General features: G+C 32.7%; 5 protein-coding genes across 7 annotated transcripts; 1 reads left to right on the top strand and 4 right to left on the bottom strand.

Moving 5' to 3' along the window:
* Positions 1-51014: 51014 nt before the first annotated feature.
* On the bottom strand, positions 51015-83259 carry MS3_00000260 (uncharacterized protein). The gene is made up of 7 exons (XM_051208098.1): positions 80728-83259; positions 80376-80691; positions 76864-78838; positions 70502-70582; positions 70188-70265; positions 68921-69341; positions 51015-51337 (listed from the first exon to the last, which is right to left on the bottom strand). The coding sequence occupies exon 3, from the start codon at positions 78543-78545 to the stop codon at positions 78069-78071; it is 477 nt and encodes a 158-aa protein (XP_051073575.1). The 5' UTR covers positions 78546-78838; positions 80376-80691; positions 80728-83259; the 3' UTR covers positions 51015-51337; positions 68921-69341; positions 70188-70265; positions 70502-70582; positions 76864-78068.
* A 590-nt stretch (positions 83260-83849) lies between these two features.
* On the bottom strand, positions 83850-90275 carry MS3_00000259 (uncharacterized protein). Its single transcript, XM_051208097.1, has one exon. The coding sequence runs from the start codon at positions 89363-89365 to the stop codon at positions 88565-88567; it is 801 nt and encodes a 266-aa protein (XP_051073574.1). The 5' UTR covers positions 89366-90275; the 3' UTR covers positions 83850-88564.
* A 487-nt stretch (positions 90276-90762) lies between these two features.
* PRPF38B_1 (PRP38 pre-mRNA processing factor 38 domain-containing protein B) lies at positions 90763-100138 on the bottom strand (the record flags this gene model as incomplete). Of its 2 annotated transcripts, XM_012936213.3 has the most annotated exons (5): positions 90763-97426; positions 98866-99140; positions 99302-99362; positions 99401-99621; positions 99660-99872. In XM_012936213.3, the coding sequence occupies 5 exons, from the start codon at positions 99870-99872 to the stop codon at positions 97264-97266; spliced, it is 933 nt and encodes a 310-aa protein (XP_012791667.2). In that variant the 3' UTR covers positions 90763-97263. The 2 variants fall into 2 exon arrangements, with proteins under 2 accessions (XP_012791667.2, XP_051073573.1); XM_051214469.1 differs by having other exon boundaries at positions 90763-99266; positions 99660-100138.
* Positions 100139-113767: 13629 nt separating this feature from the next.
* On the top strand, positions 113768-117888 carry DDX5_1 (putative ATP-dependent RNA helicase ddx5). Of its 2 annotated transcripts, none has more exons than XM_051214456.1 (5): positions 113768-113892; positions 113926-114977; positions 115021-115621; positions 115739-115878; positions 115915-117888. In XM_051214456.1, the coding sequence occupies exons 1-3, from the start codon at positions 113849-113851 to the stop codon at positions 115092-115094; spliced, it is 1170 nt and encodes a 389-aa protein (XP_051073571.1). In that variant the 5' UTR covers positions 113768-113848; the 3' UTR covers positions 115095-115621; positions 115739-115878; positions 115915-117888. The 2 variants fall into 2 exon arrangements, with proteins under 2 accessions (XP_051073571.1, XP_051073572.1); XM_051214457.1 differs by having other exon boundaries at positions 115021-115068; positions 115915-117297.
* Positions 117889-120033: 2145 nt separating this feature from the next.
* Positions 120034-201313, bottom strand: CACNA1B_1 (Voltage-dependent N-type calcium channel subunit alpha-1B). The gene is made up of 29 exons (XM_051208096.1): positions 200978-201313; positions 198102-198233; positions 195752-195824; positions 193629-193749; positions 190792-190892; positions 186085-186176; positions 182640-182704; positions 178905-179052; positions 177180-177369; positions 173932-174035; positions 172542-172580; positions 170150-170234; positions 167316-167351; positions 167191-167279; positions 163149-163289; positions 160200-160401; positions 157809-157973; positions 156477-156635; positions 153165-153248; positions 150375-150560; positions 145857-145951; positions 141002-141271; positions 134375-134471; positions 132532-132742; positions 130198-130313; positions 128501-128544; positions 126548-126650; positions 125212-126100; positions 120034-122007 (listed from the first exon to the last, which is right to left on the bottom strand). The coding sequence occupies exons 2-29, from the start codon at positions 198185-198187 to the stop codon at positions 121238-121240; spliced, it is 4761 nt and encodes a 1586-aa protein (XP_051073570.1). The 5' UTR covers positions 198188-198233; positions 200978-201313; the 3' UTR covers positions 120034-121237.
* Positions 201314-226953: the final 25640 nt, after the last annotated feature.

Raw genomic sequence — 226953 nt, 5'->3', positions numbered from 1 at the left:
CTAATGCTTCGGCAATGCAAAGAAGACGCAGTCTAATTGTCTTTGCAAGATTTCTACTTACCTTGTAGATGACTTTGAACGCAGAATCTATTTTGATTGAGTTACCTGTGTTCACAAGGTGTTCGATTATTGAACTAATTATTGAGCCATTTCCTCCTCTTTTAAGCCATGTCGGATAATGTTTTTGATTTTTTTTGGATAAAGTACGCGTCGAACGACCTATATAACTAGCTCCACATGACCGGGTAAATTGGTAAATACAAATTGAGTTGGTCAGATGAGATGATTTATCTTTAAGGTTATTGATGAACAATGATTGACTGGAGAATACTATTCGGAATGTTGTTGGAAAGAATGTTCTCTTTAAAGAATCAGAAATTCTCCTCTTTAAGATGTATGTGGCTCTGTCACCCTCGAAGTCGATGCTCATGTATAATGTTTTCTTTTCTACTGTAATTATTTGTTATCGGCGTTTTCGGTCTTATGTCCTTACCAATGAATGTTGTAGGATACCCGTTTTTGATATGTGTTTCCTTCGAGGGGCCCAATTCTTCATCTATGACTTCGGGACTACAGATTCCTCATATTCTTGTAGCGAGTGTTATTATCAAGTTTCTTTTTCGACTGATGAGAACACACCTGTGGAAACTTGGTAGTCGGCTATTTCAAATAGGTTTCCTGTAGATAGATCTTCTTAGAGTATCGCCTTGTTTTCCTGTCATTTCCACATCAAGAAAGTGAATATTTTATTTTTTTTCAACTTTTAATGTGAATTTTATTGCTGGGTGGCAATTATTAAATGTCTTTAGAAGATGAACCAAGTCATATTTGTTGTCACAAGTGATAAAGATATCATCTACCTATCTTTTATACAAGTGGGGTTTCCTATAATCGTTTTAAGTTGGTTTTCTAAACTGGCCATGAAGCAATCTGCTAGTAATGAACCAAGAGGGGATCCCATTGCTATGCCATCCTTCTGTCTATAAATTACGTCGTTGAATGTAAACTGTACATTGCAAGTTCAACGTAGTAGTAGTTACTTCAAATAAACATCCGGTATTTCGATATTAATCTCATTATTATTTACGTGCTCGCAGATAAAACTAATGGTCTCAGTGGGTGGAACATTAATGAATAATGATTCGACATCCAGAGATGGTATAATTTTGTCGTTTACACTCACTTCTTTCATGTGCTTCGTAAATTCAAAAGTATCATGTACCGAGTGTCGAAGACTTTCGCGATTAGGCTAATACAAAGGTTTCTATGAGATGAAAGAAGAGATTACTGAATTCTTAGTTTACGTTAGTCGACTTACCAAACTCACAAGTTTAGTCACTGAAGAGGTCGTTGTTATAGAGCGTTGAGGAGTTTCATAAGGGAGTAAAATAGTTGTTCAGTGCTTCTTGACTTTCAGTGGTTAATTTATGAAAGTTAATCAGTTATCTTAAGTACACATGTTTTCACTGACAAAATTACATTATAGGATACTGTTTATTTTTATCAAGACTTTTTAAAACAAAGAACTAAACTTATATCGATAATTTCATTTGTATAGTCGTTAAACAAACATTAATCTCAATTCATTTTTGTCTATTTTCCAGAATGTTACGATATATGTCCATACTTGTGCGTTAGACAATAAGATAATATAAATATGATCCTGTTTTCTACTATTTGATCCTTATTTTTCATATGATGTTTAGTGAGAGTGAACCGGATATTAATTACTAGCAAATATATACATAAGTTTATTCTAGAATTATTTAATTTAATAAATATTTTCTATACCTAAGGAAAGCTTGATATACCCTTAGTGTTTCACTAGTTGAGTTCAAGAGTCAATTGAAGCTAGACCACCATGGAAAACTTGGAAGTACTGGACAGCCGTTTCGTCCTATTGTGGGACTCTCCAGTAGTGCACATCCAAGATCTCACGCTTACGCTCTAGACCATCGAACCGGCATCCAGCGGTGTTAATATCTAACTTCAACTAATCAACGAAATTGAGTGTCACATCCACCATAGTCATCAGTGAGTTATTATTTCACAACAGACCCGGTTGAACTCCACTGGTCACTGTTTCTCACTAGAACTCCAGGATATACATCTTGAAGTCAGTCACTAGTGAGCATATGATGGTTATTATCAGGAAGGGGTTTCGTGGATGCTGATTTTTCATTTTTTTTTTATACCTCTGATGCCTGATTTGTAGTGTGTAGGCGAATATGTGTAAAATGTAATCACCATTGAGGTCAACGATGATCGCCTATTTCAAATCATAAATTAGTATTAACATTGGTAATTCAATGTAAATCAATACGATTTTTTTCATTTTATTTATTGCACATAAATTCTAGTACAACTGGACACCAAAAATAGCATGTACCACACAGTGAAAAAGAACATTGGAACGAAAAGAAGAAGGGAAAATTAGCATAATCGAAGAGAAAATAAATGTAGCAAATAAATCTATCATACAATAGACTACACTGTTTTCACTATATGAAATATTACAATAGTAGTAGAAAGAGAGGAGGAAAACCACACAGATCATATTATCCTATGAATATACCAATTATGAATCACCAACAGTGATATCAACAGAACTACTACAAAAACCATTATTATTTGAATAGTCTTACGCTTTATCAGCAGTTCATCATATTTCACAGAATATATAATATTCACTAATTACACAAGCATAGAAATATCTAGTCGGAAGACAAAACAAAGATGAATGAGAAACAATAGAAAACTGTTCCTTTTTTCTTTTCTTTGTGTAACCTTTAAACATAAATTGTATCAGTTGTCGTTGTTGTTACCGTTTTGATTATCTAACGACAAGCCACACAATGATTATCTATCGTCTGTCATCAATGAAGTAATACGACAATATAAACAAAATGTAGTGTAAATAATTCTTGTAACATAGTTGGCAAGTCAAATGTTTAGGCCATAACATTTGTAAACTACAGTGTATTTGTATGGTAGTCTGTGTATGTATTTATAAAAAGATCAAACAAGATAAATGCTGTTTTTTAGCAGTAAGAAATCACCAGCACCAATTATGCATTATTACAAGAAATTTCTGTTTCGCAGGAATTCATATCATAAATATCTTTAATAGACAACATCTCTGAAAGCCTCCTACCAATTAGTTCTGCTTCTACATTTATTTTTTCTCCACTCATCATTATATAACATACATGTATTCATCTTTCATTTTGTTAAAGAATAGACTGTGTGGAAAATATACCTGTAACTTCATTCAGAAGGATTATGATACCTCATGATGAAAGCCGAGATCCTTCAGAATTCACGAGGCTGATAACTCTTCTAACAACCAGAGCAACATTTGATACAGGTACATGGAGTGCCCGGAAAATGTGAAATCCTAGGAGGATTAATCGAATAGCTGCGGAAATGAGGAGACACAACTTGGCGATTCTCGGAACCAGTGAAACCCACTGAACCCAAACTTAACAGAAAAGGTTAGATTCGGAAAAAGTGCCACTGTATTCTGATCACGAAGAAGAAAATGCTCCGTACACTCAGAGAGTCTCTCTGATGCTTTTCAAAGAAGCAAGAAAGCATCATCATCGATGACCATAGGGGGTATGATGCAGACATATAAGTAGGGATTGGCAAAACAAAGGCAGGATTCCTACATTTGAAGAACATGTGGAACTCAAAAAAAGTCAACCAACATCAAAGTGAGAGTTTTCAGTGCGAACGTCAATACAGTTCTACTGTACGAAGCTGAAACTTGGAGAACTACCACAATCATCATCAATAAAGTACAAGTATTTATAAACAGTTGTCTACGCAAGATATTCAATAACATCAGCAACAGTCTATTGTGGGAGAGAACAAAACAACTTCCAAATGAAGAGGAAATTAGGAAAAGATGATGGAAGTTGATAGGACACACATTGAGGAAATCATCGAACAGCATCAAGACGCAAGCGGTAACTTGGAATCCTGAAGGGAAAGGGAGAAGAGGAAGGCCAAATAATACACTGTGCTGAGAATTGGAAGCAGACATGAGTAGCATGAATAACCACTGGAAGAAACTAGAAAGGATTGCTGAGGACAGAATTGGATGGCGAATGATGGTGAGCGGCCTATGCTCTTTCACGAAGGGTATCAGATTCGAACAAGACAGACGTTCAGCACTTGTTTTTAAGTTGTTCTGCACTCTTTCCATGACACATCATCTTCATACTGAACTGATCTCTGCAACTTAACTGACTAATAGTCACGTACTCATTAGTGACTGTTTACTTAGAGGACCTGTCCGGAATTCAAATGATTAGTCATGACCATTGGAGCTATCTATTTCGGTTGTGATGCTGTTACTCACCATCGGCATTGAAAGATGGTTGAACAATATCAAGCACTGATTTTGGTTAGCGATCTAACTCAATGCTCTAAGTAATAAGCTATTACTATCAGTCGTGAAAGTCCTGTGTTCGATCCCTAGCGAAAAGATTAAATTTGCCCTATCAAGAACCTCTATAATGTTCATAATGTATCCTTTAAATAAAAAAAAATAATAAAATTTTCTAGTATAGGGGTTGTGGAGATTATTAAGTTTTTTGATTGAGATCATGAACCGATTAATGTTAGACCATCACAATTGAAAACCTGGAAGCACTGGACGGCCGTTTCGTCCTATTGTGGGACTCCTCAGCAGTGCGCATCCACGATCCCGCGAGCGGAATTAACATGTGCTCACTAGTGACTAGCTTCGTGAGGGAATTCTCGGAGTTCTAGCGAGAAGCCGTGACCAGTGGAGCTAATCCTTGTCGGGTAGAGACAGGTATCTACCTCAGTACAATGGAAGTTGGTCGCGCAATTTCGTGGATTGGTTGATGTTAGAAACTATCACCATTGGATGCCGGCTCAGTGGTCCAGTTGGTTAAGCGTTTGCGCGCGAGACCGAGGGCCCTGGGTTCGAGTCCCGCTCGCGGGATCGTGGATGCGCACTGCTGAGGAGTCCCACAATAGGACGAAACGGCCGTCCAGTGCTTCCAGGTTTTCAATTGTGATGGTCTAACATTAATCGGTTCATGATCTCAATCAAAAAATAAAATTTTCTTTATGTTTATTATTTAAATGTTTATAATTTACAAACCGTGCAATGGCTTCAACTAAAAACTTACTAAACACTAAGGGAGATTGAACACTTGTTTCATTTCAACATAAGATTCTTCAGTAGATATTTTATTTCATAATATTATGAGAAGAGAGAAAAATCACAATCTCAGTCAAAACAACAAACATATACAACACATACACACATTACAGATAACAAAGTCACTATTCGTTTTTTTTTTATTTGTAAAATGTTTTCATCTCTTCCTATGCTTTTAATGAGATTTAAAGTGATTTATGACTATTGTTGAAATCCATTAATTAAAAAAATTAATTAGAATAAAAGAACAACTATTGAAGGGGGGAGGAACATGATAAGTTCTAAAAAAGGAAGTAAATAATCTGAATTGTTTCATATGTTGTCAGTAACAATAATATATAGGTAACTATTCGATTACACTAATGGTGAAGCAACTGCATATATATATATATATCCAAGAGTATTCATTTATAGTCCGTACACATAACATTCTGTAGTAAATTTGTCAAACTAAAACCAATAAATCACCTATTATTGTGAAGTTCTTTTTTGTTTTCTTCTTAAATGTTATATAATTCCAATTTTTTAAAATTGTAACAAGTCATTAATTCCACTCTCTATCTTACGATTATCTACTCTTATACAGAGAGAAAAAAATCTAATCTCTAATCAATTTACGTTATACTCTAAAACAATTTCTACTTCTTTAAAAGCATCTAAAGAAGACCGGAAGTAATTGAGTTTAATTTTTGAAATCAGAGAGAAATATTTATCGGTTGGTTACATAAATCACTGTTTTATTTGTTGTGAAAAATAGAAGGATATATGTGCTAAAAAAATGACATTTTGTTCATTAAGAATATCAAAGTAGAAAGGATAATTTGAGCACTAAGTCCTAAAACTGAAACCAAGCTACTTATAAGTAATATACAATGATAATGATGCATTTAAATGTGTCTTTAAGCTAGTGTTTTGTCATTTAATGGTTGAATTCCTGAGTTGATTAAAGCCAGAACATCATGGAAAATCTGAAAGCGCTGCACAGCCGTTTTGTCCTAGTGTATTTTTGTAAATCAGGTGTATGGAAATCAAACTGTTGAATGATTTTATTCGTTTTCAATGTTTATGGTCTGATATGCGCTCAGAGAAACTCGAACTGAACCATTATACTTGTTCTGTCAATCCAACTACAGCAATAAGAACACAATACAATATACAATTTTACTAAGAGCAAAATGAAATACTTATTCTCATAGACGAAATCATGCTACTAATAAGTATTATGAAAAGACGCTGAACATTTCAATATGGAAAAAATTTCAAATGATTACACGGTATTCTAATTAATGTACAAGAGATATCACAACTTCATCTACAACATATGGACAAAAGCGATAAACCTAATTATATATTTAAAGCTATATATATCCAAATGGTACCATTTAGTCTTTTTACTTGTTTTGTCACTCCAAAAGTGGCTGAATTATTTACATTAAGTTCATCTGATAAATTCTTGGTCTCAATTCCCTTTCCTATGAAATACTCCTAACTAAGCAATAAGTTTACTACATCATATGATACTATTACCATAATAATTAACTTTTTATGACATTTTCAGTATTTTGTATCATATTTATAGCATCGTTTAATCAGTTTAAACTACCATGAAGTACTATTATTATTCAATATGAAATGGACATAATCTTTGTATTTATTTTTTATTTGTATGACCTTTTAACATGTATTCCAGTGCTTTTAGAAAAACCTGATATAATAAAAGTCCTTTGCTTACTGATTATTTTGAAGGTATTTTAAATGACCACTTTACGCACACTACCAACTAAACACTGAGGGATTTCACTGCAGAAAGTATACTGCTTTTTTGTGGTACCTTTTGTAGGACGTGTTGTGAGAGGAGAACAAAACTCACTTTTCTGATCTTCTAATGTATATGGTTTGTCACGTACATAGAACATGATGAACATAACTGAAGACATGAAGCAGTAAACTGTCCATATTTGTCTGTTCCAATGAGTAATTCATTTGGTATTAGCTTGATGGCTGGATGTGTAATTTATAATAAAGCCTTTAGTTTAAAATCAACCATTTCAGTGACTTAACTTTTAAATACAAGGCTCATGAAGGTAGTCACAAGTTCCGCTGTTTTTTACCTAGTCATCTTATACTCGGCTATCAACTTTAACTAGTGTCCATTATCATGCAAACACTATTAACTACGATCAAATCCTCACCAATTTTATCCTCTGCTTTACAACCAAAGCTCGTTTGAAACTTTTGGTACGGAAGGTGTCGAAATTCAAGTTAAACCTGATTCATGTGTTCTAATAAATATTTCCAACTAGCATTTTGCTTTAAGCTGAACACTAAGATCTAGAAAGTGAAATATGTTTTTTTCATGCTCTATTGCAAATCATACTCTAGAATATCTTTTATTTGGAGAATTAAATATGTGGGAAACATGTTAATAACAATTGCAGATAACAAATATATGAGTGATAACCAAATGGAACCAAATACTACCTAGCACGAAAACCTATGGTCACAAACTAGAGAATTACAAATGACCATGAGACATTAGGTAGTAGTTTTGTCCTAACTTGAGATTATTACTCAACATTGTACACCCAACAGCTCATACATGATTATCGGACATAATTCTTGGCTACCATATCGATCGTCTTTCTAGATGTTCTCTACAAAGGTAATCAAAGCTTCACGATCATCTATCCAGCAGAGGAAGTATATTGTCAATAAACTAATCTTTTTGAGTTACAGATCTTCACTATCCATAAACTATATTAATTGTAAGCTAATGTTGATTTTTTAATGAAGGGATTTTAAACAGGACGGTAATTATTAGATGTATTCATATGATGTTATACAGTGAGTTATTTATGAATTAAATAAAACAATATTCGTATTATTATGCTAATGAGTTATGCAATCTTTAGAGAAAGCATATGCTCTAAAAGTATAATGAAGTAGAATAAACAGTACAAACTAATTAAAACTACCGTAATAATTGTATCGTCAGACTAATTTCTTCTTATACTATTTTCCAAGTAGTATACTACTAATAAAGAATTATCATTTATATTCTACAGATATTTAAACGATATGGAAGAAGTAGTAACATAAAAACAACTAATTCACTATAAAATAAATTTCACATCAGCAACTTCTGTTCTTGGTATATGTGTGTGTGCATGTATCTGACTCATTTCTTAATAATTCAGCTAGATTACTTATACCATGGTAACATCTAAAAGAGACGAGAAAACATTTTCAAGAAAAAAGACTTGTAATACTCAAACAAAAAACATTAGACTTATGGAATAATACAAGTTTAATTGTTTACTTAATGAAACTCAACAATCGATGAAAACAATTCCGTCACGTTTCTACTCATTCATACATTACGGAGGCGTTAATATCAAAGATTGATGGCGTCTAATTTTTTTCTTAAATATTAAAATGGTAATGATTTATATTAGTTTCTGTGACGCCTAGAAAATGTATGACATATATTTTAAGTTATTATTTCCTTTCGTATAAATCTATGAAATACAGGATGTAATGGAGACTTATAAAAAATACATCTATAATGTAATTTCAAATCGTAATCTACAACTTAAGCTTATTCATAAAATTAATTTAAAATGAAGCCCTGAGATAAGAATACACATTTGACAAGTGTTTACTTATTGTTTTCTCATTCGAATTTCAAATCTTATTGAAAGTACTTTTCGATACTACTTAATTAATAAGTGGAAGCTTTGAAAATAGTTTTGGTCATTCGTTCATTACTGTAACATAGAATACAAATGTTAGTAAATTGACCACCTATGAACACAATTACTAACTTGTACTAAACGCATATACTCATTACCTCCTTTATATTGTGTTTCCATTGTTTAAACTTGATGAACTGTAAATCCATCATAAGTTTATCATTAGACAAAATGATATTCATCTATTCTATATTTAGATAGGAAGAAAATCATTTTTCATAATTTTTCATAATCTAAAAAAAATGCAATTACAATTCTTCAGAGTTGTCATAGTTCCATTCAACAATTGCTCAACTTGTAGTTAAATATATATCACTTTCAAAATATTTGTTAATACAATGTACTATCTATATATAAAAAAAGCTAGCGATTATTTACTATATAACATTCTCTTCTGGATTAATTTAAAATATTGTTAATTGCAAGTTTGGAATGATTAAGTACTGAGCTAAATAATCTTGTAAATTGAATATCAACTAATGGTTTATGATACTGTTCGATAAATATACATAGTAAAGTTATTAAAACTTTATTCCTACAAATTTGATGGTGCATCAAACTTACATTCCCATCTTCAAATATTTTCGTTCACAACGTTTGAATAATTCTTAGAAGTATTGGATCGACAAATAGAAGTATGAAGATTCATTGAACCATTTTAGAACTATTTATTTACTAAGTTATAGATAACAGAGTTTACAATGGTTGTGGAAAATACTCTACGCGTCATTCAATATGACAGTTATACGAATATCCTTATAAAATATCAGAAGAAAGTATGTTTTCTCAAAAAAAATCAAATTGTTTTTATATAATTTTCATTTGAATTATACTCTGTGATTGTTATAGATACAAGAATCTTGTTCATTCAAGTAAACTGATTATTTGTAGTTATCAAATGAAACTGATAGACTCCATTAAAGTTAGAGATATTGTTCAACAATAAGAGGTAATTACATAGTTTTAATTTGAAGCAGTGACCAGTAGAGTTCAGTGGCAATGGCCATGAAGTAAATATTACTAATCAAAATATATGAGGTTGACACACTATTGTTGATTGATGCAAGTTAGAAACATAGACTAATGGATTCTAGCTCAATCAACTGAACGTGAAGGGTTATTTATGAGGTCTGAAGTTTATATCTTTAATGAGATCGTGAGTATAAACTGATGAGAAGTCTTATTACTAGGGCGAAACAAATGTTTAGTACTTTCTGGTTATCGATTATTGTTTCAAGTGTCAAGCTCCAATTTAAACTAAAAATTAAAGGCTTTTTAAAAATTTCATATACAAGCTACGCAATAGATGATCATCTTTAACGTCATTTCTAACACAAATCTCAAGTAGAAATTTCGAAAGAGAGACCCTATTTCATAACAGATTATTTTAAAACATACAGTGTAAGATTACATTATCATATTTTTAAGTTGCCTATACTTTTATTAATCCCTGCTAAGTAATTTCTGTATTAAAATTCCAAGCAAATTTGATGATTATCACATCACATTTTGATTATTTGAATGATGAAATATGATGATGTTAAACTTCATCACATGTTTTTATCAAGTTTAAGATTTCAACTACTTTTTGAAATTTATATAGGTACATCTGTAGTGGCATAGTTCAATTGTTTTCGTTTAAATATATTCAGAAACTTTGTGATCTTGTGACTTAACTGTTTTTGTTTCTTCTAATGTCGAACAAAAATTTATTTTATGATTGATATTACTGATAACTACCTTGTATTTCGACACCTTCTAACGCCTTGTTAATATAAAATCCTTTCTTCGAGATGAAATACAGAAGAGCATTAAAATTGACTAAACAAGTCGTAATACACCCAATTAGTTCTGTTCTCTTTAGATATTATATCTTTCAAGAGAAATACAAATTAGTCTAAATCATGTGACGTTTATAAAACTTGTGTTCAAACCTTGATTTCTTTATGTATAGTAAAATAGTTTTATCTTAATAAAAAAATATGATTTTTCATACATTTAAAGGACATACAATATTGTAAGAATGTTTAAAGTTTCACATGGCTACTGATGATTCAAAATAACGAAATGACCAAAAGTACACAGAGTAAAGAAAACTAAACAGACAATCAAAAATCGTTAAAATGTTAATGATGCTATGACAGAAAAATTCTACATTATTTGATGAGTCAGGTCAAATCACATGCAAAATTCTATAATTACAATATTCGAGGGAAGACGATATATAATGAACTTGACTGATACTCATGACTTAAGATGAATAGGATGGATTTTATCAGTTTATTGTAACTGTAATGACTATGGGTAGAAACATTTAGTGTGTACATAATGATTAATTATTTATAATAGTTTGCAATTGTGTCAATAAAATGTGAGTCATTCAAATACTGGTACTGGTTACTCAGTAGGATATGTGTTCATTTTAGTCGCGTGACCATATCGAAATATAGGAGCTTCATATGGAACATAGAAAATATTTTTCAATAAATAATAATTTTATCATCAATGAGCCTAAAAACTGGTTTCTATTCGTTGAGACATATTTATATTTTGAACGTAAACGCTAAGTTAGAGATTAAAGGATTGCTCAGTAAGCACCTAAAGACTCATTATTCATGTTAAAATATCGAGATAAATCAAAGAAAAACCACTTAGTCTACTCAAAATTGGCAAGCCACAACTGTCGTCAGTAAATATTTTCAGGAAGCATTTAAAAAAAAACAATTGATCAAATAACAACACTATAACTCACAGATGGTTTGCTCCTTGACTGTGATTAAATAGGTATAGAAAACCAGGGAATGTACACCATCTGGTTCTTCCCACTATGGTCTTCACCAGTGTGCACTTGTGATTATATAAATATAAATATATATATAGTGAAGGTGATGGATTAATGGTTAGATTGCATTTTTGACCAGTGAATTATTGGTTGGAATGCTGCTCAACTCTTTAGATTTATTCATCTCTGAGGTATCTTCATATTCAACTAACACAGAAACTTGTCTCTCGGAAATCAGTCTCTGCACTTGTACTTGGCAACTTAATTATAATGACTTATGCATGTATTCGAATATAAATGTTAGAAGCCATGGACCCAAGTTTCCAGTTATTTTTCACTTATCGACAATGTCAACTAATGTCACAGTAAGACATGTTACCACTGGATTATTATGAGTGTGACTTACCTCCGGTGACATTGAGATTGTTTGCAAAGATTAATCACTGAGTATTAGTCAAAGTTATCTTTGTCTAGTCCCTGTGATATTTGAACACTGGTCTAAGTGACTCGACATCACATGCATTATATATCGGTGATATATATGTATACATATATTTGCATTTTGTTATAGTCACACTTTTGGCTTTCTCTCTTGCTCTCTATTTCTAACTAAAAAATAATTTTACTTCATTCCAACATTCATGGACTGACCCATAGAAGAATGGAATAGTTTATTACAAGAATCCTCATTGTTATTTAGCATTAATTTGTGCGACTAATAGCAAAACATACTAAAGTACTTGTGTGTGTTTAAGTGAATCATCTGTTTATTTAGATCATTTTTTCCCCATTTTTGTTGCTATGATTTTGCTGTATAAATTGACATATTCAATACATGTGTATATTTATATACATTAATTTTGTCATAATACACTTGACAGATCTTAAGTTTTCTTTTACTATTATCTTTCATTACTTACTGACTAAGGTAACTAACTTACAGTTCTATGGTTTGTGCCAATGTCGATGATGATAATATCTTGATTGTTTGAATATAATACTAGTTGCTTTGTAATCAATGATGTTATCTCCATTGGTTTTTTATGATGATAAACTGTTACTACTATTAAAAATGTGATAATTTTAAAGCGGTTTGTCAATTTTTTTACTTTGTATTTTAAATAGGCGCCATAAATATCTAATCAAAATTAATGAATAAGATAGTTTTGAAGAAAAATAAACAACAAAAATAAACAGAGAATAAATGATTTATGAATTTATATACACAGGATAGAACGTGTAAAGAAAAAAGAAACAAAAAAAGAGAGAAATGAAATTGTTACAAGCCGAAATCAGAGAAACATTGAGATTGTGGTGAAGATTTGTAGCTTAGGTGGATGATTTTGATAAAGTTTTGTTCTCTGACTAAACCATCCAGCTCAGAGAACAAAACTCTATCAGAATAGAAATGAAAACAACCATTTTTATGATTGTCATTTATATCTGTTTCGTTTTTTTACAGTATTATTTATTTTGTTTATATTTTGACAAACTAAAGAATAGCTAAACAATACTGTAAGTGAATATAAATAGATACTGTATATGAATATTTTATTTATAATATCATGGAATACCATGAATTACATGTTACTGATGAAACAGTATTTATAAATATGAGTTATTATTGCTATTGTTTTTAATGTCGGAATAATATCCGATACAATTAAGAAAATCTGTTCTAGTGGGCGTTGACTTTAGTGGTACCATTTATTGTTCATTGTGAGATGAATGTATATTCATACGCGTATTGTAAAAATTACAATTACAAGTACATGAACAAGTTGTGGATAGTACAAATAAATTGGAACTGAACAGTGTTAAATTTCAGCTAAATTTAACATTAAAATGTATGTGTTTGTACTTGTAATATCAACGTAATTTGAACAGTTTATTACTGTAATAAACAGTATGAGTAATTCGTAATCATGTAGGATGTAATTTGAAGGTAGTCTACAGGAAACCCATGACCTAGTCTTCATGCTATTTAGGACTCATCAACAAAGTGTAACAGTAAATTTGAAGGAACTGATGTTCCCTGTCGGATTCGGTCCCACGTCACCCGGCTTTATAACCAGAGACTTTATCCCTGAGCCGTTCAAGTAGCGACTGACTTCCTGTAGACTAGTGGCTACATTGTAACTTGATCGATTGTATTGAGTTAGCAAAAAGGAGGACTTGATATACATAACGTTAATCGATACTCAATGGTAAACTGATTATGAATTTATAACTAGCTCTATGACTCGTATTAGAGACCAACACTTGTTTAGCTCTTCTCTACAAAAAAACATCTGGTGGAAGAAATCTTTAATAAATGATTGTCATGTGTGATTTTCATTACATCAGTTTCATTTTGTTAAGGTGACGAGAATAAGTCAACGTTTGAAGCTTTGGAAGCTACTCTTCTGAAAATTCGGTGAGTGTATTCTTAGTGCCCACTTATTAAACAAATGGTTTATGGTATTTTCGATTGGTGTAATTATAAGTTTTTAACAGACTAATCAATCATTGTAAAATCTTTTACCGTTCACAAATTACAGTAAATCAGTCGTAGTCTAGTTTTTTTTTGACTAAAATTACTTGAATTTGCACGTATTGAGATTAACTATTTGTTATTATTTATGGTCTTGTATTTTATGAACATAATCATATAGTTCTAATGTTCAAGTACTATAAAGTTAGGCAAGGTATTCATTTGATATTTCCAATGTTTTGATAGGTAGGTTAAGAGAGGGTGAAAATTTGCTCGAGGAATCTATTGTTAAGCATAAGTAGTAGCTAAGTTATTAAATTGTTCGTGGGTATAGAGAAATTTACCGCGCATTTCATTAAAAAGGCATTTATATACTTAAAAAAAATCATACAAACTACTTATCCGATTTATTCGAAGAAAATAATTAAACATATACAAATAAGTACTCCAATAATAATTTTTAATAAAACTCCCCATGTTGAAAAAAATGGTTTACGAAGGATACCAATAAGAATATGCGTTGTTCTAGAGATATTTTCATTATCAAATAAAGACACTAATCGGTCAATGTATTTTCGGAATTTACCCTATCTTCTTGAGAACGTCCAAAGAATTATTAATATCTCCCATCAGTAGGTAGTCATTGTATTTTATTGCATTCAGTTGAATTAAATTTCATGTGAATTATATATATTCTCGACAATTCTTTTTGATTATTCGGGAATTTATTGTAAGAATGCTAGATGGTTGGAAGTAGTCAACCTGAACCTAGATCTCGTCTACACAGAGAGTCTATAATTTTGAGAGAAATGACACTTTCCGTGTAATCTGAACATGCGTTACCCAGCTTCAGTTTCTTGGGGCTTATTGATGAATTGTTCTTCTAAATTTCTAGAAAAGTATATTTCATGTAGAGAGAACAGATAATACGGGAACTAAATAGAAATAATTGAAAAATAAAATGCAGATTTGTTTTAAACAAATGAGTATTTTTCAGATGTTTTTCTTCTAAATGATTTTTCTCATAATCAAAATTCACTGTCTTATTTGAATCATTCGACTTTGAGAATTTCAAAGTTAAATCAACTGGAACGCTTTAGGAAAAAATATTAAATTCGAAATCTCCTAAATTTTGTCCTTTCAATTCTTCTCTTCTTTATGATTATTGTTATTATCGACATAAAAAATTTCAATAGTTGAAATCATGAGTTGATTGAAGGCAGACCACCATAGAAAACCTGGAAGCACTGAACAGCCGTTTCGTCTTAGTATGGGACTTCTCAGTAAAGCGCATCCACGATCCTGTCCCCCTCGAGATTCGAACCCAGGATCTGTCAGTTTCGTACGCAAACGCTTAACCATTAGAACACTAAGCCGGTATCCAACGGTGTTTATCTCTAACTTCAAACAATCCACGAAATTGCGCCACCGTACACTATAAGGATTGGAAGGATTGAAGACATTCAACGATTTAAAAAATCAATTTATTGCAAAAATATTAGAAAAACTATTCCCATAGTATCTGTAAGGGTTTGTATTTTCACATTATTATGAACAAGAGTATTGAGATTTAAGTGTTTATGAGTTTCAAACAAGATAAAATACGTAATTTAGATTCCGGTTTAATTAACAATTCTATACTTTAATAAAATTTATTTCAGTTATAATATCAACTCTTCAATAGTCAAAATTTAAAGAATTTTTTATAAAAACTAAACTACACACAAACATGATTTGGTTTTTATTTATCGATTTTAGGTAAAAAAAAAACAAAAGAGAGAAAATTTGGGAATATTATTTTGAATGAGTCCTGTAGTGTCGGTTATTATGTTAAGCCCATATACCTTATTCTAGCTTTCGGACAGCCCATTCTATTATTTCTACTTGAGTCACATTCTGACCTTCTTAATTATTCACTTATTAATCTTGACTGTTTTTATATGAGCGCGTAGGTGTGTGTACACTTCTTATCCCATTACTCATCACACGTCTGTAACCTATTTTTGTGTGACTATAAATATTGATTAATGCTTGATTAAAGAGAGTTGACTTACCCGCCATCCCCACTGCTCGTCGTTTCGCTTCATATAGAAAATATATATATTCAAAAGTCCATTCTCGTTATTTGACTTATTTAATTCCGTTATTGACTAACGCGATTTAAGTCGATGATTATATACGAGGATAGGCGACATATTTATTTCAACAACAATCATCATTACAATCTCCTTGGAGTCAGATCTCGAGCCACTAAAGTGGAGAGCCCTTTCGACAACGTCGTCCGATCTAAACGACGACAAAGTAAAAGGCTCCACAGTCCTAAGTTTGTTTTAAAGAAGTCTTACAAACTAATAGACAACAAAGTTAGTACAGTAATTTTTTTTCTTTTTACATTAATAAAGAGCTAAAGTATCATAGAAACATTTTATATGAATTTTAAATTTATTTTTTAATTTGTAACTAACTGAATATAAAGTAAAGCTTGAATGACATTTATTTTATTGTGGTTAATTATAGTTTTAGAAAGTTATGTAAATGAGGAAGGTTTTTCATACACAAAAAAGTATTGATCTAATTTATTTTCACTATTTTCTAGTCAACATAATGATAGATGTTTTTAGAGAGAAAAATTATCCTGCAAAACTATAAGGTTACGTAAATGATATACGCTTGTTTTTCATAATGTAAAATGCCAAGTATTTAAAACCTATAACTGTTAATTAGCTTTATTCATTAATATTATTTTTTTAACGTAATTATGATCAGTGTATAGATAGTTTTCATCAAGGATTATTATCAGGTGAGTCACCATTAATAATCAAGAATCACTGGATAACTATTTAGTCCCGACCAGTTACTCGTCAAAACTATGCGCTGATGACTAAACCTGATACCAAATCTGTAAGGTTCAAACCTCATATGAGACTGTTTAATTTACAGATCATTGAGATAGATAACAATTATTGAGAATTTTTTAATACATTCATCTTGGTTTACATGTAAAATAAAAGTATAATCTTAAAATTGAAAATTGTTCATCCTGGGATAGAATGGAACAGGCATCTATTGTCGCATGATTCTCAACGGTTTATGATAAACTTTAGTTCATAAAAAAGAAAGTAGCTCATACATACTAGTAATACATAGCCATTCTCACAAAAGTGACTATTTTAATGTGGTAAAATATTGTTGCCAATACGAACATTATTATTCTAGATGACTAGAATTATGAGTTTTCTATTAGTACTGCTATCTGAAGAGTGAAAATGATTTTTGTTTGGTAAAATGTTGAGTTAAAGAAGTTTTATGAAAATCCGTTTATTCTGTAAATTGTATTTTTCATACGTTGATTTCATCCAGAATATCATTCAAAACCACGTAACACTGGTCACCTGTTTAGTCCTAGTATGGGATTTGATAGCAATCTACACTCACGTCCTCATTATGGATCGAACTGGAGGCCTTAAGTTTTGGTGAGTTAAGACATGTCAGGAATGAAGCAACTTATACTATTATATTTGATTATTCGTCGCGTTATTTCGTAGAATGATTGAACTTGGAATTATATCACTGGATGCCGACTCGGCATATCTAATAGCTTGATGTCCATCATGAAACTTTCAGGTCCTGAATTTGACCACTGGCTGGATCATTGGCACGTCCTTTCAAAAAGTTACATACTAAGACGAAACATCTATCTGGTATACCATAGTTTCAATGATGCCCCCAATCTAGATCAAATTGTAACCAATATAACAATAGATTTGCCGCTCTATATGATTGACTATAAACTGTCCAACATATCTGTTCACATTTTATTATCAGTAAGTATGTGTGCATTCCCGATTTTTTGTCTCCAAGTAAAAAGGATCTATTATTGAGTTATTGTTGTCGGAAATTAAAAACACGAAGCTAATAATCATTCATTTGCATAAAATTTTAATCATACGTTTTCCTTCCTATCCTCCTATTCAAAACGTTGTAGTAAACGTGATCACAAAACCAAAGACTGAAAATTGAAAAATTCTGCTCATTGTAAGTGTCAAAACTTCTAGTCTTTATAATTATTCCAACGACCAAAACAGTCACTATGTCTCCTTACATATCGATATTATCTTGATACTGTTTTTTATAAGCAGATAAAATGAGATTGGTTTAAAAACCGATTCATGATAAACTATGTTATATTTTTATGGAAATAAAGTAGTATGCATATGTAAGATTATAAATATGTCAGCTTGTATAAACTGTGTTTTATGGATGTGCGTGTACATATACGTCCTGTAGTGGAGAAAAGCTTAATAAAAAGAAAGTCAGACAAATATCCTACCGGAAATTATGCATTCATCAAATATCAAGAAACAGTATGATTATGCAATATAGAAAAAAAGATGATTTGAATATGAATATGTGTATCCACTCAATTATGTTTGTCAATATTACTATTTTTTTATCACACTGTTCGAGTATGTTAAATAATAATGTTAATAATAATAATAATAATAATGATAATAATAATAATGTTTTTACTTGTTTTGTAAAACCACCGAGATTAAAAAGAAATCTCTTATAGCACCTAAAGCGTGAACAAAAATTCATCATTACAAAATTCGCCATAGATATTTGATTTAAGTTTTAATAAGTCCTTTGCAGTGTGTTGTGTGGGTTTTTTTCCTGTTGAACTATATCAAAGAAGACATTCAATACACATAGATAAAATATTAATGAGTGTTGTGCAAAGTCATCTAAGACAAGCATTTACAAAATAATAAAAAATTCCTATAAACTTCACAAGTAACTTTTTATCTTGATTTTTCTTTTCTTTTCCCCTAGAGACAGTTTTGTCGTGAATGAGTTTGCTTGAAATACACCAAAAAAAACTATTAATGAATGTATTTCTTCATTGAAGTTCTTGAATCTGTCATAATCACTTTTCTCATTAATTAATTTTTGATAAAGTGTTTTCATAACCTATCAATAGTTGACTGAAAAATTCTATAAAAAAAAGAAACCAAAAATTATTTTTTCTAATTTCCATATAGTTTATATTGTGCAAATTAGTGTTCAAATTATACTATGATGAATGGAAACAAAGAATCACTTAACATGTTCTGTGAAGTTTATTTATATTCGTGATTAGCCATTCATTATTATCCAATTTCACTTCACAAACTGATATTAGTTAGATAATTATTGAAAACTAATAAGCATTGGATAGATATTTCAATCTTGAATCCATTCACTATCGCAAAATGGATTGAACTTAATACCTACATAACCATTATGGAAGGTTTAACTTTCAGACTACTGAGTTGGCTTTCATAGATTTATATTTCTAATTTCAACCAGTTGGCAATATTGAGCAACATTATTATTTATACCTGTTTACTATTTGACTTGTCATGTCATCTTAGTTGGATATCCTATAAAATAATAATTGACAGTTTTAATTTCCCATTGTGTATACTCATTTATTTACCCACTGGTACCATCATTTCACATCTAGTAAGTTACTCCAAATTCTCAATTAATTCATCTAAGTTACAGTGGTATCGTATCAAATCAATTGAATTGTCATAACGAATATCACTGGTTTGGTGTATAAATTTGGAATCAATATTTAACAAATTTTTGTATTATAGTAAGTTATTACTGACTTCAAGAGGCATTTCCTGAAGTTCCAGTGAGAAGCCGTAACCAGTGGAGTTCAAACAGGTCTATTGTGAGATATCAGCTCACTGAAGACAATGGTGTACGGTGGCGCAATTTCGTGGATTAGTTGAAGTTAGATATTAACACCATTGAATGCCGGCTCAGTGTTCTAATGGTTAAGCGCTTGGAGCGAGACTGATACGTCCTGGGTTCGAATCTCGAGGAGGGCAGGATCGTGGATGCACACTGCTTAGGAGTCCCACAATAGGATGAAACGCCTGTCCAGTGCTTGCAGGTTTTTCATGGTGGTCTAGCTTCAATTGACTCATGATTTCAACTATTGAAATTGCTAAAATTTCCATAAAACCCCTTCTAGAATATTTCATATATATCTCTAGATAAATTTAAAACAAGAAAAATATCATGATGTGCAAAGTAAATTGAATGTGTTCATATCAGCTACAAACAACCTAATTTTAAAATCAGTAATATTATGATAAACAGAGCTTGTGTACCTTAGTCAATAAAGCTAATTTACAAACTGGGAGAAAAACAGACATAATACAGAAAGACAAATTATGTAATTGACTAGTTAAGGATGATAAGTACTTGTATGTTGAAAATAAGCTGATAAGAAAATGAGTCTGATGAGATAAATACCAATTAAGTAAAATGGGTGAAAAATTAATAAATGAGTATTTACAACCCACGTAGTTGATACAACATTAAAATCAATGTCACGAGTGAATGTTAGTGCAGTGTTTAAAATAAGGTAAAATGGATTAGAGAGACTATGTAATGATCATTTTATTACGACAAACTGCTGGTAATAATTTGTAGGTATTCATAACTCCGCTTGTAGCTCTTCTAGAGTTACTGCCGGTCCCAAGCCCGGGTAAAGGAGGAGGGTTGGGCATGGGGTTAGCGTCCCCATCCCGTAGAAAACTAACTCGCTAAAAAAACGCTTACCAGAAAAAATTATTCAAACCATTTAAACTCTGCCCTGAGAGTTAGAAAGTCTTCATTCAGAAGAATTATGACGCTTCATGGTGAAAGCCGAGTTCCTTCGGAAGCCACGAGGCCGATGCCCCTTCTAACAACCAGGGCAAAAATTTTTATAGGTACATGGAACGTCCGAACAATGTGGTAGACCGGGAAGACCAGTCAAATAGCAACGGAAATGAGGAGATACAACTTGGCAGTACTGGGAATCAGCGAAACCCATTGGACCCAAGCTGGACAACAAAGGCTAAATATGGGAAAGATGCTGCTATACTCCGGTCATGAAGAGGAAAATGCTCTGCACACTCAGGGAGTTGCTCTAATGTTGTCCAAAGTAGCACGAAGTGCACTTGTAGGATGGGAATCTCACGGATCCAGAATCATCAAGGCATCATTCAAAACAAGGGAGGTGATCACAATGAATGTTATCCAATGTTATGCACCCACCAATGATAGCAACGACGACATTGAAGATCAATTCTACGAGCGGCTCCAGTCAATCATAGAGAAGTGCCCAAGAAAGAACCTCACTATTCTGATGGGAGATCTAGATGCCAAAGTTGGAATAGAAAATACTGGATATGAAGGTATCATGGGACGACATGGCCTAGGTAAGAGGAACGAAAATGAATGAGGATTTGCAAATCAGTGTGCATTCAACAAATTGGTCATAGGAGGCACAATATTTCCACACAAACGTATACACAAAGCTACATGGATCTCACTGAACCACACTACAGAGAACCAGATAGATCATATTTGCATCAATGAAAAACTCCGAAGGACAATGGAAGATGCGAGAAACAGGAGATGAGTTGACATAGCTTCAGATCACCACCTAGTTGTAGACAATTTAAAACTGGAGCTAAAGAAGAACTGGACAACTAGACAAACAGCACTACAAAGGTTCAATACAGCCTTCCTTCGAGATACTAACAAACTCAATGAATTCAAGATAGCTCTCAACAGCAGGTTCCAAGCCTTACAGGATCTACTGAAACAAGAAGAAACTACTATGGAGGACAACTGGAAAGGTATCAAAGAAGCATTAACTTCAACGTGTCAAGAGGTTCTGGGCATAAAAAAGCACCACCATAAGGAATGCATCTCTATTGAAACACTGGACAAGATAAAAGAAAGGAAGAACAAGAAGACAGCAATTAACAACAGCCGAACATGAGCAGAGAGAGTCCAAGCACAAGCTGAATACATAGAAGCAAACAAGCAAGTGAAGAAGAACATTAGAGCCGACAAGAAGAAATACGTGGAAGAACTAGCAACGACGGCGGGAAAAGCTGCAAGAGAAGGAAATATGAAGGTTCTCAAATACAACACGGAAAACAGCAATCCAATCACCCTTGATGGCAAAACTGTGCAAGATGTACAATCCTTCACATATCTGGGAAACATCATCGATGAACAAGGTGGTTCAGATACAGACGTAAAGGCGAGGATCGGCAAAGCAAGGACGCATTCCTACAGTTGAAGAACATATAAAACTCAAAACAACTTTCAACCAATATCAAAGCCAGAATCTTCAATACGAATGTCAAGGCAGTTCTATTGTACGGAGATGAAACTTGGAGAACTACAACAACCACAATCAAGAAAGTACAAGTATTTATAAATGGTTGTCTACGCAAGATACTCAACATCCATTGGTCGGATACCATCAGTAACAGCCTTCTGTGCGAGAGAACAAACCAGCTTCCAGCTGAAGAAGAAGTTAGGAAGAGACGATGGAAATGGATAGAACATACATTGCGCGAATCATCAAACTGCATCACGAGGCAAGCTCTAATTTGGAATGCTGAAAGGAAGCAGAAAAGAGGAAGGCCATAGAACACATTACGTTGGGAAATAGAAGTAGATATGAAGAAGATGAATAACGACTGGAAGGAGCTGGAGAGGATTGCCCAGGACAGGGTTGGATGGAGAATACTTGTGAGCGGTCTATGCTCCTTCACGATGAGTAACAGGCGAAAGTAAGTAAGTAAGTATTCATACCATTTGAAATTATTGGTCTTCTCCTACTTATTTTACCAAGATTCATGACTAAGTAGTTATGTTATGACAACATACTTTAAATACACATCTGCCAATATAGATTGGTCATTTCCTTAATATCAACAACATGATAATGATCTTTAAAAACTCGAAATTATTCTGTAGATCTCAGTTTTGTTCATAATTAAAATGCATAAGAATTCACATCTTCCTATTATGGCTAGATAGTGAACGTTTTCACATTTCAAATTTGACGTAAGCTAAGTCGAGAGAGAAAATATACTTTAAAAATATTCTCTGGACTATTGTGGTGTGTGCTACTTATATTGACATAAGTAGTAGATGATGATAGTCGTGAACAGAAGGTCTGGCAGCAGAGAGACAAGAGGATCAAACAGTAAAGAATGGAAACAGGATGCGATTTGCATGAAAATGCAAGAACAATGAAGTATGAGTCATTTTGAGACAATTGGTGGACATTCTGCAAATTAAGCATTTGCTTTATGATTGCTAGATTTTATCGACAAGTCCTGTAATTTTGTGAGATACATTCGATTGTTCCAGCTGGTGTTCTTGTTCACTACACTATGATTATTCAGTGTTATTCTACTTCTCAAATAAATTTTGGAGTTTCGAGGCAACTAGATGATCATATCAAGTATATCTAACTTATTCAATTTCACAATTTAACAACCCAGAATTTTATATTTTTAGGCTAATCTTAAACAGTAATCCGAGAATACTGTTCGATATGTATTATGAAATACAGAAAGCATGCAACACTTTAAAACAAACTGTTGAACCACCTTACTGAGAGGATTTAATATCTAATTACTACAATAACTACTACTAACCCTCAACTACACACTGATTTCTGAGAATCATATTCATTAGATGTATAAATCAAATATACAGGAATTTATCTGGCATCAAATCACTTCTGTGCTACGAGAATATTATTTCTATTTGAGATAGGTAAAATAGTTTATTGAAACAAGGAAATTTTGTCCGCTAAACAAATACATTGTCTCTTCAATCAGTATACTAGTCGTAAAACAATATCTTGACTACCCCCCTCAAGTTTCCACACAAAAATACAATAATCTGAATATCAATCCTAATATTTACTCTGTTAGGTAAACATCAATAATTACATGGTTAATTTACCCACCTTAATCAAATTTATCACCACAATGCCTAGTTATACTCTTTATGTGTGTAACGAAATCAAAGAGCTGCTAATCCGGTTTGAAAAAATTATACCGATTTGTTTTTTGAACAAAACCTTCTTAGTCATTCCTAAAAATTTTCATTCCATGTAACATTAACGTGATTATCCGGTGAAAATTGAAAATTTCATGCAATTGAAAAAAGGACTGGGTGATAAAACAGGAAGATATATATATATATATATTACTGAACAGTTGTTAAGGCAGAACTGTGGTACTTGTGATTCCTAGATAAATTTTTCATCTTTTTCTAGTGTTCATTACACAAGTACAATCACACAAAGTTGACTTATCACTATACTGTAGAAAAAAAAGAATTGGTAATTTTAAAATTTCATAAGAAAGAATGAATAAAAATGATATTTACTACAGTTTCGGTCTTCATGTTTCGTTTTTATTTCCCATAAGAAAAATCTAATTAATTATCTGTCTATCAATATTTGTATGTGACACATTGTCTACGCATATTGTTTCTATGCCTAGTTTCAATAGTTTGTATCGCAGTTGAACTGTGATTTTAGCTTTGGGTAACAGTTGTTCCTTGTTTATGCAGATGATTACAATGGAGAAAAGCATTCGTTTATTGAACTCTATTGACTGATTGATTTTTTTTTCATTGCTTACTTTTTTAGACTTGTGCAATATATATCATTCATCTTTTTATACTTTTAGTGAAAAACGTATCTGTAATATATATAACAGAGTTTGAAGACTAATTACCCTTGGATAACATACAAATCTCATGAACGGACAAATACACATATGCAGGATGAACAAAGTTTTTATGTTGACAAGTTGTTTAGTGCATATTAGAAGTGATAAGTAACGACGATTACTTTGTATATTGTTCACAATGTTTTTTTAAAGCTCATCGTTTTAAGAGAGAAGAACTTTATAATTTCATATGAATGCTAATCTCCAGACCTACTAAATATTGAAATAAGAAACCTTAAAGTGTAAGATTTCCAGATAAAATAAACTTTGATCATTGATTTAGTTAGGTCATTTCTTATCACTTATTCAGTAGTCTTCAATTAAAACAAGTCAAATTTCCAGTGCTCCTTGATTACCAATGATTGTCATCCTGTAACTAAAAAACAATATCGAATTCGAAATCATCTACAAAATTAATAAACTTCACAGCTGTTGATACTCACAAACGAAAAACAGCCAGATTATTTGTTAGTAGTATTTTGGTATATTCTTGGTAGTTTATGAAATTACTTATTCCTTAGTATACGTAGAAATGTTCTGGCAAACCACATGTGAACACATTAAAACACATGTGATTTATGTATCATATGCCGCATTACATGAAAAATTCTTTTTTTCCCTTAACTATGGAAAGAACTAAGTCCGAAAGAATACATTCGGTTTAAACTAAAGATAAAAAAGGAACAATCTATTCAAACATGAAAAAAGTTGTTTAAGACATAGAATCACAAATTACAGAAGAATAGCTAGAAACTACTTACAACTGATAAGTTGAGTTATTTGTCAGGATTTCACATAATTCGAATCAACGTCTAAGTGGTTGGTTGACTTGAACTAGGCAACTAACAGAAATCCATGAAGCGATAAACATTCACTCAGTGATCTTTAGTTATACTGTAGAACAAAGCAAAGGGCAGAGGGAACGAACATTTTCATTATGGTGTGTGGAGTTCATTGAATTCCATTGGAATTGTAAACCGGTCAACGTTAGACTACTATGGAAACCTTGGAAAACTGGAAGGCCGTCGAGCTCTAGTACGGAACTCCTTAGCACAGTTCATCCACGATTTCGCATGCGGGACCCGAACTTGGGATCTTCGACCCTATGCAAACGCTTAATTTCCAGACCACATAGCGGGCATCCAACAGAGTCGATGCTTATCTCTAACAGGCCCACGATGTTGCGCAACAATTCGAAGATCATGGGTCCGAGGGATTTTTGACGCTAACTCCTGAGGATTACAGTCGCAGTACGTACCAAGCGCTCATAGAAACCAGGTTTCAAATCATGGTCTAAAAGTGTTCAGCTTGTGGTTTTAGTGATAAAAGAGTTTACGTAGTACGTATACACAGCCGTCGATCGTCTGTCTGCATCTTGCGATGTGTTCTACATTCCAAACCGTCTTCTCGTCTAGTCATCTTGTTTTTGCCTACGCCGTGCCCTCGATGTAATGAAACTCTTTTCTCCATCTGACTGATGTGACAACTTGCACTCCACCTTTCGCTACATACTGTTTACAAGCAATATTATCAATAGTGTCTATCACAATACAAAATGACGATATTACACGAAATTGAACAAAAATCTTCAGATCTCGTACTAAGCATGGCAGCTTTAAAGTTACGGATGTCGAATCTAATAGTACAAGTTTTCAAATTGAGTTCGTTTATAACGTAGTGTATTACTCATTCAGTTTCCCACAAAAAAGTGGAGCGTGACTACAGACTAGATTACATATGCGAATCAGTATAAAGAAGAGGATATTTATGAAAAGACTAGCTAACACACAAGAAATATCATTTTGTCAATATTACAAATGAGAATCAGTAATCATAACGTATATTGCTCGTGTCTTGAGATAATATCGAGCCAATCCGCACACGATGGACATATACCAATAAGAGACTGATCAATTTCAATCTAAACATCAAAGGAAAGATTCAAATAACCAATACAAAAGTGAATTAACGATCTCACTAGTTAATATTTCGAAAGGAGTAAGAACAAAGATTCCATCAGAATAGCATGAATTCATTTAATCTCTTTGGTTGATATTTGTTAATTAATTATATCGTAGTTACTCAGAAGATCACTCCAAACCCGATATTGTCTTTAATTATAGTACTAAAGGATGAAGGTTCCAATCCCACATAGTATCAACGCTCCCAAGAAACCAAATATAGCTAGTTGGTAGTAATTAACCAACGCCGAACGTAGGCTCAACACTTTATGTTAATTACACTTAAGTGACATATTGTGGCGTATGCTACTTATTTCGACACTAGTCAGGAATAGAATGTCTGGCAGCAGAAGGTTGGGAAGATCGAGGAAGAAAGGATGGGAACAGAAAGCAATTGGTATGAAAGTTCAGAAACAATAAAGTGTGAGATAATTAATGAGTATTTTGCAAATGAAGTATTGGAGTATGGTTTTTCTATTTCACGAAGTAACTCTGTAATTTGTACTAATTAATAATCGGTTGTCCTCACCTGTGTCCTCCTTCACTACAATATTAGTGTATCTTGTCGAAGTAGAACAACAGCATTTCTGTCTTTTCCGTAATATAATTATACAAACAATTCAACTAATCCTCAATTTATCTGGAATTATCTTTTTTTGATATTACTTTCGCATATCATACATTCCAACTCATATGAATGCATGGTTGTTGTTGGAAGGTAAGCAAAGAAATGTCTAGCCTTAGATGGAGAACTTTTGAAAAGCAAGTATCAATGAATATCCATTGAATTTTAGAATACAACCCCTCAAATGAATCAATTCACTGTTATGATGGGTTGACTTTCAAACTTATCTTCGACTGAATGCTGTTTTTATATGATAGGCAAATAACAGTCATGCTATTTTGATTCTTTCTCAAACGATTAATAGTTTGAATACTGCATGACTTCATGAAATCATTCAGTTAGCTAATGCTTTTTTTCAAATGTATTCAGCCAGAAATTAAACATTGATTCCGTCAATAAACTGACAGTCTGGTCACTTAAATTATATAAGTAACTTCAAATCGATCAAATCATACTACCTATAAACCTCAAATAGATCAAACATATACCTTTCAGATTACTGAGCTAGCGTAATGCGAAGTATTCCATTGATTAAGAATTCAAAGAAATACACTTTTAAAACCTTCATCAATCCATAGTATAACGTAAATGGTGGAGAAATGATAGCAGATTTTTAATTCTGTTCTGCTTAGTTTGCTTTGGAACTCACGAGTGAAGCTGATAATAGGATACTTTTAGTATTAGAACCAATGTCCTCAACCAAATGGCTAGTTCGATTAGTTACTAGTGGTCTCACTCTATTCAGTCCTGTATTTACGTATGTGTAATTTACCTCAAATACAAGCGTATAACTATAACGCCTAAGCATAATTATTGATGGGTCATACAAGAAGTAAATTATTTTTTGTCGAAAGAGGCACCAACTAGACTTTTAAAACTGGGTAGCATAACTTTATTTTGTAAAGCATTCACATGTGTGCTAAGAATCCTATTAAACCTTTCATTCCATTCATATACACCTGTACAATTTCAACTTCTTCACCATTTATACATAGTTTAGGCAATATATATCGACCGATCGATTTTAATATATTTACAGAGATTCCATTTTCTGGCCTTTTGAGAAATGATTTGGTGGTTTCATTACAAATGACGAGAATTTATGGTTTTTAACTACTAAACAAATGAGAAGAAGGCCAACGGATAGACTCTGATAGAAATGTGTTTGCTTGATAAGCGGAAAGAACCTCTACAAAGCAGTTTGACAGATAAGCTTAATTAGATCGTCAGTAAGGAACTTTGATTCTTAACGAACTTAGTATAGTTCAAAAACATCACACTTTGAAAAGAATTGTTTAGCATGTGGCTTATTTCAGATTAATTTTAAATGACGTAATATGATATTCAGTTAGTTTTGTTTATGATAGAAATATATAAAACGTAAGTTTCATTTTAAAATAAAAATTTTAGACATGATTTCAAACTAAATATGGACATTTAATTTTTTACTGAACGAAAAATGGACAAAGATCACAAAACATTCAAAAGTTGAGTAATTTATATTAGTTTGAGTGACACCGATAACCAGGAAGTACTATATGACCATTTCATTGTAGTATAGAACTCCTCAAAGATAGAGTTCAACTATATTTTTAGTAAGACATGCATTAACGTCAGTATCTGGCAGCTATTGCACTATATTGCTGATTAACTGAAGCTGAAGATGTGAAATGCTGCTTTCCAACGCAACTGTCAAATAAGAACTAGTCCCTGGTTTGATCCCTGATTATATCATTGATGCGTACTATTAGTGAATCTCATGTCAGAATGAATCAGCTGTTCAGCAGTCCCATGTTTTCAACTGTGCTTCAGTTGATATCAGTTAGTGACGAATATGATCAACTATTTGAAATAATTTTTACAAATCTCTCTTGTCTTGTTTCGCTTTACAAATTCAACGCTGAAATGAAAATTCATTGTTGCAAATATAAAATAAATTTATGGTAGATACTGCTACTGAATGTCTATTTTCAGTAAATTTGAAAAGAAGCTATGTTTGTCTAGATTCAAGTAAAATGAGAGGAATTTTAATTTTTCAGTAATTCTGTTATTGCTATTTTGATTCTGATGTTTTTAGAATGATGTCAAACAACGGAAACTTGGGTGGTCGTTTCATGGTATTTCGGGCTCATTAGCTGGATGCACATGAATCCCAGTGTTGATATTCCCACAAAGATTCAATTACGATACATGTCACAATTAAATAACAACATGTTATCCATTAGGTTTCTAAGTTTTAAAAGCTACAAAAATAGTAATTTACAATAGTCTCTATATTTAGTATTGATTTCGAAAGGATGTTTTTGAAGAGCTAATTTTTCATAATCACATTTATAACAACAATTTGACATATAACTTCCATTATTCAAAGATACTTTACATTGTACTTTATGGGACTACAACTTACGGACGACCTCTGAGCAATTCTTAGGTGACCTTGGCGAAGTTTTCCCATCTACTAAGGTTGAAGAAGGGGTATAAATTAGTGTTAGGAATTAGGATTGGGATCTATAGTTGGAAACCAGAGTTAGGAATAATAGTTAGTTTTCATCATAAACTGACATTGCTCATAATGTCAAAATACTAATTGGCTACATGAATGAATTAACTTCGAACCAAAATCAAAGACCTGAAACCTTCAATCTGATTGGTTCGTCCATAAATTATAGTCTCACCAAAATCAATCACTGTTTTTATACCACTTAAAAATGCAATTTACATGAACTGTAGAAACACATAAGCTAAAATAGTAGACACTAATAATAACTGAATGTAGCTATTATTCTCATAATAAAAAAATTTAGTAGCAACCGTGTAAATATAATGTCAGTACTTTCTGCCACAAACCTTCCTTAATTAAACAGTTATTTGAAATCATGGGTAACAAAACAGCTAATTCGTCTCATTAATCCTTGATCGACTCTAGAATCTTCAAATTTCACTGAGTACATTATCTGTAGATATCCAGCGGTCCCAATCTTTATCTCCGATCATTTTCTCGTACCGTCCGATCACCAGTTATTGTAACAACTGATATCCTTCTCACTTTCGATATAAGGAGATTCAGGGAGTCACGGATTTCCATTAAAACTTCAGTAGATTTTTTCGAGTATAATCAATAATAAACATATAATTACTGCTAGTTTGGAAGATTTTTTAAACATAATCTATGCCACGAATGTTCTAAAAGATGCTATAACATCAACTTAAATTACAAATTATAATTATACAATACCGTTAGTTCCCTTCATAAACTCATGTTAAACACCATAAACATATTAGAAAATGAAGTTCAACCATTTTGTTGTACATGAAGGCTTAGTTCTTTCACATATCATATATCTATAAATAAGCCGTTTTACAAATGTAAGTACTAAAAAAGTATTCATAAATTTTTTTTTCACTGTTCCGCATTCATACAGGTTCAATTTATCTTGTTAAAAAATAAACACGAGTGATTATAATGTAATCAACTACAAGAAACATATGTGAATTATCAAGGATAAAGCAGACCAAATAATAGAATCGATAGTAATTAGACAATCATATTATTCCTTAAAGTAATATTCTTGATAATTATATTTCAATATGGTATTAGCAAAACAATATATTCTAACAAGACATCAACACTTGAATGACAAAACAGATTGTAGATTGAAGTTATTAATTTGAAATAATGCTGAGTATAAACTATATCTACTTCAAATACTTAAGTGAGTTAATAAATCTTTATTATCCACATACTGTAAATTTATTTTTGATTTTAATAGTTGAGATCGTGAGCCAACTGAAGCTAGACTATCATGGAAAACCTGAAAGCACTAGATGGCCGTTTCGCCACAGTATGGGACTCCTCAGCAGTGCAAATCTACGATCCCGCACCGCTAGATGCGAACCCAAGACCTATCGATTTCGCACACGAACACTTAACATCTAGACCACTGGGCTGGCATCCAACGGTGTTAATGTCTAAATTCAACTAATACACGAAATTGAGTGACACATCCATCATTGTATTCAGTAAGTTACTATTTCACAACAGACCCGGTTGAACTTCAGTGGTCACTGCTTCCCATTAGAACTCCAAGAAATACCTCTTGAAGCCAATCACTAGTGAGCATATGTTGATTAGTGCTTCCAGGTTCTCCATTGTGGTCTAGCTTCAATTGACTCATGATCCCGACTATTAAAATTACTATAATAACCACAAAAACCCCTTCTGATACTATACATTTATAATTATTTGATTGTTAGTGACTAATGTTTAAGAATATAAATGCTGATTAGTTTATGTTTCTAAATAAAATTGAAACATGACGCTTAGTTATTTTTTGGATATTTTTCTTTACATTTTGATTATTTTATCCAGAAGTAATATACCTTATTACTTTAATTATAAATTATGAAAATGTTATTATAATTAAAATTATTATAATTTGTGTTTATCACTAATCATAACAACAACAACAACGACAAAAAGAAAAGAAAACGATACGTCACAATCGGTTATTTTCTTTGTAATTATATTAAAGGTGTGATAAATAGGTCACACAGAAAAACCCGCGAAAAAAACAAACAAGCAAACAGCACTGCACTATAAAAATACTCTATCTATCTTAATTCTTATAATGCTTCCTCCATCACTCAACTCCACTAATCCATTGATCTATTTGTAAATCATATGTATTTAGAATATGAAAAGTTTTTACAAAAAAAGTTTTTTTTCTTTTATTTTGTAACCGATTCATAGACAGTCACGAGTAAATTGTCTCATTATTACTATTTTTTTTTTTATAATATAAATATATTTTCCAAGAATGAATATAACATCACTTAATTCACTAATATTGTATGTATCCAAATAGTTTTCTATAGGAAACAAATAAGTATTAGTTTTCAAAAAGAAGGAAGAGAGAAACTTTGTCACTTTTTATTTATACTATAATTGATGTTCATAAAACCAACTATTGGAACATTTAGTTGTTGTTGTTGGTTGACTAATCACTAATGCAGATATTAAACAATGTATATATTACAATGTAATAAATTGAAGTTAACAGATAAATGATACATTATTTCATGAAATAATAGAATGAAAACAATCGGATTATTATCAGAGTTTTTCTTTCTCTCTCTCTTTCTTTTAAATCAAGAAATACGTCATAGATAGAAACTTTAATTAGTCACTTTCTCATGGCATATACATATTACAAATGGTGTTGTCTTTTACCGACAAAACTCATGTGTTTGTAAAACAAATTCAAATAAGAAAAATAATATTGAGTGTACTAGTTCATTGAAATCTATTCTATTTTCATTGACATAATTTCCATAAAACCACTGATACCATAATGAAATCATACACTAGATATTAATTGTCTATTTTTACACACTTGTAATATACATTAGTCTATCGTTCTTTTCAAAATTACACTTCACATAAAACAGAACAGTTCCCAATAAACACTGAGATCAAATGATCTTTACTTGGTAAAATAGAAAAACCATACTATAATACTTAATTTGCAAAATGTTCAATAATTGTCTCGAGCTTCGTTATTCTTGCATTTCCATACTAATTGCTTTCTATTCCCACTCTTCCTTTCTTGATCTTCCCCATCTTCTGCTGCCAGACATTACATTCCTGACTCGCGTCATATACTACTTATATCAATATAAGTAGCACGCACCACAGTATTGTTGTAAAATAATTCACATTTAAAAGCATTAAGGTAACAAAGAATTTAAAAAGTTTATTCTATAGGCATTATTTATTGAATGGGAAAGAAAAAGAGCAATGATATCTGATATTTTGAATAAAAAGTAGATCAAATTAAGTTTTTTGAATCAGCTGTTTTATTAAAAGATTTTTTCCCAACTATCGAATAAATGTTGATAAAAATTAAATAGGTAGATATCTTATAACGGTAAGTGAGAATTTTTTAGAAAATTTTGTCTTGCGTAATTATCTACTGTAGTATTGTATAGACTATTATATATATATATATATATATATATATATATATATATATATATATATATAGACAGTTTGATAAGTAAATTGTCCCCAAAACACACTTTACCATTACTCAAGTATAAATGACATCACAAATTATCGTTCAATAGGACATCATGCAATGTGTGTAAACAGTTGTAATTTAACCCAATTCTCGATAAGTGTTAGCAGTAGTATTACTTAAATCCTGTCATTAATGCACTTACTAATGTTTGAGATTGAGTATACGACCATGAGATATCACTTAGCGATTTCAGAACTGCAAGTTACCGGCTGATGGTTGGAATGGTTTTAAAAGAAAGTTGACTGAAAATATCAAGGCAGCATAATAATTGATGCAGATGTGAAGGCACGGATCAACAAAGTAAGAGCAGCATATCTACAATCGAAAAACATCTGGAATTCAAAACAATTTTCAACCAACACCAAAGTCAGAATGTTCAATACAAATGTCATGACAGTTCTACTGTATGAGGCGGAAACATGCAGAACTACGAAAACCATCATCCACAAGATACTAGTGTTTATTGACAGATGTCTACGCAAAATACTTCAGATCCGTTGGCCAGACACTATCAATAATAACCTACTATAGTAGAGAACAAACCAGATTCTAGAGGAGGAAGAAATGAGGAAGAGTCGCTGGAAGTGGATAGGACAAACATTGAGGAAAGCACTCAACTGCGTCACTAGACAAGCCCTCACTTGGAATCGTCAATTTCGAAGGAGAAGAGGAAGATGAAAGAACATATTGCGTTGAGAAATGAAGATAGATATGAGAAGAAAGGATAATAATTGTATAGAACTAGAAAGAAAGGCGCAGAATAGAGTGAGTTGAAGAATGCTGGTTGGTGGCCTATGCTCTATTGGGAGTAACAGGCGTAAATAAGGAAGTAAGTAAGTATATTAAATAACATGCAGTTGATACGCAAGACGGTTAACAGATATATTTTGATTTTAAACCTTACATCTATTAGATAAGGTTGCACTAATAAGAGTATATCGCAGATAGTGAAGATGACCTGATTGCTGCTATATCTAAAAATTCTTCGAAACTTCTTAGAAGTTACTTAACCTTTTTTGTATACTACACTTTTATATAACTCTGAACGGTATAATTTTCCTTTCAGCCTGTATATCTTTCCCAAAATGATAATATGACGTTTATTATAACTAGTCATGGTAAATTATTCAGTAATCCCAAGGCTATTAAAATTCATAAAAATAATTCATTTTTATAAATAAACTAGATTGTAATAATAAAATTATGTATATGCATATTTACCATATTCAAATATGGTGGCATTTGCTATCATACACTGACGTAGTATTAGAGTTATAGATCTTCAGGATCATACACCAATTGAGAAATGTTTTAAAAACTGAACAGCATTGAATTGTTATTTTGTACCTGTGTAAATAGTTTTGCTAGGACTGAGCCCAGGAATGCCTCATTTTGTGCCATTGATTATATTAGAAATGATGTTGTGCATTTCAACTTAGATTTAATAGTTGCCTTGAGTTATTCATAAAGATAATTTAAGAATATAAATACAATGGAAGTATCTAAAACAACTACATATTTTATATTTAACCGGCTAACTTACGCCTGTTACTCATCGTGAAGGAGCATTGGCCGCCTACCAGCATTCTCTATTCAACCCTGTCCTGAACAATCCTTTCCAGCTCTCTCCAGTTGTTATTCGTCCTTTTCTTATCTGTTTCTATTTCGCGACGTAATGTGTTCTATGGCCTTCCTCTTCTCCATTTCTCCTCAGGATTCCAAGTTAAGGCTTGCCTCGTGATGCTAAAAAAACGCCAAGTAGATTAAATAAATTAAAACATTTAAACCATTTAACAGAGTATCTAATGAAATATTCGAGATTTTTTTGACCTTGTTGGTTATTTTTAAAAATAATCATTGTGTAATTTATAAATAACAAGAGAATAAATATTCTGGTCTATAATTCTACCAGGATATTAAGTAAAAATAATATAAGCGCATTATATTAACGTGATCTAACATTATCAAATGATATATCAATTGTTCTTTAACTTGTGTATCATTAGAATATTGATCGATCCTAGATTTCTTTAATGTAATGAAGATTATAAGGATAATGTTACAAGCATCTGGGCTTAAGTAATAAAAAAGTATAGATTTTTTTCTTTAAGCTGTAGAAATCATTATGTCTACGTACATACATATATACGTATATACATGAGATAATCTTCGGTAATGTAAAGAATTGCTGTCTTGAAAACTAACATTTTACTTATGAATATTTATACTGTTAGTTGGAATAAACTTTATTGTCAGAAAGGGGTTTTTGTGAATATTATGGTAATATATTATTTGAGATCATGAGCTGATTGAAGCTAGACCACCATAGAAAACCTGAAAGCATTGGACAGCCTTTTAATCATAGTATGGGACTCCTTAGCACTGTGCATTCAGTGCTTCCAGGTTTTCCATGGTGATTTAGCTTTAAATGACTCATGAATTGAAATATTAAAATTACTATAATATCCACAAAACTTCTTTCTCATTATAATCATTATATGCTCACTAGTGATTGGCTTCAAGAGGTATTTCTTGGAGTTCTAATGGGAAGCAGTGACTACTGAAGTTCAACCGGGTCTGTTGTGAAATAGTAACTTACTGAATACAATGATGGATGTGTCACTCAATTTCGTGTATTAGTTGAATTTAGACATTAACACCGTTGGATGCCAGCCCAGTGGTCTAGATGTTAAGTGTTCGTGTGCGAAATCGATAGATCTTGGGTTCGATTTTCGCGGGTCGCGATCGTGGATGTGCATTGCTGAGGAGTCCCATACTGTGGCGAAACGGCCATCTAGTGCTTCCATGTTTTCCATGATGGTCTAGCTTCAATTGATTCCTGATTTCAACTTTTAAACTTTATTGTGTTTTATTCCTATAAATAACTTGGCTTTCAATAAATTATAAGCGTGATAGTTAACTAATGAACAATATATATATATATATATATATATATATATATATATATATATATAAAAGTAATTCAAACGTGAAAATGTCCTCAACTTTCGTTTATCTAAAAAACAAAGAATGAGGCAAAACTAATATCATTTATGTTGCTGAACAGTATAAATGTGAATAAAATATGCAGGACTCTTCAAATGTTTTTTAAATACTTCATTTCAATTTATTAGATAGAAAACGTGTTCTGTTCAAATGAAGTAGAAAGATGAGATAATAAAAACATTAAACACTTGTGAAACTTAATTCCACTGAATTTTATGCACGAAAAGAAAATCTTTATTAAAGTTGGAAGAGTTAAGAATGTCATAATATGCTATAAATCTTAATAAATTTCTGATATCATACTAATTGAGTGTGATATCAATTCATTTACTTAAAGACAGTTAATAGAGATAATTGATAAATTCCTCTTAATACTGTATAAAAAATTATATATTAATGATAAATGAACTAATCCTGCAGAGTTATGTCACATGTTAAGTAAATCAATGGTAATATTACTCGTAGTAGCTTTCGATTAATTTACTTATTTTTAATAGTTGAATTCATGAGTCAATTTAAGCTAGACCATGATGGAAAACCTGAAAGCAGTGGACGGTTGTTTCGTCCTAGTATGAGACTTCTAAGCAGTGCGTATCCACAATCCCGCACCCAGGACTCGAACGCAAGATCTTCGGTTACGCGCACGAACTCTCAACCCTTATACAACTGAGCCGGCATCTAAGAGTGCTAACGTCTAACTTTGCTCATGAACTTGCACAACACTTCATCCATCTTCTGAAGTAGATAACTGGCTCCACTCAACGCGGACTGAACTCCGCTGGTCACAGTTTCTCACTAGAAATCCAATCTGAAGCTAGTCACTAATAAAAACATAATTGTTATCAATTTTGAGGATTAATGGAGTTTGTAGTCATTTGAATTCATGAGTCAATCTAAACTAGATCATCATTGAAAACCCGATGAACTCAATTTTCCTCTCAATAAATTCAATATTTTTTACAAACAAATATCATTAACTATATGATATTTCATATATTTACAGAGTAGAAAGGGTGAAATCATTCACTTAGTTTACAGAGTAAACAAAATACATTCTATCGATAAGTTGACGAGATTTTAAAGAAAAACTATCCGTTAGTCAATGAATAGAATAATAAAGATTCATTTGAAAAAAATTAAAGATAACAAAAATAAAAATAATAATCTAGAGAAAGTGGTAGAAAACAAAAATATTTTATTAAATCTCATTCACCTCCATTAATAAAAGTATAATCAATCAACGATAATCGATCAGAAGAAATTCTACTGAGAAATTAGTTTTCTTTTATAGAGATAGTAGTGTGAATATAAAACTCAACATATCATTTTTACCAAAACAATTTGAAGATATGTATACCTTAATAAGATGTATGGGTTGAGTTAGGGTTAAAGAGTGGAACCAAAATCCAATATCTCTTTATTTAGATGGTGAACAAACAGTCATGATAATTCAATTATACGAGATATATAATAGGTAATTTTTACTTTCTTGGCATCAGATCGTCGAAAAATTCCTCATAGATGATACATTAAAATAACATAAAGTAAATTATTTCTTATTCATCTGAATGATGAGAATTGCGATTTAGAAATAATTTATCTAAAAATTTAAAAGCTTTTGAAGAATCGTTGAGAGGCAGTTTGGTTTAGAAGCACTGAATAACTGTTTCGTCTTAGCATATAGCTCCTAAACAGTGCATATCTAAGAAACCACTGTAGACTGAACTTAAAACATCGATGATTTGTTGTGAATTCTTAATATTTGAACCATTAAACTAGTATAGAGTATTTTGCCTGTCCAACTTCGGTCGATATGCAATAGTATTTATTCATCTTACGATCACTTTGGTGGGTAAACATCACACGCTTGACATGATTTAACTCCACTAATTACGGCCTATCATTAAAAATCCAAGAAATTCTCTTCGAAGTTAGTTACCACTGAGCATATAACTATCATTTCTTTAGGTGGTCTAACCAAGATGAATTAGCGATGTAAACTACGAAATTCAATAGGTCCCACAATCTTTCTGTAGTAATAATCTTCAAACATTAATTTACACAGTTGTAAATATTTCAAGTCATATTTTAAATAGTTCAAAGTTTCATAACAACAGTTTGATAATATCGATATTAAATCACAAAAAATTAAATTAGACTTTTTCCGTCCAAAACCTTTCATGATCAACGAACTTAATCATTCAAACTTTTATAAAGTTTACGAGATGACATTATTTCTTGAAGGATGGATCACACTGATACAAACAATTGTGTATATTTTTGTAAAAATAAATTAAAGCCAACGCAGCTGACTGGATGATATCGAAATGTTGTGTTCAATAAAGTGTACTGTTTTATTAATCTATTTAAATTCAATCATAGAAATAATTACATAAAATTAAAAAAAAACCAATTAGCTATACACATATCATTTATATGAGCTGACTTAATAGTAAACCATTGATTTACAAACAGCGATGTTGTGGTGGATGCTACGTATATCTGTCAACGTAGGTAGTATGTCACACCAATCAAAAGTGGAAAACCTGGCAGTGGAAGGCTAAGGAGATCGAGTTGAAGAGATTGAAATTGAAAATACAAAACGATTGTCAACTGGAAGAATCATGCAGAGTGTAAAGGAAAATGATAGAAAATTTGCGAATGAAGTATTCGATGTATGGTTCTCATATTTTACACAGATATTTCGTAATTTTGTATTAAAAATTCATTGTTTGTCTCCACTTGTGTTCCCGTTCATCACAATGTTAACTGAAATAGTGTATCCCTTGTCTGACTCGTGCGTGTATTTTATTCTTGAAATTATTGATATCACATTCTATAGAAAGTCTTCTATAGGAAATGAACATAAATTCAAACATTAAAAAGTTTATAAACATTTGAAAACGTCATCTTACTATAAAATTTTTGAAATTTCAGATTCGGTTTGAATACATGATGTCATGAAAGAGCAATCAAACTTGAAAATGACTGATACTAAGGTTTGTTTTAAGAAAAATGGCTATAAATAGTTGAAATAAATAAACCAACTTTTTCTGTGAATTATTTTAAAAAATCCATCATTGATCTAATGAGATTAATTGATCATGCCTAGGATCAACTATGATAATGATGGGATAATTTTGATGAATGTTATTCTCCACACAATAAATTTGTGACTATTAGATCTGAAGGGAGTTATGACAAATAAATGATGAAGTTTATGTATGCTTGCGTCTGTTATACCCAGTAGAGCATAGGCTACCGACCAGCATTCTTCAACTCACTCTATTCTGCGCCTTTCTTTCTAGTTCTATACAATTATTATCCTTTCTTCTCATATCTATCTTCATTTCTCAACGCAATATGTTCTTTCATCTTCCTCTTCTCCTTCGAAATTGACGATTCCAAGTGAGGGCTTGTCTAGTGACGCAGTTGAGTGCTTTCCTCAATGTTTGTCCTATCCACTTCCAGCGACTCTTCCTCATTTCTTCCTCCTCTAGAATCTGGTTTGTTCTCTACTATAGTAGGTTATTATTGATAGTGTCTGGCCAACGGATCTGAAGTATTTTGCGTAGACATCTGTCAATAAACACTAGTATCTTGTGGATGATGGTTTTCGTAGTTCTGCATGTTTCCGCCTCATACAGTAGAACTGTCATGACATTTGTATTAAACATTCTGACTTTGGTGTTGGTTGAAAATTGTTTTGAATTCCAGATGTTTTTCGATTGTAGATATGCTGCTCTTACTTTGTTGATCCGTGCCTTTACATCTATATCAGATCCATTGTGCTTATCAATGATACAGCCCAGCTATGTAACGGTATACTGATTAATGACAATGAATTTCATGATATAATTCGGCATGAAGAAAGACAACAATTATGTGATATCATATTTTCGATTAGACTATAAATAATATGCACTTTCGTATAAATTGATTTTTACTTCATTATAAGACAGCCGACATGTACAAAGTTATTGTTCATTCATTTACTACTTACATGTTAAGTAAAATCAAGCTGATTTGTTTTTTTTCGAAAAAAATAAATGAAATCATTAGACATTTAGAAAAGATTAATTTCAGTGTTTGCTTGATGATATTTTACCATTATGATGTAAAATCATTTATTTGATGTTTTCTAGATTTCAGTTTAATTATATTTTATTTTTTACTTCCTACGAAAATATTCTTGATCATCTAACCAGTACATTTATCTTATAAGGTATACTTAGGAAAAAAAATTCTAAATGTTCCCTTCATGAATAAATTACGATATAAAGAGTGACTTATTCAATCCTCTAAGTCACTAAATTTTCAAAATGTGAATTTGTTCTTTTTTAGAAAGTTTTTCTGTTTTTGTTATATCCTAATGCACAAAGGGAAAACCAAGGTTCTCAAATACAACACAGAGAACAGCAATCCAATCACCCTTGATGGCAAAACTCTGCAAGATATAGAATCCTTCAAATATCTGAGAAACATCATCGATGAACAAGGACGTTCAGATACAGACGTAAAGGCGAGGATTGGCAAAGCAAGGGCCACATTCTTACAATTGAAGAACACATGGAACTCAAAACAACTTTCAACCAATATCAAAGTGAGAATATTCAATACGAATGTCAAGGCAGTTCTACTGTACGGAGATGAAACTTGGAGAACTACCACAACCATCATCAAGAAGGTACAAGTATTTATAAATAGCTGTCTATGCAAGATACTAAACATCCATTGGTCGGATACCATCAGTAACAGCCTTCTGTGGGAGAGAACAAACCAGCTTCCAACTGAAGAGGAAATTAAGAAAAAACGATGGAAATGGATAGAACATACATTGCGCGAATCATCAAACTGCATCACGAGGCAAGCCCTAACTTGGAATGCTGAAAGGAAGCAGAAAAGAGGAAGGCCATAGAACACATTACGTTGGGAAATAAAAGTAGATATGAAAAGGATGAGTAACAACTGGAAGGAGCTGGAGAGGATGGCCTAGGACAGGTTTGGATGGAGAATACTTGTGAGCGGTCTATGCTCCTTCACGAGGAGTAACAGGCGTAAGTAAGTAGTAAAGACTAAGTTACGGGTAACTTCTGAGAACTAATAATGGACTAATATTATATATTTTTTCCTATTGAGTGACTAGATTGTGTATATCTATATTCATCTTATTATAAGCTTCATTTTGACCTATAAATTATTATGATACAATTTATTGTTCTCAAGGTATATTCAGTTTATCACTTACAGTCTCCTACATTCACAGTCACATTCTGACTTGATCTTGTACATGTTATTTCCTATTTTATGGTGTGACGCGGTCTGTTCGGCTGGTATATAAACCAAGTATGTTTGAAATAAATGATTCGCAAAGTAGAAGTTGGTATTGGTGTTCTTGACACAACTGGACGGGCTAGGCGTATAAAGGACCAACAAGGACTCTAAGCTGCTCATACCGGTCGAACGTGAATAAGTCGTATTTCGATTGGCAAATAAATCACTTGATAAAAAGCCGGACTTAAAGTCACAACAGTTTTAGTTATGTTTCAATCAAGCAATTGTCAAAACACGCTTTTATAAAAGCTTTACAGTTTATCGTGAAATTAATAACTGAGAAATTCATATAGCACTACCATGATAATTTTGTATTTCCCTTTTTCACTATCCCTTAAGAAAATGAGAGACAATCACTATAGAATTGATATATCGAATACATATTTGACGATGAAAAGAGATGTCATAAATACAAAAACTGATTGTGAACAATTAGGTATGAATATAGATGGCAGCTTATAACTAAGTTAAAACAATCCATACACATTCTCTGGATATCCGTCAGTCAAATCTTCATAAAATAGAAATTTAACTACAGTTTTTCATATCATATGCTAAGAATTCTTAACTGTAATATAACATACGGTATTGAACAAACGATGTACTATTACTATGATCATCACTTTGGTTGTTTTAGTCATTCCCGTATTTTATTTAATTACGATGTTTAGCATAACTGGTCATTTTTAATAGTATAATGAAGATCGCTTCATAGAACTATTCTATGCTTGTGCATCTGAGCTACCTGTTTTTGCCATCTAGATATTTCAACAAGTTATCTATTTTTGTTTGTTTTAATATATCATTATGTCTATTAATCGCATAACCTATTCTGATGCGTTTCTGAAAAGTGTACAACCTTTCGTTGTCAAAGTTACAAAAAAACTCAATAACAGACAATGTGGTTGCTGGTAATATACAACGAAAAGAATGCACATTATTCAGATGTTCATTTACTGAACTGCTAACATCTGACTGGCGATCACTCAAAATTTATCGCCAGGACCGACCAAGAAGAAAGAAACGGAAACTTGTTGAAATACTTTGCGCTGAGAATTCTATATTGTACCAAAAATATAATATTCAATAAAGCTAATAATAATAATAATATAAACCTGACATTAATGCTATTCTATATATACAGTATTTGAAGTAATCGGATTAGGACTATAGTAAACTTCAATGTCTATTACCAACATTTTGCCTATTTCTCTACCGGTAAGTATTACATCTATCTTCATCTATAGCAATAACCTGTTGAAATACTTTATTGTGGTGTTTATATGAACTAATGATTTCTTTATACTCGACAACTGTCTGATTCCGAATTCCAAGTACAATATACTCGTTCATGCTCATATAGTTGTTCTTGGTTAAATTGTGTTATTTTTGAGATTCCTAGTTTGTATTATAATTCAACTACTCATAATTATCACATTTATTCATCAAATAAATCCTACATTAAAAAAAACGGAGAACGATTTAGTCAAATAATGAACATGATTTCATAATATATTATATTTATCATAGCTCAAAACTAGAAAAAAAAAGTGTAATTATTTATTCATCAAAGACAATATTTTTTGGTCATAATTAACTGTGTTTTTTTCCTAAGCAACATTATGATGTCTATTATAATGTAGAAAACTATTTTATATCATGCGAATAAGAAATAAATTAATTATGATTTCCAAATCATTGAATAGTAGTCAGGTAGATTTGAATGATTGATATAAAGAAATAATAATAATAATGAAATAACTTGGATACAAATCAACCATGAAAATGATTACAGTCTGAAACATTTGAAAAAGGATGATTGACTATTTAATCTTACCTGATTTAAAACTACTATGACAGATATTATAGAATTTTAAATGAATATAACATCTTTGTTATTTATATTTGTTCTTCTAAGATTAATTATAATATAGATTATATATTTGAATGATCATTTGTTGCCTTTTTTTTCTATGATAAACCATGTATATGCCATTAGTTAATTGATCTTTTTTCCTTCGTTCGGTCAGTTTTCTTTTAAAAAGAATATAAACGCAATGTGTCTTATTAGTTGACCTGATTGTTATGGAATTCAGCAAGATTAGTTATATAATTAATTTAGAGAGATCTTATTTGATCAAAAATATTCGATTATAAAGTGATCCTTTGAACATTATTTACTTTTAATAATAGTAATAACATTAGAAATTGTAATATAATCAATGATCTGAATTGTCTTATCATCATGACTTACACAATATAAGGAAATAAATGTGTCAAATTGAAGAATTTCATTGAGAATGTTTAACAAGAATATAAATTCGCTAATACATCAAAGGCATTTAGGATATTTGGAAGGTAAGTTTAGCATAATTCAATCATTTGGAACTACTAGACAATATAACTAGGTGATCTATCAGTATGTATAATATGATAAGATCAAAAGAGAAAAATCATGTCTAGTTGAAATTTGATCAACATAATCTCGAAAATAAATGTGCATATAGTAAGCTACTGATTAATAAATATTAAATATTACTAAGCCAAATTATTGAAATTGGATTGTTAGTTTGATTATATATAAATTTCATACACATAGTTCCCTTTATTATCTTAAATAGAGCAAGAACAAAGATTGGTGCAGAATAATATGAATTCATTTTATTTCGTTAGGTTCTCATCAGCTGCTTACAACCTAAATTATTTGAAATTCAAATTATTACAGATATTGACATCTTTATACATAAGAGTGTGATTAAGGATCAATACATGTGTATGATGATGTAGCAAGCAAAGATTCAGATAGAGTTAATGAGCTCATAAAATGTTTGATTCGAATAAATAAATAAAGTTAGAGAGGGGAAGTTCTGGAACATTGAAATAGTGATTAGAACAATAAATAAGAACTTTCGTCTAAATTCGAACGAATAGTTTCACAATATTTGGGCGCCGAGTTAATTTGAGACATTAAAAAGAAGAATATATTTGTAAAATCTCAGCGAATGATTAGAACTCATGAAAATAGATTAATGGTAATAAAGAAAATATGAATTGAAATCAATCAGTTATATATGATGTAATTTATATTTCAGAAAGAGTTGGAATAATGACGTAATAAATAAATAAATAGGAGCAAATTGATAGAAAGAGTGGGGGTTATTGTTACCAGGGTAAGGAAAGATTTATTACTGTCTCTTTTTGTATACATAGATCTGGTTTTAAACGTTTGATTGCTAACGCTTCAGCGAATTTCAAAAGGTTCGAGTTTGATTGTTTGTTAATCACCTTGAAGGACTTCAGTATATCAGCTTTATGTCCTGTATCAAGGAGATGTCTTGCGATAGCACTGTTGAATGAGTTCAATCCATTTAATCTTAAACTTTTAGGAATATGTTCTTTGAATCGGACGTAGGCTCTCCTTTCTGTTCTACCAATGTAACTGCTTTGGCAGGTACATGTAAATTTGTATACACAGTTGGTGGTAACATGAAAGGGATACCTGTCGACCTTTGATTGTGTCAAAGAACATGTTGTTTTGGACAGGACAATCAATTTCGCTGCAGGATAGGTTCTTGTCAGTGCAGTTTTTAGTCTCATATTGATTGATCCTGTGACATCGTCACCTTTGAATTGAAGTTTAATAAAAATAGGCTTTTTATTTGCTGTAATTTCTTTCGGTTTTTTATCTTCACATTTGCCGTATTTCTCAATAAATTTCAGTGGGTATCCGTTATTCTTTAAACATTTTTTAACATTCATAACTTCCTCTTCTAGTGTATCGGAAGTACATATTCTTTCTGTTCTGTAAAACAGTGTTTTGACCAGTGCCTTTTTGTAACTGATTGGACAAAAGCTATTGAAATTAAGATAACTACCATTCCATGTGTCTTTCTTATAAACTGAACGTTGAACTGTACCATCTTTTCTTCTTTTCATCGCAATATCGAGAAAATGGAACTTGTTTTCTTTTTCATGTTCCATAGTGAAATGGATATTCGGATGTGCTTCGTTGAAAAACTCTAGCAGATTTATTGCTTGTTGTTTATTATTACATACGATGAAGGTATCATCAACATACCTCGAATAATACGTCATTTCATCAATCGCTCGTTTGAGTTTGGTTCTTTCGAGGTTAGCCATGAAAATATCTACTAGGACAGGACCTAACGGACTTCCCATCGCTACACCATCGGTTTGTTTGTATATGATATCGTTGAACTGGAACTGAACATCTTTTGTACAAATGAGTAATAGTCGTTTGAATTCTGGTACTGGTAGAGGTAGGATGTCAGAATGTTGACAAATTATGTCTATGGTCTCAAGAAGTGGTATTTTTGTAAACAAAGATGTTACATCAAAAGAAACCATAAACTTACCAGCAATATTTATGTGATTCATGCTGTCAGCAAATACAAATGAATCCTTTAGTGTATAGGTGGCTAGTCGTTGACGCACTGGTTCTAACTTATCTGCCAACCATCGTGCAACTTTGTGGTATGGTGAATTGATCATTGACAAGATAGGTCTAAGAGGATAACCTTGTTTATGTATTTTCGGTAATCCATACATGTGGGGCAAACGAGACCCACGAGGTCGTAGATTATTGTAAGTAGAGTTATCGATCATCTTCTTTTTCAGAAGATCTCTGAGTACTTTGGTGATTCTTTTCTCAATGGAATCAGTTAAGTGTTTGTTACTTTTCTCTAACTTGAATCTCATATGGTCGTTCAAGATGGACTTCATCTTAAAAACATAATCTGTTTTGTTCATTAGAACAACACTTGAGCCTTTGTCTGACCGTAATATCATTATATCGTCATTTCGTTTAATATTTCGTAATGCTGTTTGGTGGTCTTTGGATAAAAGCTTAGACTGTGGTGCGGGTGAAACAAGATATTGGTTTGCAATATCGACTAGTTTAGATTTAAACCAGCCTTTCTTTTCTTCACTAACTGGGTGCAACTCTTTAATTTGATCAAATAAATTCTCAAATTGAGTTTCTGTGTCGATTCTGTCGGCATGTGTTTTGGGGATATGAAATTTAAATCCAAGTGACAAGGCTTCTGTTTCTATCTGATTTAACTTCATTGTTGATAGATTATAGAGAAACTTTTCGGGGTTTTCCGGAAAGCCAAAACATATTTGTTCCTTTGACAGAGTCTTTGACAAAGTTACGTGGAAATTCTTGCATATTTTGCTTTGCAGATCTTGTATAAAGTTGATAAATTTTATGCGACATACGATACTTAGATTGTTGATTAATTCATCAAAGGCATTAGTTTCTGCCCTCAAACGTTCAATCAGTAACTTGGTTGATTCAATGTGAGATTTTGTGATGCGTCGAAGATTTTTAAGAGAAGGCGGAAGTTTAAATGAGCGTAAAGACTTTAAGAACTGACGTGGGAAACGGCATGACTTGAGACATTCATCAAAAAACTTTAGTCGAGTTATTTCTCTTGATATTCTGCAGCGTATTGTCACCAGACGATTCAGTGACTTGAATGACTGTGCAGGGAGACGCATTTTGAGAAATTTCATACACATAGTTCCCTTTATTATCTTAAATAGAGCAAGAACAAAGATTGGTGCACGCTAAGAAAACGCTAACAAGAAAAAAATAATGTAGATTATTTGAATTGTCAAACATTCGTAAGAAATATATATTACTGATATCAGTAATGAATTTCACAAGCTTAAAAATTTATCATCTATCAAAATATATGACTAAGATTATTAAACCATATGAGATAATAGTAATATACCGAAACAAAAAATTCTACTGAATTCAAGTGTAGATTCAGTGGATGACAAATCGAAGAAGACGAAGATGATGATGATGATGGTGATAAATTTCAATATTTTCTTCCTTATTTATTAATTATCTATTAAGCGATCATCAGTTATTACAAATAAATGTTTGGAATTTGATATCAGTTACAATTTATGTTGAGTGTCAATTACAACTGAAATTTAGTGCTTGAAATTATGTTTACATTTCATTTTAGTTAAATTTCAAGGAAATCCATGACAATAGAAAGAAGGAGTAGCTATAGAATATCTAGTATGATTGAATCTAGAAAATTTATCTATGCATTATAATACGATCATTAAATTTGTGATGTCACTAGAAATCGGGTTACGATATACAGACATTATTTTCATGGTTATTAGATTAGATTGCCTAATAAAAGTAAATAAAATATCAGATAAGATTAAGTTCACCATGGAGATCAAAAATGCTGACCAAAAACCAGCATTTTTCAATTGTTTGATTGTAGGGAGAGGTGACATTCATATAAAAAATTTAGTATTTTGTAAAGATCAACACAATGTGGTGGATATCTAGCTTATAAGTTAACGCGCTTTTTCATCGGAAGTCAACATTATTAGGAATTTGAGTAGTAAAAGTAATCACCTTGTTAAATAGACTGGATTAAATTTAATTTGATCAATACTTAGGGTGAATAACTATTACAAAGAGTTTTGAAAAAGATAGTTTAAATGTAGAGACAAATACCACTGGAGTTTAAACCGATCGACTGTAAAGGATAATATTGTTATGCTTCATCGTAAAGAAACATTAGAGGAAATCAAAAATTTTTAAATAAACCACGTAGAAGTCCATTTCTTTGCTAGTAATATCACCTGGTTGACATTAATGAAAGATAAGACTAAAACCTCAATAGGGGAAATCGAATGTAGTGAATGTGATGCTGTATATGTAGGAGAAACATCCAAACAACTGAATACAAAAGTAAAGAAATACAATGCTTTAAAAATGATCCGTAATCCTCGGAAGACAGATTGGCAACCGTAATATACTCGTCAGAAACAGGACACAGGATTAACTTTGACAGAACCAATATACTTTAGAAAGATTTCACTGCTTACAAAGAAAAAATAACAGAGAATCTCTGGGTATGCGAGCGAATCTGAACAATCTGGATGGAAGAGATGAAACACTATCAGCTACTTTATGGCAATCGTTGCTTCATCCATAACATGAATCTAACAACACTGTATATTAAAATTTTTAGTCGGATATTTTATTTGGTCATTCAGTTTATCATTACAGTTCACTATATAACTATCTTCAATCAACACGCCTCAACAGATTTAATTTACTCCTTTGTACTTTTAATTTTATAATAAATAAAAAATGATGAGTTTGTCCCAAGGAGTATCTAGAGTCTTTATTTATTCACCCGACTTCAATAACAAAATTATATGTATATAAACACACATATACAAATGACATTTTGAACCCATTTCACATCAAATGACTCAAACAAAACATCGACATTTGAGTATGATTGGACGAAAAATCGTATAGATTTGTTTTTTTTATTTAAATTTATTTATTTTTGGTAATTTTGTTTTTGATTATATTGATGAAGATGGTTAAAACAATTTGCCTGGAGAAAAGTTGGAATCATTAATGTTTCAATCAGTGAGTTAGCCTCAAATTTAACTTTTTCATTGAATATCTTTTAGATATTTGCAGCTCAACCTGTGTCGAAATACTTGTGCAAATTTTGAACGATTATGTAAACGTTTTTATATAAATAATTAACTTGTCTGTATAAATATATCAAATTTTTTTAATGGGCTTATCGAAAAGAGAGAATAGTATAAAAACGTTTGAAATTACAACATGTTTTAAAGATGTTCAACATAGACGCTTAGATTATCAATGGAAGAGTTGTTAAGAGCAGTTTGCTAAATTAAGCGCCAAAAAATATCACTTCAAGTATCACACATACATGTATACCAAAAACTTCTTTCTGTTTCTACAAACGTGGCTAATTTCTTATGATAATAGTGATTATGAGTATGAGGTTTTATAAAAACTGCTGAAAGTTGTCGTGATCAAGAACCGACCAATTTTAGATGACCATTAGAAACCAGGAAGCACTAGACACCTGTCCCATTCTATTATGGAGCTTCATATTAGTGCACCTCAACAATCCCACTGAAGATCGAATTGAGAGCTCTTAACCTTAAGACTATCGGACCATCATCCAACGGTTTTTACATGTCTAACTTCAATCGATATGCAATGTTGCCCGACCATATTTCAATTCTCTTGGTTGATAACCACTCTCACTCAACGTGATTGAATTACACTACTCATGGCTTTTCATTGACACTCCAGGAATTCCCTGACTAAACTAGCCATTGGGTGGGCATATGATAGTTATCAGCATAGGGGAATCGTTAAATATTACTGAAGAACTTCAAAGGGGAATTCTCGTAGCTTTGATTGAAAGTAGCATCAAGTAGCTTGCAGTATTTACTGAACAAGAAGTCTTGAGTTAGATCTAAAACAGTAGTTTAATATTCATGATTCTTCAATTCTCTCCGAACATGTATTGTTTCTTGATGAAAAAGTAACTTGAAACTGAACGGTTTAATTATGCGTTGTAGCTATATGTTTAACATCTATCAAGAATGTGAGCATGATGTTTTTAGTTTAGCTTTGAAATTACTTTTTGACAGTTTCCGTACTGCAACTAGAAAACAGCAAGATTAGGTAATAATGTTTTAAGTTAAAGAATACGAACCTATGGGATCCGATTTAATCACCCAGATCTAACTTGTTTGTTGTGAAACCTAAAGAATCTGGCTGTAATCCAATCTAGAGTCATCTATGCACTAATGATCTATTTTAAACGAAGATATAACAGTTATCTACTGTATGATTTTATGATTTCTTTCCAGATAACGTCAGTCTAAAATGAAAGTTCCTCTCTCAATTGAACGAATAATACATAGAAGTAAACTTGGATTGATTTACTCCATCACAATGCTTTCAGATAAGTCCGAAAAGCCAAATCTGTTTTTCAAGGGAGAAAGATTGTATATTGAACCACTTAGAAATCAGACAAAAGTAACTGAACATAACTGGTCAAGAAATGTTTTTCATTTCTAAGATATATATATATATATATATATATATATATATATATATTTGAATAGGTACACATAAGGTTGATTCGGTCAGACAATAAATTCTCGTCTACACTCTCAGTCTTTTCATTCGAAACCCGGTTGGACTCATGTATAGGGATGATTGCTTATCAATATCTTCTTTCTAACATGGCATATTGAAACATGTAATTTACCCATATTTCTAACACTTATCTTTGGCAATTCATAACAAAACACCTTTAAATTTTTAAGCAAAATTTATTATTGTCTTTATATAAATACTTCCTTCCTTATCTTTGATCCATAATTAAAACTGTATTACATTTTTTTGTTTATAATAAAACACCAGTATAAGATTAAATGTATTACATCATAATTTGATTTTATAATCGATATTATCATTGAAAAAACTTCATATATTGAGATTGGATGGTGGTTGGAGGTAGTCGACAAGAAAACCGTGGACCAGGGTTTCGTGCTATTTGGCACTCGTCAGCAAGGTGTACCTGTAATCTTGAGGGAACTGGTGTCTTCTGGCGGATTCGATCCCGTGTCACCCAGCTTCACAGTCAGAGACGTTACCACCGAGCTATATATATATATACAATAACCGAAAAAGAAAGAAAAACACTTTCAACTACTATTGTTTACTTTTATTTACATTTAGAAAATTAAATTTAAAAAAATTTTCTTCTTTATTTCGATTAACTTTTTTTTGAAAAATCGTTTTCTTTTTGCTGTTGGAGTAATTTGTTTGTTTTTTTTCTTTTTTTCTTTCTAACGTGAAACATTTAACGTCTATTTCATTGAAATGAATTTTATCTTAACTATTTTTTTATTTATTTAATATGAAAGAAATTACTATTAGAAAACAATAATTTAAACTGTACACTGTATCTTTCTTTTCTAAAAACAAAACAAAAACAAACAAGTTAATTTAATTTACATTTCTGTATATGAAAGTGAATATAAGTGAGGAAAAAGAAACTCAGGAGTTTTTATTATGAAAGACAAATAGACTTATCTTCCTATGAAAGTAGTAAATAGTAGGAATACTTATAGATATACTTTCCTTAATTTATTGATTTTCTCATATATATATATATATATATATATATATATATCTGACATGCCTGATAAATGACATCATCCCAATGGGTGGTTTTAACAATCCATTTTAAGATAAATGATATCTTACAATTCATTTCTTCATATTCTACAGAGAAAACAAAATCAGTTCAACCTAACAACTGGACACACACACACACATTTTATGATGTATATTTGAATAATTTAACAACAAATCATTATGATATATATATATCATAGTGAAATGAAGTTAAAAAGCGTTCAAACTATACGCCAACGTATAATACATATTTTACATAAATAAATAAATAATAACAATAATGACGAAACAGAACTACTTGTAAATTAACAAATTGAAATGGTGTTATATGAAGAATGATTATAAGGTTTAATAAGTCTGTTAGAAAGATTAAAGTTGAATTTGACTTATAAAGAGAGAGTGACCCCAAATGCCATGGTACGGCTGGGGGAGAGGAGAATCCGCTCTCCTTATTAAAATGCTCTCAAATAGCTACGCGTTTACAGCTACTGTCAGGGAAGTCCTACTCCCTGTCTTCGCAAGGCTGTGTCGTTTACAAAGTTGAGAACAAAAAGTGAGTGTTCACCTCTTTAACGGGGCTGGTGAAAACGGAGAGTCCACCTGGGGGAGATTGGAAAACCCTGATTCCAAACCAGTGGTAAAAATGGGCTCCATGATCTTAAGAGAACAAAAGGTTTAGGGACCTATTAATGGTCGCCGGATACCATGTGACTGTATTTACTATGGTTGCTCCACTACCTTGTGAATTAGATCCCCAGGTCAGAGGCTCGGTGAGTGACCCCTTGAGAAAACCATCTGCTTCAATTCGGGTGCTCGGGCAGTATTCCAGCTCTCACACAAATCAAATGATGGCGCATAGCTATTTGGTGTCTCCTTGTATCAATTTTTATGTGTTTGATTAAATAAAAGAATAATGAAGAGAGAGTATGAGTTATATATGTACAGAATATTCTCTTTTAGGGTAAAGAATATGTCAATCAAAATGCAACGATGGGATAACATTTTGATGAGAGCTTTCTTCAAGACTCAAATAGGTAGTGTTGCGAAAATTAGTTGGTCATTATATAGATAACAAATGATAAAAACTGAATATATACTAATGTTAATCGGATAGTTACGTCAAAATATATACTGCTATATTAAATGGAAGTAGTAAAATATATTTAATAGTATTGATCGACTAAACAAATAAGCATTCATTTCTAACGGTGACCGTAATGATTTAGAAAGCAATAACAATTTCATTATTTAATTATCGACAACTGTCAAGTTCTATATGATCATATTCTGTCTTGTTAATTCAAGTTATCTGAGTGTACTCACATATACTGGTATGCATAGATTTCTATTCTGAATCAAGTCGGTCAAAGTATCAAGACAGTGAGCCTTACTATTTCTAAAGCTCCAACTGAAAAATTATAACGAACTGACAGATACTAGTTATACATAGCTTTCTTTCACATTATAGTGCAATGTTATACAAAAACAGACCACCTCTGCTTTTCCAACTTAGTCCCAGTGTCTTATTCAACTATTGCTAACTTTTACATATCGTTCTATTACGTAACTAGTAGCAGATTTATATGTTCATTTCACTATAATTTAGGTATCTCGATGATTCGAGGATGCTATCAGATGATGATATTTGAAAAAGTCTCAGTGACTAAAGTTTATATATTTCCAAATTTTCATATAACTGCCAGGTCGATGGTTCTTCAAGGAAACAAAAAAGCATAAATTGCATGTTTAAAAAATGTTAATCCATTGGTAATTATTAGAAATAAAACAAAAATGAAAAGAGCTTATACAATTCATAAAAAACTACTTTAAAGATAATGTTAATTACAAACGAATATCAGCTAGACTATCAATGAAAATCAGAAGAAATGGATAGTTGTTTCATCTTTATTTGAGATATATTAGCGGTACACATCAGGCACACGAAATTACATCTTGAAGCATCAGGCCACATAGACAGTTTAGTGTCAGATCAATGAGTCAGAATCAAATAGTTCACATTTCCAGTGATAATTGTTTTGTGGTATAGTACAACTCAAGCTAGATTTAATTCAATAAATTGTTAACTAATATATTTTTGATTTACTCCATAGATTAAAGATATCAATCTGAACCCTGCAAAAATTAATCTTAGAGCTTTTCTTCAGTATTTATACAATGACTGAAATGTTAGTGAATATCTAGAAATTTCAAATAGTCTAAAAATAACTTTCAACCAGTAATACCGTGAATAATTAGTTTCATTAAGCTGATATATTCAGCAATTAAATAAAATCTTGTGTATTTTGTTTACAAAGACATTTTGAAGTACACGTTCTTCATATAACTTATAAAGTACCATAGACAAATTTCTGTATGGCATAATCTCAATGTCCTTAAAATATAACACTTTTATAGTTCCATTACTAGACTTGTGGGAGACCTAATTAATCCAAACGTACATTATTACTGTCATGAAACACTTCTCAGGACGAAGAAATGATTGAAATTCATTAAATTTCAGAAACTCATATTTGACTAATAGTTGTTATAGTAAGCACAGGATCACCATTAAGTACAGTATCATTTTTCGAAATTTACTAAACACTTTGAATCAGCTTTGGTCACAGGAATAACGTCAAAGAATTCTGAGACAATAAACAAACAATAGCTAAGTGGATAACGCGATGGCACTTGAAGCTAATAGTATTGGCTTCAAGTTCCTGAGTGAATATCAACTCTGAAATCCAGGTACATCTAGCTGACTAGTCCCAAATAGGATGAAACGCGCATCCCGGATTCCACTGCTATCCACCATCTATCTTTGCTCATAAACAATAGATATTCATCAAATAACAGTAACCAATATTTTGTCAATACTCAATGTGTGTATCATGTTTCAAAAAAACACAATAACAACACTAAATCTAATAAAATCGAAGCTGGACTTGTTAGCCTATCCTACAATTCACTTTTATATATCTTAAGCAATTTATCGAAAATTTCAAACTATTACTTACAGTAAAGATGGATAGTGACTAGCAGTGGAATCCACGACTCGCGTTACGTACCATTTGGGACTCGTCAGCTGGATCTACCTGCATCACAGAGTTGATGTTCATTCCGACACTCGAATCCAGTATCATTCGCTTCAAACACCACCACGTTATCCACTTAACTACTGAATCCTGAGAGCCACCTGTTTGTGCAATGGGGTGAAGTTTAAATTCACTTGTTGTTTTACTTGTATCTTCCTATTGTTATTTGGGACTACACTTGATCAGTTTCATGTTGACATATGTGCATCCTATGCGAATTGCCTCTATATAACCTTAAGTCACAAGCTTTTTAAGCAAAGATGGATAGTTGCTTGGTGATTTCCAAACACACAATATTTCATAATTATTCATACTAATCATTTTCATATTAACAATTTCATTTTATTACCTGATAATCATAAATTCATAAGCCGTAATTTCAAAAAACTTCATTTGCTTTAAACTTCAACATTCATTTAGATCATTTATTTAAGTGTGTAACCATAGAGCCTGAAATATATGCATTGAAAAAAATACTATATTTTGATCATATGAACTATCTTTAAATGAATGATGGAAATTTTTGGACAGTTTTAAATATTCATTAGAGACTGAACAGAACCAGTTGTAAAATTTTATTACAGTTAGGAGAGAATAGAAAATTTTTTATTTGTTAAATAAATCCAATTGTAAATTTAAACAGTTCAAACACGGAAATACTGTGTGGTCTAAAGGAAGTTTTAGTATATATATACGCATATGTATATAACTTTTATAGAGCATCGCAAATCCCAATGTTAATTAGTCAAGCGGGATATTTTAACATGGAATATATATATATGATATCAATCAAAAACTCAACAAACTCCACAATGTTTAACCTCTAGACCACTAAGCCGGCGTTCGCACGTAAGACCGATAAGTCCTGGGTCCGATTCTCACAAAGCGAGATCGTGGATGCGCCCCATACTAGAAAGAAAGGGCCGGGTTTTCTAGCTTCAGTTGACTCATGAATTTAACTATTAAATTCATAATATATTTCATTTGTAAAGAAATATCATAGTAAAATAAAGCATGAAATTACTGTTATTACAATAAAAATGGAGCACATATAAGCCGTTGTTGAATGGTTGTTATCCAGTTGTTCAATACAGTTCTGTCATGAAATTTTGAAATTTCAGAATTTATTTCCTGATATAAAATTTCAAAATGCATTATAACAGACGATACACAAAATGAACACTTCAGTAAGTAGAAAGAAAATTGGTCAAAACTTCCATTTTTTCAATTAAAGCCGCTAAATTAGAGAAATCTGTTAGGTATTATTAATGATGAGGAAAACTGTAAATTGAAAAAAAAACACTTTTGTATTAACATTCGTTGTTAAGTGAAAAGGTTTCTTTAAAAAATACACGAGATAAACACAAAGCAGTTATTGATGGTCATTAAGAGGATATAGTGATCTTACCAGAACAAACCGCATTTCTAAAAGACATTCTAAGATTTGAATAATTCTACAGTGAAACTCCCAACGATAGACTAATACGTCAGGACATAGACGTCAAACTAATATCAGAGTATCAGAAAGTAACGAAATGTAATATTATCCACATTCAATCAAAAAAGAAACAATTTTAATGTCATTTTCTTTTGTAATAGCAATGCATCATACCAAATTATCAAGCCAACTAAACTAGTGCTTAATAAAGGAAATATTATTAAAATTTCATTTTTCCAATTCAAATCACTTATCATAACATACGTACATAATTGAAAATATTACAACTTTCATGTTTGCTTCTATTGGTTCTTCGCGACTCCCTGGTTGGGGTTCTAGGGATTGTGCAACACAGTGGCTAGATACGTTATCATATATGGCTCTGAATAGAAGCCAGTGGCGATCCTACTGTAACCTTCTTTTACTTTCTTTGTAAAAAAGTCATTGTAACTTATTTAACTAAAAGGATTCTCTCTGGCTGTACCTTTCTGTTTCCCCCATTATTATTATTACTTCTCTACCATACACTAATATGTGGTCGTTATTGTTCTTTTTTTATTTTTACACGCACCTTACATTCTTTGTCTCTTCCCATTCTCATTATTATTGTGTGGCGCACATGTATCTGGTTCCCATTTGTACCAATAATAATGTGTTCAAATAAATAAATAACTTCAAATTAAAACTCTAATATACAATATATCAATATTAAGCTGCGACCACGACAGACACAAATGTGTATAGTACTTGTATTAAACTTATTTATGAAATTCGTTTTACTCAAATATATTATCCAATAGACTATTTGTAACGATGGAAATAAATCTAAACCATTTAAATTCGATAAATGATGCTCAAAAAAACACTACAATGAATGTTTTGTCCTTTAGAGTAATTTCACAGTTTAAGAAACTCAAGAACTAATTATTTGTATGTGTGTTATTGACCAGTAAGCAGCAACGTAGTTGCTAACCATCACGATCACCTTGTAAAGTGAATATCTGGTTTGAAAATAACATTTTCTAACATACTTCTGTTGAATGATAGTTCGATTCCAACATAAACTTATGATTCTAGTTATTCAGATGATCCATTTAGCGAAAAGGTGGTACAAAATTTAAAATTTTTCATCAGTATGTAAAGGTTGTTTTGAAACTTCCCACTGGTGTTAACGACTGCAGTTTATCGGTCTCTGGTCTGAGTATCTAAGTGGGTAACGCAATGGCGTTTTGAGAAGACGGTACAGGGTTAATGTTTTAGTATGAACATCAACTACGGGATGTAGGTACATCCAGCTGACAATTCATGAATTCCACCGTTAGCCACCATTCATTTTCCATCCGTATTTGAAAGCCATGGTGATTGCCAATAAGCTGTTATATGTACTCAACGAATAGAGAGTATTCTATGACTAGACCTCTCATTAAATGATTTTTACATTAAATTAATACGTTCTTTAAGATCGTAATCAGCTGAAATGTGTGGTATGTTTTGATTCTAAAACTATTGCTAAGTAAACGTTTTAAAAAATCATTCACAAACAACTCGATCCTTTAACTGAATGCTGATGAAGAACAGAAGCTTTAAAATACAAAAATATCTAAAACTCCGACTTCATTTTGCATAGAAAACAGATCATATTGCCAATGTCAGCAAGCATCTATGACTTAATGTTAAATAGTACATATTTATACATAAATGCGTGATTACCTCTTCAATCAAAATTTAACATTTATGTCGTTATTTTCTTCGTTTCTTTTTTTTTTTGAGCTGGAAATCGGAAAAATAAAGAATGTTTTGCTTAAATTTCCTGAATCAAAACATTATTATGTAAACGAAAGAGAGTTTGAGAATGGAAATAACCAAGTAAATTAAAAATAATGCGTGCATAATATTTCTTTACATTGTATAGATAAAATCACATTCAACTCCAAAACATAATAGCAAAAATAGCATATATATATATGATAATAATAATAATAATAAAACCCATTTCATATGCAGTAAATGTATGTGAATGTGCCTACATCAGTGATTCACGTGAGAGTTCTTATCGTCATCTTGAATTGCATATGTGTACAATAGTAAGCGTTTATACAATATGATCAAATAAAAGTGTAACAAAACAAAATATTAACAAAAATAAAATAAGGAAGCATGTTAAGTTGGATTGTTTACTATTCGGAAAGAAAAAATCATTTTAACTCATATAAGAAACTACAATAAGGGTGACAGTTTTCTGACAGAATCCAAAGTTTTGATTTATGTATTCAATTGCTTCATTGTACATAATGACGTCCCAATCAATTCGATGTTCGATTTTTATAATAACTATAAACATTAAATTGTGGGTAAGAATGGTAAAAATATCAAAAGCCATATAAAATACTATATTATTCAGTCAAATGTTCAGTAACACTACTAAAAGATACCTCAGTTTATATTTTATGAACTTAGTGTTAAGCAACTAGATCATAAACATTTATATTCCTTTTATCATAAGTTTCTATTTGACCTATTGACTACAATTGTACGTTTTACTATTCTTAAGTTATTCTCAATGTATTAGATACAGTCTTTCACAATCACAGACACTTTTCGGCTTGATCTTGTATAATTGTTTGTTTATATTTCATGGTGTGATGTGGTCTGCCTTTCTTGTATATATACTAAATGTGTCTGAAATATATAATTTATATATCGGAAGCTAATATAGATGTTCTGGATACAATGGGAAGGGCTAAGCAAGAAGGACTAATAAACACTGTAGGTTTCTCGTACCGGTCAACACGTCATTGGTTTGGTATAATGCTAAGATTGTGTAGGTCGTGTTGTGATTGGCTATCTTATCAAGTGATAATAGACAAACTGAAAGTTATAACATACTCAAAGTATGTTTAAGACCTCTCTCATCTGTACTTTCTAAACAGTTTAGGTACATATAGTTTGAAGCCTACACATGAAGTTTACTTATTCATAGCTTGAATACTGAGTAAAAATCTTTCTTCTTTTAAGGAAAAATTATTTTATAATCAGTGAAAACTACTATAACCAAAAACGATCGATTGTCTACAAAAAACTGACGTTGATATCACCTAAACAAATTCGTGATTTTTAAAACTAATACAATTATTACAAACTATCGAGCTAATCATTTAGAAAGTACTTGCAGATTAATACCAAGAAGTGTGTATTTTCTGAGGAAGGTTTTTGTGGATATTGTAGTAATTTTAATAGTTGAATTCATGAGTCAATTAAAGCTAGACCATCATGGAAAACCTAGAAGCACTGGACGGCCGTTTCCTTCTAGTGTGGGACTCCTAAGCTGTGAGCATCCACGATCACGCCCCTCGTGGATCGAACCCAGGATCTATCGGTCTCGATCTCGAACGCCTAACATCTAGATCACTGAGCCGGCATCCAACGGTGTTAATGTCTAACTTCAATCAATCCAAGAAATTGACTTACACATCCATCATTTTCTTTCTATTGTAGAAAATAATATTCCGTATAAATCTGAAATGAAATTTACACGTTTAAAGTCAACCTAATTAGTAATAATCACGTTTTATTTCTGTTTTATAGTTTACTTTCTCTTTATCTTATCAACTACTAAATAGTAAACTTGGTTGTCTGTTTTTTTAATATTTCGAACAAGTAACTTCAAATTACCGTGTAATGATTAAATTCTGATATAATCACAATCTGTTAACTGTATTTAGTTGTTATTATAATCAAAGTTGTACCAATAATAAAAGATGATTCAAATGAAGAATCTTTATATACAGGTTACCCAAATAAGTCTTAATAGATTGTAGACATACTTCTTAACTTTCCATAGATAATGAAGCTCAATACATTCTAACAATGTTAACTTTTTTTTTATAACCAAAGGTAATATTTGTTGTCAGTGTGGAAATTCCTATTTTAATGTGTATATTCCTTATAGGTTATAAAGTAGAACTTACAATATTCCTCCCATAAATGGAACTTATAGAATTTATTTTATCTGTTTATTTTAACACATAGATATTGGTACAAGGAGGCACCAAATACATATGCGCCACACAAATCTCATTCGATGTGTGAAGGCTGTGATACTGCCCGGGTGCCCAAACCAAAGCAGGTGGTTTTCTTAGGGGGCCACTCCCCGAGCCTTCGACCTGAAGGTCTGATCCACATGGCAGTGGAGCATCGTAAAGAGATGCAGTCCCATGGAAGCCGGTGGCCAACAACTGGTTCATACGCCTTTTGTTCCCGCACGATACTGGAGCCCATGTGCACAATTGACTTGGAATCCGGTTAAAGCGCCGGACATTCGCTTTTCGTCCTCTCATTTTCGTAAACAACACCCCTGCCACGAGAAGGCAGTGAGTAGGACTTCCCTGGCAGAGGCTATAGACGCGTGGCCATGTGAGAGCATTTCGAGAGGGAGAGCGGACTCTCCCCACTCTCGGCCGTACCAGGGCATTTGGGGGCACTTATTAGTGAAAATTTACATTACAATGAATTTTCATATGTAGTAAATATTTCATAAAGTCTTCAAAATGTTGGAAAATTATCATAACTGTTGTCAATTTCAACTATAGTTAACTAAGTGTAAGAATTTCTATATAAATATCATTAAATAATGTCTTATCGAATATTGGTCTTATTTAATACATTTTGAATTTTCAACTTTCATATAAATAAGCGAAAACAAATAGATTATGAAAACTGTGTACTTTCTAACCTTAAGATGAGAAGAATGTTAATATATTGTCCTTTCAAATGATAATATGTCGATCATCTTAAAAGATCTAGTTCATTTACTACTTTACTCACTAATCTCATATCTTTAGCTAAAATAAACCTTAACACATTAATAACGATTGAATTGATTAAAGTTCTGAATAATCCGAGAATACAATAAGAATACACAAATCAAGTCAATACAGTAGGTTGTTAATTAAACTTATCAGTTTAGATTCATTTAAGAAAACCAATCAAATTTTAAGATATAAGTTAGAAATTGGCTTCTTTTTTCAGTAACGTTCTTTCTATCCCCATGGTTTACTAATGAATAATTGATCAGTCTTTGTGTTGAATCTCAAAAATGAATAAAATCACAGTAAAATTACATAAGTCTATACTTTGAATCTGATGGTGTTAAACAAAACCCAGTAGTAAAGTACAATGAGTACTTAAGGATTTCTGATTTTTTAATAAGACCAACTAAATTCCGTTAAAAAAATACTAATAAATTTTTACGATATAGAAGAAAGTACTTCTTTGAAATCATTATATGCATTCTTAAGTTATTTTATATTGTTTGTTAGGTTTAATCAGTTCCTGTTACAGCTACGTTCATTTATACACTGTAATGAAAACAAGGTCTCCTGAAATCTACGTTATTTTAGATTTTAATCGTCATATAAAATGTATTTGATACACAAAGGTAAAATGCTATGTGCTGGTTCATACGCCATTTGTTCCTTCAGGATACTGGAGCCTATGTGAATGATTGGTTTGGAATCAGGGTTTTCCAACTCTCATAAATGGACTCTCTATGTCCACCAACCCGGGTTAAAGCGTCGGACATTTGATTCTTGTCCTCTCATTTTCGTAAACAACACTAATGTCTTGAGAGATTAGTTAGTAGGACTTCAATGTCAGTAGTTGTATGCACGTGACAGTGTGAGAGCATTTCAAGAAGGAGAGCTACCTCTCCTAACTCTCGGCCGTACTAGAGCATTCAATGGCATTAGATATTTACCTAAAAACTATGCAAACTTCCACTTAGTCAAACACTTTAATTTTAATGATTCCTATTGATATGATGGAAAGAAAAGTCAATTTTCGATTGATTTACTCATTATGAGTTTTGTTTAAGATCACTTCCGTTTTGATTCAATGTAATGATTACTCAATGTGGCATTTGTTTTGTTTTCTGGTATGATATTTTATCCTGTATAATATACGATATTCTTGTATTCCATTGACATGAACTATGCTCAGTATGGGATTTGTTATAACTGAGTATATGATTTGATCCTGATTATTAATCAAAATGGGTGTACAATCAATATATAAACCAGTGTATTTTAGACTACATTCATTCGTCGTCGTCATAGTGTTTGTGGCTAATAAATCTTCACTTATACCAGTCTTTGTGTTCTTACTTTCGCATCGTGGGAATTGCAGAGGTCTCTCGTTCCGAGTATGAGTGATCAGCGCTTTTTTCTGGCACAACAATTGCGGCGACCAAATATAACACCTATGGCAGGTTTATTTAATTATACAATAATAAAAATATTTTTATAAGAGCAAGTTAACAAGAGCGGATGAAGTATCTTTATCGGTAAAAATTTATGAAACATGAGAAATACTTATTACCACAACATCTGAAAATTATCCTAATTATAAAATAGTTTCTCTCAAAGTCAAAGGAACCTAAAAATGATGAAGTTGATCTTTTAAAAAAATGGAAACTAACTAGATAATACAAAATATGAGATAGTTTTATTCTATCCCGTAAGTTTCTTTTAGTTTTATTCTACAACTTAGTAAACGAATTAGTGTATTGGAATAGATGTTCGTATGAATGATTCTGTATGAGAAAGAAATGACAAATTATGAACAACATATGTGCTCATTTGAACGTAAAACCAAGTAATTTTTCATTCGTTTTCCCTTTAGTATATATATATATATATATTCGGCTATAAACGTGAATAAATCATAATGAATGAAGGGAAAATAGAAAAAGTTATTGAAATTAATTTGAGTGTAAAAATTATTTTAATGAAAGTTTTCACCATGAAATGATGTTGTCAAAACAAGTGTTAATGAGAATAACAAATTTAAATATAATTTTTCAATTACTAGTTGACATAACCTGAAACCAGAAAATACTAAAGAGCTCAGTCGTTTTGGTCTATGATATATCAGAAGTGTAAACTGATAGCTCTATTCCCAGCGAAACCTTGAGATTCAATCATGTTCATGATTCTTATCCATAATGAAGCTTAAATTTGGATTGGACTGGTTTTCAGAAACACCACAGATAAAAACAAATTTTTTAACTTGGTTTTTTGATGAATTCTCTGAAGTTCTAGTGATTAAACAAGGCTATGTCTAGAATGAACTGAAGTTGAAATTTAAAACCACTGAATTTCGACTAACTGCTTCAAAAGATATCGCATCCTTTGAGGTGTCAGATGGTTTAGGTTTATATTCTACCGCGAATCGTGTGTGCTCTCTGTTTGGAAGTCGTAATCTAGTAAGAAGTTGTTTCTAAGTGTGTTTCGACTTTCAGCGATTTTCCAGAATATTTCAACTCATAACAATATTCATATTCGAACTTACCTTTTCTCTCATTTTCTAAGTGTGAAAGTAATAACATTTACTTAGTTCGTATGATATGGCATATTTTTCAATTTAAAGAACTCAATAACCATTGTGACTGTAATAAAATGATATTGATCAAAAAAGGGAATTGGGTACGTATCGAAGTAATCATACTGTCAGTTTAATGGAGCACTTACAGTCATAATTTATCAGGATAGTAAAAAGAAAATCAAGAAATGAGAGTTAAAGCTAAATCATAAACTGCTGCAAGTTTAGCTTGTCTGATTTTTTATTGAACTACAACATGATCGTATTCTTTAATGGTCCTAGTTCAGTTTCGAAATTCATTTGAATACATTCATGCCTATTTTTATATACACCCAGTAAATGAAAATTGATTATGACTACAGTGGTCCTGAATGCTTTTAGAAGCGAGATATCTATCTTCCAGTTAAGGGACGAGTGTACTGAGCAACAATTCGTTCTGCTTTAATTTACGGCTGCAAAACGTGGACATTAAGGGTATAGGATACTCGTAAGTTAATAGTATTTGATCACAGATGTCTTAAAAATACTGCTTGTAAAAGTTGTTACTATAGTAGCAGAATATGACCTTCGAACATGTAGCAACCTAGCGAACTAAAAAACATGACAAACAATTAGTTGGCAAAGGTCACACAAGAAATCGGATCGGCAGAAAGTATGCGAGCGGTTATCGTTCCTGAAGAGATTTTAGCCTTTCTAATCACATTTGACTATTCTTGCGATCGTCTAGGCAGTTGGAGACTCTGAATGACATGGATTAGAATCTATCGCAATGGCGTAGGTGTCTACACTCTTTGTATTCCCTTAAACCGTGAGATTAAAATTATTTTATACCTTTCTTTCTACGAACTAATTCTTTCTCCTTATGCAAAATCTTTTTTTCACTACCATTGAAGTAACTCCTTTTATGATTTAAGTGTTCATCTTGTTGCGCTTATGAGGTATGGCAACTTGGACCGATGAATATATGTGCTTGGTCCAACGTTGTAATTGACTGAGTATATGAAAATAATGATTTCACTTTTCATCTCCTAACTAGTTACCCGTAAATCCGACGAATAAACTCAGGAATTTATAAATAAATGTCAAACAAAAAAAATATAGTTCAATAATAAAATCTATTCATTCAAACTGCAAGGAGTGACAATCATCAGAAACATCTACCATTAATGTTTCCGTCAACTTTTGGAATACAAGTCTTGTTTTGCCAATTAATTCAAGCTCAAATTACTTTGTTGTTCAAAACAGCCATCACCTCGTGGAACTTCGTTTGATTAAATTATGAAAAAAGCATCATTCAGGAAACTAGCTTTTAAATTGTTTCTGGTTAGTAAGATTCCCAGGTTGAAACTCTTCAGCAAGTAAGACTTCAAATTGATGGTTGCTGAAAATGTACTATTGCTTTCATATTTCTTCAAATTCTAAACATTTTCCAATCATACATTATTTATTTAGTTTCAACCAAAATCCTTACTTAATTCAGTTTTATCAATTCTTGATTTGACAACCTTTTTAAATTTTACCATTCAGTAGAATAAAATCAATTCCATACTTTATTTAGCAAGATAGTCTTTACTGGTCAGTGTGAAATATACGATCTTGAATCAAGAGAAAGATCAAAAATGATCCTCTTGTTTTAATCACTTGTCAGTACACATCAGCAATCCCTGGAGTTTATGATTATCTGTAGTTTCTTCACTAGTGACAATATCACTGAATGAATTCAAATTTCCCATATAACAGACAGATATGACCAATGGTTAGTGGGTATGGTACAACACAATGGTTAAATCTGAAGTGAATGATCTTGATAAATACATTATCCTTAATATTATTAATTGAAACTTATCATAAAGCATCTTAACAGTCCTTTTTAAATGGTTGGTGTGATAATAATAACAATCTGCCATACATCTAACTGCATAAATTATCAAGTATATTTCAATCAACAAGGAATGCTTTTTACATTTGTAAAAGTTTCATGAAAGAATCACTCGTTTCCCAAGACTTCGGTTCATCCTTCGTTATTTGTAAAACATTTTCAACGAAAATTACTTTAAACATAATTATACAGATAGTTGTAATTAAGTTAATTTTCCGTAGATTATCACAATAAATCTATTTCCTGGATTTGTTATATCATTGTTTTGTTGATTATTCTAAAACAATTTTCTTCATTTAAGAGTTGTTTTCTCAGACAAAACATCAATTTCCTAGTTGATTTGAACCATAATCCGTTTATCAGAATGAAATGTTACATATTTTTCTTAAGGATAGAGATTTTGCAACCCGTAAAACATAAATTTCAACTTTGAATGTATACAAATCTTATTAAATGTACATCAGTAACTTCAATATTATAATAATCAATTATGAAAGAATTTTATTTAACTTTGCGTGCAGAAAAGACCAGGTCAAATAAAATTTTTCCATTATTTCTATATTTTGAAAAAAAAACTGATTACTTGAATGATTCAAAAAGGAAATTTTGTTATTATAAGCTGATTATGAAGGTCATTAAACATTTTAATTTGAAATAATAGCGGATAAAATAAAATTTAAGCTTTTTCCAATATTAAAATTGAATTTTAGTTTCACTTAGTGTTCATGTTTTAAAAAAAAACGGATCATTACCAGACTAGATTGTATAATTAAGATGACAACAGTATCTAGATCAATTTGAAGACTTTTAGTAACGCAACATTCTTTAAAAGAATCATTCGAAATGGCCATGCTCCTCAAAATCATAAATATTCGATAAATCTCTTATCAATCGCGTTTTTTTAATGTTAGGATGTTTACCTGTCAAATCTTTCATAGGTAATTTTGTCAGCTTTTAATATGTCTTAATATAATGAAATTATGAATTCATATTATTCAACTCACTACAATTGATATTGTACAATAAGTTTCTTAGAAAGTTATTCATCTATGTTAAGGAGCTAGTTGATAAGAATGCTTAATTTATAACATATTTTAGAGTTTTAAATGGGACAATCGGAGTTAATACTCTGCTGTTGGATAAAACTACTTTTGATAGTGTCATTTTCAGTGAGTTGGATGATATATTTATGTGAGGTTCACTGTCGTTCTAGATAATATCATGAAATCCTACCGTTGAATAAAATAATCTTTATTTAAATTTTATATTGGTTGAATGAAAAAATTCACATTTTTATTGTTATCAAACTATTTCTCTTTCAACTGTGATCATGAACCGATTGATGTCAGACCGCCGTTGAAAACCTGGAAGCACTAGACAACCGTTTCGTCCTATTTTGGGACTCCTCAGCAGTGCAACCCCACGATACCGCTCTCAGAATTCGAACCCAGGGCCTTCGGTCTAACAACAATCAGTTCATGATCGCAATCAAAAAACGTGATAATCTCCACAACTCTATACTGATTATTACCATGTGCTCACTAATGACTAGCTTCGTGAGGGAATTCTCGGAGTTCTAGTGAGAAGCAGTTACAAATGGATCTAATCCATGTCGGGTAGAGACAGATATCTACCTTAGTATAATGGAAGATGGTCGCGCAATTTCGTGGATTGCTTAAGGTTAGACATTAACACTATTGGATGCCGTCTCAGTGGTCTAGAGGTCAAGTGTTCGCGCGCAAGACTGAAGACTCTGGGTTCGAATCCCGCGAGCGGGATCGTTGATGCGCACTACTGAGGAGTCCTACAATAGGGCGAAACGGCCGTCCAGTGCTTTCAGGTTTTCAATGGCAGTCTAGCATCAATCGGTTCATGATCTTAAACAATAACTTATTAATCTCCACAACCTCATACTGATTATTCCGCTTTCATTCAGTTTGTTAAACTGAGAGCTATTTCGTTTATAATGTACAAATATAAAGTTTTACAACATACCTATCGATTATAGAATATCACCATGAAAGTTAAATATATTATATTGTTATATCAAACAGTTTTAAGTAAATATGATATTATCTTTACATCTACATAATACATAAAATGCAATCACTGCGCTTTGGAAGTAAAGCAATATAGCAAAATGAATTTTAACTTGTTTCAAACATTAAGGTAACAATTAATAATAACAGATATTATATCATAAAAAGAAAAGGATTAGGATTGTCTCTCTTGCTGATCATTTTGACTGGATTTTGATCAGCTATTTGTGACACGTAAGTACTCTCACTATGTAGCTGCAATGTTACAAGTTGTTTAGAAAATGTTTTTAGTTGGTAATTAAATTAAAGATGTGCATTCTACCCTGCCTAGAATTTGTTAGTTGAATGTACCTGAATCCTAACAATGATTTGCTTACTGTGTTAATTATTCGTTTTGGATCCTACTGCTAGCTACAATCCATATATTCTAAGTAGTAAAATTATTTTCAAAACACGTTTACTAAGTAAAAAATTTTGAATTATTTTACTTAATGTATCATTAAATCAGCAGGAAATGATCTTATTCTCTGACTAAATGAAACCAATATTAGTTCCTGTCTACTTTATTCATATTTAAATCAGGAAATCAGAAATTAATGAATTTGTTCCAATAAAAATAATATTTAAATAAAATCTATTAATTTATTATTGACATGTAAAAATAATTTATAATCACTGTGAATAAAACGATTCAAAAACAAAATGATTAGTTTATACAATATGTTTAAGCAAAGATGAATAGTGACTAGCAGTGGAATCCAGGATTCGCGTTTCGTCCTATTTCAGACTCGTAAACTGAATGTACCTGCATCCCAGAGCTGATGTTCCCTCCGGCACTCGAATCCATCACGCCATCACGTTATCCACTTAACTACTGAATCCTGAGAGCCACCTGTTTGTGCAAAGGGGTGAAGTTTAAATTCACTTGATTTTGTTTTACTTGTATCTTCCCATTGTTATTTAAGACTGCAATTGATCAGTTTCATGTTGACATATGTGCATCCTATGCGAATGGCCTCTATATAACCTTAAGTCACAAGCTTTTAAAGCAAAGATGGATAGTGACTAGCAGTGAAATCCAGGACGCGCGTTTAGTTGACAATATTCTGTTTGTAATACATTTAGATAGTGTGTATCTTAAAAGTCATTTGAATTTAGGTTCGTAAAACACTGAAATAAATGTATTCACTCGAAAAAAGAAAGTTGTACACTTACCATAGTCAATTTACCATTAGTGCAACATGTATCATATAATTCTCATTATTATTATTCTACAATTAGTGTTTAAATCTTGTGACTTTATTTAAGTTATAAATTGGTCCTCGATGTGACTAGATAAATATTGATAGATTTCAGCTTCATTTACGCATTTTAAGTGAACACTAAATGTGACCAAGATGGGATTGAAAGTAGAAGTTGAGACATGAAATCTTTGTTCTTCAGAACTAACGTCCAAGAACTGATTTAACTGTAGTTAAATCTGAATATTGTGTCTTTAATTGCGCCTAATATTCAGTATGTAATTTCATGAGGAGCATTAAGCTGAAATTTTCGTTCACCAATTTATAGATCGTCAATGAGTTCTTGCTATCGGCCTACCACATTTAGCCATTCAACATCAAGAAGAAATTCAAATCTAAAATCAAAATGATATTTTTGATCACGAAATTGGCTATTTGTACATGGGGTTATGATAAACATTGAGGGAAAATAATGAGAAAAAACTCAAATACTTGACTGAGTGATAAGGACACATTAATCTCAGTTTAGGCTAACACATTTTATTTAGTTCTGATGATTTAACTTATTTGCAACCCCAACTACACAGAATTATTAAATAGGTTAGTGTAAATTGATTAAGATTAGCTTAAATTCTACTCAGACGAAGTCATTCTTAGAATCATTCTTATTGGAATTTTCTACATACTGCTCACATATTAATGTGAGTTGATTCCTTTTTAAAAAAGTAGATATCAGTTTATAGAGTATAGGAAATTAATGTAAATTAAACAATCATGTCAATACCCCTGGATATATTTTAGCCACCTTCAATTTGCTACTGAACAATCAATTGAAAGGAACTCGTCACTATACATCAACTTCTATGACTATGGTAAAGCATTTGACAGTGTGGATGGGAGAACATTATGGAAACTTCTTCGACATTATGGCGCGAAAATCGTCAATATCATACGGAATTCATACGACGGACTACACTGCAAAGTCGTGTATGGAGGGCAGCTGATAGACGCATTTCAAGTGAGGACCAGAGTCAGACAAGGCTGCTTACTCTCCCACTTTCTATTCCTTCTGGTGATTGGCTGCATTATGGAGACCTCTACATCTCAGGGGAAGCACATAATACAATGGATACACACACATACATAAGGGAAAAACCGAGATCCTCAAATAAAACACGGAGAACACCAATTCAATCACACATGATGGAGAAACTCTGAAAGAGGTGGAAACTTTCACATACCTGAACAGCATCATCGACGAACAAGGAGGATCTGATATAGATGTAGAGGCGAGGACTGGCAAAGCAAGGGCCACATTCCTACAATTGAAGAACATATGGAACTCAAAACAACTTTGTCAATCACTTTGCATATACTACCTGAATATTACAATTTTCTAAAATAAATCGAATGACATTATGCTTAAAATGATTTGTGAAAAATGGATAGTATTTCCTCTTTCAGGCTAACTACTGATCAGGTAAGTTAGTAATAATAACAACAAAATGAATTGAACAAGACCAAAACAAAAGGAGTATGTTCATGATTTACTTACCGGTATCTTACAAGTTGTTCATTCGTTCGTTCATCCATTCTTTCACTCACCAGTTCATTGATATACATAAGTGCAGATCGCCTTTAAATATATGTATATATATTCAATATATGTAATCGAACAACAAGAAAGGAATTAGATTAACAAAATCTGTCATTTCTTTTCTTTGATAAATACATACACGACTATGTTCATATATGTTTACACAAGCATAAATTGTATTTATTTCCTAGAAATCATTAAGATTAAGTAACAACATAGTTTAACATTTCCTGATCCTTAATATATGTGAACGACTACACTTGACGCAATAAAATAGAGTGAATGGATTTCTTTTTCAACCCCAAAAAAATCTGTCATCCACAGGAAATGTAATCATTTTAAGTACCCTCGTTCTCTAACCTTCAATCTTGCGCACCTTCTCGTGTATGTACTCATGTACGTAAATAGACACACTTATAAACTATCTGCCTATTCTCGAATACACAGAACTTGAATGTAAACTGATCACTACCTAAAAAACTTGTTATTTTATTATATTTCCCATTTAAAACTGTAGTCTAGTTAATAAATGAATTAAGGAATAATCGTTCAAACAGATTACTAACAAAATAATTAGTATTATTTTCTTGTCAAATAAATTATTTGTACAATTGATGTATGCTGTGTCTCCGAAACACGCATACAGGATCCCAGTGTGGTCATTCACTTGACCTCACCTCGGCAAAAGGGAGAGCCAACGAGATACACCCTACGTGTATCTGGTGACCCGATGGCCAGCTCTCGTGGATTGGCAGGAGTAGGGATAGCACTAAGCATGAGGGCGGAACAAGCACTGTTAGAGTGGATCCCCGTCAACAGTCGTCTATGTGCTGTTCGGCTAAACGGCTCCGTAAGAACTCGGAAGGATAGGGACACACGTCGTTGCCTTTTTGTCGTTTCTGCCTACGCTCCCACTGACTGCAGCTCAGATGAAATGAAAGATGAATTTTACAGAAAGCTATCTGAACTTCTTCAGAAAGCTAAACGCTCAGACATAGTACTCGTAGCAGGTGACTTTAATGACCAGATAGGTAGTTTAAACCAAATAGAAAGGCATTTAGGTGGGTATTTTAGTATTCCAGCACAACGAACAGATAATGGTGATCGTCTGCTGCAACTGTGCTCAGACAATCGTTTATTTTTAGCAATCACAGATTTTAAGCATAAGGAGAGACATCGTCTAACATGGTGACCCCCTTCACCAAACCAATGATGGACTCAAATAGATCATGTTGCCACCAGTCATCGTTGGAGAGGGTCGGTAGAAGATTGTCGCTCATTCTGGAGTGCCTGCTTGGACTCTGACCATGCCCTAATACGGGCACGCATCTGCTTGCGCCTCACTGGACGCAAAAAAGCCACACCAAGAAGACCCATTAGAATTGAATTGAGTATCGAGAAAACCAAAAGTAGGTTACAGGAACAACTGGGGTCACACTTAGGTAATTCTGAAAACGAGGTTGACCCAGATGTTGCTTGGAAAGACATACAAACAGCTGTGGAAACAGCAGTGACATGTATTAGTGACTTAAACCACAGGGTTACAAAGAACCAGTGGATTTCTTCGAAGTCTATCACACTGATGGATTCTCGCAAACTCGTCTCATCAGGTTCTGAATATGATGAAGAGCGTAAACAAATCAGATCTAGGTTAAGAAAAAGTCTAAGGAACGACCGTGAGCAGTGGTGGGTAACGAAAGCAAAAGAGATGGCAAAGGCGGCAACTATAGGGAACACAAGACAGCTTTACAGACTAATAAAAGAAACTGGAATTAGTAAGTCAAGTGTAAGTGAGATTATTTCGGAAAAAGACGACACCCTCATCTGCTCCCAGTCCAGACGTTTAGAACGATGGGCGGAACATTTTAGAGAACAGTTCAACTGGCCTTCAGCTACTCTACAACTACCCTCCATTCCCAGACAATGTGAATGGAACATTGAAGTAGGTCCCCTAACTCTTCCTGAAGTTGAGAAGGCTATAGTTAATCTGAGACGAGGAAGGGCAGCTGGTCCAGATGGATTGGCTCCAGAGGTCTTTAAGGATGGTGGTCCAATTTTAGCGATTAGGTTGACTAATATTTTAGCTAAGATCTGGAAGTTGGACGTTATCCCATCTAACTGGTCACAATCACTTATCGTCCCAATATATAAGAGAGGGTTAAAATCATCCTGTGACAACCATAGAGGGATTAGTTTAACTAATATAGTATCTAAAATACTAGCTTCGATAATTATCAGACGCCTAATCAAGACTCGTGAACTGCAAACACGAGAAAACCAAGCTGCCTTCAGACCTGTTCGTGGCTGCATCGACCACATATTCACCATTCGTCAGGTTCTAGAACATAGGCATACTTATCGACGTCCGACAATGATGGTCTTTCTTGACTTAAAAGCAGCATTTGACTCGGTAGACCGCGAGATTCTGTGGTAGTGTCTGTCATTGAAAGGCGTACCCCAGAAGTACATAAACCTTGTAAAGGCTCTTTACTCGAACACCACTAGTCGAGTCAGGGCTTATAGCGAACTGTCATCTACTTTTGCAACCTCAAGTGGTGTCCGTCAAGGTTATCCACTATCTCCATTTTTGTTTAACTTCATCATCGACCTATTGATGGAAATAACATTCTCGTCGACTGAATTCTCGGGTATTGATCTCCTTCCAGGAGGTCCACTTATCGACTTAGAATACGCAGATGACATAGTCCTGTTTGGTGAAAACGCTGACAAAATGCAGAGTCTTTTGGTAGCACTGAACAAAAATGCCAGAATGTTTGGAATGCACTCCTCCCCGTCTAAATGCAAGTTGTTGCTCCAGTACTAGCCTGCGTCAACACCTGAACTAAGGATAGGGAGTGAAGTAGTCGGACGTGTTGACAACTTCTGATCAGCCCTAATGGGTTGGTATCTGACGAAATCTCAGCACGGATTCGAAAAGCTCGCTTGGCTTTTGCCAACTTACGTCACCCATGATGCAGGTGAGATGTCCGTCTACCAATTAACGGACGAGTATACTGCGCGGCAGTCCGTTCTGTTTTAATTTACGGCAGCGAAACATGGCCTTTAAGAGTAGAAGACACTCGTAAGCTACTAATATTTGACTACAGATGCCTTAGAAATATTGCTGGCGTCTGCTGGGATCACCGGGTAAGTAATAGTGAGGTTCGTCGCAGGGTATTAGGGAATGATGGTAAATCAGTTTATAAGGTTGTGAATCTTCATCGACTGAGATGGTTGGGTCACGTGTTACGTATCCCCGAACACCGATTACCACGACGTGCAATGCTAACCAGTGTTGGAGATGGTTGGAAGAAAGTTTGGGGCGGCCAAACCAAAACGTGGCATCAGTGCTTGAAGTCACTAACTTGTAGTCTGAGCCATGTTGGTAGATGCAGACTACTTGGTTGGGGTCCGCGTGACTTTTGTAACCAATGGTTGGAGACTCTTTGTGACATGGCTCAGAATCGATCGCAATGGCGTAGGTGTATACACTCTCTGTCTTCCCTTAAACTATGAGACTAAAATTATTTTATATCTTTCTTTCTAAGAACTAACTTCCTTCCTGTACTATATCCTTATATGCAATCTTTCCTTTATGTGTTACAACATTGAGTTAATTGCTTCTATGAATCCGGTGTCCATCTTGTTGTGTTAATGAGGTATGGCAACTTGGACCGATGCACATATGTGCCTGGTCCTACGTTGCAGCTGACTGACTGACTGTTAAGCCATGTGATGGGGAGACCCAGAAAATTCCTCGAATAAAGCCTAAAGGGGCACTAAAGACACTGGGAAACATTTTATGTATTCGGTATTGAACAGAAGTCTCTCAGAAACATCAGAAAGTGAGGAATCATTTGTCATATTGTTGAATGAATGATTACCTATGCTGCTACTATGTTTACTAGGGTTCCAGAAGCCTAAGGCCATTTGAAATGCTATGAACGCCCTCATTTTTCTGTACATAAACTAACATTGGAGTAAAGCGTTCTTTCCATATTAGGCACCTTTTCTCTTGTGTTCAAGTTAGTTTTATAGAGTTAGCCTGGGGTTGTTAGAAGAGCTTAGGAAACTGATTCAAGCATTCATTTAAAAAAATTATCATCATGGATCTGTAGTTGTTGTTTGTATCTCAGCTCTCAAATCATAGATTCCAACTTACTCTGTTACCTAGGCCAGGGAAGTGTTGTTTGCTCTCGTCCAATCTGGGTGAATCATTGATTCGTAATCGAGACTAAATGTGACTATTCAATCATATTTCTTTAAAGTTGGGCTTGAAAAATATAGGGGCGGGCAAATCGAATCGTGGCTTTAATACAGTCAGAAAGTCAATAAAGTTGACTTGACAATACCTTTCGATTATTACGATTCAGATTTTTCTATTTATTTCTTATGGGATTTTGTCTCATCCTATTACAACAGGATAAAATGTAAGGTCACATCGTAACATTTGTTCAGCATAATACAACTACTTCAGTGTGATATTCAGAATAAGGTTATTTTATATCAATTTAGTGTGATATTTCTTCAGTATAGCATGCAGCATTTGTTTTCAACTGATTCAAAATAATATTTTCTTTAGTCTTTACATTATTCTTAGTTATGTATGATATTCTTTGGTTAATTATCAAAATGTCAGCAAACTATGCACATAAATGGGTGTGTTTGGTTAAATGGTTGTTGTCATGTTTTCGAAAAGTGAATAAAACCTTCATCCGCTATCGATTTTTATCATGATCTCTAGGTTGTGCAAATCTGTTTTCTCAGTTGTAACACAACTAAATGCTTTGTATATTTTACTGTACAAGTAAAGCAATGTGTCAAGAAGTTAATTTTCATTACGAAATTAGTTAAGCTAATTAAGAATTACAACTTTCGGTTTTAGGATATAGTAAAGTTTTCACAGATTACATCATGCATTGATCCAATTTAGATTACCACTAAAAATCAGAGAGCACTGGACATGTCTTGCTCTAGTGTGGGAATTCTCGGCAGTACTCATCTACGAACCCAATGGAGATCAAATACAGGACATCGACCACTGAAATAGTACCACATCTAGAGGATGAGTGTTCGTACGCGAGGTACTCAATGAGTTCCTAAAGGTTAATGCTCAACTAACAGAATCGAAAAGTTTGTTGGAATTTATTGATGATCATATACAGACCGACAGATATCCTAAAACACACTAGAGATCTTTACTCCGGAAAAAAAATCTATCCTAATTCTAGAACCCTTAAACGACAGGCACTCAACAAGATGGATCAGTCAAAAATGCACATAATCCATATGGAAAGGAATCTTTTTCAGGGGAAATCTACTGTCGATAACCTACCACCAGGAAAAGTCATAATTCATGGATTATATTGACATGATAGAATAAAGTAAACCCGAGCAATTAGGGACAAAACTAGAGAAATCACTCGAACGTCGAAAATCAGAAAGAAGGTTCCCTATGGACCCATAGCGGTACGTCCCTAATTTTTCCAATGTTACGTTAGATATAGTGCAAATAGAGGCTTCTTCGCTAAGCCCTAGATTCTGTAACGATGGAATTAAGATAAATCAACTAGATACCGATATGCAATTTGAGAATTTATTTTCACAAACAATAGATTAGGTCCCAATCTTATTTGATGGACTTACTATATTTAAGACCACGTTGGTTGACATCTGTTAACAATACAAAAATGATAAATATACCATACCTTGAAATCCCCACTTACCAAACAACATCGAGATGCTTTACATAAGCTTAGAAAAGATAACACTCTGACCATAAGCAAGGGAGAAAAACGAGGGGGGCTAATTTTAATGAACAGAACTGATTACATCGTTAAAATGAACTCAATTTCGAATGATTCGAGTAAATTTCAGAAACTCAATAACATTAATGATATAATATAATTGCAGAGAAACTACTGACAAATTCGCTTAAAGAATTGGGAAGTGGATAATTACTTTAACTATTTACTATTCACTTAAACCTACTGGATTGAGCACACCACAACATCCTAGATCCTCTACACGAACCAGCCATCAACACAAGCGTTAAAGACGTTTTCGATTTCATTTCCAAGGTGGAACATATGAACTTAAATGGGGGATTGATGATATTGCTAGATGTTCTTTCCTTTTTTTACCAATGTATCATAAACTAAGACAATTGACTTTGTGTCATTAACTACTAGGAAAATAGATCAATATAGGGATCTTCGAGGTTAGTCTCAAAGAATTACTTATGAAGTGTACAATCAATGTTCATTTTGTCATTAATAACACATATTATAGACAAATTAATCTAATACCGATGGGCTCACCTCTAGGTTATTGATACGCTTAACTTTTATCGCGTTACATTATCATCGATCAGAACATAAGAAAAGAAGAACTCTTAGAGCTATTTAACAATAAGCATTCCGAAAACAGATTTGCATGTGAAAAGGAACTTTATAACGAACTACGTTCCCTCTATGTTTTGTTAAACAGAAAAGAAAGTGATTTTATCAGTAAAAGCGTAAATAAGAAAAGTTCTTCAGCAAGCTAGTACACACATTTCTTGAGCTTTGTACCCATTCGTTATAAGAGAAACTATAATGTTTGAAAGTATTTGAATTATCGTGTGAACTAGGAGTCCCAGAAATAACGCAATCGAATTAACAAGTACTAGACAAGCACCAACGGATGTATTGTATCTAGAATCCGAAATCAGGTATTTAACAAGTACAAAAGAATCATTAGTTAATTCAAACACCACATCCGCCACAGCTTAAATTGGAATATAATTGTCTGTAATCGATTGTACGTCTTCTTCTTAAGTTCATCCTGTGTCTGTCCGACATTGTATTGGATAAAAGCTCTGTATTATCTAGGATGTGCTCATTAGTATTGGAATTAACAACCGAAATCGGAACAGACTCACCTGGAATTGTATACAATCAGTATGTCGGTTTTGTACTGAAATCATTAATATCTAGAATTCGAACCATAGATTTTTCAACATTATCCTCCCCCACGAAATAGTGTTGGATCTTTATATCCGCAAGTTATGAATGACTAGGCTTCATTTAGAACATATTTCTCACATTGTTTATAGTAAACATTAGAAGTGTTTTTGTGATAAGGGTAAACAACAGTTGATATGAAATCATCCGAATTGTAATCAAAATCGAGCTCATTTGGTACTCGTACTTCGCATTGAACAATTTTTTCCCAAGGATCAAATGCATTATGAGGATAGGTAATATATGATATGACATCAGGATTTGATTCTTCTGAAATATTTTCATGAAATTTATTAAGAATGTCATTGCAGAGTAATGGATCATTAGAAAAATCAGCATCTATCAAGACTGCCTCACGTTTTTGATCATGACCAGATTCATTTAACATATTTTCCTCAGATTTGCAAGGAATTTAGTCAGAAATAAGTAAATTATTAGGAGAAACCATATCTGGTACAATAACATGAGAAATCTGATAAGTCGGTTGATTAGGAACTGTTGTCTCGCAAGAATTCTGAATTTCATTTAACTCTGAACTGCCATATGACTACACTGTCTTTTGAAATCGTTGATAAAGATAAATCATCACTATAAATACTTGACTTAGTAGAATCAGAATTACAAGACTTAATATTAGTTACGATAAGATGAACATTAGTATTACAGACTGACTGAATATTTCCAATATCACCACATTTAAAGCACATAGAATTACGAAATTTACATGAATTAAAAGAGTGGAACATGCCACGGGACAAACATTGACCAAACTTGTACCCACCTTCACGAACTGCATCGCAACTCCTCAATGAATTATCTTCATAACTTTGAGTATGCACTGGGTTGGGATGACGCAGTAATGTAGTGGAATTTTTTATATCCTCATGAATCACTTTAAAAAATCTTCCTTTATTGCGTTCGAAATTTGTATACTTAACAAAGTCTAGCATCAGTTCCTTGAGAGTTGTATAAGGAAGCGAGATAGGCTTTTCCGGCATACCCAGAGTTCTTAATAAGTTATATGCTTCTTTTCCGATGAATGTAAGGAAATGTTCCACAATATTAACATCCTAAGCATCTTCCTTGGTCATAGCCCAGATTTCGAACCTTTCAAAATAATCCTCAAAAACACCAAAATCTGAATGTATATCGGACGATTCCATCATAAGATCCTGCTCGCGATACCAGTATAATGTTTGAAAGTATTTGAATTATCGTGTGAACTAGGAGTCCCAGAAATAACGCAATCGAATTAACAAGTACTAGACAAGCACCAACGGATGTATTGTATCTAGAATCCGAAATCAGGTATTTAACAAGTACAAAAGAATCATTAGTTAATTCAAACACTACAGAAACCTAGTTAAATGTCTTCCTAACAGAGCTAGAAAGATATGCTCAGACGACATTATAAACAAGGAACTAGAGGTTGTTTATAATATATTGATTGAAGTGGGTTATTCACAAGGTTTTCTCAAGAAACACCTGCTTGTAATGAATACGAAAATAGCGACATTAGTGGTTGATAAGAAACCTCTCATTCTGAAGTTACGATTCAACGGAGATATAGATGGTGATAAACTACGAGACAGACTGACTAAAGCGATGAAAAGAAAGTTTAAAGCAACTAACCTGTCTGTCATTCTCGAGCCGACCTGTAGTAATTCCCCAGCTAAAGGATAAGTTGCCTATATGTATCTACAAATTCAGCTGCTCCTGTGGAGAAAAATATATTAGGCGCACAACCAGACAACTGAGCCAATGGAGTTAGAGGACACCTCCTTTCGTGATTAGGGAAAAGGATGGTCAATCATGAAGCGATCAACGTTAGACCACCATTGAAAACCCGTAAGCACTAAACGGCCGTTTCGTTCTAGTATGGGACTCCTCAGTAGTGCTCATCCACGATACTGCACGCGGAATTCTTTCACTTTTTACTTATTAGATTTATTTAGTTTATTCCATTTTTATCACAAATTCAACAAATGCCTTGATTTGTATAATAATTCCACATATGCATACAAATATCATTGTATACTAGAGTTAAGCCTAATGAGGATCTAACTGAAAATAATATTGTTCACTTATATATGTTTTAATTCACAATATGGGAATTTTGAGATCACTCACCTTGTGTCCTGCAATTTTTACGATAGCTTTGAGCGTGGAGACTTACAAGTTGATGTTAACTGGAACCAGTTGTCACAAGAGATATTTTGTTTGTTTCAAGCTTCCACCGGTGTGTGCAAACAATCTCACATCGAATTGAATTTAGGACTTTCAGATCTTGTACAACACGATTCATCAACTTAGTCGAAATACAGCTGTTTAGATATTCAACTTTAGCTGCTCCGATTTTGATCATAATTGTTATATGATTTTATTCTTGAAATACTGTCATATTTTCACTTTACAAATAAAATAATCACACTGGAACCTTAAGATATTCACCTTGAAGTTATTCGCTAGTAAGTAAACAATCACTATTACTCAGATGAATTTTCTTCGGTAATTCAGTATCATTCAAAATAATTTATAACCAATAATACCGTGAAGAAGTTAGCTGGTTAAAGTGAAATATTCGTTTATTGAATAAAACCCTCAGTATTCAATTTATGAAAAATCCAAAATAAAATAAACATCCTTTATATGACACATCAATTACCATAGTCAAGTTTTTATATGGCATACTTTGAATATACATAAACTATGAAAGATGTTTTTAGTCCCAATATTAAATCCACTGTAGGCCTAATCAACCATAATGCCAACTACTACAACTGTGAAACATATTTTTAAGATCAACAAATGATTAGAGTCTTACTTACTTGCTTACTTACGCCTGTTACTCCTCGTGAAGGAGCATAGGCCGCTCACCAGCATTCTTCATCTAATCCTGTCCTGGGCGATCCTTTCTAGCTTCTTCCAGTTGTTACTCATCCTTTTCATATCTACTTCTATTTCCCGACGTAACGTGTTCTTTGGCCTTCCTCTTTCCGCTTCCCTTCAAGATTCTAAGTCAGGACTTGCCTCGTGATGCAGTTTGATGATTTGCGTAATGTATGTCCTATCCATTTCCATCGTTTTTTCCTAATTTCTTCTTCAGATGGAAGCTGGTGATTAGAATCTACTAAATTTTAATCACTAATACTTTGTCAGAAATTTATTTAACAAGCATACGATCATCATTAATTAAAGTAGTTTTTTTTCAATTTTTCCAAGTTTTTAAACCCATTTTAAATAGAAACTAATATCAGTTACAAAATCTTTGAAAAGAATCAATGACTGTTAGACAGCTGTTTCTTCATATTCTGAATGATAATAGTCATGTATTATCTATTCCTTCATTTGACAAAACTACAACAAAATGTATGAAATGACAATATTTACAATAAACAATTACGAAATTATACATGTGCACAAACTTCCTACTCTGAATAGACTACATCTAAGAAAAAAATCATGAGGTTTACATTTTCTTTTTTAGAAAGAATTCAATAAATACTTTGCTTACCTAGTTTCTTTTCTGCTTATTTATTTGAACATACAAACATTGGTACAAAGCGGAACCAAATACATATGCGCTACACAACAACAATGGGGTCAGTAGTAATTATTATTGATTTGTGTGAGGATTGTGATACTAGCCGGGTGCTCAAACTGAAGCAGCAATGATTCTTTTCTCATTACATTGTTTCCGAAAAATTACTCAAATCTAAAATGGATTTCTTTGTACGAAATGTTCTTTTTTGAAAATTGGACAAATTATCTGATATTTCACACTAAAAAAATGACTTCTCTCAAATTAATTAGCTTCCATCAAATTTTAGTATTTACTAAAAAATATAAATTTTCATCTTTCACTCCTGCAGATGATCTTATGGACATGTCTGGTTTTCAGATCTATTCATGAATGTATCCCCTTTCTTATTAAAACCATACAGAAGGAAATATTTCACAGCACATTACAGATTTTTCTTTAGAAATTGTCATGATGATGGTATTAATAACTAACTCAAAGGTGTTTTGTTTTGGTTCAGCTTAACGATTAAGTATTATTTTATAATATCAGATGGGTTTTGTGGAGATTGTAGTAATTTCAATAGTTGAGATCATGAGTCAGTTGAAGCTAGACCACCATGGAAAACCTGGAAGCACTGGAAGGCCGTTTCGTCCCAGTGCGAGACTCCTCAGCAGTGCGCATCCACGACCTCGCCCTCTGCGATATTCGAACCCAGGACCTACTGGTTTCGCGCGCGAGCACTTAACCACTAGACTACTGAGCCGGCATCCAACGGTGTTAATGTCTAACTTCAACTAATCCACGAAATTGAGCGACACATTCAACATTGTCTTCAATGGGTTACTATCTCACAATAGACCTGGTTGAACTACACTGGTCACTACTTCTCAGTAGAACTCCAGGTTTTCCATGGTGGTCTAGCTTCAACTGACTCATGGTCTCAACTATTGAAATTATTTTATAAAACAATTTAAAAATTATCGATGAAATAAAATTAATTCTGTTAGAAATAACGCAGTAATTTTTAAGTTAATGGATTATAGATGGTTATTATAACAGAATAGCATAATTCAAATAGGCACTCTTTTAAAAATAAGGATCGATAGTAAGCATTTTAAACGCGTTGTCGACCGGTGTAATTCAATCATCACAATTTAAAAAGGTATCATTTATTTCTGTTAAGAGGAAATAACTTACTGTCACTGGTTTGTATTCATTTCGTTGATTAAAACTGTACTAATCATCATTAGTTAACAGGGTAATCGAACAGAAATTTAGTTGATTTGAAGAAATTACTACATTAATTGTATGTTTCTAATTTATCAGAATGGGGGTTTGTGAAGATTGTAGTAATTTTAGTAGTTGAACTCATGAGTCGGTCTAAACTAGATAAACATTGAAAACCTGGGAGCAAAGTATGAGACTCCTAAGCAGTAAGCATTCACGATTCCGTAGGTGGGACTCGGACTCAGGACAATCGGTCTCGCGCGTGAGTGAATAACCTCTAAACCACTGAGCCGGCACACAACGGTGTTGTTGTCTAACTTCGATCGATCCATGATCTTGCGCAACCACACTAGGATAAAAGGGCCGCTCAGTGCTTCCAGGTTTTCAATGGTGGTCAAGCTTAGCTCAACTCATGAATTCAACTATTAAAACGCTTCTAATTTGCTAGAAAGCTGTTGAAAATCAGTAACACAAAATGAAATCTGAATCGCATTTCTGAACATTTCTTGGAACATATTATCATTTAACTATTGCGTCAAATACACCATTATTTTACTAGCAATTAAAGTTATACTTGACATTAATATGCATAAAAAACTGCCTTTCAGAAAACAAGTGAATACTTATGATCATGTGAGAAATCAAGTATTTTCCAATGATACTAAGAAACAGTTCCTATATAGTACAAATTAGATAAAGCTAGAAGATACTGAAGACTAAACTACAAATAAATTTATTAGATGAAATTATTAGATTATGTTTAAGATGACGTTATACTCAACGCTTCCAGTGTTCAATATTTATCTTATATGTAGTACTTTCAGTCGACACTACGGCGTGCCTCAGAAGATAGTCAATATCATACGGAATTCCTAAGATGGATTAAACTGCAAAATTGTGCATGGAGGACAGTTGACAAACTCGTTCGAGGTAAAGACCGGTGTCAGGCAAGGTTGCTTACTCTCACCCTTTCTCTTTCTCCTGGTGATCGACTGGATCATGAAGACGTCAACGTCTGAAGGGAAGCACGGGATACAATGGACATCTAGGATGCAGTTGGACGATCTAAAATTCGCAGATGATCTGGCCCTTCTATCCCAAACGCAACAACAAATGCAGGAGAAGACGAACAGTGTGGCAGCAGCCTCAGCAGCAGTAGGTCTCAATATACACAAAGGGAAAAGCAGGATTCTCCGATACAACACAGCATGCACCAATCCAATCACAATTGACGGAGAAGATTTGGAAGATGTAAAAACCTTTACATATTTGGGCAGCATAATTGATGGACAGCGTGGATCTGATGCAGATGTGAAGGCGCGGATTGGCAAAGCAAGAGCAGCATATTTACAACTGAGGAACATCTGGAACTCAAAGCAACTGTCAACCAACACCAAGGTCAGGATTTTCAATACAAATGTCAAGACAGTTCTACTATATGGTGCAGAAACCTGGAGAACTACGAAAGCCATCATCCAGAAAGTACAGGTGTTTATTAACAGTTGTCTACGCAAAATACTTCGGATCCGTTGGCCGGACACTATTAGCAACAACCAACTGTGGGAGAGAACAAACCAGATCCCAGCGGAGGAAGAAATCAGGAAGAAGCGCTGGAAGTGGATAGGACACACATTGAGGAAAGCACCGAACTGCGTCACAAGACAAGCCCTCACATGGAATCCTCAAGGCCAAAGGAAAAGAGGAAGACCAAAGAACACATTACGCCGAGAAATGGAAATAGACATGAGAAAAGTGAACAAGAATTGGATGGAACTAGAAAAGAAGGCCCAGAACAGAGTGGGTTGGAAAATGCTGGTCGGCGACCTATGCTCCATTGGGAGTAACAGGCGTAAGTAAGTAAGTAAGTACTTTCAGTCATTTGGTGGATAAGTACTTCACTTAGAGGGTAAGTTTTATCAAGGATTTCATTTCAATTGTATTGATTTATTCTTAACTGCCTACTATAAACATGTCAGTATAGTGTAGCTCAGCATCACGAACGAAAAACATAAATATTATTAAAGTTGAGGATTGAAATGGAATTTCTAACCAAAATTGCTTTTTATTATGCAATATTTACTTAATAAATGAACAAAAAAATATGTATGACTGAAATTGTGCGGTACGAATTACTGAAGATTGAAATCATTGAGGACAAACTCAGCACTGTGTTTATTTGTGTAAATTCAAATGTTTGAGTAACATAGTTATTTTACTTCAATTAAAATTGTAAATTGATTACATTAACTTTATTAAAAGAAAGATTAATTGAAAACTAGAAAGGAGTCTATCTGTAGAGTTTTAAAATGAGGATAAAAAAGTAAGTATCCATTTGGTCTATTGTACTAAATTATGCCATGTGTGCGCTGTTTGTTTCTAATCGGTCACTGCTAGTATTATCTTCTTCAATTTAAATATAAAAATGTTTCTTACACTGAATGTTGACACTGAAATTCATAATGATTGGATCATTATCTACTTGTTTATTTATATATCTACTGAACTCTACCATGTTAATTTCAAATAATCTCAGTAGAGTTTAAACAAAGTATACATTTAATAATAACTAAGGCGTTATCTACTAGAACTACACATTATGGAAGGTTAAATTTATTTAACTGTATGTTCACCATACTGAAAGATTCTGTAAGATAACTAATAATCATCCCTATACTCAGAAGCTTTATTTAATTTTGATTCTTGTCCTTAATTGTATTTAGTCATGTAATAAAAAAAATGAAAGTATTTGTTCGTGACTACAATTATTGCACAGGTGAATAAACCTTAAGTATTTCTTATTATTTCATTGTTCGCTAAAGTATTTAAAAAAATGTTTAAAGGATCTTTTAATAATCTCAATTAATAATGACTAGTTATTTGTATGAATCGTGTAGAAAGCCAAATCTTAGACCTTTATGTAAACAGAATGTATCTATACACTGTAAAATAAAATCAACCAAGTAGGATTTTGACAATTTAACATTTGCTACAATTTAATTATGTGTAATGTTCTAGTATTATAGTATGCACAATCAAGTATATATGTGCGTGTATTAAATAAATATCACGGAATTTAATCACAATACCATCTGGTGCGAAAACAAAAGATAAAATGAGAATATGAATGAATGACTGATTGTAATGATTTACTTTCAAGTATTTATAATTTTTTCATTCACTTATCAAAAGCTCTCCAAGATAATTCTTATCACACGTTTTTGTCAATTGAACTACGTTTAAAAATAAAAGTCATTCAGTCAGTAACAACGTAGAACTTTGTACGTACGTACATCAGTTCAAGTTGCCATACCACATTAACACATAGATACAGTTGTCGATTAAAATCCCATAGTGGTAGAGGTAGTAAAAATATAAGCAGAAAGGTCGGGGTTTAAAGATACTATTGAAGGAGTATAATCCAGTTAAATAAATTTGGAAAGAGAGGAAAAGGACTCAGATTTTGGGAGAACACAAAGAGTTGACACATCTGTGCCATTGCAAACGATTTCGAGCCACGTCATTCAAGGTCTCTAACCATCGGTTGCTATCGTCTCACGGATCCCAACCAGGTAGCCTACACCTACCAATATGGCTCAGTCCACTTGTCAGTGACTTCATAGATTTGTGCCATGTATTGGTCTGGCCGCCCCTACTATTAGATAATTGTTTGATTCTAAATTACGTTTCATTAGCATTAAGTACCCACAATTATATTAGCGATGGAACCCAGGATGCTTATATCTTAAGTAGAACATATCACTTTTAAACCAATGAGTTGAATTACAATCTTGGTAACAGACAGATCCTCATACAATGTAATGGATTGATGTTTCGTATTTAAAATTAAGATAATTAAATAATAACACTTGGTTATTAAATCTGATGATATATGAATAGTGAATAAATCAAATCTAATAGAAACTGAAACAAACAATATAAATCAGTAACGAAATTGGAAACTATATACCATTAAAAATTCAAAATCAGTATGATAATGAAGCATAAGACAAATTAAACCGTTCCAAATTGCACCAATTGTAAACTATGAGACTACACAAACTCCTTATAACTAAAACACTCACTAATTTAAAATGTAAATAAATAAAACTTACTTAAATCTCAAGAAGTTTCTGAATTCACTGAACAACTACAAGCAATTAAATAATATACAAAACATTAGATGGAATGCGGCTAGCAGCGATATCCAGGACACGCACTTCGTCCTATTTAGAACTCGTCAGCTAGATAAACGTACATCCCGGAGTTGATGTTCGTTCCAGGACTCTAATTCAGTATCATTTACTTCAAATTTCATCGCGTTATCCACTTAGCAACTGAGTCCAAATAGCCACTCATTTGTGCATCAACTTTTGTCAGAATGACTATATCAAGGCGGTCATCACAGAGTGCTCATATGCCAACCAAAAACTGATCAAATTTCAGCCAAAAATATTAACGATGGGATAATTCTAACAATTTCAAACTGAATTAAATCTAGAGTACTTTAAATTTTTCTACATCGAATCAAAAAGTTGTCTATTATACAGAGTATATGATCTGTACAAAATCAATAGTATGAAATGAGTTGACCCAGCACGCACTACACAGAAGAAAATAAACAAAGTAGTTATGATTAAGTCAATTATCATTTGTAAACAAGTGAAAAAATGGTTACATTGTACAATGAAATATGTACACAACTTACGATTTGCTTATAGATTTACATAAAGTATTGAATTAAAGAGCTAAAATTAAGAGAACTTCATCTTCTTGCCATAAAAGCTGTAATACCTATTCCACTATGATATAGTTGATAGGAATTAAATCCGATAGTTGGGTCTTAAAGTCATTAGCTAGTAAGTGACCTATTAAACATATATCTTCGAATTAATTACGCTTCAAATGACTTCTAAATATATTTATTTTTGTGTTGAATATTTTATGCATAAGTGTATCATAATTTCATGCTATGTTCTGAAATATATTGGGTATTGTAATAATAATCCAACGTAACTAAGTGACCAATTACTCACCTAAGTATCCCATCTATACAGAAAACTTCAGTCCAGTACCTACAAAAATGCACAAAATTCTAGCTTTATGACATTCAAAACGCACTAACAACTGATACTGATTTATGCTGTGATAAAACGTCAATCCAACTTCTCTTTTTTTCAATGTTTTCACCTTCTATTGATCATTTTTGTTTCACAAGTCAAAGGAAAAGTTATATCTGGTACATCGAATTAAATCTCCTTACAGTACTCAACTAAAAATAGGATTCCAATTCAAGCCAACTTGGTTTAGTGGAAAAGGAAGACCACTTAAAATAAAATAAAAATCCACAACAACTAATAAGTGTAAAAATTCTTAGTTTATTGGTTTACATGCATCCGAATGTACATAATAGTAAGCAAAAAAATACTTGACCTAATACTAAACCACAAATTTCCTCTGAATTGCTCAGTATACTATACTTTTATTTGGTTACTGTTTTAGTTCAACTTATATGATATCTTACTCAAACTGTCCTTCAGTCAATCATAATCAAAATAACATCTGATACAGATAATGCGTTAGTTCAAGTTGTTAGATCTTATTAGCACGACAAAATGAATAATAATGAAGGAATCAAAACAATGTAGTACCTATGATAATGAGAAATATGGTTTGAAAACATACGATGAAAATATACGTATAAAGGAATATTGGGACTAAATATTTAGAGTAAAATAGATTAAATGAGTCTGCATCACTGTGACCATTTCTGAATTATTTTGTTTAGCATCTCGAATCACTAACTGCGGTAAACCCTCGAATCCCAATCAGATAGTCTGTATGTATCAAAGTGGTGCAGATCAATATTAAATAAATTTCTGGACGGATGTCACGTATTGGTACTGGTGACCCCACATAAAATGGATGCAAAAAATGATAATTCTACTATTATTCATATGTACGATGATATTTTAGCAATAATGTCGATTTTCAATTCCAGTTCTTCTTGCTAGTTATAGAATTTTCAATTTAAAGTGATCTGAGAAAATCGTAATCACCCAGTCAGTTAGTCAGCTACAATGTACGAACAGGCACATATATGCGTCGGTCCAAGTTGCCATACCTCATTAGCACGACAAGATGAACACCAAATTCATAGAAGCAATTACTTCAATGGTAGTAAAATATAAAGGAAAGATTTCATATAAGAATATGATACAGGGAGAAAGAATTAGTTCATAGAAATAAAGGCATAAAGCAATTTTAATCTCATGGTTTAAGGGAAGACAAAGAATGTAGACACCTACGCCATTGTGATCGATTCTGAGCCGTGTCATCAAGAGTCTTCAACCGTTGGTTGCGATAGTCGCGTGGACCCCAACCAAGTAGTCTGTATCTACCAACATGGCTCAGACCAGAAGTTAGTGACTCTATAGGCCGATGCCACTTTTTGGTTTGGCCGCCCCAAACTTCCTTCCAGCCATCCCTAACACTAGTCAGCATTGCGCGTCGTGGTAATCGGTGTTCATGCATACATAACACGTGGCCCAACCATCTCAGCTGGTGAAGATTTACAACCTCATCAATTGGTTTACCATCATTCATTGATACCCTGTGTCTAACCTCACTATTACTTACCCGGTGATCCCAGCAGGTGCGAGTAATATTTCTAAGACATTTGTGGTCAAATACTAGGAGCTTACGAGTATCTTCTACCCTTAATGGCCACGTTTCGAAGCCGTAAATTAGAACAGAACGAACTGCTGAGCAGTATACTCGTCCCTTAATTGATAGAAAGATATCTCGTGTTCGCCATAGGTGACGTAAGTTGGCAAAAGCCGAACGAGCTTTTTGAATCCGTGTTGAGATTTCGTCAGACACTAACTCGTTAGAGCTGATCAGACTTCCAAGATAAGCGAAGTTGTCGATGCGTCCGACTGATTCACTCCCTATCCTTAGTTCAGGTGTTGACGCAGGCAAGTTCTGAAGCAAAAACTTGCATTTAGAGAGGGAGAAACGCATTCCAAACATTCTGGCATTGTTGCTTAGTGCTACCAAAAGACTCTGCATTCCATCAGCGTCTTCACCAAACAGGGACTATGTCATCAGTGTATTCTAAGTCGATAAGTGGACCTCCTGGATGGAGATCAATACCCGAGAATTCAGTCGACGAGAAAGTTATTTCCATCAGTAGATCTATGATGAAGTTAAACAAAAACGGGGAAAGTGGACAGCCTTGACGGACACCACTTGAGGTTGCAAAAGTAGATGACAGTTCGCCATAAGCTCTGACTCGACTAGTAGTGTTCGAGTAAAGAGCCTTCACTTACACTTGACTTCTTAATTCCAGCTTCTTTTATTAGTCTGAAAAGGTGTCTGGTGTTACCTACAACCATTGGCTTTTCCTTCTCTTTTCCTTTCGTTGCCCACCACTGCTCACGATCGTTCCTTAGACTTTTTGTCAACCTAGATCTGAGTTGTTTTCGCTAGTTATCGTGTTCGAAGTCAAATAGGATGAGTTTACGAGAACCTATCAGTGCAATAGACTTAGTAGAAATCCATTGGTTTTTCGTTACCCTTTGATTTAAATCACTAATAGGTGTCACTGCTGTCTCTACAGCTGTTTGTATATCTTTCCAAGACACATCTGAGTCAGCCTTGTTTTCAGGACAGCCTAAGTATGACCTCAGTTGTTCCTGGAATCTACTTTTGGCCTTCTTGTCGCTGAGTTCAACTCTAACGAGTCTTCTTAATGTGGCTTTTCTGCATCCAGAGAGGCGCTAGCAAATGCGTACCCGTATTAAAGCATGATCAGAGCCTAGACATGTACTCCAGGACGAGCGGCAGTCTTCTACCGAGCCTCTCCAACGATGACTGATGGCGATATGGTCTATTTGAGTCCATCGTTGGTTTGGTGCAGGGGGTCGCCATGCTAAACGATGTCTCTCCTTATGCTTGAAATTAGTGCTTGCTAAAAATAAATGATTGTCTGAACACAGTCGCAGCAGACGGTCACCAATATCTGTTCGCTGGCCCTGATTACCAAAATACCTACCCTAAATGTCTTACTGTTTGGTTTAAGCTAACTACTTGAGCATTAAAGCCACCTGCTATGAGCACCATGTTCAAGTGTTTAGCTTTATGAAGAATTTCAGAAACCTTTCTGTAAAGTTCATCTTTCACTTCATCCAGGCTGCAGTCAGTAGGACCGTAAGCAAAAGCGACGAAAAGGCAACGACATGTGTCTCTATCCTTCCGAATTCTTATGGAACCGCTTAGCCGAACAGCACTTAGACGACTGTTAACGAGGATCCACTCTAATAGTGTTTGTTCTGACCTTGTACTCAGTGCTATGTCTACACACGCTAGTCTACGACAACTAGCCATCGGGTGACCAGATAAACGGAGGTGTATATCTCATCGGCTCTCTATTTTGGCGAGGTGAGGTCAAGTGAATGAGCACACTAGGATCCTGTATGTGTGTTTCGGAGACACAGCATACATCCATGTTACGAGATTTTAGAGTTTTAGCCAAAGAGGCCCGCTGACCGATTTGACATAGGGTGCGTACGCTGAATGCCCCAATGTGTAGTATGGAGCGAGCTTTCAGTAGACCTGGGACAGTGTTTCGCGCACTAGAATCGTTGGCTATGGTGACACTTGGAGAGGAAGCCAAAAGAGGAAGTTTAGAGTTGAAAGTCGAGGTAAGAGAAATAATAGGAATTGAAGAGGGAGATTATGAATACAGTGGTCTTAAGTGCTGTTAGACATGTGAGGGCGGTTTTCACTTCCTGGTTGTCCACATCATGGAAGGGTTCTTCTAGAGCTACCTGAAAAGGAAATTGGGTTAGAGGTTGTCATAGTGACCTGAGAGCGTAACCGCAATGCACAAGGGACAACTGCTTAAGGCCAATCACACACGACGTTTTTGCGAGTAACTTTCGTGTTAACTCCGGGTTTGTTGGGTCCTTATCTCGGAAGATGGAAATCCGTGAGATAAGACGAGTTGTGCATTTTTAGGGTTGACCTTTTCTAACCGCACCCTTCCTTGTGGGATGGCAGCACCGCTGTCATTCTGGTTATCTGAAGGAAACACCTTACTGCCATCACACCTCTGTGAAGTCAGCAGCACCACTTCGCCATCGGACCTTGGGTTTGCTGCCTTTAGTTTTACCGCTCTTCAACCGACCTGTCTGGCACGGTGGGATCTTGAGGAACGAATGTTCCAGCCAGTATGGCTTGATTGGCTCATCACGATAGACAAGCCCGACAACCACTTCAAGGTAGCAGAGACGGTCGAGATCGTAACCACTACTAGTCTACTAATATAAAAAATAAAATAGAGAATACCTAGTTTAATATTTCACATAAGAATTAACAGGCATTCCAGTTATAGCTTCATTACACAAATATTACTCATTACTAATTGATTATATTCAACGATTAGCCTAGTCAAATACTAGCAAATAACTTTGACAGATTATACAACATCATTTTGTTGATGAGCTTTGGTTGACTGTATGTTGGTACAAGCTTTACTAAACCAAACAACGTGAATTTCAGTCATTTGGTTGAAGTTATATATGACCAGTTTGACAGCACTACTAGTGTACATTAATGTAGTAGAACATTAACCCGTACATGATCACCTAGTTGCGTTCATAAAATTAAACGTCAGTAACCTTTTATGATTAGACAATAATTTATCGGATAGCCGAACAATCTATAGTACGAGCCGACGATATGAGGATGTGAGTTCATATAGTGACTTTAATTCAAATAATACTGATTACTTATAGATCAACCCCGAAGTAACTCTTTTAAATTAAATTTACCATCGATCAAGCAATCAAGTTTGTCTGTTCTGTTGCACAAATTATTAGTATTGCGTGTTCTATAATCTATGAATTCTATCGAGGTAAGTCTGAACAGTTTTCGCCATGTTGAGTTAGGCAATAAAACAATTTGTGGTATGGAAATTATTCATTTATAAAGCCGGTATCAAAAAGGTTCACTTGGAAGGATTCAACTCATAAACTTTAGTGATTAAACTCAAGGGATGATCTAAACTCTACGCCTGACTACATCATTAGTAATTTCATCAGAAGTTTAGTAATAGTCAGTAGGTATAACTGTGAGAACATTAGTAAATTTATGCAGCAGTACATTACCATAGTAGAACTCTATGATTCTTGAAATGTGAGTGAGTGTATACTGTTTATGTATGAGATTATATATTTCTATGTTCATGAGAAAGCACTCTACCTAGGACCTCATGCGCAGAATCCCCTCGTTTAACAACAAAAAGCATGTCGCGTCTTGTGAAAGTAATCCATCTGAGTAGTGTAGCCTTTAAAATCAGACTATCCAGTTTATGAGGATATGATAGCAATATAAAAAGTGATTCCACTCATCTGAGCGTGAAAAAAAAAAGATTATAGTGTATTGTATTTCCAGTTGATTGATAACTAAGTAATGATCAACGTCATGTTTGTTTAATTCTGATCAAATCCTGTTCACCAAGTTACGACAAATTCACTGATTTAAGTGACCCAACATCCCGTGCACTGTATTGAGATGTAAGGTGGTGGTTGAAGGTAGTTTATATGAAACCTTAGATTTCCTGCTATTTAACACTCATCAGCAGAATGTACCTGTATCATTGAGAGGACTGGTGTTCTCTGAAGAGTTCAATCCCCCGTCACCCGATCTTACATTTTTAGACGTTACCAAAAAACTAGTCGGGTAGCCACTGACCTTTTTTGTAGGACTGAGATATTTACAATCGACTGATCATTAAGTAGTGAAAAATGTCATGTTTTTAAGTAACTTAGTTTATGATAATTTCATAAAAAGCTGCCTGTGGTTTTATTCCCCCACCATAATGAGAAAGTCCTTTTATGGATATTCAAAATGATCTAAGAATATTTTAGTAAATCTGTATTAACATTATTCTCTGATGATATCATTTTATTGGTGAATGTAGATGTCATACACATTATTTAAACCAAATAAACCAAGCTACTCATAAGTAATAGAAGACGAATATTTACAATATACTGTGACAGCTATCGTCACTACCTCATATCGACTGCGCAACTGATGAAATTTCCACAAACCACATGATACATAACGTATGTCTACATACACACAGAATATGTGCGTAGATACATTATACGATTATGATCGGTAATTTAGTTAAATAGATCATCATAGCAAGCTTCTACTACGAACTAACATTATCTAGGAAATCGATTGATGAAGACCAAGAAGGATTTGACGCTGTCGTCCAAGTTTTCAACACTGTAGGAGTGTAGTTCAAAGCAAATACTTCCTAAATGAGTTAAACTACATAGTAGCAATTTGAGTGAAGTGGTATCACCAGTCTTTACATAAATAAATTCTAGTAAATGAACTGACACTTATGCTGAGTCACATTTATTAGGTTGTTCTAGTCTGAATGCATGAGATATGTTTATATAGCAAGTAAATAGTTGATTCAGTAAAAAACATATTGAAGTTCAGTTTCCAGAAAAACTCCAAGATCTAACCAAGTACAGATTTCTTTATTCCTCCATAAATTATTATTCATGAAGGCATGGGTTCTACTCGACTCATGAAATCGAATAACCATTAACAGGAACTTCATCTTGAGTAATAATAAAATCTCACTAATCTGAAGACCGTGAATCCAAACGTTTTCGATTGAGATCGGGTATGTTTATTTCAAATGATGGGGGTCTGGGAGATTCTTCCAACACGAAACGGTATATATAGACACTAAATAGACCGGAGGATTAATATTACATTTCAACGATAATCAGCCGCACAATGGAAGAAAGAAAAACCTTGTCAATAAGAGGATCCCAGCAAAATTAAATTACATTCGAATCAGTTCAGTTATATACCGATTAGATCCGCCGATTATTCATGACAGAGTTCATCAACTGAGCAACCGTCACTCAAAACAAAACCAGTGAATTAATCCATATAACGGAAATTAATCAAAAACCAAAGAAACTAACTTCATATCGAATGGATTATAACTCATAAAAATATAGTACAAATGAACAAATTTCATTTTAAATAAAAATGTGAACTTTAAGATGGATTTCTTATTAATTGCAGTATTTGAGGATTCAGCATCCCCAACACTAGAATGAAACTATGCTATATCGTACTCATGTATCACATATTTGATACATACAAACCGTGCGAAATACATCTCCAGCCAATGAACCCCAAGAATTTAAGGTCAAAATATTGATTAACCACATCTTAATGCCATGACTGAAAAATGAAGACGAGTATTGTACATGACCAATGAATAAATTACAGACCATTTGATCCTTAGAACACAGTAAAATTTGAGTGTGAAAATGCTTTTGATGTTGATTTATACATATCGAAGCATCTAGCTCATAGAAAAAATATTATGACAACCCTACATGGTTGAGACCTGGAATGCCCATGTTTGATCAGGTGATCACTATTGGTCACCATGAGGCCCTTTATGCTACAGAACACAGACCGCCTGGAGCTCTTTTAGCTTTACTGCCGGTCTCAAGCATGGGGTTAACAACCCCACCCTACAAAACAGAATATTGTTAGAAAAAAACTAACCAGAAAAAAATAACTTGGACCCTACCCTGGTAACTGAAGGGTCTTCATATAGAAGAGTTATGACGCTCATGGAAAAAGCCGAGATTCTCCAAAAGTTATGAGGTCGACGTTCCTTCTGACAACCAGAGCAAAAATTAGTATAGGTAAATGGAATGTCCAAACAATGTTAAGGACCGGAAGGACCATACTGGTGAGGGACCTAAACAGCAAGGTCGAGATGGACAACACCAGGTAAGAATATATCACAGGGTGATATAAACTAGGAGGAACAAGAATGGTGAGAGATCGGGAAATCCATGTGCATTAAACGATATGGTTATGGGTAGTACCATTTTCTCTACAAACCCATATACATAAAGCTAGAGGTTTCACCGGACCAGACTACAGAGAACCACATCAGTCACATATGAATCAACATAAAGTCCGGAAAGCCCATGGAAGACTTAAAAACAATGCGGGAAGCTAATACAGTTCCAGATCACCTGATAGTGGGAAAGTTGAAACTGAGGCTAAAGAAGCATTGGACAACTTGACAGAAAGCATTACAAAGGTTTAACACAAACTGATATGCTAACAAGCTGATAAAATTCAGGATAGCTCTCAGCAACAAGTTCCAAACTTTATAAGACCTACCAGAAGAAACCCCAATGAGAACAACTAGGAATGAATGAAAGAAACAATAACTTTAGCATACTAGGTGTTGAGCTTAAAGAAGAGCCAGCATAAAGAGTACATCTCCATCGGTACCCTGAGGAAGACACAAGACAGAAAAAGAAAGTTAAGCAGCAAAAGCTGCACAAGAGAAGAGAGAGCCAGCACACAGGCCGAATGTACAGAAGCAAGCAAACGAGTGAAGAAAAACATTACACTTGACATGTGGAAATATGTAGAGAACCTAACAACAGCAAGGAAAGTTTCAGGGAAAGGAATATGAGACAACTATACGATACATTTATTTATTTAAACACAAAAATTGGTACAACGAGGCACTAGAATATTTATGTGTAAAGACCGATCACGTACCGACCACAAAACATTTCGGACTATTGTTGAGTAGTCAACTGAATGAAACTCATCAACTTCCTTGATTAGGAGAGAATATTCGACGGCGTAGACATGCTAACTTTGTGGATTATTCGACACTATAGAGTACCTGATAAGACCATCACCATCATATTGGACTCCTAAGGAATGAGTCGTAAAATAGCTCATGGACGGCAGCTTACTATTTTTTATTTGTTTGAACACAAATATTGGTACAAATGGGCACCAAATACATATGCGCCACACAAGATGCATTCCAAGTCAAGACTGATGTCCGACAAGATTACCTGTCACCTTTTGTATTTCTGGTTGTTGGCTGGATTATGAAGAACTCCACGTTCCAGTAGAAGCAAGGAATACGGTGGATACCATGGTTGCAGCTGGGCAACTTGGGACTTTTGTCCCATACACAGCAACAAATGCAGACAAAGATAAACTGCAGCAGCGGCTTCCGCAGCAGTAGGCCTCAACATTCACAAAGAAAAAATCGACATCCTAAAGTAAAACACAGTGAGCATCAACCAATTAACTCTCAAAGGTGTAGCTCTAAAAGGGGTGGAAAAGTTTACGTACCTGGGTAATATCATTGATAAACAAGGAGGAACTGATGTAGATGTGAGGGACGGACTAGCAAAGCAACAGCATTCCTACAACTGAAGAATATTTGGGACTTAAAAAGACAATCACTTAAGACAAAAGTGAGAATTTTCAACACAAAACGTTGAAACGGTTCTGTCATACAATGCTGAGACTTGGAGAACCACTACAACCATCACCAAAAAGGTTCAGGTTATTACAAACAGCCGTCTACGTAAGATGCTTCAAATCTACTGACCGGAGACCATCAGCAATAATTAACTGTGGCAGAGAACAAGCTAGCTTAAAGGTGAGGAAGAAATCAGGAAGGACGTTGAGGTTGGATAGGGCATGCATTATGGAAATAATCGAAATTTATCACAAATTATCGAACCATTAGTTTCACGGTTCGTTCTGAATTCGGATGCTATGAGTAACTGAACCGGTAGGACTATGAAATGCCTGAAGAAGGTTGGTGGTACAGTGTGTGGCGAAGTAATCAAATGTTTAGCAGTTACCGTAGATTTAACACAATCAATACAAGGTAGGTGCAAAGGAATTACTAAAGTAGGTCCGTGAGATGACTAACAGCAATAAACAAATTATAATACAGTTTTTATTGTTTTTAGTCAATACAAATACAATGAAAACAAAAGTAAGGAATTTTATCAATCAATTAAATACTAATGAGGACATTAAATACACATAATTAAGAATCAGTTAATCTAACTTCGACTTCTACGTCGATCACGTTCTTGTCTCTCTCGTGCACGCTTTAAATCTCGTTCAAATGAACTTTCTCGTTCGGTTGGGGTTTTCGAATGACGACGTTCACGTGATCTAGATCTAGACCGTCGAGAATGATGTCTGCGTTTATCACGATCAGACCTGAAGACGAAAATTAACACTTTGAATAAGCAGTAATGCGTACACGAAAATAAATTGCTCCACAAATTACACAAACTAGTTCCCTCAAGTAAAACGAGCAATTATGTTTACTCCGTAGATAACAAAATCTTGACCCCGGCAAGCACTCAGTAACTTTGCCCTGGAACGAAGTAATATCTTAACCCGTTTATTCGGGCTGCACAAAATCATCAGTTAAAGAATGTATGAAACTTTTGGAATTAAAGTTAAATACATATTTCGATTTTAAACGGCAATGACAACTAAGTTTCACAATTTAAGAGTAAAATACTAAGGTAACTACTATATTCTACTGTGCAGATTTCATGGAGGAAAATGTTACTAAAACATTGATATTAATTCGACTAACCCCATCTCGCATTGAAGTAACTTGGTAATGGTGGGTTACGGTTTCAGCTTTTCCCGAAATTGTTTCGCTAACAGTTGACTTCCCAATACTTGTCTCACTGATGAGTCACAAAGTTATATACCTTTAATTATTGTAACAAAAACATTTTAATCATCTTACTGAACATTTAAATTCGTTACTAACATCAAGTCTATTGTTATTACTCATATTACGTAATCCAGCATAATAATCTTTCAATTGCGTCATCATGGTTATTCCTTGTTCATATGTCCTCATGGGACTAGTACTTTAACATGAAAAAATCTCACATAGATATACGGCTGTACAGTTTGATAATAAGTTCGCTGAAATTCGTGTGTTTATACACCATTATCTATATCCGTTGCTTTATACATCTCTTCTATTTTAGTTCCTTTACGATTATCGCGCGAACCTTTAGTTAGTTTCAGTTTGCGTTCTTTGCTTCTTGTCATTCACTAAGGCTGCCAAGGCAAGTACTCGGGCAGCAATCAATTTGGTGGTTTTCAAAACCCACTTAATTTTTTAACATTTCCAGTTGGCGGCAAATATCAGGGTCTTATTAACAGTTGTATGGATATTATCTTTCCATTGAGATGAGCTCTAAAACGTGTTTTTGTTCACCTTTCTGTATTCAATAAAACAGAATCCCTTATGACCAAAACAAAGTAGGAATCCAAATCAGTGATCCGAAAGAGAGCAGTATTATACTGAACCTCTACAAGGATGGCTGGTATCAATATAGTCTGTGGTGTTGATCCCAGAGGTCACGTTTAGAACCAGGGCTGAGTGATGTACATCTTAGGGTCGCTCCTTCAAACAAATTATGGGATATAGAAACCTAAGTAGGTGGACAATGACAGGACCTACTGATATTTATAGACTAGACGTTCACAACATAGTGTCTGACATTTAGAATGTCCGGTGAATGCTGACAGCCATTTGTATTTTAGGCAACACCGTAACAGGGAAATTAAATCGTCAACCAAAATAAGTAATCAGTCAGTGGTGTATACAAAACACGTTCACTTACCTATGTTTTTCATGTCTGTGGGAGTGCCCACCTGACTTATGATGTGAACCGTCGCGATTTCGATCTGAGAGCCTCTTACTTTCCTTTCCTTGAACAGAACCAACTTCCAAAAGGGCCTGGCATTTGCGAAGTCTCATTTTTTCTTCCAGTTTCTTTTGAACCGGGACAGGAATACGTGGAAATAGGGTAGAGAACCAATCTAGTTTAGTTAACCAGTGTTCTAACATATTCCCTATCGTCATAATGCAACCGCCTCCCGCCTTCACATCTAGTTCCTAAAAGACAAAAAGTAACATGTAATCCAGGGGGAAACAACAAAAAAAAACATCTAATTCCTTACAAGTAACATAGGCTAGACGACTGACCCGAAAAGACCATCAACCCGAGTGAATCAGGAAGTACTACGAAATTGGTAACTTATCGTTTCCAAACTTACCTCAGAATCGCTCAAATAAGGTGAGTACCACCACCAAAAGTCCTCAGGGGGAATGCAATATCTGTAATAGAGTTAGTCTGGATTATAACGTGCAATCACCTTATGTACATGAAGCCCAGCGCACGTATGTATGGAGAATCTGGGTGATCGAGGAGGCCTTTGAGTTGTTTTCTTGTAAGCTTTAAAGTGAAAAGTTTATACAAAAGACAATAAGCCGTTGACACGATACCACCAGCACCCACTCCACGTACCCCACCACACATACCTGTTTGACCCCCTATACGTCGACTCCCACGTTCCCATGGTTCTAAATGTTCAACCTGAAGCTCGATATAAGGCGATAAAAACCCAATCAAACCTTGTAATATATTTCATCGATAACTTCATGGTACGTTTTCAGCTCGACCAAGTTGGCTTTGAAGTATGGGGACTGAGCAATGTTCGTATAAATCATTGTGTTTAAATTCATAGTTTGTGGGTTCCCCCAAAGTTTTAAAATATTTCCACGAGGTGCTTGTTCATCTTCATCCACCGTACCAAGAAGTCCCATTTGAGGAAGGCCTGACACCATCCTGACTACTTTTTAACTGGACGTCTCTAAGGTCCAGTAGCAAACAAATTGACACTAACACTAGATTTTCCGAAGGTTGGGTACACTATTAAAGGAAGAACGAGTGTCAGATATACTTATAAATCAAGCCAGCCCTTAAACGCCTGACTATTGAAATAGCCGCCTTTGTGCCGTTCTACAATCTCCAATATTATGGTAACAATCAAATGAGTTTAGGTTCTTAGTCAAAATAAAGTTGTAGAGTTTGACGGATATTTTGAAATTAGTCCATCATGAAGTCATTTAAGTGAATTATTTTGGTATAGTAGCAATTCAGCTTTTTTCTCATTGAGAAAATCCAGTTGGTCACTAAATGTCAAAATATGTGAAGTATAGACAGATGTATGAGCTTTTATTCTGTTTTAATGCATTGTAAAGAGGAATATTTGGTACTGCTTGAAAAGTGAGGCACCGGAAAGACACAGTGAAAGAGTAAGATAGCGATTAATTTCAAGATAGTTATTTCATAAAACAACAGCTTGTCTCATCAACTTACCCTGTATCCCACACAGAGGATGGACTACAAACGCATAAATGACGGAATGCCCCTCTGCTATAACTGTCCACTGACAGTCATGGTTATATCACAGGTACTTAAAAGAACTGGAGCCATACGTGACAATAATCTTGCGGGATTCGTTTCTCAGATCACTATAATGACTCCTGGTTATGGTCTTTCTTGTCAGTTAGCCTTCTTAACGTAGACAGAGTGATAGTGAACCATATTTGGGAGTTCAACAACGATCATCTAACTGTAATAAAACAGAAATATAACATCGGATTCGGTGAGGAAATAAATTTGTGTGAGAACAGAAGTGCACTTGATCACAAGTTATTTGGACTTATGTAAATTGACTGTGATTAGTTTATACTTCACATGTTTCACGGCTATGTTTAACGTCTTCTGAAGCCTGTAATGTGTTTCAAAGTGTGTTATACTAATCTCAAACATAAGTGAGCACTTGGATTGTAGGAAATATATGTAATGCCGATTTTAATTCCGGTAGTTAGGATCTAATTTTAAGAAAGTTCCACTGTCACGTCGGCTAATATATTTAACGCCAGCTCTCCATCTTGAGCTCAAGAAAACTGAAAATGCCACAGGTATTCGGAGTTTGACAACTCTTTAACCAGTAACATCTAATATGAAGCGTACCCACCAAGTGAAATCAAAAGACAGAAGCGAGGAGGTTCGAAGATATATTTGATGGGCTATCAATATATCGAGAACCGTCTGATCTAATCTGGCTAACAATTGCAGGGGTTGTTGAGCACGGCGTTCCCACTCGTGATCTGGTGCGGATGCATGACCGAGCGCCTTCAGCTAGGTGAGTCCATTGAAACTAATGTGGTCAGCATCCAATGTCAAAAACTTACAGACCTATTTATTTTGGGGATTTGTTTACCGCTTCAGATCGCTCCCTCTACAGTGGGGTGCTGGTGACCCTAAGACGTGATCAGCCAAAATTTAAACCCAACGAGTTTGTCATTGGTAAACACTCTTCTGATAGCTGGATAGGTTTAGCAGCGTCTGGCCGTCTTTCCTTACTATGAGGGACCACGAAGTACAATATAGTAAAAAAAGAAAAGGTACAGTGAAAATTTCGGTTCCTCGCAAACTTCATCGTCTTTTCCAGCCGTCCTAGAAAAGAAAAAAATATTTAAGTGCGTGTCGAAATACACTCGTACGTGCGTAAAAACACAAAGCGGGTGAAAAAAGGAAAATAAACTCATGCACACGCGCTAGCGTAAAAAAAGGATTTTTATAATGTGGCTTTTTGTTTTGTTTTGTTTTTTGAAATAAGAATATAAATATATAAGTATATTAAGATTGGTTTTTTTAATTATAAATAGTACAAAGGAAAATCGAGACGATATAAAATGGCAACTAGTATCTTACGTGCCATAATCGTTCAAATGTTCTGGAAATCTTACTCTTCTTCCAGAACTCGTTGTTTTGAGTTTACTTTCTGATAATGCCAAAGCATCATCTTGTGTGTTGGCTGTCTGCCGAGGTAATATAATGGTAGGAGTCGTGTCGTATGATTGTACCGAAGCGAAATCGACGTGAATGGGATTTCCTTCTAAATACGCCGCTTTGAGGCGACCGATGCTGATGCTATCGTTGGTTCCGTTCTTATCGACTATCTAGTACTTGAGTTCGCGTTGAACAACTTTGGAGGGTCCTTCGTATGCTGATTCGAATGGTCGTCGATGTGAGTCTCGACGAACGAAGACGTGTTACTATATCGTAAGTCAGGTTGAACGAAAACATCAGTTGATTAAGGTCGAGTGGAAACAGGTTTAACTGAACGCATTGGTTTGTAAGCCTGTTCGTGTAGGAGGTTAGATCCATGTTCATTGAAGATGAAGGATCCACGAATTCTCCTGGAAGCCGAAGTGTCGTTCCATAAACGAGTTGAGCCGCAGTGTATCCAATGTCAGCTTTCACTGCATTGCGAATACCCAGTAAGACGAGTGGAAGAGCGTCGGTCCAATGTGAAACGTTTGCAGCTGATAGCGAAGCTTTTAATTGTCGGTGAAAGCGTTTTACTAACCCGTTTGTTTATGGGTGGTAGGCGGTCGTTCGGAAGCGAGTGATTTCTAAAAGTGTGGTCAGACAACGGAAAAGTCCGGATTTGAACTGACTTCGCGGTCTGTAGAGATAGTTGAAGGGCAGCCGAAGTTTGCTACCCATCGTTCGACGAAGGCGCGAGCCACCGTTTCAGCAGTGATGTTCTTGATAGGTACTGCTTCTGGACATCGATTGAAACGGTCTACGCAGGTTAAGAGATAAGAGTATCCATTTGAATCTGGCAAAGGTCCTACCAAATCCAGATGAACATGGTCGAAACGAGCGTCGGGAGTTTTGAAAGAGTCTAAGGGATATATGTTGTGTCTGATAACCTTAGACTTTTGGCAGCTTACACAGGAGCGTGCCCACTCCCTCACGTCTTTATTCATACCAGGCCAGCAAAACTGTTCTGCTATAAGCTTGATGGTTGCACGAACACCTGGATGAGAAAGTTTGTGCAACGTATTGAAGACGTTGCGTCGATAACGTTTCGGCACGATTGGGCGATCCCTACCTGTAGATGTGTCACACATTAAGGTTTCCTTACCTGTTCCCATCTGTTTGATACATAACTTGAGGGTTGTAGACGATAACTCGTGCCGAAGATCAGTGTCTTCTTTTTGAAGCTCGGCGAGTTTCAGAAGGTCGATTCCTTGGAAACTGTTCAAGGAAGTTATGCGAGACAAGGCGTCTGCTACTGCATTGTTTGCTCCAGAAATATGTTGAATGTCTGGAGTAAACTGCGAAGAGTTGTCCAGTTGTCGAGACTCACGAGGTGAGTACTTGTCTGAAGAGGAGTTTAAAGAGAAAGTAAGAGGTTTATGGTCAGTAAAAATGGTGAATTCACGGCCTTAGGTATAGTGTTGAAAATGCCATACAACACAAAACATAGCTAGGAGTCCCCTACCGAATGTGCTGTACGCTTTCAACAACAACTAAAAGCTTCACTATCAGCTGCAAACATTTCTCAGTGGACTGACGCTCTTCCACATCAATGTACACTAGTAATGCTGTCAAATTGGTCATATATAACTTCAACCAAATGACTGAAATTCACGTTGTTTGGTTTAGTAAAGCTTGTACCAACATACAGTCAACCAAAGCTCATCAACAAAATGATGTTGTATAATCTGTCAAAGTTATTTGCTAGTATTTGACTAGGCTAATCGTTGAATATAATCAATTAGTAATGAGTAATATTTGTGTAATGAAGCTATAACTGGAATGCCTGTTAATTCTTATGTGAAATATTAAACTAGGTATTCTCTATTTTATTTTTTATATTAGTAGACTAGTAGTGGTTACGATCTCGACCGTCTCTGCTACCTTGAAGTGGTTGTCGGGCTTGTCTATCGTGATGAGCCAATCAAGCCATACTGGCTGGAACATTCGTTCCTCAAGATCCCACCGTGCCAGACAGGTCGGTTGAAGAGCGGTAAAACTAAAGGCAGCAAACCCAAGGTCCGATGGCGAAGTGGTGCTGCTGACTTCACAGAGGTGTGATGGCAGTAAGGTGTTTCCTTCAGATAACCAGAATGACAGCGGTGCTGCCATCCCACAAGGAAGGGTGCGGTTAGAAAAGGTCAACCCTAAAAATGCACAACTCGTCTTATCTCACGGATTTCCGTCTTCCGATATAGGGTCCCAACAAGCCCTGTAAATTTTGTTCGTATGTTTATTTTTCTCATGTCAATTTTTAAAGTCTGCTTATGTTTGTATAGATTTTTATAGTCAAGACTGATGCCGCAGCATATCATGATTTATTATCGTTTTTCACTCATCCTTCTACATGATTTTATTCCTACCCATTAAATTATATAATTAAAAACACAATATATCGTACTGAACTAAAATAAATTGTCATTTTAAATTTATTTTAACTAAAACCCTCATATCATCATCCCAAATTATTACTGCATAATCTTTTATTCCCCCATCAAATCTTAATGCATAATAATTTCTATAGTCCCTTTCGTAACATATATGTTACCACTTGTTCCTGTTCGCTTTAAAAGCCATATTTATCAAGCCGTTTATACATTTCACTCTTTATTCTTACCTTTTTACTTCGATGTCAATTTAATATTCTTTAAATACTACTCAATCTTTTTAAATGTGAGGAATATTCTGCAAACATTATTGAAGTTTGTTTGTAATCGCATTTCTGAAGAAACCCGAATTGGTTCCTTCACATCACTCACGTACCAAAAAGCTGTTCGGGAACAGTAATAATGATAGTGTAAGCGGGATGTTACTTAGCCTTGACTGCAAAATACTCACCGAGTTGGACTGTTACTCCTTCACGCGACAGAACGTTTAACGCCTAATATTTGACGAACAACGAGGAAGGTCAGTGGGTAAAACTCTTGGCTTGGCCATGCGGGCGTGGCCTCCAAAGCTCTCTTTTGTATACCTAATATACTACTCTATCAGCAACCCTTAGTGGGTTCGTCGAAGGTCCTTGCAAATATTATCCTTAAGTCCTTGATATGGCGGGTCAATATGGACGATTATGTGTCTTTGACGTAAAATCATGCAAATCAGACGGTAACATTATGGCCAGTCAATCCCCGTGTACTAAGACTTCCAATGTAGTAACATAGATAAGCCCACCAGTGCTGACATTAGATTTAAACAGTACAGATTAGAACGACATACAAACAGTTGAATCACAGTGTGAAATTACGGTCGTGTGCTCTTTTAGATGAATCACAGTTACACTTAACTTACCTTTGTCAAGGGTCGTTGCCTATCAGCACTGTTAAACTTGCTCTGGTCCGCTAGAATAATCTTTCACAACTCCAACGTGGCTAAGAAATATTGAAGTCAGCGCTGAAGTAGTACGAAACAAAACCAGTTGGTAGTTTCTTACTTGTAGCAGTTCACGTCTATGTAGGAGGTACTTAATTTACTACTGGAACGGAGAAAGTATCACTAGTGAGGTCTGGAGAAGGAAAAGACGGAAAAAGGTCAGTCATCGACATTTATCAAGAAAAGCAACAGACAACAACCAGCAATAACTGAGGTAGGAAAATACTACCGCAGTTTGGAATACGGTGAATGTAAGCATGGTAGAATGATATATCAGTAGTCTTCACAAAATCAGTGTTATCAGTCTCAAGAATTCAGTGTTCTTTCCCTCTGTTAGGCTCTTAAAAAGACTATTTTTCATACATACTAGACAAATGACACTCATGAACTCAACTTGAGGTTGTAGGCCATCAACGTAGGTGGTTTGTCTCGATTTTTGGGCGTACTCAAGTCGAACAGAAGCGTCTTGACCTCCAAGCTTATATCAAAACTATATCTCAGTCAATGCCTATCATGAATTGCCCTTTTGTCGTATCCAGGTAGTCTGGTTACTTTGATGACGTTGTAGCTAAAACACCGTCTTATGACAAAAATGCATTAGTGAGAATAGGTAAAAAAAGGGATGAGACCAATACAAAATGTGCCTCTTTATGGCGTGCAATTGATTGATGCTCATTGTTTGTTATCGACCTTTATGAGGACCAGTAAACTGTTCGACATTCAGTGACCCGACTGCCAGATAACTTTGCTAGGGCCTAGGGACATTCCAGTTGCTCTACAAGATGTGGAGGAAGAAACAAAATAGTCAAAAATGGAAAAATCTTCAGTCAAAAGATATAGAGAAGCAGATATTCAGAGAAAGCTCACAGGCGATCTGATGTGAAAAAGTAACCTAAAAGTGAGAACTTAAAACACGGAACACAGGGATGGTAAAATCTAACAGAATATGAATTCTTTACACTATAGTTGGCACTGTTAATGGACTACTAACAACCACATTTCAGTAAAAATAAGAAGAAGCTGGTTTGATTGCAAAGAGAAAGCTTACATCTTCATTCTCTGAAGATTCCATGGGCCTGAAAGTGAACTCTTGACAGTGTGCTGAAAGGTTTCTAGTTGATTCATTGTGCGTCCTGTTAGTCGCTTCATCTTTGTTTACCCTAGAGACTATACAGTGGAATAATACTAGTAACTAGCCAAATGATCCTTCAAGCTGAATGCGTTCGCGCTATAGAATAATTATCACAATGTTTTTAGTAGTTGGTGGGATAGTAAAGGTCAACAAAGCGCAGTGATAATAGCAAGACAAACACTATGACTCTGTTCATGCAACATACTTTTCTGATCTTTATCTTAAATATACTGCTTCACAGACAACATTTTGCATGTTCCTTAAAAGTATAAAGAAGTAGGGTGGACTGGCCACCAAGTTAGAGAGGACCAATCGAGAAAAATCCTAATGTGCAACTTCGGTTAATATTGTGTGAGCTACTCAGCCACTCCGAGTCTATCCAACCATAACAGACAGGGATTACTAGCCCAGTAATATGAGTAAGTTCAATAATCGCACAACCATGTTTATCTACCCGTTGGTTTTATTTCAGATACTAGCCAGTGCCACGCTATTTTAACGCCTTTTTCATTATTACTATTATTTGTATAGTTTAGATACTTTTACTTGAGGAAACGTCTCCGCCGATGTTTTAAAATAATTGAAAAATGCTCATATCTACGAGTCTAATCCAAACAAGGTATTCTTCGGAGTTAGACTAGTGTTTTAAACTCAGGCTTATCTTAAACCACAGCAACGTTCCTATGCTTCAATTTACACACTTTCAATTGTTGTTAAAACGTTATGAAATAGGTATCAACAAGAGGAGCGTTACCACGATGTGTTTTCAAAGCGATAACGTGGTCTTCTTTTCGTAACAGAATACGGTGCACACATTAAAATCTAAGAAGTATGTGAAGAGAGGACGCAAGGCAAAATCAAGTGTCAGCCTAATATAGTAGGAAATGTTGCTGATGTGGATTGGGTCTTGATTACGTATCGTATTTGGCTCATACTTAACAATGCAGAAATAAGTCCAAATTCTCATGCTGGAATTTATTTTATTGGTTAATTCCAGAAGAAGAGAAATGCAAACTAATAATGAAACCAGAGGTCGATCTTTGCAACTAATTTCGAAGTCTTAAAATAATTAGAAATTAAAAGACACCGGTTATTTTGTGTTAACTAATCACTGCTCAGACAAGAATGGTTTAAATCTGTCGTCCTATCGTCTTGACTGTCAGTAATTTACATCACACTTCCTGTTTATCTATCGTAGCCTTAGTTAAATAGTCTTAGTCACCGTGATACTCACTTTTGTACTTCAATTTAATTATACAAGTGTCAAGTTGGGAGCATCGGTATAAAACATTATTCCTGCGATAGTGACTGTTGTGGTCATATAGTTCTTTGTTTCAGTCACAGCATGCTCATGAAATGGAGAATGGGAGACAACGGGACGGATCAATGGCAACGAGCAGATAAATGTCAAAAATACCGAGATTCTGTATAGACAAAAGTTATCAATAGTTCAAACACTTATTCGTTTGAAAATATGAAGTCCACCCTTGGCGTTGGTAACTTTAAACAATCATTGTTGTATAACCGAAGCTAGGAAAGTGATGGATACTGTATATTTCGGGCCTGCTTGATTGAGGTAGTTTATTTTTGAGACTCTTGACAAGATTTACGGCATGTGACATAACTTCATAATCCTTGGTTTCCCAAACATTGCATAGTTTTGTTATCACATTCAAATTACTATGAACCAGTTATATGTATTTGTGAGATCTTGTTGGTTTCTAATTTGGTGTGCATTGTTAGATAACAGATCAATGTCATAACATCAACTGCCATGAATATTACAGGGACCTATCTAATAGATCTCTCCGTGCATGTACCAAATATGAATTCATATTCTATAACGCAAGTGAGGTAAAGTGTTAAAACACATGGTTTTTGTAATGACGCAAAACACAGCATGAAGCTGTAGATTCCTACAGCTGGACATATTCTTAGGCACAAAGCTAGTAGCATGTGTCTCCGCATTCATTGGGCGCTTAGATTCTATAACTTGTGGAGATAACCATACTGTGACTGTTTCCATGATTTCGCAGACTTTTTGGATGAAGCTTAGAGGACTCGCAAAGAAAGTTTCTCTAAGGCAGCCTACAACATGAAGAATGTCTCTAAAAGTGGGTGTCCTCATCCTGTACAATCGCAGACAAAGCTAGAAGTAAATCGTGAATAGGATTCATATTTGACCTGTTACAGGATGCTTTCCTCATCTATTTTATTGAATCCAGAATTACTGAGAAGAAACAAGGGTAGGACAATATTTAATGGACGACCTTTGAACGAATTTTTAAGTGACCTTGAAACTATTCGCCAATCAGAAGAGAGTTAGTATAAAGTGAAAACATATTATAAAAAACTTATGAATTACAGCGGATATTCTTCTTTTACATGATTTAAAAACTTGTTAAGGTTAGCCAAAGGTTCAGATGTCCTGAAATCATAGTGCATGGGGTTAGGGTTGGAGTTAGGGTCTAGGGTTAGGGTTAAGGTTAGGGTTTAGGTTAGGATGCACGACTGCAAAAGCCGCAGCCAATGTTACTGGTGACTTCATAATCCAATTTGCAACAATTATCATGATTTGCCGTAGTCTGAGTCGTGATCGAGCGAAGAAAATGCCAGTTCGAGCAGATTTTATCTTCTAACATATAATACAACGAAATCTAATGTCATCTCAGTAGTCTGCACATCGTGCTGCAGTCATTTGATTGCCGCAGTCACAGATACAGGGACTTCCTAATAGTCCCATCTGTTGTAGTCGCTCAAAAATCACCTCTTCTCTAAAATCTGCTGTGAAACGATCGAATGTGAGCGTCTCGTATCGAACTTAGTGCCGTGACCTTGAAATTCCTCAAACGCTTCTGACTGGCCCGTCCATAAATTAGAGTCTTCCCGAAACATGATAGTAGACCAGGTAGTAAGAATGAGAGATACTTAAGAGGGTTATCAGTTCTTCATGAGTTACAAAATATTTAGACCTAGTCGCTGACCAATTGTCTCCTCGTAGTAACTCCAAAATTCAAACGTCCCTTGACAGAAATGCCAATTGACTGTAATTAAGTGCCTGCGGTTGGGTAGTCAGGGCGAGCTCTTGGTCACAAAAAAGCGTCATTCATGTTATACAGTATGAAGGATGGGAATATTAGTTGGTAGTGAAAATACTGATCAAGAAACAACACACAGTAACTAAACAGAGATAAAGTAAACATTGAGCCCCCTTGCAAAAGTTTGAGAAACTATAATTGCAATCGGTACCAGTACGGGGTTGTAAAACATGCTAGTTCTAACCAAGGAAAATTTTTTCAGCAGTTTTATAAAGGCATTATTTATATAATAATGACAATATTATATTTCTGCAATGGCAGGTTCACGCCATTTTTACATGTATGATCTACAAATTACAACATATACTGGTTCGCAGTATGCATCCCGAGCAGGGTTGGTAAATAAATACAATCTTCAGACGTGAATATCAGTTCATTCGTTCAGATATACTGAGTAGTCTTCAAAATATTTCCCAAAGTGGCATCGCGTCCCCGTTACACACCAGATCCAATCTCGGAATAATTGTGTTAGGATTTTGGTCGTACTAAGTATTTATGCAATGCAACTTTTTAAGTTTATAGTTGTTATAAAGTAGACTTGTAGAGCGCTTGGTGTGAACTATGACCTTGGGAAAACGCGTGCGTCGAGTTTGTTCCAGATGTCAGAATTTACATAGCTGTGTAGTCAGAGCAAGATTCTGAAAAAAAAGAAACCAAGGAGCAGCATGGCACTTGGATATTAACGATAAACAATTCTTAACATTTTGTAGTGGAACAAAGAGAGGCATGGTAAATTATCAGATGAAATTCATACTAGCTCTTGTTGCTAGAGGGATATATGATCAGAGGCTCCAGATGAGACAACGCAGTAATAAAGAACAATGAGTTGTGATGTTTACCAAGGTGGAGTAAGTTCAAATGAAGGAAGGGAAGTCAAGGTTGGAATAAGGAAGGCTGTTTACTAGAACAGAAAGTGCATATAGAGTGTAAAGTGTTAAGAAAACTAGTAACTATATCTTTTATTGTCTTATTTTTTAAATTTTTTTCCATCCGATGCCTGCCACACAGTCCCAGTGTAAAAGTCCGAGTTAGCATGTTATACTTTATCTTAACGGAAAGTTGAAAACATGGGTCCGAATGGTGAGTGTAGGGGAAGAATAAGCCAAACTGATAATTGTAGTAGGTAATTATTCAGATTGGGGAACAGAACAGTTGCAACGCGAAGTCCAAACTCCCGACAAGACCTTCAGCATTCAATATGGAATAATAGGAAATATAATACCAATGCAAAATAAGGAAATAAATAAATACTCGGGCTGTGATGTTTTGATATCTTTGAGATGCTTTTGTCCGACTCCTAATTACTTCATCTAAGTTGTTCCGATTATTTGTGATGGATGCATTTCGGTGTATAGAGTAGTATGTTAAATGGTAGATATAATTTTATTGTTAGTGTTAGTTTCAGACTTCGCTTTCTAGGAACTGTAGAATTTATTGTCATCGTCTCAATTTACGTCCGAGTTTTCTGAATAGCAGGATTTTTTCGGTTGCAATGGTCTTTGACTATCTTCACTTTCGAGAATACCGTATAGGGTTAACATTCTTAAAACCTCATATATTTCACATTGATCATGACACAGGCCTATCGGGATTATAGATATGTTTTGCAAGCTCTTATCGGAATACATTTCAGAAAAGCAATATTTTATTTAAGGTGAGATACCATGACTCAGAAATGTATTTCAGAGGGGTCTGACTAAGTACTGGAGGCTGTTTTGAACGTTTCAAGAATTGAGCTACCTGAAGTTCAGATAAAGAACCCCAAGACAGGATATATATAACCGATTACAGACGGTCAGTGTTGAGAGACGTCCTCGGCATTACGTATGGTGATATGTATGAATTCCTCCTCAGAGAAGTGCGGCATCGGAACTACTCGGAAAGGATGTGGTGAATGTATCACCCTTGATTAGCATCGTTCACCTATCAGTGTTAAGTGAGTGCAGTGGATTAGCTCCAAGATAATCCCTCACGCTTCCTATATCAATCGCTCCGACGACCGTATTTAAATCCATCTCAATGACGTTTGAATTCAGAGGACAACTCGGATCGCCAATTTCTGTTTGTCATCGAATAGCACAGATCAATATGCCACGATCACACCAGCTGAATTCAAGCAGAAAAGCTAATTAACGTGAGCAAGCGAATATAGAGGTGAATCATACGTCCAACAAAGGATCAAACGAAGAGTCGAATTTGCAGTTGTTCCTCATTTTACAAGCATAAGTAATAAACGATTTCGACATAAAAATTAGTGACGACCAAACATACCAATTATTGACAAGAATTTTAAAAGGGAGAGGTCAACAAAGTCTTTAGGAAGATAGACCCTGGACAGTGTTCAAATGTACTTGTATCAGATGTCTCTCATTTCAATTATCCAGTCACGTTGGGTGAATTTCAACATAATCATGTGGCAAATGTTTCAAACAAATCGATTTCTGATCGGATTAATGACGTCATATCAGATGCTGACTATCAAATTTCGACGGCACCAAAGCAAATGTTGCCTGTTTTCACAACTCATCTGTTTCCAGTGAAAACCTTAGTCACTATGACGCATAAATTGCCAACAGGTTCAAGCCAAATTACAGTTCTGATGACCCCGTATCAAATGTAATTTATCCTCACAATCCTACGCGAGAAATTTGTTTTAAATGAGTCATAGCATGATCGTATTTTAGATGCCATCATAGCAGATGTTGTGTGCTCTCATACCTCATATATGTCACGTAGAAACCTGCTCAATACTATGATGAATCAATTGGGATAATATCGAGGCTGAGTAATCATCTAAGGACGTGTTCTCGGAGGTGTTTTGAAACGTTATCTGGTTCGGATGTTTGGCCGAGCTCCTTCAGTAGGAGATATGTTAAATAAAGTTGATATTGGTCAGCACCACTGTTGAAGAATCACAGAGCTATTCGCTTCGGTAATTTGTCAGACGAAATTCCTGGGAATCCGCCTGAATAATTGTTTTCAAGTCAAGCCTCACCGAAAAGTCGTAGGAAATACTTGCAAACAAGAGATACAACATAATAAAACTTTTACTGTATGATTAGTTACATATTGTAACTCCCTAACATTTGAGGTGATCTAAACAAAGTCCAAACAGTCTTCAGATAGGAAACTTGATACATTATTAAATACGAAAAATGGCATATCAAACCGTGTCAATAATTATTTTGCCTCTTGTTTCGTATACCTATACCTGAGCAAGATGATCAATTGCTACCAGACACTGCAGCTTCAAATGGTTCTGGATGGGATAGAAGAAGCTTTCGCTTAAGGGGCTTCTGTATCTATTAACAATGGATTACCGATACCTAGGTATATTAACGACGAAAGAGACAAACGAAAAGTTGGTAAATCCTGGTAATATATTGTTCTAAGTCCTTAAGAATATGTTTTCTCTTAAAGGACTCCTGTGAGGTCACTTGGACTAGGTCAGCTGCCAGTAAATTTCCACATTTGACTACTCTTAAGAAGTAGAAGGCGTATCTACAGTCCATTCTGCCGTCTCGTGTCTCCAGTTTCTGGGTGTTACCTCTGAGCTTTGTGTTGGGACTAAGCTTAAGTTTGTATGGGGGTGTCCGTAAGTGTTATGGATGCTATAAGCCATTAGGTCACCTTTAAGACGCCTGTATTCTAGTGGGTCAAAGTTCAGTGATTGAAGGCGCTCCTCATGAGGCTTGCATTTGTGTTCCGAATCGATTTCGTGACTCGCCTTTGGATGCGTTCCTTTTGAAGTGAAGGGGGAAATACTATGTTTCTGCACTCTAAATAGGGACGGATAAAGCTGTTGAAGATTATGTAGAAAGTCCTTCCGTCGAACTGGCCGAAAATGCACTTCAACATTACCAGTGCGAGGTTTGCTCGGCAGGCATTTTTGTCGCAGTTAGCGTAAGACTTCAAAACATAGGATACCAACACTCCTAGATTTTTTTCAACTTGTGATACCTTTGGAGGGGAGTTGCCTAAGTTGTACTTGTAGTCTGCAGCATGTTTCAGATGGACTACTCTACACTTTGAAGTAAAGTCAGATACTCCAGAAGTGCCAGTTTATCGTCTTGATTACGTACTTCTCTCAAGTTTCAAATCATCAACGAAAAATAGTAAATCAGACGATACCTGCTTGCTAAGAGGAAACTTCGTTTGAGCCGCTTTAATATAATTTAATTTTTTCATTCACGACTAGTGCTGAATTAATATTAAATTCATGGTATATTGAACTTTGAGTCTTGCATTGTTTCACTGGGTCATTTGACTCGGTCCTGTTATTTGTTCGAGTTTGTCATTAGTGGGTAGTTCATTCTTAGTGATGCCCTATTACAGGTTTTCCAGATTCCGCTCACCTAGACGAAGGTAAGTAGACTTATTTGATTTAACTATTTTCAGGGGTTTTTTTGGAGGAGGTAGGAGGCTTCGGTCCGTAGATTGGAGTGCGTACACTCTTGCTAAATTCGAAAAGAAGTTTTATCATGAATGTTCGAGCGTTCGTGATCGTTCACGTAGAGATGTCGAGGAGTTTCGATCCAAGCACAAAGTTACTGTTCTTGGACACAATGTTCCTAGGCCCTTGTTCAAATTCAGTGAGGCCGGCTTCCCAAGTTACATAATGAGCGTAATCAAGAAAAGCAAGTGGGACTCGCCTACCCCTATTCAGTGTCAGGGTTGGCCGGTAGCACTCAGCGGACGTGATTTGGTTGGGATAGCTCAGACAGGATCAGGGAAGACAGCTAGTTTCCTCCTGCCAGCGATCGTTCACGCCAAAGCCCAACCGAGCCTGAAACGAGGGGATGGACCGATTGTTTTAATCCTTGTTCCAACTAGAGAGCTTGCGCAACAAGTAGAAAAGGTTGCCGAAGATTTTTGTTATTCAGCTGGGTTCAAGTCTGCATGTCTTTATGGTGGGGCATCAAGAACTGGTCAGGCAGAAGCTTTGGGACAGTCTCCTGAAGTAGTTATAGCGACTCCCGGTCGTCTCCTGGATTTTCTGGAATCGAGACATACAAATATGCGTCGCTGTACTTATTTAGTGCTAGACGAGGCTGATCGTATGTTGGATATGGGTTTCGAACCTTCTATTAGAAGGGTTGTCTCACAAGTTCGTCCGGACCGACAGACTTTGATGTGGTCGGCCACATGGCCTAGGGAAGTAAAAGCACTGGCAGAAGACTTCCTTTATGATTACATTCAAATAAATGTTGGTTCAACCAAGTTGAGTGCGAATCACAACATTCGACAACATGTAGAAATTCTGAATGAGAGTGAAAAGTTCAAGCGCCTCCTCAGCCTACTCAATTCCTTCGACAATGCTCGTGTGCTTGTCTTTACGGAAACCAAAAAACGTGCGGATGAACTTTGTCAAAAACTTCAAGATAAGGGTTTCGATGCGACAGCCATGCATGGAGATAAACACCAAAAAGAACGCGATCGTGCTCTAGACAGTAAGTTGAGTTCTGTCCCACTAATTCGTAGTGTTTCGTGAAGGTCATATATCTGTTCTTGTTGCCACAGATGTCGCATCTAGAGGCTTAGGTAAGTCTTTACTTCTTTGTTGTTGAATATTCCTAAACAACCACTGAGTAACTTTCTTCTTATTCAACTATCACATGTCAGGGTGTGGTGAGTTTTGGCATTCTGGAGTCGTTGGAGCGATTGGCTCCATTATTGGCCTCTGGTTAAACTGGTATAATTTGGTTTCGCCAATCATTTGGTCGTGTATTGGACACAGATTATGTCTGGTCGACCGTCTTAACAGTTGGATTGGTACATTGGATATTAGTGTAACGAACGATTTGGTGATATAAGAGAGTCACATGAACATCTTGCGTTAAATCATCCAACCTCAATCATCTTGTTCCTCTGGATACGTATTCGTCCTAAGCTGGTTTTTGTAATTGGTTGGTGAACAAGGTTTCGTTCATTTGAATATTTGGATCGGTAAGCTTGGAACTATGTATTCGTTGCAAAATTCTGGGATAAAATTGGTCTCCATACTTCCGTTTGGACGCGATTTGGGAACCAGAACTTTGGTGTCCGTTCTGGACCCATGAAAACCACGCCACCTCGGCCTTATGAAACGTGCCAGGTTGGTCTATCTAATTAGGCTTTGATTGTTGCGGAATTTAGTTACTATGTGTTGAGCTAACGGGTCCTAATAAACTTTTTCTGAATAGTGATAACAATGCCGCTTCCTTATTTGTAGATATTAACGATGTCCGGTATATAATCAATTATGACTATCCATCGCAAACTGAAGATTACATCCACAGAATTGGACGAACAGGTAGAAGTGACAAGAAAGGCACTGCATATACATTCTTTAGTGCCAAACAACCGAGATTGGTAAGCTATACTTTTTTTATCCTAATATTTGTTTAGGCTCGGGAACTTATTGAAGTGCTGAAGGAAGCCCGTCAAACAATTCCTGACGAGTTGTTCAAAATTGCAGAGGGATATTACGTTGAACGCACTCGGTCATCCGGACAATCATATCGTCGAAGTAGGTCGGGTTCGAGCCGGAGTGTGAGCTCAGGCAAGAGAAGTACATCTAAGAGGAGTCGTTCTAGTGCCAGCCGTCACTCTCGATCTCATTCGAGCCGCAGTGGGACACCATACAGGTCAAGAAGTCCTCAAACTAAAGGTTACCACTCGCGTGCCCGGTCCAAAAGTTTGTCGCGCAATGGGAATGGTGCAGCAAGTGACGAGTCGAAAGTGAGTTCACCCAGAGAGAGGCGGTCTTATGGTTCACAGACTCCACCAAAACGCAAAGACCGGTCACAGTCTTCTCAATATTCGAAAGATGCTTCTCGTGAGGAATCTAACCGTAACCGTTCTAGTTCGGATGGTAGTCCACCAAAGCGAACTAAAGAAAGAAGTCATTCAAGTCGAAGTTCACGTTCGGGGAAACATAAATACTCTCATTCATCACAAAGAGAAGATGTAGAAAGAGCTCATTCTGCATCCAGTGATGGTCGATCAGCATCTCTTCACCGTTCACAGTCATCAGTCCATTCTCGTTCAAAATCAAGTAGTGTGAAGCGGTCCCAACGCAAGTCCAATAGGTCCTCTGTCAGTCACAATTCCCATCAAAGTCCATCTCGTGAGCACAGTGGAAGTTTGGAACATTCACCTGCTAGGACTGATCCTGATGTTGCTGACCACTCTTCACGTTCTGTTGTCGACGTGAGCCCAGCTGATGGGTCCTTAGACCGTCGTAATTCTTCAGTATCCGATAAGAATGAGTCGATCTCACCCTCAAACTCGAGGGACGTTTCACCACAGTCTGTAACGAAAGATGAAAGTCCTGTTGCTAAGAGACCCCGAAACGACCATGTCTCCTCCAATCGGCATTCTAAAAGTAAAAGTCGGTCGCAATATAGAGACTCTCCTAGAAATGAACGTCAGAGTGGTTATAAGCATTCTGGTGGATCTCGTCATGATCGGAGGGGACGCAAGGAAGTTCACGACACTCGCGACCGTCGTTCCCGCTCATCTGATGAATACTTTGACGGTAACCGTCGAGATCGATCGTGGACACCGTATGGAGATGTACCTTCTTTCAATTATAATTATAAATTCAATTACAATGCAAGATACAATCGTAACAAAAATTTCTACCGTTCACGCTCGCGTTCATCATCAGGATGGCAGCGGCGAGACCGAAGCAGGAGCAGATCAGGTCGCGAAAGAACTCCAAGGAAAATAAGGGATAATCGCAGACGATAATTTCGATGTGATTTCAATAAATGTTTTTCATCAGCCTATTTGAATTATTATTTGCGTACACTTTATTCGTTTGAAGCTAAACAGAAGTCTCCGAAAATCTGATTTCGCGTTTATCAGCTTATCAAAGAACGTTTTTCAAGCACCTGGTATGACGCGTTTTGTAGGTCAGGTCAGATGTCAATCTCTAAGGTGTGTCTTGGTGTTGTTGCCTTGTTTCACTTGCACTTTATAGGAATCGGTACTAGCTATACGGTTCGTCGTATTCGTCCGTTTATGACAAGATGTAGAACATACGTATGAAATATTAATGGAAGTAATAGTAAAAATGTACACGGGTAGAATAGATGGACAATTACAAGTGGAAAATCTGAGGTGAAGCAAAGCCTAAAACAAAATTGTTTTCGGAGAAATATTTTGTTTTGAAGCCAGTAGGATTTACGAGACTTCGAAATCTAGTGTCTACATCCAAAAGGATTAGGGTCAAGGGAGTACTTGTCAACTATTGGGACAGCGATGGTCTAGTTAGCGAGGTTTATTGCTGTGATGAGTTCGCTCTTATAACTGCTTCATTTACTAACGGGCGTGGTACGTTGTTCCAAAACGCTATCTGGGCGTGATTCACTGTTTGGGATGCTTCTCAAATAAAACTAAAGATGTTCAACCACAAGTTCTTAGACACTTCCTGGACGTTTGAGATATCTGTCTACTAACCAAAGGACGGACTTACTGCGCAGCAGTCCGTGCCGTCCCACTTTATGACTACGAAACATGGCTGGTAAGAGTAGAGGGTATTCGTCAGTTACTAGTATTCGTTCACGGGTGACTGAAGCATTGCTCGTATAACCTGAGACCACTGAGTAAATAATGCCGTTGTTAGAAAACAGGTACTTGTTAAGGATGGCAAATCAATTGATGAATTAGTGAAACTTCATCAGTTGGGATGGCTGGGATGTGTGTTACTTATGCCCAACCACTGACTGCCCCGACGTGCGATGTTTTATGGTGTAGGAGTAGGTGGGGAGAAATCTAGTGGCGGCCAGACCAAAACAGCACAAATTCATGAAGTCATTGACAAGTTGACTGAACCATGTTGGTATGTGTAGACTACCTGGTTGGGGACTGTGAGATGATAGCAATCGATGGTTGGAGACCTTGAATGACGTGGCTCGATATCGTTTGCAATGGCACAGGTACATCAACTCTGTGTTCTCCCAAATCCTAATCTGGATTCTTCACGCCCCTTCTTTTTCTCTTCCCACTTTTATTTGACTGGGTTATACTTATGCTTATATTTTTACTACCTCTACCAATATGGGATTTTAATCGACAATTGTATCTATGTGTTAATGTGGTATGGCAACTTGAACTGATGTACGTACGTACGAAGCTCTACGTTGTTGCTGACTGATTGACTGAGCCAGTTGAGTGGTAAGTATAACAGAGGGGTCTCCAAAGGGCGCCGGAATACAAATGTGGGGGTCAAACAGTTTGTTTTTTAGGCTTACGGGACGGCGTTTGTTTTGGGTGGTTTATGGGTAGTTAGTGTGATACTGCATGAGTTCCATTGATCGTTTCTTAGGAAGTGACCACGCGGGGTATGTAATGCCACATAAAAGACTTCCTTTATATGTGCAGAGAACTTATCGTCTAGTAATATTGCGTTGCTAATTGTTCTTGATCTGTCTAGTTTGACTAACTATGAAGTACAGTGTTCTTTTTACCTTCAAGGTTCGAGTGGGGTCTCTGTGATATCCAGACCTCACATTGGTCTTATGTTCTTGGTCCCAGCTACTTCATATTCGTCGCTGATACAGAGTTGAATGGTATTTCACCTTTTATCCTCAAATATGCTAGAAATAAGATGGTTGGTTTATTTTACGTTCTACCTGGGAAGCAACAACCATGATTTTCTCCTTGCAGTAATTATTGAGTGGTTTTCATAGTGTTTCTGATGGACCTTATTCTTGTATATTTAAGTTTAACTGGTTATTGCTATTTGTTATGATTCCTGACAGTTGATCTTGGCTTAATTTGCCAAATAATAATGGTGACAGCATATTAGAGTTGCATTTTGAATCAAAAGTGTTCATCTACAGTACTTCTTGTATGAAACTGTCCACAACCACAGGGAAATGCTTGGACTTCGGGAATGAGTTTGTTTTGCCCTGTTCATAACCAGTCCTTTTGTTTGGAAATTGCTTCAATTTGTCTGATGTATTCGAGTTGACATTGATTTCTTATTTTCATGTTCCTAGTTGTCCAAAGTAATTTTATTGTTGTAAATAAATGTTATGGGGATTGATAGCATTACTTCAAATTGTATGATAAAAGGTGTCTGACTCCTTTGCAAACCTATCGTATATTGCAAATATTGTCGTTCTTGTATTGCTTAAATTTATGGAATCTCTCCACCTTTCCCTCTTAGTGAAATAATTACAATTTCCAAATACTCAACATAGTAGTGTGGTATAATCAGTTTAGATAATCAGAGTTTCATTTGGATTTCTTTTTAAAAATGATATTATTTTAGATAAGATCGATAAATTATACTGAGGATGTCGTTTTTTTATCTCTGATAAATGGAGTCAATTTTAGCGGATTACTTTGTATACCAACTAAAGGATAGTGTTTGAATAACTTCCTTATGGATAGTGACATTCGTTTGTTATTTATCTTTATGAAGTTAAAAGTTGCTGTGCTATCCAATCGCCCTGAGTTTTGTCACCCAATAGATTGTCGGTTAAAATGAATAGGATTTGATTGGTTGGTGGTTTAGATGGTCATTATACACCAAGTATTTGCCAAAAGATAATGCGTAATATTATTCTTAATGAATATCGCAGAATGATTTTGTATTTCTGAAAATTTCCCTGAAGACAGAATTTTCAGGAACAGGGTTAATCATCATCTGAAGGTTTTAATTTCTTTCTAAATTTCGTTCACACTTTCAGAAAATTGGAACTATTACTACGACTGTAATTATATTGATTTCTAGTACTGTTATAAAGTTTTAGTTTTAGTGAAGTCATAACGGTAACAGGTTATCGTAGATTATCGTAAACTAGTCATATGACGGGCTGATTGTGTTCTAAGCAACTTGTAAATCAACCTGCGTTATGACGTTTTGTATGAAAAGAATGTGATTAAATTATTTATAGGTTTCTGTAGATTGTCGAGTTTAAAAGTTTATGTCACGAAATGACTGCAGTTATCCGAGGAGCCAGTGTACAGCTGTTTCGTCATAGTATTGGACTCAGAAGTTCTCATCCACAAATCCTTTACAGATTGAACCAAAACCCTCAGGTCTCGCAACGAGCATTTAATCTTTAGATTACTGAGTTGATATTCAGTGGTTCGAATCACTAACGTCAATCAATTAGCGATTTTGCATGTCTATTCAAGGTTCGATCCCCGTGGGACTATGAATCCAAACTGCTGAGGAGTCCTATACCAGAATGGAGCAGCTGTTTATTGCTTTCTAGCTTCCAGGAGTTACTCAACTAAGGTTAATCCTTGATGTAAATTACAAAATCAAGTTGCATGTTTGCATTCTATCACAAATTAACCGAAGTTAGAAAGCATGTACCACTGGATTTCTAACCTAATAACTAGTTAATTAGCGTCATGGTTGCTTTATAACTTAACTGTCCTGGGTTAAACCTTGGTTTAAATTTTAAATTCACACTTGAGTAGTCATATCAAAGTAATAAATATCTCTTCCTGAATATTTATTTTTATACTGTAAACTATTCAAGGAGAATGATTTCTTGTAATCTTAGTGTCCTTATGATTTTCATAATGACTAACACTTGGCGAGATCATCTAAGCACAAAACTCGCCAGTTTACGACTCTCCATATATATCGTTTGCTCGATGGACACGTTTTATACTTTCTTTTATTGCCCTTCCTTCCTATTCTAAATGTATGAAATAAGTTATTTTCCATAATAAATTTTTTATACACATTGTACTTTTATTATGAATGCTTAACAAAAGCACTAGCACTTGGATCCATGGAACAGTGAGAATCGGTTTCATGTGGTGGACATGAGTAAAAAGTTAGTGAACCTGTTCTGTGATGTTTTATAGGGTAGTATATTGAGTCAAAATCATCACTGGTTGTTGGCGATTTAAGTAAACGAGGAAATTGAATTTCACTTTCCTTCATTTCGATCATTTGGTCTGATCTATTGGACGGATTGATATGATTCAGATGGCTAGTGGCAAGATTTAAATCTTGTTCACTTTGAACATAAGATTTAATTTTGGATTCACATGGAATCATGTGTAATGAATGATATAATGCATTTTGGGGTTTTTGTATATTGTATTCATTGTTAGTCTTATTTTCACTTTTTTGACGTATTTCATGAATTGATGCAGATCTTTCGATTTGCGTTGCATAGGATTGATCATATGCTTCATCATAAACTGTTGGACTATCTTGATGATGTTCTAAATCAATTATACGAAATCCTTCGTTAAATGAATTATTTTCATCTGTTTCATCATCTCTTGTTGAACTACACTGTGGCATGTCGTACAAAACTGATGGGTAATTATTTGGCAAATTTAAGTAAAAGCTTTTATAGCCATTATGGTTTTCATCATACAAAACTCTTTTGCGTTTATGATGACTTGATATACTGTTGCCATAATATCGTGTATTGCGATCAAATGATCTTGGACTCATATTAACTCTATGAAATGAAAGTGTATCCCAGTCAACATCTTTTGCACTTTTTCCTAAAATTAGAAAAAAAGATCACAAGTAACAATAAATACTCTGATTTTAGTTTTACATATACCAAACATCTTTTGTAGTAAACTAAACTTTTTATAACATTACTATAATTTTTCTGTTATTAGTAAGTCCTTATCTTAATCCGTTTTCGACTTTCATGACTGAATTTTGATCGGCGTTGATTAGAATATGTACAGCATGAGCGGATTGTTTCTATGTATCCATTTTATAATAAGATTTAAAATATTTGAATTGTGGTTGGAAGTGAAATATAAAATGCATATTTCATCCTAATTAGAATCGGTCAGCTAGATGTACCTACAGCTTGATGTTGACGTGTGAATTGAAGCAGAAGATATTGGATTCGAGTTCCAGTATAAACATCAACACTTTGTCGCAAGTACGTCCAGCTGACGAATCCCAAACAGAACAAACTGGGTGTCCTAACTACGATTAATCTATTCTATTACTAAAACCGTCTAAAATTCATGGGATGAATTAGATAAATTTAAATCGCCAAATTCAAACATCAAGTTTGTTAAATTAGGTACAACGAAATTTAATAATTGAAGCAACTTCATATATACATCTATCACTTAGTATACTTTCATTGACCATTTCTTCTTAAATAAAGTGGGAAAGATATTTATATTGTAGATAGGAATTCCATTTATATTGTGTTCCAGATTGCTCTTTGATTTGTGTGTCTTGAAGATTGTTTTTCTCCATGAACTGGCATTAACTAATCATTAAAAAGGCCTATAAAGAATTATATAGCTGTTTCATGTCTCATTTTTGGGCCCATATTTGGTAGTGCGTGCTGATTATCACACATGGTTTTGGATCTAAAACTTAGTTCACAGCGAGTATGGAATTCAGTACTTCACATTTTAAACATTAGTTAACTCCCGAATTGCACAATGTGACCATCATTCACTAATATCAGTGATTTACTGTCTCACTTAAAAATTGACAGACTACATCGATTACACCTTACAAGCATGGGTTCATAGGTTGGCTTAATGTCGATGTGTCTGTTGACTGGAAATTGATCTGAGTGCCGTCAGTCAGTCAGCCGCAATGTACTAACAGGCACATATATGCGTCGGTCCAAGTTGCCATACCTCATTAGCACGACAAGATGAACACCAAATTCATAGAAGCAATTACTTCAATGGTAGTAAAATATAAAGGAAAGATTTCATATAAGAATATGATACAGGGAGAAAGAATTAGTTCATAGAAATAAAGGCATAAAGCAATTTTAATCTCATGGTTTAAGGGAAGACAAAGAATGTAGACACCTACGCCATTGTGATCGATTCTGAGCCGTGTCATCAAGAGTCTTCAACCGTTGGTTGCGATAGTCGCGTGGACCCCAACCAAGTAGTCTGTATCTACCAACATGGCTCAGACCAGAAGTTAGTGACTCTATAGGCCGATGCCACTTTTTGGTTTGGCCGCCCCAAACTTCCTTCCAGCCATCCCTAACACTAGTCAGCATTGCGCGTCGTGGTAATCGGTGTTCATGCATACATAACACGTGGCCCAACCATCTCAGCTGGTGAAGATTTACAACCTCATCAATTGGTTTACCATCATTCATTGATACCCTGTGTCTAACCTCACTATTACTTACCCGGTGATCCCAGCAGGTGCGAGTAATATTTCTAAGACATTTGTGGTCAAATACTAGGAGCTTACGAGTATCTTCTACCCTTAATGGCCACGTTTCGAAGCCGTAAATTAGAACAGAACGAACTGCTGAGCAGTATACTCGTCCCTTAATTGATAGAAAGATATCTCGTGTTCGCCATAGGTGACGTAAGTTGGCAAAAGCCGAACGAGCTTTTTGAATCCGTGTTGAGATTTCGTCAGACACTAACTCGTTAGAGCTGATCAGACTTCCAAGATAAGCGAAGTTGTCGATGCGTCCGACTGATTCACTCCCTATCCTTAGTTCAGGTGTTGACGCAGGCAAGTTCTGAAGCAAAAACTTGCATTTAGAGAGGGAGAAACGCATTCCAAACATTCTGGCATTGTTGCTTAGTGCTACCAAAAGACTCTGCATTCCATCAGCGTCTTCACCAAACAGGGACTATGTCATCAGTGTATTCTAAGTCGATAAGTGGACCTCCTGGATGGAGATCAATACCCGAGAATTCAGTCGACGAGAAAGTTATTTCCATCAGTAGATCTATGATGAAGTTAAACAAAAACGGGGAAAGTGGACAGCCTTGACGGACACCACTTGAGGTTGCAAAAGTAGATGACAGTTCGCCATAAGCTCTGACTCGACTAGTAGTGTTCGGGTAAAGAGCCTACTCAATGTTTGTGTACTTCTATGGCACACCTTTCAATGACAGACACTGCCACAGAACCTCTCAGTCTACACAGTCAAATGCTGCTTTCAAGTCAAGAAAAACTATCACTGTCTGACACCGACAAGCATTCCTGTGTTCTAGAACTTGATGAATGGTGAATATGTGGTCTATGCAGAAACGACTAGGTCTGAAGCCAGCCTGACTTTCTTGTGCGATGCATCTAGTAATTCTGTGGCATTCTTGGAGTTTTTTCGATGCAGGATTCTGAAGTTTCTACTAAATAATGTAGGGGTTGAAGACGCCATTCAGAATGACAACTAATGGTCTGTAATTAAATCATCCAGCTTTGTGAGCTCAATAATATATATATATATATATATATATATATATATATTTCATAGTATGAGTACATCATTATGGACGTAAACAAACCTATACCCCTTTTACAGTTACTGAATAAATAAGAAGGGTTTGGCATGGGGTTAGCAAATAAACCCCTTAGAATGTAACCTTGTTAGAAAACGCCAGCCAGAAAAGTCATTTAACCCCTTCTAGACGCTATAATATTTCAAAGGAGTTATTAATTAAGTGAATTTATGTAACTCATTTTATGAAACACTGGTTTATTTAATTAGGTTAGAGCCACATTTTGTAAGGACTAATGGCGCTACCATGTTGCTCAAACTTGAGAACATAGGTGGGATTCGAATCTCCGACCTACTGGGTAAGAGCCGAGTGTTTTTTATTATTAAGCTGCTACTGAATTATTCCCAGAACATTAAACAACTGAAAGTCTTTTTCTCGATGTTTGCAAACACAGCTTACAAAATCGATACATAATGTAGTAAAGTTAGGTTTATCATGATAATTAGCCTTTCTTACGTAAGTATTTGTTGATTCTATTTCTTTTGGCCATAACATTGGCTTGTTTTACCAACGTATGAACTGCGTCTGCGAAATCTAAATGTGCCTGATTTGTACGTTGCTGATATGTATTGTATGTACATTTTCTATAAAATCCTCCCCTTTTTCTTTCTTCTGTTTCTCTCCTACTTTTACCTGAAAAGTCTTCATTGAGTTTATAAAGTTTATCATACATATGATTTGGTACTAAATATTGATTATCTGTTTCTGGGGGATGAGGATAAAATGTTAACCTTTGATTTGCATCAGAAACTTTATTCTTATGATTATAATAATTATTATCGTTATTATGTTGACTGATTGCTGCATCTGGCATATTTGTATATACTTTAATTTTATTCATATGAGAGTTATATTGATCTTGTGATGTATTTTGTGGTTTCTGGTTGTAATTTGAATGTGCATTAGGATAATATGTATAATCTGTACTAGTTGTAGTAGAGAAAGAATGAATTGATTTTCGTGATAGATAATTATCTACATTTTGTACATCATCTCTCTCATCATCATCATCGTCGTCGTCATTATTATTATTATTAACTGCATTGATAATACCTAAATTTTTATGAATATAATCTTGTTCAGTGGGAGATGTCTTATCATATTTCTCTTCTTCAGGTGATGTGATAATAATTGGAAAGATTTGTCTGGTATTATTATTAATATTATCATTATTGACAGTATTAGTAGTTCTAGTCATTTCGCTAGTGGTTTTCGATATTTCTCTCATATATTTATTATTATTATTTAACTGTTCTTGTTTAATTTGATTTAATTTCTCCACAAGTTCTTTTTCGTGCTGTTTATATTTCAATGTTTGCTCTTTGTAATTATTTTCTAAAGGAATCTGCAAGAAAAATATAAAGAAAATTATTTTTGATAGTTTGTGTACTTGGAGATTAGGCAATAGATATCTGTAAATTACAAGTTCTAATCAAACTTATTATACGAGTGTTCTGAAGTTTTCCTCACTTATCAACCCACTTCCAGTGCGGTCGTGCGTGATCACCACTTTGGGGTCCTGTACAGAGACGAAGTAATTGTCCAGTACTCTGAGGGTTTTCAATGATATACTATTTGAGAATAGTCTGTGATGAATATAATAATTTGTGAATTACACCGTTCTCCACAAGATCCTTTCAACTATTCACAGATATTATTGAGTACCAATCACGTTAGTTTGTATTGTGATCAAAAATTATTTGGCCTAGTTTATAAAAGGTTGTTAATTTAAAAACAAATAAGTTCGTCGGTAATATTAGGTTTAAGAATGACTAAAAAATGTTTCACTTACATGATCTATTTCCATATTATTAATGGATCTAAGATCCACTTTACTACCATAACGTGAATGTTCTTTACTACAGTTTGGTAGACGATTTGCAAGATGAAATGGACTGGCAATAAAAATAAAGATAAATAATTTAAAATATCAATTTATCAGAATTAAATTGTGTTAAATGTAAAAACTGTTAATACGGTGCATAATCTTTTACAATATAGTGTTATTTTACGAACACAGTTTTAGTTGGATGAGCTCTGAAACTTTTTTATTTTTAAAGTGAATTTTGATCACAAGCAGATGTCAGTCGGAGAATCATTAGAACTATCATGTATTGGTGGCCAACCGTTTTTGTTCTGGTTTTGATACTTGAGCATTTTCAATCTATGATCTCACATATAACATATAACATTTGATATATTTATCTTATAAAAAGTGATATGAGTTGAGAACATAAACAATTGTGCTTCAAGTCGTTTGTTCTGAAAGTTTTGAGTTTATGATGAAGCTTGAATACAAAGGATTCTATAACATGCCAAAACCCTGAGATATACAGTTCTGTAAAATATCCTTTAGATGACATAAGTGTTTAGTTATTTTTAATTTTCATTAGTCTTTCCATTTAGTTTCAATCTATAATAGAAAATCATTATTTTTAATAATTAATTATGGCTTATCAGCAGTGGAGAAATAATACATAATATAACTTCCAAGTTTTTGTCGACATTTCAAAAGAATTATCATCACCATTCTTCAAGTTAACTTTCACTTTGATAATTGACTATTATCATTTACTGTGTTTTAACAATAGTTAACGATAATTTCATTGAAAATGAGAAAAGTATTAATTAAATTAACTGTTTATGGGAGTTGTTCACAAATACAATGTTAAATACATGTTAATTTTTAATGAATCAATTTCCGCTTGTTTCCTAATGTAGTATAGATAAAACATACAACACATTCAAAAATCAGAAGGAGCTTTGTGGAGATAGTAGTAATTTCAGTAGTTGAGATCATGAGTTAATTGAAGCTAGACTACCATGGAAAACCTGGAAGCACTGGACAGCCGTTTCGTTAATATTCTTTGTGTTGTATCCGGAGAAGATCGAATTATGGACAAATATACATATATTCTTATTGTATAAGTATTAATTAACTAGATTATATATATATATATATATTCTCTTATATCATAAGCTTTTATTTGGCCTATTGGCTAGTATTATATGATTTAATATTCTTAAGTTATTCCCAATTTGTTAGTTACAGTCTCTCACAATCACAGCCACTTTTGTGTTTGATATTGTATAATTGTTATTTTCTATATCATGGTGTAATGTAGTCTGGCTTGTTTGTATATATAACAAGTATGTTTGAAATATATTATTCATATAGTGGAAGCTAATATTGGTATTCTGGAATCAACAGTCAGGGCTAGGCGAGAAGGACCAATGAAGACTTTAGGCTTCTCGTACCAGTCAACACGTTATTGGTTTGGCACAGTGGGTAAATGATACTTTTTATGGTATTTTACTCTCCGATTGTTACTTTTATGATAATTGTGTTTTTTTCAGTTGATAAAAATTATAATCAGCATGAAAATGTCACACTCATAACACAGTTATTGGGAAATAAAATAGTAACTAAAACGACATGATAAAACAAACGAAAAAGGGATGAAAACTAAGCCATGTCATCCATCATCGTTTTGAGTATGAAAGCGTAATTCATTAGGCGTGTACAAGAATAAAATTCTCTGTTTAAGTTTATGTTAAAATTAGTTTGGATTTCAGACTGAATGCAAGTACAACACTATTAAAACTGAGTCACTGGTTACGTGTTTCGTCATAATATGAAATTCCTCAGTTCGTAGTTCAAACTATCTTTGGATTGAACAGTCTTTACACATTTTTAATTTTAAAAATATATGTTACAAAAATGGATATATCAAGTTGAACTTACTCATGTCCTAACATTTGAGTTAAGCATGCTTCAAGTATAGGTTTCTGAAATGAAAATATCAATTCGTTCGTTAAGTGCATATAGTAAAAAAACAGATATAGTTATAGAATATTCTGTTTAAGTAGAATTGGACAACTGTGTAGTTATCATGAATCTAAACACATTCTAATTTAAAAAGTAAATATTTTCATTTAGCCATATGGGACAACCTAGTTATTAGTTTATTGGCTTCTTTCCCTGTGTTTCCATATAGAAAAGATGGAATGTGTCTGGGACTGGAATCCGCGATTAACCTTTCGTCCTGTTTGGGACTCGTCAGCTGGATTTACCTGGATCCCAAAGTTGATCTTCACTTTGACCCTCAGATGGTGCGAAAAGCGCTCCTGAATTCAGTGCTAATCAGATTTCATTTATTTCATATTAACTTGTGTCATTATGGGTATATCGAGGCAATCCTCACAGGATGTCCGCATGCTATACCCAGATTGATCGAATTTCAGTCAAAATATCAATAACGAGTTAATCTAAGCTATTTCAGAGTAATCGATACGATCATTATTATATGCATTAAATGGCTTCGAAGGCCTTACTGGTTTTTTGTTGGTTGGCGTATATGGTGGATTTTTTTCAAGGCTTGTTCATGAATAATTATACATGATATATCTTATTGATTGAAGTTTATTGAACAGTTTATGTATATGGCAAAAAGGTGTATTGTTTTAGTTACCATTTTTACATCTTAATTCTAGTGTACCTAACTAGTTCCTTTCAAGGTTAATAACGGTTGTATGTGATTACTAAACATTTCATGAGATATATTTTGTTGAGACGCTCAGTTTATCAAAGTCACAAGTACACGACATAAAGTATTGTTTTGATTCCGTGCCAAATCTTAAAACATTCACAGATATGCGGAACTCTGAAAGAGTGGATAAATATTTATGATTTTAGTAGGTCAGTTTATTCTATATAAAACAGGTTTTTGATTCTAAATAAATAAAATATTTCAAAAAAGGAGTGACACAGATTTGAACAAGAATAAGCTATTCAAGACGGTAATAGTTAACTTAAAATATCAGAATGGACTGATATCGACTCATTATTTTATCAATTAATGAAAATAAAACAATGAACTAAATTGTATCACTGCTGATATAGTTGCTCGCGGTATTATTTTGTGATGATTCTCAAGCTGATGCCCGTTAATGCTGGAAACAAACAAACCCTTATAATCTAATTATATATAAACAATTATTACTAATCGATCTTTGAGTAGCAAGCAATGTCATTTTGTTCAAGCTTAATAGCTGATCGAATTTTATCGGTCATGTTTAAACTGTGGCCATCATATTAATTTACTTAACGCTTAACGACTCATATTAACATCATTTCTATAGAAGATCAATTACAGTTCACTTTGCTCAATTGTAAATATCTCTGGTCAATGCGCTGGATAACGTCTGTCCTTGTGAATAGCATCAATCCTTCCAAGATTGCTAAAACGTATCAACTAGTAAGAAATCTAAGAACAAAGTCTCTTACCGATCGCCTACAACCATTCAATATCAATTTAAAATAAAACTAATAGAGTTTGACTATTAAAAATAAAATATCTTATATCACTTTTCTAATTTCATTAATATTTTATAGTAGATTAAAGAATAATAAGTGGTATAAATTAGTAAATAAAACCTTACAGTATTCAATTGATGTAAATTCTTTTTATTGCCAGTGGATTTATTCATTTGCCAATTTTCATAAATCAATAATCCAGCATAGATTTTTCCAACAGTAAGACGGGTAAATGTATATTCTTTAATGAAATAAACAAAAAAATATTACACAAAATTTATAACTATTTATATTGTTTTTCAATGTGTATATAGTTTTGTTTTTATTCTCCCTTAATGATAGAGATTTTATGATATGACTACCAGACCAAATAGTTGTACATATTACATTTTGTATCAACCAAGAGTCGTGTGCTTATTAGTAATCGATTAAATGGTATATTTACAAACATGTAGAAATCAATATTTCGTTTCATTTCCATGATAAAGCTCGACAACAAGCCAGGATCTGACGGTGACAAATATTTCACTTTCGACACATTTCAACTCTATCGATCGTGACTGTTTACTAGTACTATAAAAACTGATATCGAAATCACTATTGATTTCAAAATTATGGTTTCGTTATGAAAGTTCTGCGGAATTTTATTTAATTTGTAGAATGTCCTAAGTTGTTTGTCTTGGAAAATGTTTTTGTCACAGTTCACACAATTATAGATGTACCTTGCAAGATGGCAGTTTTATATTGATTTTCAAGAAAACAAGACGCTTTCCGGGCATTTACACGACTTGAGCAGTACAGTATAATACTGTGGTGCAACCACATAGGTAACAAGAAACTTGGTGAACTTTTGTCAAGATAGGATAAATCTTGTAATGTAGTAAACCAATTATTTTTGTTAGCTCGGAAGTTGGTATTATCATAATTTAATAACTGACTTTCCACAATGTTACGGATTAATTCAGCATGACACGTTTTTGTATTCTCACAATGTTAATCATATCATAAGACTAAGATATAATCATTCACATGTAATTACTAATAAATCCCAAATTAATCTATATTGAAGCGAGCATTGACAAAGTTTTGACTAGAATAATAAGAGTTCATTTTATTTAGTTGGGTTTTCATTAGCTTCTGAAAACCTATAATATTTTAAAATTAGAGTTGCACATTGAACTTAACAACTGAAGTTTATTAGAATTGACTATATATTATTATGATAGATCAAAGATTCAAACAAATTTAGTAAGACTGTGATGTCTCAAATCAACATTACATACAAAAGATTATAGAATACCAAATTAGTAACACAGATTGTAGAGCTAAAAACTGATTGATTATGCAATAAATAGATGAAGACAGGTTAATGATTATTAAATCTAACGTGAGTAGGCGTCAATCAGTTAAAAATAAGAAAAAATGAAAGATGATGGAGTCAAAATAATTCAGTAAAAAATGGTTCCTTCCTTACTGTACTTTCTCTGAGCTTTTTTATTTTCAGTTTTTTACACTTATCTTGAGGATCTTTTTCTACCGTTTATTATTTCTACTAGCCTATCGACTGTAACAATCTTTATTGCTCTCTACAGTAGTGTTTTTGGCAGTACTATTTCGTAAATGATTGGACAAAAGTTAGGACAAGATTCACATATACTCCATTCCACAAATCTTGACCTGATTGATATCTTTGTTTTCATTTTTGCATCGAGTTGTAATAATACAGTGTGTATTTTGTGTCAAAGAGAAAAAATGAATTGTTGATAGTACAAACAAAAGTGAGAGTCCATAAGTATAATGTTTAATAATATTATCCAGCCTAAAGGTGGAAAAGTTTCCTTCATTCATCAGCAGTCTATCTGGGATCGTAACAACTCAGTATGCCAACTTTATAAAATTTTTATTAGTTGAGATATATCTAAGTTACTTTGATAATTGTCGTTGACATTATGTTTTGTAAATCCTTACATGGATTAAGGTTTCATGAAACTAATTCGGATTAGTCTTTCTGACGAAGTGGATTTTCTGTTTTATATATTTATTATACTAGGATCATTGTATTGGATGATAATCAGTTTACATGTATGCTGATTTTTATCCCATTGAATATACTTCATATACGTAATAGCAGACTTATCACATCTTTCCCGTTGTTCAAAACACTCCTGGATATTCTTAGAAGTCAGACTTTTCATTGGCTTTATTATCTTTGTATGAACCCCGTGCTACCGCCTCAGGACCATTTTGACTATGAGGATAACAAGAAGTCACAAGGATCTAAGTCCGATGGTTAGAGAGAGTTATCTAGTGAAGTTATCGAATTACTCTAAATTTTGTATGATAAAGGTTTTACTACATTAATTCACATTTTTGCTGGACAGAGTGGTAAACATAAATATTTGGTGAAAAACACGCGGTTTACTCACATAACCCAATTATTTCAAATAATTTTAATTTACCTGAATCTGGTGGTAACAATAAGTCTAATGATCGTTTCGCTTGTACCGGCCATAATGTTTTAATGGTTTCACGTAATTCAGCATCTTTAATATCCATAAATTCAGCTGGAGCCATTTTAATACCTAATGATTCTCGAACTAAAGCAAATAGTGTTGTTGTGAAATGTACAGTTCCTGCACTATCTAATGGCATATTCATACGAATTAGTTTCTGTACAAATAAAATAAAAATTATTAGTAATATATATATAAGAATTAGTTCAGTTTGATCATATTTTCAAAATTTTGTTCCAGAGTCTTGTTGCATAAATATTTATGAATCACGTTAGAAAGTCTATCTATAAAGTGAATATATATTATTAACATCAAAATGAATTAATGTCGAAGAAATTGTTTGGATCATTAAGAGTTTTAAATCTGCATATACTTAAACGTGAACATAACACGTTGCAACCAACAAAATGCATACTATTATGATGATTCACTTTTTAACAGATTATCTATCGATCTTCACCTTTACCAAAGAATTTTCTTAATAAAGATAGAGATTCAACAAATTATTGCATTGATAATTCAAATGTTTAAGAAGGTTGCTTATCGCATTTACTAACTAAAGTTAAAGATGCAAACCACTGAATACCAACTCAGTGGTCTGATTGTCAAGCACCTACCATAAAGAGTGGGTTCGATCTCTGGGAGGTCGTAAACATTCTGTGTTAAGGAGTTCGTTAATAGGATGAAATAGCTGTTCAGAGCTCTCTTGTTTTAAACGGTTATACAACCAAGTTCAGTCCCTGATGTAAAACTAAAACATTTATTTAGAGTGAAAACATGATCGCTTCAGCCTATGTTAACTGTCTTACTACATGTTTGATTGTACTAATCGAGATTATTTATAACATTGTGGTGGTGTCCTAACAAGACTTGAAAATCTTGGGTGTAATCCGCTACAAAGTTAACATTGCTAAATTAACCACTGTATAATGTTCTCAATAAATCTTTTGATAAAGTTAGTTTGCACTGGAAATCATTTTATTTATTTATTACAATTTTCATACGGTTAAATTAAGCGTCCTGAACTCATAAGTCTAAGTAGTTTCACCCATTAGTTGGTACATAGCTCTATGGAAAGTACTTCTTTATTGAACCAAAACATCATTTTTATACATAATATTACCTGCTCAACATAATAGTAATAGGATAAGTAAATACCATAATCGGAATAAATATATGATTATTCACTGCACAAACAAAACACTTCTTGTTGACACTAATGAAGTTTATTTCTTTGATAGAATAACTTTTAGTTAAATGAGCTTCTCTTTTTTTAGAAAAAGGGATAACACTATTTTATATTATTATGATCACAAAATTTCTGTCCAATGTATAAAAAACATAGGGAATATGAACTCTATATTTATGAAGGAATTCTTATATGAAGACTGAAGATTTGTAGAGAAGTTAGTTTCTAACTGGAGAAACAAGGAAAGCTGTTCTAATATCATTTCTATCTTGTTATCTTGTCACAACAAATACCTAACTGAAAACAAATCTTTATTATGAACTGATAATACTTGAAGAAACACTGAACACTCAATACTTGCTCAAGACCTTATACAGAATCAACCAAAATGAAAATGAGTCGGCGACTTGTAGTGAATATCTGATGAGTTAAAAATGTGAATCAATGGATTTCCGTTCAAATGCTCCGTGATGTATTGTTCATTGAAAGACCTGAAATGGCTAATATGAGTGTTCTGTTAAGCAGTCTCAAGTAAAGATGACTCGATTTCTAATTCGGTTACTAATATTTACTTTTAAAATAACTGAAGTTTCAACTTACCTTATAGGCTAATCTGTATGGACAATTCTGACCAAATCCAACTGGAGGTTCTAATTTTCTTAGCATTTCATACATTTCTGTGTAATGTATTCTTCCCCTATGTAATATATAAGTTTATTTTGAAAAAAAAACAAAATAGTTTCATATATTACTTTTTTATCTAACACAGTAATAAGTTTGAAATTTTGTTAAAAATCTTTTCAAAATGGTTTTTGGTAAATTAAAGATCATTTAAAATTTATTTATTTACTTACAATCATTCGATAAATGATCGAGTGATAAGTCGTTTTTTTTCCTATAGAAAAACAGCTGTATGAAGAAAGTAGTCGTATGTTTGATTTTATTTATTTTAACACATAGATATTGGTACAAGGAGGCACCAAACACATATGCGCCACACAGATCTCATTTGATATGTGTGAAGGCTGTGATACTGCCCGGGTGCCCAAACCGAAGCAGGTATGTTTGATTGCACAACTGTAACACAATTTGTTACTACATACCATGTTTAATATTTAAAAAAACATGAGTATTGTATAATGTTCCAAGTTATTATCTTAGATTAAGAATAATTAGGCTGTAAAAATACTTAAGTTATGGTAAAAAAATCCAAATCATATAAAGATATGAGATAAACTACAAATAATTTATCAATTTCATTTGTACTAGTGATATGTAATGCAAAAGCTGAAAGTAAATGATTTTTCTTGTTATGATATAAAGATTGTTTTCTCTAATTTAAGATATACTTACGGATAGAATAGTAAGGAATCATTAAAGAGTAACCGGAAATTAATATCGTTGTTTTTTGTTTGTATAATGTCTGCTAATCTTCATTTTGAAATAATATTATTTAGTGAACAATAAAAAAATTGAAAGTGTTTAACACATCCAACACCTTTGGATCAAGACTCAAGACTTTTAAATCTGTTATCTATGATACTCTTGACAAAATAGAATTAGAAGATTCTGAGATTGATCTTGCGCAGAAAACTTATATGTGTATAGACTAGAACTAAATATCTATTTAATGCTTTCTCATATGTTATAAACTAATTGATGTTTCTCGTCAATTAGTCATGCGTTACATTTTCTTCTAAACAATAAAATGGTTACAGAAAAACTTCAGACAATTATTACAGTATAAAAAAGTGAAGTGAATTTCTTTAGTTCAAATGTTATCCGAAAAAAGAGGGTAAATTAAAGGAAGATAATTATTTCGAATTGAATTATGATTTATTTACAGAAATAAGATGCAACCATAATTATTTATTACCTTTTCAAAGAAAAATCTATAAGAAATTTTCTTTTTTATAATTCATGAAAGTGACATGTATACAAATCTCTTCCCATCGTTTATCAACAGAGTCTAATTTATCAATTAATGGTGAAGGTTTAACATTAACATCGTTGAATACCAGCTCAGTGGTCTAGAGGTTAAGCGTTCGCAGATGAGACTGAAGGCCATGGGCTCGAATCCTGCTAGCGGGATCGTGGTTAGGCACTGCTGAAGAGCCCCACAATAGGACGAAATGGCCGTCCAGTGCTTTCGGGTTTTCAGTGGTGGTCGAACATCAATCGTTTCATGATCTCAATCAGTAAATTAGCCATTTTCATGTTCATATATACATGATAAAAGAATATTTCATATTTTAAGTAATAAGTCAATAAGGTATATTAGACATTTCAGTCTTAGTAAACTTATTTTATCATACTTTCAAATTTAAATTCATATGATGTAGTTTTTATAGATGTATCTACCTTAAACTTGATTATCACTTTAAGAACATAATTTTGGGTTTATCACCGTAGAAACTGATGACTATTTATTGAAAAGAATGTTCTAGGTTTAAAATTAAATTGATAGTTGAGATGCTGGGAAAAAACATGAATACTAAATATTGACAATTTAATAAACCATTTATGTCACATTTTCCTATGTTGAACTGCAACTATTGATAGGATAATAAAATATTAGATATCTGTTAAAACTTCATTTATTTAGTTCTTGTTTATTGTAATCTCATCATTTGTTTTAATATAAAACTACATGTTCACTATAATTGTTCATTGAATAATAATTGGTGTATGTGGTGAACTATGACGTACTACAGTGCAAAGTGGTGCATGGAGGAGAGATGAAAGACGCATTTCAAGTGAGGACCGGAGTCAGACGACATTGCTTACTCTCCTCCTTACTTTTTCTTCCGGTGGTTGACTGGATTATGAAGATCTCGTCATCTGAGGGGAAGCACAGAATAAAATGGACACTTTGGAATCATATAGAACTCAAAACAACTGTCTGCAAGACAACATCAAAGTCAGAATATTCAATATGAACGTCAAGACCGTTTGTTCTATTGTACACAGCTGCAACTTGGAGAACTAACACAATCATCATGAAAAAGGTACAAGTATTTATAAACAATTTTCTACTCAAGATAATCAATGTCTGTTGGACGGATACCATCAGCAACAGTCTATTGTGGGAGAGGACAAACCAACTTCCAGATGAGGAGGAAATTAGGAAAAGATGTTGAATGAGGATAGGACATAGATTACGAAAATCAATAAGTAACATCACGAAGCAAGCGCTAACTTGGAATCCTGAAGTAAAATGAAGAAGAGGAAGGCCGAAGAACACACTGCATCGGGAATCGGAAGCAGATATGAAAAGATGAATAGTAACTAGCAGTAACTGGAAAGGATTACCGAAGACTGAGTTGTATGGAGAATGCTGGTGCGCAGCATATGCTCCTCCACGAGGGGTACCAGGCTTAAGTAAGTAAGTATGTGTGGATCGATAACATGACATTAATTACTACTCAATAATTGTGAATAATGCCAGCATCTGAGTTTTTTAGTATAGATAGATTACTATCTAAACGGTACAGCATTTATGTGGCTGTTTGTAGAGTCCGAAATTCTGGAAGAGCATGGGTTTCTCAAGATTACAGATATGCCTTACTGACATGATTTAACATAAAAAAATCATGGTTTTCATAGTTTCACGGTGTTTATCTAAATCCATGTGACAGAATTTAATTATTCTCGTCTCAATCAAAATATGTATAAACATGTAAGCTTGATGTAACGAACGAACTACTCAATTTAAAAGCATTCCAAGCCCATTTTGTTAACCTACCCTAAAGTATGTTCATTTAAAGGGGACATGATAACAATGAAAAATCAGATTAATCATTTCAGAAGTGTTCCACAATGGTTTCTAAACCTTGGTTTTCAACGGTTTTCCAGCATGTGTTAATTCATATTGAAAATTGTTTTTAAAGTACACTAATAATTCTACAACGACATCCATTTAAAAAATATGGACATAATCTGTTTTATAACATCATTACCATTACCAATAGTAATTGTTAATAACTGTATAAGTTTGAGTTCTGTTTTATGCATCATTACATTTTAAATTACAATAGTAAAGAAAAGGAAAGTTTAAACAATGATTGCCAATGATAATAATCATAAATTCTTGAAACAATAGAATCAGAATATTAAAATCAAATAATCATATTCAACCTTGTAGGTAATAAGCGTTGTTATATTGTGTATTACTGATTGTAATTAATGATAGTAAAGAATACTTTCAAGTAAAAAAAAGTTAACTTAGTTGTTAATGATAAAAGTAGTGATGATGATAATAAAGTAGTTTAATGCAACAATGACAATTATTAAACTTAAATTGAAAATGTAGGTCATTTGAATGTAAACTAATAAAGAATTGGATTATTATACTGTAAATAAAATTGATTACAGAAATAGTGGATGCTTAAAAATCAACAAAATATGTTGATGTAGTAATTATGAAATTAGTTTTTATTACAGACTGATATCAAGAGGATAATATTTAAGAAAATAAAACAAAGGGAAATGTAGAATTGGTTCTTCTCATCTGAGACTCTTTAATGGTCCACACATTATCGGATCGTAGGATCTTCTAAATTTATGATAATCACGATACATCTAGATTATTGTGTTTTGTTGTGTAGTGTGAAGACTACCTACTAATATCAGTCAGCAACTGTTGAACTTCTGGTTTCAGAACTCTACCGCTTACCATTCACTTTAACTTTAAGAGTCTGTCTTAAATATAGCCATTAGTGAGAAAATTATAATTATTAAGGTAACATATGTTACATTTGTCACTCAGACTAGTTGACATATATCAACTTGATCGATAGAATTCGATAGCGAGTTTTATTCTCTAGTAATGTTCACATATACACAATGTCGGCTTGACACCATTGGTTCACTAAATTGTTGAATCAATAAATTTCAATAATATTTATTGTCATTTTGTTTGGATACAGACCCGGGTGAACTCCTACATCGAAAATTCACTTAACTGGAACATTATAGAATGCTCGCTTTGTATCTTGTCCTTTTATTTCCTCGACAACCCCTTCTGATACTAATTAACATATGCTCACTGGTGACTGGCTTCAAGGTGTATATCCTGGAGTTCTAGTGGGAAACAGTGACCAGTTGAGTTGTGAGATAGTAACTCACTGATGACAATAGTAGATGTGTCGCTCAATTTCGTGGATTGGTTGAAGTTAGACATTAACTCCGTTGGATATTGGCTCAGTGGTCTGGTGTTTAAGCGCTCGAGGGCGAGACTGATGGGTCCTGGGTTAGAATCCCGTGAGGCGGGGTTGTGGATGTGCACTGCTGAGGAGTTCCACAATAGGATGAGACAGCCATCCAATGCTTCCAGGTTTTCTATGGTTGTCTAGCTTCAATTGATTCATGATCTCAATTATTGAAATTATTTGTATATAAAATATGGAGTGATTAAAGCTTTGTACATACATGTTTATTAACATATTGTCATTGTATATGAGATTATATCAATAAATTTTTTGTTTGGGAAAAAACTTCGGAAATTTCGAATGATACAAATATTTCTGAGTTTATTTTATTTGGCCAAATAAAAAAATCGTGAAAATAAGCATACTACTTATAGTAAGTGACTAATATATTACATCTAATTTATTATTCCAATTAAGTTGAAATAGTAATTAGATTTTGCATGTCTGTCTATATGTGCGTACGTGTAAGTAGCGGTAAAATTCAATGGAACAGAATGATCTTTCATATTTATTTAGTTTATAAAGAGAAGAGAGAAGCATATTTAGAGTAGTATTTAAATACCAATATTATTAGGAGCTTATTTTTTTAGAAAATTAAATGCATAAATGTTGGAAAACAATAGAGCAGTTAAACGTTTTTCTGTTTTTATAAGCTGTAATATGACATGTTGAAGGCGTGTGTTTTCGATAATGCCGCCAAACATTTGCTTGCTACTTGTGATAGCTTCTTTTTATGAGAGAAAATATATGATACATTACATTATTTATGTAGTACGATTCAGCACTTGTATTTTTCAAGGTATGGTAATTTAAATTCTATACTGTCAGTTATATTCATTTTTGTATTGGTTATTTGGATTTTCCTATTGGCGTTTAGGGCTGCAATATCGAGGCAATCTACACAAAATACAGGAATGCCAATATGAGACTGATCAGTTGAGAAGATTCAAACAATCAATACGGAAATGAATTAAACTTTGCCCCGTTGCACAAACTAGAGGCTATCTGGAATTAGCAGCTAAGGGGATAATGCGATGGAGTTTGAAGCTAACGGTTCTGTATTCAAGTACTAGAGTGAACGTCAACTCTGGGATGCAGGTAAATCTAGCTGACGAGTCACAAACTGAACGAATTTCATGACCTGGATTCCACTAATAGGCATTATCCATCACTTCTTCTAAAGTCAGTTATATAATTTATTGTCGTTGTAGTAATTTTGGCAGATATTAAGATAATTGACTTTCAATCAATAGGTGAAACGTCCGAATTTCTATTTCGTGCATGTCCTTTTTAAGCAGCTGGCTAATACTAATGAAATCCATAAAGATATTGTGAGGCAAAGTTGAATACACTAGCTTGTACTTGGTAAACAAGCTGCATTATAAGACGAAATGACAGAAAACCAGTCAACACAAATAAACAGATTTAGATTTATTTGAAGAGATAACTAAGTTAGAAAGCGAGCTTCTGACTCATTTAAGACTATAGCATTGAAATTGACTGTTTTGCACATTCAACTTCTGTTGGTGTATGTCGTAGCAATATCAGAGAAACATGTCGTACCATAAACATGGATGACAATGATGACCAAATTTTCTAACAAGAAATTTGGGTTGTTCATTAAACAACTAGTCATTAGTGATGGTACGATTCTCACTTCGTTAACGGGTTTAATATCTTGAGATATCTTTGTTTTCGTGTGACATGAATGAATCAAGTTGTATTCTATGTAAAGTGAGGATAGTTATTGAGTACCGAACAAGAGAGAAATATCTTCAGTGCCTCTTTGCTCTAAATATTTCGTAAAGCGATATTCATCTGTGGTGAAAAATCACTTAAGAATCAATACTTATTACAAGTTATGTTGGATAGCGAAACGTTTATTTTTTCTAATGTGATATTTAAGATGCTTTCATGAGTATTATTTTGAAACACTTATTGAAGAAAGCTAGATATATATGGATTCAGAGCTATAGAATTTTGGTGTTTATCAAACTCCATTTTTCATAAGACTTACTTTGCACCTGGATCATATTCAGCCCATACACGTATGAATTCATCTAAATGATGTGACCCCAGTATAGATGAATCTCTTGTTAAATAATCAAAATTATCCATAATTACAGCAACAAATAAATTGAGCATAAGAAACGAGCAAAAGAAATTAAATGATACAAAATAAGTATAAGATGCATTGCTTCCACAATTGTTTGATGCACGATTAACACATTCTTGTCCATAGGTACAAGCAAGCATTATTTCTTGCCATGATTCACCAGTAGCACAACTGAAAATAGTGGAAATAAAAATTATATGTATAAAAGTATAGGAAAATTATTATTATTCGGGAATTTGTAGTAAAGTACATAGAATATTCGTTCTTGAATTGACAGAAGATACATTCCTAGTATAGGTTGAATGATTGATAAAATTAAGGGAGTAGAAAATGGTTAGAAAAATGAATATTATTATTAGAACATATAGATGAAAAATTGAAGTTTCACTACAAATCAACGTGAAATTTTTAAAACGAAAACTCATATGTCCAATTAAAACCCAAGACTGTAATACAGTAAACTAGTAACCCAATAAATCTCTAAGCAACCAAATAACTATCATTCAAGTAGCTTGGTGATAACGTCTCATGCTGTAACATATGTTTACAACCCATTGAAAGAGTCAGAGCACTCATAGCTGAAGACACACGGCTGGATTCTTGATGTTTATGACCGATGCACTAACGTCAAGCGACCTGTACCACGATGTCAAGTCGTTTCAACGTGTGGTCACATGACTACCTTATTAGTAGAATTCGATTAGACCTAAGGGCTAGAAAATATAATGCTAGTTTCAAATCAGCGACAAGTTAATGTTACCCAGTTGCTATGTGATGAATGTCTCGAGATAGGGCTTTATTTTTAGGAACTGATTCGCATTATCTGCAACGTTTGAAGATTCAGCAACTGAGTGAAACAAACAACATTTAGTCATTTTCCATACCGTAAATGGTTGTTGCATATTACTTACTTACGCTTGTAACCCCTCATGGAAGAGTATGGACAACCCACTAGCATTCTCCATACAACTCAGTCTTCGGTAATCCTTTACAGTTACTGCTAGTTACTATTCATCCTTTTCATATCTGCTTCCGATTCCCGATGCAGTGTGTTCTTCGGCCTTCCTCTTCTTCATTTTACTTCAGGATTCCAAGTTAGCGCTTGCTTCGTGATGTTACTTGTTGATTTTCGTAATCTATGTCCTATCCTCATTCAACATCTTTTCCTAATTTCCTCTTCATATGGAAGTTGGTTTGTCCTCTCCCACAATAGACTGTTGCTGATGGTATCCGTCCAACAGACATTGATTATCTTGAGTAGAAAATTGTTTATAAATACTTGTACCTTTTTCATGATGATTGTGTTAGTTCTCCAAGTTGCAGCTGTGTACAATAGAACAAACGGTCTTGACGTTCATAATAAATATTCTGACTTTGATGTTGTCTTGCAGACAGTTGTTTTGATTTCCATATATTGTTCAATTGTAGGAATACTTCGCTCAATTTGACAATTCTAGCATTAACATCCGCATCAAATCCTCCACGTTCATCGATGATGCTTTCCAGGTACGTGAGATTTTCCACCTGTTCCAGAGTTTCTCCATCGAGTGTGGTCGGGTTGGTGTTCTCCGTGTTGTATTTAAGGATCTTGCTTTTTCCCTTGTGTATATTGAGGCCTTCTGCTAAAGAGACTGGTGCTACACTATTTGCCTTCATTGCTGTATATTAAAGTTCAGTTTTCAATTAAGATATCATTATAAACCCTAGCTTTTAATAATTTTGTTTTTTTGCATCTAGTGCATTGGATACGATGGATATGATGGTATTAGACATTAGCGGATGGCTCTAGTCGAAATTATATTAGTTAAATACGTCTTTGTTTCTCCTTCGAACGTAATAAATCATCATTTGCATGATAACCAAACAAAACACTAAGTTTTAATCAATTTACTTCATATCTATTTCAAAATGTAGATGCTTTATTATCTAAGTTATAATGAATCACTGTTTATCAACCAGTTAAATATTCAGTACGTTATTTGACTGTTTAAATAAAGACATCTTTGTTGACGTCACTAAATAGTTGAAAACCACTTTAAACTAATGTACCAGTAATCAAAATGTATCGCCATTTCAAATCAGTCTGTTCATTAGTTTCTTTGTAAAGATGGATTATAGAATTAAACAAACAATAGCTGGGAACTAACACAACACTAGTTATCACCAAATGATCAGTTTTTAATACTTCAGTATTGTATTATTTTCAGAAATGATTGATCACTGAACAATGAATGATTTCATTTTTGTTGGGTCCTTAGTGCTGACCGAATTTTATCGAACAGGTTACAATATAGTCACTATTATAATTGACTAGACGTCGGATGGCCTATGTTTTAATGTTATGTGGTTGAAATCAATTGAGAGGAAATGCTTAACTTAGGCTTGATATTGGTGTATTTTTCTTCGTGGATCTTGACTCCACTGATTGAAGAAACGATTGATAATGTCTGATTATCATCATATATAATTAATTCATTGAAATAAAGTAAGAGTGTTTAAATGTCATTTTAAACAAATGGTCTAAATTGGTTGGCAGTAAGTAAGCCATGTTGTTAGGTCATAATTTTATGCACTGTTAAGTGACCTAGAAAACCTAAATTTTCAAATCATTCGATACTTAAATAATGTTCGTTACTTTTATATATAACTATGTGATTTTGTTAATATCAAACAATTGTTGTTATTAACCACTTGTTCTATCTTTTAATACTCATTAATTTAGGGCGTTTTGTCAATAATTTTCATCATTCTTCAATCATGATTATGAAATCAATTCATGAGATTGATTGTATTAACTACATCTAAGAGAAAAAAATTGAAAAATTCTCTTCTATCTTGAAAGATTCTTCTTTTACTTTTTGTAAACTGTAGAGATTAGAATAAAAGTGAAAATAATTTACATATTCATTAGAAAATACAAAAAGAACCTGTTGACGAAAACAATTGTTCATGATAAGAATAGATAGAGAAAGTGAGAGAGAGAGAGAGAGAGTAAATAATGTGAAAATTATCAATAATTCAAATAATTTGTAAAGTCATCTTTAACTTGGAAAAAGTTCTCATTAGAAATTGACATGAGTTGATATATGAAAAACAAACAGTGCCTATCAGAAATTGATGAACTGTAAGAAATCTGTCAGTGTTCATGTGAAGAAAACAATTAAATTTAATAGTTAAGTTCATGAGTTAATTGAAACTAGATCATGATGGAAAACTTGAAAGAACTGGATGGTTATTTCGTTCTAGTGTGAAACTTCTCAGCAGTGCATATCCAAGATTCATCCAGTTTCATACTAAGACAAAACGGCCTTCTAGTGTTTTCAGGTTTTCCATGGTGGTCTAGCTTCAGTTGAATTAGGAATTAAATTACTAGGAATTAAATTACTACAGTATCCACAAAACCTCTTTCTGAAAATAATTAAACGTTCAAGTTTTAATTTTTATATAAATTTTAGTTTATTTTATGTAAATCTTATTTAAAGTAAAACATAACAGGAATTCTCAATATTTTCAAGTCTTATTTAATTCATTTTAAATCTCATAGTTTTAGTAGATCATAACCAAGAATGAAGATAAATGTTAGTTAATACACTCAAAATGAAATTGGATTGATTGTTAAGCATTAACTCAACTAATGAATGTCAAATTTGAAGTCGTAATTTCGGTACTGTACAAAATTATAAAACAACGAAGCTCCAAGTCATAGTAAAAAAGCCACCTAATAAACTTTGAATGCATAAGATATGGTTGAGATAATACTTAAGTTCAAAATAAAGAAATTCGAGATAGAAGAAAGCTTATATTCAAGATTTCATAGGTAACTATTACCAATTTTGTTATTAGTATGAAGAACAATTTATTTATCTTGGGGTTAGACATTTACACCATTGAATGCCAGCTCAGTGGTCCAGTAGGTTAAGCGTTCGCGCACGAGACTGAAGGACCTGGGTTCGAGTCCCACGGGCGAAATCGTAGATGCGTACTACTGAGGGGCCCCACAATAAGACGGAACGGCCGTACAGTCCTTCCAGATTTTCAATGATGGTCTAACATCAATCGGTTCATGATCTCAATCAAAAACTTAATTATCTTTACAACCCCTATACTGGTTATTTATCTTAGTTTGTTTCTATTAAAAAAATCATATTTTATTCATTTTAAGAAAAAATGTTCCTCAACCCCTATTCACTCCTATTCATCCATTTCTATAAACATGATAAGATTAGTAACTTCCTCTTCAGTAAATAATCAGTGAAAACAAGAGAACACGACATGAATGGTTTTAAATTCCACTCTTCAACATACGTTACTATAATGCATGAAATATAAAAGTACAATCTACAATAATTGATTAGTGTTAATCATTACATAACTAAACGGATTTCCATACGTTTATAATTGATTGCTAACTTTTAAATGATAAACGGTATCATATAAATTAATGAAGTAAGAAAGAAAAACAACCTACAAACAGAATTAAATTGAAAAAATACCCACCATAAAAGAATTATCAAATACTCCAAATACCCCATACTAATAATTACCATGTGCTCACTAGTGACTAGCTTCGTGAGGGAATTCTCGGAGTTCTGATGAGAAGCCGTGACCAAATGGAGCTAATCCATATCGGGTAGAGACAGGTATCTACCTCAGTGCAATACTACTTATTCAAATTTAAGGGAATCTTTTAATAAGGCATTATATATATATATATATATATATATATATATATATATATATAATTATTTAAACCTACCGAAATAATAACAGAACTGCATACGGGAAACTATGAAAATTATTGTAATTTGTAATTTGTCCTTCAGCTTCATTAATAGCTATCGTGCCAAATATCTAGGTAAAAATATTAAATAAATGAATCAGTACACTTATCAGTGTATATATATTTATAACATGATGATATGATTTTACTAATGGGAAATGAAAAAAAAGATATATTACTCATTAATATGTAATTTAATTGTCAAGTTTATTCATTTGCCTAGTATGTTTAAAATTACATTGAGTTTTAATGATGATTAGTAGCAGTAATATCTGGGTTGTTAAAACGGGAGCGAAATTAGATTAGTTTGATCAACAAGAAAACGCTTCATTTACTCATCCACAGCTCATAAACTACAGGTTACTAATTTTTATTATTAAAGTTTATTTTAAAACTTTTAATGCGAATTAGCCTATTAAATTGTTTGTTATAAAGTTTCAATTCTACCATTTGATACTTAGTTAACAATTATAATATTAAGTAGAGTTATACACAGATATTTGCTATGGACATGGACAATATAGGAGAGCCCCATAGGTCATTTGAAAAATACACATACAGTAAAAAGTTTGGACCTGAAATGAGAACTTCAATAAAAACTACATTCCAATATACAGTACTTAATCATTAAATGAACGGGTAAAAAACATCTGGAAGCAATCGATACAACATAATGAATATCAAATAGTTGTGAGTGATCTCAGACGAATATTAGTTTCGAAGATAGATTTGAAGTAGTTTTTATCTACGATTGGTTAGATGTTTACTGATAAACCTCTTGAAAAATTTCTTTTAAAAGAATGAGTTTATAAGAAACAGCATGTTATATAAAATATACTGAATCTAAACCGTACCTTTGTTGTCTACAGATTGAATTCATATGAGTAGAAATATTTCCGAAATTGTAAACACACATAAGGATATGGATCAAAAAGACAAGATCTTGCTCTCTATATTTTATTTTTAAGAGTGACAGGATTATTTTCATGCCGAATCAATAAACAGTGGGTAAATTCAGTGTTATCTTTAAGAGAGTTTCATGTGCTTGTGTATTTGAAGATGTTTTCATTGTCAGAAATCATGAATTTTATTTAGGTCACTGGTAAAATGTTTCATTTTGGTGACCTACAGGTATTCATGAATAGAGAAAATCATTAACTGGCCTTTAGTAATCAAGCTATTTAGTTAGTTTTGAATTTCCTACCCCGAATAACTAATTGGTCAAAGTTTAAATATGTGCTTGTGGCTGAATTGGACAGTACAACAAGACAAAACCAGCCTTCAAGAGCTTTGTAACTTATTGAATCCCAGAATGATGCCATTTCGTAAACTATATTGTTTGTGAATTAGTCTAACCTTCGTAAAGTTTCCTATGACACGTAAATATCATATATGCAGTTCAAAGAAGGTATGAGTCCATGTTTGAGTCTTGAAGCCCGAATGTTCAGAAGTTACCATTGCAACAATTATTAAATATTTAAAGCAGTTAGTCCCTTTTATAAATTTCGATAGAACAATGAGAAGACGGAGTTGATCTGAAATGTTGTATAGAAATTGTCAAGGTCGAATTCTTAAGTTCATTGAAGCCTTAGCTATTCGTAAATTTAAACCTCCCTTATGTGTACAAAAACAATTTGTCGTAACCTTGAATTTACCTTGGTAATCCTTAAGTCATTCTATGGCCTAGGATAACGCGACAATTTCTTATTCTTTCTCCCCCCTTAGTTATTTTAATTGTACTTTTATTTGTTTGTTTGACCTTTATTGACCTTTATTAATTTTCATATAAAAATGCCTTGACAAGTATATGTGTGACCAGATTGTTCGAAATGTATAGCGCAAATACATCACATTTTTCAGATCAACTCCGTCTTCTCATTGTTCTATCGAAATTATTAAATATCCAGCTGTGATGATCTTTAACTATACTTATCAACTTACACTTATTTACCTGTCACTGTATGCGCACTTATGTCTGCATTTTTTTCATTATCAATATTAAGTTCTGGAATTGATTAATCAGTCTTTGTAGGCATATATATACATTGTTTAACTTGTTTTTTATCAATAAATTTATTTATCGACTAACTTCTGGAAGAATTCCCGAACTTTTAATGAAGAGGGGTGACTGGTGGAGTTCAACAATATCAAATACCATATAATTTCAATGACAGCCACAGATGATAGTTGCAAAAGATTACAAATATAATGGATTCGGAATAAGAGCAGCCTAAAGATAATTTCATTGTTATGAAATCCAAAGATCATAGATTTTATTATTTTGTGGAACAGCGAATATACACTAATGAGTTGTTTACTAGGAAGAGATAATTACTTATCTCTCAATAGTTTATTATGATTATCATTCCATGATATAAACTATCTTAGTTAAAGAATAATAATTGTTTCTCATTTTTAAATACACTTAATTTTCATTACATCATCAAGCGTATATTCATTAATTTTCTTCTTACTTTAATCCCATTCACTTCAAATAAGCTTTAATGTATATACCGACAGACCTTTCTCTCGTAGCTTAATTGATTTGCTATATTTTACGGGGACATATAAACGCTTCATAGCAACAGTACAAATTATATATGTATGTATAAAGACGTGCGCAACTACATTAAATTCACTGCAAATGGATTATTATTATTTTAAATTGTTTTATTTTTTAATTTAATACATTTAATCTTCCTTTGTTTTTTCTCTATAATTCAAAGTATCATTAATGTTGTATTTAATCGAACAAAGAAAGAGTATGTGTGACAAGAATACTGGCTTCATTGTATTTTCTAAAGCATATACCATTATTATATCTGAGTAGAAGTTTTCTTCTGAAAGTTGTAATTATAATAGTATAGTACAGCTATATATATATATATATATATATATATATATATATATATATATATATAAGCTACATTCTGTAAAGTTTTATTCAGCCTTCTTTCTTGTTTCGCTACCTAGTTTGCTCTCATCTACAACTTGAACGTTGTTACTTCTTCCGGTCACTTATTTCATCTTTGTACATAAAGAGTTCATTCAATTTAAAATTTATAGTGATGATAATAACAATTATGAATATACAGTTAAAGTATATGTGAACTTTAATTTTTAATTATCATATGTTTTAAAGAGAATTTAGTTGTATTAAAATATACTTCTAGTAAATACTAGTCATTAAGTTCTATTATTAATGTAAAGTAAGGTGGATTTGTGGAAATTTTTAAATGTTTTCATGATAGCTTGTAACACGAATTGATGTCAGCTTAAGAACCGTAAAAAATTAGAGAGAACTTGTCACATGTGTGGTTCAAGTGCCGGATTGATCAAGAGTCACAAGCTGAGATGAAACAGCTATCTAGTGGCTTCCTCTTTCCAGTGTTTCTTGAAATGTTGTGATTTAATAATAGGACCTGTCTTCAAAATTGGAGGATTTTGTGATGGATTCTTGACGTTTAGATGAAAAATCGTGACAACAGGAGTTCAGCACTGTCGGAACGGAGACTACTACTCATAAATGGTACTAGACGACTGCCGCATCATATTACGAACTGACTGAAACCGTTAATGTAAACCCTCAGGTGGAAAACCAGTGGTTTAAAGGCAACGCACTAGGTAAGAAGTTTGAACATAATGAGTTCGTTTCGTTGCAGCGTTGTGAATCTGAAATGTTGACGAATCCCATACTAGAAAAAAAGAGATATCCACCTCTTCCTTTTATCTAATCTTTCCTCAAATGATATAAATACGCGGAGAAAATCAACTTTAATTTAATCTAAACTCTAATTATTTGTTTAGGAAAAAGAAGCTTAGTCATATTGAGTTAGATACAATGACTTTTAAGTATCATCCGCTGATTGGCCAGAATTAGTTGATTTGATTACTTCAATTAGATTAACTGAATGAATTATTCATAAAATTGGGTCGATAGCTTTTTTTGGCTGTTTATTGAAACAAGTAAGCAAATACAATTCGTTTTCTCTCAGTAAAAACTATGCTGCTTAAGGAAAAGATACCGTATTGGTAAAAGAATAATACAATAGACTTATCAAATGAAAAACTTCTATTTGGCGATAGTTTACACAATGAAATCGTGTTTTTTGAAGAATATGTTCAAATTTAGAGCTGTTTCAATCTACATTTGAAACACTTCATTAATGTTCTAATGTACCGTTAAAACGGTACGGTCAGTTTAACTTAATTACTGGAAAGGCTGAAGTCATATTATTAAAAAATTTATACTGTTACTTAACTAAGGTATAAGGTCATTTATCAGATAAAAAGTGGGGGTGATCAAGGAGGAAATAGAATATCACAAAACAACCAATGAGTCTTCACTTCTGACAGTTATATCAATTATCACTTTGAAAATTAAAGCTGAGGTTGATCATGTTCTGAATGAAATGTGCTAATTGCTTAGCTTTTTATTTTGATCTTCCTAAGTAACTTAATGTAAAAGCCACTAAGAAACTAAAGTAAACTTACTTGCATTCCTACTACAGCATAAATAAAGAATAACATAGTAATAAGTAGGCAAACATAGGGTAGTGCTTTAAATGATTGAATAAATGTCCATAATAGTATTCTGATTGTATAACCTTGTCTAATTAATTTGATTAAACGAGCTGCACGAAATAGTCGTAAAAACCCCAAGTTAAGAAATGATGAATCCTGTAAATAAAATTTTAAAAAAATGCAACATCACTTAGGATATACAGTTACATGGATTTATCTTATTGAGTAGAGTAATTCTGTTAATGTTGAAATAGACAAAAAATAAAAAGAGTATAGAATATTTCTGTAGAAGTGATTAATAACGGAGAAGTGACTAATATTATATTTGTCTAGGTCTTTTAGTGCCAGTCAAATTCTGTCGATCATTTTGAAATATGATCACTAATAGGAGTGACTCGGTATGGCATGAGCTATGTTGAGATGTTATGTAGTTGGAGGTAGGCTGTAAGAATGACAGTAAATCAATACAACTTGACCTACAATAAGTTGGTTATAGGTGAATTCAGTTCTAAGAGAAGTAAATTTAGATTTTTACAGTCAAACTGTCTTATCTGTAATGTAAAGGCATCCTAAATTGTTCTGGTTCTAAAAGTCTCTGCAGAGGAAGCTCCATCTTTACAGATTTCTACTAGAACTAGTCAAAATTTTATATATGTCATCGTTTTAAAAGTAAATCTTAATATCTCTGTGATCTGAGTAAAATATCTAGGAAAAAAAAGTCATCTATTAGGAATAATTATCGAATATGTTCGATCGAACAACAATACATAATAATAATAATCATATACTATTAATTTAAGAAATAAACTATGTGGACGGTATTACGTTGCTGAAGAATATTGAATTTCATTTTATAACATGTAAATATTTAAATATAAAAGTATAGATTATTTAATTAATAGTAATTTATCAGAAAAGAACTAATGATAATCACTGAATCAGTTACAAATAAATTTGAGACACATCCGATCCATATAAACTTTTAGGGTTCTTTGAAGCAAACACACTCATTTTAGTTTTCTTTCAAATCCAAACGGATATACGTTCAGTTGAAGAAATAGTTAGTTTCATCATCTTCGTTTTATATCGATCAAATTTTTCGAAATATGATTATACTACTGGTATTTAGTTTTGCCCCAGTTTATTTAAACTAAAATACGTCTCGTTTGTACAGACAAATGATAGTCACATTAAATGTAATCAAATCCATTCATGTGGTGTACAGTTAATTGGCAAATGATTTACCAGATACTGGTTAGAACAAACTTACAACTTAAATCTGTCTTTTACAACATAATTGATCATATTCAATAAACGCTTATGTACGCATCCTAACTATTGAAAGTAATCTTTTTAATTTATTAAGAGTTTTAATTCATTTTATTTTTTGCGTATAATCATTTATCATTACGTATACTTGTCTAAAATAAACTTGAACACTAAGCAAATGCCGAAAAAGAGACAGTATGAAGTGACTTATTGTCAAGAAACAGTAATTTATCTTGATGTCAACAATCAGATGAAATAGACATTAATTACAATTTTCTTCTTTTTCAGTGCGAAGAGAATTTTCATCATATAACAGTTGGAGAACATTTTAGAACCAAAAAACACCAAATAGATGCTTTATACTCGTTTAAAGTAGTGTAAGCCTATCCACTACCTTCACACAAGATCGAATCCAAAGCCATCATTTAACGGGTAAATAAGTACAGTTTACGGACAAAGAAATTAAATTCAGGATGATGGCTCTTGGACTTTCGGGAGAAATCTGAAATGTGTTGACGGACAGCTCGTACATTAATAGTAGCTAGGCAAAACCTAGCAACACTGAGTTACTTAGCCGTTTAAAATTAATGAATACGGGCAATGCCGAAGAATAGAGACCGAAATTCACAGTCTTCAAAATGATTTGAAGGTTACAGAGGCTTTATATAAAATAACCTACTGTCCAAGTAATAACCATTACGAGAATATAGTTGAACTTCTATATTTTAGCAAAACGTTGTTATCCTTCCTCAAAGTCATCGATGTAGTATAATAGCTTGAACTGGCTTACGTACGTTTTGGTTCCTAAGCTGCTTTTGGTTGACTGACTGAAGTTTGGAACACAGTTTGTCTATATTTGCAACTGGTCAACTAGACATGTCAGAAATTTAGTGTTGTGATTAGAAACGAGTAAGCATCGTCTAAAATATTAAAACGTTATCAACCAGCTTACTGAATAATAATAACTACCACTTCTTTTTGATGTTGCTCTTAGCTTTAGGGCAATTTGGAATTCAGAATGATATTGATACTGATGTCGACAAATATAAGTAGTGTATATCATCAGTTTCAAGTCAAATGTCTGGAGGCGGAAGGTCAAGAAGACCAAAGAAAAGAGGCTGAGTGCAGAGACTGATTGATGTGTAAACAAAGGAACAATGAAGTCTGAGATGATTGGTTGACATTTTGCAAATGAATGTTTCACTGTACGATTCACAGATTTTACTAATATGTTCTGTAATTTTGTATTCAAGTACATCCGATTGTCCCCACTTGTGTTCTCATTCACTATAATATGTGTTAATTTCAGGCCTCGTATGTATATACATCTAGATATTGATTCCAAGCAGAATGAAACTCACATTCTTAACTCGACCATTAACTTCTGTTTTAAACTAAATCTGTATGTATCAAAAAATATCTTAGGCGAAGCCAATAGTCGTTCTATAAAATGTAAAATTAATGGAAATAAGAAAACATACAATTACTTACTTGTAGCTCAGAAACAAGTACATCGGTTATGCTACCAACTACCGTAATAAAATCAAACGTATTCCATGAATCACGAAAGTAACTCTAAAAAAAGATTAGTAGCTGCTTATTATTCAGTGATAAAATTATTTTAGATGAATGAAACTCAGAGTTAGTGCATAATAGGTAGAAAACTATTTAACGTAGCAAACGATCATAATTTCTGTTGTGATACACTACTGTAATCGAATCAAACAATATTTTGTGAGTTAACTCATTGAAAACAGAAAATCTAATTGTTTTACTGAAAGAAATCTATGTCTACAAATTTACTTACTTACTTACTTACTCTTGTTACTCCTCGTGAAGGAGCATAGACCGCTCACCAGCATTCTCCATCCAACCCTGTCCTAGGCCATCCTCTCCAGCTCCTTCCAGTTGTTACTCATCCTTTTCATATCTACTTTTATTTCCCAACGTAATATGTTCTATGGCCTTCCTCTTTTCTGCTTCCCTTCAGCATTCCAAGTTAGAGCTTGCCTCGTGATGCAGTTTGATGATTCGCGCAATGTATGTTCTATCCATTTCCATCGTCTCTTCCTAATTTCGTCTTCAGTTGGAAGCTGGTTTGTTCTCTCCCACAGAAGGCTGTAGGTGATGATATCCGGCCAATGGATGTTGAGTATCTTGCGTAGACAGCTATTTATAAATACTTGTACCTTCTTGATGATGGTTGTGGTAGTTCTCCAAGTTTCATCTCCGTACAGTGGAACTGCCTTGACATTCGTATTGAAGATTCTCACTTTGGTATTGGTTGAAAGTTGTTTTGAGTTCCATCTGTTCTTCGACTGTAGGAGTGCGGTCCTTGCTTTGCCTTGGTTTTCGCCTTGTGTATGCTGAGGCCTACTGATGCAGAGACTGCTGCTACACTGGCTGTCTTTATCTGCATTTGTTCATGTGTATGCGATAGGAGGGCTAGGTCATCTGCGAAGTCCAAATCGTCTAATTGATTCTGAGCTGCCCACTGTATTCCGTGTTTTCCCCCAGATGTCGACGTCTTCATAACCAAGTCGACCACCAGAAGAAAGAGGAAGGGAGAGAGTAAACAGCCTTGTATGACTCCGGTCCTTACTTGGAATGCATCTGTCAGCTGTCCTCCATGCACGACCTTGCTCTGAAGTCCGTCGTATGAGTTCCGGACAATATTGACAATCTCCTCACGAACTCCGTAATGTCGAAGAAGTTTCCATGACGTCCTCCTATCTACACTGTCAAATGCCTTTTCACAATCAATGAAGTTGATGTACAGTGTTGAGTTCCACTAAATTGAATGTTCGACAATGATCCGTAGTGTTGCAATTTGGTCTGTGCACGACGGATCCTTACAGAATCCAGCTTGTTGATCTAGAAGTTGGGCGTCTACTGCGTCTTTCATCATGTTCAGCAACACTCTGTTAAAGACTTTCCCTGGTACTGACAGTAGTGTAATGCCTCTGTAGTTTTCACATTTGCTCAGATCTCATTTCTTTAGAATCTTGATGGGGTGTCCTTCTTTTCAGTCCATCGGCACTTGTTCCTCCTCCCAAATCTTTTTGGATAGAAGGTGAAGCATGTTTGTAGTTACTTTGATGTCTGACTTCAGTGCTTCAGCTGGTATGTTGTCGGGTCCTGCTGCTTTTCCGTTCTTGATTTGTCTAACGGCCATTCTAATTTCTTCCGTCGTTGGTGGGTTGAAATCTATAGGAAGATCTGTGTGTACTGCTTCGATGTCCAGTGGATTCATTGGAGCCGGCCTATTCAGGAGTTCCTCGAAGTAATCTACCCATCTGTTCCGCCGCTGTCGAATTTCAGTGATTGGCCTTCCTTCTTTGTCTTTGACCGGTCTCTCTTGTTTACTGTATTTCCCTGATAGTTTCTTCGTTGTATTGTAAAGCTGTTTCATATTTCCCTTTCTTGCAGCTTTTTCCGCCGTCGTTGCTAGTTCCTCCACGTATTTCTTCTTGTCGGCTCTAATGCTCTTCTTCACTTGCTTGTTTGCTTCTATGTATTCAGCTTGTGCTTGGACTCTCTCTGCTCATGTTCGGCTGTTGTTAATTGCTATCTTCTTGTTCTTCCTTTCTTTGATCCTGTCCAGTGTTTCAATAGAGATCCATTCCTTATGATGATGCTTCTTGAGGCCCAGAACCTCTTGACACGTTGAAGTTAATGCTTCTTTGATGTCTTTCCAGTTGTCCTCCATAGTAGTTTCTTCTTCTTTCAGTAGATCCTGTAAGGCTTGGAACCTGCTGTTGAGAGCTATTTTGAATTCATTGAGGTTTTAGTATCTCGAAGGAAGACTGTATTGAACCTTTGTAGTGCTGTTTGTCCAGTTGTCCAGTTTTTCTTTAGCTTCAGTTTTAAATTGGCCACAACCAAGTGATGATCCGAAGCTATGTCAGCTCCTCTCCTGGCTCTCTCATCTTTCATTGTCCTTCGGAATTTTTTATTGATGCAAATATGATCTATCTGGTTCTCTGTAGTGTGGTCCGGTGAGATTCATGTAGCTTTTTGTATGCGTTTGTGTGGAAATATTGTGCCTCCTATGACCAATTCGTTGAGTGCATAGAGATTTGCAAATTTATTGTTCATTTAATAATTGTCTATACTTCAGTTGTTATGTGTCGAAAAAGGAAATGCATTTTGTATAGCTTTAAAGTTGATTCGAAACGAGAAACTATTGTTTAGTGATTGCGTTATATTACCGATTTAGAATTAACAAATATACACGTCACTAAAATCATATAGACAAGTAATGAAGTAAAAATTGATTAAGTAGTAAGTAAAGTATTCGCTTTCCCTTCAAAATCATTATGAATTATGATAAATCATTAGCACTTCCATTGTTCGGTGACGAAATTAAATGAAAATAGATAACGAACGAATCAATCAGTTTTCATCAAAAGTCAGCAACGGATAGACGGCAATCGTCTATTTTGACATCACATGTTTAATATCAGCAGTTATTTAGTAAAATAACATGAAATGACATAGCCTATTTAGTTATCAAACTTTATTCATATTGATGACATATTCATGTTTTGTCATGAGTCAAAATGTTTCGTTTTACGAAAGCCAAAAAGTAACTTAGAAAGTTAGGTCAGTTTTCTGACTTTGATATTGAGTGGAACAGCTTCTTATCGTAAAAAAGCATTTGTCCTCTGAGGTTTCGCAGGTCCCTTACTGACGAGTGCCAACCAGCTGCAGCATATATCTAAGGTATCTGTGTTGATTGCTTTCAACCAACTGACGACATAATCAATATTAAAAAAAATCAGTGTAAATAGTATTCCTTACTTTTGGTCCAAATGCAATTAATTTTAATAAACATTCCATTGTAAACATCGCAGTAAATGCTGTATTCAAATAAACTAGTGTACTACAATAACTTTGATATTTTTGTGTTTCCCAGTCAGGAATGCCCATATTAGCATCTGTATAATCTGGTCGATAATACTAGTAAGGAAAGAAGAGTAAAATACAAATGAAGTATTTATGATAAAATAAAATACACTTGTTTCATATTTTAGGATACAGTATAAATTGATTTGAATCATCTTAATTACAAGAGGAAGATCATTACTATGTAATAACGCTTATAATCTAATTTGAAGGATTTAAATTAATTGTTCAGCTGATTATTATTTATCATGCTATCATACAAATAGTAGTCGAAAAATTATTAAAACTGATAGTTTATATGAACTGTTCACCATCAAGTGAGCAGCCTATGTTTCTCCACGAGTGGTAACAGGCGTAAGTTAGTAAACATTTGTTTGATAATTGTTTTAAAAAGGTTAAAAAAATGTTAAGCTCTGAGAAGAACGGCTTCTGAATTAGGAAAATAAACGACAAATGGAATTTCGGCAAAGGTTATGTAATCAACCAAATCTTTAAAGAGAAAATTAAAAACATAGGAATGAAAAGTATGGACACATTCCTTTTGAGTATATAATTGAAAGTAGAAGGGTAAAATTTCCGACCAAAATTGTTTGGTAATATCATAATCTAGGAAAGTATCATGTTTCATAATGGGGAAACAAATAATTAAGATAGGTCATTATATTCATTTAAGAACAGCTTTTAGATAGAAGCCTCGATCAATAAAAAAATTTAAGTCTCCCTTGTATGCGCACAAAATACCACTTACTCTAACCTTGAATCGGACATGATAAACTTTAATCGATTCTCTTGGTTAGGGTTGATATGACTTCTTAATCTTTTTATTTTATATTACTTACCTCTCTCTCTTTAACACTTTGAATGATCACTTTGTATCTAATTGACCTTATATTTAATTTATTTTGATTAGTTTTCACGATTTGACAAGTTAATTTACAAACAGGTTATATGAATTATGTTGCACAAATAAAGCAAATATTTTGGATTAACTCTGTTTGCTTATTACACTATCGAAATATACACTTTAATATATCATAAGTTTCTTCTACATTCTTCTTTTGAACTAAACCTTATTTAATCAAATCATGATATAAATCAAGTTAGTTACTTAATCTAATTTCCTATTTTACATTTGTAATTACTTTTCTATAACTTATATTTGACTTCTATAATAAATTCTATTTTTATTTAATAAATAAATGAATAAATATTGTGAGAAAAACTTACTTTCATCATTAAAATTAAAGTATTTAATGCAATCATTGTCATAATATAATATTCAAATGGACTAGATACAACTAATCTCCATATTCGATATTTTGTTGATGCAATATTACTAGGCATATATCTACATAAAGGTTTTGAATTAATTGCAAATTCAATACATTGTTTCTAGAGAAAAAAAAGATTATTTTTTCGATTAAAAATAAGTAAAATTTGCATGTTGATATATGTACAGGAAATATTGAGTGTGAAAATGTTTTGTGTATATATATATAACGAAACAAGGTTATTTATTATCATTATAGGGGTTGTGGAGATTATTAAGTTTTTGATTGAGATCATGAACCGATTGATGTTAGACCACCATTGGAAACTAGAAAGCACTATACAACCGTTTCGTCTTATTGTGGAACTCCTCAGTAGTGCACATCCACGATCCCGCTCGTGGGATTCGAACCCAGGGCCTTCAGTTTCGTGCGCGAATGCTTAACCTACTGGACCACTGAGCCGACATCCAATGATGTTAATGTCTAACCGTAACCAATCCACGAAATCGGGCAACCATCTTCCATTGTAACGCTGTAGATACTTGTCTCTACCCGACACGGATTAGCTTGGGATAAAATACACTTAAGTCTAACAATTAAAAAAATATCTCATACTCAAAAGAGATAGGAGGGTACTGAAAAAAAACTTTATTATATATTTGGTTTCAAATCTGAATGCTTAAATCAACCAAACAACCAACCAACTTGATTAGTCAGTTTAATTTAAGTAAAATGCACTGTTAACATGCATATTCTAATTAGATATTCTAATGCTACAGATGGCTGAATTTTTGGGAAATTAAATTCACTAGTCGTTTTATAAAAATATATTATTGGTTTTGATTAAAAAATAAACGGGTAGTTAATAATTTACCAGTATATTTTCATTAAGAATTGGTGTAAATTATAGTACGGGTTAGGTTTGTGATTTTATAAAGAAATGTTTAGTGGTAGCTTATAAAGTTAACATTATCAATTGAGGAACAGTTAGCTACCAAAAAAGTATTGTATGTTTAATTGAGGAAAATAGAAAAATGTAAACTATTTAATATAAATTGATTGAATGAATGGTATTATATTTGTCATGTGAACTAAATACCAACCTATGTAGTGTTAAGAACTTGCGAATAGAGAGAAAAATTCTCCCACTAGGACTACCTAACACTTTGGAGCTATCTGCTCATCAGTGATTCACTGACTGACATTAATTCATGAGGTAGTTATTTTCAATTTATACAATGAAGTATATTATAATCTTTAAGTGGCATCGTGAGTTTTTTCAAAGTTTAAAGTAACACCAACGTAGTCCGGATCAGATGAAAAGATCATTTTTCAGAGATAACCGTACAGGATTTCGTTCCAAATGCAAAAAGACTTATAGAAAATCAAAATAATAGTCATAATTATTTGCAGAAATTTAATGTCATTGTTTTTCGTGATTGAAATAGGTATCGTAACTGATAGAAATTAATTAACCGGTCATACTAAACTGTGAATTTGTCATAGCTGCAATTATGATTCTTTTTTCAAAAGATGCTTTATCCATACTAGATTTAATCAGACTTAGATATATTGTCGACATTCCTAAATCTATCAAAGTAATAAGCAAACTGATAAACTCTGTTTCATTAAGCTTTCTTGAAGCATTAGCTATTAGAAACTCAGACCCATTTTATTTACCCACAAAAGGTAGTTATCAACTATCACTATTATAGTAAATTGATATTTTGAGATTAATTCCTCTCCGCATATTATTCATACATATTCATTCATATCCATCCACTTTAAAACGGTCATTTCATTCATATAACTCCCAAAACGTATGTAAGCTTTTCAAATCTATAGTCACCACATAATCTATCTTATCAGTTTTTGAGTAACTATCCTATATATGTAGTTTTTATTACTTCACTTTTTCAACAACCAATGCCTATTATTAACTATTATAAGTGGCCAGGATTGCTGAATTTCATAGTTTACACTACTGACTGATCATAGTTAACCATCAGGGACCAGATCACATTGGACACTTTTTTAACCCACGATAGTGATGAAGAGCCTCATACTAGGAGAAAACATTCAACCAGGGCTTTCTGGGTTCAACAGTTAACTAGCCAAGAACAGTTTGCGATAAAAATTATGAAATTACAATTCATGACTGTTACATTTCAATACATAGACTGTTGTAAGCAGTTGTTGAGAACCTATAAAATAAAAAAATGTATTCATATTATTCCATGCCGACTGTTGTTCATGATTTCTACTCAAATACTAGAGTATACTGATTTGCTCAATATGTTAAGCTATGGCTTGAGAAACAAAAAAGATACATGTATACATCATTTACTTGATTTTTATCCAATTCATGATCGACTAATTCATTTTCACCTTGTTCTTGAAATGTTATAATAATTAAAGCTACAAAAATATTGACAAAAAAGAATGGGAATACAATGAAAAATATGATATAGAAAATTGCCATTTGTTGACTATGGTCTTCAACTGGGCCATGATTCACCTCTGTAGCATCCATTGAATTCTTTAAAACTCTACAATGAATAATATTTATGAAAACAAGTTATGAAGAGAATGATAAGAACAAGAAAGTACCGAATGAAAAAAACAAAGAGACATACATTTACTCTTTGTTTAGAATAATTTTAATCACAAAATCATAGCTAACCAACGTACCATAACTTTTTTGTCGTCTGTATAGTTATTCTCTACTGTAGTAAGACAGCTAACTGACGATAATATAGAATGGAAAAATTTAGCTTAGAAGTGAATTCATTGGAGATGGAAAACAAAAATCATTTATTATTCCACCAATTATTGTAGTAAAATAATAATATTCATTTTATTCAATACTATATGTTCAGGGTAAATATGTACTCTACAGTGGTAGTACTTTTTAATAGTTAGCCTCGTATTAGGTTTTAAAAATAATAGAAAAGCGTGTAAATATACTTGGTAGATAGGTGGAATTTAAAATAAACACTAAACAAGAAAGACTGCCATCAACAAATGGATGTTTGGACAAATGATAGTTCATATATTTGAGCAAGTCGCATAATATTGAGTGTATTATGAAACCTGAGTTAAATATTATTGTGTACTTTTGAAGTGTTCAGTACTACAACGAAACATCTTTCCTGTTTTTTCAATAGTTAACCAATTGTTATCGTGTGTTCAATGCATAACCTTACATTTCTCTATAAATATTAACAAAAGTTAATTGTCATTGAGAAGTGATCTCTCACTGTTTTCATTAAAGTCATAGAGTTAATAGAACTGATCTCTGTACATCATATATCAATGACCTTGAGAAACACATAATGAGTTATTAAATTCAAAGATAAAATAACCAGTCATGGAATACCAAGTACTTAATTTTCTAGTTGTCCTATAGTTTCTCATTGGTCTACAGTTCTTAAACTTTGAACTAATAAACTTTGAGGTTTGTTTGTTGTTGTTAGTTCAGACACAGATATCAAAGGTTTTTTACCATAGCAGGTATAAGAATTTCTAAAAAAATAAGTGTAAAGCTTTTTTTCCTATGGTTGGTCAACGACGTTAATTAAGAAAGTATTGAATTGAGTTAATATTTAGAATTGGCCACAATTGATCAATGACACTTATCAAATAAAATGTTATCTAAAAGACTTGATTTTTGTTATTGTTATCAGTCGCCTCAGGGGCTGAAAATAACGATTAGTATTAACGCCTCATATAACCATTATATATATATATACTTTTTCTACTTAGGAATTAGTTAAATTGAAGAGTAACCATTAGGGAATTGTTTAATTAATTAGTCAGATAAACAAAATAAAATAATCAGAATGGGTTTTGTGGAAATTTTTAGAAATTTCAATAGTTCAAATCATGAGTCAATTGAAGCTAGACCACCATAGAAAACCTGGAAGCACTGGAAGGCCGTTTCGCCCTAGTATAGGGGTGGGATCGTGGATATACACTACTGAGGAGTCCTACAACAGGACTAAACGGCTGTCCAGTGCTTCCAGGTTTTCCATGGTGGTCTAGCTTCCATTGATGCATGATTTCAACTATTGAAAATAAAATAACGCACACAGTTTAATTTAAATGAGAGTGAAAGAATTCGCTATGCATTCTATTTTTATAAATACTTTTTCATTGAATTCAAATTTCCTATATATGTATACTATATACATACATACATGCACACATACACACACAGCATTGATAATCTCAAATGTGTATAATGTAACTTGTTGTTAATATGACGCATTTTAAGCATATTACTATTACTAGTATTAGTATATATGGTATTTATGTCATTAGTGGCAACAGAGATAGTATATTGTGTTATGAAAAAAGAAAATACAAACCACATAAGGGAAATGACACAAAACGAAGGGAACAAATATTATGCATGGGTAAAGATAAAAAAAGTAAAGGAAATTCTTTATTTAAATGAATATTATGGATTGAGTTGTGTGTTTTTTTTGACTTATTGTATTTTAAATAGTAATTACATGATTCGTTTTAAATTGTAAAAATCAACTATCATAACTTCTAATTAAATTGTACTTCTCATCCATTTATCTAACGAAATAAATCCGGCTACTATGACAACAAAATAACTAGTTTAATAGTCAATATAAAATGTTGCGTATTTGAATAGATAACAAATATTTATCGTATAAACATAATGTTTGTGAAATATTGTTTAAATTTATAAATCTAGGTAGTTACAACTATATTAGGATTAATTCACTGATAAGAAATCATTTGTCAATGTGCTTTTATTTCATTTAAAGTTTGACAACAATCCATTTATTGACTTATTAGTTTCCCTGATACATATATATATATATACATATATATAAACTTCTTCAGCAGTGATCTGCTTCGTAAATCCCTATGATCGGTTTTATTTCATAATATCTTTCTTCATATCCAGATATAATTTGATCTATGAATTCGATAGTAATCGCCGCTTATTTTTCCGATGAATAGGGAATAAAAAGGGAAAGTATACGAAGCAACTAAACGATAATTCATGGGTTTCATCGTAATCAAATTGACAACATGTTGTAAACACTATATGATAGTGCGTAAATGCACAATTTTGTCATGCATAATTAGCTGAATAAATTAAGTGCAACTAAAGAGGGATAATGATAAATAATGGGCTCTTGGAAAAGTGATGTTTCATAATTTTAAATCACACAGAATTTTTAATGAAATAATGTCATGGTTTTGAATTGAAACAAAACAACTGTTCAGTACTATACGGCATTCAAGTACTTACCCAGGCCATCCTTCACCAGTTGTCACTGTGAATAATGTTAGCATAGCTGTGATCACATTGTCATAATGAAAATCACGTGAACTCCATACTCGAGCTTTCACAACAGGTACTAGACCATCATCATATGAAAAGAAATAACCTCTATGGAATAAATAAATAAATAAAAGACAATGTTTATGTTGTTATTTTTTGTGAACATAAATCAATTATTTGGGGTAGTTGCGTAGTAAAACAAGAAACAATTTAAAAACGAATTCGTCTATTAGAAAAGTAACATTTTTGGAGGCAAACAATCATTTGTTTTGGTCTAAATGTATTCAATTCTTCTTGATCTTCAAATGGCTAAGTAAATTAACTTCAAAGCACTTGGTTACTCATTACGCGATCATCTTAAGAATTGATATTGTTTATAGTAGTATTAAGCAAAAATTGAAATTATGATCCCTTTTGTAATTATAATTCATGTTATTTACCATGTTTAAATATATGGACCTAATTACATCCAGTTTGACATAGTTTACTGTGTAAAATTATTACATACCTCAATTAACAAATACAAATTTATGAACTCGAACGTGTATGGGATGATACTATTACTATTTCAGAATTCATAATGAAATAAATAAAATGGGGTTCAAATGTATATCAGAACAACTGGTTGGTAGTCAAACATTTAGCCATCACTGAAATAACCACTTATGCACTTTTGACATTTTAAACAAATTCACACAACTAAACTATCAAGTTATATTTAGCCTTTAATTATTTAACAGTTGAATTCATGAGTCTATTGAAAGTAGAGCACCATGGAAAACCTAAGAGCACCGGACGGCCATTTCGTCCCAGTATCGTACTTCTTAGCAGTGTACATCCACGACCCCGATTTACAAGACTCAAACCCAGGACCTATAGGTTTCACGAGCGAACGTGTAACGTTTATACCACTGATCCGACATCCTACGGTGTTAATGTTTAACTTCAACTAATCCACGATAGTGAGCGAAACATCCACTATTGTCATCAGTGATTTACTATCGCACAACAGACCCATTTGCGGTGGCATCGTGGATACGCACTGATAAGGGATAAAACGGCCTTTCAGTTCTTTCAAGTTTTCCATGATGGCCTGACTTTAATTGACTCGTAAATTCAACTATCAAATGACTGTAATATCCATAAAACCCCTTTTCGACTTTAATTATTCATCAGAAATTATTTTTATTTATTTATTTTAACACAGAAATATTGGTACAAAGAAGCACCAAATATGTATGCGCCACATAAATCTCATTCGATATGTGTGAGGGCTGTGATAATGCTCGGGTGCCCAAACAGAAGCATGTGATTTCCTTAGGAGACCACATCCCGAGCCTTTAACATAACGGTCTGATCCACGGGGCAGTGGAGCATCGTAAGGAGATGCAGTCCCATGGTAGCCGGTGACCGAAAATTGGTTCACACGCCATTTGTTCCTTCAGGATACTGGAGCCCTTGTGCACTATTGGTTTAGAATCAGGGTTTTCCAACTCCCCTAAGTGGACTCTCCCTGTCCACCAATCCGGTTAAAGCGCCGAACATTCGCTTTTCGTCCTCGCAATTTCGTAAACAACACCCCCGCCACGAGAAGGCAGTGAGTAGGACTTCCTTGGCAGATGCTATATACGCGTGGCCATGTGAGAGCATTTTGAGAGGGAGAGCGGAATCTCCTCACTCTCGGTCGTACCAGAGCATTTGAAAGCATTTCTCAGAAAGTGGTTTATTTTTGCATGTTTTGTTTAATTAGATAATACCCTCAGATTAAAAAAATGATTTTTGACAAATAAATAAAATTATAAAATAGCCAAGTTCAGATGGTAATTATCTTAAATAATAGTATTCAAGACAGTAAGTTAAATATAATCAATTTTAATGAAATCTAATTTATTTAGACATTTGGCTTTTAAGTTGGCTAACATTAGTGCATGAAAGTATTCAATGGAATAAACTAATGAGTAAAAAATAATCATTTATAATTCTAATGGGTTATTTAGTTAACATATTATTAAATTCTAACTAATTAATAATTACATTCAACCAATATAAGTTATAAAAATGTAGTCACTGTGTTTGTACAGAATGTTTATGCATTTTCATATTAATTGTTGATAGTTCCATAGTAATGCTAGGGTTGAAGCTATCACGAGTTCACTTAATCTGCGAACAAGAAACAAGACTCAGTGACCAAAGACCAGTAAGCTAGCTATTTGATGCGTCCCAGCCCCGCTAACTAGAGGGAGAAGTCCAAGCTTGGAATGGAGAAGTATATTCTGCAAACAGCCAGAAACGAGCGATAACAACAAACACAATTCAAAATGTACATATACAGCACAAAATCTTCCTTGGGGAGAATTACCAAATAGCATACTAAAAGACGCAACGGACCAATAGCATTTAAGATTCTTCCCAGTGAGAAATACAACATGGTGACAAGAGCGCCTTTGTCGCGAAAATAAAGAAATTCAAATTTTCCAAATAAAATTACAAAATTGGGTCCTTTCCCATGTGAGTTCTGGGGACCTAACGTCCCCGACAAATAATTAGACAGTACTATAGTGTAAAATAATTCATAAGTCACTTGTTATCTGCTGTAATCAATAAATCCAATTTAGCTTATTTATAAGATCAAAATACTATTTAACTGAACAATGTAGGTAGTTGTGAACTATATGGCTGGGATACATGTAACTATTTTAATCGATGGTTAGAGACTGGGTGATGTTGCTTAGAATCGTTCACAATAATGTAAATTCATCTACTCCTTTTCTCTATTTGTCTTTTTTTTGTATCTTGAGTTGTAAAAGTATCTTATAAATTGTATTGTATAAATCCATTTTTTTCTTATCGGATTACATATTCCATGCCTAATCTTTTCTGCTTCTACTATTCTGGTATTCCTCTTGATAATTTCATTTTGCAGTGGTTATATAGTTTGGCAACTTGGAACGAAAAAGACGTATGCTGAACTCTACATTGCCACATAACTGACTGATGGTACTTTGTGATTGATTCTACGTTGTTTCCAGTAGGTATCGAGAGGTTAAAGAAATTGTCAAGAATCAATAACTGGGAAACAGAATATGTGATTCAATCAAAAAGATTGAAAAAACTCAATGGATGATGTAGAAGTTATAATAGCCTGATATTCAGGTCGTTTTAAGATCAATGAGCAAGGTGAAATCGATCTTATCTATCAGTATGTGGATATTACCAATAAATCATGTTGTCATAAGATAATGTAACAAAACATTCAACAGTAGTGCAAATGTATATGAAGACAGTATTACGTTCAACGACGGCAAATCATTTAGAATGTCCTTAGAATGGATTACTTTGATGATCATGAAGTAACTGTATAAGGTTGTTTGGCGTTTGAAATACACTCTTTCAATATTGTTCATTACAATAATAAAAGCCGAGTTTGTTGAACCATCCAGTGCAAAATGTGTAATACTATAAAAAGCGATAAAACCCTGACTTTTTTTCCAGAAAAATGATCTATGTACGACAAAAAAATAAGAGATTTTAATGAACGCGAACTTTTTATCATAAAGAGAGGGAGTGCTGGATATCAACCTGTCTATTTCCTTCAAATATCTGAAGTGACGATCATCCAAAAAGATACTGGAGACGTGATTTAAGTACTCAAAGATATTTATAAAACAATTTTAATATTGATATTGGTTTAAAGTGATTACATAACTTTTAAAATGAAAGTTTTACTATATTCAATCTAAGATACCATACAATTTGTTTAACTGATCAGTTAGATATTGAAAGTCACTTAATTTAATAAAAGAGATACTTATCAATCGATTTGAATGAGTTAAATAAAGACAGTAATTTGAAGATGGGAGTAAATGAAAAAAGGATTTTCAAGTACTATTCAAATAAATTATATAAATAACTCTAGAGTATTATTATTATTATTATTTAAAAGAGATAACATTCGAGACAAATAAGTATATACTACTGAAATATTTAATAATTCATTTCATGAACTTACTGACAATCTTCTTTTGTAAGTTTTGATAAATCATTACAATAGAAAAATTTCCCCTGAAATAATTGAACTGCCACAATAGAGAATATAAACTGAAATAATATATATACAACAAGAATAATGCAAACATTTTTCAATGAACTAACTACACAATCGAATACCGCCTGTAAAAGAAAAAAACAAAACAAAAGAGAATGAATAAAATTCAGAAAAAATTGAATTATAATTTTTTCTTAAAAATTCTAGTTGATATCTTATGCTTATTATGTAATGATTTATTGATTCATTAAAATTCATGATGTTATGGTGACTAGATTACTGTTACTAGTTTAGTTAAAATAATTTATGAATTTTAAACTAATCCATTTTAGTGATAAACTTCTTCATAAACTGATATCCAATGACGAGTTTGAGGTAAATTATGAATCATTGGATAGTTATATTGTGATTATTAGATCAGTTGAATCTTTTAGTACAATCTACAACGTGCCTCCAAATGCCCTGTTATGGCCGAGAGTGCGGTAGGCTCGCCCTCCCTCTCGAAATGCTCTGACATGGTCACGCGTATACAGCCTCTGCCAGGGAAGTCCTACTCACTGCCTTCTCGCACCACGGTGTTGTTTACGAAAATGAGAGGATGAAAACAGAATGTCCAGCGCTTTAACCGGATCCAAAACCAGTGGCGCACATGGGCTCCAGTATCCTAAAGGAACAAATGGCATATGAACCAATTACTTGGTCACCGGCTACCATGAGACTTCATCTCCTCACGATGCTCCACTGCCTTGTGGGTTAGACCTTTAGGTCAAAGGCTCGAAGTGTGGCCCCCTAAGAAAACCACTTGCTTCGGTCTGGGCACCCGGGTGGTATCACAGCTCTCACACATATCAAATGAGATCTGCTTGGAGCATATTTATTTGGTGCCCCTTTGTACCAATATTTATGTGTTCAAATAAATAAATAAATCTACAACGTTTGGAAGATCAGTTACTAATAACTATTTTATTAAGGTATTTTATGGAGAGGTTCATGTAGGTTAAGTCACCTTTTTTTACTCTATTTATTTTGATGTAAGTTTTTTTGGGTAATGTCACATTTTTATTCAATTCATGGTTTTAAATTAACAAATTTATTATATAGATCGACTTATTCATCAAGTTTTCATTTCTATTAATTCATTAAATCATTGGCTTTTAGCCTAACAAGTTGATAATACTATTATTATTATTGAGCGAACGAAAAATTAATATAATCTGAAGAAGTGACTTACACTAAGTCACAAAATGTTAGAAAATTTAATTTTTCTACTTATTGGGATATTACAAATATATATAATTTTTATTTATAATGTATAATAGATTTTCAACTTGTTTAAATACATTCCAAGTGATCTTATTGAGAACTATGTGAGTTTTACAATGTTTTGATGACTATTGAACTGGAGAATTTGAGTCTGATGATTAACAGACATATTGTAATTCATTAGTGGTTAAACTTTGACATGAACTTATGGGTTCAATGAAATCAATCTAAATATTTCCAGTTCAATAATAACTTTTGATTATAGGTATGCATTGTGATCAAGTCACCAAATAGTATTAAAATCCGGTTTTTTAATGGTTTTTAATACTATGTATTAAAATATCTTTTTACCGATGGATACAAAGTATCACTTTTCGAAATCAACCATTAAACGTTTTCAAAGTTTAAAAAAACATTTACTAGAATAGAAACTGTTCATAGCTGAATGCATTTATCATTGTTATGAGACCTAGTAAACTGAATCAATTTTAAGTCGACTATTTTTTTATATACCGAAACTTAGAATCAAACTATTCGGTAGAGCAAAATCTCATCTCCTATTTTTTATTTAGAAAAAATAACGACTGAGGTGTGTTTTTTTCTAATGAAATATTGAACATTAAGATATTTAATGTAGATTTGTTTGTCTTTGATTAGAAACTCTGATGCTTATCATTACACATGAATTAAGGTTAAGCATAACACATGATGGAAAACACTTAGTAAATGTTAGTTTGTATTTAGGCTATTCAAACGCTAGATATATTCTGAAATAAGAAGTTAATCTAATTTGAAATTTAGATTTTAAGTTGGATTATGAATAGTTTTTGTTAAAGGTAAATAAATTTCTTTATGTCTTTTATTCAACAGGTAATAAAACGTTCTGGGGAGTTTTTTCTCCATGAATTGAGCCAATTTTATTGATATTGACTATTTTCTAAATTGTGTCATTTTATACTTAAAAAAAGTAAACACATCGATATTGGTCAATGCCTCGAACAAACTAATTTGTTTTTGAATAAATAAAATATACGTATGACCTAAAATAGTATCTAAAGATGTTATGTTCTAAATTTATAATATATAATAAAGTCTATTAATATTTTGCCTTGAAAGCATAGAAATAAACTTAACTAATAACTCATTTGTGATATGATAATGTACTGGACAAAATAAATTGAATCGTCTGCACTCAATCACTTCGATTAAAGATATCTGTAGAGTTCCAAACTAAGACAAGACGATTGCAAAATGTTTATTGTCTTATTAGCTAGTTTAAGTCCATCAAAAACTACTTTAATTACCTTTCTCAACTGTGAAAATCCTAAACATTCAGGGTCTGGCCTCGATTAGAAACATTGAATAGCTGTTTCACTTTAACATGCTACTTCATAACAGTTCCCAACTAAGGCCCCACTAGAAATCGAACCCGAAATACTCAAGCCTTGACTTGAGTGCTTAACCTTCAGACCATTGTATCTGAGTCTAGTAACTTGGATTTCTTAATCTGACTAATTCAAGATACTGCTGAACCATCTTCCATTTCATTTTGTGCATAATTGACTGACATCTGACATGCTTGAGATTCACAAGTTCTTAATACTTATAAATATTCAGTTACTATTAATATATATAACTGTGAAAATTAAATCAAACTTACTTTTAATTTCGGTACTCTACGAATGGTTTTTAATGGTCTTAACACTCGAAGTACACGTAACGACTTTATTGTACTCAAATTTTTACTTGGTAATGGAAAGTAAACCAACAAATGAAAAATGAAAAGGCATCACAAGAAAGAAGATTAAACAAATAATAATGTGGATTGTTATTAACATCAGATATTCACCCAAATATAAGATAGAAGTTAATTAATCATCTAGTTAATTTATGTATAATGTTGCATGCTTTCGTTTGTTTGTTTTCCTTTTTAAAAAAGCTTATCGTTTTAGTGATTTGATTGCAATATCAACTTTTATTGACATTAATTCTTCTAAATAATCAATTAATCAATTACTGTCAATCACTGATTAAAAACTCACAATGAAGGAATAAATCAATATTTGAGTAACTAGATTGTTTAATAAAAAAATCTATCATGTGGCTACCACTTGATTGGATGTAATTTTCGTTTCAATCTATATAGAAATAGTTACTATGACGTTATGAATATCGCTATTCTCTTACTTAAAAGCTTCAATTAAGTACTGTTTGTTATAAGATTGCTCGACAAAGGATATAAGGAGTAAGTTGTTGAGTTATTGGACTCATTTCTAATGGTTCTAAGTTGTTCTGTGTATCCACTGGGGTTAATACAAATTGACGTTATATCCGGTACCTATGAGAAAAGTTATTTCATTAAGGGTGTAACGTTCTCAGTACAGTACATGATGAGCCTGATTTCATTCTTTGGTGCTATCGTAATTGCGGATTGATGAGAAATTTAATCAGTTCGGTATTGTTGAGATTTCAGGTTTAGATGGCTTAATTGCAGAGATGTAATTGACGTTCTGGACAGCATCTTCACCTACCACTTCAGGAATAAGTGAGCTTTTTAGTTATTCTACAAGTTTCATATTAGTTCATCTGATAGTTTGTCTTTTAAGGCATTTTCGTATTTATGTGCCTTTGGATTCACATTAACTATCTGTGTTGGTTGACATCTGGCTTTGTGATTGATTGACCTCTCTTATGTGGGTTCGTAGATTATGTGTCTATGTGTGTGTTGACTGCTAAATGACTTAATTCGCTGACACACTTGGAGTGTTCTCTATCTTATAATTGACGTTTAATCAAGAAGTAAACAGCTTCATAACGTTACTCCGGGTTTTCTCAAAAATGGACAAACATTGCCTCAAACTGAATTAAAACCGAGTTCCTCAAGTCTAGTAGTACTAGCGTTATAAAGTTGTACACATTTTCAATGTAGTCAATTCACTACAACATTTAGCCACCATTTATTAATATTTTTGATATACTTCACTTTTTAACATAAATGATGATGAAATCTAAGATCTAATTTAAACAATTCCTGCAGATCCTTTTATCTTAGTTGCAATCTTGTAGGACAAAGCTAATCACTCGTAATGATTTTTTTCCAAATATCTTTCACATGTATAAGTAACAATAATAAATCAATTAGTTATTCAATAAAAATGAATCTTAATGTGGTGTGTGTTACTGATGTCGACAGATATGAGTAGTATATATCATCAATTGAATGTCAAATGCTTGGAGGCGGAAGATTAAGAAGATCGAAGAAAAGAGGATGAAAACAGAGGGTAATCGGTGTGAAAACAAAGGAACAATGAAGTCTGAGATGATCGATTGACATTTTGCAAATGAATGTTTTACTGTACGGTTCTCAGATTTTACTAAGATGTTCCATAATTTTGTGTTGAAATATATTCGATTGTCCCCACTTGTGTTCTCGTTCACTACATTAATATTTGTTGAAGGAGGATTGTTACACTAAGACAGTAATCAGTGTGGTTGTTTTTTTAGTCGATTTATTTATTTTATGATCTCTACAAAAGCTGTAGCTCGTAAAAAGGTTTTATGATTATATAATGATCATAGTTATAGATTAAGCGTTTGGATGAATACTATTATATTTTTATAGTGAGACATACATATGTAAAAAAGGACCAATTAAGTATTTTCTCAAAAAAGTGTCTTATTCTAAAATCTTTCGTAAACACTTCAAACTATTGACACAGTTTGAATACAGAATCTCTTGACTTATTCGAATTATCTAGTGTTATTTATTGTTGAGCAGACGATGCATATCTTTCACAGTCGCAAATTTGTATTTTTGGGATAGCTAGATCCATGTGTTAATTTCAGTCGTTTCAAACATCCGCCGGCGAATTTCAATCACTGGCGGATAATTGTCAGTCTTCAATATATGATAGCGACTTAAATAAAACTAGTTAATTGATTAAAACAATAAAAGCACTTTAATATCCTACTTTGTATTGTCAGTATACAATGTTTCCTCAAAATATTGTAACATAGGAAACAAATATGAATCAACTTAACATCATACTTACCTACTTCCATGTCCAGCTCTACCTTTCAAAGTATAAGCACTTCATTAAGTATTATACAGTTGATGAAGTTTCAAATCGAAATCAAAAACAAAAGTGAAAGAGAGACATAGTAACGAAAAAAATTAACATGAAACAAAAATTTAAAATACTGATTATAATCTTGATGATATGGTTAATGAAATTCGTAGAATAAATAGAAAATTTCTTCCTATGAAATGTTAGCTAAATTTGGATTCCAATCAACTAGGTTAATTTGGGTAATGTTGTTTTGTTCTCTCTATATATGGCCTTCTATATGTGATATCAATCGATAGGCGTTGATTGACTTTTTTGGATTAGGTTTACAATGTGTTTGGGATTCCACTGGTTATATATTAATTGAAAGCGATTGCATGATGACTTTAATCTATCACTCGTGCTTGATAATATATGACAGCGAGATATAGTTTGAGTTTCATGTTAAAATAATGTTATGTTTAGGAGAGTTACACTAACTCTTCTTATACAGTTACAGGTTTCCGTTTGTAAAATTGGATTAATCACGTTAAAAGATCATTAACTTGATTTAACATTGATTTTAAGTCTTACACAACTGAAATCAAGTAGGCTTCGTGATTTGTTTATCATCGAGTATGTTAAGACTAATGTTGATTATCGATGAATAAATTTTTCTTAAGTAATGTATTCGTTTAAATATGACTGGCATGTTAAGTAATAATAAAACCTCAGTCAGGTATTAACCTCACTGACTTTAGGTAGTTGGCGGTAATAATCGGGAATCCGCAAACCCAAATTTTGTTCCATTTGAAGTTTATTGATAAGATGTGTTTGTGGTTCACTGGGCTACAGTCAGAAATGTTATCACTGAGTTTCTTGGTTCGTGACTGACCGGATCTCAAATGCAGTCAAAAATTTAAAAATACAATTTAATTTCAAACTAACGTCAACCGTGGCAATAGTAAAAGTCAGACAGTTACGTACAGCTGTTCTACATTATTTAAGGTTTCCTTGGGAGTGCATAGATCCACGATTTGAAGTGAAATAGAGCATGAGACCTTCAAGTCTTGTTAATGTATGATACCTTTAAGTTATTGAGTGTTATTGAGCATAGCCATAACTAGTAGTAACTTCCATATCAAAGGTAAGATTTTGTGTTCACTTTGAGGCCTAAAAGTTCTGGTTTCGATTCTGTGTGCATTTGTTAGTTAAGGTCTCGTACATTAATACGAATCAATCGTAACTTTATTGATTTTTACTGGTTCTCCTCTTATGAAAACAAACTTTAAATTATTCGGTCTCCAGAAACATGTCATCCTATTATAAGAAAACCTTATATTAAAGTTAATTAGCATGACATCGTTTCTATTGAAATGTTCTTCGTTCAACTTACCGAAAAAATGATATTAACGCACCGATCACTACAGCAGCATCCAATAAATTCCACGTATCACGACAATAAGAATATGGGTGTAGAAATACACCGAGATCAATTAACTGTATATAATTACAAATTAAAAAATACGAGAAATATGCTGATATCTAATTCACGGTTAAAATAAATGCGATCAGTCATTATAAACAATACGTTTCATGGTTTAGTAATACAACTAAAAAGTATTGTGAAATGTTTTATAGTAAGTTTGACCTGTTCAGCATTATTATAAATTTAACTATTAATTATTGCGACTCAGTGACAATGAATTAGTCCATGTCCTCGTTCATGAAGCATAATTTTTCTATTTGAAGACAGGTGATAATATCTGGCTGTTAAAACGAATGTTGATGATATGAATGTGAATTTTTTTACATTTACCCCTAGCCCATCGCCTTATGTCTGTATCCCTCTTTTACCAACAGGATTACTGTTTCAAAAGTCATAGAAATACCTACATTTGAAGCAATAAAAATAGTGTTTTTTTTACTATTAGTGGAGATAATCGATTCCAGTCATGTGATAACATGTCTATGCTAAACAGTGAGATTGAATATACCTTCAGAAGGATGATTGTTGGTGTGGGGTTTCTGGCAAAAAGCAGTTCATTTATCAGTCAGAACCTTATGGGAATGAAACCTTGATGAATTTTATATTCTGAGATAGCCATCGAAATGACAAGCATTTTTGATGCCGAATACGTCTAGAATGAAGGGCCATTCGCAGATAAATTTCCAAAAAACATATTGAGTTTTTCAAAATATCCTGTAGTTAATATCATAAGCAACCTGTTAGTTGTGGGTATGTCTTCTGTAGATAGTCACTTAATTTATGATTTAAAAGCGGTAAGTAAATGATGTGTAAACTTTTAATTTGAATATCTAAACCCAGGTCAATTATGTATACGATATTGCAATAATGCTGCCTATTCAAAGGCTTTTTAGACCTTTGTACTTCATTTTTTAACAAATTTCAGTAAAAACTGATCCTTACAAGCTTAAATGCTGAATTATTAAAAATTTTCACCAAGTGATAAATAGTTAAAGGGTCATTTTAATACCAATGCATCAAAGTTGATTGTAGGACACTTTTCATGCTACAATAATTGATCAGACTCAGGTATCTATACTCCCAGATTATACAAAATTGTTATACTTTTGATGACCTACATTTCTGGTTGTAAACTAGTACATAAATACAAAATGAAACTAGAAAAAAATACTCTGACAATAATCACAATGATATGGATTGCATACTTACAAACACAATGTAAAAATTACAAGTTGGTAGTTAGAACAGGTGTATACTAGTAATGAAAAGAATAATGCAATGATAAAAAGTTCTAATCGATAGCTCGACCTAGAAATTACTCTCATTATGATAATTAACTCATAAGTTACCTAGACTGGTTTACTGTTTTCATATACCCACATAAATGTTCATGTATACTAGAGTAAAGCTTAATGAGGACCTAATTAGTTCTTTTTATATTATGAGATTCTTTGATATTTGTCAAGTTAATTTTGTTTTAACTTCATTTAATTCATTTCATTGTGATGTTTTTCCGAGACATACTTAAGATTCAGTTGTTTTGTGCAGGTGGAAGGTTGAGTATATCAAGGCATCATGACCTTAGTACCTTCAAACATCTTTTAGTTTTGAACCACATGTGGTAGAAATAGAAGCTTGTTAAAGTAGTTTCGTTAAATGAAAGTACAGTTTTAGAATTAGTTTTGCTGTATGTATTCACCAACTTACACGCGACTAAATATAAATCCTAAATATGTTGTAGTAAATAAGACAAATCTAGGCCACTGAGTTGGGATTTCTTAGTTCAAATTTACAACTGCAGTCAATACATCAATATCATCTGTTGTTATTGGTAATATTTATCCTAATTCAGACTCCGTCGGACCTCATAAGTCAGTAGAACGTCCGGAATATATCTGTAAGATGGTAACTAATGCGTTTATTCAAATGGCTTAATTATTATTGAATTTCACCCTGGTTTTTAAGACATTGAGTGTCGTGACTAACAGAAAGTGTTGGAAAGGTCATACGGAGTACATGTTTTCAATGTTTGATATGCAGTGTGTATTATTTAGAATAAATAAAAATTATTATGACAAATTTGATCAATTCAGTTTTACTAATAACTTGTTGGACTGACTTCCGGATAAAACAATAAGCTAAGCCAAAAAATTAGCCACTTCAAACAATCATTTCATCTACCCTTTGGTCCCGACATTCATTGAGACCTATACAACACAAATACAATTACATTTCAATCACTACTTATTCTCGTAAATTATAGTTATTTTGATTTAGTTTGCACTTTAAGTCTAGTAAATATAAATAGTTAGCATAAGACTCGTATAACCTTTATCCTACGACCTTTGGTCACACGTGACACACTAAAACTATAAAGAATTAAGTACATGTGTGGTAGAAATAAAACAGATCGGAATCAATTATTCATATCCTTGAATGGTTAGACAAGTTTATTTCAAACCTTGACCTCATAAATCTTGGATTGTTCTAATTTTGATTTCTTTGAGTTAAATTATCGTAAGGAAAATAACGAGTATAATCTCTTTACAGTGTACACCTTAGTACTCCTTAGTATTGCTCACTCATGAACTCGATATGATTCGACCCTAGGAATTCGAGATCGCAGTGAGAGCGTTTAACTTAGAGTACAGAGATATCATATAATCGTTTCTATTCCAACTTCGGTCAACTTTACCCAACTGTAAATGTGATCATAGTTCTGGTCAAATAACTCAGATTTTTCATTTCAAGTGGCGAGCTTTTAAGAGAACTTTGTGAATACAATCAAACTTTTTAACTTGAATTATCGAGTGAATTGGTTTAAAAATTGGTTTTCATATAACTTTATCAACAGCTTCTATGAACTTAAGTACCATGAAAAATTAGGGAGTATTAAACAGAGTTTTGTTCTAAATCAAAACTTTTCATTAATGTATCAACACGACCATTATGTCAAATCAAACACAAATCATTCAGGCTTGAATAGCACACGGTGACTATCAAATGTATTATTCGTTCAAGAAATAAAAATAGGACAATAAGACAATAAGAGATATTTTTTATACAATTATACCGTAAATATTTAAAATTAACATCTCGTTAATTTTTATTCATGAACAACACTCATTCCAAAACTACTACGTTGATTCACTTACCTTCAATAACATTTCAATAGCGAATACACATGTAAAAGCGTGATCGAAATATTCTAATAAACAATTTCGTGTACTATTTTCACTGACTGGATCTTCAGCAGCTAATGCAAGACTACTTGATACAATAACAATCATTATGAATAAATCAAAATAGCGTAGATTCACTACAAAATGACAAAATCGACGAACACTAATAGGGAAATAAAACAATAAAAAGTCATTTGTAATACATCGATTGAATTTCGAATTTCTCAAAATAATATTGAAAAATAAGTACTGAAGTCACTCACTATATTTGGAAATATTATATGGTAAAGTACGAATAGTTATTTCATAAAACCGTGTGTAGGCTCAATCATACTCAAAATACAGTTAATTGATCATGTGCTTTTGTTAAATTCCAATACACTTAGGAAATAGATATCTTTGTATTTGTGTGTTTTACTTTCCTTCCTTGATTTCATAAATTCATATTCATTTTGGCATAAGTTTTAGAAACCTATAGAATTCCAATAAGACATATTACTTACGGTTTTTATACTGTAACTAAACCTGAAGTGAAGTTCTGCGCAGATTACAGTCTTTGTGCTTTGCGAATATAGCTCATAGAGTAGTGGAAGATTTACAATAGATTAGAAAATAATTAACACTAGTAATCCTTGCTCGGACTTGGCAACTAACATCAGTGTGAACTAGTGATGAGTCTTCCCTATTGGACAGTTATAAACCTTTCAATAAAATCAGTAATAATAATTGAAACAAACTCAGTTGAGAATAATTGAAGGTGTATATAACAAGTCATCGTTTTCATACAAGGTATTGTGTCTGTTGAGTATTTAACTGACTTAGTAATTGGCACTGAAAATCGTGAATCAGAATGTTCAAGTAAAAAGACAAAGACAGGTGAAGGTTTATCTAACACGAAATAAATCAAAATGATCTCTAAAAATACTAATTTCTATATGAATTATTTACAACCGAATTTGTTTAATTTGAATTGAGTAGTATCTAACATTAAGTACTTGGTAAATAATGAACTAAATAATCATTAATCATTTATGACCAACAGATATACGAATATGATTGCTCGTTAAAAAATGATTATCTGAACATTTCTTATTACATAATCTTGTAATCCTTATGAATGTTACTTCAGTGTCTGTATTTTTATAATCATTGACCTATTTCTCATTATGTAACACTGATTCAAGCCTTTATTAGTCTTATCGCAACTAGTACATCTGTCATCACACTACCAATTTGTACTTCTCACTTATTATGTTTATTTATGTAATCTATTGCACTCTCATTATTAATTCATAAACTGCCTTGATTGGTTTAATTATTTCGTATATGCATATAAATATTACTGTATATTAGGGTAAAGCTTGATGAGGATCTAATCGAAAACAATAGTGTTCGCTTATATATGTTGTCCTAAAATATGATTAAATATCATAGACAATTGGTAAAAGAGATCAATATCATAGATCATTAATACTTGTAAATTAACTCTCTGCTCATAATATTACATAGAACTTCAAGAGAATTGTATAAATTTTAGCTTACAACCGAATTCATCAAATACATTTTATGGGTTGCGTAAAAATGTTATTCATTAATTTCAACAAGTGTAATGATTGTAAAAGAGTCAATCAAAAATGATTTAAACCACATTGTATTTCAAAATTGCCTGAATTTTTTAATAGGAACTTAATAACGTACGGATTTGTTGAAGAAAATATAAACATTGAACTGTAAGGAAGCATCGGCTTGCCATATAATTGATGTTGTGTTTGAGACTCTTGATGTGCTTGTGTTTCTTGCTCTCTACCTAGTTCAATATCTGTTTGAAATTTCTGCATTGTACTATCTGTAAAACAAAATATCTAGTTGTATCAATATGGTTACTGCGTGTAAAATTAAAAAACACTATTAGATAATTATGCTTATAAGGTACAACATAAATTAACATCTGTTTTAAAATCATATAACGTATTTAATGTTAATTGTTTATTTGCTGTTAGCTAGTGAGAGAGTCTGCAGCATAAATTTCCATCTGTTTCGAGGTTGTCAGACTTATGTGTACCCATTCAGATGCTCCAAGAGAAGTTGAATCTGTCTTCACATGTTTAATGTCATAGCGTCATCATACTTAGTATCAGATAATAAGAACTATCTCTTATTTAGTAGCTATGACGTTTCACAATTTCACATTAAATGATTACTGGTTTAATTTTTCACTCAGAATTACTTTGACAATATTACATTTTCATCTCTCTTACATTTGGTAGAATTTTGTGTCCTACTAACAACTCTGAGATCTAACAAGTATGAATCTGAAGAAATTACTAACAAGGATAACTAGTTTTGGTTAACTGACTAATATTATGCAGAGATATCATATCTATACTTTGTAACATCCTCTTATATTCTGTTGACCTTTTTCTAGTTTCGTGCATCTTTTAACAAATTTTCTAAGTTGATGTATTTTTCGTAGTTCACATAACGGGTTGATCTAAATTAGACAGCCATTAAAAACCAGGAAGCACTAGTGAGCTGGTTCGTCTTTTGTATGGGAATTCTCAACGGTGTGCATCTACGATCTTACAGGAGATAGAAACCAGGACCCTCTGGTCCCACTGAGTGGGCATATTTTTTCATCGATTATTTTTATGAATAGAACAGTAAGTGATGTTGGGAGATAAAATCTGTGCTGGATTACATTGACTCTCGTTACACCGTTAGGAGAATGACGGAGAAACTATTTAAGTAAATTAATGTCTGAATCTACGACGGAAGGGTGATCTAATGAACTCGCAAGACCTATCAGTGATATGTCGACAGAACCGAAGTGAACAATCACACTCTACTACTTTACGAAGCATTGCGTAGTCAAAATCAAAAACAGTGAAAAGAAGTATGATGAATAATGCTCTGGTTCATAAATATAATTAGGTAGCCCAAAGAATCTTAGCCAATACAATATTTCGTCGCTTATTGTTTATTCTTGCAGAAACCTACTGGATTGTAGTCGTGGTTGAAGGTGGTCGAAAAGAAACCATGATTTCTTGCTGTTTGGTATTCGGCAGCAGGGTGTATCTGTATTCTTGAGGGAACTGATGCTTTCTGGCGTATTTGACACCTTGTTATCGATCTTCACATTAGAAAACATTATATCTTATTCCTACAGGAAGTCAATTACGACCCAGATAGCTCAGTTGTAATGTCCTGTCAACTGCCTCCAACCACCACCTTACATCTCGAAATAAGGCTTGCGATGTTGAGTTATCAAGACCAGTAGTCACATTGGAACTTGATCGATGAGATTCGATCTTTACTAATAAGGATCTGATACACATGACATTCATCACTAAGCAGTGATTAATCAATCGTGAAGAAAACGATGTGGACAAATTATTTATTTTGTAAGGATGCTGTGGTATTTGGTAGGCGAATGCGAAGTAATAAATGAGCCTAGTTAACAGATCTTAATTTAATTGAGCATTGAATGATCTAATATATGAAAATGTCCCGGTTTTTTTTACATTGGTGGATTTTAATAATATTCATTTTGCGTTAGTTTGTTTGCATACTCGTATTTAATTTTACAGAACGGTTCATATTTTTGTAGTGATTTATTAGATCATTTTGTACTCATTTACGAGAATATCACACCAACGATTTCAATTTTTGTGAGCTTCAGTCCCTTAGTTATATTAGTTATGCTTATTAAACAAACTAGATGTAAATATCACAATCCATACAATTTTGATCTATTCTTACACAATAAATATTATCAATCACTCGTTCCCCATCTGTTACCTATTTGCAGTACTCTCTATTTCTGATAGAATTTATTTTACATGTCATTTTATTCTTGAATTTTAGTTCTTCACCAAAAGTACCGAAATTTACTGGAATTTATATATTTTGCTCACATGACAAACACAATTATCGGGCTTTTTGTCTTCTTTTAGCATTATGCCCAATCCAACCAGTAAAATACTGAAGTGACTGATCAGAATGGATACTTGGCTGAACGTCTAACATCTCTAACGAATCAAAGTATATATATATATATATATATATATCACAGTAGTCATTAAGTATCCAGTCCATACACTATGACTCCGCCTAATAACAACGAACGCTTTAAGACGAGCATTGATGCTCACAAACCAATCTATGTGGTCACAATTCTGTTCAGTTTACCTTTCCAATATTGAATAATACGGGGAATATGCTGTATATTAAAAAAAAGTAGAATTTTTATAGTTATTTATGCTTAAACAAACCTCAATAATTAATATGATAACATTTCAAGAATATTTACTTTCAAGCTTAAATAATCATTATAAACTAGTGTATTGGCAGATCAATATTTTTTTTCAATTAAGAATTCTCTAAGAATAACAGCAACAAATGACAGTAGAATAAGGAAACACTGGAGATAAAAAAAAGATTATAATAATAAACTACCTTTCTATTGTAATAAATTCAATAGAAGATGAATTGTCTCTCTCTTTATTCAACGGAAAAACAGTAAATAGAAAGTTTTTCTTTTTTAAAAAAATATTCTGTTTTTACTACAGAAAAGTTATATAAGGATAGATAGATCATTAAAGTAAATTTTCTGCGCATATTTTATGTCTATTGAATGAATATTATGATGGGAAAAAGTCACTGTAATCTACAGATGTATACGACACTATCAGAAGTTGATTATCTCATCTTTTTAAATAAATGTGCATAGATATCTCTAACTATTGAGAAATATAAGTTATTTTGTTGAGATAACTTTAATTTCAGTCTCTTAGATATTCATAAATAATAAATTGCCTTTAATGTTTTATTTTACATACTTAATGTTTAATTTTCCTTTGACTATTGATACAAATCTTGATGATGTTGACTTAAAATAAAGTAAGACTTCAATGACTGAATGCCATGTTGTTCAGACCTAATGTTTATAGTTGTTTTATAATATTATTGGTACGTGTTGATAAGGAGCAATAGCGATATTGAGGAGGTTATTGATTATGTTGGTATTATAACACGCTTAATACAGTGTTGCAATCAAAAATAATAATATCAGTGAACTATTCTAGCCACAAGTGACCAACTCCTGTAAGAGTGAGCCGTTAGCATATCGACTGATCACCTATTAGTTTCCATCGTTATGTTCGTTTAATCCCTTAATGTAATGTAAACATTACATAAGTTGACGTGATTAGATCTTTTTCTTGATTCAAGTAGATGCTATTCCTTTATGTCAGGTTACAGTTTCATAATTGTTTAATTGTTTGATATGAGAAAGTATTCATATTTTAATTAAGAAACTTAAGAAAATGTAATAATTACTCATTTTTCTTCTATGGGTGAATAGTTTATGGGAAAAAGCTAGTTAATCCGATTGATTTTTAATATTTTAAACAAAACAAATAAAAATTAACTTACAGTTATCACAATATTTATTTCCCATTTGTGCTGTAACAGATTTTCCGAATTCTTCTAATCCGGAACTTTATAAAAAAGGAAACAGAAAAGAATAGAGTTACAGTTAATAATAAACAATCATTGTTATTTGGAAGTTACATTTAACTATTTAATTTTCTGCAGGTGATTTTTAAAAAAAATCATAAATTGACATCAGTTAAAGTACAGCTGTGATCCAGGGGACCAATAAACATTTGTGTTTGACCTAGTTTGAATTTTGTTTTTATTGGTGCATATTCAGATATCAAACCCACGAACTTCAGATTGTGTAGCTATAGAGTTACATTAAAATAATTAAGATGAAAGTCAATAATACACATTCTTAATTCCTATCAATTCGAAATATACTTAAATGACTATTTATTTATTTGAACACATTAATATTGGTACAAAGAGGGTACCGAATACATATACTTGATTTGTGTGTGGGCTGTGATACTCCACGGGTGCCCATACCAAAGCAGGTGTTTTTCTTAGGAGACCACGCCCGTAGCCTTCAACCTAAAGGTCTGGTCCACATGGCAGTGAAGCAACGTCAAGAGATGAAGCGCCATGGTAGCTGGTGACCAGTATTTGGTTCATACGCCACTTGTTTCCTTAGGATCTTGGAGTCCATGTGCACCATTGACTTGGAATAGGGGTTTTCCAACTCCCCTAGGTGGATCCTCCATATCCACCAACCCGGTTAAAGCTCCAGACTATATGATACCATTGTTGATGGCTCTCTACTTCAAGTGCTTTGCTTATTAACTCTATAAAGATAAATTTCTACTAACTGTTTGAATGCACCAGTCCCTACCATACAGTAATAGTTCAGTCGAAGGCCTTTTGTAGACAATTGAATACTTTGTAGTTTGTATCTATCAAGCAATGACACCTGCGGGAGAACTACTGATCATAATGGAATTATTCGATAACGTCCAGGCCTTAATAGTTTTTGGTAGAATCCATAACCTTTCGTTCGTACAGTAAACTCCATTAGCTGTTATTCAAGTCTATTAAATAACCAGATATGGTAAATTGATTAAGAAAGACATTTCTCTATCAACTCCTACTTTTCATTCAATGTTACTACAGAATATAATTTTTTTGAAAAGAAGTGTCGATTAATATCAGTAGTATATTTAATCCTTAACTCTGTAATGTGTCACAAAACAAACACTAATCTTTTTTCAATGTTATTTTTGTGAAACTATTTAATAGAATATATTGTATAGATATTTATAGGATGTTTTGTTATCACTAACATTTGGTTTACTAGACATAACTGGCATAAAAAGTTAAGTGAATTAATGATTTACTCATAACACCTAAGCCTTAGGTACCAACTAAATAGACATCAAATGACAGAACTATTAGGCTGTAATTAAAGGAGTTAAGTAGTTAAATACAACACATCAGATAACAAACACATAATCAAGGATTCAAGTGAAGGTTACAAACGAACTAGTAATCACCCATTGCTGTCTATCTTAATAAAATATATCACTGTGAATAATAGTTTTATGATGAATTCAACTTAATTAAAGTGTATAAAAAATATAAAATTAACAATATTTAGTTTAGATATTTTTTATTATGCCTTTATAGATGGTTCTCTAAATTCTTTTCTTATTATAGTTAACTAATCTGAAAAATTAAAAAAGTTTTTTTACAAGATATATTCGTTTATTTTATGGATTTTTCAGTACCAAGCATAAAAGTTTTGAGGTAGATGCCTGTTTCTACCCAACACGGACTAGCTCCACTGGTCACGGCTTCTCACCAGAACTCCGAGAATTTTCTAACGAAGCTAGTCACTAGTGAGCAATGGTGGTTTAGCTTCAACTGACTCATGATTTCAATCAAAAACATAACATTCTTCACAACCCCTAAATTGATAATTACCATGTGCTCACTAGTGACCAGCTTCGTATGGGAATTCTCGGAGTTCTGGTGAGAAGCCGTGATCAATGGAGCTAATCTGTGTCGGGTATAAAAGTTTTATTACACATTTATGAAGATGAATTTCTTTTCAACTTTCAACAAGATCACCTAGTCTCCATAAATCAATTAATAAACAACTGATGTTATTGTAGATAGTTTATAGAGAACCCAAGTAGACTAGATTACATATTTTAAAATGCTTACCTGGAGAAGGAAATGATTTATTAGTGATGAGTAGATCAGTGCTATTTATTAGTGCACGTGCGAGATATTCTAAAAGATTGATTTTAGGATCATTATCTTTTATATGAATTCTCATTATTTGGGGTTAATGATTAATAATGCAATGTTTAACGTATCTGACTTTATGCTAATTGAGATTTAATGTAACTAAATGACTGAAAAAACAACTTGAATTTTTAAGTTAATAACTATTTTATATCATTTCCTGCCATATGTATTATATAGATTGTTTGTAATAATCTTCGTTTGCTGATTGGTATTCATAGGTCAAGAAGCAACCTGGGTTGTAATGATCGCGTTTACTTAGTGAAAACAAGCGACTGTTAACCGTTCTCTAACTGCATAGATGTTCTGACCAAATCATGTATGAGTAAAAACCATAAACTTACTACATTATATGTAAGTAGGATGAGAAAATGTAACCAAGAAATCAGTGAAATTTAATGAAATCTGCAAGACCTTATATTCCGGCTAATATGTAATTACTCAACATTATAACATAGATTTGCACTACCAGACAATGAGAGATTTAAACCAACCCCATAGCCAAAGGTTCAATTGACACTATAACGAACAAGAATCGAAGTACACATGAAAATAATGAAGCCTTTGAAAGTGAACAGTCGACAACTGAATAACTAAGGTAGAATGATGATAAGACTAGTGTAAGAAATCGACAATGCTTGCCTGTAGTCGAAATTCCAATGGGAAAATGTCATCAATAAAACCAAGTTCAAAGAGTACTGTGCCATCAGAACAATATAACAATTTCTTATTCGAATAACTACAGGAATTCGAATTCTTTTTTTCAAACTCCATTCATCATTGGATAGTGGCTAGCAGTGGAATTCAGGACGCGCGTTTCATCTTATTTGGGACTCGTCAGCTGGATGTACCTGCATCTCAGAGTTGATGTTCACTCCGTCAATCGAACCCAGTACAATTCACTTCAAACGCCATCACGTTATCCACTGAGCTACTGAGTCCTGATAGTCACTTGCTTGTGCACTGCTAGCCATTATCCATCTTTACCTATAAAGCTTGTGAATTAAGGCACATATACCAATAACAGACTGTTCAACTACAGTCTTGAACCTCAATGAAAAGGTTCAAGCAAAACAACACCAAGTAAATCCATTCATGATTATTTTATATTATGGCCAATAACATGTAAAGTTAAAATAACATGTAATAAGACTTTATTTTTATGAATAATATCAATGAAATATTAACTTACTATTTTCTATCATTGATTTGATTTATCTCAATAGTTTGTGGTTGATTTAAATTGATTTTTAGATTTTCCTTATCTTCTTGTTGTTCCGCTAACTGAATACATAAGATTGGAATAAAATATGAAATTGTGTACTGCTATTAGAAAAAATATTATTTGGTACTAAGGAATAGATAAAAGTGAATTCATCTACTAATATTCTCATTCTGAGTAACAAAAAATTATTCTTCATTATCTCAGATATACAAGTGTTAATAAAATGTTATTAATTAATTCACTTTTTAAACTGTTTCCAAGTAACCTAGTTTAAAATGTTCAAACGTAAACATATTTACTGACCTGTTTTTATAGACATACATTTTCTTACTGTTAATAAATACGATTGTAATAGCATGATCATTGTTGGTCTATGTGTATAGTGGGTGAATATAAGTTGTTAAAATATTTTCATTGTTGTCGAAAGTCGATTTCAGGAGATCTTATTTACTTATTTAAAATTCATCAGCTTGATATACCTACATCCTAGTTTTGATGTTCATAGTGAGATTAATACTTTGTACTTATGGATTAAAATGGGTAATCCATTATCTATTAAGTTACTGAATTCGAATAGATGATAAGTTTTCTGAGGCGTTCAAAGTTATGTGTATGGTTTGCATTTTTGTGATTACTGATAACCAGAAATAAGATCGAACTAATTTTGTTTATTATTAGTAGCAGTGTAATAAATGTGATGTCAGATGGGAACAACCAATTTATCATTTAACAAAAAATGCAGAGTTCTTTCATAAAGTGTGAAAACCATACATTAAAAAATTCATTTGTAAATTGTCTATCAATTGTCTTAATCTTCATCATGCCTTCATTGATATTACGATTACTCTCTCTACTAGCTTTCTCTTCAATTCGACCTTCCCAACCTTTTGCTGCTGGACATTTCACTTCTGATTGGTGGTACTTATTACTTACGTCTGTCGATATAGTAGTATATACCATAGTAATATGATGGAACTAGAAAAGTGGTTTATTATTTATCAATAGGTTGTGAGTTCATCACTAACTTTAGTAAGCTTACTGAAGTTCGTAGTCTTACTGACCATCGTAGAATTGTTTTTGATTTTGTCTGTTTGTTATATCTGATGATTGTGATGGATAATAACTATAATTGAACATATCCATTTTTTCTAAGTCCTTAAGACTTATTATTCCCTGTTAACTACCGTGTAAGTCGATATCAGTCAGATATAATTATCGAAGCTCTTGCATGTTCTCAGTGAGACAGACATTATTGATGACACTACACGGTGGTTGCAAGATATAATAGATTTTGATTATAATCATGAATTGATCAATGTTAGACCACCATTGAAAATATAGAAGCACTGTACAATCGTTTCGTCTAACATTGATCGATTCATGATCCCAATCAATAACACAACAATCTTCACAACATCATACTTATATAGTAGGTTGATTAAAGTTAAAGATTTGTTTTATTGTATTACGAAATAGCTATTTAACAGTAACTAGTCGGAAGTAGGATGAATTTCATGTTGGATGCATACTGTTTAGTGTTTGTGTCTTTCTTAAATAAATAGCTATTCTATCCTTCGTTTTTATTAACTTATCAACTAAAATTGATTTATGAAGAAAATGTATATTTCAAAATGTACAAAAATTTCCAGTAATTACCACTTTAATTATTTATTTTAAAAAGTTAGTCAAACTATTCATAACTGGCATTATGTCTCATGTCAGTTTGTGATGTAAATCCTAAATCTAATTCCTAAGCTTAATCATCATATGTAAATCATAATTCTAATTCCCTCCACATTGGTTTATAACCCTCTTTTGGTCCTAGTTATTAGGTGGAAACTCTTAAGGTCACTGTAGCGTCGCTCAAAGGTCATCCATAAATTATCGTCTCACCAAAATATCTTTTATCTACTGATTAATTTCTAGTTTAAGAGAGGATATCTAATCAGACACTTATTCAATTTTATATAAAAATTGTACTTGAAAATAAAAATTATGCAAAAATTGAAAACAAAACAGAAATGCAGATGAAAAATCATAACTGTCATGTCTACGGAAGATGAATTGATTTTTATTCAAAAACTAAATTAAAAATTTTACTATCAGGTTGAGGGTTTGCGGAAATTGTAGTAATTTGGTATTAGAATTTATGAGTTGATTTAATCTAGATCATTTTGGAAAACCTGGAAGTATTGAACAGCCATTTGGTTCTAGTATGGAACCGGATCTGTTGTGAGATAGTAACTCACTGAAGACGATGATGGATTGTGGTGCAACTTTGTGGATTAGTTGGAGTTAGATATTATCACCGCTGGATGTCGGCTCAGTGGTCTAAACATCAAGCGCTCACGCGAGAATGATAGATCCTGCGTTCGAATCCCGTGGGTGGGATCGTGGATGCGCACTACTGAGGAGTCCCATACTGAGGCAAAACAGCCGTCCAGTACTTCCAGGTTTTCCATCGTGGTCTAGCTTCAAATGACTCACGAACTCAATTATTAAATTACTATAACATCCACAAAACCCCTTTCTGATAATTTGTTGATATGATTTTAAGTAGTTAATAAATGAGAGAAGAAAAAAAATTACTTAAAATAATTAAGTTTTATGGGAATATAAAAATTCAGCAATTAGAAGTCAGTAAATTATAATTAATTAAATCGATGCTTGTTTATCTAGTCACTTGAATAGTTGTTTACAAAATTCGAATCTCTACTGACCATTTCATGATCTTTTTTTACTACATATATATATATATATGCATGTGCATGTGGTTATTTTAGTTCCCGTTTAATGTTTGTAAATTTATTAATTGAGTTCATCTATTTGTTGACTGACATTTTTCCTTTTATATTGTACATTTGCTTGAATCAGTTTTATCCATAATATGTGATATGTTCTCTATATGCGTTACTCAATTGAATAGTTGAAAAAAACAATTATGTACATTGCAATAGTGTATATATATATATATATATATATATATATATATAATAGTTAAAATTTATGGATCGTTTGAAGATAGACCAGTATAGAAAACCTGGAAGTACTGCACGGCCGTTTCGTCCTAGGGTGGTACTCCTCAGCAGGACACACCACGATCCCTCACCGCGAGATTCGAACCCAGGACCTAGCGGTTTTGCGTGCGAACGCTCAACCTTCAGACTAATGACTCATGAATTCAACTATTAAAACTCACTATGATATCCACAAAACCCCTCTCTGAATATATATATATATATATTTTTTTTGAGTTAACTGATTTGTAAAAATTTACAGTGAAAGTCAACGGAATATGAACTGTTTTTAGTTGATGACCATTTCGCATAACTAGTCGGTAAAATTAAGTCAACCTTAAAATTACTAGACGACATAGTATTAATGTAATGAATAAAGCCTTGATTAGGGTGAACCAATCTATTGTGCCGAGCAAAATCACAGACTATACTGGCGAAACATTAGAATAATATATTAAGTACACCATTTGCACATCTTCTTTGAATTGTCTCTTACAAAATCAATAGTCTATTCTCTCTTGTTGCCACTCAAACTGTTTTCTTTTCTGGTCTCATTCCCCTATTCTGTCAATAAGAATACTACATCCAATTCTTGCTATATATTACTTATATCTGTCCACATAAGTAACATACACCACATTAGTACCCACTGATCTCTAGCTGAACAGTTTGAAAACTTTAGTTTTAAATAAAGTCATTTGTGGTTTGGATAACCCACCGATAGTGTGTTTATAACCACGAAACTAGCTTGCGTTAGTATCAGTAATAAAGGATATCATCAGTCTTGGTAGAATTACAGATATCTTGTTCGCAGTCATTTTTCAAAAGAATAGTTTTTCAATAAGGAAGCATTTGAGTAACAAGCCTCATGATTTGTAGTTTCTTTACTGAATATACTCTTTAACGTATAGCTTGTCTAACAATGAATGTACTTTGTTTGTTTGCCTGAGGGTTGAAATATAATTATGGGTTCGAATCACACGTGTGTTGCTTTGATCCGTAGTCGAATGAAATATGCTATTCCATAAACCTTCATAACCCACTCTTGATTTTACACTTTCTAATGAAAGATAGATCAGCAGTGTCTCGATTAATAAATGTCTTTGTATTGGTAAGAAATTTGTAACATCGTTATTTGTTAACAAATAATCATTTTTATTGCTATTTTAGATACATTTCATGCGTTCACTTCACTACTTTTTCGATTATACTCTTCACCGTCTAAATATCTGAGTACTTCTTATTAGATAATTTTTTGTAGTTTCAACTGAATGATACTTCAATGTTTATTTTTTCCAAGTCTTTGTCCTACTTCCTATTAGGAAGTATTGATCCAAGCCTTTATTTTTGTATCATAACTAGTATGCTTGTCAACACACCAATAGTTTGTACTTTTTACGTATCATTTGTTATTATGTAATCTATTTCATTGTTGTCACTGACTCACAAACTACCTTGGATAATTTAAGATTTTCATATTTTTACATAAATATTACTGTATTTTAGAGTAAAGCTTCATGAAAATCTACTTGAAAACGATATTGTTCACTGATATATACATATTGTTTTAAATATAGCTCACCGAAAATTTATCTAACAATTTTTCCATTCTTAAACTGAATAATTCATTATCTATAATGAATAAAAAATGATTTACCTCATCCGCTAAACGTTGTTCCTCTTCTTCAGCTGCCGTCAATTCTTGTGCATTAGCTAAATTATCTACAGCAATAGCTAAAAACACATTTAACAAAGTATCTAATCACAGAAAAATAGATGTTAAGGTTGTATAAACAAGAAGATTTGAAGACTGCATTGAATATTGTCCAAGTTAGTTGAAATATAAAGTTTACAACATGATATACGATATTAAATTAGTTTTAGTACAAACGTGAAACATTTATACATGATTTTGATAGCTTGGTAATTACGGTTCAACACTAGTCATTTATTTAACTTATTATGATTCCCTAAAATTTGTGTATCTTAATATTTTTAGAGTGTGATTATTTGTAGATCTCTTTTAAATTGACAAAATGTCGTTTCATCCAGAACCATTAAAATAACTGATGTTCTAATTGTAATAGCAAAAAAAAGACTGGCTAAATCAATACATTTCTACCAGCAGAACGAAATTCATTACATTTTATAACCATAATAACCCATTATACTATTGAATAAAAATAGAATTCAACGAAGAAAATTTTCTTTTCAACGAATATATTCACTTGTATTCACATAAAACTCTTGTTGTTCCGTCGTACTATTTAAACTTGGATTAATTTTGATTTGGTTATTTATTCTCTGAAGAATTGGCTTACACTGAGTCACGAAACGTCATTTTTCTACTCATTACAAATATGTTGTTCATTTATTCACTTAAGCTATACATTCGTATTTATAGTTATAGGGTAAATATATGACAATAAAAGGATAGAATAAATTATATCATAAAGTGTTTCGCGACTCCAAATATCAAGTGAGGTTACGTGATAATCAGGGAGTCAGAGAAGAAATATTAGGATGAAAATAATTTACGAGTCATAATTTTGTAAGATAACTATCTCAAATCATTTTGTTGTGTAATCTTTTCTATCCTTATATAGACATATGTTTACCACTCAACTATAAATACAAATGTACAGCTTAAGTAAATTATTTTATCGGAATGAAAAATTTCTTCACTGAATTCTCTGAATTTTTAACATTTTATAAATTATAAGAAGTTTTTTTTTAGAGATTTTAGTAATTATATAGGTGAATTGATGAGTCAATTGAAGCTAGACCACCAAGGAAAACCTGGAAGCACTAACCGGTTTTCCATGGTGGTCTGGCTTTAATTGACTCATCAATTCAACTATAAAATTTTATCAGTATAGGGTTCTGGAGATTATTATGTTTTTGATTGAGATCACTAACTGATTGTTGTTAGACCACCATTGAAAACTAGGAGGCACTGGACGACCGTTTCGTTCTATTGTGGGACTCCTCAGTAGTGTGTATCCACGATCCCACTCGCGGGATACGAAACCAAGACCTATCGGTTTCGCGCACAAACGTTTAACTTCTAGACCACTGAGCTGGTATCCGGTGATGTTAATGTCTAACCTCAACCAATCCACGAAATTGGGCGACCATCTTCTATTGTACTGATGTAGATACCTGTCTTTACCCGACACAGATTTGCCCCACTAGTCATAGCTTCTCACTAGAACTCCGAGAATTCCCTAAAGCTAGTCACTAGTGAGCACATGGTCATTATCAGTATAGGACTGTGAAGATTATTAAGTTTTTGACTGAGATCATAAAATTTTCTAAATTATTAAATCTGTAAACATTTCCATGGTATTATACTTGATCTTGCATATGAGACTATAGATATATTATTCCATAAAAGAAAAAAAATTCAACTCAGTTTGAAACAACTACGATATACACCACAATTTTCCAAAAAAAATTTCCTGTCTGAAATTAAATTTGTGAAGTAAATATATTTTAAAGATTGATTCTTTTTTTTCTCTCTCTCTCTTTCATTTGTAAATTACAGTTGAATAGATTCCATTTATCTAATGGCATAGTAACAATCTTTTGACAGGTTTAAAAGTATGTTTTATTCATAATTTTGAATTGATGAAGGTGTTTTGTGTTGGATACAAGTAATTAGTATTTTGCTTTATTATTTTATTATGAATATGAATTGTTAAGTGGATGAAATCTATTGAAAACTATTTAGATTGGATGAAATGATTAAATAATATAAAAAGATGAATGGTTATTATGTAAGTTTACAAAATAAGTTTAGATTTATGGATTTAGAAAAAGTTGGGCATTCATTAAATGTGTCTATTTATTACTGTTGGGAATTTGTGAATTATCTTTCTAAGATCTCCTACTTCAATGAGAAAAGAGATTTAAATTTTACAGAAATAACAACTTATATATGTCTGTTTTATTTGACCCTTCATTCACTCGGCAGTATAAAATTACTTCATATAGAAGAACTTCGAGATTTGGTAAACTGTGGTTTAATTTTATCCAGACAAAGCTATTAGTATTAAATAACGAATTGTCAGTGAAATCAACTTATTTCCTTCTCTTCACTCATTATATAATATTGAATGATTGATAATAATGAATACTGTATAGCTGTTCTTTAATGAATTCAACCTGTGTATTTAATGATACATGGTACGTTTCAGTCTTGTATTCCTATTTATAGTTATATGAGATATGAGTTTGGTTAACAAAAGTTAGTTCTCACTATCCATTTAGTTTTCTCATGTACTGACTGTAGACTTGGAGAACGTGAGAATTTACTCGGATTGACAGTCAGACAATGAATATAACAACAGAGTTAGTTGGTTTATTGTTACGCGTGTCAATAAACGACACAACCAACAAATATAATATCTCATTATTAATCTAATGTAACAAATAACAAAGGAATAAAAATTTACCAATCAAATAAACTTGAACAAAAAATGCAAAGGATACAGTTGCCAAACAATACTAATAATACAAAATAAATACAATATACAAATCCTCCATTATTTACACCACCTTGAGAACGTATACCATCGTACATAATCATATTCCAATCTTCACCAGTTAAGATCTAAATCGGAAATAAATTTATAAATTCATAAAAAATGTCGGTTAGCTTCATACTTTAGGAATAAACTACATTCTTCTACTATTATTGAAAAGTTTTGTAGAATTTAATTTTTAGGCGGTATTCATTAGAGATTGACATTAGTTGATGGTAACATAAAAATGCAATCGGAACTAATCTTCAGTACACATCCGTGATTAGAACTCAGAACCTTTAGTCCTCTCAATAATCGCTCAACCACTAAACTATTTGGTTTGTTATCAATGAAGTTCAGACATGTGGATTTGGAAGTCGTCGCCACTAACGACTTTGAATGAACATCACATTATATGAAGAATTGACTGAAGATGTAAATGTGAATTCTTGTATTCTATCCCACTAGTCTAATGGTTTATTGCTTACTGCGAGATCTGAAAGTTATGCGTTTGAACCGTGATTGGGTGGTAGGTACTTACCGTTAAGGATTCGAATCCTAAGATTAAACAGTTATTCAGTGACCAATTTTTAATAAAGTTACCATAACCGAGGTCAATCTATGGTCAATATTACCTACGTTTAATGACCTATATCAGTCATTTGATTTCCTCTATATTGTATAAACATGTTTCAGCTATTGATCCGCTTTCTATTCATTTGTTTTACTAATTTAAAAAGTGCATCGTCACAAATCATAAGTGTAACCTTCACAACAAGTTTTGTTTTCTTCTAATTACTTTTCACGGTTGGCTAGCCACGACCGTTTTAGTAATTAAAACAAAGTTATATAAAAATCTATTTAAATAAATCTATAGAATATGGAAACAGATGATTATGTTTTACATTTTAAATAAGCATTCTAATGCTATAAATTTTGTTGAACATTCAGATATTCTGAGATCGGACTTTAGTCAAAGAGTATATTCAGTGTTCATAAATCATTCAAAGTAAATCAAATTCATATCCTAATTAGGAATTCTTATCAGTTAGTAACAGTAGTAGAGTAATTAAATTATTATACCTCACATCAATAATTCATCAAATCGGGTTGACGTAAGAAAAAATCATATTCATCTTTCTATTGAAGTGAAATACAAAACGTAAAATTATACATATAGATGAAACTAATTAAGTGTATGATATAATCCGAAATAACTAGCTAGATACCACTTTTCTGAATTTTAAAATGCTTATTCGATTAATGTTAGTTCATGACAAATATGATATGTAACTGATTAATTTCATTGGAGTTTCTCATACCAATCAAGAAGTTGGATATCGATATTTTATTCTGTTTGCTCCTGTTCATAGCCTAACGACTTTTGGGATGTAATATTAGTCAGTGAGTAATGGGAGCAGTCATCTATCAATAATTCCAGTGAAAAGCATTTGTCAGACAGGTAAAAATGGCCAATTTATCTGTTGGCAAAGATCTTTAGTTGGTTTGTAAGTAAATGAATGAAGTTTTGATCATTGTGGATGACCAGTCTTATCGGATTAACTAATAAGATGTTGGTTAAACTTTTCAACGTTCGATAGTAACAAAATGAATTTACTCCTTCTGAAAATAATCATCTGCTCACTAGTGATTGACTTCACGAAATACTCCTGGAGTTCTAGTGAGAATCCGTTACCAGTGGAGTTGAACCAGGTCTGTTGTGAGATATCAACTCACTGAAGACAATGGTGTACGGTGGCGCAACTTCGTGGATTGATTGAAGTTAGTCATTAACACAGTTGGATGCCGGCTCAGTGGTCTAAGCGTTAGGCGTTTGCGCGCGAGATCGATAGATCCTGGGTTCGAATCTCGCGGGGTGCGGGATCCTGGGTGCGCACTACTGAGGAGTCCCATACTAGGGTGAAACGGCCGTCCAGTACTCCCAGGTTTTCTATACTGGTCTAGCTTCAATAGACTCAGGATTTCAGTGTGTGAAGTTTCTAAAATCTGCACAAATCCCTTCTGATAATTACCATTTATGAATGTATTTCTCGGTAGAGATGTACATATTATAGATAACACTTCACTTACTTGAAATACAGTTAATAAGGCTTTTACAAATGTATCAAAATTTTGGCCTGGTTTGCCATCATCAAAATTAAACCTGTTAAAAATTGAAGAAAAACATTTACTTTAGACAATTTTGAGATGAATCACATTACTATGATGATGCAGATTTAAACGAATTCAATGAAACTGTAAAAACAAATCATATGGTTTGAAAGTTTTTCGGTTCGATATAAGAAAGCATACTTAGGAAAACAGGCATTTGTATCTCAGTGGTTTTAGTATCATTTTTGTAACTATTTATGTTTTGAGTATATCAGTAAAGTTTCTTAACTGATTAAATAGAATCAATAAATAGCTAGCGTAAACATCTCGGCCGCACACGAGGTCATCTATGATCAAATAACTCAGTCGGCAACATCTCTATAACTAATCGGGTTAGGTTTGAATTTATGATTAATATCAGTACCTTCTAAATAGCGGATATATTTGTCATACTGATGATTGACAAGCAGCATGAAGAATTTAGTTCAGGATCATCAAGCTGTCACTTCAAATTAACTAAATTAAGATAAACCAAGATAACTTAGGGTATTAGTTATTGTTTGGTCAGTTTAGATATAATTAATGGATAGTTGCCTTTTAGTCAACTTGTTTTGTTTTGTCAGTGACATCTGCAAGACAAGACTTATTTCCAAATATTCTTTTTTCTAGTTCCCTCACTTAAAAATTGACTTTATATATGTTAACTTTGTTCACTTGAAATGAAATTACATTTACTAATAGATTTCTGTCAGGGTTTACGGTGTGGATATCAAAATTTAAAAGTAATTTCAAACAATATGATCTGTAGTTGATTTATTTTAGTTTGAGAAATATAGTTGTAAAGCATTATTTTTCTGTCATTCATGTTTCTTTCCTGACTATCGGAGTTCTAGAGGATTGTCATACTTGAACAAAAGCAATGTCTTGATGGGTTTTGGTGTGATATGATTCATGTTGAGCTGTCAACTAGTGAATCTTATATCATTTTTGTGTAAAAGTTCATCACTGTAAATTTCATAATGAAGTCAAAAACTAGAATGCTCTGCTGCATCTTGAGCCATCGTCCATGTAATAAGAAAACCCAATATCAAATTGGAAGAGTAGTAATCATTTCAATTTGACAATTTACACTATGCTAATGGCAATAAAACAAATAACCTTGAATAAACTCATGAATATACCGCTCTAATGTGAATTATGCTCAGTTTTCCTAGTACTAAAGTAACGAAATTCAAATAAGAATAGGTAAACGGTACACCTATGAACATATTCAATCTTAAAAAATGTTCTTTTATCTAATTATTGGCAAACATAGTTATAAGCATTTTCTTTATTTAGTATCTAAGATGATTAATATGCATTCTCTTGAATATAGAATGGTATTTTAGGCGTTTCCATCACCATATTATTTATCTGATCAGTTTGCATGAAAAAAATATCGAAAAAGATTAATATTCAACAAAGAATTGTTTTAAAGTGTCAATGAGATAATGATCCTTCATTTAGATCACATTTATCAAAACTTAATTAAATGTTTCACAAATATGAACAATAATGACAACTGTGCAAGCTGCTTAGATGTTTTATGGTTATCCGATTTTTTGATTGTATTCTCTTTAACTTTATATCACCATCATGGCATGTTATTATTCATTCACATACATTTTATCTATTTAATTTAATAATCTTTAATTCTGTTCAATTACAGAGTAATGACTTCAGTAAATTGATTTATCATTGATTGGTTATGGGGTACAATCCAATAACCAATTTTTTTATTTTTAATATTAATCGAATACCATTTATAAAATTAGCATCTAATCATTCAAGTAATTTGATATTATAATGAATATTGGTTTTATAATAGGGAAAAAAAACAATATTCATAAAACTTTCGATTTTATGACATTTATTTGTTATTAGTAATTTAGAATTTCCTATTTATTAGTTTCAGACATCTGATATTTCAAACTAATACTACAGTGGCGTGTGCTACTGATATCGATAGATATAAGTAGTACGTATCGTCAATCGTAAGTCATATGCCTGGAGGCAGAAGAAAAGAGAATGAAAACAAAGAATAATTGCTGTGGAAACGAAGGAACAATAAAGTCTGAGACGATTGATTGACATTTTCGCAAATTAAGTATTTACTATATGGTTTTCAGATTTTACTAAAATGTTCTGTATTTGTGTATTCAAATACATTTGATTGTTCTCACATGTGTTGTCGTTCACTACACCACTATTTAGGAATGACTTGTAAAAATAGCTCTATATAAAAATGAATTGAAATAAAATATTCAATGACTAATTGATAAAAACTTACTCTCCACCAAATAATTGCATTCCAAGTAAAGCAAATATTAACATAAATAAGAAAAGTAGAAATAGAAGACTGAGTATACTTCTCATAGCATTTAATAAAGATAATACCAAATTACGTAATGATGCCCAATATCTAAATTATCAAGATAGAGAAAAAAACGAAGGAAAAGAACCATTATAGATGTTAATAATTTATAACCAATTTGTTTTCTTTTAAAGAAATGTAAAATTCCATTAGGATAAAATTCATTTTAAATTAACTGTTATATTGTAGATTCCATGAACTCGTGGTTTATCATTATAGCTATTCTATTTATACACATATTATACCTTAGTTTCTGTGATTGGGTGTATTTAGAACATTCACTATTCAGTACGGCTTTTCAGTAGCTTTTTGATCACCATCCAATTAATAGTTGATAAAGGTTAACTTTTATCCAAACTCACAAAAAATCAATATAACAAAAATAGTAAATTTATTTTAGTTTAATATTAATCAATATTAATTTTTGTGTTTATACATGCTAAAAGAAATAGTCCCAATTAATCATCAAGGTAACTAATTCTAATTCTAATGTGGAGTCTAAACCAGCAAAATATATGTAAATGAAACATTTTATATCTATCTGTTACATAGTTTTATTCAATTTCGGGCACTTTAGTCGAATTATATGAAATTTTATTACAAATATTTAGTTATTTTTCGATAATTACTGAAAGCACTGATAGATGTTGTTAAATAACTTTATAAGTTTTGAATAATCATCAAGAAAATTATTTAATATTATACAAATTGTTCTTCTAACCAGATAAATATCGATGATTGTGAAACTTAATTCTTATCTTTAATGAGCCCTATCAAGATAGTGAAAATCACTTGTGCAAATGAACATACCTGTATAACTAGGGAGAGGAGCTATCAAGTATGTACCTAATGTAATCTGTTTCCGTCTGATAGACAGTTTGAGGATCAACTTTGCATCATGTTCTGCTAGGGATGAAGATATCACGAGTCCACTTAGTCTGCGAACGAGAACAAAGACTCAGTGACCAAAAACCAGTAAGCTAGCTATTGATGCGTCCCAGCCCCGCTAACTAGAGGGAGAAGTCCAAGCTTGGAATGGAGAAGTATATTCTGCAAACAGCCAGAAACGAGCGATAACAACAAACACAATTCAAAATGTACATATACAGCACAAAATCGTCATTGGGGAGAATTACCAAATAGCATACTAAAAGACGCAACGGACCAATAGCATTTAAGATACTTCGTAGCGAGAAATACGATATGGTGACAAGAGCGCCTTTGTCGCGAAAATAAAGAAATTCAAATTTTCCAAATAAAATTACAAAATTGGGTCCTTTCCCATGTGATTTCTGGGGATCTAACGTCCCCAACATGTTTAAAATAGCTTTGCACAGGAAACGATACAGGAATCAATTCATAGAAATCTATCTTTCTAAAAATTACATTTAGGAATTTTTGTTCATCCTGCTTCGCTATACTTTCATGATATTTCTAATCAAATTGGTTACGTTAGTTGTGTAGTATGATATCTTACCCCTTACATTATATCATATTTATGTTTGACCTCTTTCACACTGTGAAGCATTTCAGATTGAGTGTTCACCTATCTTAATTCACATATTATTATCATTGTTAGCACGATAACATTGATATTTCTAACACCTTTTAATTTAATAATATGGTTCTTTTTTTATGGTTATAACTCACCACTATGCAGTGGATTTTCTCATAGAACCTTGTGATTGACTAAGGATTTGAATAAATTAAATTTACAGTAATTTATTTAATCATAACTTCTATGTGAACAAATAATTTAAAATTTATGAATTGTTGATAGTAGAGCAGGAAGATTAAGCTGCTAAAAAACTGTTGCAGCTCAAGCGTGTTGGTAGTAATACGAGTATCCCTAATGGGAATGTATGATAGTTGCGAAATATTGTGAATTAAACGACATCAGGAAGTTAGACTCATGGATCTCAACTCAGTAGTCTGGTAATCAATAGCTTCTCATAAAATATGTCGTCTCTGAAGGGGTTCTAGATGAGAATTGTTATGGAATCTCATTATACGATGAAGTAGCTTACAAGTGGTTCCCAGCTTTCAACGGTTATTTAGCCCAAATCAGTTAGTGACATAAGTTTATAAATTCGGTAATTCTCATAACCTCCTGCACAAACAACCATCTTTTTGCTGAAATATTTCTTGGTTTTGAAGCATTCAGTTTGTAAATATTGAGAGGTTTTTTTATGTAAATTAGGACAGATATAGCAGTCATAAGAATACTGAAGACAATACAGCGAAGTAAATATTCAGATCAGTAATTAAAAGTAGAGGAAAACATGAGAACACAATTCTTAAGTGTTAATTAACACTGACGGACAAAGTGAGCTACAAAACAAAGTTTAGGTGTGTTTAATTGATAGAGACAAAATGTGAAATGTAGTTGGAATATACTGAACTTCTATCACATACAAACTCAAAGGCTGATAATCTGAATGATTATATATTTTGCTATGCATCAACGAAAAGCAGCGGTCTAGATAAAAAAATTACAGTAACGCTAAATAGAGTAATTTCATCTACCACATATATACTATCGATTTTATTATATAAAATGCAGCTAAGTATTTATTATGCGTGTTCCTCAATCTCTATTGCAATACGATGTTTTAGTGCTTTCGAAAAGTCATACCAACAACTTTTGCGATAAATTTTAAGAAGACTAACATGAAAAGTTCATAACAACAATATAAGAATGAATATTTCAGTATAAGGAATATAGAATGTTATTCTTAAAGTGCTGTTCTGTATAACATATTTAAATTCCAAACAAATTTGAATATATTCACTTGGTATTGTTTGGCTCGTATCTTCCGATTGAGGTTTAAGACTGCAATTGATCAGTCTATTATTGGCATATGTGCATACCGTGCGTATGCCTCGATATTGCCTTAATTCACAAGCTTTTTGTAAGCAAGGATAGATAGTGGCTTGCAGTGGAATCCAGTTTAGACGCGCGTTTCATCCTATTTGGGACTCGTCAGCTGGATGTACCTGCATCTCAGAGTCAATGCTCACTCTGGGACTTGAACCCAGTACCATTCACTTGAAACCCCATCACGATATCCACTCAGCTACTGAGTCCTGATAGCCACTTGAATATAATATGAATTTTATATATTAGCAGATCATAAAACAAAAGAAATAACTTGATATTTGACCTGAATACTTTTTTAACATCAAAGTCATTACTTGGATTATGTTAAATATATAAAATTCTATACACATCTATCAATAAGGGAAGATATAATAAATTAACATATTTTTCCCCTTCCATCTTTTTGGTTTATTATCAAATTCAATTACACGTAATGTGGTTTTAAATTATAAAGATAAAAATATTTTAAGAAATTTAATCATGACATTTCAAAACTCCTACATTCATTTACTTTAAATTCAGGTTAGTTATTAAAACTGTCATAAGATAAGAAACATTTGATCAATGGTAATGAACTAATTTATTCATTCATGAATTAGATAGATTGAATTATAACTAACATTAAAATATTATACTATAAACTATTTCATTCGTTTGTTTCATTTTTATTGTTCTCAAACATTTAACTGTACTCTTTGTGTGTGTGTGCGTGTTTGTGTACGTGCGCGCATGTGTTACATTTTCACTCATTGTGATAAATGTATTTTAGACAAAGTGTGTATGGGAGTGAAAAAAAATTCTTTTTTGAAGAAAAAAAAGAAGATAAATAAATCACTCAATTATAACGTTTTTTTCTAATAAAAAAAAATCAAAATTATTTCTTTCTTTATGCCTATAGTGATTATTTGTTGTTGTTGTTGTTGCTTAGTTCAATGATATTGTATAAATTTATGTATTAAATGAAATTTCCCGATGACCTTAGAGAAAATTCCATTTTCATTTCATAAGTAAGATTCACTACTGACCTCATATATATACATAATACAAAAAAATTGTATGCTAAAATGATTTCCAACCATCAAATCATAAAATAATGTTTGAGAGTTTGCTACTGTTTTTCTTTCTTTCAATTTTGTTTATAGACGAATGATTTAGTTTTAGCTATCTAATGTTTGTTTTTCGAAATTGAACAACACTACATGATGTAGTTTAATAGAGAAAAGATAAATGACAAATTATTATTTTTTTAGTTTAATCAACTACACATTTACCTTTATTGACGTGATATAAGTAAATGAATGTAAATATTAAATTGTAGAATTAAAACGATAGAAAATTATTTGAAATTCAAATGAATAGTTATAGTTTTCTAGTCAATAAGCTTATTGTATATTCATAAAAGAAGATAGAAATACCATTATTACTAGGGAATTAATTATGGATATTGAAAAAGGTTGTTGAAGTGTTGGTTACAGTAAACATCTAGCATGAATGTATAGTTTAATAAATTAGTTATTAAAATAATTGTTTATAGGAGGATAGAAAAAGATTGCATAGCAAAAATGGATGCAAGAATAAATAACAATTGAGGCTTCATATAATTATATATATATAAACGAATATACAGCTTAAGTAAATGATTTCATCGAAAAGAAAATTTTCTTTGATTATTACGTAACCTCATTTGTTACTTATGGTGGAATCCATTTTTGTGATGCAATCTTTTCTATCCTCCTATCAAAATATTCTTATTTTTTGAAGTTGTAAATATTACTTATATTTTTATTGAGTATTAAAATATACCCTAGTTCTAAAACCATCTATCAAATTTTACTTTACATTCACCCTATTGATTATAAATCTACTTAAGATAACAGTGTTAGTTTTCTACATTTTCATTTACTGAACCACGCTAACCGATTCTATCTAATAGAGAGAATAATGCTTCTTGATTTACAGTACATGTAAATAGTATAGACTTTTGAGAAATAATGCCTTATTTTTGATAAAAGATAGATTGTTGGTTGAAGTTAAGTATTAACACCGTTGAATCCCGGCTTAGTGATCTAAATGTTAAGCGTCTACACGAGACTAAAAATTCTTGGTTCGAGTCTCCTATAAGCTTTCATGGATGCGCACTGCTGTGGAGTCCCATAGTACAATAAAAAGGCCGTTCAGTGCTTCCAGGTTTTCAATGTTGTTCTAACACTGATAGGTTCGTGATTTCAATTATTATTTGTTGTTCTATTGTTCTTGTTCTCCAGTTGGACAAATTCTGAAAAAATAATCGAATACTAGTTAAATGATCCTTGTTTAGGACTCCTTACCGATAACTCACGAAAGATTCTGATAAGAATAGAATATAGAATTTTCAGATTTAATAGCTAAGTATCTTACCTAAGGATAACTAAAATGAAGTTGGGTAGTTCATATTTTCAACAATAATTCACTGTTTATCAAGAAGAATAATTGTGGAATGAATAAAATGCTTAAAAATATCACTCAATATCACTGATCATTTCTTATTATTACTACTGGAAAAAAAACATTAAATATGTTTTATTAATTAACGAATTGATTTTAACGGTATAAACTTACCTTGTAATTTTGAATATTCTCAATAAACGTATACTACGTAAAGCAGAAAATCCAAATGAATCAGATGGATAAAAAATCTGCCATACAATTTCGAATAAACTAGCAAAAACAACCTAAAAATGAAATTAATTACAATATTTATTTGGGTAAGAGTAATAGTTTTAAGATTTAAACATATTTTGTAAGAATCAATATAAAATTATGATTGTTGAAGTTCATTTTGGCTTGTTGTCATATTTATTGATTAATAGATTGTACAGGACGAAATAGGAAGCCAGAATTACCCAGTTAGGCTAAAGTGTTAATGATACTCAATAAAGATTTTTATAATTTCATTTTCTTAATTAATAAACTAGGACTTTACTGTTGGATCCATGTTTAACACTCATCAATTTAACTCTTTAATTGGTGAAGTTTCTGTTGTTTATATTTATAGTCCGTTCATTGATTTTGTATAAATAAATGTCCGGTTTCTATGAATTTTATCACATCAGTCATTTATAAAATGTATACAATTCTTATCAAATTGATTTCATTTAATTACTTCATTGATTGATAGTTTATCGTACAATTTATATTTAATCGACCATCAGCTGATAATAAATCTTTGTATTATTATTATTATTATTATTATTATTATTATTATTGGTTAAGCATCATTAATCTCCCCTATTCATGATTCATTCATTTCGCATTCATCCCTCCGTATTACGTCTTGCTTATTTGATCGAATTTTAATTGCACTATTATTTCTCTCTCACCCTATTTGATCCATATTTATTCTGATCATAGATCTTGATACTTCACTTAACATATACACAGATTCAAGTTAACACTCTATATGAGTCATATTACCATTAACAATTTTATTGTATTTTGTTTGTCACAATCCTAAATTCACATGCTTTAAACGATGTACTTTGCCCTTAACCTGACCATTTTTCGAATTATTAAGTTGGTTATATAATTGTAGAACCTGAAGAGAATTTATCGAAAAGAATATTCTTCGTTCGAATACTAGTCTTTTAATAGAAAAAGTATTAATTTAGTGTGCACTATAGCTAATTAATAAGAAATTTTCATGTTATGGTTATATGTATTTTGAAACTAAAGTGTTATAAATAAATTTGATCATTTTTCTGAAGTTTCACAGTTGACTAATAAATCACATTTCTGGACTAAACTGTAGTAACAGTGTTAGGATGTTGAATGCAATTGATAGGAATCCTTGGGAATAGATACTTAGCTGGTTATCTACGTCAGAATAGGATATCTGTAGTCGTGAAAGAACTAGTGTTCCAAAAATATGAGAACCTGTGTCGCCTGACATTATTGTCAGAGAAAAAATACACCGGGTTATTCAAATTGCAATTAACTTCTTATTAGACTGATTTATTAACACTGATTTATTAATGTGTAGTAATCAATGCCATCATTGATTAGCCTTAAATGCTGATTGAATTCAATCGATCAAGTTACAATACGTCCGTTAATTTGACTTATCAGTAATTAATCAATTTATGTACGCCTATAGAGTTTTATCAATAATGAACGATTCCTTCGTACTTACAAAGTAAAAAGAATGTTGAGGAAAAATATTTTGCAACACAAAATCTCCAAATTAAACTTTCTAAATAATTAGGATTTAACATCTTTGTTTTACTACTCCACAGTCTAACAATCAAAAATACCTTGAATGTAATCTACCAGCGCCTAAGCATAATAACTAAATAAATTTCCAGTTTGTAATTTCCATCATTTCAATGACCGGAAAAATTATTATCATTGCCGTCATTGTTGTTATTGTAATCTACCACAGCACTTCGTTATAAATTGATCACTGTACACATAATTTGCATCAATTCAAGAGAATTATGGTAGGATTCAAGTAGTAACTTAAAACAAAATTAACAGCAATAAAATTATTTTTGAGACAGTAATCAAGATATGACTCTTCCTTTTCTTCTCCTCCTCGTTTTACATAAGGGAAACTAAACCAATCAATTAAAATGAGAGTTAGCGAAACTGAGTGGGAGAAACAGGATACAATGTTTTGGAAAATGAAGTGACACACAGAGGGAGAGTAAGAAATGTCAAATAGAAAAATACCGGATGAATGGATGGTGAACAAAGAATAGATAAGTATATACCATCAAACGGAACAAAAATCTTGTTACGATAGCGGGGGTTGGGCATCTATTTTTTAATCAGTGAATATAACAAGTTATTAAAAATTGAGAATATTTGTCATAGCTTTATTAGACGAGTCAGATGTTCTTATTTATGATTTTGATCTTCGATTTTACTTTATTTCGGGACAATCTAGACAATTAAAAGACGACTATACTTTTCCAAATGAATTATATATATATATATGATGCAGCGGAAAATGCACGTGTGTGATGTGGTGAGCAAAAAACTAATTGCCTGAAACGTCAGTGACCTGTGATACTGGTTTTTCTTTTAACTGTCTCTGATATCAAGTCTCATTTTAAAACAAAGTGATCATGTTAATTATATCGACTGGTTATAGACGGTTAACTTTATGATATTGTGTATCTATGCTTATTCAGTCGAATAAATTCTTATCTACTGTCTTCTTCTTACGCCTATCATCTGATTGACGCTTTTCCAGTACAAAGTATCAAATCAGTATTCCTCAGATATAACAAAGTGTTCATCATCACTTATTAATATGTCTATACGTAATTAGACGTAATTTCGCAAGATAAATTCTATTTGACGAAACTTACCATCATTTACTGTGTTTAAGTGGAAGCTAATCTTCTCTAGTTTTGAATAGGTTTAGCAGAGCTAATCCGCGGTCTCATATAGACCATGAGGTAAAATTTTCGGATTTTGTGGAGAACTTTTTCTGAACTGTTGTAATGATTTCGACTGATGTACTTAATTAAATTTATCAGAAGTTTGTAGAAATACCTATCGCGTTATTGACTATTACTTATTTCATGCAAATATACTCAAATGGCTGTAACATATTTTTTCTCGCCCATATTTTTTGTTGAACGAACTTCAGTTGATTTCAAATTCATAAATCTAAAGAACAGTCTAAATTGCACGTTACTCATCGGAACAGCTCTTAATATCAGAATAGACCAAAAACCTTAATTATTAAAAACTGATGAGATAACATTATCCAAACTACAACTTATTCCGTTAGTTTCACAAAACACTATGGACTAGACTAGTATAACACTGACCATTCCTTTTCAGTGTATTTTTGATACAAGTGTTTCGAAATGCTTCTGACGAAATTTAAAGGAATAAAGAATACCATGGAACAGGAAAATATACCTTTTTATGAACTGATGATTTGACAACTATTCAAAAATTATGTCAACCGCTTCTAGTCAAAGGATTAAAATCCACTGATACTTACGATGGTTTCAATGTATTTTATGATGAATAAAAAGAATATTATGACTTAATTTGCAATCAGAACAATAACAACAACTTATTTGTATTATCAACTTACAGCAAAGTCGAATATATTGAATGTTGAGTGAAAATAAATCAAACAACCCAATCCATAGATTTTTATGATCATTTCAAATAGAAAAAGACCAAGAAAAATGAATTCTGAAAAATCTGTAAGAGAAACAATTTGATTATAATGAAAAAAATTCTTAAATGAAAAAAAGAAGAAATTATTGATAAGATCAACGTTTCAATTTAACGAAAACTCTCACCAAAGAGTATTGTGTTAGCTAATAAATCATAGATAATCAAGAGGCATTAGATAAACAATTCATCATATAATAGGGCTCTTAAGTACCGTTCTCACAATAATATTCGAATCACTTTGTTAGTGTTCTGTTTTCTGGATCATTGGATTAGCCGATGAAATCAGTCTACGATTAAGCATATCGTTAAACTAGGAAAATATTCACAGATCACTTATCTCAATATTAATTATGAGCTTATTGCAGATTAATTATGAGATCAACTTTCTGAAATTCTGGTATGAATTGACCTTTGAATCAATTGTGTAAAACGGGAGGGGGCTAACTGTCAAAAGCATTAAATAGTGACTACGAACTGAGTACTGATGATAATATAAATCATCATATCCATTGGCTGGATGTTACAGCGGTTATAGAGTATTTCGAGGTTAGGTATTCAGTCATTTTAAAACTTTGATTTTGTGCTACTAATGAGGCCGAAATCAGGGAGAAAGAAATGGTATCTGATTTTCAAAAGTTACTTGTCTGATTTCAAACAATTATGCAGCTTTGGTTTCTAATAGACTCTCACATACAACCCTTCTAATATGGAATTTTTAATCTGAATTTGAATACAAATTGTTGAAAATAGGCTTTATATAATCATTTTATCTATCTAGTAAGTACAGTGATAGATGAATGTGTTTACTGTTAAACAATCAAAGAAATCCATTCGAACTACAAGTCTTATAATATATATCTCGATGCTATTAGCTTGTGTAAATGAAATACCTTTTGTTTAGCTTCAGTCAATATAATAATCATAATTTTGATTACATATCTTCGGAAATGATTTATCGTGTTTACATTAATTTATGAAAGTGAAATGTGTAAATAATGAATTTTATAAATAGAAAAATATGTATATTCATAATATAACTGCATGAACTTACATAAGAAATCTGTAAGCCATCCTGGTTGACCATAGAATTCTACAGAAACGCATAATGCGTTTAGCAATACGAGAGTAATCACAATAATATAAAATTTTTGTGATTTTATAAGACGACGAACTGCAAATCTACAATTGTTTTTGGTATATTAAATCGAAGACAATAACAAAGAAAGTGATTCTAGGAAATACACAAATGATGTTAGACTATCTAATCATATTATAAGAATAATTTACACTTGACGCTAGATTATAAAAGAAAGAAATGTGTAAAGTATGTAGTTGTTTCATAAATGTATTATTATTAATGCTTAATATAAAAGATAATTAAGTTTTGCTTTCTTCATGTAAGTTGAAGAGGATCGCACTCATGTTATCATAGGTCGATGCAAATGTCCATCGCGAAATGATACCAGTATGAAATATTGAGGAGCCTTTTTTATTTTGGCTGTGGACTCTTCAGAGGTATATACAGAGATATATAGTAGAGATTAAGAGTCAATTAAAGCTAGACCACCATGGAAAACCTGAAAGCACTGGATGGCCGTTCCGTCTTATTGTGGAATTCCTCAACAGTGCGTATCCACAACCCTGCCTGCGGGGTTCGAACCCAGGACTTATCACTTTCGTGCACAAACGCTCAACATACTAGACCACTGAGCCGGCATCCAACGGTGTTAATGTCTAAGTTCAATTAATCCACGAAGTTGAGCGACACATTCACCATTGTCATCAGTGAGTTACTATTTCACAACTGACCAAGTTGAACTCCACTGGTCATTGATTTTCACTAGAACTCCAAGATATACATCTTGAAGTCAGTCACTAGTGAGCACATATACGTAAGGTCCTGTACAGTAAAGGCATTCCTTTTAGCTATTCTCAATGGATGGTGAAAAGTGTCTTAAAATTGGAAATCACCTAATTACAATCAGTATGAACTGATAACCAACTCAATTCTATTTTTAAATTATTATTTTATAACAGCTCAACATAAACGATGATATTAACCATTAAAATTCAAACAATATTTTATTTTTTATAAATAGTCCAGTCTATACAGTCATTTTTGTAGGATTCAACAATGTTACAATTTCCCTTTCAATATATACATATTAATGGAATAATAAGATTATGGTTTTTTGCATAGACAAACCAAGCATTTATATCTGTAACTACAGAAATGATAAAAAGGTTTCCTATGATTAAAAATATTCCCGAAAAGAGTAGAACAATCCACTTTTATCTGAGTTAACTAATACAAGTAAACTTAAAAATATTGGCGAAATTTGCTTCTTTTCTTTGCAACTATATATTCAATATCAGTGTAATAGTATTGAGTATCCAACACTTATTTTGAAATAAACGTTACAAATAAAAATTCATTGAGGACTGATTAGAAACATACAAAATAGTTAAAGTGTTTGCATATGTATGTAAACAAAGCCTCCCGATTATTGTATCCAAAAAATTAGTATTCCTGTTTATTTCTAAGCTACTTTTTTCATAAGTAAGATATTACTTATTAATTACTTTGCTAATATCCTTTAAGTAATAAGTGTTTGATAACTTGACCTTTAAACGCAAACTAAACAATAGTCATGATATGTATTCCATTTAAGGTAAAGTTCATTTATATAAAGTGATTATGTTTTATTTTTGTTGTGAATTATTATACTAATGCTCAAAACTAAAGCATGTATTAACACTCATTATATTCCTTAAGATTTATTATACTTTAGAAATAATAATGGAACTAATGTAAACAAGAGAACCTACCGAAATCGTTTATGATATTGAAATAAAACTTCACTTCCGGGTATTTTAAATTTTCGTTTAGCTTTTAATTCTTTGTTTAAAATGAAATGAGAAAAAAAGAAACAAAAATAAAGTAAACGAAAGAGATCTCCAAAAGTTGTTTATATTGATGTCAGAGATATATAAATATTCTTTTATCTGGTCGGTAATTTAAAACACTAATTTACATGCTGTTGCATAAAGACAAGTTTACTTCCTTTTGTCTTACAACAAAAATGAATGAAAACTGACCATTTCATTGAACTGAAGAATCGACATTTATACTACGTAATGTCTATTTAGGATAGAGAAAACTGTTATTGTGTGTTGTTGTGGAAAATTTAAAGTTTTAAGTCGATCCTTTATGTGGAGATTCAAATTCTACGACTTACATAACATCCTTTAATGAGAATTATTGTATACCTATTATCGAACGATTCCCTGAGCTCTTTGGAGAAATAGTGACCAATCGAGCTCAGCAGTGTTGGCAGTGAGACAAATATAATCAATGTCATTAGTTGTGGAATAAATTGACTTGAATAAAGTTAGAGATATGTCATTGGATAGAAACGTAGTGGTTTAATGCTGAACACCAGCCATATGTCTGAGATTTTGGTACCAAATCCATGTAGGGATTTTGGATGGATTTGCTCAGTAATCTCATACTAGGATTGAGTAGCTTTTCAAAGTTTTCCACATTCAGTGTTTACCTAACCGTAGTCAGTCGTTGGTGCGAAACTTCCGATTGGAAGTATTATTATTTAAATTTAAACTTGGTCACAAGAAAGTCATTCAAGCGGTTCGATGCACTTCAAATAGGATCTACAATGTTACTTCGTGTTTTTTGATGATTTACATATTTACATCAAAAGTATGTGTTATAACATAAGCAGAAGAATGTTTCTGAATTCCAATATTACTGATTGTTTGCATATTAAAGTCGCATTTAAAAACCAACATAAATTAAGGTATTCAAATTTAGTCAAACAAATTTATACGGAATAGTTAAGTGGAATTGTTTATCATACAACCAATGTCTTGAGATAGTCTTCAAATAGATCTATCCACAACAAAATTTTATGTTGCTAAGGTTACTCGCTTGTAAAGGAAATTAGAAATGTCATTAAAGTAGAAATGAATTATGACATTTCTGAATTCTCTGATGAGTATTATTTAAATAATTTAAAACTAAACTATAAAACTGTATGGTTATTTAAGAATATTGTGATGTTACTTCGTTTCCAGGATGAAGCGGAAGATTTCTAATGAATTCTAAGACATTACAAAACAAGACACACATCTAAATGATATGGTTTGTACACACAAATTAAACAGCATTGATTGTAATATATTTTATACTCAAGAATGCTTTAAATTCCTCTTAAAGAACAAAATATATTTCACTATCAGTTATGAAGAGTATCGATAGATGATAAAATAACTTTATTTACCATCGAAAATGATCACAACAACATGAAAATAATACACTAGTTACGAAATCGTATGCAGTTTTACTGAATATCCTTTAATTTCTAGTGCTGTCCAGCATTTTGTTTGATAGAGATAACCGTTTATTATTTGAAGAAGTGGATTATACAAAATTGCTATGTTCATTTTTATCATTATGTAAGAATAAACGATCCTAGTAAATACTGTTTACCCAGTTTTAATAAACTACATCACGTTTCAGTAAAAGTAGGACGAAATGCTAACAGTGATCTTTAATTTAGAAGTGAAAATGAAACTTCATTTAAGTTAGTAACTCGATAGAAAATCAGTGGCACCATTTTTGTCGGTAAAATTTGCACCTACTTTAAAAAAATGACCAAGTATGTATTTATTACCCGTAAGTTATTTTATAACCCAGTTTCTTATTGTAACCAGTTTATTTTATTTTCTGCATGAAACTGAACAATTGTTTGTAGTATTTGCATGTATGCAATTTAACATTAAATAATATTATACGTACCTTAATTTTTTTAAAGTACACTAAAAGTTTTACAGAAAACAACAGTATCAGTAATTGTCTACAATCTCAGTCACTTTATAATAATATGAGGCTACCTTATATTACTTTAAACTGTGCCTGCCTTATTAATGATTTTTTAAAAACCTCTATAGTCACATCTACTTATTAGAACGTCCAAGTACATGTGAGATTCTACTTTCAAATATTTCTACCATTTGTCGGGATTGTGAAAAAATCTTATATAAGACGAATGACATTCAGCTTAATTATGAAAGTTCTCTTATTCGATCAGTTACATTTCATCGTTGAAGTCATTATCATCAGTATAAAGTAATTAACAGTGGATTATGTGAAGCATATCTAATTATAAATATATAATAAAACTTACCAGCCTCACAACTTTCCAATTCAGCAGCTATAGCACGTTTCTCAGCATCGTTTGATCTTCTTCGTACCTTTTCCGCTCTTTTTCTAGCTGTCAAGTTAAATCATGAACAATAAATTATCTGTTTTATGTTTTTTTGCATGCATTGTGAACGCAAAGGTTTTATGTTTTGATTGTAAGACATTAAAATGCACTCACCAAGTTATCATTTGAACTAATGCATCGGTTAGCTTTTTGAGTTTTTAATGTTTATATAATAAATAAATCCTTCTGATAGTCGATTCAAATTTTTACAGTCTCTTGATTAATGTGAAAATGAAGACATTGAAGATATCCTTCGATTATATGCATAGATTAGAAAAGCAACTGTAATGGTACCACATAGTTTAATGGTCAAATTATAACTAAAGACTGGACAGTATGATATCTATTATAACTAATTGATCAGTTAGTATCAAGAAGATATTCTTCACGAAGAGTATAGACCTGACATTTTCGGATGGAAAATGTTAACAAACACAGTGAATATGAACATGAGCCATAGTATGGTTCCGTATTAAGTCGTTGGTAAATACTTTTGTGAAATTCAAAAGCCTATAAATATAACCGTTTAGTTTCTTTTAGTTTCTAATAACTTTCCGCTGAATAACTTTATTTTGTGTTGAAAATAATCCGAATAGAATATTCAATACCATTTAGAATTTCTTGATGAATATCTCATAATTCCTGTTATATTTTGTTTAATACGGTTAACTTGTAAGTTTATACAAATAGAAATTGAACAATTAAATAAAATGTATGAATGATGAAAATGATGACAGAACCTACCTTTGATAATTTTTAATCGTTGTGCAAATGAAGTTTGTTCTTCGGCTAAAATAACTTCCTCTACATTAAAGGCACAAAAAAGTGTGTAAAAAAGTTGAGATTTTAAATAGAACAATATTATTTCTAATTGCCGTTCACTATTCATTTTTTTTATTGATTCTGGTCAAAAATATCAAAGGATTAAATCATTTATCATGCCTATAAATGCCCTGGTACGACCAAGAGTAAGGCGAGTCAACTCTCTCTCGCTCGAAATGCACTCAAGTGATGATGTGCATACATCCGCTGCCAGGGAAGACCTATTTACTAACTTCTCGTAGCAGAGGTGTTGTTTACAAAATTGAAAGGACGTAAAGCGAATGTTCGACACTTGATGAATACGGAGGGTCCACCTAGGAGTGTTAGAAAACCTTGATTCTAAACCGGTGGTGCACATGGGCTCCAGAATCCTAAGGAAACAAATGGCGTATGAACCTATTGTTGGTCACCGGCTACCATAGGACTGCATCTTCTAAAGTCGCTCCACTGCCTTATGGACTGGACCTTTAGGTCAAAGTCTCGGGGTGTGCCCCCTCAAGAAATAGTTAACATTAAGATTTGTAACACGACATTATGTACAAAGGTTGAATCACATTCAGATCATTAACATAGACATAACGTATTTTAGAATAGAATGAAACATGCTTTTTAGATTCAAATATCTAGTCATCAAATCAGTTAACATAAAACCGAGTTTTATTTTCATGTAGCCTAGGTTCTGACACAGGCTGATAAATCAAATCTCAATTGCGAATAATTTCATTTAAATATTGGGTTTAAACTTGCTAATATATACGAAAACACATAATTTAACTGAGTACAAATTAAGTTGCTCAGAAAACAAAATCAATAATCAAATAACGAAGATAACTATTATGGAACAAACCTATAAATCCCCTTTGTTTATCCTATTTCTGTTACCATGGCAACCTTATTTTTTACAATTGTTAATTTCTTTCAGTGATTAGTAAGGATTACCATTTTTAAGTTTAAATTAATTTAACCTTCTTATACTAAGTTGTCTTACAATACTGTTTTAGAAAATAACAAAGTCAACAGTCTTAAAATTGATATACATATACAGATTTACCAACAAACCCATTAGGGAATGGACCTCAAAGTCTATGGATTGAATGGGTTGGGCCCTTAAACTTTAGACAATTAATGGAACTGAATGATTGTCACATTATATCGTAAACTGGTTCAAGTTGAATATTTACACTTTTGATTGCAACTTGGATTAATAAAGTTGGAACGCTCTTCACGAAATTTGAAATCTATACTATATCTGGGAGTGTTTAGCCTACATTTATACTAAACTTTACAGAGTTTGACTGTTGAGATACTTTAGAAATGACGAAAAATTTCTCTTCTATGCTCGCGTTTTACCCTTATAACATATTGTTTCTATCTTGACTCAGGTGCTCAATAAATAAATTTAATGTAAACAGTGAACTTGAGTTTTTCAATACGGATATTGACGTCTGAGAAACTTTCATCTAAATGGTTCTAAATAAACTGAAGCAAGCATTTTTCATTTTACTGCTGGTTATTATCAAAAAGCAAATAAAATATAAACAGCCATTACATTATGTCTTGTTTTCAATTAGCCTATATACTGACAAAGACTGATTAATTAAATCACGATTATCAATAATAAAATCTATTCAATCCAGCAGCTAATATTTTAATCGATTATTATTCTTTTCTCAGTGGAGGTAAAAGTGACGGAAATGTCTTTGGTATGAACAAATAAATCATACATTCATTAATATACAATATTAACAACACTATCATGAAAATCATAGTTTTAGAACAACAGTTTATGAAGTCAGTGTTTTGTGTGTCAGAAACCTTCAATAAAAATTTTTATATTTCACGTTTGATAATTTATATCAGGATCATGCGTCAATAAAGTTAATTGTTTAGAGGTTGAGTGTTTGTGCACGAGGCCGAAGGCTATTGGTTCTAGTCTCACGAACGGAATCTTGGATGTGCACGGCTGAGGAGTTTTATATTAGAACGAAACGGCTGTCCAGAGCTTCCAGTTTCTAAATAATGGCTTAACATTGAACGGTGCATGATGTCAATGAAAAATTAGGTAGTTTATGCTGTAACGTACAACAACCTGAGCACTAAGTACTTTCTGAAATCACTCAACATCTCATCACAGAATAACCAAACAATAGGTGTATCTGTTATGTAGAGCAGAAGGTAAAGATGATTTTCACACCAAGAAATAAAGGTAATAGTCACATAAAACTATACATACATAGAAAACAAAAATTAGACGCCGATGGAAAATCGTCTTATTTTAGTTTACAACTTCTTGACAGTTTGAGCTTACCAACCCAAATAAAATACAATCAATCACAATTAAATATCACTCTGTGCTCCTCTATCACTAGTGACTGTTTTGGAAATAAAAGTATCTTTAAAGATGTAACTTTTCTACCTAAACAAAGTTTCATTTAGATAGTAGGACACCAGTTTAAATATAGGACAATTACATTACTGTCACAGACCAACTCAAATTGTAACCATTAATCGATTGTATTTTCACTTCATGCTTTCGAACATTTCATGACATTTGCTGGTTGGTGTTATTGTAGTTTACTACTGAAGAATTACAAATTATAACAAACAATATCACTTTTTGTTGATAACCATCTTGTAAAATAAACAAAATCTTTTATAGGATAACATATAAATTTCAATCGGTGGGAACAAAAATTATGTCAAATAACGTATGAACTTGGCTAATATAGATTTTTCACATGAAAAGAATATACTAATTATGTTCAATCTTATTACTTCTGTTCAATAAAGAAACAACATTACATACGTACATTATACGTATATATACTGAGTGTTAATTAATTTATGCCTAATGATAGAGTCCTATAAACATAATAAAAAGAAACCTGTGAATTATGATGGGTATAATGTGAGATAAAAAGAAATAAACAAAAAACAATCAGTTTATTGTTGATTTAAACAAAGAACAACGGATGGTATTTATATCCTAAATTTTGGATAACTATGTCTCTTCTACTTTCTCACTCATTTATTCACTCTCTTCCGTTCTTTCTATGCAAACATTAACACGTCTTAAATGTAAGTTAATTAAATGATTAAATGTTAAGATATGGAAAAAATAGTGCCTTCTAGATTGATGATGTAGCGTTTTTTTCTTAAAGAGAGATTACAGTGACCATTTGACTAAGACTAATAAACGTAATTTTTCTCTGTCAATAGAATATGTGCAGTTTTATCTAGTGGGATAGTTTGTACAGATCTATTCAACAAGTATTCTCTTAAACTAAAACCAAGGAATCATAAAATGGCTTCATCATCCTAATGACGGAGTATTCAGCAGTGCTCATTGACAATTCCTCATGATATTGAGTCAGTTCTGTGCAAGTTATTCTTTGTGACTCTTTTATTTAAGATCAGTGGTCCGAGTTCCCGGTTCCAAGCAAGCTTTTGGTTTATATCATAGATAAGCATTAATAAACTTGGAAGAACTTGATAGGTGTTGTGTTCCACTATGAGATTACTCAGCAGTGCACATCCAAAACTCTATCGAAGAACGGACCAAAGAATCTCAGATCTCATAGTGAGCACCTAACATTCAGGCCATTGAGTTATTATCCAATGGCTTACATTTTCAACTTTATTCGATTCTCGATGTTGAGCGACTTTTATACATCCTTATAACGAAGTTCGTATCATGTCTGACATGCAACATAAAACGACTATTATCCAATACTATCGTTGACTAACGTCTTATTTTAAGTACAGCTGAATTTCTCAAATAACATCTTGTAAAATCTTCAAGAATCATTTTCGAAGTTAATGAGAAATAAATGGAAAATCAAACGATTTATCGAGATAACTTTCTACATGGACTAAAACAATCTGAAGCAGCTGAACATGTCTTTCGTTCTTATTTGGGATTTTATAGGGCATGGATTTGAGAATCATATATTTTAGATAGGAAAATCAATGATAAATATTATTTAAATCTTTGAAAATTTTCGAAAGTTTTGTAATCATTAGAGATGAACTGTGACCAATGGAGTTTAATCATGTGACAGCAAAGCAGCGACTGGCCAATGACAATGAATAATGGCCAAGTAGTTGGTTGAAGTTAGTAGGATAAGCCAGTGCATATCAACTCAATGGTCTAAGGGTTAATCGACTATCATGGTAACTGATTATTCTAGGTTTGATCTGCTGTGGGGCAATCTATGTGTTTATTGTTAAGAAGTCCCACAATAGTGCTTCCAGGTTTTTACTGGTTGTTTCATCAAGTTTCATTTTGTAACACACAGTATTTAACGATCTTTCCAAAGCTTTTATACTAGTAACTTTATATATATAATAAAATTGTAACTAACCAGCTCGTTGTATCCAATCTAGATAACCGTTTAATTCACGATCAGATTGTTGTTGCCTGCGTAATTTCAAAAAAGCACGCCTTTTTTCCACACGTTCACGTTCTTTAGCAAACTCACTAGGAAAGAAGGTAAAGAATGGATAAAGTAATTACGTTTTCCTTTTTGTTTCACAATCAGAGAGTTAGGAAGTTCAAGTTTACACTTCAGATACGAAACTGCCAATCCGTAAAAAAAATCGAATTTTCAACTACTCACATATAAATAATGAATAATATCTTTGGTGCTGTGAAAGAAATGGTTTGATGATTCCTTGAAAAAGCTTGGACCACATTTCTAGGCGAAACGTTGGATTTATTTCAAATTCTTTCACTGTGATTTTACAAATACATTCTTCCTCTTTAATGGAAGATATTTCAAAATTTGTTTGAAAAACAGCAGAGCATGACTTCAGTGTGATGTCATAGGTCAGTAATATTTTCAAATTAGATCATGTCACAAGTTAAATAGTTACGTATTAATGATAAACTGAATGATGATTATTTTTTTCAGATACCGAATAAACTTTGAGGTTCACTTTATTGCATTTCAGATTCGGCGGTTTGAAAATATAGTTTTTATTTTAATCTCATGCTGGATACCCAATACGTTAATACTAAGGTATAAGGATGAGACAATCATGTTTCAAAATATGGCTTCAAAGACACGTCTAATAGTTTAAAACTATGTTGACTGCCTATCTCATGCCTCTCTGATTTTGGCGAAAATGAAATAATAATATAGTTATAGGAGAAAAGATTGCTCCGGAAAGCCATTTTATTCAATCATGGCAGGGAAATAAGGCCCATAGGAATTCACGGTAAATGTGATAATTTTATATTCTGGTTCTAAATACGCCGGTATAAAAAGTCTTTAAAAGCTTACATCTTTTTATTTGTTCGGAAGTCATCTTTAGACAACGGATGCTTTCTGTAATGAATTGGGTAATATAAAACTGTCAACCAGTACAGATTCAGTTATTTTTGCAGGTAACGTTACAGATGGGTACGAGTTTGATAGTAGAGTTATTTAAGCTCAGAAGTTTTGATAAATATATCAGTGCCTACACATTGGATACCCGGTATCTTAGGGGTTGACGAGAGAGTTATTAGAAATGGAAAATGGAATAAAAAAGAAAGTGTCGTGGGAGAATAGGTGAGTGGTAAGCTTTTCAGCCATATTGATGAGTTCCTTTAATTCTACATACCAGAAATGTTAAATTTATATCAAAAAGCCATAGGTTATATGAAAATAATATACACACTTTATTTGAACTAATGTACTATTATTTTTTTCCCACTAAAACTAACATTTGACTGGCGGTAAACATGGAAAATTGTCAGGATTATTTCAAAAGTCGCTCCAGATTGGTAATATACACTAACCTTATGTCTGATACTCTTTTATATTCAGTGTTATTTCAGTTTACATCAATCTACTATTCTGACCACCTAGCTAAATTATAAGCTACTAATAGGTGTTATTAGGTTTTAACGTTGTGTTGTATTCTATGGTTTTAGCTAGCAGTAGGGTCCGGGAAAAGCGTTTCATTCTGTTTTGTGCTCGTCCACCACATATTGTTATGTCTCTGTGTCCGTGCTTATAATAAAACTCGAACTCCGTACATTTCGCTTCGAAACGTCAATGCATTTTACACCAAGTTACATCGCTTATGTGACGTTGCATAACATTTATAAAAATAATGTTTATTTATATTGCATACCATTCAATAGTAATTTCGTTTCAGCCATTTACAAGTCATCATAAAACAAATCACTGTTTTTTTAGGTGAAAAATATTTTTGAACCAACTAGTCACATAAGTCAATGTTCGGCAACATTCATAAGTTATAAAATCACAATCGATTCCCTGTTCACCTATTAACCTACCACCATTCAGTTCAGCGAATATTGGAACGTAGAAGATACACTAGTGAGATATGATTCAACTTACCCACTTAAAACACCAAGTACTAAATTGATCAATAGAAATGCTCCAATTACAATTAAAGGTATGAAATAAATCCAGTTGAAACGTGACCCATATGTTCGATTCGTCTGTTAAACAATAAAATATAACATAAATTATTGAAATTGCAGAAAAAGTTTTATTTCATGAAAACACGCTATTATCAAATACATTTGCCGCTGCAAAGCGTATCTGTTGATTGCTCAGAGTAATGTAGCAGAATATGAGACACAGTCTGTATCACTGGTACGTCTGCCTATCAACTGGATAAGTAGTCGTTAACTATCAGTTATTAAGTTATTTGAATTTTACCTAAATATTTTCTTACGTAAGACAGTATGAGTTTTTCCGACCTACGTGATACTGCGTAAACTAATTTTACAATATATCACAAAAATTAGTCCGTTATTAAAAGTGTAGGATCCAGTACAAATAAGTAACTATGCTGTATCTTGTACACATTAAGTCAACACAGCAGTAGATGCAATTAATAAGATGATGAACAAAGGACTTAAAATAATAACCATATCAAGAATAAAGTAAACTTATAGAACAGAGTGAGAACAAGGAATGAAAAAAGAAAACTGACCAGTGCTATTACCAGCAGTTTTGTACCCATACACCTATAGATTCTGTCTCATGAAAGATATGTTGCCCATTATTCAAACCACTATTGAATATAGGTAATAGTACTGTGGTACTTCTCTTCTCTATGCGATATATTTCATCATTAGTATTCAGTGAAAGTTATCAATCTCCCTAATTAACAACTTATTTAAAAATCTCATCATCAATAATAAATTGTTCATTCGTTGAGTCATTAGTATTATTCAAATACGTTTTCAGTTCATTCAAATGAATCACAACATTACTTCATGAAAGTTAAAAAAATACAAATAAACGTAGTAACAATCGTGCTAATTATTGCTTGACAAAATCACTTTACCATATATAGTACATCTGTCCATCCTTCCATTGTAATACACTGGAATACTGTTAACATTGCATAACCAATATTATCGAAACTTGTTATGCCATAATTTGGTCCCTCCCAATAACCTTTACATATATAACCACTTGGACAAACAAATGCTCCTGGTGGTCGTGTATGCGTATCCACCGGTTGACATGGTACTAAACCAGGTGCATCTGGTATGAAACTTGGCAATTCCGTTGGATTATCTTCAAAAAAAATATAAAAGCGTTTTATTTTAAAAAAAAGCAAATGTTAATGCTTCAACATATGTTACTAATACATCAAATATTTGAGAAATGTAGACTGTTGACGTTTATGGATCACGTAAATCAGTTGACTAATGTTGAACGAAGTAATTTCCAAAGCTTATGAGGGAGTATTCTTCAGAGCTTGACCTTATTTGAGGTACTGCTGGAAATCACGATAACTGTCTCTTCCTGGTAGTGAACAGGTCAGCAGCAAACATCCACGATCAATCTGGGGTCAAACCCAGGATTCTCTGGCTATCCGGAAAGCATCCAACCATTAAATCAATGAAAATGCACTGAACGGTCAGCATTTATACCTCTAATCAATTTCCAGTATACTACATTAGATGGTCGCTGAGCTTGATCACAAATTACTAATAACAGGGTGAATAAAACTGTGAAAATTAATGTTATTTCCAAAAACAATCGTAATTATAATAATTGTGGGAGTATTATTATTTCAAGATGGTTTAGAACTTCGGCGAATGGTTGTGCATGCAGATGAAAAGTAGACAAAACACAATGAACTCACAATACCCTATAATATTCCGTTATTGTTGATTAGTAAAAAAATATTTGTCAAATAAATTAATCTTATAAAAAATAGCACTAATGAGAATTTATGCATAATTTCTCTTCAAATGGATACCATACCATCGATTACTGACTGATCTATGGATTACACGGTATAGTGTTTAATCGAAAAATGAACAAATAGAAATAAACTTAAGAGGTACACACTTGTGTATTGACAAGCGTTTTCGAACTATATCTATTTATCAGTGTTTTCAAAATAACTAAAGACGAACATTGTACTTTTATAAATTATTGGACATATATAACTATTATAAACAAAGATGGATAGTGTCTAGCAGTGGAATTCAGGACGTGCATCTCGTCCCTCTTGGGAATTGTCTGCTGGATGTACTTGCATCTCAAAGTTGATGTTCACTCGTGAACTTTAACCCAGCACCGTCCTCCTCAAACCCCATCACGTTACCCACTTAGCTTCTGAGTCCTGATAGCCACTAGCTTGTGCAACGAGGTAATACTTTAATTCATTTTGTATTGTTTGTTTGATTCTTTAGGACTACAACGGATCAGTTTCCGATTGGTATATGTGTATCAAGATTGTCATCACTCAAAAGGGTATACAATTTCCGAAGCGTTTGTAGCAACGAATCAATAGAGAACCGTAGTTTAATTAGAATTTCAAGTTACCCTGTAGTCAATGAGTAATAAGAATGAAATACCGTATAGAAATATGAGACTATGAGAGGTTATTTATTGGACGATTATAAAAAGATAGAAATCTAAAAGAACACTCGTCGAAGTAAGAAATGGAGCAGATGTATGAAGGATAATTGTTCACTTAAATAATGTATGGAAATGAAAACAAACGTGTCAACAAATAACTATTTCGTATACAATGGAGGCTTTGATAATTCATCAATTCAAGGCTGAACATTTTTCTCAAAGGCGGTATATCCGATCCCATAGTTTCCTAGGATTCTAACATTCCTTCATATTTTTTTAGTTATTTCTTGACAACTGCTTGGTTTCTCTTCTTTATTCTTTTATACTCTTCAAGTAGAAAATCATCTTTCACATCTTTGTTCTGTATCTTATTTTAACACATGCTCGTTCATGTTTTTATCTAATAATTATTAGTAGATAGCTCTAGAACTATGTGGAAAAACGTAAGCCCACAAATAATATTGTGGTATGTGCCACAGATATAAGTAGTATGTATTATCAATCGAAAGTGGAATGCCTGGTGGCACAAGGTTGAGAAATTCTGAGAGAAGAGAACGATAGCAGAGTGGTTGGAATGGAAACAAGAGAACGAGAAAGTCTGAGACAATTGATGGATATTCTGAAAATGAAATATTTACTGTATGGTTCTCAGATTTTACCAAAATATTCTGCAATATTAACTTCAATTACATTTGGTTGTTCCCGCCTGTGTTCTCGTTCACTACAATATCTGAGTGGTCGACCTATATTGTGAATGTGTTTGATACTTTGCTGTTTGTAGTCTTGTAAGCACGTGAATCTTATCGGATCGACACTTGAATACACATGAAGAAATAAGTGAAAAATATCCTATAGTTTTTAATTTTTGTGTTCAAGAAATTATCATATTTTCTGGTTCATCTACTCGGTAACTTTTCTCAAGTTTAATCTACATAATTTTCTGTGTTTGTTAACGCTGTCAAAATATCAGAGTAAAAGACAGATATCGAATGGGCTTTTTATATATTTTTGTTAAACTTGTACACTATGAAGTTAATTTTTTCATAAACTTCCACTGTTTATAGAAGCGCTGAAAATCGGAGAACAGTTAATCATTTGTTCTGCTTTAGTCGGAACCTTCTTGCCATTATGAACAAATAATCTCTTGTAGGGTTTGCGAATGACTCGATTGATTTTGCAAATTTAGAACAATGAATATAGTAAAACAATTTATCAAAATTTATGAAGCTCGTAATATTGTATGATAATAATTTAATATCATCGGTTGTTTTACTCGGATTGTTTAAGCACCAATGGTCAAGGTTTCTCATTAAAACAATGGGAACTCATTTAGAAGGTAGACATCAGTAAGGACATGACCTCATATGTGGAATTCGACACAATTAATTAACTGAAATTCAAAACGTAAACCACCATATTTAGTCTCGGTGGTCATAAAAAGAATATAGCGAAAAAGATGTAGATATAATCCGATGTGAGATAAACTATTCAATAATCTTAACTATAAAAAATATAGTTCTTCAATACTTTCTACTTTTCAATAGCTTTCCAGTTAAAAATTGTTTATGAGGGAAGCACCTCGAGTATTTGTTTTCATTAATGTACTTAAAAAACCCCTATTTTAAAATACACTTATGGGAAAATCTCTAATAATAGTTTTTAAGTATTGTCAATTTTCATACATATTAAGTATAGAAAAACTCATTCTAGACTGATACAACTTTCTCTGCCAATACATTTAAGAGACACATAACTATTAATTATGTATTTGGTAAATCATTGTTGCATTATTTTTCGACTCAAATTATTTATGTCAATGGATTTATTGAAATCAATGTAGAAGGCGGAAAAATTGAGTCTTGTCCAGACAACGTATATATATATATATACCTCCGTTCCCACAATTCTTCCTCTCCCTAAATACCATGAACTCAAGTTATACCTTTAATGTTTAGTTATAATGAAATATTACTTTTTGTAACTAATTTAACATACAATAAATGTATATTCGTCTATGATAATTATTAAAGTATATAATAATGATTAAATAATAAAAACTCATTATTTAGATTAGTTTACAGTCAAGTGAACATTTATTTCTTTGATTATTCAAACATTATAATTGTAACAATAAACAATATATTGATATGATTATAATTATAAATTCTGTTTTATTCTTTATTCTGGAATTTTGTTGATATCGATGAATTAAAAAGAAGAAAAAAATTATGATTGTACTGTAATAAAAACTGGTCTGTAGTTGAGAAAATAAGTTTTTGTTGTCGTTGATGTTGTTGATAATAAAAAATATGACACTGATACAAACGCCTAGATATACGACTGAATTTCTTTTTTACCGTCATATACAAAAAACCCACATATTTCCCGAATGTTGTTAGACATTAACACCATTGGATGCCGGTTCAGTAGTCCAGTAGGTTAAGCGTTCGCGAGCGAGACTGAAGGCCCTGGATTTGAATCCCACGAGCGAGATCGTGGATGCGCAATGCTGAGGAGTTCCACAATAGGACGAAACGGCCGCCCAGTGATTCCAGGTTTCCAACGGTAGTCTAAAAACAATCGGTTCATGATCTCAATCAAAAACCTAATAATCTCCAAAACCCCTATACTGATATTTCCTGAATGTTTTTTTTTTGTGTGTGTGTGGATATTACAGTAACTAGCAAGTCAATTCTCATACACATTAATCTATTTCTATACATTTTTAGTTAATTTATTTTAGGAAATAACCTCTGCAAATCTTTGCAAATTTGTTTTTCTCTATAGTATTGTTATTGTCGAAAACGTTTTCCTTCATGAAATGTATTCAAACCGTGTATGTTCAGTTCATTTTTCAATTTTTTTTACTGTAAGATATTTGTAAAGATTACACAATTTCTTAGTTTCGTAATACCAATAATTCGATTATTGATTTTGATCTGGTATGAAATTAATGTCCATTATTTTATTTGGTTCTGTGAAATGATTTTCTAAATGCACAAACTCTATGATATATGACGTTTAGATCAGTTGATTTTACCTAAATATCTTATTGATTTTCTCTTTTCGCAACAAAAATGGTGTTTGTTTGAGTGTAATAATTGGATGAGGATTATGTGTGAATATTTACACTCGACTGTATTGAGTTATGTTCTTCAATATAAGATACACGTTTTTCTAGCAAAGATGTATTTATTTGAGATAAATTCTTTATTATAAAATTTTTTATCGTCCTTGTAAACATTAACTGTTCTTTTAGGACATATGTTCTTTACTTGTTTGAATTGTGTTTTCAATAATGCTATGGCTTCAATAATTAGATCTGAATGTCGATTGTTCATCCACTAATGAAGGGTTCATTAATTTTTGAACTTAAACTATTTTTTGAATAAAATGATGTCACAACGGATATTAGCTATCAAATTGGCCAAATCTTCACAAACCCTATGACGAGTTAGCCTATATTTTAATATTAGAAATTTTGTTCAATGAATTTAGTCAAACCCAGAACAACGCGGTTACCAATCGACTGATTTTTATATTATAAACTAATCAAACATGAAGATATTGGTATTTAAATATCAAAGAAATAAATCAATAAAATCATACACTATAAAGAAATCCGAATATTTTGGACTTGACTCTGAGTAAAGTTAAAAAGTCTTCAAAATGAAAAGTCGGAATTATGAAGAGATAGCTATCTATTACAGGTTACATCTACTTTTTCAGGTAATGTCTATGCTTCGTCGTACTTAGTTATGTTATTATGCTGAATATCTAACTTCATTTCATATTGTTCCGATTTTGTTTATAATCAAACTATCTAATCAAATTATTTGGTAATGAGTTATAACATCCTTCATACTTAAGTGAAACGAATTTATTCAATAATTCAGTACAACTGATAATCTTTCTGTATATTTTAGTTAAATAGATTCAGTCAAATGGTTAAGGTAATTTATTTCCATCGAGAATAGTACGCAATTCAATATCGACTCAAAGAATGAATGGTGTCAAGCTTGTCATTCAACTCACAGAACTTTGGTACACTGCTGTTTAGGGTTGTGAACATAAATTTCTGAGGAGTCCGATATTAAGATAAAATAACTAACTATTCGTCTCCCAATCGATGTCGGTTCGTAAAACTGTCGTTATTCTAATCATTTTATCAATCATTAAATGCAACTGTTCATTAGGCACTTTAAATTAAAAGAAAAAAACAGTTCATAATTACATAAGTAAACGTTCCAAAAATTCCTAGAAAATATAACGCATATATAGAAAATTTGAATAAAAATTTACTTTGTTCAAAGCATGTTACATGAAAGACGCCAGAGTAAAATTCTAATCCAACAATTGCAAATATTAATATAGCAAATAATACTAATATTCCAATTTGTAATAACGGTGCCATTGCTTTGATAATCGACGTTAAAACTACTTGAAGACCTATGGAAGAAATAAAATCATAATACTTTTATGAATAAAAATATTTAATTGAATGAAAAGTAAAATTCAAATAAGTAGAAGTTTGTCAGATTCATAATTCAACGTTTAGTAATCATAAATGTTTCATGAAAGACTAATAAGTATATTTTCACATTATTTTTCTAATGAAAACTTAAGATCAATCAAATTATTCTATACAACAGTGTTAATCAGTCATATTCCATTGTAGAAAATAACTAAATTAGATATTAAACTATTCATAAAAGTAGTGCGTATCCACGATGCCACTCGCAGGATCT

This window comes from Schistosoma haematobium, chromosome 1 (assembly GCF_000699445.3).
Source record: "Schistosoma haematobium chromosome 1, whole genome shotgun sequence".
Taxonomy (NCBI): domain Eukaryota; kingdom Metazoa; phylum Platyhelminthes; class Trematoda; order Strigeidida; family Schistosomatidae; genus Schistosoma; species Schistosoma haematobium.
This window is presented reverse-complemented; position numbering and strand designations above follow the sequence as displayed.

What these genes read in the sequence shown, in the direction of transcription:
- MS3_00000259 (XM_051208097.1), bottom strand. Translation starts at nt 89,365, where the DNA reads ATGCAGAGTCTTTTGGTAGCACTAAGCAACAATGCCAGAATGTTTGGA.
- CACNA1B_1 (XM_051208096.1), bottom strand. Translation starts at nt 198,187, where the DNA reads ATGAGAAGTATACTCAGTCTTCTATTTCTACTTTTCTTATTTATGTTA. An exon ending in ATGAATTGGATAAAAATCAA is followed by an intron (nt 157,974 to 160,199) that starts GTAAATGATGTA and finishes TTTTTTCTCTAG; the next exon opens with AAACAATGTATTGAATTTGC. An exon ending in ATGCTGTAGTAGGAATGCAA is followed by an intron (nt 145,952 to 150,374) that starts GTAAGTTTACTT and finishes ATTTTTACCTAG; the next exon opens with ATATTTGGCACGATAGCTAT.
- DDX5_1 (XM_051214457.1), top strand. Translation starts at nt 113,849, where the DNA reads ATGCCCTATTACAGGTTTTCCAGATTCCGCTCACCTAGACGAAG. An exon ending in TTCCGCTCACCTAGACGAAG is followed by an intron (nt 113,893 to 113,925) that starts GTAAGTAGACTT and finishes AACTATTTTCAG; the next exon opens with GGGTTTTTTTGGAGGAGGTA. An exon ending in GTGCCAAACAACCGAGATTG is followed by an intron (nt 115,879 to 115,914) that starts GTAAGCTATACT and finishes ATATTTGTTTAG; the next exon opens with GCTCGGGAACTTATTGAAGT.
- MS3_00000260 (XM_051208098.1), bottom strand. Translation starts at nt 78,545, where the DNA reads ATGCCGGAAAAGCCTATCTCGCTTCCTTATACAACTCTCAAGGAACTG.